The following is a 288,358-nucleotide window of genomic DNA, read 5'->3' as shown; positions in this document are numbered from 1 at the left end:
ATTTTAAATATATCTGCCTGAGAAATGCATCTTAGTCTGCTCAGGATGTAAGAGATGGGCAGCACGGTGGCACAGTAGTTAGCACTGCTGCCTCACAGCGCTAGGGACCCGGGTCCGATTCCCAGCTTGGGTTACTGTCTGTGTGGAGTTTGCACGTTCTCCCCGTGTCTGTGTGGGTTTCCTCAGGGTGCTCCGGTTTCCTCCCACAGTCCAAAGATGTGTGGATTAGGTAGATTGGCCATGCTAAATTGCCCCTTAGAGTCAGGGGGACTAGCTAAGGTAAATGCATGGGGCTATGGGGATAGGGCCTGGGTGGGATTGTGGTTGGTGTTGAATCAAAGGCCGAATGGCCTCCTTCTGCTTTATAGGATTCTATAAGATGATGGAAATCTACAATTCTGCCTGGTCGCCTAGAATGGTGGATTGGCCATGGTAAATTGTCCCTTAGTGTCCCAAGGTGTGTAGGTTAGATAGATTTGATTTCATTTATTATTGTCACATGTATTAATATACAGTGAAAAGTATTGTTTCTTACACTATATAGACCATTCATAGAGAAGGAAAGGAGAGAGTGCAGAATGTAGTGTTACAGTCATAGCTAGGGTGTAGAGAAAGATCAACTTCATGCGAGGTAGGTCTATTCAAAAGTCTGATGGCAGCGGGGAAGATGCTGTTCTTGAGTCAATTGGTGCGTGACCTCAGACTTTTGTATCTTTTTCCCAACAGAAGATGGTGGAAGAGAGTATGTCCAGGGTCTGTGGGCTCCTTAGTTAGGCTGGCTGCTTTGCCGAGGCAGCGGCAAGTGTAGGCAGAGTTAATGGATGGGAGGCTGGTTTGCCTGATGGATTGGGCTACATTCACAATCTTTTGTAGTTTCTTGCGGTCTTGGGCAGTGTAGAAGCCATACCAAGCTGTGATACAACCAGAAAGAATGCTTTCTATGGAGCATCTGTAAATGTTGGTGAGAGTTGTAGAAGACATGCCAAATTTCCTTAGTCTTCTGAGAAAGTAGAGGCGTTGGTGGGCTTTCTTAACTATAGTGTCGGCATGGGGAGACCAGGATCCTGTACCTGACCTGTCATTGTTTGTGATCTGCCCAACCATGGTGGTGTCATCAGCAAACTTGAAAATCAAGTTGGAGGGAAATTTGGCCACACAGTCATAGGTGTATAAGCAGCACAGTAGGGGGCTGAGGACACAGCCTTGTGGGACATCAGTGTTGAGGGTGATCATGGAGGAGGTGTTGTTGCCTATCCTTACGGTTTGTGGTCTGTGGAGTTCTTCCGGTGATCTGGACACCTAAAACCTTGAAGCTCTCGATCATTTCTACTTCATCCCCATTGATGTAGGGGGATGTTCTACACTCTGCTTCCTGATGACACCACCGTGGTAGGGCAGATCACAAACAATGACAGGTCAGGTCAGTCGATGACAACCTCCTTTGTTTTGTTGACATTGAGGGAGAGATTATTGTTGCTGCACCAGTTCACCAGATTCTCTATCTCATTCCTGTACCTGACCTGTCATTGTTTGTGATCTGCCCAACCACGGTGGTGTCATCAGCAAACTTGAAAATCAAGTTGGAGGGGAATTTGGCCACACAGTCATAGGTGTATAAGCAGCACAGTAGGGGGCTGAGGACACAGCCTTGTGGGACACCAGTGTTGAGGGTGATCATGGAGGAGGTGTTGTTGCCTTTCCTTACGGTTTGTGGTCTGTGGAGTTCTTCCGGGTACTCCAGTTTCCTCCTACAGTCCAAAGATGTGCAGGTTAGGTTGATTCGCCATGTTAAATTATCCTTTAGTGTCAGGGGGATGTGCAAGGTAAACATGTGGGGTTATGGGGATAGGGCCTGGGTGGGATTGTTGTCGATACAGGCTCATTGAGCTGACTGGCCTCCTTCTGGACTGTAGGGAATCTATGATTCTAAAAGTGAGGTAAAGAGAAATCAGGGAACAATAGATCAGTGAGCCTAACGTTGGTAGCAGGGAAGTTGCCAGAGTCCATTCTCAAGGATTTCGTAGCAAGCATTTGGAAAGCAGTGGTATAATTAGACAAAGTCAGCATGGATTTAGGAAAGGCAAATCATGCTTGATGAATCTATTGGAATTCTTTGAGAATGTAACTGGTAGAGTTGACCAGGGAGAACTGGTGGATGTGGTTTCTTGAGACTTTCAGAAGGCTTTCGACAAGGGCTCACGGATTACTATGTAAAATTAAAGCTCATGGGATTGCAGGTAGTGTCTTGAATTGGATAGAAAGCTGGTTAGCAGACAGGAAGCCAAGAGGTGGAATAAATGGATCTTCTTCTGATTGGCAGGCAGTGACTAGTAGGGTATCGCAGGGATCTGTGCTAGGATTCCAACTGTTCACCTTATATATTAATGATTTAGACAAGCGAACTAAATATATTATCTCCAAATTTGCAGATGATACAAAGCTTAGCAAGAGGGTGAGCTGTGAGAAGGATGCAGAGATGCTTCAGCATGATTTGGGCAGGCTAAGTGGGAAAATGCATGGCAGATGCAGTACAGTGTAGATAAATGTGAAGTTATCCACTTCGGTAGCAACAATAGGAACACAGATTATTATTTGAGAGGTGGATGCTCAGTGAAATCTTGGTGTCCTTGTGCAGGTACAGCAGGCAGTAAAGAAGATAAATGGTATGTTGGCCTTCATAGTGAGAGGATTTGAGTATAGGAATAGGGATGTTTTGCTGCAATTGTATAGGATGTAGGTGAGGCCACATCTAGAGTATTGTGTGCAGTTTTGGTGTCCTTACCTGAGTTTGGATGTCCTTGCTACAGAAGCAATGCAGCGAGGGTTTACTAGGCTGAATCCTGGGATGGCAGGTCCATCATATGAGGAGAGACTAAGTCAGTTAGGATTATAATCACTAAAGTTTAGAAAAGTGAGAGGGGATCTAATAAAAACTTATAAAATTCTAACAAGGTTAGACAGGGTAGATTCAGAAAGAATGTTCCTGATGGTGGGGGAGTCCAGATCTAGGGTCATAGTTTGAGGATAAAGGACTGAGATGAGGAGAAATTTCTTCACCCGGAGAGTGGTGAATCTGTGGAATTCACTACCACAGAAAGTAGTTGAGGTCAAAACATTGTGTGATTTCAAGAAAGAATTAGGTAAAATTCGGATGAAAGTGATCAAGGGACATAGGGGGGAAAATGGGTTCAGGGTATTGAATTTGATGATCAGCCATGATCATAACGAATGGTGGAGCAGGCTCGAGGGGACGAGTAGCCTACTCCGGCTGCTAGTTTCTATTTACGTTTCTATGTATGGAAGAATTCTACGATTCCAAGTCTGATGGGCCTCATAGCAAAAAGGGCAGGTTTCCTGGATTTATTTGTGTATGATCATTTTTAATGAGGTTTTACAACCCTTGAAGTGAAGAAATGGGTTGCAAAAGGGTTAGGAGTTTAGTGATTTGGGGGGAAAAACCGAGTAGAAAGAAAATGCTGTTGCCTAGTGACAGGGATCTCAGTGACATATAGAGACACAGGAAAAGACAGAAAAGAAGTTCAGAGTGTGTGTGTCAGAGAAAGAACACAAGTTCTAAACTCTGATTAGAAATATTGTAAAGTTGCTGGGGACTGAGTGTACGTCACTCATGTGTTTGCTCTGTAGTTGAAGTAATAGTGAGTTTAGAATGAAGTTGTGGGTGTCTCAGGGAGGGATACCAGCTGGGGAAAAAATATATATAGTGAATGCTCAGAAATCTGCTGGAAGGAAACCATTTGCAACTGGGAGCAAGAAGCCTTGTGTTAAGGAATGATAAGTCTTCACTGAAATTTTGTGTCTGTAAGGGTATTGCTGGAATAAAAGGAATGGTGTGAATCCTTATCTTGCATTTGTGTTGAGATCTTTCCATCCTTTTCGTTCGGTGTAATATACTATTTTTTCCTTGTTTTATAAATGTTTTAATTTATGTTAAAAGTTCATCAGTAAACTGAATTTATTCAGTAACAAAGAACAAACAAAGAACAAAGAACAATACAGCACAGGAACAGGCCCTTCGGCCCTCCAAGCCCGCGCCGTTCCCCGGTCCAGGATTGAATCCTGAATCCAGGATCCCCGCCCAATTTTCCAGCCTATCTACATCCTAATATCCTATCCACCGAGTTGTCCCTCACAGCTACGATGCCTTGTTCATCACAACCCATTAACTCACCCCCACCCCACCATTCCAGACCATGTGATCTCCAGGGAGGGGCGAAAACCCAGAGTGAAAACCCCAGGGCCAATATGGGGAAAAAAAATCTGGGAAATTCCTCTCCGACCCCCTGAGGCGATCGAAACGAGTCCAGGAGATCACACTGGCCCTGATCAGAAAATGCTTCCCAACCCTATTCATTTCCACTTCTGCTTTACGAACACCATCTGAATTCCCTGCCCCCGAGACAGGTTCCCAACTATCCGCAGTCTCGCTCTGTACTGGCACCAGCAAGATGATCATAGAATGAAGCCTTGAAATGAGAAACAAAGAACAATTAGCCCGCGCCGCTCCCTGGTCCAAACTAGACCACTCTTTTCTTCCTTCCAGGTTTCTAAAACAAAATAAATTAAGATCTATGAGGTCAGTTTTCACTCTGGGATCTGACTTGTCCAATATTAACATCAGCTGTGATTGTAACACTAGAAGGAAGGGACTTAGGAGGAACGGGAAGAGCAGAAGAGTGGCAGAGTAGAAGGATGAGGAGAGAGGGAGATGAAGGAAAATTGAAAGAAAAATACATCGGGTGGGATTTTCCAGCTGTGCTCACCCCAAGACTGGAAAATCCCACCCAAGATCAATGGACCTTTGCATGGTCCGTGTCCCGCCTGCTATGATTTCCATGGTGGATGGGATGGGATAATTCCACCCAAGGTATTGTGGAAGAAGGTGAAGGGGAGACAAAATGAAGGGGAAGCCAGAAATGGGGGGAGGACAAGAGAAAACCAGGGAGAAAGGAGGATGAGTAAAGGAGATGAAGTTCGAGGCGGAATGAGAGTAACGAAAAAGATGGGAATAGGGCAAAGTTAAGATCAAAAATTCATTTAAGTAGTCAAGATGTTCATTAGATGGTCAAAAAATTAACATTTTATACCGTTGTTTTCTGGAGCCTTCTCAACCATAATAGCTGCCATGTCCTTGAATTCTGCCCAACCACCAAAGCTGTTGTAGCCCTGTATTAATACTGCTTTGCAACATTTTTCTTATAGTAGCCTGTGATGATATATTAAATGCCACGATGAGATATTCTTTCTGCCACTCAGATTACAAAACCTTTTTCTTTTGCTTTTGTCTGTCTCCTCGATGATTTGTTTTTTTTATTTTGTAAGTACATTGTTAGGTTAACTGACTTCTGCAACTTTACTATTAGTTCCAATTTACATGCTTAATGGGTGTAACAATGAGATTAATGCTGAGACCATCAGACATTTATATCTTCATCTTAAAATTTCCGCAGTGTAATTATGCATAATTATAAAGTTCAAGGGATTAGGTGGTACGTGAGTTTAGCAAATAGCCTAATAACCTTTGGGAGCAAGGTTTGATTTCTGGCCAAACTGGTGAGATGAAAGTCTGTTCTCTCTCTTTGTTGGTTGTAAAATTAGTGAAATTAGTTTATTCTGGAATGGGTCCATGACAAATTTGACTTTAGTTCAGCGCAAATTGGCAATCTTGCTTAGAAACCGCTTCTGATTGAGATGGAAAATTCACAGCAATGCAGTAGCAAATTATTATGATTTGAAGATCAAGTTAAGCAGATTATTGGGGCAAAGTAAAAACAGCTTTATATTCAGTTCTGAGCTTCTTGACCCTTGTCCAAGAAAAGAACAAAATGTGAGTTGCTCCTCTACAATAACACCCCTCCCTCATGTCAGTGAGCGCAATCATTTACTAATAAAGACAATTGCTAAAGTTTTCAGTTCCACACAATTGTGCTGAAATTCACAATTTTATTTTCCCTGAACGAATAAAAAGGATAAGGACTGGATTTTCATGGAATTGGATCAGCTCCGAAGCCATTTAAAAAGGATGGGTGGGACCCGATTCCAGCACTGTGCCCCCATTCCTGGTGCCGGACAATTTTCTCTGGTCCACTGGAGCAAGCTGAGAGGGAGTGATTGGAGGCAGGAGTGCTGGTGAGAGATTGATTGGATTATTTATTTATTTAATTAGTCAGCTAGTGTGTGTTTTTTTTTTGGCCTTTACTTTTGTAGTAGTATTCTTCTTAAGTTTAAAGTGAAAACCGGAAGTGGGCTGCTAAGGAGTCTGGGAAGGGTTTTTTAAGCGCGCAAAATATAAAAGGTAGGCGGCAGTATACGGCGGGCAGCGTCGGGAGCGCGCAGTGTGGAGTGTGTGGGAAGCAGAGTGTGAGCTATAAGGCTTTGGCTCACAGGGCTTAGGCAGAAAGGGCGAGCAGGGGTGAGTTTAATTCATTTTTGCTGTTTCTACCTGGTACTGGCAAGGTATCTAGAGGGGATGGGTGTGCAGGCAGTGCTCTGTTCCTCTTGCACTATGTTTGAGGTGAGGGACGACGACAGTGTCCCTGCTGATTACATCTGTGGGAAGTGCACCCATCTGCAGCTCCTCCAAAACCGTGTTAGGGAACTGGAGCTGGAGTTGGATGAACTTAGGATCATTAGGGACGCAGAGGTGGCCATAGACAGAAGCTCCGAGGAATGAAAACAGATGGGTGACGGTGAGAGGGGCTGGGAGGAAGCAGCCCGTGCAGGGATCCCCTGTGGTCGTTCCCCTTAGCAACAAGTATTCCGCTTTGGATACGGTTGAGGGGGATGACATACCAGTGGTGAGCCGTAGTGAGAGGATCTCCAGCACTGTGTCTGTCTCTGTGGCTTGGGAGGGTAAGGGGCAGAGCGGGAGGGCAATAGTTATTGGGGACTTGTTAGTTAGAGGGATAGATAGTGGCAGGTTCTGTGGCAGCAAAAGAGACTCACAGATGGTATGTTGCCTACCGGATGCCAAGGTCCGTGACGTCTCGGACCGTGTTTTCCGGATTCTGAAGGGGGAGGGGAAACAGTCACAAGTCGTGGTACACATTGGTACCAACGACATAGGTAAGAGAAGGGACGGGGATTTAAAGCAGGAATTTCTGGAGCTGGGCTGGAAGCTGAGAGCCAAGACAAAACATGTGGTCATCTCTGGTACGTTGCCGGTGCCACGTGATAGCGAGTTGAGGAACAGGGAGAGAATGCAGTTAAACATGTGGTTGCAGGGATGGTGGAGGAGGGAGGGTTTCAGATACGTGGATAATTGGAACACATTCTGGGGAAGGTGGGACCTGTACAAACAGAATGGGGTGCACCTGAACCAGAGGGGCACCAATATCCTAGGAGGGAAATTTGATACGGCTCGTCAGGGGGGTTTAAACTAATTTGTCAGGGGAGTGGGAAAAGGAGTTGTAGTCCAGAAGTCAGTGAAGGTGGTGAGGTATTGGGGAAGGTATCAGGGTCAAGGGTGGGTACCGGTAGACAGGAAGGTGGGTTGAAGTGTGTCTACTTCAATGCAAGGAGCATCCGGAACAAGGTAGATGAACTTGGGGCGTGGATTGGTACTTGGGACTACGATGTTGTGGGCATTACGGAGACGTGGGTAGAACAAGGACAGGAATGGTTGTTGGACGTTCCGGGGTATAGATGTTTCAGTAAGTGTAGGGAAGCTGGTAAAAGAGGTGGAGGAGTGTCATTGTTAATCAAGGATAGTTTAACGGCTGCGAAAAGGCACTTCGAGGGGGATCTGCACACTGAGGTAATATGGGCTGAGGTTAGAAATAGGAAAGGAGTGGTCACGTTGTTAGGAGTTTACTATAGGCCCCCAAATAGTAATAGAGATGTGGAGGAAGAAATTGCTAAGCAGATTATGGATATGTGTGGGGGTCACAGGGTAGTTGTCATGGGGGCTTTAACTTTCCAAATATTGATTGGAACCTTTGTAGGTCAACTAGTTCGGATGGGGCAGCTTTTGTGCAGTGTGTGCAGGAGGGTTTCCTGACACAATATGTGGATAGGCCGACAAGAGGTGAGGCCACATTGGATTTGGTACTGGGAAATGAACCGGGCCAAGTGTTAGATTTGGTTGTGGGAGAGCACTTTGGAGATAGTGACCACAATTCGGTGTCTTTTGTTATTGCAATGGAGAGGGATAGGGCCGGACGGCAGGGCAAGATTTACAATTGGGGGAGAGGTAATTATGATGCGATTAGGCAAGAATTAGGGGGCATAAGTTGGGAACAGAAACTATCAGGGAAAGGAACTAATGAAAAGTGGAACTTTTTCAAGGAACAACTACTGGGTGTCCTTGATAGGTATGTCCCTGTCAGGCAGGGAGGAAATGGCCGAGTGAGGGAACCATGGTTCACGAAAGAGGTGGAATGTCTTGTGAAAAGGAAGAGGGAAGCTTATGTAGGGATGAGGAAACAAGGTTCAGATGGCTCGATTGAGGGTTACGAGTTAGCAAGGAATGAGCTGAAAAAGGGGCTTAGGAGAGCTAGGAGGGGACATGAGAAGTCCTTGGCGGGTCGGATCAAGGAAAACCCCAAGGCTTTTTACTCTTATGTGAGGAATAAAAGAATGACCAGGGTGAGGTTAGGGCCGGTCAGGGACAGTAGTGGGAACTTGTGTATGGAGTCAGTAGAGATAGGCGAGTTGATGAATAAATACTTTTCTTCAGTGTTCACCAAGGAGAGGGGCCATGTTTTTGAGGAAGAGAAGGTGTTACAGGCTAATAGGCTGGAAGAAATAGATGTTCGGAGGGCGGATGTCCTGGCAGTTTTGAATAAACTGAAGGTCGATAAGTCCCCTGGGCCTGATGAAATGTATCCTAGGATTCTTTGGGAGGCAAGGGATGAGATTGCAGAGCCTTTGGCTTTGATCTTTGGGTCCTCGCTGTCCACGGGGATAGTGCCAGAGGACTGGAGAATGGCGAATGTTGTTCCTCTGTTTAAGAAAGGGAATAGAAATGACCCTGGTAATTATAGACCGGTTAGTCTTACTTTGGTGGTTGGTAAATTGATGGAAAAGGTCCTTAGGGATGGGATTTACGACCATTTAGAAAGATGCGGATTAATCCGGGATAGTCAGCACGGATTTGTGAAGGGCAAGTCGTGCCTCACAAATTTGATTGAATTTTTTGAGGAGGTAACTAAGTGTGTTGATGAAGATAGGGCAGTTGATGTCATATACATGGATTTTAGTAAGGCGTTTGATAAGGTCCCCCATGGTCGGCTTATGATGAAAGTGAGGAGGTGTGGGATAGAGGGAAAGTTGGCCGATTGGATAGGTAACTGGCTGTCTGATCGAAGACAGAGGGTGGTGGTGGATGGAAAATTTTCGGATTGGAGGCAGGTTGCTTGCGGAGTACTAGCGGAGTGCTTGGTCCTCTGCTCTTTGTGATTTTTATTAATGACTTAGAGGAGGGGGCTGAAGGGTGGATCAGTAAATTTGCTGATGACACCAAGATTGGTGGATGAGGTGGAGGGCTGTTGTAGGCTGCAAAGAGACATAGATAGGATGCAAAGCTGGGCTGAAAAATGGCAAATGGAGTTTAACCCTGATAAATGTGAGGTGATTCATTTTGGTAGGACTAATTTAAATGTGGATTACAGGGTCAAAGGTAGGGTTCTGAAGACTGTGGAGGAACAGAGAGATCTTGGGGTCCATATCCACAGATCTCTAAAGGTTGCCACTCAAGTGGACAGAGCTGTGAAGAAGGCCTATAGTGTGTTAGCTTTTATTAACAGGGGGTTGGAGTTTAAGAGCCGTGGGGTTATGCTGCAACTGTACAGGACCTTGGTGTGACCACATTTGGAATATTGTGTGCAGTTCTGGTCACCTCACTATAAGAAGGATGTGGAAGTGCTGGAAAGAGTGCAGAGGAGATTTACCAGGTAGCTGCCTGGTTTGGAGGGTAGGTCTTTTGAGGAAAGGTTGAGGGAGCTAGGGCTGTTCTCTCTGGAGCGGAGGAGGCTGAGGGGAGACTTAATAGAGGTTTATAAAATGATGAAGGGAATGGATAGAGTGAACGTTCAAAGACTATTTCCTCGGGTGGATGGAGCTATTACAAGGGGGCATAACTATAGGGTTCGTGGTGGGAGATATAGGAAGGATATCAGAGGTAGGTTCTTTACGCAGAGAGTGGTTGGGGTGTGGAATGGACTGCCTGCAGTGATAGTGGAGTCAGACACTTTAGGAACATTTAAGCGGTTATTGGATAGGCACATGGAGCACACCAGGATGATAGGGAGTGGGATAGCTTGATCTTGGTTTCAGATGAAGCTCGGCACAACATCGTGGGCCGAAGGGCCTGTTCTGTGCTGTACTGTTCTATGGTCTTTTTGATTTGATTTATTATTGTCACATGTATTGGTGTACAGTGAAAAGTATTGTTTCTGCATGCTATACAGACAAAGCATACCGTTCATGGAGTACATAGGGGAGAAGGAAAGGAGAGGATGCAGATGTAGTTTACAGTTATAACTAGGGTGTAGAGAAAGATCAGCTTAAAGTAAGTTAGGTGCATTCAAAAGTCTGATGGCAGCAGGGAAGAAGTTGTTCTTGAATCAGTTGGTACGTAATCTCAAGCATTTGTCTCTTTTTCCCGGTGGAAGAATGTGGGAGAGAGTAGTCCAGGATGCTTGGGGTTGCTGATTATGCTGGCTGCTTTTCCGAGGCAGCGGGAAGTGTAGATGGAGTCAATGGATGGGAGGCTGGTTTGCGTGATAGACTGGGCTATGTTCACAACCCTTTGAGGTTTCTTGCGGTCTTGGTCAGATAGGAGCCATACCAAGCTGTGATACATCCGGAAAGGTTGCTTTCTATGGTGTATGTGTAAAAATTGATGAGAGTCGTAGCAGACATGTTGAATTTCCTTAGCCTCCTGAGAAAGTAGTGGTGTTGGTGGACTTCCTTATCTGTAGCGTTGGCGTGGAGGAACTAGGACAGGTTTTTGCTGATCTGGATACCTAGAAACCTGAAGCTCTCAATTATTTCCACTTCATCCCCGTTGATGTAGACAGGGGCATGCCCTCCGCTATGTTTACTGAAGTCGTGACTATCTCCTTCGTTTTACTGACATTGAAGGAGAGATGATTGTTGTCGCACCAATTCATCAGATTCTCTTTCCTGTACTCCGTCTCACCATTGTTTGAGATTGGACCCACTACAGTGTTATCATCAGCAAACTTGAAAATGGAGTTGGAATGGAATTTGGCCACATAGTCATCAAGGCATAAGGTGTATAGTAAGAGGCTGAGGTCAGCCTTGCCTGACACCAGTGTTGAGGACAACAATGGAAGAGGTGTCATTGCCTATCCTTACTGATTGCGGTCCATGGGTTAGGAAGTCTGGGATCCAATCGCAGTGGGAGGAGCCGAGCCCTAGGCCATGGAGTTTGGAGATGAATTTTGTAGGAATAATGGCGTTGAAGGCTGAGTTGTAGTCAATGAATAGGAGTCTGACGCAAGTCTGTTTGTTATCCAGGTGTTCCATGGTTGAGTGTAGGGCCAGGGAAATGGCGTCTGCTGTGGACCTGTTGCGGTGATAGGCAAACTGTAGTGGATCCAGGCAATCTGGGAGGCCAGAATTGATCTGTGCCATGACTAAACTTTCAAAACCTTTCATAATGATGGATGTCAGAGCCATCGGGCATGGGATAAGGGCAAAGATAACGAGCCTGCGTTCTGTGCATCTGACCTCGGTGGCTCCATTACAGGGTAGATATCTTATAGTCCCTTGCAATTTTCATGGAGTTGTGCTAGTTTCTCCATGACTTGTGGTTCACAGCCCCTCAGAGGCTTGTGAACCAGTCTGCATTCAGGAACCTTTTGAAAAGTAGTTCCAAAGGTCTTATCCATGTCCCCATGCCACCTCCTGCACCCCCCATGGCCATTCATTGACCACCATGCCACTTCCATGTGCCAGTGCCCATGCACGCAGTGTGCATGATGTACAGGACCACTGAGTTATATGACAATAATGACAAGTGTTGAAATGCTGAGGAAATTACACCCATTCAGACATTTGCTATGAAAAAACTGTTGATCCTGCAACCCTGTAAAAGAGCCTTTGTAGTATGAGTAACAGAAGATATAATAATTTCACTCCTCTTAATGTTTTCCAAATAAACATGCAGATGTGGACAAAAGGGCCGGAACTTTCTGACCATTCACGCTGGTGGGATCGGAAGTTCCCGGGGACGGTATACTCCCACCACGGGTTTCACCAGAAGATCCAGCCAATAGCGGACTGCCTCCACTGCAGTGAGTTGTGTGAAAAATCCCTCCCATTATTTCAAATAAGAATAATTTAAGATTTATAACTTGATAAAAAAGGTCAATCAGGCAAAGTAAGCATTCCATTTCAGATTGTCCAAACAAACCCTGGTAAATTAATGTATTTGTGAGTCTTGGTGCTCATCCAAGCATTTCTAATGAACCCATCTAGGAACTGTATTAGCAGAAACGAATGACCAGATATCTGGTTTTTCAGCTGGGCTTATTATGAATGCCTCATTGTGTTCTAAGACTCATAAGCACATTAGCTCAGCAGGGGTCTACTTAGATAACTTGACGTGAAATGTATACTTTTGCCTGATTAACATTTTTATGAGGCTAGAAGAAATTATCCTTTCTGTGATTAGTTTTGTCAATGTCTGTATATTTGTTTGGAGGGCCGAAGGGCCTGTTTCCTGTGCTGTACTGTTCTTTATGAAGTGTGGAGTGGAAAAAGCTTCTGTTATTATATTGGCCTTTTTAAACATTTTTACAGGGTTGTAGGAACAGCAGTTTTTTTGGAACAGATTTCTGAATGAGTGTTTTATTTCTTTTGCATTTCAACACTTGCCATTGTTATTACCTGGTTCATTGGTATGTATATAATGCATACTGGGTGATGGAGCATGGAGATGGCATTGGGAGCAAGAAAGTGGCATGGAGGGCATGGAAAGGGCCTACAAGTGGAATGGAGCATGGAGGGCATTGACAAGGCACAGAGAGCATGATGGGGTATGGAGATTAGATGGTGTTGGGTGTGAGGGCTAGTGGGCCTACCTGCTTTTAATACAAATGTTTTAATACAACCAGGAAGAGGTCCCAGAGAACTGGAACCTCCAACTAGCCTGCCTCAGCACTCACCAACCCCTGTGGAGCTCCTAGTCCTCAATTATTGCTATTAGTTGATGAGTGGAAATCGAGGGCCACAAGATTCATCCTGGCCTAATCAGAGGCAGACTGATGCTGCCAAGTTCTTTCTGTAATTGCCTAAAATGCTTTTCCTTTTGGATCTTTGAAAAAACACACAATTGACGAGAAGTGGATAATAATTCAGAATAACATCTTTCTTCAATTAACATATTTTACATAGGTTTGGAACAGTCATGGTACAAGCATAATTCAAATTTAATTACCTCAGAGAAAGCACCACATCCGTTTCATTTCAATTACTCATTGTTTATTCCTGATCAAGCTCATTTTGCTGTGATGGCACAGGGAGGATCTCTCTGGACAGTCTGATTCAATGCAAGTTAAAATCGCATTATGGATAGTGGGGGGGAGAGGGGGGTTTAAATGTTACAATCGTAATAGCTTCTGACCATGTCTTAATTTATAGTGGGTAAAGTCAGTTAACATAAATAATTATGTGTATTTATCAAGCAAACTTTTCATTATTAAATAATAATACGGGGCATAGAGTATAAAAGTTGGGGTCTGATGTTGCGGTTGTATAGAACGTTGGTTCGGCCGCATTTGGAATACTGCGCCCAGTTCTGGTCGCCACACTACCAGAAGGATGTGGAGGCTTTAGAGAGAGTGCAGAGGAGGTTTACCAGGATGTTGCCTGGTATGGAAGGGCTTAGTTATGAGGAGAGATTGGGTAAACTGGGGTTGTTCTCACTGGAAAGACGGAGGATGAGGGGTGACCTAATAGAGGTGTATAAAATTATGAAAGGCATAGATAGGGTGAACGCTGGGAAGCTTTTTCCCAGGTCGGTGGTGACGTTCACGAGGGGTCATAGGTTCAAGGTGAGGGGGGGGAGGTTTAACACAGATATCAGAAGGACGTATTTTACGCAGAGGGTGGTGGCGGCCTGGAATGCGCTGCCGGGCAAGGTGGTGGAGGCGGACACACTGGGAACGTTTAAGACTTATCTAGATAGCCACATGGACGGAGTGGGAATGGAGGGATACAAAAGAATGGTTAGTTTGGACCAGGGAGCGGCGTGGGCTTGGAGGGCCGAAGGGCCTGTTCCTGTGCTATATTGTTCTTTGTTAATTGTAACTGTTCAATCACACCTAGCTGCTAAAATCTTATTGATTAAAAGCTTTCCTCCATGTGAAGAAAAGTCCAGGAGCAAAACATTTTATTCCATATAATTGCCTTATTAAAGGGAATAATATTACAGATACCAAAAATGTTTTAGTAAATAGTCTATTTTCTCACTATCCAGGGACTCTTAAGCCAGGTCTCATCCTCTGCCCCAGCTGGATTACTTAGTTATGTCATTGATAGAGATCTTACTTGTGTGCCCTGGAATGGACACATAGAGAATATACGAGGTAATGACGTTGGAGTAATATGAGCCACTCTGGAGCCCGGACAATCTGAGACCATGCTGAAGAAGCACAATTTTTTCTTTTCTTGGGTAAGTATCAAGAAGCTTGCAGATCAGGTATAAACACTGCTGAATGTAAATCTGTTTCTACTTTACCGCAATAGTCTACTTAACTATGGCTTCAAAAAAGGAATTTGCTACTGTACTGCTGTGTATTTTCACCTCAATTGGAAGTGGTTTGTATGGTCTTTCTGAGTAAGATTGCCAATTCGTGTTGAACTAGTCCAATTTGTGATATGGACTCATGCCTAAATAAACTAATTTCACCAATTTTACAACTGACAAGGAGAGAGAGCAAATTTCCCAGCCTTTTAGTCTGTTTTTTTTAAGTGTCCTATGTCTCAGGAGTAGCTGTGAGATGGTTCCACAGTCACAGCACCCTAATATTCCTATGGAACCACCCCAAGAGGCACGAGGAAGCTCCTCATCAAGGAACCTACTTGAGTAGCTTAGTTGGAAGGATAACCCAATTTTACAAAATTGCTCGCACTTCCCAAAACATAAGTCAAACAACAGTTCAGAGTGTCAACCTTCCATACTGTATTATTTGCCTTTTAACCAGCTGTTTGCTTGGCATGACATTTGCATGTTCCCATAATTAGGAACAACACTTTTCTTTGAACATTCATTAATTTCTATCTGTTAAGAAAATTAAGATTTTTAAAGGGATTTATACTTGTATTGGTAAACATTAGAAAGGTATAGTTTTAAATGTATTTAACTTAATGTTTCTGTGCCTGGAAGGGTGTAGGCTATAGTTAAATTCATGCTGGTGATTTTATGTGTTGGTTTCAATTCCAACTGTGTTTCTGTTGTGCTTGGAGAGGGTTTTGGTGTGAAAAATAAATATTAGTAGCAGTGGTTGCTTATAAACTGGAGGCTCTTGTAAAGTAGGAAAACTTTTAAGTTTTAGCTGGATATATTGTAATTGGACACAGGATACCGGGGAGTGAACATTTCAACTCTGCCAGATCCAAGACTGGACAGCGTGGGAGCTGCAAAGAGGCAGACTTCCTAAAGATGCAGTTACTGTCTCAATAATCAGGAATTGGGACAGAAAGAATGTCTTAAGACAGCTGAAGCTTAGAGAATAGAGACCAAGGTATTGTTCAAAAGAAATAATGTTCAAGAGGCATCTGGATATATACATGAATAGGCAGGGAATGGAGGGATATGGACCACATAGAGGCAAGAAAATGTTAGATTAGAGAGGCATCTGTGTCGTAACAGACTTGGTGGGCCAAAGGGCCTGTTCCTGTGCTGTACTGTATTTTGTTATTCAAGGAAGAGTAGTGTTCTGAGTTAAAGAGATAATTTCAGAAAGCAGATTTTAGAGCGCAAAAGCAGACTTCAGAGGTAAATCAAAGATTTGATGTCATTTTAATTCAATCTGGAAATTGAGAGTTAACGCGATTGTGAACAATTTGTACAGGAGACAAGGCAAATAAATCCTACATTGGGTAGTGTAAAACCTGACATGATTTGCTGCTAAAAGTGGAACACAATCTTTGTTTAAAAGTGTAATTCTGAAAACCTGGATTTGATTTTGGAATGCAAATTGTTAGGGGAAAGCATTATTGTTAGAGAAGATTTTAAAGCATGTTTTTGGGAGGGGAGTTTGGAAACTCATGTGACACTCATCTGGGGGAATTCTGAGGAAAAATCCACAGGCACTAACTTGAGTTCAGAGTGGAGTGTGTGTATTTGACCATATCATCGTGTGTGTGCTTAAAATGGATTTTGTGTGTTAATGAGACCATTGTAGCTTAAGATATACTTTGTAATCCATGTTAATCTTAAAATTTTTGTGCATTTGTTAAGATAAGAGGAAGTAAAGGAGTATTATAGTCCAATTTTTTTCATGTTTAATAAATATTTTTTCCTTATTGTTAAAACTAATTAGTGGTCCTGTGACTCTATTCCTCCAGGTTTTAAATAAAACAAGTAAAAGTTATGGTCTTTTGGTTCCATTCTAGGATCTTCCCGTTCAGTTATAACACCAAATGGGATTGTAACATATCTCTGTTTATTCTGCCAATCTTCTTTCTAAATGTTTATTCATCCAGCTCTGTCTTAAACATGTTAATTGACATATTATTAGCTATGAATGATCACGAGTCTTGCTAAATGTTTTACACTGCAAAGTTAATAATGAAGTTTGTTATAGCATTATCCCAAACCTGGTGACAAACCAGACCAAAATAAAGTACTGTCATATGTGAATGTCAGCCATTTGCACTTTAATTTTCTGCAGGTTTGTGGAAAACATAATCATGAGAATGAATAACCAGGCTTTGAACAAGAAGCCATGGTTGTTGCAGAACTAAAATAGGTCAAAATGTTGAGAAATTATATCTGTGGAATGTGCCAATGGCTGGAATGCTATCTGAAACCCAGAGGGAGAAGAGTTGGACTGCTGGAGATTTCCATACTGCTAACATAAATCAGCCTCACACAAGAATTTGGTCTCATTATGAGTACACAAGGCACTTAACTGATAAAACTGAAGTAATAAAATCAGGTAACTATTTTTGTAATTTTATAGTGAATTTCATTGTAATCTGTGACTGAAAACCATTTGGAAATATTATCCAGTGCGATTGCAAAGATAGCTATTACCTTTACTCCACTTTAATTTACCTTGTGCATTTGAGTAACAGTAGAAGTTACTGAAGTTTGGGAAGATCTGTTGCCCTCAGGCGGGATTTTACGGTTTCAGGACAGGGGAGGCTATAAAATCCCACCCAATATTTCTTGACAGTGAATTTAGGGCTTTGGTTCCATTCCATAGTTCTGTTAGTGTTCATAAAGCATCTTAAGATTTGCTCTGAGTTTATGACATTTGATTTGATTTATTATTGTCACATGTATTAGTAAACAGTGGAAAGCATTGTTTCTTGTGCACTATACAGACAAAGCATACTGTTCTTTGTCATAGGGAAGAAAATGAGAGAGTGCAGAATGTAGTGTTGCAGTCAGAGCTAGGGTGTAGAGAAAGATCAACTTAATGCGAGGTAAGTCCATTCAGAAGTCCAATGGCAGCAGGGAAGAAGCTGTTCTTGAGTTAGTTAGTACATGACCTCAGACTTTTGTATCTTTTTCCCGACGGAAGAAGGTGGAAGAGAGTATGTACAGGATGCATGGGCTCCTTAATTATGCTGGCTGCTTTTCTGAGACATGGGAAGTGTAGACAGAGTCAGTGGATGGGAGGCAGGTTTGTGTGATGGATTGGGCTACATTCATGACCTTCTTGCGGTCTTGGGCAAAGCAGGAGCCATACCAAGCTGTGATACAACCAGAAAGAATGCCTTCTATGATGCATGTGTGAAAGTTGGTGAGAGTCGTAGCTGACATGCCAAATTTCCTTAGTCTTCTGAGAAAGTAGAGGCATTGGTGGGCTTTCTTAACTACAGTGTTGGCCTGAGGGGACCAGGACAGGTTGTTGATGATGTGGACACCTAAAAACTTGAAGCTCTTGACCATTTCTACTTTATCCCCATTGATGTAGACAGGGGCATTCCTGAAGTCAATGACAATCTCCTTCATTTTGTTGACATTGAGGGAGAGATTATTGTCATTGCACCAGTTCACTAGATTGTCTATCTCATTCCTGTACTCTGTCTCACCATTGTTTGAGATCCAACCCACTACGGTGGTGTCATCAGCAAACTTGAAAATCGAGTTGGAGGGGAATTTGGCCACACAGTCATAGGTGTATAAGAAGTATAGTAAAGGGCTGAGGACACAACCTTGAGGGGCACCGATGTTGAGGATGGTCGTGGAGGTTGATTTGTGGTTTGTGTGTTAGGAAGTCTAGGATCCAGTCCCATAGGGAGGAGCCAAGGCCCAGGCCATGGAGTTTGGAGATGAATTTCGTAGGAATAATGGTGTTGAAGGCTAAGCTGTAGTCAATAAATAGGAGTCTGACATAGGTGTCTTTGTTATCTAGGTCATCATAATTGTTACTTGGCCTATTGCCATGTAACTTTACTGGTCATTTACTATCTTATCAATGCTGTTTAGGTACCTTGACCCTAAGATGTTAAATTCCCACAAACTGTGTGCTGCTGGTGTGACATTCAAAGGTTTGCAGTCTTGCTCATGGCTTTGCTTTTAGCTGTGTTTTTACATGAATCTCCAGTGGCGTCAACCAGTCTATTGTGTGTCTGCCAAAGCTCATCCCTTGCTAACTGCACTGTCCATATCGCAGCAGATGTAAGAGACTTTTCCCTGAATTTCATTGGTAGCAGAGTCTGAGTTCCCAGTGATTTTGATCTCTTGTGGGGATGTAACTTAACTTAAAGGATGTATTTATGGAGAAGAGTGAAAAGATCCGAGGATAAATTAACAAAGGAGAAAAGGTTGCTGGCTGCTCAGTAAAAATAATGACAGAACAAAGTGGGAAGATTCAACACGGCAATATAAAAGAAAGAATGGCCTTGTGTTTATATTGCACTTTTCATTTCAAGTTGCTAGAAAGTCAATTGTTTTCTGAAGTGTATTTGAATCTTTTTATGTAGGCAGACGAATGAAGAGGAAACACTTTATAAAAGTATGAATTCTTTTTTATTCATTTGTAGGATATCAGCATCACTCAAGGTCAGCATTTATTGCCCATCTCTAATTATCCTTTACGAGATGGTGGTGAGTTGTCTTCTTGGACCACTGCTGTCCATGTTGTGTAGGTATAGCTGCAGTGCTGTCAGGGAGAGTTCCAGGATTTTGACTCTGCAACAGTGAAAGAACATCAAACATTCCTAAGTCAGGATGGTGTGTGACTTGGAGGGGAACTTGGAGAGGAACTTTCATATTGCAATCAATTGACATGATATATCTCTAATGTACAAGGTCCCCAATATTAATAGAATATCTGACAGGAAATCAACATAATTAAATTTGTTTCTAATATATTTGTAAACTGGTTGGAAAATACATACTGACATTTATGTATCAATGCAAGATTTTTTATGGGGGAGTTTTTTATGGGATCTGTGTTATAATCTCCGCACAGATAGATAATTTTTAAAGTAAGTTCGAACTTCCAATTACCAGCTGAAAGGGTGACACAGCGAGATTTCACATTTAAAAATATTTACTGTAACAAATGAATAAACACTATTTTCTTTTTATAATGACTTATTCTATCAACTATGAAGAGGAACTTTCCCCTTTTATACTTTTTGTACACCAAGCCCCTCATAGAATGACAGTCCTTTTAGCAACAATCCACACAATTGCTTCCAGCTTCTAATTGGTTTCCGTATCCCCATATGTTTGTCCAGTCCAAAGCTGGATTCAGGTAAATTAACAGAAGTGTAGTTTTATTGATGGAGACCTTCTAAAAGGCTGATCATTATAACAATTATAGAATGACACATGCAGCTAGTAGCGTGGTGGTGTGCATACGAAAAATGAAAGTTAATTGGAAAATGTGTTTTGAAAAAGCTTTGAGATTAATGTTAATGGGCAGTATTTAATGGAGGTCACAGGGTCTTGCTTATTGCCTTTGTCACCTCCTTTCGGGAAGGCCTATTGAATTAAGGAGGGCAGAGGAAGCCTTTCCTGTGATCAAAGATCCAGGGGTGGAGGTCCCTCCCCCAAGTGCTTCTTGTTAATCAGAAGCTGGCAGTTGTGCATTGCTTGGCTTTGCCACTGCGGGAGTGGGTGCAGCTGCCAGCAGTGCACCAACTCAAAGCCCAGGCTCTCCAAGGGTCACACTGGTGAGTGAATGTGGGCTGAGGGTTGTGGGGGAGGAATCACTGGGGGAGTTTCAACGGGGGGTGGGGGGGGGGGGGGTCGTCAGCAAGGGCAGTGTTCCGGCTCTGTGAGCCCATCTCCTAATGCCAGATCCCTTTGCTATGAAGCAGGGTTAGGAAGGCACTAGGGTCCCCACGCATGATCCTCCATCCAGATTGAATGCCACTCCCCAACCCTCCTTGGGAGAGATTTAAATTCTGCCCCGTGAATCTAATGAATTGGAAGATTTCATTACAGAAACTACTGAAGCCAATATCCTTTAAATGGGCACAGTCCATTTCCTCCAAACCCATGTATTCTCCTGCTTGTAACTCCTCCTCATGCAGAGCATTGTTAATGATATACCTACAATGTAGTTTTTATTTTTATATGTTCATAGGATGTGGGTATCACTGGCTAGGTCAGCATTTATTGCCCATCCCTAATTGCCCTTGAGGTGATGGTGATGAGTTGCCTTCTTGAATTGCTGTTACCTATGTTTGTACTCACACTCAGTGCTGTTAGGAAGGGAGTTCCAGGATTTTGGAACGGCAATATATTTCCAAGTTAGGATGATGTATGGCTTGGAGGGGAACTTGAACTTGCTGGTGTTTCCAGCATCTGCTGCCCTTTTTCTTCTAGGTGGTTGCAGGTTAGGAAGATGTCGAAGGAGCCTTGATGAGTTGCTGCAATGCATCTTGTAGATAGTGCACACTGCTGTCGCTGTACATCAGTGTGGAGGGAGCGAGAGGGGTGATAATTATGCCAGATGCTTTGTTCTAGATGGTGTCAAGCTTCTTGGGTGTTGTTGGAGCTGCACTCATCCAGGCAAGTGGAGAGAATTACTTCACACGCCTGATCATGGACAAGCTTTGGGGAGTCAGGAGGTGAGTTACTCTCTGCTGAATTCCCAGCCTCTGACTAACCACCATACTTATATCATAGAATCCCTACAATGCAGGAGGAGGTCATTCGGCCTATCGAGTCTGCACCGACCACAATCCCACCCAGGCCCTATTCCCATAACCCCACATATTTACCCTGCTAATCCCCTGACTCTAGGGTGAATTTAGCCAGGCCAATCCACCTAACCCGCACATCTTTTGGACTGTGGGAGGAAACCGGAGCACCCGAAGGAAACCCACGCAGACACAGGGAGAACGTGCAAACTCCACACAGACAGTAACCTGAGACTGGAATCGAACCCGGGTCCCTGGCGCTGAGGCAGCAGCGCTAACCACTGTGCCACCGTGCCGGTGGTCAAATTCAGTTTCTATTCAATGGTAACCGTTATGATGTTGATACTGGGGGATTCAGCAATGGTAATACCATTCATTGAATGTCAAGGGGCAATGATTAGATTCTCTCCTGTTGGAAATGGTCATTGCTTGACACATGTGCGGTGTGAATGTTACTAGTCACTTATTAGTCCAAACTCAAGTTACACACAACCATCAGAGAATTAGTACCCAGGACACACAATGCAATAAGTCGGTTCAATAAATTATCTATTGTTAAAATTAAAAATATAATGCAGAAATGTCATTGTCTTGATTTCTCTTGCGAATAGAAGTCTAAGGTAATTAAACTATTGAAAGGATTTAATAGAGAGAAATTACTTGCTTTGGAGGAATTAAGAACAAGGTTGATATTAAAATTAGTGCTGGGACTTTATAGTGTAAGTAGAAGCACTATTTCATAGCTGAAGGCAGTAGAAATCTCAAACTCTCTCTGCCAAATGGCTGTTGAGGTTGGTTCAGGTGGAGCACTGAAGACTGAGACTGATGGTTAAGACATAAAGGCAAATGAAACAAAGCAGAAAAATGGAATTTGAGATATGGATCAGCTATAATCTAATTGAATAATGGAGCAAGCCAATGGGTTGAATGGACTATTTATTTTCCAATGCTTATATATGGCATAAATTAACGTGAAAAAGACATAGGCCAGAATTTCACGCTCCCCCATAGCCTCCTTAACAGTTTATTTGGACTATGCGGGGGAAGCATAGGCGAGCACAGTAAGGAGGGGTTATCTTTGGGAGATCCATTGTTCCCTTCGGAGGACAACCTCAAGATGGTACCTACCTTCTGTCCCTCAACCCTCGGTCTCTCTAACCTGTCCCTCCCCCTCATTAAAAAATAAGGGTTGGCTCATTTAAGACAGAGCTGAGGGGAAATATTTACTCAGAGGGTCACAAGTCTTTGGAACTCTCTTCCCCAAAGGGCGGTGTCAGCCAAGTCTTTGAATATTTTTAAGGCAGACATAGATTCTTGAAAAACAAGGTGAAAAAATGATAAGGGATAGGTGGGAATGTGGAGTTGAGCTTCTAATCCGATCAGCCATGATCTTATTAAATGGCGGTGCAGTCTTGAGGGGCTGAGTGGCCGATGCCTGCTCCTAATTTGTACGTTCAGATTTAGGACTCCTTTTACTGTGGAATGAGCAAAACTGGCATTCCTCACTCACTTCATTAAGAACCAATAAATCATTTCCTCAACAGATTGCAGGTAGAGTTGTTGAGAATTCCAGCTTAAATTTAATGGTTATTTGACGTCAAAACCTTTCAATGTGATATGGACTATGCAGTTTACTGTGTGTTAAAGTGATTGTTTCCCGATTTTGCACTGTCAGCTGATCGGAAAGTAGGTGGAAAATTGTGCACTTTTTGCATTTTCAGTTGATAAGCCCCATCGCACCAGAAGCATAAAATTACAAAATTACCCCTTTCATATCTTCAGGATTATCTTTAAGCATTCAGCAGTTAGAATTTGAAAGAAACAGGGGAGTATAAACATTTCAAGAGCTCAAGTTATCCTGATCTTAAACTGAGGGTTAAACTAATATCTAATATCAACAGGGGAAAGAAAACTTTGGTGGGAAAAGTACTTTTGTCAACCACAGAAGGATTGCAGCTGTAGGTCAAAGATACCAGAAGGATTTAAGAAAGTACACACATCATGTGCCCCTGTGCCTAAGGGTCTTCTTTTTTACCAATGAAAATAACATGCTGTCACATCAATGTTACTATAACGATGCTACATACGGGCAGTTATGGGAGCTGCTGCTATTGCTGAGACTTCAAGAGGAATTTTCCAATGAAAGTTAGAACCTACAGTGTTGTTATGTGAAAGTCAGAAAAAGCATTATGAATAAGGGTAATAATAGAACTGAAAGGTTAAGTCATGTCTTGTGGTTCCCAGAACTCCAAATAAATAATACTTTTGACACACATTCTGGAGCTTCTATCATGTATAATTTCTCTCAGTGTTCCATATGTGGTCAAAGTGTGTTTGATGCACAGACTGTAGCACAGGAGTGAATGATGTTGCATTATGGATAAATATGTGTATGAAAATAACATAGATCCCAAATGATTTTGGAATGATGTTGGAGTTATACTTGTCAGGAAAAATTGAACAGCCTGGGGGAAGGGTCACTTTTCTCTGATCTTTAATATTAAGAATGGGCTTGAGAGGGTTAATGTAACACTTGTGGGGAGAACAAAATGATGGGTCATGAATACTCGTTAATAAACTCGTACGGAATTCAGGAGAAACTTCTTTCCTCAGAGAATGTTTAAAATGTGGAACTTGCTACCACAAGAGAAATTGAGGTGAACAGACATTCTTAAGGGGAAACTAGATTAACACACAAGGGAGAAAGGAATAGGGTTGCAGACAGAGTTAGGTAAAGAGGGTGGGAGGAGGTTCATGTAGAGTATAAGCCCTGGCAGAGAGCAGTTCGCAAAATTGTCTGTCTGTGAGCTGTACATGTTAAGTAATTCTATATAAAAGCATAGAGGTGAATTTGGACAGCGCGATATTAGTAACAAGCATGTTAATGTGTTTATAGTAATAGAATGGTTACAGCACAGGAGGAGGCCATTCAACTTGCTGTATCCATGCTGGCTCTCTGCAAGAGCAACTCAGTGAATTCCCCTCTTAACCTTCTCTTTAAGCAGAACAATCACAGCATTTCCAATCTATCAATGTAATGGAAGAGCTTCATCCTCACACTTCTCAAATCTTTTCTGTCCCTTGACCAGAGCTTTACATTCTTCCGAAAGCACAGTGTCCCGAATTGGACAAAATACAAAAGCCAAACTAATGTTTAGAACTTATCATCAACTCACTTGCTTTAGTGCCCTAAAGGGGGAATCTTACCATATGAAGATTTGTAGGACTTTCAGGTTTCAGACCTTGAGGTTTGGGAAAGAGGAAATCTAAACTCAACTTCCCTCTTAACTGCACACTTCACAACTTTAATTGCCTTCCCACCTCAACCATGTGGGTTCTGAATTTCACACTCTGGGCCCAATTTTACCATTGCGTCGTGCCTGGAAACGGGCGGGAAAACGTGGTGAAGTCGGGCATGAGGCCATTAACGCGATCTGCGCCCACGTCCGCGCAGATGGCCACTTTACCGAGGCCCGGGAATGGCCGCGATCCGATTCGTGCCCAAAATGGACGCAACGGCAATTTAAATGCATTTGCATTCATTTCAATTGAATTAATGAACTGCCCGCCCAACTTTATCAGCATTTCCCCCTTTACCACCACGTTCGCCGATCCGGAATCGGGCAGAAATGTACATGCAAAATAAAAGTCTGATTTGGGCGCTTCATCAGTGAGGGTTGGTGAGGAGGTAAGTGCATGGTGTCCGACGACTTTCTGCTACTCATGGGTGTCTTGTTGTTGCGGCCATTTTCTGTCTCGGGTCGGTGGCGGCTCGGTGAGTGTGTGGAGGGGTGGGGGGCTGTTGCTCTGCAGTGTCTCCGATGTTTGTCTTGCAGCACGGACCTGGGCCTCAGCACTGACCTCGGGTCTTGCGGTGCTGCTGGGTCCGAGTGCACTCAGCTCACTTCAGGCTGGAGGATGTGCACAAAGTCCTTGCAGATAGCACTGCTGCAGCCTCTCAACTTTACCAGGAGCTGTGATTATGGGAAACATGTGGCTGGGGGAAATGGGGGGCATGGTGGGGCTGTGATCGTGGGGAGCATGTGGCTCGGGGAATTGGGGGACTGTGATTGTTGATGTGCTAGGGACAAGCAGCGTTGCATGACGTCCACAGCCTTGGAACACCAGGCAGGCGGTGGAGGACTGACATCTCAGCTGAGGCATGCAAGGGGAGCAAGAAAGGCTCTGATAATCAGGCGGTTCAGTCGCTAGGGGATGGTGATTGTGGGTTCCATTTCCTCCCCGCCACCCCTCCAAATGCCTTCCATTTATTTTGCACATTGTCACACCAGAGTGGTGGGCCTGGGTACTCTGTGATAGTGAGTTTTTTGCCAGGTAGGAGGGTGATGACGACTCGCTAAGCACCATTCTGATGATGCCCTGGTGCAAACTAGTCTGACTCCTACCTGAGCTCCACATGCTGGCACCTGGGCCCACGTCTGTCCAGCTGCCCAGATAAGGGATCCGAAACCCCCATACAGGGCCCTGGGGCGGGTGGATTGGGGGACGGGAGGTCATCGCTCGTGGGGTATGAGAGACCAATGGCTTCCTTTTCTCAGTGACACCGCATTGAGGGGCCTCCCCAACTGATCTCACCATGAGGCCTCCATCGGGTGATCATCAATGGGGCAGGGATCCTATTCGAGACAACTTGTTCGCAGGTGGTTGTTGAGAAAAAACATTTATTTACAATAAAGGCGTTGAGATAAGTTGTAACATAAAAACTTGTGAAAAGAAAACGTTAAGGTGCTTACATTTCTTTCTAACTAGTGCAGCCTTTCCCCCGTGCCATCTCAGTGCAATTACAACTTCCTAACCTTACATGGCCTACCACTACATCTCAATGACTCCCCAGAATGTACATCGGAGGTGGAGGGGGCCAGCTGCCGACCTCGCCCCGTGGCCTGTGATGCGCGTCCTCTGGAGGCCCTGGACCTTGAGGTCCCTGGCCTGCTTCCAGGTGTCTGGGATGTTTCCATGACACCCTCTTCATCCCACTGCCCCTGAGATGCACTGGTGTCAGGAAGGGGGGAGTCAGAAGGTGTTGCCATAGCAACAATCTCTTGGCTGGAAGGCCCCAGTGTGGGCTCGAGCCCTTCCTCCTCCCTTGGGGTCCCTTTTGGGGGTCACTCCATGGGTCACTCCATGGGACACTGGTGCTTCTGCAGTGAGGTCCAGGAGCTCCGGTGTCACCTCGCACTGCCAGTCCTGGAGGACCACCTGTGTCCTACCCATGGTGGTCAAACCCTCCACAATGGCAACTTGAGTCGCGGGCCATCTCTCAATGGCCGCAGCAAGTGCCCTCTGCAACTGGCCCACACTCTGCAAGCCCTCAGCCGTCGCCCTGTGAGACTGGGCCATGCTCTGCAAGCCCTCAGCTGTGGCCCTCTGAGACTGGGCCACCTTCTCAAGAGTTGCTGCCATTGCCCGCTGTGTCTCAGTGCTGTCCCTCTGGGTCGCCTGTAAGCTCTCGAGTCTCTCAGCATGGGCCGCAGAATCTTGAGAAGCCTGTTCAGTCCCTCCGCTGTGGCCTGCTGTGACTCGGCCATTGCTTGGAGCCTGCCACCCATGGTGAGGATCCCCTGCCCTAGGTTTTCCACTGCAGACGCCACCCTTGCAGCATTGGCCTGGGAAGCATGCAAGACAGGCAATAGCTTGTCCGTCTGAAAGCTTTGGGACTCCTCCCAGCAGCCTCGCAGTTATTCCAGACTGGCTTTCAGCCCCTCCTGCATTCCCTGGCTCTGTTGTTGCATCTCCAGCAGCTGAGGGAGAAGTGATCTCAGAGGACCAGCATGTAGCCTGGAACTAGCTGAGTCCTCGCCTCCGGCAGGCCCCCACATGCCAGAGGCCTCGGACATTCCCTCCTCCACCCGATGTACATCAGCTGATGTGTCGTGCTCACCAGATTGTGACCCAGAAGCCTCAACACTAACTGGACCCACCGATGTGTCAGTTTCTGCGATGGTGAGTTGTGAGGTGGAAGCTGACGGATAACCGGTGCCATCCTTGGTCCATATCCTCCGAGGACTCGTCCGAGCTATTGTTCTCAGGATGGGTTGGAGCTGTAGCCGAGGCCTGCGGCCCAGAAGGCCTCGGAGCATCAGGATCTGTCCCTGCAACAGAGGACACAAGGTTAAGTGCAAGGGAGGGAGAGGAATCCGGGATGCCAAACACATGAATCACGTGGCTCCCTTGAACATAGAACACTGAACCCAGAAAATTGCATCACAGGAACAGGCCCATCGGCCCTCCAACCCTGTAGCGACCAGGCTGCCCATCTGATTTGTTTGCCCCTACCCTTCCGGGGGCCATATGCCTCTATTCCCATCCCATTCAGATAGCTGTAGACATGCCCCTTAAATGTCCCTATCGTTTCTGCATCCACGACCTCCCCCAGCAGTGAGTTCCAGGCACCCACTACCCTCGCAATGCAAATAAAATGCCTCGTACATCTCCTTTACACCTCGCTCCTTGCACCCGAAACCCGTGCCCCCAAGAAGTTGCCTCAACGTGAGTGAAGAAGTGACAGGTGCTCATGTCTGGACGGCAGACCGACCATGCTGTCGTTGACAGCCTGCGTCTCCCCTTCTCTGGAGAGCTCCGGCGTCCGCTCCTTGTTGGGGGTGAGGACCCGGAGGTCTGGCTCACCACCCCCTGTCTTCACCCTCTCACGGGTGTTGTGCTCAGTCTTCTTCTGTGGAGACAGAAGGAGCCATGAAATAAATGGTGGCGTGACTCATGCAGAGAATCAGGTGGTGACCCTTAGAGGGCAAACACAGTGATGCTCATTGGGGGAAAAGGACGGAGGTGCTGGGGGGTCAGGAGCTGGAAGCATGCAGGGTGCTGGGAATAGGAGGATCTGGGGGAGATATGGGGGAACATGCTGAATGGGGTTCAGCACTCACCCTTGCTGCACGGATGAGGTCATTGAGTTTTTTCCAGCACTGCTTCGCAGTTCGGGGTGCCACTGCCCTGGCACTGACCGAGGCAGCGACTGCCTCCCAGGCCGCATTGCCATCAGCCCCCCGGGTCTGTGTCCTCCTGGGAGGAAGAGGGAGTCCCACCTCGCCTCTGCTGCATTCAGCAGCCTTCCCAAGTCGTCCTCAGAAAATCAGGGAGATGGTCGTGAGCTCATTTTCTCCCTGCACTGCCTGCCTGCCTGTCCATTCTTGAGTTTTTTATGGAGCTGCCCCTCGTTAGGGCAGATCAGCTGCAGGCAAATTGACAGAGCATTCCAGCAAGTTCCATGCAGTTTACTTGTTCGCATTGAGGGGAAGGCAAGTGAGCACTTGCAGGTGTGCTGCTGGAGAGCGGAGGTGGGGGGTGGGGGGTGGGGAGGGGAGGGGAGGGGTGGTGGTGGATGAGTGCCTCAATGATTAGCGACAGGGGAGAGAGAGAGAGGGAGGTGATACACAGCCATCAGAGTCCAGAGGAGATGAGGCCTTGTACGGGAGGGTCCGGGGTGGGGGTGAGGGGGATCACTCTGTCTGATAGGTGGAGGGTGGAGGGGGGAGGGTGGATCTCTCTGCCTGAGTGCCTGAGATCAGTGGGGGAAAGGGGGCGGGGTCCGCTGCCACTCTGCCTGAGATTGGTGGAGTGGAAAGGGGGAGGGGCCGCGATTATTCTGGGTGGTTGAGGGTGGGGGTATAGGTGGGTCTGTAATGTTGTGAGGGTGGGGCAATGTCTGTGGGGGCCAGGGGGAGGCATTATCCAGCCAGGGAGCGATGTGACGGGAGCGTGATTTTCAAATTTTTGTCTAACTGCGCAGGTGCAGTTCAGAGTTTCGATCGTTTCAGGCGCGCTAAGCCCCGCCCACAGTGCAATTCAGACTCGCAGTTTTTATTCAGGCTGAGTGCGTATGGGGGCGCCTGAAAGCAGTTTTCCAAGTCGGATCTGAATTGCGCCCAGATTCAGCACTTAGAATGAAAATGGTAAAATCGGGCCCTCTGTGGGCGAAATCTTCCGTTCTGAAGTCTAGGTTCAGTGGCGGGCGTGGAAGCTGGAGTGATTTCTGCTGTGAAGTGAATGCCTTTCACTGTTCAGTTCATTACCTATGTATCCTAGGGGAGGGGGGGGGGGGGCATGGCGAATCTCATGGCGGGGTGGGCAGGAGGCCATCGTCCCCACCATTACCTCATGAGCTTGAAGGTTCAGGTACCATATTAAAGGGCACCCAGGAACTTTGGACTCTGCTGAGACCAGAATGCCCCAGAGAAGAAAGCAACGTGTGGTCCCAAGGTTCAGCAAATTTTGCTGGAGACTCTCCAGGAACAGCAGCTAGAGGCCCTCCACTGTCTGACCATGGCGGCCTGGGCAGATGTCACAATGGAGGTTAGCGCCTATGGGTTCAGCACTGAAATGTCCAGTCGTGTCACAAGAGTATGAATTAACTGCAGCGCTTCACCAGGGTCAGTGCGTCATCTTTCCCTGCAAACTGACAGAGCGTCAAGGAGTCACACAAAGAGTCACGCAGGTGTTTGGATTGCAGCACTTGCCAATTGATGGAACAGTCGCACTGACTGTATGCCAGCCACTTCATGCTCTCAATTTTATATCAGTTACTGAGAAAGGCTCAGCAACTACCAGAGGCATGCAAGCTCCTGAACTGCTCAATGACCCAGCCACCCCTGCTTTCTGGGAAGAGAATTCTGCATAATAACCACCCCTTGAGAGAAAAAAAAATCCTCATCTCCATCTTAAACAGTAGACAAATAGACAGTGTCTCCTGGTTCTAGGCTCTCCCATAAGTGGAAATATCCTCCTGGTATCCACCCTATCAAATTCCCTCAGGATCTGACATGTTCAATGAAATCATATACCAATGGGTGTAGGTCCAATCTGTCCAACCTTTATCATAAGATAAGTCCCTCATCCCAGGAATAAGTTGAATTAAATTTCTCTGAAGTGCTTCAAATGCAATTCTATCTTTTCTCATTTAAGGAGTCCAAAACTGTACACAGTATTCCAGATGTGGTCTCATCAAGGCCCTACACAGCTGCAGTAAAACTTCCCTACTTAAATATTCCATTCCCCTTGCAATAAATGCTAACATTGAATTTGGCTTCCTAATCACTCACTGCATTTGCATACTAACTTTTTGTGATTCATGTACCAGGACACCCCACCCACATCACTTTTGTATCACCAAGTTCTGCAATCTCTATTTAAATAACATACTGCTTTTCTATTCTTCAGTTGATGTCCCAGCACTAGGGGCATCTTGACCAACCTCCAGATGCCCCTTCTCCTCAAGGTGCCAGGAAGGTGCCACACAAAGTGCCAGACAATGACCATTTCCACCAAGAGAGGATCTAACCGTTGCCCCTTGACATTCATTGGCATTGCCATCGTGGAATTCTTCACTATTAACAACATCCTGGAGGTTATCATTGACCAGAAGCTGAATTGGACTAGCCATATAAATACTGCGGCTACCAGAGCAGGCCAAAGGCTAGGAATCCTGCAGTGAGTAACTCACCTCCTGACTCCCCAAAGCCTACAAGGCATAAGTCAGGAGTTTGATGGAATGCTCTCCACTTGCCTGAATGAGTGCAGCTCCAACAACACTCAAGAAGCTCGATACCACCCAGGACAAAGCAGCCCGCTTTATTGCTACCACATCCACAAACGTTCAATCCCTTCACTACCAATGAATAGTGGCATCCATATGTACCATCTACAAGATGCACTGCAGGAACTCACCAAGGTTCCTTAGGCAGCGTCTTCCAAACCCACAACTGCTACCATCTACAAGGAAAAGAGCAGAAGAAACTTGGGAACGCCACCACCTGGCAGTTTCCCTCCAAGTCACTCACCATCCTTTCTTGGAAAATATCGCTTTTCCTTCACTGTCGCTGGGTCCTGGAACTCCCTCCCTAACAGCACTGTGGGACAGCAGCAGTTCAAGAAGGCAGCTCACCACCACGTTCTGAATGGTGAATAGGGATGGCCAATAAATGTTGGCCGAGCCAGTGACACTTACATCCCAGAAATTAATTTTTAAAACATTGGACACCCATAGGGAGAAGCGCAAGCCAGGCACCCGAGCACTTTATCGCAGGCCACTCCAAAAATGCCTTCACACCACCTCTCCTTTGCCACTGGCCCCATCACCCCTAGCAGGTCAGACCAAAGAGGGTTCATCTGCACCTGAGCAGACCTCTGTAGGTTGGGGCCCATTAGGCCTCGGGCAACTGGAGGCTATCTGCCAAAATCACTGCAGTCAAAAAGGGTACAGCAGTCAGCAGGCTGCCTCCACCTCAGCTGTGGATGTTGGGCTGCACCTAGACATAAGAAAGAGAACTATTGAGGGCACACAGATGGCACGGGTGTACAACGATTGTATATAATTTTGGCACTTGTAAATAAATATTCACTTGCACTGTTTGGATTTCATTTTGCTGCTAGTTGCTTCAATGTTCATGGACATTTAATGGTCTGGAATGGCCCCCATTCGAGTCTGATAATGAACTCTCATAGATTCACTTTCCTCACGTTATCAACATAGCGATTACTCAATAGTTCCATATATATATATATGATTAAGCATTGGCCATCATCTGTGAGTGTGCTTCCTAGCCATGCATCTCGAAGCTCACCAAGTTCTGACTTCTGTTCATCGAGGACATTGTGGCTTCTGCTGCTGTTGTCCTGATGTGAGGTGTGAGTGGATGCCATGAATACTCAAGGGGAGTTAAATCTGCTTTGTGAGTGGCAAGGAACACAATAGCTGACAGTAGAAAACCAGAGGCTGCCCCCTGTCTGGAGAAAACTGTGGTGGGCACATCCAATCATTAATGGACTTCCTTGATAATTTGCCATTTTGAGTGAACATGCAGGTGAAAGCTGCAAGGAAGGAGGCAAGGGGCAAATCAGCCTTGATGTTAGAGGGATTGAATGCAGGATTTAAGAGGTGTGTGTCCAGTTGCTGAAGCCTTTCTGAGGACTCACGTGGAGATTTGTTTAGTTTACTCGTCTCCTTACCAAAGGTGGAAGTTGATCTCTCTGAAAGGGTTTGCCACCAAAGTGCATTGGACATCTCTGAAGGACTGGGTTTTCATTAATGAGGTGTGAGAGATTAGAATGGGCCTGTGTGCTGAAGCAGCTCTCACAGGGCTGTGCAGGGTCCATGCAAGAAAGAATTTCACCTTGGCTGGGGTGTCCACAATGAAAAACCACCATCTCACTCTAATGCTATGGCCATCTAGGACTGGGACTTGTAGGAGTCTGCAATTGGAGAGTTCAGAATAGTTGCACCGCACTGAGGCTTTTCCAGTGAGTGGACAGTGAGTTACCTTGAAACTTCTCGGCAGGATAGAGATGCCCAGGGATATGGGGGGTTTACTATGGATGTGTGGCAATCAGGGGGCTGCAGCACAATCTTCCCTGATCAATCTGCATGGAGGAGCGATCTCAAAGTGCCAAATGGTGTTCCCATGCTGCTCCTCCCTTTGGAACCAATTTCTTTGGTAATGCCTGAAAGAGCTCTCTGCCAGGCAGGGGGAGCAGGTGTGAGGGTGACATGAGTAAATCCATGCCAAGGTTAGACTTGTGGCCTCTGAACTTGGCCTGGTGACATCTGGACCTATGCCAGCTCCATCCCCTTCACTCTCCTCACCATCAGAGGAAACATCTTTCTCCTCAAGCTCTCCCTCAACGAGGACATTCCACCCCCGCCCCCCCCCCCCATCTTTCTCCTCAAGCTCTCCCTCAACGAGGACATTCCACCCCCGCCCCCCCCCCCCCCCGCTCTCTTTTACAGTGCTATGTTGTGCAGGGCGTAGCAGACAATGATGGTCCACAACATTCTCAGTGATGAATATTAGAAAGCCCCATCTAAACCTTACTTTCAGGAGGCCTATTCTCTGCTCAGTCAAGGACTTGCTGGTGGCATGTGTATCATTGTAGCTCTCCTCAGCAACACTCTGCAGACAGTAAACTGGAGTCATCATCCAGATCTTCTGGGGGTATCCCTTGTCCCCAAGGAGCCAGCCCTGCAATTGCCAAGGTCTTCCAAAAACCTGGATGTGGGTCAGAATGTAGGCATTGTGAGAGCTCCCTGGGAACTGAACCCAAACACGCATGTGAGCTGCATGTTCAAAGAATGGAATCCTTTTCCATTGATGAATGTGACTGGCTGTTGCCAGGGAGCTCTCGTGGCCACATGTGTGCAGCCAATGATGTCTTGTACTTGTGAGAAATCTGATATTTCTGCACAAACTCAATGCTTTTACAGACTGACTTTCGGGATCCAGGTAGAATTGGACAAATTGGTGCACTATCATGAACACTTCCCATATGGACTTGTGTGTGACTGACTGGGAGATGCTGCCCAGGTTCCCAGTGGAACCCTGGGAGGAGCTGCTGGTAAAGAAGTTTCAAGCAGCAATAACCTTCAGACTCAGTAGTCTGAAGTTCCCTCCAAGTCTTTGCAGCTGCAGGTTGTTGTGGCAAAGTTGACAAATGTGTACAACCATATTACATGACATCTGAAGGCGCCTTCACCATTGCTATTCGGTAGATAGTTGCACTGCCTGTGATATAGCTGTGCTTGGGCCAGTTCCCACCGTTGCAGTATATCCTGTCTACCAGTATCCTTATCTTCTTGAGGCTCCATTGCCTCTTGTTGTTCAGGCTGTTGCTGCTCCTGTCACTGTACCAACCTGCGGCAGGCCCTCCTCCTTCTTCATCTGAATGTGAGTCAGTAGAAAGGCGGGGTTCAATGGAGCTTGCATCATCTCTGCCTCAGTGGATCTGTGAGCAATTTGAAGTAATAAATCTTCTGAGTATATTCTTTACAGGTTTGTCTCCATTTCAGAGCCACCCAGCCAGTGCTGAGCCCTCTGCCTGGTCTCGTTGAGATATGACATCCCCCAACCCACCCCTTCCAGAGGAAGGACATCCTGGAGGACCAGCAGTGGGTGTTCCTCCCATTCATACATGACTGCGTATGGAAATGTTACTCTTTGACCAGGATGATGAGAGCCATGTGTGGGAACACTTCCTCTAACACTATTCCCTTTGCTTCCAGTACGCTCATCTCTAGAAAGACAATTGCTTTGGCAGCTTAGAAAGACTAAGCACATGAGCCCTTGTCAGCCATGACCTTTCACCTGGAAAGATGGTGGTTTGGAGTTGCAAGTTAGTTGTTGTCCAGAAGCCGTGCCCCTTGGAAGCATCTACCTCACTCCCACTCTTCATCCTTGCCTCTCATGGCAAGTGGCACAGAATGAAGTTCAGCTCTGGACCTTGCTGGGGTCTCGATGTTTTGAGACTCACGAGTCAGGAACAAATCTGCTGCCCAGTGGGCTTCAGAGGAGAACAGAGCTGAGCATGAGTTCTCACCCAATTGCTTCATGGTTATTAAGGTGTCCTTTAGTCAGCCAATTGTGCTGATCTTGAATTCGACACACCTCGAATGATCACAGTTTTAAATCACATGTATTGCATTAATGTTACCCTGGACCCTATGACAATCCACCTCCCCTCCCCTCAGAACCAACACTCCCTCACATCCCTGTGCCGCCCATGATCCCCACATGAAACATTCAACTATCCAACTATCTGGACCGGCCACCCTACTGCATCCACCCTCCCCCCCACCGCCCTCCCCCCCGACTGTGGCAATTCTCTCCTCTGCCCAGTTCCCTTAGTTCAATCCCTAGGCCCCCCACTAATGACAGCACTGACCCAGCCTCTAGGACCATCTCTTTCTCAACATCCATGCCCATAAAACCCCCTCCCTCACCCAGCCACGGGACCCCCAGACCCAACAAGAAAGGCCCTTCCCCCAATTCCACATCATTGCACCCTTGCAGCCTCCCTCCATCCCCCGGACAATCTATTTCTTCCTCGTCCACGACACAGTAGCACAGCGGCACAGTGATTAGCATTGCTACTTCACAGCGCCAGGGACCTGGATTCGATTCCCGGCTTGGATCACTGTCTGTGTGGAGTTTGCACGTTCTCCCCGAGTCTGCGTGGGCTTCCTCCGGATGCTCCACATTCTGAAAGACGTGCTGGTTAGGTGCATTGACCTAAACAGGCGCTAGACTGTGGCGACTCGGGGAATTTCACAGTAACTTCATTGCAGTGCTGATGTAAGCCTTCCTTGTGACTAATAAATAAACTTTAACTTTACAAATAATTAAAGCAAATTCCTGCGGATGCTGGAATCTGAAACCAAAAGAGAAAACGCTGGAAAATCTCAGCAGGTCTGGCAGCATCTGTAAGGAGAGAAAAGAGCTGATGTTTTGAGTCCAGATGACCCTTTGTCAAAGCACTTTGCAATACACCAAATTGAAAGAGGTGCAAGTGAAATGCTGTTTAACCTGTGATGCGCGATAAATCACACGGGAGGCAGGATGTACTCGGGAAATAAAAGCTTTTATTGCCAACAATAACAGAGCTACTATATACAATCCCAGACTAAAGGGTCACCAGGCAGAGCAGTGACCTTTATACCTCTCCCAGGAGGCGGAGCCAACTGGGGTGTACCATAGGACTATATTAACAGGTAGAACAGCCCAACCCTAACCCCAACAGTAACATATCTAGAGACTCATAGTACTGGCCAGACCATGGCTCAGCACTACCTGGTGGGAACCAACAATGGTTCACCACATTCACCCTTCCTTTGAAAACAAAGGCTAGCGGGGTACAAAACACAGAACAATTGTTCATCTGTCTATAAGTTCAAACGGTCTGGGGGACCGCACCGTCGCTGTGACCTCCTCAACACCGGCGATGACACCGGTTCAGGCAATCGCGGTGACGTTCTCTCCAAGGCGGTGTCCAGCGACTCCTCCAGTGCCTCACCAGCCAGTAGACCCCGAGGTGGTGACAATCCGCTCAACTCGGGCACGCCTTGAAGTGGCGACCATCTCCTGGACTCAGGCAAGCTGTACACGGTGGTAAGAGGGTTAAGTGGTGGTCCCGATACTGCCCGCGCCGTGTCAGGAGGGGAGATAATGGTTGGGGGGTCCCTAACTGGGGGTGTGGGAGCGACAGGGGTTTCCAAGCCCCCTGCTGGCGCCAGATCTCGAATCAAGACCGTGTCCTCTCGCCCGTCAGGATACGCCACGTAGGCATACTGAGGGTTGGCATGGAGGAGATGGACCTGTTCAACCAAAGGGTCGGACTTGCGGGTCCTAACATGCCGCCGCAGGAGGACAGGTCCTGAGTACGTCAACCAAGACGGTAATGAGGTCCCAGAGGAAGACTTCCTAGGGAATGAAAACATTCTCTCATGAGGAGTAGTGTTGGTTGCCGTACACAGGAGTGAGCGTATGGAGTGGAGCGCATCAGGGAGTACCTCTTGCCAACGGGAGACTGGAAGACCTTTAGACCTCAACGCCAGTAAGACAGCCTTCCAGACTGTAGCATTCTCTCGTTCAACCTGTCCGTTACCCCTTGGATTGTAGCTCGTGGTTCTACTAGAGGCAATCCCATATGAGAGCAGGTATTGCCTCAAGTCGTTGCTCATGAATGACGAGCCCCTATCGCTGTGGATATAACAGGGGTAACCGAACAGGGTGAAAAGATCACGAAATGCCTTGATAATCGTGGCAGCGGTCATATCAGAACAGGGAATGACAAAAGGGAATCGTGAGTACTCATCAACCACATTGAGGAAGTACACGTTCCGATCTGTCGAGGGAAGGGGGCCATTAAAGTCCACACTCAGTCTTTCGAAGGGACGAGTGGCCTTAATGAGGTGTGCCCTGTCAGGTCGGTAGAAGTGCGGTTTGCATTCCGCGCATACCCGGCAGCTTCTAGTTATGGCCCTGACATCCTCCACCGAGTAGGGTAGATTCCGAGCCTTTATGAAGTGGAAGAGCCGAGGGACCCCCGGATGGCAGAGGTAATTGTGGAGAGCCTGTAATCGATTCTCCTGCACACTAGCGCATGTTCCACACGACAGGGCGTCCGAGGGCTCGTTGAGCTTCCCTGGACGGTACATGATATCATAATTGTAGGTGGAGAGTTCGATTCTCCACCTCAAAATTTTATCATTCTTGATCTTACCCCGTAACGTGTTGTTGAACATGAACGCCACGGACCGCTGGTCCGTGAGCAGGGTGAACCGTTTTCCCGCCAAGTAATGGCGCCAATGCCGAACGGCCTCCACAATGGCCTGGGCTCCTTTTCCACCGCAGAGTGTCGAATTTCAGGGCCTTGGAGGGTGCGAGAGAAAAAGGCGACGGGCCTGCCCGCCTGGTTAAGTGTGGCGGCCAGGGCGAAATCAGATGCATCACTCTCCACCTGGAAGGGGATGGACTCATCGATAGCGTGCATCGTGGCTTTCGCGATATCGGCTTTTATTCTTGCAAAGGCTAAGCGAGCCTCTGTTGTTAGAGGAAAGGAGGTAGACTTGATGAGCGGACGGGCTTTGTCCGCGTAATTGGGAACCCACTGTGCATAGTATGAGAAGAAGCCTAAACATCTTCTCAGTGCTTTGATGCTAGTGGGCAGGGGGAGTTCGACGAGGGGACGCATATGGTCTGGATCAGGGCCAAGGACCCCGTTTTCCACCACGTATCCGAGGATAGCTAGGCGGCGTGTGCGAAATACACACTTTTCCCTGTTGTAGGTCAGATTCAGGCGAGATGCAGTGCGTAAGAATCTAAGAAGGTTGGCATCGTAGTCCTGCTGGTCATGGCCGCAGATGGTGACGTTATCCAGGTACGGGAAGGTAGCCCGCAGCCCGTTCTGGTCCACCATTCGGTCCATAGCACGCTGGAAGACCGAGACCCCATTCGTGACACCAAAAGGAACCCTTAAAAAATGGTACAGGCGACCATCCGCCTCAAAGGCCGTGTATTGTCGGTCCTCTGGGCGAATGGGGAGCTGGTGATAAGCAGATTTTAAGTCGATGGTGGAGAACACCCGGTACTGCGCAATCTGGTTGACCATGTCAGATATGCGCGGGAGGGGATACGCATCCAGCTGCGTGTATCTGTTAATGGTCTGACTATAGTCTATGACCATCCGGGGTTTGTTCCCATTCTTAACCACCACGACTTGCGCTCTCCAAGGACTAGCGCTAGGTTGGATGATCCCTTCCTTGAGGAGCCGCTGAACTTCAGATCGAATGAACATCCGATCCTCAGCGCTGTAACGCCCGCTCTTTGTTGCGATGGGCTTGCAGCCTGGCACGAGATTCTGGAATAGGGAGGGTGTGGTAATCCTGAGCGTTGAGAGACTACATGTGGAGCGCGTTGGGCAATTTAGAGGCTGCGGGTCTCCCACTGAAAGCGGAGGGAGTGGCCCATCGTACTGCAGGGTTACACTCTTCAGGTGGACCATAAAATCTAGTCCTAGGAATATCGGCGCGCAAAGTTGCGGTAACACAAGGAGCCTGAAGTTCTCGTAAACCGTGTCCTGCACCGTCAGATTGACCACGTAGCTCCCTAGCACGGTGACAGACCGGGACCTTGACGCCATCAAAATTGTCTGCTTGACAGTCCGAATCTGGAGACCACACCGCTTCACGGTGTCAGGTTGAATGAAGCTCTCCGTGCTCCCGCTGTCAAACAAACAATAAATCTGGCGTCTGTTTACCTGTATGTCCATCATGGACTTGTCGAGTCTGTGAGGCTTGGCCTGGTCCAGGATGATCGATGCCACCGTTGGTTCGTGGGTGCAACTGCAGGCAGCTGAGATGGTTGATGACGACCCCTGCTGGTCATTCGCGGTTGGTGCCGACCAAAATGGCTGCCCCCATAGGTCGCACGTGGACGATGGCGCCAAAACCTGCGGCCCCTGCAGGTCGCACGTGTCTTGCGACTCCGTCGTTCGGAATGGCGACGTCCTGGAATCGCACGTGGTAGAAGACCTTGAAGACGCAGAAGACAAGGAGGCCGGCTCCGTGGAGTCACACGCCGCACTGCTGGTCTTGGATGGAGGTTTGGTCCGGCATACTTTGGAATAATGTCCCTTCTTGCCGCAGGCGGAGCACAACACCGCTTTAGCTGGACATCGCTGCCGAGGGTGTTTCACCCCCCCACAGAAGTAACACTGCGGGCCACCTGGAGCTGCTGCTGTCGTCAGGTCCGAGGCTGGAAACGCAATCGCGCAGTTTTTCGGTCCCGCTGAATAAAGTGGAGTCTGCGGCTGCCCCTGCCACACTGTCTCCACGTGGTCGTCGGGGTACATCTCCAGACTTTTGGAGGCCGTTTCTAGAGCGTCAGCTAACTCTATGGTTTTAGTGAGATCGAGGTTACCTTGCTCCAACAGCCGAAGGCGGATGTACGACGAGCCGATTCCCGCCACGAACGCATCTCGAACTAGGTCGCTCATGTACTGGGCTGCCGACACTGACTTGCAGTTGCAGGCTCTGGCTAGCTGCTGAAGTTCGCACGCGTACTGTTCCGTCGTTTCACCGGGCTGCCGCCGTCGAGTGGCTAGACGATGTCGAGCATGGATCTCATTCGGCGGTTTGTTGTATCGCTTTTTGAGAAGCTCGAGGGCCCCTTTGTAGTCGGGGGCCTCATGGATCGCTAAGTATACAGCATCGCTTACCCTCGCGTGGAGGACCCGGAGTCTGTCGGCGTCGTCAGTGACCGCTGTGGAGGCGTCGAGGTAATCTTGGAAACACTTCAACCAGTGGTTGAAAGTGTTCGATGCTCCCGCCGCACGTGGGTCCAACGTAAGCCGTTCGGGTTTCAGCATTTGCTCCATGTTTTCTTTTGGTTTTTTTTCAAAAAAATAGAATTTACTTGTTGGCAATAAAATTGATGCGCGATAAATCACACGGGAGGCAGGATGTACCCGGGAAATAAAGGCTTTTATTGCCAACAATAACAGAGCTACTATATACAATGTACAATCCCAGACTAAAGGGTCACCAGGCAGAGCAGTGACCTTTATACCTCTCCCAGGAGGCGGAGCCGACTGGGGTGTACCATAGGACTATATTAACAGGTAGAACAGCCCAACCCTAACCCCAACAGTAACATATCTACAGACTCATAGTACTGGCCAGACCATGGCTCAGTACTCCTGGTGGGAACCATCAATGGTTCACCACAACCTGGAATGAATGTTTTGGACCTTGGATGGAGAGCATAGAAGAGGTAAAGGGGCAGGTGTTACAACTTCTGCAATTGCTTGGGAAGGTGCCATGAGTGACGGGAGGAGTGGACTAGGTTATCCTGGAGGGAGCGGTCTCTGCAGAATGCTGACAGGGGAGTGAAGGGAAGATGTGTTTGGTGGTGGCATCATGCTGGAGTTGGCGAAAACAGCAGAGGATTATGCTTTGCATGCGGAGGCTGGTGGGGTGAAATGTGAGAATAAGAGGGATTCTATCCTTGTTCTTGGAGGGAGGGGAGGGGGTGAAGGCCGTGGTGCGGGAGATGGACCGCACGCTGTTGTGGGCCCTGTCGACAACTGAATGGGAATCCATGTTTGAGGAAAAAGGAGCACATGTTAGAAGCAACACTTTGGAAAGTGGCATCATCGGAACAAATGTGACGGAGGTGAAGGAGTTGAGAGAAAGGGATGGAGTCCTTACAGGATGTGGGGTGTGAAGAGCTGTAGTCCAGATCTGTAGGAGTCAGTGGGATTGTAATGGATATTGGTAGATAGTCTATTGCCAGAAATGGAGACAGAAAGGTCAAGGAAGGGAAGGGAAGTGTCCGAGATGGACCAGGTGAAGGCGATGGACGGGTGGAAACTGGAAGCGAAGTTGATGAATTTTTCGAGGTCTGGATGAGAGCACGAAGTGGCACCAAAATAGTTATCGATGTACCGGTAAAGGAGTTGTGGGAGGGGAACTGGGTAGGTCTGGAACAAGGAGTGTTCCACATACCTCATAAAAAGACAAGCGTAGCTAGGACCTATGCGGGTACCCATTGCTATTTCTTTCATTTGGAGAAAGTGGGATGAGTTAAAGGAGAAGTTGTTGAGAGATAGAATGAGTTCAGCCAGGTGGAGGAGAATAGTGGTGGATGGGAATTGTTCAAGCCTCTTTTCAAGAAAGAAGCAAAGAGCTCTCAGGCTGTCCTGGTGTGGGATGGAGGTGTAGAGAGATTGCACATCCATGGTGGATAGGAGGCGGTTAGGGCCTGCGAACTGGAAGCTGTCAATATGATGCAGGGCATCAGAGGAATCCCGGATGTAGGTGGGGAGGGAATGGACCAGGGGGGTGAGGATGGAGTCAAGGTAAGAGGAAATAAGTTCAGTGGGACAGGAGCATGCTGACACAATGGGCCTACCAGGATAGTCCTTTTTGGGGATTTTGGGAAGTAGATAGAAGTGGGCTGTTCGGGGTTGGGAGACTGAAGTTGGAAGCTGTGGGGGGAAGGCATCCGGAGGAAATGAGGTCAGTGATGATGTTGGAAATGATGGCTTGATGTTCAGTGGTGTGGTCATGGTCCAGTCGGAGGTAGGAGGAAATATCTGAGAGTTGGCACTCAGCCTCTGCAAGGTAGAGGTCAGTGTGCCAGATGACAACAGCGCCCCCTTTGTCGGCAGGTTTGATGACAATGTCAGGGTTGGACCTGAGGGAGCGAAGGGCAGAAAGTTCGGAGAGAGAGGTTGGAATGGGTGAGCGTGGCAAAAGAATTGAGATGGCCAATGTCCCGATGACAGTTCCCAATGCAAAGATCAAGGGCAGGTAATTGTCCCGGTGGGGGTGTCCAATTGGAGGCAGAATGTTGGAGGCACATGAAAGGATCTCCCATATCCAGCCTCCGCTCCTCCCTAACCCCCATGTATCCTTCACCTGCCTCCCATATCCAGCCTCCACTCCTCCGTAACCCCTTGCATCCTTCGCCTGCCTCCCATATCCAGCCTCCGCTCCACCCTAACTCTCCTCCACCTTTTGCCTGACTCCTGTGTTCAGCCTCCTTGCAGCTTATTTTCCTGGTACCTGATATGCGTCAAGTTGTGAGCAGTTCCCAAGAAGGTGAAAACAAGCTTAAAGTTGTGGAAATGAAGCTTGCCAGGTGCGTGCCACGAAGAATACAATTATCAAAGTGAACATTCTAATTTCTGACTGGTTTGGAATTTAATTTGGAGGGAAACTTAATTCTGGTGAAGTGGCCTTTAAGGAGCATATATGAGATGCTAACTCATGCTAAAGGGCGTCCTGACAATGTTTGGCTGGAAGTCTGACCCAGCTTTAACCCACCTTTAAAATCCTGAGAAGAAAATTGCTAAAGTCCATCTGCAGTCGTGAAACTGATTTTCGGGCTCATGCCAAATTGAGTTCCCCTGCCTGCACCTTTCCCGCTGCTATCAGGACTGGAAACAGGACCTTGGGAAAGATGAAAGGAGGAAAAACAATCCGGATACAGGCCTGATGGCATACTTTGCAATTTTCCCAGTCATCCTGCCTCCAAACCCACCTTGACCAGCTTGGGAGAATTCCCCCTATTCTCAACTACACAGCTACCTTCAAATGTTTGTGCATTAATACCTCCACCAGGTTTCTCTGTTCCTGCACTGCCTTTGAGATGGTATCCTTTATTTGATGTTGCCCCTGCTTGTTCTTCCTACAAAAAAAATCACTTCATATTTCTCTGCATTAAATTTCACCTGTCACATGTCCAACCATTCCATCACTCTATCTACTGATATCACATAATATAATAATAATGCTCGCCAGTTTTGATCAGTTTATTATGAGAAGGGGCGACACACTGACTTGCATGGTGGTGTTCCAACAAAACATAAGAACATAAGAAATAGGAGCAGGAGTAGGCCATCTAGCCCCTCGAGCCTGCCCCGCCATTCAATAAGATCATGGCTGATCTGACGTGGATCAGTACCACTTACCCGCCTGATCCCCATAACCCTTAATTCCCTTACCGATCAGGAATCCATCCATCCGCGCTTTAAACATATTCAGCGAGGTAGCCTCCACCACCTCAGTGGGCAGAGAATTCCAGAGATTCACCACCCTCTGGGAGAAGAAGTTCCTCCTCAACTCTGTCTTAAACCGACCCCCCTTTATTTTGAGGCTGTGTCCTCTAGTTTTAACTTCCTTACATGGTACAGAGTTTCAGAATGTGGGATTACTCTCATTATTTCCTATATGTCCAACTGCAATGCTGGAAATATGTTGGCTTAACATGCCGGAAAATCCAGGCCTTACTCCCCAACATGGTGAATTCCCAATTTGAGATGGGCGATTGGAGAGAGAGGCTGACTGGTTCCTCCTCGGGAGTGGGCAGACCACACACCAGTTTACAATGGGCTGTTAGTATAGCTCCTTTCCCACCAAGCAGCTTAAGATGGATTCTGATCACAAATTAGTAACATATTGCCTGCTGCTTTCTTAGGTTAAAGAATGTGGCATGAGGGAGAGAACTAGAAAAAAGAAAAGAATATTGAGATTTTTAAAAACTTTGTAAATGTTTGTAATCACTAGAAATCAGGGATGTGGGCCGGAATTCTCCAGCCGTTCACACGCTGCTGCCGCTGCCAGCGAGAACGGAGAATTTGTTGCCTAGTCAAATCTCCATTCACTGCAGCGGGATGGGAGAATCCCAGCCCTGGGCGAGATTGGAGAATCCAGCCCGGTAACTTTGGCAATGGCACACATACATGTTTCTGGTACTCAGTATCGGGACCAAGCATTTCAGTTCAGTTATAGCATAGTTACATGTAGAATAAAGCTCATTCTGCTCTGCTGCAACATACTTTAGCCCCAATCTCAGAAGTCCCACTAGCAACAGTACCCCCTTTCCAAAATAGGCAACTCGTAAAAGTTGTACGTGAGATTTTCAATTTAGCCTAAGTTAAAGATAGTTTTGTGCTTTGGGAACTGGGTCAAAATGCCTAGGTTGATTTTATGTCACACTTTTATAGCCAACAGAAGTGAAGGGGCTGAAAGGACATTTTGTATCACCCAGCACCTGTAAGTTTACTTCTAAATTTGTGTTTGGAAATGTGTGCTGTCTGTTATACAGTTCTCCTGACAGGGAACAGCCTGAAATGTAGCATTCCTTGTCACATTAGTCTGCTTTTAAAGTGAGGTCAGCCGTATACACAGCTGAGCCCTTGCTATTACTAAAAAGTTTGAAAAAAGTACGACCAACGACCAATGATTTCTACATAATGTTGGCAGCAGTCATGGGAAAGTCAATGCTTTAGAACAGCTCCCACCCAACTGAAGGAGGACACACAATGCCTACAACGGAAATAGAAAGAGGGCAAAAGGGAGAGGCTAAAAGATTAATGTAAATTTTAAATGCACACATGCTGAGATGAGGAATAGAGCCTGGCGTCTTCTGTAATGTATAGAACAGGAAGTTATCAAATTCATTTTTGCATGTGGGAAAGTAATTGTCAGACTTTGTGATGATTTAAACACCAGCCTGTAATCGGTCACATTTTACTGCAATGTCTCCAGACTATACACCCGTCAGGCCTCTAGAAAGTACTTGAGTTCATTAATAATGTGTAAGATTGTTGATTACAACCAGTGGCCTGTGTGTGGAAAATAAAAACCACATCAATACCAGTTAACAGGAAAAGGAAAGATATGTGTTCTGGTTGTAGCACAGTGGTTAAGAAAGAGTTGTCTTGGAATATTTGTACTTGCATCACAAATTCCTGAAAGGCCAATGTATTCTGGCCTAAGTGTGAGAGCTGGTTTCTGAAGCATGGTCTGGACTGCAATCATCCCACACTCAGTCAATTTTTGGGAGAGTGGTGAGGTGTGTTCCTTTTCTAAGGGGAAGGTGGAGCCTAAACACACCAGTGAGCCCTGCTGCAAAGCGCTCGGGCAGCGTTTCGAATTGGCGCCCCGATCTCACAGTGTTCTGGAAGATACCCACCCTTCCCCCACTCACTGACATCTGGACTAACCCCCCCACCTCTCCCCACCCCCATCGGCGGCATGTTCCCCCACCCCATCCCTGACATGGATCGCTGGTGTCCAGGCGTCGAGGCCCTCCCAATGTATCCCCCATCATGACCCCTGACATACCCTACCCCATCATGACTGCTGACATGTCTCTCTTCATGCTCTATCCCTGCATGGCTCCCCCCTGCACAACCTTCTTGCATAGACCCCCTCTGCATAGACCCCCGTGCTTAGACCCCCCAGCCCCGCCATCAGTGGCCCCACTCCACCCTCAGGCGCATCTCCTTGGTACTGCCCCGCACACTGGAAGTGCCCAACTAGTACTGCCAGGGTGTCCGGTGGGCATTGCCAGGGTGCCAGGTAGGCACTGCCAGGTAGGAACTGCTTGATAGACACTGCCCAGCCATGTCCCCAACTTCAATAGCCTCCGAGCCCCCTGGCATGACCACTGAGCATGGTATCCGCTAGTGAAGACCAGAAATGATTCTTGCTGGTTCCACATTCCGAAGGTTGGAAGATTCCCAGAGTTGAGAGAATCCTACCTTGAACAGGCTATGCATATTTAAATGCTACTTTGATCTGGTTTGCACTGTTGGAAAGGGACCGAGATGATTGTAATCTGTTTGTCTCTGGGCAAAGCTGATTTTTATGCCTGCACGCTGTTTTCTAGGATCAGCGTGATCTGTTCCAGGCATGGTGTGGGGATGGTACAGGAAAGATGCAGGTGTGGGGATGGTACAGGAAAGATGCGGGTGTGGGGATGGTACAGGAAAGATGCAGGTGTGGGGATGGTATAGAACAAAGAACAATACAGCACAGGAACAGGCCCTTCGGCCCTCCAAGCCCGCGCCGCTCCCGGGTCCAAACTAGACCATTCTTTTGTATCCCTCCATTTCCACTCCGTTCATGTGGCTATCTAGATAAGTCTTAAACGTTCCCAGTGTGTCCGCCTCCACCACCTTGCCCGGCAGCGCATTCCAGGCCCCCACCACCCTCTGTGTAAAATACGTCCTTCTGATATCCGTGTTAAACCTCCCCCCCTCACCTTGAACCTATGACCCCTCATGAACGTCACCACCGACCTGGGGAAAAGCTTCCCACCGTTCACCCTATCTATGCCTTTCATAATTTTATACAGCTCTATTCGGTCACCCCTCATCCTCCGTCTTTCCAGTGAGAACAACCCCAGTTTACCCAATCTCTCCTCATAACTAAGCCCTTCCATACCAGGCAGCATCCTGGTAAACCTCCTCTGTACTCTCTCTAAAGCCTCCACGTCCTTCTGGTAGTGTGGCGACCAGAACTGGGCGCAGTATTCCAAATGCGGCCGAACCAACGTTCTATACAACCGCAACATCAGACCCCAACTTTTATACTCTATGCCCTGTCCTATAAAGGCAAGCATGCCATATGCCTTCTTCACTACCTTCTCCACCTGTGATGCCACCTTCAAGGATCTGTGGACTTGCACACCCAGGTCCCTCTGCGTATCTACACCCTTTATGGTTCTGCCATTTATCGTATAGCTCCCCCCTACGTTAGTTCTACCAAAATGCATCACTTCGCATTTATCTGGAATGAACTCCATCTGCCATTTCCTTGCCCAAATTTCCAGCCTATCTATATCCTTCTGTAGCCTCTGACAATGTTCCTCACTATCTGCAAGTCCAGCCATTTTCGTGTAGTCTGCAAACTTACTGATCACCCCAGTTACACCTTCTTCCAGATCGTTTATATAAATCACAAACAGCAGAGGTCCCAATACAGAGCCCTGCGGAACACCACTAGTCACAGGCATCCAGCCGGAAAAAGACCCTTCCACTACCACCCTCTGTCTTCTGTGACCAAGCCAGTTCTCCACCAATCTAGCCACCTCCCCCTTTCTCCCATGAGATCCAACATTTTGCACCAACCTACCATGAGGGACTTTGTCAAACGCTTTACTAAAGTCCATATAGACGACATCCACGGCCCTTTCCTCGTCAAACATTCTAGTCACTTCTTCAAAAAACTCCACCAGGTTAGTGAGGCATGACCTCCCTCTCACAAAACCATGCTAACTATCGTTAATGAGTTTATTCCTTTCTAAGTGCGCATACATCCTATCTCTAGGAAAGGAATAGGTGTGGGAATGCTATACGAAAGGTACAGGATAAAAGCAAATTATTGTGGATGCTGGAATTGAAACCAAAAAGAGAAAATGCTCGAAAATCTCAGCAGGTCTGGCAGCATCTGTAAGGAGAGAAAAGAACTGACGTTTCGAGTCCAGATGACCCTTTGTCAAAGCTAAAAGGCATAGAAAGTGGGAGATATTTATACAGCAGGGTGAGGGAATGAAAGATGAGTCATAGCCATAGAAACCAGGGAAACCAGTTACTAGCTATCCACAGAGAGAGTAAAGAGTGTGAATGGCCAAACAGCAGAAAAGCTAAAATGAAGATGTTGAAGGGGGGAGGGGAGGAAAATGGATGGCACAGAGGTAAGATTTAGGAAAGGAGAAGCAAAGGGGAAGAAAAGGTAAGTGAAGGGGCGTAAACTAGGGGAAAAGAGTGGGAAGAAAAATGAAGAAAGACAATAAAGAAATAAAAGGTAGAGAACAGTAAAAAAATTAAATAAAATAGAATGAAAACAAAGGGGTCGAGGTGGGGTCGAGCTAATCATCTGAAGTTGTTGAATTCAATGTTGAGACTGGAAGGTTGTAAAGTGCCGAGCCGGAAGATGAGACACTGTTCCTCCAGTTTGCGTTGAGCTTCACTGGAACATTGCAGCAAGCCAAGGACAGACATGTAGGCATGGGAGCAGGATTGTGTGTTAAAATGGCAAGCAACCGGAAGGTCAGGGTCCTGATTGCGCACAGACCGAAGGTGCTCAGTAAAGCGATCACCCAGGCTACGCTTGGTGTCTCCGATATAGAGAAGACCACATTGGGAGCAGCAAATGCAATAGACCAAATTGAAAGGTGCAAGTGAAACGCTGCTTAACCTGGAATGAATGTTTTGGACCTCGGATGGTGAACATAGAAGAGGTAAAGGGACAGGTGTTACACCTTCTGCGATTGCATGGAAAGATGCCATGAGTGACGGGAGAGGTGTTGGGTATAGTGGAGGAGTGGACTAGGTTATCCCAGAGGGAACGGTCTCTGCGGAATGCTGACAGAGGGAGTGAAGGGAAGATGTGTTTGGTGGTGATATCACGCTGGAGTTGGCGAAAATGGTGGAGGATTATGCTTTGCCTGTGGAGGCCAGTGGGGTGAAATGTGAGAACAAGGGGGACTCTATCCTTGCTCTGGGAGGGAAGGGAGGGGGTGAGGGTCGTGGCCCGGGAGATGGACCACACGCGTTTGTAGGCCCAGCCGACAACTGTAGATGGGAATCCACAGTTGAGGAAAAAGGAGCACATATTAGAAGCCCCACTTTGGAAAGTGGCATCATTGGAACAAATGTGACGGAGGCGAAGGAGCTGAGAGAAAGGGATGGAGTCCTTACAGGATGTGGGGTGTGAAGATCTGTAGTCCAGATAGCTGTGGGAGTCAGAGGGCTTGTAATGGATATTGGTAGATAACCTATTGCCGGAAATGGAGACAAAAGGTCAAGGAAGGGAAGGGAAGTGTCTGAGATGGACCAGGAAAGGTACAGGTGTAGGAATGGTATAGGAAAGGTACAGGTGTAGGAATGGTATAGGAAAATGCAGATGTGGGAATGATATAGAAAAATGCAGGTATGGAAATGATATAGGAAAATGTAGTTGTGGGAATGGCATAGAAAAATGCAGGTATGGGAATGGTACAGGAAAGATGCAGGTGTGGGAATGGTACAGGAAAATGCAGGTGTGGGAATGATCTAGGAAAGGTGCGGGTGTGGGAATGGGATAGGAAAATTAGTTGTGGGAATGGTATAGGAAAATGTAGGTGTGGGAATGGTATAGGAAAGGTGCAGGTGTGGGAATGATACAGGAAAATGCAGGTAAGCAATAAAAAGAATTTTAACCTCAGCCAATCATCCCCATTGTGAAGGCTGGGTTATAATCAGCCTTTATCTATGGTGAAAACATTCGGAAGAACAGTTCCACTTCTACTTAAGTGAAGATGTTTAGCTACTTTTCCTTCCATCCCAATAATCCACTTTGCAGCCTTTGGGATTAAAGTTCCAAGGAGGATATGTGTTTTAAATTACAGACAAATGGTAGGTGATTTAAGAGTTTTTTTTTGCAAAGAATTTATTCTCAGATCTTGTTTGCCCTCAATTAGGATTTGCTTTTAATTGTAACATATATTAGTTTGCACTGACAAGCTGTGTATATTTAGTGAGCTGTGAGTGGTTATTTCCTTGGTCAGGTATAGAGATGGACTTATCCTGCGCTCTGCCTCTGTACCGGGTGTGCTGGTGGCTCACTGGCTGCTGGCTACCTGATCTGGCCTCTGCTCTCGCCCTGGCCAGTCCGGTTGCCACCCAGCCCTCTCACTCTCAGCCGTGGCCACTGCTCTCAAGAACCACAACAATACCTGCTGGCCTTCACACCTCCCAGTTCCCATTGCTCACCTCTTACTCAGGAGGCCGGGCCTTGAGTCTCAATGACAGTGCGTGCTCCTGGCTGGCCCATTGTCTGCTCTTTCGTTGGTTATCAGCCTGTCCACCTCCTTAGCTCTGGCTGGAGGTCGAGAATCGCCCCACTGCCCCCCAAGATGGCCATTGGACAGCATGTCCTCCTCGGTCCTCGCTGAAGACCTCGCAGGTCCACACCCCAATATAAGGTTGGTGACCTCACTGTTGCCTCAGGCTGTTGGGCCTGAATGTTGGAAACCTGGCTGCTGCTTTACTAACAGAAGAAAGTTCAGAAACTTCAGACCAGACCATCAGGAGATCTGTCTGAACTGCTCTCTCATCATCACCACCTCTCACCTGGGACATAGCGGCTGGGATTCTCCCCAAAACATTCTCAGTGTCGAATTCACATGAAAACTGAAATAAATCACGCTGGTTTTTTTCAGCGGGACTTCAGAGAAGAAGCTTCTACACTCTGTGCACTGCTGAGTGCATCCGGAATAAATCGTACTCAAAAAGGGTGGGCGGGGCCTACCCTTGTTGGAGAGGCTGGCAGCATAGTGCTGAATGGGCCACTGCGCAGGCACCGATCTGTCAGCGCTGAGATTGGTGCATGTGCAGTGGCCCCTGTCTGCCGGCCTCCCGATTGTGGGCCAACTCGATTACTGGCCAGCCTTGCGATCCTCAGAACGCCGGCTCTCTCACACCTCACCCATGGCCCGATCGCTGACCCCCCCACGCATGCCTGGATCCAGCCCTGACCACCCGTACTCCCAGCCTGCCTCGATCACTCCCCTCCCTCACCTGGCAGCCCCTCCCCTTCCCCCAACAGCCCTGATCCCCACCCTCCCCTCCCGGTGCAGAGGGGCAGCGGAACCCCCACCCCCACTGATTCTCCCTATTAGGTCCTGCCCCATTGGACCCCACCCCTATTAGATCCCACCCCCATGGCACTGCCCCATGCCCGATGGGCAGTGCCAATGTGCCCCCTGGACAGTGCTAGCAGGCTTGGAGATTTCAGTCCCGGGCCCGCTAATAGCATTTAAATTACCATGGAAATTCAAATTAACATAAATTATGCAGCTCCACACCTATTTCTGACACAGAGCTGAAGGCACTGGAAATCCAGCGCTGGGAGATGCGCTCGGGGCTGGACGCCCAGTGTGAGTCACGCTAATCGGACCCCGCTGAAATTTCCCATCCCACTGCACTAAAAAAATCAGCAGAGTGGGATGGGAGAATCACCCCCAGTGTTTTCCTGCTCTAAGTAGACTCCACCAATCAGATCCTGATGCTGTTCTGCATTGTCTGCTGATAGGCTCATTCGAATTTCTTGAGCCTATCAGCAAATTCAGAGCTACCAGGCTCTGATTGGTGCTCCCACAGCCACCTCTCAGCTTGGGGCCTCCCATTGGCCAGGCCCCCACACTGCAGTGTTTCATTGTAAGTTTGACTCCGGTCAAGTGTAAATTTAAGACTTATAGCATGGAACTAAAACAGTAGATAGGACACGCCTTCAAGAAAAGTGGTGCCAGAAAGAAACCCCGAGTCTTTTAAGAAACAATTGGGTGCTGTAAGAGGGCTTCAGGGATTTTATAGGTGGATGAATAAAGATGGACTGAATGGCCTCTTCACCCACAAATATCTTCTGATCTTATGAATAAAAATTGAGGTGGGGACCCATTTGAAAAATGAATCGATAAATGCTTGTCTGGAAATGGGATTAATTTGCTGGTCTGATTAATAAGTTTGCGGACGACACAAAGATTGCTGGAGTTGCGGATAGTGATGAACATTGTCAGAGAATACAGCAGGATATAGATAGGCTGGAAAATTGGGCGGAGAAATGGCAGATGGAATTTAATCCAGATAAATGCGAAGTGATGCATTTTGGTAGATCTAATGCAGGGGGGTGCTATACAATAAATGGCAGAACCATCAGGAGTATAGACACACAGAGGGATCTGGGTGTACAAGTCCATAGATCCTTAAAGGTGGCAGCACAGGTGGAAAAGGTGGTGAAGATGGCATATGGCATGCTTGCCTTTATTGGACGGGGCATAGAGTATAAAAGTTGGCATATGATGTTGCAGTTATATAGAACGTTGGTTAGGCCACATTTGGAATATTGTGTCCAGTTCTGGTCGCCACACTACCAGAAGGACGTGGAGGCTTTTGAGAGAGTGCAGAAAAGGTTTACCAGGATGTTGCCTGGTATGGAGGGTATTAGCTATGAGGTGAGATTGAGTAAACTAGGATTGTTCTCCCTGGAAAGATGGAGGTTGAGGGGCGACCTAACAGAAGTTTATAAAATTATGAAGGGCATAGATAGGGTGAACAGTTGGAAGCTTTTTCCCAGGTCAGAAATGACAAACACAAGGGGTCACAAGTTCAAGGTAAGGGGGGCAAGGTTCAATACAGATATGCGGGGGACGTATTTTACACAGAGGGTGGTAGGGGCCTGGAATGCACTACCAAGCAAGGTGGTTGAAGCGGACACGCTGGGATCGTTTAAGACTTATCTAGATAGCCACATGAACAGACTGGGAATAGAGGGACACAAACGGATGGTCTAGTTAGGAACACATGATCGGTGCAGGCTCGGAGGGCCGAAGGGCCTGTTCCTGTGTTGTATTGTCCTTTGTTTTTTGTTCTTTGTAATGTCTATGTGGAGAAATGTAGACTGAGTTGATTAAGCGTTTAATGAGTGAATGATCAATGGGGTAGATTTGTGCCTTGGGCATAAAAGATTGACTGAGTGCAGCACACCGAGTAAAGGGAGGGTGGCACTACAGGAGGGCCTCAAGAGAATTCCATCCATTTATTTAAATGGTTTGATAACAGAATGGGTTCTGTTATATTTGTGTGAGCCTCCAGGCCCAATTTTAGCTATGTGTGTGAAAAGGCTTTTAGTAAATTAAAATCAGGTCCTCTGTGTCTAATTTAACTCAATAGGCTGGTTTTTAAATGAATAAAATGAGCACGCGATGCCCCGGAATATAAAATATGGCGTGATGATGTCAGGTGATGTTAAATACTCAGCTGACTGCAATTTTACATTATCAGCTCCTTTTCCCATGGAGAAATGTTGGGAGTGAGTCACATCAGAAATGAGGAGGTCTTGGATGAATGGATAAAAAGGCCTAAAAGCAGGATCCTGGCAGCACATTATTCATTCATTCTGTTTAGGCTGCCATAACGATGAAAGCCATGATGTGAAGATGCCGGCGTTGGACTGGGGTGGGCACAGTAAGAAGTTTCACAACATCAGGTTAAAGTCCAACAAGTTTATTTGGAATCATGAGCTTTCGGAGCGCTGCTCCTTCATCAGGTGCGTCGACTCACCTGATGAAGGAGCAGCGCTCCGAAAGCTCGTGATTCCAAATAAACCTGTTGGACTTCAACCTGGTGTTGTGAGACTTCTTGCTATAACGATGAAAGAGAGTGAGAGGGAAGGGATGTAGTGAAGGTTATGGCTCCAGCATAGATAGGAACTGGAGCTCACTATCTCTCACCAGGATTGTATACTCTGGAGGAGGCTCCTTCTCCAGTGAGGAGACAGAGAAGGCCAGGGACAGGCGCATCCTGTGGCCCAGGCAGGCAAGGGACCTACTGCTGCTCAAGGGCTTCTAGAAGGAAGGCAACAACAGCAGGCAGGCAGGCAGAGGGAGGAGAAGGCACTCTCCTCCCCACAGAGTATACTGACAGAAGAAGATGTTTAGCCGTCAGAGCCTCAGTGCCTTTGCATACTGTATCTCTCCAGGGATATAGTGACCTTCCTTTGTGAATTATTGCCTGGGGACATCAGTCCAAGTTGTGTTGGCAGCCACCCTCTGCCTGTTTCTCTTAAGCTCCATAAACTTTTGAGCACTCAGGCACTAGCCAGAGAATTTTGCGGGATCTCACGTGCCTCTGCTCATTATTGTATAAAGGTTGTGACAGATGCATTGTTTAGGTGAGCGTATGATTTAATTTCATTCATCACAGAAATTGTTAATCAGACTGAGAGAGCCAGAGCCTTCACGTTTGTCATAGAAGAATCCGGTGTGCAACAGTCTTTGAATGGCCAAGTCTCTTATAACGCAGCAATTTAACTAGTGATGTGGAATTTGATAAATGGTAAGATCTTTGTCTCACTTGTCTCTTTTTTGTATCTCCTACATGTCAACACCACGTGCCAAGGGTGAGGCACAATATCAGGCCTTCAGAGGGGGCCCACATGAAAAAAGAATTATTTTAATAGTAGTCAGTCAATCCAACTCCAAAACAGGACACCCAACACGTTAAACACAAACGAAGTCTGAACAGTAAGCACACATAACACCATCATTTATACTGAATCTAAAGCAACAATTTCTCCAAAAAATGCTTAAAAAATCACTCTTGTTAATCCGTTTGTGACTAATTTTTTGTTCCATTTTCCTATGAATGCTGTGACATGGTGCGTTCTCCTTGCTCCCCAGTTGTACGACCCAGTGTGGTGGGAGTCTCCGGCACAGTGGTAGACATCTCACCTGTTACCACGGCATTCTGAGGTATTGGTGTCATTGGCAGAGGGTCGGAGGTGAGGCTGTCCCCATGAGGAGTTCCTTGAGAGGTACCCCCCAATGGCAACAACAACTGTCCATCTGCCATCTTGCTGTCCATATGTCCCTCCCTGCTTTCCAGAGAGGATGTGGAGATGCCGGCGTTGGACTGGCGTAAAGACAGTAAGAGTTTTAACAACACCAAGTTAAAGTCCAACAGGTTTATTTGGTAGCAAATGCCATTAGCTTTCGGAGCGCTGCTCCTTCGTCAGATGGAGTGGTACTCTGCTCTCAAACAGGGCACAGAGACACAAAATCAAGTTACAGAATACTGATTAGAATGTGAATCTCTACAGCCAACCAGGTCTTAAAGATACAGACAATGTGAGTGGAGGGAGCATTAAGCACAGGTTAAAGAGATGTGTATTGTCTCCAGACAGGACAGCCAGTGAGATTTTGCAAGTCCAGGAGGCAAGCTGTGGGGGTTACTGATAATGTGACATAAATCCAACATCCCGGTTTAGGCCGTCCTCATATGTGCGGAACTTGGCTATCAGTTTCTGCTCAGCGACTCTGCGCTGTTGTGTGTCGTGAAGGCCGCCTTGGAGAACGCTTACCCGAAGATCAGAGGCTGAATGCCCGTGACCGCTGAAGTGCTCCCCCACAGGAAGAGAGCAAAAAATGCTTTAAAAATGCTTGTTTGGAGAACAAGACTGTTCTCTTCCTGTTGGGGAGCACTTCAGCGGTCACGGGCATTCAGCCTCTGATCTTCAGGTAAGCATTCTCCAAGGCGGCCTTCACGACACACGACAGCGCAGAGTCGCTGAGCAGAAACTGATAGCCAAGTTCCGCACACATGAGGACGGCCTAAACCGGGATGTTGGATTTATGTCACACGATCAGTAACCCCCACAGCTTGCCTCCTGGACTTGCAGAATGTCACTGGCTGTCCTGTCTGGAGACAATACACATCTCTTTAACCTGTGCTTAATGCTCCCTCCACTCACATTGTCTGTATCTTTAAGACCTGGTTGGCTGTAGAGCTTCGCATTCTAATCAGTATTCTGTAACTTGATTTTGTGTCTCTGTGCCCTGTTTGAGAGCAGATATCCACTCCATCTGACGAAGGAGCAGCGCTCCGAAAGCTTATGGCATTTGCTACCAAATAAACCTGTTGGACTTCAACCTGGTGTTGTTAAAACTCTTCCAGAGAGGAACCAGGTCTTGGCTCTGACTCCAGTTGCCTTGTTCCCCTCTTGCCTTGGCTCAGCACACCCAAGCTCTGAGACAAGGTGATGAATGCAGGTCAGAACACACACCCAGTATCCCGTTTGTGACCCAGTGGCCCTGGCCTCCCAGTGACAGTCACCAGTCTCTCAGAGGAGGAACACACATGTTCTGAAGAGAGGGTGGTCACAGCACTCGTGGCCTGGATGAACTCCTCCACTGTCCATACAAAGGCGCACAAACCCTCAGGAAACTGCTATATCTCCACGTGCCTCGCACTGTACATCCAGCCTCATGGACAACTCCAGAGGCTAGTAATCAGCATCTAGGTCACCTCCAGCCAGAAGCCTGTATTATCCCAGTCTCCAATAGTTGGTCCTGCGACAGTGCTTGTCACGGTCTATGTAACCCTTTCAGCTGATTTGCACACTGAGGTGTGTGTATCTGTGCTGGTGCTAGGTGCTGAGCAAGGATATGATGATGCACCCCCTGAGGCTCCCCTCCTCTTCAGAAGTTAAAGTGGGTCCCTCAGGATTGGTTGCCGAGGTTTCAGCTGTGGGGGACCAAACAAGGATTATGAAGAACACCCTCATCATTTTAGCTGAATTCTGAGAGACACACTCCCTACACATACTCTCGCACCATGGAAAATGCTAATCAGGGGTTCAACATCAATTCCTTCACAATTAAGCCACACATTCCCCCTGAAATACAGCAAGACGCCCAAGTCAATCCTAAGAATCCTCCCTCCCCGCATCCTTCCCTAACTTCCCCCAAATCCCACTCAGCTTTCACCTGGAAGGATTGTGCTATCAGCCTTTGGAATCTCGCCACCCCAGGGCCGCACTCCAGCCTCTCCATGGCTAATGATCCTGCGCCATTGTCTATCTGTCATTTGCAAAACGTCCTCCTTTAGAGGGGTCTAAATGGCCAGGTCAGTGATAAGGTGCCCCTCCTCCGGTCTGTGATCTCTCACGGACATTGTGGGTTGGATTTTACGGCCTCCCTTGTCCCGAAACCGTAAAATCCCGCCTGAGGTCAATGGACTTTCCCACTGTCCACCCCTCGCCCGATCCAATTCCTGTGGTGGGCGGGGCGGTACAATTCCGGCCTGTGTGTCCTCTTCTCTGCAAAGAGAAAGGGATATTATCATCAGTCTTCTGTGTAAAGTGTGTGTCCAACATGTACATTAACAACATACACCACTTCACAATAATGATTGCAAACTAACAAGCCTTGGACTTCAGAGCATCCCCCACCTACCTCACAATATCCCAGTGTCACGCAGGGTGGCATGTCGACTATATTCTGCCTTCTGCATGTGGCCCAGACACTCAGCAATCCCACTGACACACGTCGTACTCTCACACCATCCGATACAGGTCCATACACAAAAACTTTGGATACTCACGCTTATGTGAACAGAATGCATGTTTTATGACTGACATGATTTGTATAGGTTATACAGGATGAGGTTTTCCTGGATGTATGTGTTGCTTTACATGTGAACAGGGCTTTCTGTTATATGGTTACAAGTGCATCTGCTTATACACTGTATGTCACTGCATGTATAAGGCCTGTATTCATATAGTTATATTTGCCCGTTGGATATGCAGGGTGCAATTTTCCCGTGCCCAAGGGGTGGGAAAACAGGAGGATTCCCCGCCTGTTTTTTGGCCGAGCTTAGTTAAATGAATTTACGGCACTCTGTGCAATACAGAGGCTGTGAGGTGAGACACACCAGTGTGGTGGCAGGGCCTAATCCCGCTGGAGAGGCCGGCAGCAGAGTGCTCAGGAGGCCATTGGGCATCCACCATTTCCCAGTATAGTGGGAGATCGGTTGATATGCTCCCCAGATTCCTCCTCCCTGGCTGATCACCGGCCCCGAACCCCATCCATCCCCTGGACATCACCGGCCCCAACCCTCCCCTCCCCTCCCCCCCCCCCCATTGCTGGCCTCTCGATGGCCGGCCCCACAGCAGCCTCACCCCCGATGCAGAGTACCCCCCTTCTCTCCTCTCCTACCTTCCTCCGGGTCTGGCTCTGCACCTGTCTGGCCCTGCCCCCATCTGAGGCCCCACCCACTTGGCACTGTGTGATGCCTGGTGAGCACTGCCAGTGTGCCAGGCTGACAGTGCCAGGGTATCTGGTGGGCACAGCCAGGTTGCCTGGCTGACACTGCCAGGGTGCTAGGCTGCCACTGCCCAAGGGGAACTGACCCCCCCCCCCCCGCTCCCAACCTCCTGGGGGGGTTTCAATGGCCTCCGCTCCCACCAGCGAGGCCATCATATCAGGTCCCGATTGCTGTGATCCCCGCTGTTGGGCACCTTCACCGGCGAGGTTGGAAACATAAGTGAGCCTGGACAATTGCATTCTGGGCTGGCTAAGTAGATTTAAATTAGACTCTGAATATTTAAAACAGCCTCGCTGATAGTGGCCTGAGAAGTTCGCGACTGGCCAGACACTGGTCGTGATTCCCATTATTGGCCTCCCACTATCATTTCCCGCCTCGTTACACAACTCGACCAACACGGCGGGAAAATCGCACTTGTGGTTGTACATGTATGCAGTTATGTGTACATACGCATACATTTGGTTGCGTGTGTACATGGCTCCACATGTATGCTGATGACACCCAACTCCATGTCAATGCCATAAGACCATAAGAATTAGGAACCGAAGCAGGTCATTTTCGGTCCATTGAGTCTGCTCCACCGTTCAATGAGATTAAGACTGATCTGATATAATGGTCAACTCCACTTTTCTCCTTTATCCCCATAACCCTCGATTCCCTTACTGATTAAAAACCTGTCTATCTCAGCCTAGAACATACTTAATGACCCAACCTCTACATTCCTCTGCGGTAAAGAATTCCACAGATTCTCTACCCTCTGAGAGAAGAAATTCCTCCTCATCTCTGTCTTCAATTGACTACCCCTTATTCTGAGATTATGCCCTCTCGTCCTAGAATCTCCCACAAGGGAAAATCATCTACCCTGTCAAGCTCCCTGAGAATTCAATGTCTCAATAAAGTCACCCCCATTATTCTTCTAAACTCGAATGAGTACAGACCCAACCTGCTTAACCTTTCCTCATAAGAAAATTCTTCCATACCTGGGATCAACTGAGTGAACCTTCTCTGGACTGCCTCCAATGCCAAAGTATCTTTCCTTAGATAAGGGGACCAAAACTGTTCATGGTATTCCAAGTGTGGTCTAACTAATGCTTTATATTGTTTTAGCAAGACTTCCCTAGTTTTATACTTCATTGCCTTTGAAATAAAGGCCAACATTTCATTTGCCTTCCCAATTACCTGCTAAACTTGCATGCTGGCTTTTTGTGATTTATGCATGAGGATCCCCAGATCCCTCTGTGCTGCAGCTTTCTGCAGTCTTTCTCCATTTAACTAATATTCAGCTCCTTTATTCTTTCTACCAAAGTGCATAACTTCACATTTTCTTACATTATATTTCATCTGCCAAGTTTCTGCCCACTACGTTACTCACTTAACCTGTCTAGAGGGCAAGTATTTGCTAGTGTGGTTGGGGAGGATTTAAACTATTGTGTCCTGGGCTCACTGTAATATTTAAATACTATTTTAAATATAATTTAAATATTACAATCAGCCCTGTGCCCTTTTCAGGCGTGAGACTGATCTCGCCGGAGATCTGGTGCCTGTAAAATCACGAGAGGTGAGAAATCGGGCGTGAAGCTGATTTCCCGGCTCTCTCGCAATCTTACTGGCTCACTGACCAGCGGGGTGAAATGATAAGATCGCCCCCATAAGGTCTAAGTTAAGAGCTGAGTCCATGCTTGCCTGTACACAAGCCTCTGTCTTTGACAAGACTGTCCTCTAGACTTGGGTCATGTGTTCCTTTACATCGCTGTGTGGGTGATAGTGCACCCAGTTCCATGTTAGATATGCCAGACCCTAATACCACAGTCACAGTCTTAATACTAGCTTATCTAGCCCCAGTGTCAAATTTGGCTGGATAGTTTCCAGATTTACTTTGGGACGTTTTACTATGTGAAAGATGCTATATAAATAGCAGCACGGGCGGCACGGTAGCACAGTGGTTAGCACTGCTGTTTCACAGCTCCAGGGACCTGGGTTCGATTCCCGGCTTGGGTCACTGTCTGTGTGGAGTTTGCACATTCTCCTCGTGTCTGCGTGGGTTTCCTCCGGGTGCTCCGGTTTCCTCCCACAGTCCAAAGATGTGCAGGTTAGGTTGATTGGCCAGGTTAAAAATTGCCCCTTAGAGTCTTGAGATGCATAGGTTAGAGGGATTAGCGGGTAAATATGTGGGGGTAGGGCCTGGGTGGGATTGTGGTCGGTGCAGACTCGATGGGCCGAATGGCCTCCTTCTGCACTGTAGGGTTTCTATGATTTCTATGAAATACAAGTTTTTGTTGTGTATGTTGCGGTTGTGAGTATTGGGTTGCCTATGGGCACATGTGACTGCAAGTGTGGCTATGTATGCATAATATGTACATAACTGCCGATACTGTGTACAAGTAAGTAAATGTATGTGGTTCTAAAATTTCAACATTTTATCTGTACTCTGGCGCTCTGGCATAAAGGATCGTAATTAGATAAAACCTTCAGCTGTTTGAATGATTCAGAACTAACGTGTGAATCAGTGATCTTTCAAACCAGACATCTTTAATATGTAGTTTTTACTCAGACAATCCATTTCCCACTTATGAGTGGTCCACATGAACTTCAAAGTCAATAAGCAGACTGCAAAATATTTTTACAGCCCACATGTATTCTTGGAGAATACATTAGAGACTAGTCACAGATATGTTTATATTGTACTTAAACATAACTTAAATGCCTAAGTACCATAACTTAAATGCTTATATAAGAGGTCTGTAAACAGAATATCAATTACCTAAAGGTATGCATTTTAGCTGCTGTGCTTATCTGTGCAGTAAGGTCTCAGTATTTATGGGGGAGAGGGGTGGGTGGGGATGGTGGGAAGGGTGCAGGGAGGCCCTCTCCTTGGTAGTGGGTGAAGAACCTGATGAGGCTGGGGCTATAGAAATGCTGGCAATCTCAATGGCAGCAACTCATTTAAATAACACTGCCTGACAGTTGGCCAGCATGACTGCCTGGCTTGTGGGTGAAAGTGGAAATTAGCAGCAAGTGGTCATAGAATAGGACCCGCACGAAGGTCCCGGGCATTCAGTAGGTTGGGAAGGATCTGGGTCACAAAAGGGGGATGGATGAATCTGAAAGATTGAGGTGGCCAAAAGGAGAGAACTACTGGATCTCCTAATCCACAAGAAGCTTAAAAATGGGCAAAGTTGTAAAGCTTACCTGGACCTGTTCTGGTTGGTTGACTTCTCTCACTATCCTGCTGCTGCCGGGCATTAGACGTACGGGGTTCCCTCTGCACTGAGGCTGGAAATAAATTGCTGTGCCGATGACATAATCAGCTCATGATTTTTACATGTTAAGTAGGCCCCATACCTGCTTTTAGCAAACACCTTATCCAAAGCCAGAATCATCTCTGTAAATATATGAGCTGGAATGAAGCCTGGTTACTCCATCCCAACATTGTAACCTTCTTCTCCGAATCCTCTCTTGCCCATTGGGATGGGGTGGAGTTAAAATCGAGCCCAAAAATAAAGTTAACCACAAAGACATTGGTGAAAATGGAGAAAAAAATATTAAAGAATGCAGAAAGAACTTTCTTGGAATTAATGTATATATTTCAGTTATCTGTATCATGAAAGCTAAGTTCATTTCAGTTAAATATTTATGGCTTGCACTTATAGGGGTTGTATATGCTGGGAGAAGTCTGGAGGTCAAGTGAAACAGAACTTAAGTCAAGACTTATAATATAAACAGAGACATCTGTTTATGACTTTCCCTCTGGGTTGTAGGAAACATATACACTGCAGTTAATGGCTGTCCGTTTTTCTTGGCTCAAGTTAACAATGAAGTCTCTGCCAATGAAACACTGCTTTGGGAATAAAGTTTGCTTGGAGCATTCCATTGAGTGTGACCAGTGAAAGACTTGTGTGAAAACACATTTTTAACTCTCAGTGAGTTGTGCAGAAAGCAATGCTGAAAGTTTCAACTAGTTACATAAAATCTACTTCAGATCACTGATGCTGCTTATATTAAAAGAAAAATGTATTAATATCATTGACAATGTAGTAAGGTAGTTTTTTTTCTTTTGTGGATCTTAGCTGGAATAATAGATATAACAATCTGCACTCTTTAGAATTATATATAATGAATCAGGAAAGGGCTTCAGCGAAGGCATCAACATACTGCAGATCACTAGCTCCTGTCTGGACCCCCTCCAGCTTGTGTGCGTAACATGTGTTTGTGTTCATTCAAATGCTGACTGTATTATCTTCTGCACCCAACATGGAAGCCAATAGTAATTTTAGCTTCACAACTGTCCTCATTAATGAATTAGCCTGGACTCTGTTGCCAAAGTTAAAAAATCATTAATGGTGCCTGCCATTATTTATATGTAAATTGTACAACAACTGCAGCAGACGTGTGGTTAAATGCGAGTGCCCCAATGTTTTTGTCTGAGTTGTGCTGCTCCACGCTTCACAAAAACAGCATCTTACTGTCTGCCTCACCATCAACGTGTTGAATGCACTAAAGTTGCTGTGTTAGCTGGTTGTTTTTAATTTACACCAATGCAGATATTTAGGATCAGAAATTACAAGCGCAAGTACCCTTTAATGATATAACAATTGTTATTTTGTAGAGTCGACCTCTCTAGCTATGAAACTTAACTATTGCAACGGTGAAATCTCATTCTTTTAGGTTTTTTGGGGAGATTTAGTTTTTGAATTTTCTTCCCATTTCTTTTATATTTCTCCCTTAATCCACTCATTCTTTCACTCTTTATTTTTCTTTCTTTACCTCATTTGACATTGATTTTGCCGCTCTTAATTTACCTTCCTACGCAGCCCTTTCTCTGATTATTTCCCAATGCTTAAATCTATTGGTTAAAGAAATAGCTTTCTGATAATCCTGGTCACCCAGTTCCTATGCGCCTTGTTTCTCTCACTGTAACACTATCAGTCTGGACTTTCAACAACCTGTGACGAAAAATGATTTAAGCTGAAGGATGCAAGGGGGCAAGTTTTATTAGGGCAGGCACAGTTAGATATTCTACTGCAGCAGAATCTGGCCCTTATTGTATTTTACTGACATACTACAATACCAATTAAATACCTTTTCAACCTGATATGCTGCTCTGATGTAGATGGACCCTGATTAGCAGAAAACTACATTGCCAAAAATGTAATCAATCTTTCCATCAGTATTTCTAAAAGCTGCAAGGAAAAGTCAACGGTCAGATCTGTGTTATTCTGAAAACAAAACCTTACCATTTTCCTACTATCTCTCAGATTTTTATATTGATGCATGCGGGGTGGGGATGACCCGGTCACAAGCAAAAATACGATGGAAACCAATGTTCATTGCTGGAAAAACAGAACAAAGGAAAATAAAATGCATAATAAAGGACAGAGGGAAACCAAATATTTTTACATTAGTGCTGGGGATTTAGGAAACAAGTTTGTGGAATTGGAAACAACTGTTGCAGCAGATATTTAACATTTTAGGATTAACAGAGATCCAGGATGAGGGTAAAAGATACTAGTGGTAGGAGTGACAGTGTCCTGGGATAAAATTGGATTAATTTGTTGCTCTTAATTTAACATGCCTGGCCGAGGATCAATTGTGATTCAATGCAGAGTGCAGGAGGGCATGCCAGGAGCAGCACCTAAAAGTGAGGTTCCAACCTGGTGAAGCTACAACACAGGACTGCATGCTAAACTGCAGAAGCAACATGCAATAGACAGAGCTAAGCAATTCTGCAAACAATGGATGGCATTTTACAGCTTCGCTTGAGCCAGACTGGAAAATCCCACCCGAGGTCAACGGACATTTCTGTTGTCTGCCCCTCGCCTGCTCTGATTCTGTGGCAGGCAGGCAGGGAGGTAGAATTCTGATGAATGCATCAAATCAAAGCTCTGCATTCCAATCACACCCAGTAATGAATGGTGGTGACAATTAAACAACTAAAGAGAGGAGGAGGCTGCACAAATAGTGATGGAGGAGTCCTGCACAATGGTGCAAATCACAAGGTGAAGATATTTGAATGATGATCTATCTCAGTCTCCTCCTGAGGTTTCCAATACCACAGAAGCCAGTCTTCACCCAATTCAATTCACTCTATGTGATATTAAGAAATGATTGCAGTCACTAGATACTTCAAAGACTATGGGCCCTGACAATATTCCAGAACTTGCTGTTCCCCTACCCAATGTGTTCCAGAAAAGCTACTATACTGGCTTCTCCCAGAAATATGGAAAATTGTCTACATATGTCCTCTCCACAAAAGCAGGACAGATCTAATCCAGCCAATTACCGCTGATCCGCCTACTTAGTCGTCAGCAAAGTGATGGATGGCGTTATCTATAGTGGTATCACGCAGCACTTGCACAACAATAGCGGACTCAATTTGGAGTCTGCCAGGGCCACACAGCTCCTGACCTGATTACAGCCTTGGTCAAAACATGGACAAAAGAGCTGAGATGTGATAAGAGAATAGGAGGATAGGAGATTCTGCGGGAACGAGAGAGACTCGCGGTTGGTGTGTTGCCTCCCAGGAGCCAGAGTCCCTGATGTCTCAGATCGTGTTTTCGAAATCCTTAAGAGGGGGACCAGCCCCAAGTTGTGGTTCACATAGGCACTCAAGACATAGGTAGGAAAAGGGATGGGGATGTCAGGCAGAAATTCAGGGAGTTAGGGTGGAAGCTTAGGGCTAGAACAAACACAGTTGTTATCTCTGGTTTGTTACCCGTGCCACGTGATAGTGAGGAGAGGAATAGGGAGAGAGAGCAGTTGAACACGTGGCTACAGGGATGGTGCAGGAGGGAGGGATTCAGATACCTAGACAATTGGGGCTCTTTCAGGGGTAGGTGGGACCTCTCCAAACAGGATGGTCTGCACTTGAACCAGAGTGGGTACCAATATTTTGGGGGGGAAATTTGCTAATGCTCTTCGGGAGGGTTTAAACTAATTCAGCAGGGGGGTGGGTACCTGAATTGTAGCTCCGGTGTACAGGAGGTTGAGAGTAGTGAGGTCATGGATGAGATTTCAGAGTCGCAGGAGTGTACTGGCAGGCAGGAAGGTGGTTTGAAGTGTGTATACTTCAACGCCAGGAGCATCCGGAATAAGGTGGGTGAGCTTGCAGCATGGGTTGGTACCTGGGATTTCGATGTTGTGGCCATCTCAGAGACATGGATAGAGCAGGGACAGGAATGGTTGTTGCAGGTTCCGGGGTTTAGATGTTTCAGTAAGTGCAGGGAAGGTGGTAAAAGAGGGGGAGGTGTGGCATTGTTAGTCAAGGACAGTGTTACGGTGGCAGAAAGGACATTTGATGAGGACTCGTCTACTGAGGTAGTTTGGGCTGAGGTTAGAAACAGGAAAGGAGAGGTCACCCTGTTGGGAGTTTTTTATAGACCTCCGAAAAGTTCCAGAGATGTAGAGGAAAAGATTGCAAAGATGATTCTGGATAGGAGCGAAAGTAACAGGGCAGTTGTACTGGGGGACTTTAACTTTACAAATATTGACTGGAAAAGCTATAGTTCGAGTACTTTAGAGGGGTCGGTTTTTGTCCAATGTGTGCAGGAAGGCTTCCTGACGCAGTACGTAGATAGACCAACAAGAGGCGAGGCCACATTGGATTTGGTACTGGGTAATGAACCAGGCCAGGTGTTAGATTTGGAGGTAGCTGAGCACTTTGGTGACAGTGACCACAATTCAATTACATTTACCTTAGCAATGGAAAGGGATAGGTATATACCAAAGGGCAAGAGTTATAGCTGGGGGAAAGGAAATTATGATGCGATTAGGCGAGATTTAGCTGGCATAGGTTGGGGAAGGAAACTGCAGGGGATGGGCACAATTGTAATGCGGAGCTTGTTCAAGGAACAGCTACTAAGTGTCCTCGATAAATATGTACCTGTCAGACAGGGAGGAAGCAGACGTGTGAGGGAACGGTGGTTTACTAAGGAGGTTGAATCTCTTGTGAAGAGGAAGAAGGAGACTTATGTTAAGATGAGACGTGAAGGCTCAGTTAGGGCACTTGAGAGTTACAAATTAGCCAGGAAGGACCTAAAGAGAGAGTTAAGAAGAGCCAGGAGGAGACATGAGAAATCTTTGGCAGGTAGGATCAAGGAAAATCCTAAAGCTTTCTATAGGTATGTCAGGAGTAAAAGAATGACTAGGGTAAGATTAGAGCCAGTCAAGGACAGTAGTGGGAAGTTGTGCGTGGAGTCCGAAGAGATAGGAGAGGCACTGAATGAATATTTTTCATCGGTATTCACACAGGAGAGGGACAGTGTTGTCGAGGGGAGTACTGAGATGCAGGCTGTTGGACTGGATGGGATTGATGTTCATAAGGAGGTGGTGTTAGTAATTCTGGAAAGGGTAAAAATAGATAAGTCCCCTGGGCCGGATGGGATTTATCCTAGGATTCTCTGAGAGGCTAGAGAGGAGATTGCAGAGCCTTTAGCTTTGATCTTTGTGTCGTCATTGTCTACAGGAACAGTGCCAGAAGACCGGAGGATAGCAAATGTTGTCCCCTTGTTCAAGAAGGGGAGTAGGGACAACCCTGGTAATTATAATCCGGTGAGCCTTACTTCTGTTGTGGGCAAAGTATTGACAAGGATTATAAGAGATAGGATTTATAATCACCTAGAAAGGAATAATTTGATTAGGGATAGTCAGCACAGTTTTGTGAAGGGTAGGTCGTGCCTCACAAACCTTACTGAGTTCTTTGAGAAGGTGACCAAAGAGGTGAATGAGGGTAAAGCGGTTGATGTGGTGTATATGGATTTCAGCAAGGCATTTGATAAGGTTCCCCATGGTAAGCTTTTGCAGAAAATACGGACACATGGGATTGAGGGTGATTTAGTGGTTTGGATCAGGAATTGGCTAGCTGTAAGAAAACAGAGGATGGTGGTTGATGGGAAATATTCATCTTGGAGCCCAGTGGTGTACCGCAAGGATCTGTTTTGGGGCCACTGCTGTTTGTCATTTTTATTAATGACCTGGATGAGGGTGTGGAAGGATGGATTAGTAAATTTGGGGATGACACTAAAGTCGGTTGAGTTGTAGACAGTGCGGAGGGAAGTGGCAGGTTACAGAGGGACATAGATAAGCTGCAGAGCTGGGCTGAGAGGTGGCAAATGGAGTTTAAAGTATGAGGTGATTCACTTTAGAAGGAGTAACAGGAATACAGAGTACTGGGCTAATGGTAAGATACTTGGTAGTGAGGATGAACAGAGGGATCTGGGTGTCATGTGCATAGATCCCTGAAAGTTGGCACCCAGGTTGATAGGGTTGTTAAGAAGGCGTATGATGTGTTAGCTTTTATTGGTAGAGGGATTGAGTTTCGGAGCCAGGAGGTCATGCTGCAACTATACAAAACTCAGCTGCGGCCGCATTTGGAGTATTGCATACAGTTCTGGTCGCCGCATTATAGGAAAGATGTGGAAGTGTTGGAAAGGGTGCAGAGGAGATTTACCAGGATGTTGCCTGGTATGGTGGGAAAATCGTATGAGGAAAGGCTGAGGGGCTTGAGGTTGTTTTCGTTAGAGAGAAGAAAGTTAAGAGGTGACTTAATAGAGGCATACAAGATGATCAGAGGATTAGATAGGGTGGATAGTGAGAGCCTTTTTCCTCGGATGGTGATGGCTAGCACGAGAGGACATAGCTTTAAATTGAGGGGTGAGAGATATAGGACAGATGTTCGAGGTAGGTTCTTTACTCAGAGAGTAGTAAGGGCGTGGAATGCCCTGCCTGCAGCAGTAGTGGACTCGTCAACATTAAGAGCATTCAAATGGTTATTGGATAAACATATGGATGATATTGGAATAGTGTAGATTAGAGGGGCTTTAGATTGGTTCCACTGGTCGGCGCAACATCGAGGGCCGAAGGGCCTGTACTGCGCTGTAATGTTCTATGTTCTAGAAACTGCTGTTGACATCAAGGCCACAATTTGCCGAATGTGGCATCAAAGAACTCGAGCAAAACTGGAGTCAATGGGAATCAGGAGGAAAACTCTCCCTGGTTCGAGTCACACTTGGTACAAAGGAAGATGATTGTGGTGACTGAAGGTCAATCGTCTCAGCTCCAGGAAATCACTGCAGGAGTTCCTTAGGGTAGTGGCCTAGGCCCAACCATCTACAGCTGCTTCATCAATCACCTTCCCTCCATCATAAGGTCAGAAGTGGGGATGATGCACAATGTTTAGCACCTTTTAAGACTCCTCAGATACTGAAGTCGTCCATGTCCAAATGCAGCAAGACCTGGACAATATCCAGGTTTAGGCTGAGAAGTGGCAAGTAGCATTTGTACCTCACAAGTGCCAGGCAATGACAAGAACAAAGAACAAAGAACAGTACAGCACAGGAAACAGGCCCTTCGGCCCTCCAAGCCTGTGCCGCTCCTTGGTCCAACTAGACCAATCGTTTGTATCCCTCCATTCCCAGGCTGCTCATGTGACTATCCAGGTAAGTCTTAAACGATGTCAGCGTGCCTGCCTCCACCACCCTACTTGGCAGCGCATTCCAGGCCCCCACCACCCTCTGTGTAAAAAACGTCCCTCTGATGTCTGAGTTATACTTCGCCCCTCTCAGCTTGAGCCCGTGACCCCTCGTGATCGTCACCTCCGACCTGGGAAAAAGCTTCCCACTGTTCACCCTATCTATACCCTTCATAATCTTGTACACCTCTATTAGATCTCCCCTCATTCTCCGTCTTTCCAAGGAGAACAACCCCAGTCTACCCAATCTCTCCTCATAGCTAAGACCCTCCATACCAGGCAACATCCTGGTAAACCTTCTCTGCACTCTCTCCAATGCCTCCACGTCCTTCTGGTAGTGCGGCGACCAGAACTGGACGCAGTACTCCAAATGTGGCCTAACCAGCGTTCTATACAGCTGCATCATCAGACTCCAGCTTTTATACTCTATACCCCGTCCTATAAAGGCAAGCATACCATATGCCTTCTTCACCACCTTCTCCACCTGTGTTGCCACCTTCAAGGATTTGTGGACTTGCACACCTAGGTCCCTCTGTGTTTCTATACTCCTGATGACTCTGCCATTTATTGCATAACTCCTCCCTACATTATTTCTTCCAAAATGCATCACTTCGCATTTATCCGGATTAAATTCCATCTGCCACCTCTCCGCCCAATTTTCCAGCCTATCTATATCCTGCTGTATTGCCCGACAATGCTCTTCGCTATCCGCAATTCCAGCCATCTTTGTGTCATCCGCAAACTTGCTGATTACACCAGTTACACCTTCTTCCAAATCATTTATATATATCACAAATAGCAGAGGTCCCAGTACAGAGCCCTGCGGAACACCACTGGTCACAGACCTCCAGCCGGAAAAAGACCCTTCGACCACTACCCTCTGTCTCCTATGGCCAAGCCAGTTCTCCACCCATCGAGCCACTTCTCCTTGTATCCCATGAGCCTTAACCTTCTTAACCAACCTGCCATGTGGGACTTTGTCAAATGCCTTACTGAAATCCATATAGACGACATCCACGGCCCTTCCTTCATCAACCGTTTTTGTCACTTCCTCAAAAAACTCCACCAAATTTGTAAGGCACGACCTCCCTCTTGCAAAACCATGCTGTCTGTCACTAATGAGATTGTTCCGTTCTAAATGCACATACATCCTGTCTCTAAGAATCCTCTCCAACAACTTCCCTACCACGGACGTCAAGCTCACCGGCCTATAATTTCCTGGGTTATCCCTGCTACCCTTCTTAAACAACGGGACCACATTCGCTATCCTCCAATCCTCAGGGACCTCACCCGTGTCCAAAGAAGCGACAAAGATTTCCGTCAGAGGCCCAGCAATTTCCTCTCTCGTCTCCCTGAGCAGTCGAGGATAGATGCCATCAGGCCCTGGGGCTTTGTCAGTTTTAATGTCCCCTAAAAAACCTAACACTTCCTCTCTCGTAATGGAGATTTTCTCTAACGGGTCAACACCTCCCTCCGAGACACTCCCGGTTAACACGCCCCTCTCCTTCGTGAATACCGATGCAAAGTATTCATTTAGGATCTCCCCTATTCCCTTGGGTTCTAAGCATAATTCCCCTCCTTTGTCCCTGAGAGGTCCGATTTTCTCCCTGACAACTCTTTTGTTCCTAACGTATGAATAGAATGCCTTAGGATTCTCCTTAATCCTGCCTGCCAAGAACATCTCGTGCCCTCTTTTTGCCCTTCTAACTCCCCGTTTGAGATCTTTCCTACTCTCTCTGTATTCCTCCAGAGCTCCATCTGTTTTCAGTTGCCTGGACTTAACGTACGCCTCCCTTTTCATTTTAATCAGATCCTCAATTTCCCTGGTTATCCACGGCTCTCGAATCCTACCTTTCCTATCTTTCCTTTTTACAGGCACATGCCTATCCTGCAGCCTTATCAATAGTTCCTTAAAAGACTCCCACATGCCAGACGCGGACTTACCCTCGAACATCCTCTCCCAATCAACATCCACCAATTCCTGCCTAATCCGGCTATAGTCAGCCTTCCCTGCCCGTAGGACAGCACTCATCCTTGTCCATTACTATCCTAAAGTTAACAGAGTTGTGGTCACTATTTGCCACATGTTCCCCTACCGAAACTTTGACGACCTGACCGGGCTCATTTCCCAGAACTAGGTCCAGTATAGCCCCCTCTCTAGTCGGGCTATCTACATACTGTTCCAAAGAACCTTCCAGTACGCATTTTACAAATTCCTCCCCGTCCGGTCCCCCAGCTCTAAGCACTTTCCAGTCTGTGCCAGGGAAATTAAAGTCCCCCACTACAACAACCCTATTTTTTCTGCACCTATCCAGAATCTCCTGACATATCCTTTCCTCCACTTCCCGTGGGCTGTTGGGTGGTCTGTAGTACACCCCCAGCATAGTGACTGCACCCTTCCTGTTTCTGAGTTCCACCCACAGCGACTCAGTACATGACCCCTCTAAGTTGTCTACCCTCTGCACCGCGGTAATATGCTCCTTAACTAATATCGCTACTCCCCCACCTTTTTTAGCCCCTCCTCTGTCTCGCCTAAAACACTGATACCCCGGAATATTCAGCTGCCAGTCCTGTCCTTCTTTTAACCAAGTTTCCGTCACCGCAACCACATCCAAATTCCGCACAAGCATTAAGGCCCTAAGTTCGTCTGTTTTACCCGTTACACTCCTCGCATTGAAGCAGATGCACTCCAGACCTCCAGGCCCACTCAGGTCCTCCTCCTCCAGAGTGCTCCTCTTCTTAGCTAGCCTTGCCCTGGCCCCCAGCTCGACCCCAGCCTCAGTATTTACTGACCTCCTGTTTTGTTCCCCACCCCCCTGCCACACTAGTTTAAATCCTGCCGAAACACTCGAGCAAAACTCCCAGCCAGGATATTTGCTCCCTTCCAGTTAAGGTGTAACCCATCCTTTCTGTACAGTTGCCATCCTGACTTGAAGATTTCCCAGTTATCTATGAATTTAAAACCCTCCCTCTTGCACCAGTCCTTTAGCCACGCGTTCAACTGTAGAATCTCCCTGTTCCGAGCCTCACTTGCACTAGGCACCGGGAGCAGTCCAGAGATTGCTACACTGGAGGTCTTACTTTTTAGCCTAGCACCCAACTCCCTGAATTTCTCTCGTATGACCCCCCTGCTCTTCCTACCTACATCATTTCCCCCAATGTGTACAATCACATCCGTTTGACTACCTTCCTTTTTAAATATGCTTCCTACCCTCTCGGAGACATCCAGTACCCCGGCACCAGGGAGGCAGACTACCATCCTGGATTCTCGTTCAGTCCCACAGAAGCGCCTGTCCGTGCCTCTAACTATTGCGTCCCCCACAACTATCGCTCTCCTAAACCCCTTCTTTCCCTTCCGGACCCCTGAGCCTGTCTCCGTGGAGGCGATCTGGTCCTCGTGGCTTACCCCTGGAGGGTCATCCCCCTCCACAGAATCCAAAACAATATACCTATTGTGGAGGGGGACAACCACAGGGGATCCCTCCACAGACTGCTCACTCCCTTCCCTTCTCCCATCTGTTGCCCATCCCTTTCTCTTATGGGAGACTGCCACTGGGGTGCTTTCTGGCACATCACCCTTCTGACTATTACCCCTCCTAACCGTGACCCACGTGTCTTCCTTCCGAGACCCTGGTGTCACTACCTGACTATAACTTTTATCTATGACTCTCTCATTTTCCCTAACTAAACTGAGTTCATTGAGCCTCAGCTCCAGCTCCCTTACACGATCCTATCTAACTATCTTCCCATGACTTTCAATGACATTACTATCACTGAAACTCCCGACCATCAACATCCCGGGGATTACCATTGATCAGAAACATAACTGAACCATACAATTACTGTGGCGATAGGAGCAGGTCAGAAGCTGAGAATTTTGCAGCGATGAACTCAACACCTGACACCCCATAGCTTGTCCACCGTTACCTTCTTAAGTGCAATTAGCAACAAATGCTGGTCTTGCCAGTGACAAATCCCATGAAAGAATAAAAAAGATTGGAAGGTAATTGTATGAATAAGTTGAACTTCCATTGTGGAGAATGAGGTAAACTCATACTTACACAGTACCCTCTGATCTGAGGGACAGTGCAGGCCCTAGTGATTCTGCAGGAGACCACATTAACAGTCCCATAGGGCCACATTTTAATGTCAAAACCCACTAGCAGCAGGAGAGGCTGGCAGCAGCTCAGGAACCTGAAATATCACAGCTCTTTAACTGAGGCACAGTGGTAGCAGCCCACTTTTGAGACTCCCAACTGATCACTGTGGGCAAGCATAATCAAGACTGTGAGGGACAGAATGAAAGCACTCTACAACTGGAAACTGGATTGATGGAGTCTAAAAGAGGGAAGGTTGTGTCTTGGGTCTTGGCGTCTTGCTTGGAGATCATGTTGCTGGCAAGCAGAACTCTCTTTCCCTTTTTAGATGAGAATGCAGAATGTCAGGGAGAGGCAGAGAACTGGGGTAGACACCCATTCAGTAACACCCTCACTGCTGCAGAGGATGGTGTCCTGGAAATCAGCAGAGCCTCAGGATGCAAGGCCATTGGTGATGGAGAGATTCGAGTGTCCCAAATTCCAGTGACAGAATTAGATGTTACAAAGCCACAGATGGAGAAGGTAGTCAAGAAGGCATACGACATCCTTGCCTTCATTGGCCAGGGCATTGAATATAAAAATTGGCAAGTCATATTGCAGCTTTATAGAGCCTTAGTTAGGCCGGATTTGGAATATAGTGTTCAATTCTGGTTGCCACACTACCAGAAGGATGTGGAGGCTTTGGAGAGGGTACAGAAAAGATTTACCAGGATGTTGCCTGGTATGGAGACATTAGCTATGAGGAGAGCTTGGAGAAACTCGGTTTGTTCTCACTGGAACGACAGAGGTTGAGGGGCGACCTGACAGAAGTCTACAAGATTATGAGGGGCTTGGACAGAATGGATAGTCAGAAGCTTTTTCCCAGGGTGGAAGAGTCAATTATGAGGGGGCATAGGTTTAAGGTGCGAAGGATAAGGTTTAAAGGAGATGTACAAGGTTTAAAGGACATGATAGGCAGCTGGGATCAAGTGAATCCCTTGAAGAGTATAGGGGCTGTAGGAGTAGTGTTCAGGAAGGCAAAAAGGGGATGCGAGATTGTTTTGGCAGAAAAGGCAAAGAAGAATCCAAAGAGCTTCTACAAATACATAAAGGTCAAAAGAGTAACTAGGAAGAGTAGGGTCTCTTACGGATCAACAAGGTCATCTATGTGCGGATCCACAAGAGATGGGTGAGATCCGAAATGAATATTTCTCATTAGTATTTACTGTTGAGAAAAGCATGGATGTTAGGGAACTTGGGGAAATAAATATTGATGTCTTGAGGAGTGTACATATTACAGAGAAGGAGGTGCTGGCAGTCTTAAAGCGCATCAAGGTAGATAAATCCCCGGGACCTGATGAAGTGCATCCCACGACATTGTGGGAGGCTAGGGAAGAAATTGCGGGTCCCCTAGCCGAGATATTTGAATCATCGATAGTCACGGGTGAGGTGCCTGAAGATTGGAGAGTGGCAAATGTTGTGCCTTTGTTTTAAAAGGGCTGCAGAGAAAAGCCTGGGAACTACAGGCCAGTGAGCCTCACATCTATGGTGAGTAAATTGTTGGAAGGTATTTTGAGAGACAGGATCTACAGGCATTTAGAGACGCAAGGACTGATTAGGGACAGTTAGCATGGCTTTGAGAGTGGAAAATCATGTCTCACAAATTTAATTGAATTTTTTGAAGGGGTAATCAAGAAGGTAGATGAGGACAGTGCAGTTGATGTTGTCTACATGGACTTTAGCAAGACCTTTGACAAGGTACCGCATGGTAGGTTGTTGCATAAGGTTAAATCTCACGGGATCCAGGGTGAGGTATCTAAATGGATACGAAATTGGCTTCTTGACAGAAGCCAGAGGGTGGTTGTCGAGGGTTGTTTTTCAAACTGGAGACCTGTGACCAGCGGTGTGCCTCAGGGATCAGTGCTGGGTCCACTGTTATTTGTCATTTATATTAATGATTTGGATGAGAATATAGGAGGCATGGTTAGTAAGTTTGCAGATGACACCAAGATTGGTGGCATAGTGGACAGTGAAGAAAGTTATCTCCAATTGCAACGGGATCTTGATCAATTGGGCCAGTGGGCTGATAAATGGCAGATGGAGTTTAATTTAGACAAATGCGAGGTGATGCATTTTGGTAGATTGAACCAGGGCAGGACTTACTCAGTTAATGGTAGGGCATTGGGGAGAGTTACAGAACAAAGAAATCTAGGGGTACATGTTCATAGCTCCTTGAAAGTGGAGTCACAGGTGGACAGAATGGTGAAGAAGGCATTCGGCATGCTTGGTTTCGTCGGTCAGAACATTGAATACAAGGAGTTGGGATGTCTTGTTGAAGTTGTACAAGACATTGGTAAGGCCACACTTGGAATACTGTGTACAATTCTGGTCAGCCTATTATAGAAAGGATATTATTAAACTAGAAAGAGTGCAGAAGAGATTTACTAGGATGCTACTGGGACTTGATGGATTGAGTTATAAGGAGAAGCTAGATAGACTGGGACTTTTTTCTCTGGAGCGTAGGAGGCTGAGGGGTGATCTTATAGAGGTCTATAAAATAATGACATCAGCTAGATAGTCAATATTTTTTCCCAAAGGTCGGGGAGTCTAAAACTGGAGGGCATAGGTTTAAAGTGAGAGGGGAGAGATACAAAAGTGTCCAGGGGGACAATTTTTTCACACAGAGGGTGGTGAGTGTTTGGAACAAGCTGCCAGAGGTAGTAGTAGAGGTGAGTACAATTTTGTCTTTCAAAAAGCATTTAGATAGTTGCATGGGTACAATGGGTATAGAGGGATATGGGCCAAATGCGGGCAAATGGGATTATCTTAGGGGTTTAAAAAAAAAGGGCGGCATGGACAAGTTGGGCCGAAGGACCTCTTTCCATCCTGCAAACTTCTATGATTCTATGACTCTATGACTTGGTATTCAAGATCATGTTAACACAATGGGCGAAATTTTATGAGAAAAATTCTAAGTATCCAGCTAGCGTGAAAATGGGAGAGTTGCAGATCCGTTTTTTGGGTGAGTTTTTACTCTCAATCTTGTGCACATAGTGCATGAAAAAATGGGCTAGACTGTTTCTAGCTACTACAGTCAGTGGGCAGGGCTAAACTCGCCAGCCAGCCTGATCAACCAACAGAGGGAGCTATTGCACATGTGCAGACCTCTGTGGCTGCACACACGCAATTCCAATAGCAGAGGCCTGACAGAGAGAGATCTGTCAGGCCTCTGCTGTTGCAGTTGGCCTTAACTCTGCCCCCCCGGCATCCAGCAATCCAGCAATTGTGGGGGTCCATCGCCGATCACGAGCCCCACACCGTCTGAAGATATAGCCCCCCCCCCCCACTGCCTAGATGGATCATACCCTCCCCCCCACCAATCGCAGGCAGAACGGCAGCGACCCCCCTCTCTCCCCCTACCTATCGCAGGAAGAGTGCACAGCAATCCCCCTCTCCCCGATCTGGCTGCCCTGTCCTGGCTCCACCTGCTCATAGCCCCGTCCCTTCATGTCCCGCCCCTTCATGCTGGGTCCTATAGGCCTGCCCACATAGCCCCGGCCCTTCATGCTCCACCCCAGTGGGAAGTGCCAAGGTGCCCAGTGGGCATTGCCAAGGTGCCAGGCTGGCAATGTGCAAGGGACACCCCTCCCTTTGCTCTGAGCCTCCCCGGGGGGAGGGGGGCCTCAGTGGCCTCCGGTTCTCCTGGTGAGGCCAACACAACTGTCCCCCATTCATGGGGAGCAGGTTTTGGCGCCACTGGAGAGAACCTCTCCTGACAAGGCCATAAAGGCAAGTGAACCCGGATGATTGAGCGCCAGGCTCGCTAAACACGTGCAACTAAACATTTAAATAAATTTAAATAATTTCTTCAGCCTCTTGCTGGGAATGGGCGAGAGGATGGCTGTGCTGGAAATCTGGTCAAATCATGAGAGCAGAGAAATCGGGCGCTGTCCTGATTTCCATCAATGGGCGGGGCGAGCTGGTAAAATCGTGGCCAATGTCAGCAGCCACTGGAATATGATGAGCTGCACAGTGTTAAATATGAATCCTTTTGTCTTGATAATTCTAACTCATGTCTTTCATCTCTCCCAGGTACCCCAAGCATTTCTCAGGAGCTGGTGCTGAAGGCCCTGCACAGGTGGCCATGTACCCCGAGGAAGCTCCATCACATGATGCTTGGGCACTCTCCACCTGCTCAAATACACACAGGAGTGGGACCCAGCACAGGTAGTGAGCTTGTCACAAGTGTGTGGGGGCAGGTGTTGGAGAGAGGGACAGCAGTGGAGAGTGAGAGACATCAAGCTGTGACGTGTCTGCTGGATGCAGATGTTGAACTTTGGGGATTAGCGATGAAGAGGAATATTCCGCAGCAGCAGCAAAAAATGTGGGAACTTTGGTCAACACATTCAGAGACACTGTGCATGAACGGAGAGAGATTGGAGGAGCCTGTCTCTGTGATGTCTCAGACCTTTATGCTGATGTCTATCTCTATGGAAAGAGTGGCCACCTACATGAAGCATGAGATGCAGCAAGAAACCAAGGCCCTTGACAGCTCCCAGTGCATTAACTCTGCCAGTTTAAACAGGATGGAGGAAATGGTCACCTGGTCCACCTCAATGGAGCATGGGAATGTGCTCTCCAGTGCTTGGCTGGCAAGAAAGTGCAGAAGGGCCACAAGAGAAGAGATGGAGGAAGGGCACAAGGAAGTGAGGACGCTCCCCCGATCCTCCGCTGGACTTGCAGATAGCGAAGAGCATTGTTGGGCAATACAGCAGGATATAGATAGGCTGGAAAATTGGGCGGAGAGGTGGCAGATGGAGTTTAATCCGGATAAATGCGAAGTGATGCATTTTGGAAGAAATAATGTAGGGAGGAGTTATACAATAAATGGCAGAGTCATCAGGAGTATAGAAACACAGAGGGACCTAGGTGTGCAAGTCCACAAATCCTTGAAGGTGGCAACACAGGTGGAGAAGGTGGTGAAGAAGGCATATGGTATGCTTGCCTTTATAGGATGGGGTATAGATTATAAAATCTGGAGTCTGATGATGCAGCTGTATAGAACGCTGGTTAGGCCACGTTTGGAGTACTGCGTCCAGTTCTGGTCGCCGCACTACCAGAAGGACGTGGAGGCGTTAGAGAGAGTGCAGAGAAGGTTTACCAGGATGTTGCCTGGTATGGAGGGTCTTAGCTATGAGGAGAGATTGGGTAAACTGGGGTTGTTCTCCCTGGAAAGACGGAGAATGAGGGGAGATCTAATAGAGGTGTACAAGATTATGAAGGGGATAGATAGGGTGAACGGTGGGAAGCTTTTTCCCAGATCAGAAGTGACGTTCACGAGGGGTCACGGGCTCAAGGTGAGAGGGGCGAAGTATAACTCAGATATTAGAGGGACGTTTTTTACACAGAGGGTGGTGGGGGCCTGGAATGCGCTGCCAAGTAGGGTGGTGGAGGCAGGCACGCTGACATCGTTTAAGACTTACCTGGATAGTCACATGAGCAGCCTGGGAATGGAGGGATACAAACGATTGGTCTAGTTGGACCAAGGAGCGGCACAGGCTTGGAGGGCCGAAGGGCCTGTTTCCTGTGCTGTACTGTTCTTTGTTCTTTGTTCTCAGCCCTTGCACCCCTTCCTCAGTTAGAGTCCCACACATTGCTTCCAGTCCCGATGGTTGGGTCTATCCCTGTGCAGCTGCAGTGGTACAACCTTTATGTCAAAGATTGAGCTAGATGTGCCAGAAGCTGGGACATCTGCTCCAGTGGAAAGCAAGACGGGGTTCCCAAACCACATGACACTAACTACATGAAATCTGTAATTCATTTCAAGCACAAAGGGGGTTGTGTCAGATTTAAATTTGTGCCCCATGTATTCAACATCACTTAAACCCAAGTGTGAAGACCCTGTTGTTCAGCTGGCATCTCTGGACCAAGTACACAATCCAGGTGATAGTAACCTCCCACTGCTGCAAGCCTAGAGCTGTCAGTCATGGCTCAGCTGGGTAATATTTTACAGTAGGCTTTGCCAGCTCATTGAAATATCTATCCAAATACTCTCCTACACTTTCCCCACAGCTGGATAATACTTGTACATCAGCAATACAAAGATTTGGGTTCAAGTCCTTCTCCAGGGCTTGAGCACAAAGGCTGGTGGTCCAATGAAGGGAGTCCTGTGCTGTATTGTGAGCGAGACATTAAACCTCCATCTATTTTCTCGGGTGATGTATTCGATCCGATGGTACTATTTTGAACAAGAATTATTGCTGGTGCCTTGGCCAATATTTGTGCCTCAGTCTGGACATTGTCATGCTGTTGTTTGTAGGTGTCTACAGTGCACATATTGCCTGCTGGGTTTTCTACATTACAACAGTGACTGCACTTCAAATGTACCTCGTTGTCGGTAAAACACTTTGAGATGTCTGATGGGTGTGGAACATGTTATATAAATGAAATCTTTGTTAATGTTTTTCAGAATCATCAAAGCCCACTGTGAAATATTCCAGTGGCATTCTGAGAAAAACACCTTGTTCTGGACACAAATTAGTTAGGAACAGTAACTGTTGCATGACTAGAATAACCACATAGCATTGAAGGAGGCCATTTGGTCCATTGTGCCTCTGCCAGCTCATTGAAATGTATAGCCAAATACCCCCACTCTCCTACCCTTTCCCCACAGCCCTGAACGTTTCCCCTTTTCAAGCATATGTGGAATTTCCTTTTCAAATCACATTGTTTGTTGTCAGGGATAAGGTAAATGTTACTATTTCTCTTTAGCTGAAGCATTGTACAGAAACACTGCTCCTTTCCTGTGAGAGTCAAGGAAACCACCTCTGCAATCTCTGTTTGTTATTTGCTGATGTTTGAGTTGAATTGATAAGAACCATGAAGAAGTCTGCTGCGCACACCAGGTTTCTTTACTTATTGAAGGAGAGTGAGTGGGTGGGGAAACAGCTGGTTTGAAACAAAGCACAACTAGTTGAAAAAGACTAAACTAGTCATTAAAAATAATTACCATAACAAACTGAAGTTATGAATAGATAAAGGCAATGATAGGGTGTCATTACAAAATTCAAGGAGACACAACATACGAGAAAATGTGCTAGTGTTTGAATTATATTGGCCTTGGCAAAGACAAAGAGAAGACTGCTGCAGCTTAAACTTTACAGAAAAACTCACTCTTTTTAAATATCTAGTTTGTGACTTCTAAAAGAGATGTGTAGGTGGTTATTTTCACGCTGCTTTTATGGACTGATTACAATTTAAATGTAAATGCTGTAATCGCCTTGGTGATTTGCACAGAGTTCTTTGAGTTGCCATCTTTGATTAATGTCCTGTGGGCAATTTTCCTGCAACACTGTATGACCTTTCTCGAAAGGTTGCTCATTGACAAGTGCGCAAGTGTGAGGAAATTCTTGCTCCTTCTCAACTCCACTGGGTCTTCAGGGTGAGAGATCAATACTGGGGTCATAGGCTAATAAACTCACAATGTCTGGGAATGATTAGTGTTATGAGGAAGAATCAAACTATTATTCAGGATTAAGTCAGTATGACTCTCCTTCGTAGACCGAGAGAAAAATTCTAACATTAGTTTATATCCATCTTGCTGAAAAATTTAGTTAAATTTGGGAGGCAAATTCTGTAAACTAAATTGACTTTTTGGGTGGATGTTTGGTGATTAGCCTAGGTGCTTTCCTGTAATTAATGAAACAATTCACCTACTGTTTTGTGTACTAACTGACCTTTGTAACTTTCAAACTACAGATTTTTTTAACAATCTGAAAATGTTTTTCTTTTTACTGTAAATTGACCTCTCCTGATATTCAATTGGTCACTATAGTGCCTCTAAAGGCTATATGTTATCAGCAATAACAAAAAACCGAGAATACATATATGCCTGTTAGAAGTTACATATACTCATAAGCAGGGACCTGCCCTCTCAGGAAACAGGAACATGTCCAGGCATTGGGGGAATAATAGTTCCCTGGTGCAATCTCCATGGCAGTTCCTTGACCAATCAGAGCCAATTTGCCAACCAATCGGCATCCTTTTCTCATGCAGTATAAATTGTTGCTCCCTTTGAAATCTGGCATTCCCTCATTTGTCCTGATGAGTGAAAGATGAAAAACTTCAACAGCATATCTCATTTTTCAGCAATACCCTAGTTCTGTACTATCAAACGGTTGTTCGTATTTTGATTCCATCTTTGTTTCCATATGAATGTCTTTTGCCAAGTATCAACTCCACTTTAGCAGGGAGCCAAGGGCAGTAGGTGTCTGAAATTGTCTATAATACACATATCTATGAAGTTTTCCATGTTGCCTTCAATCATAACACAGTTGTGGAGCTCTCTGTGATGCTCATCACCAATTGATGGGGCTGTGATATTCTCCATGCTTTCCACCAATACATTTTTTAAGAGCTGACACTTTCTGTGACATAAGGCAGAAAGCATCATGGTTTGTACATTCGCTCTCGCCCTTGCCTAGGATTTTGAATACTTACTTTGCCGCTATTTCCAGCCCGTTCAATCAGAGGCTGACTTCTGAGTGCATTAGTTGCTGATAGGCTGGCTCGTGCGCCTATCAGTAGTCAATGCAGAGTGAAAACTGCCTCCAATTGGACAATCTGGAAGGACAGCTTTTTCCAAATTTACAATGGCCAAACCTATAGCACATCATCTGGATTTCCCCGACAGAACCCTAGGGTTCTGCGGAACCCGGTTTGGGAAACCCTCCACCATGGGAATGCCCAAGGATGAATAAATCATTTTTGTCTACAGAACTGAAAGAGTAAATTGATAAAAGTATTTTGAATTTGCATTTTCTTGTGCTTTTAGTTTTTGTGTTGTCAGAAGGAGAATGATGTCATACCTTTGCAGAAACTGTAGCATTCTCCTAGTGCAAGGTGATAGAGGACCTGTATGACTGTGAGAGTGTTGGTGAATCAGAGGTGTGATTGAGGCTACTGTCCTCATAAAGAATCTAATCTCACAGTCTGTGCAGAAAGAGGCGGTCTATGCCTCTAGCCTCCATTCTTTTTCTTGTTCCTTCTCTCCTCTTCCTCCTCCTCATTTTCCATATCCTAGCTTCCTCCTCCTCAGCTTCTTCCTTGGTTCCTGCTCCTCAGCTTCTCAGCTGATAGCTGGTGGCAAGGGTTGCTCCCTCATGATAGCCAGATTGTGTACATGCAACATTCTACATAAATAGCTGAGGACTGCAGGGTTGAACCGTGGATAACCAGGGAAATTGAGCGATTGGTCATAAAGAAAAGAGAGGCGTATGTTAGGTCCAGGCAGCTAAAAACGGAGGGAGCTCTGGAGGAATACAAAAAAAGTAGGAAAGAACTCAAACGAGGAATTAGAAGGGCAAAAAGGGGTCACGAAATGTCCTTGGCAGACAGGATTAAGGAGAATCCCAAGGCATTTTATTCATACGTTAGGAACAAAAGGGTTGTCAGGGAAAAAATCGGACCTCTCGGGGACAAAAGTGGGGAATTATGCTTAGAGCCCAAAGAAGTAGGGGAGATCCTAAATGAATACTTTGCGTCGGTATTCACAAAGGAGTGGGATGTGTTGATTGGGAGTGTCTCGGAGGGGAGTGTTGACCCGTTAGAGAAAATTTCCATTACAAGGGAGGAAGTGTTAGGTTTTTTAGGGAATATAAGGACTGACAAATCCCCAGGGCCTGATGGAATCTATCCCAGGCTGCTCAGGGAGACGAGAGATGAAATCGCTGGGCCTCTGACGCAAATCTTTGTCTCGTCACTGGACACAGGTGAGGTCCCAGAGGACTGGAGGATAGCTAATGTGGTCCCGTTATTTAAAAAGGGTAGGAAGGATAACCTGGGAAATTATAGGCCGGTGAGCTTGACGTCCGTGGTCGGGAAGTTGTTGGAGAGGATTCTTAGAGATAGGATGTATGCGCATTTAGAAAGGAATAAACTCATTAACGATAGTCAGCATGGTTTTGTGAGAGGGAGGTCATGCCTCACTAACCTGGTGGAGTTTTTTGAAGAAGTGACTAGAATGGTTGATGAGGGAAGGGCCGTGGATGTCGTCTATATGGACTTTAGTAAAGCGTTTGACAAAGTCCCTCATGGTAGGTTGGTGCAAAAGGTTGGATCTCATGGGATAAAGGGGAAGGTGGCTAGATTGGTGGAGAACTGGCTTGGTCACAGAAGACAGAGGGTGGTAGTGGAAGTGTCTTTTTCCAGCTGGATGCCTGTGACTAGTGGTGTTCCGCAGGGCTCTGTATTGGGATCTCTGCTGTTTGTGATTTATATGAACAACTGGAAGAAGGTGTAACTGGGGTGATCAGTAAGTTTGCGGACGACACGAAAATGGCTGGACTTGCAGATAGTGAGGAACATTGTCAGAGGCTACAGAAGGATATAGATAGGCTGGAAATTTGGGCAAAGAAATGGCAGATGGAATTCAATCCAGATAAATGCGAAGTGATGCATTTTGGTAGAACTAATGTAGGGGGGAGCTATACGATAAATGGCAGAACCATAAAGGGTGTAGATACGCAGGGGGACCTGGGTGTGCAAGTCCACAGATCCTTGAAGGTGACGTCACAGGTGGAGAAGGTGGTGAAGAAGGCATATGGCATGCTTGCCTTTATAGGACGGGTTATAGAGTATAAAAGTTGGGGTCTGATGTTGCGGTTGTATAGAACGTTGGTTCGGCCGCATTTGGAATACTGCGCCCAGTTCTGGTCGCCACACTACCAGAAGGACGTGGAGGCTTTAGAGAGAGCGCAGAGGAGGTTTACCAGGATGCTGCCTGGTATAGAAGGGCTTAGCTATGAGGAGAGATTGGGTAAACTGGGGTTGTTCTCACTGGAAAGACGGAGGATGAGGGGTGACCTAATAGAGGTGTATAAAATTATGAAAGACATAGATAGGGTGAATGGTGGGAAGCTTTTTCCCAGGTCGGTGGTGATGTTCACGAGGGGTCATAGGTTCAAGGTGAAGGGGGGGAGGTTTACCACGGATATCAGAGGGACGTATTTTACACAGAGGGTGGTGGGGGCCTGGAGTGCGCTGCCGGGCAAGGTGGTGGAGGCGGACACACTGGGAACATTTAAGACTTATCTAGATAGCCACATGAATGGAGTGGGAATGGAGGGATACAAAAGAATGGTCTAGTTTGGACCAGGGAGCGGCACGGGCTTGGAGAACGGAAGGGCCTGTTCCTGTGCTGTATTGTTCTTTGTTCTTTGAGATTGAGTAAAATGGAGTTTAGAAGAATGACAGCTGATCTCATTGAAATGTATAAAATGTTTAGGCTGTTTGACAGGTAAATGTTCAGAGGCCGTCTTCTGTGGCTAATGAATCCAGAATTCAGGGTCATTGTCTCAGGACAATGGGTCAGCCAGTTAGAACTGAGAAGAGGAGAAATTTAATCATTTAGAACTTTATGAATCTTGGACATTCTCTAAGCTAGAGGGATTTGATGCTCAACCATTGAGTGTATTCAAAACTGAGACCAAGTGGCCTCAAAGAGAACCAAAGAATCTGCGGATTCAGTGGACAAAGTGGAGTTGATGTCAAAGTTCAGCCATAATCTTATTGACTGGCAGAACAGGCTAGAGAGGCTGTATGGCCCACTCCTGTTCCTTTTTATTGTGCTCTTATGTTCTTTTGCATTCTACTTTTTGGATTAAAACTTAGAATTTGCAAACCATGAAGTGTAACTTCACGAAACGAAACACAGTGGCAGCTGGGAAAATAACTTTGCTTGTCATCTTGTGAAACATCTCTAGAAGCTGATGGTATCCCTGAGGGAACCAATTCCCTCATAATTAATAACAGATCATGAGAAACACTAGTTCAAATAGTGAACACCAAACTCAATGATCTCGATGCCTTAAAATATTTGCATCCCTCCTTTTAAGTTCATTTTAAGTTCATTTTATGGTGATGTTATTTTTGGATTGCAAGAATATTTTATTATATTTTATGTGAGGAAAGAAGGCCAGCACTGGGGGTGGAGGTGTTTGTTCTCAATTATAGTCTGGGAGTCACTCAGTCTGAGTAACCAAGCTACTATACTTTAAGTTCAGCAGACAAGGAAATAAAACCACATATTAGGGAAACCCAATCCTCCAACTAATTTGTCCGGATTATTTATTTTCAGTCATAACTTATAAGGGAGCGTTTCCATCTCAGGACAATCTGGGCATAAATTGCAGTCAAAATTGGGTCTGTTCTGAAAAGTTTTTTTTTCTTTAAGTGTGTGCTCAAACTAATTTGCTGACAACAGAATCTAGCATTACCAACGCAATCGGGTAGCTTTTTAAAAAGCACTTTACTTTGAAGCATATTCCATGATATATTTAAGAATGACAACTTGGTGCACTGTGACTAATACAATTAAAAGCGGGTGAATTTTTAATTAAAGCAACTTTCAGATCTATTTGTGAATTATGTTGGGATACAGCACTCAGTTACAGCCAAACACCTTTAAAATGTACAGTTTAGTGCCCTTGTCTTCAAAAGAACCAGCTCGGCCAAATTCTCTGGTCTGCCACGGCCAGCGAGAATGGAGAATTTGACGCTCCACCTCCAGTTAAAAGGAACCTGTGAAGATGTACTCTTGGAAGCTTCTTAAGTTGAACAAATGTGCTTTATTTACAAGGTTGCTTCATTAGCTGCATGCTTTGAAGTAGTCCATAGTGGTCCTTTCGAGAGATTCTCCACATTAGGTGTTGATTGGTCATTCAGATCACATGATCCTTACTCAGTAAGGCTGGTCTTAAAGTGACAATCACCACAGTACCTCCCCTTTAAGGGATTCAGGTTTTCCTTTACGTGGTACTATCGTCCCTCTGCTGAACCCTGACGAGGTGTGGGAAGTATTCGCTGTACATTGCAATCATTCAAATGAGCAACTATCATTAATTTCAACACCAAGATATGGTTTAAATGCCTACCCTGATCCTCACATCCATTTCTGGGAATTATCCAATCCCTGATTAAGAATTTGGTTCAACTCTCATCTTCAATGTCACATTGGTGAACATGAAGCAAAGCACAAACATGGCCAATATTGTGCTAAACTCTAATTGATTATACACTTTTACAATCTTTATTGTTTTTAAATGGATGTTGCTGTGGTTTGTATTTTAAGAAATTGTTTTTTTGGATTTATATTTCAGTATTCATTTCACTGCAATGAAAGGTTCTGTGAAAATATCAAACGCATGACAATGGTTTTCATTCACTCAGATTGTCTTTTATACCTTTACCAACAATATTAAAAATAGGAATTTTTTTAGAGTTTGACTTGTTTTATTGTTTTAAAGGTGCTATTCCTTTCCATTCACCTACTGAGGCCGTGAAATTCCATTGTGTAGCACCACTTCTAGAGATATGCCTCATGCGTTAGTGCAGGAGGCAGCCTAGTCGGTTGCTGTCTGGGCTGTGAGATGTGAGGTGACTGCAGTGCCACATGATAGTATGCCTCCCTCCCTCCTCTTCCTGCCATGGTGGTATGTTCCCCGTGTGTGCCTGAAGGGTTGGAGGTACAAGCTCATGGTATCAATCTTAACGGGCTGCTGTCATACACAAATAAGGAAAATTGACCAATGATTGTGCAGGGACTGAATTCTTAATCACTCCTGAAACAAGTGGTAGGAAGCGTTCTGGGCATTGCTCTGACTGGGGTTATTTAAAAAGCCACTGAATAAACTAAAGCTGGGCTGCTTTTGACTTGTGCTCAGACAAAACTGGCAGAAGCACTCTGGTGAGTTACAAGAGGAGTTCGAAAGTTTTTGCTGACCACAGGAAGGCTGAGAGAATGGCATAACCTTTTATAAGTACGGGGTCAGTAGTTGCAATATCATTTGCTCTGCAATGTGAACAGGACATGCTGAGAGGGGAACCTCCATGAGGAGAAATAAATTTCTCCTGAGAAGGTCCTACCCTAATACAGTCTTCATAGAGCATTGATCCTGTACTGGGATGAGCCAAAAGTAGGTGGCCTTGCTATATTAAGGTGGTGGTGATGAAGTACTATCACCTACTTTGCAAAGACTCAGAGCCTCAAACCAAAACAAGGACAACCCTCCCAGTTTTTGGGAAGATCACTGACACCCTTCCTTCTTCTCAACTGCTTCCTTCCAGGCAGCAGCTGGCGACATCAGCAACATGTTGTAATTCACCATCCACAGAAGTGTTCAGGAAGTGACAGAGGCACTGAACACGAGGAGAGGGAACTTCACCCTCTTCTCTCTGGAGAGAGAAGACCAGGATGTGATGTTTGCAGCATGTGTCTGCTGGCTGTTGTATCAGCTGGTAGTCATGATGTGGAGATGCAGGCATTGGACTGGGGTAAACACAGTAAGAGTTTTAACAACACCAGGTTAAAGTCCAACGGGTTTATTTGGTAGCAAATGCCATTAGCTTTCGGAGTGCTGCTCCTTCGCCAGATGGAGTGGAAATCTGGATTTCCACTCCATCTGACGAAGGAGCAGCACTCCGAAAGCTAATGACATTTGCTACCAAATAAACCCGTTGGACTTTAACCTGGTGTTGTTAAAACTCTTACTGTGTTGTATCAGCTCCCAGTGCAGCACAGGGAATGTCCTGATGTACCAGTGTTGCACTTGAAGCTCACAAATTTGATGGGAGCACTGGCTGCTGGCACGCAGCCTCACGCTGCTGTCATCCAGGTTCAGTGAACTGGCATTTGGTTGCAGATATCAGTGTTTGACAGGGCAGGGCATGCTGTCACCTTAATCCAGCAATCTGTGATCCAGCAGTCGATGAAGATTGCTGAGGTGCTGACCCCTGTGAGTTGCAGTGGGAGTGGCACCATGTCCTGTCCTGGGAGATAGGGAGACACCAAGTGATTTCTGGGTACCAGGCCAAGGAACTGATTTTAACTCACTCATTGACTACTACTCAGATTTCAGTACACTGGTACTTTTGATATTGGAAATTCATCATGTGGGGAATGAAACAATCATCCTCACACTGCATAACACGATATGCTATACTTCATATGCATTGCAACACTATATTGCATTTACAAAACATGCTTTTTACCAAAATAATCACACAAGTCTGGACTAAAATCTTCAGTTTATTTTAGTTATTGTCTACTCCCACAGAAAGCACAGCAGTACTGGCATTCCTTCAGTATACAGTAACAAGATGCACGACAACATTAATGCACAATGGGGTCAAACATTTTCATGTGATATTTGTTTTAATTGAAAACACATATGAATTTGAGTGGGTGAATGACTTTAACTGAACCAACATGACTTCAATATGTTTTCTAACTTTACACATGGCCCCGGTTCTCGGACCAAATGATCACACTTGGCCTATTTCTGCTCAAGACCTTCTGATCTTCATAAACATTAGGTAGCCCACCATGAGGGCCTGCTTCAGGTTTCTTCACATGTGGATATAATAATACGAGGCAAGCATTCATTTCAAACAGCTGAAGAAAAACAAACACAAATAGAAGTTCATGGAAACCAGCCAAGCAAATATTTTCACTTTTCCCTCAAATTATTTGCTGCTGTGTAGGTCAACTGATTGCCTTTTAGAAGAAAAATTGCAAAATTAGAAGATAAATACCTTCTGTTAATTCTTATAAAGGGACTTTTTGTGTGGAGAAATGTCAGGGAAGATAGTTAGCCTCAGGCTGAATGCAGCTGTAGATGTCAGAGAGATGGAAACTCTTTAATCCTGTCAATCTTTTATCATAAATATCAGCTCTTTATAATTCCAAACAGCATCCCACTTATGGCCTGTTACAAGACCTTTCTTGTCAAAGGATCATAAGTCCTTCAAATCCTTTTACCATCTTCTGATCAATTAAACCAACAAACCAGCAATGTCCATGTGCTTGGAAATTATGAAACAATGCAACAAGGAGGGCACCAGTGAATAAAAACTTAATATCACTGATCAAGCTTATTACAAAATAATATTCTATTGCCACCAACATATATTTAAAACAGCATTAAGTTCATGAGAAGGTTCTTAGAAAACCTTATTTTCATGCAATGGGTTTGCATTGTTAAAATAAATATGAAAGAAAGTTGCAGGTTGTACCGAATGTGTGCTAAACATTTGAAGATTGTTCCCCTTTAAGTTCAATGTTTAACAATGGTTGCGGCGAGTGGGGGGAGGCGGAATTTCAATCCTGTTTCTCTCATTCGTTGACCACACTTTCCAGCAGAAGAGCCCTGTAAAAACAATGTAAACTTCCACCAAAGTTGAGGTGGATGAGTGGGAGAACTCTTCCTGTGGAAATTCACCCAGCACTGTTTAAATATTCCGGTTGTATCTTCTATCATTAACTCTACAGTTAAAAGGAAGTGCAAAGACTAAAAGCTTGCTTTTCTACACAACTTATCTCCCCCATAATGTCATTCAAATGCCAGTTGTTTGATCTGAATTTATCATCTAACCAGCCTCTGTGCAGAAAGCTGGTGGATCTGCTTTAATCCAGTATGCAGATTAAGTTATTTCAACCATGAAGAAATTCACAACAAAGCTCCATTAATTTAAAAAGAACACAGTAAGTGTGGACGACTGAAATTTGGCATTTTGGTCTGGATGTAATTCTAATGATCTAAATTTAAATTCCTACTCACACACAAGATTTTCTCAATTTTCTGGCTGTCTGGAGTCAAAGTTCAAATTATCTGAAAGAAAGACGGAGAGTGCAACTTTGACCAAAATCTAAAAGCTCAGTGTCTCTAAACAAGGCTCTAGCTTGAAAGACACTCCCTGGGGTGTAAAGCTGCTCTCTCAACATTTGTCATAACTGAGTGTTGAACAAGTGAAAATATGTAAACATCAGTCAAGCTCTTGTAACCATTCCTGACTCTGAATGTAAATACTGTATCTCTGATGGGGTTATTTCTAAGGAATAGCCACATAGCTACAAATTGAATGCTTTTAAAGTGTGCTAATATGACACAATTGTGTTTTAGCTTCAGAAGCATTTTGAGATATTTATAGCGTCATAAGGGCACATAAGGAGGCCATTTTACCCATCAAGTTCATGTGGTCTCTCTGTGGAGCAATCCACTCAGTCCCATTCCCCCATGATTTCTGAGAGATGATACAGGAAGCTGTGCACACCAAGTTATTCTCCATGTTTGCTACTCAGTAGCAGGGACATCATCCCCCATCCGTTTCTTATGTATTATTTTTCTATGATTAAGACACACTGGTTGGAGTCAAGTCTAACACAAAGGAAGATTGTTGTGGTTGTGGAGGTGAATCATTTCAGTCCCAGAACACGGTTACAGGAATTCCTCAGGATAATGCCCTAACCACTAATCTTCAGCTGCTTCACCAATGACCGTCTCTCTGTCATAAAGTCAAAAGTGGGAATGTTTGTTAATCAGTGTACAATATTCAGTACTTATTCACGACCTCTCAAATACTGAAGCTGTCAATGTACATTTGCAGCAAGACCTGGACAATGTCCAAACTTGGCAAGGTGATAAGTAACAACAAGTACTAATCTCCAACAAGAGAAAATCTAACCATTGCCCCTTGACATTCAATGGCATTACCATCACTGAATCTCCCACTATCAACGTCCTGGGGGTTACTATTGACCAGAAACTGAACTAATTCTGAACTAAACTGAGCCATATAAACATAGTGGCTACAAGAGCAGGTCAGAGGCTGGGAATTCTGTGGTGAGTAACTCACCTGCTGACTCCCTGAAGCATGTCCATGATCTGCAAAGCACAAGTAAGGAATGTGATGGAAACTCTCCACCTGCCTGGCTGAGTGCAGCTCCAACACCATTCAAGATACTTAGCACCATCCAGGACAAAGCAGCCCACTTGATTAACACCCATCCACCACCTTCAACATCCACTCCCTTCACTACTGACTCACAGTGGCAGCAGTGTGTGCACTATCTACAAGATGTGCATTGCAACATATCAACAAGGTTCCTTCAACAGCACTTCCAAACCTACAACCTCTACTCCCACCTAGAAAGACAAGGGCAGCAGATACATGGGAACACCACCACCTGCAAGCCACTCACCATCCTGACTTGGAAATATCTCAGCATCACCGTCTCTGGGTCAAAATCCTGGAATTGTCTTGCTAGCAGCACTAATCCAAAGGGACTGCAGCAGTTCAAAGGGCAGCTCACCTACAGCCTCCCAAGAGCAATTATAGATGGGCAATGAATGCTGGCCTAGCCCGCAACACCCACATCCCATGAAAGGAGAAAAAAATGTAACTGTAAAGGTTTAACAAACATTTTTGACCATTGTATTTGACTTTTGTCAGCATTGCTTTAATAATCAGTAACAAGTGGATATGGGCTCACAGTGCAAAACAATGGGCAATTTCACACTAATTTCGCCTGGAAAGGTCACGAGGGTGGCTAATGCCAGAAACATAAAACTTAAACAAAAGTTATTTTCTAAGGTTGGTTAACTCTCAAAGTTGGGGCAGGATAGAGTTCCTAACCCTCACTGGTGGGACATAGTTGGTTAAATTAGAATGTTGGGATAGACATTGAGAGAACACTATGTACTTAATTTTCCTGGCACAAAAAGCTTGAGTCACCTCCAGCAGCACCATGTGTGGGAAGATATTGGAGATATTGCTTGCTCCAGCTTGGAAGGATCTAAATGGAAAGAAGCTCTTGGCACCACTCACCTTCATGGCCATGAGTGATACTGTCCTTATCCTGCCCTGAGGTTGCAGGTCCGTCTGCAAGAGGTGGGAGATTTCAGTGATTTCAGTAGATTTCCTTGATAAAACAAAGATGTTACAGACATTGTTCCTCACTGAGGCCGAGGTAATGGAAATATTTCTGAAGATCATGCTGAGAGCCCTCCTCCCCGTCCTCCTCTTCCTTCTGTCAGCAACTTATGCTCCATTGTGTTGCCTCTGCCTGCAACTCCCTGCAGGCCAAGGACCATGGGAATTACAGCACCATGACTGGGAACAAGTGGTCTAAACAGAACCAAGTCAAAATCATGTGCAATAGCACTTTATGTCGACTTCACCTACCTTAATCAGCAGTAGAAAACTCATAGCCTTTCTCCAAATCCAACCAGGACTAATAGAAACAGTCAGTAACTAATACACTTTAAATAGCAATTGTTTGGAGGCTTTCCTTTTGCTGATTGCAAGTTTAGTTGTGAGTACTCAAGAGAGGGCATTAAATGTGCAAGGCTGAAAATGTCAGTGTTGCATCAAATCTGTGTTGCACACAGATTGATGTAATAAAAATCCGTTTATGTGTTTCTGGCACATGTTCCCCATGCCTGTGCTAATGTCTATCCCAAAATGCTGCCTGTTGCAGGTTGTACCGAATGTGTTTGCATGTAGGGTGGACATTATTTTGATAGCAGAACGCCAGCTGTAGCGCTGAAACAACAGAGCTGAAATTGTGACCACTGACTCATAATTTAAGTTTACTTATTATTGTCACAAGTAGGCTTACATTAGCACTACAATGAGGTTACTGGGAAAATCCCCTAGTTGCCACACTCTGACACCTGTTTGGATACACGGAGGGAAAATTTAGCATGGCCAATGCACCTAACCAGCACGTCTTTTCGGACTGTGGGAGGAAACCAGGGTACTTGGAGGAAACCCACACAGACATGGGGAGAATGTGCAGACTCCGCACAGACAGTGACCCAAGCCAGGATTTGATCCTTGGTCCCTGGCACTGTGTAGCAGCAGTGCTAATCACTGTGCCACCGTGCTGCCCCCTTAGGGCCCAACCCTCGGGTTGAAGGTCAGAAAAGAGCCCACCTGCACTTTGCCAGTTTGTGCCTAGTCATTTAATGGCGGTTGGGTCTTTAATGAGCTTGAGATTGGGCTTCTGCCTCTATTGGAGGGAAAGTCCCAACATCAAAAGCTGCTGGCCAATCTGACATCTGGCAGTTGTTTCTCGTTCCTTCAGCACCACCAGGAGTGGCGGCCACTGCTGGGACTGCATGCAGTGACAAAGGAGCGATGCAGATAGAGCCTAGACTTTCAGCCAAGTCCAGAATCTCATTAGGGCCAGGTTGATGGGTCCTTGTGAGGCGAATGAAGGCTGAGATGGACAGGATGGAGAGAGGAGAATGCAGGGGAGGATTCCTGAACTCCAGTCACTGACTTGGCAGATCTATGAGCTTTCGGTTGCTCATGGTGAATGAATGGAATCCGCTTGTCCACTGCTGAATGGCGTTAATTGTTAACTGTGACTCCCCTTCACTGATGGGATGGCAGAATTGATGCAGCTGTGTGCCCTCCACCAGCGCCTTCACTCCCCAAGGCTGCATTCTTGTCTTCCAATATGTAGCTTTGGAAAATTTGAAGTGAGCTTATTGAGTTGTCCCAATCCCTTTAAAAGTGTGAAATTAGAAATGGCTTGCTCTTGCTTCCTGGGCAACGGGCCCCGAGTCCTGTGTTATTGACCTGGACCCTGTCTTTGTAGTGATGCCTCACGTGGACCTGTACCCACCCCCTCAGGAGGCCTATGCAGGGGTTCCCGATGCCGCTGTCCCCGCCCCCACACGGCAGCTTCACATACATCCCCAATCTGTATTATGTGTTCCCTCTCTACAGGCTGCAGATGCCCCCTGAGACCATCAACATACCCTTTGCAGCCCTGTACGGAGCCCACCACGCCCAGTTACAATGACTGTCAGACAGTCCTGCACACCAAGCTGTGCATTTTTCCTTTGAAGCACACAGCCTTTCCCCTCTCTGCAGCTTGGGTGCACCAAGATTGCAATGATTGCTCCTGCTGCACTGTCTCCTTTCTCTGACTTCAGATTGAGGTTCACATATGCCCTCCATCCTCATTGTTCCCCTTGCATTTGTCCTTCCAGCATCCCTCCCTTGCACAGTCCTCCTTCCATATTGCAACCCTTGTCTTCATCAACCCTTCCTTACCTGCCTTCTCAGGTGAATGCTGAAGATCATAATATCACAAAAAACTCTTATAATTTATCTTATTGCTGTTTTTGAAAGCTTGCTCTGCACAAATTAGCTGCCCTGTTTCCTACATTACAACAGTGACTACACTTCTAAAGTGGTTCATTGACTACAATGTGTTTTGGGGTGTCCTAATGTCATGAATGGTACCATGTAAATGCAAGTTCTTTCCTTTCCAGATACGAGCAGTCATTATGGATCCATATTGGTGCCAGCCATGCCTTGTTTCATAAACACTCTTTATAACGTGTCCTAATCAAGCCCTTTCCTCATTCTAAGAACATAAGAACATAAGAAATAGGAGCAGAAGTAGGCCATCTAGCCCCTCGAGCCTGCCCCACCATTCAATAAGATCATGGCTGATCTGAAGTGGATCAGTTCCACTTACCCGCCTGATCCCCATAACCCCTAATTCCCTTACCGATCAGGAATCCATCTATCCGTGATTTAAACATATTCAACGAGGTAGCCTCCACCACTTCAGTGGGCAGAGAATTCCAGAGATTCGCCACCCTCTGAGAGAAGAAGTTCCTCCTCAACTCTGTCCTAAACTGACCCCCCTTTATTTTGAGGCTGTGCCCTCTAGTTCTAGTTTCCTTTCTAAGTGGAAAGAATCTCTCCACTTCTACCCTATCCAGCCCCTTCATTATCTTATAGGTCTCTGTTCTCCTGTGTTTGGTATGATCCCCATAGACTGTTAACTTCTAAAGAGAAATTCAAAATCTAATTATTTACTGAAAGAATGAAGCTTCAAGATTCACAGTTTTAAACAAATGAATTTTACTTTACAAAAATCAAGTAAACATTGCTAAGATTCTTTGGCTTTCCCTCAGTGTTTTCCTCGGCAGTGGGGGGCAGTGTGCTGTTCACGCTGGTTCCCGCTGTTGTCAATGGGAATTCCCATCAAAGCCACGCCATGCTTCTAGGAAACCCGTGGCAGGGGGTACACCACTGGCGGGGGCCAGTGAATCCCGCCAGCGTGAACAGCCGGAGAATTAGGTCCACTGTCTTCAGTGGTTATCAAACAGAACAATATAAAGGAAGCACATAAACGTTAGGCTAAAATCCTCAACTAAACATTCCCTTTTCAGCTATAACTTCCCCAGAAAGTCTTTGGCTACCTATCAGGAACTTGTAGATTATGCACTTTCTTGAGACAAACTCCAAACTTTCTGCAGCTGCCTTGTACAGTCTGGGACTTTACATATCAAGTCTGAGCTCCATTTACAATTCTTGTGTAATAACTTAATCAGAAAATGAAAAGCATCGCTTGCGTTTCTAACAGCTCCATTCTCCTGCTCCACAGCTGTTCCACTGCTCTTGGCAAATCATTCTGCTTTGTCTTCTGATCTTAGGACTTACACCCAAATTAATTGCTTCCTGTTCAAACTCCAAAACGTTCTGGCCTCTCCAGGTTGAACCACTTTTCTCTGTGAGAGAAACACACAGACAAATCCCCCACAAAAGGGCATTTCCCTGCAATCTATCTCCATTGCAATGTGGCATATCTGGAATGTTTCAAACGGCAATTTAAACTGATTATTTTTTACCTTCAAAACAACTCTTTATCCTGAAATACATGTGGGTAATTGATGGGCCTGAACTTCCTCAGAGAGAGAATCGAAGTCGGATTGCCGCTCTGCTCCTAGCATTTTACTTTCATTTTTTCCCAATCTTTCTAGCCTTACCTTCTGACTCAGGCCGAGCGAGATCCAAGTATTGCAGCCGTACCCAGGGGCTTAGCATCGGAATGCAGCTCTGTTGGATGCAAGATAGCTACATCTGAGATTTTAAGGAAGCAGCTGCTGTAAACTAGGTAAGTTAAAAATTCAGTGAGGTTTAAATGTCCTCGAGAGGCCAGGAAGGATATATGTATATAAGGCAAGTGGGCCTTGGGGCGAAGGGGACGTTAGGCCTTAGGGGGAGGTTGGGTCGGGCTACAGAGGGATCATGTTTGGCCTCCAGTCGGGGGGCTGGGGGGGGGCGGTGTGGCAAACCACTGTTAGCTTATTGCCTGTGTGTGTGACGTGCCTGGACACGTCCCTGCTGGCCCTGCCCGGGACTCCTCCCCCCCCGGTCCAGGTATAAAGGCGACTGCTCCCCACCCCCCTGCCTCAGTCTGGACCAGTTCATCGGCATGGGTGTGCTCCAAGTCTTTTGCTAATAAAAGCCTATTTGTTCTTGCATACAAACTAGTCTTTGCTTGATTGATGGTGCATCGGGGTGCGGGGGGGGGTTTGGGAAGGAGGTCAGGCCTTACCGGGGGAGAGGGTGGGAGGTGTGGTCCCGGTCCCATGGGGTTAAGGGATTATGAGATGTGGGGGATGTCCTGTGGGGATTCAGAAGAGGTGCTTATTCTTCCAAGTTTTCCTGGGTAAATATTGATGTAAATATTGATGTGACCCAGTCAGAACCCAATCAGAACCATCTGAAGTTTGAGATTTAAATCACAATTTTCAGATGGTCCCCAGGGCCATCATAATCACTTCAACTCTCCCAGTAACCTGGAACATGCTTCTTCCCAACCTGTTAGAGACTCCATCCCATTCTCCTACTTTCTCCAGGTACAATGTATCTATTCTTACAACGGTGTCTTCTATATCAAATCTTCTGAAATCTCCTCCTTTTCCTTCAGCTGAAGATTCCTCTGGAGTTGTCAACATGACTCTCATTTTTTGTGTTTCCTGGTGCAGTACTCAATGCGAACGTCTAATGAGACCACCTTGAGGAATAGCATTACATCATAAAATAGGTTACCTGGAATTAGATGTTTTATTCCAACAGCAATTTATAAGTTTCCTAATAAATCAGTTTTCTGCATATATGCTATAACTTTACTGGAGTAAAGATCTTTCAACGTAAGACTAATATTTATAAATAATGAGGTTTGAAAATAAATGCAGAAGGATTAATGTAAACCTATGACTTAGCCCTCCACATTAATCTCAGTAAGAATCAGGTTACGTCATGCCGCTTAGTAAGAGGCATAATTTGGACAATACTTCTCTCCTGAGGTAGGAGTCTAGTATGTATAATGTCCCTGTGACCTAATCTATGTTTACTCATTATGGAAGTACAAAGTTTAAGGATTTGTAATAATCTGCTATATGTTTTATTTATGTGTGCTGTGTTATGTCCATAAATCTCTCAAAGAATATAATATGACATGCAGAAAAAAATACAATTTGCAATGTAAATTTCATTTTAATGATGCAGAAGCTAAAATAAAGTTTAACCTCAATGAAAACAAATAGACTGTTAACTCGAGGGACTCCAGTCAGAATATTGCAAATAGCAGGGAGTCATCGTTTGATAGATGGGCAAGATCAAAAAAGTTTGTAGAAGTGCTGGGTTCCAATGACTGGTGACCAGGACTGAGAACAATAACAGTTTCAGATGATTGTGTACTCTGAGCAGCTCTTACATGCTTCTACTCAGTCTGTACTCCAGGCAGAACTCCCTCACTACCGACATGTGACCCCTTATATACTTGCATCATCCCAGCATCCAAGGGGCGAATTTTACCATCCCACCCACCATGGGATTCAGAGCGGGTGAGGGGCGGACCATGGAAAGGTCCGTTGACCTCGGGTGGGATTTTCCGGTTTCGGGGGAGCAGGCACATGGGGAGGGTGGTCACATGGGGAGGATGGTCACATGGGTCACATGGGGAGGGTGGTCACATGGGGAGGATGGTCACATGGGTCACATGGGGAGGGTGGTCACATGGGGAGGATGGTCGCATGGGTCACATGGGGAGGGTGGTGTTTTCACTCTGTTCCCTCAGGAACCACCCAGTCTACAAAACTGATTTAATACATAAATATAAAACCATATTTATGATGATAGAAGTGTTCCTATGATCAAAAACCTGAGAAAGAGAGGCAGGTGCACAGAATCGGGAATTTTCTGCACTTCCTGAATCCAATTTAGGAGAAATATTTTTGAGTGGCCAGATTTTCACTCCAGAGGGGTGGATGCGGGATGGAGTCAGGTCCGCTGACCCCAGAAGAAGTATAAATGTGCAGGATGAAAGGAGATCCTGCTACAAGACAGGAAGTGGGTGGAAATGCTGCTAATCCTGGGAGGAGGCAGCGATCAGGATTTAGGTGAGAACTAACGAACGTTAAGTCCAACTGTTTGTTGACACTGGAAGAGTCAACTGGAAGAGATACTGCTGCCTATTCCCATTGTAATGGAGGAGCACATCCTACAAACTTAAGGCTGGAAAAGTTTCACAAGACACAGCCATGTAGATGGCAGCATTTTGACACCATTAAGTCCATGGTGGTGTATGAGATTATACCTTGTCTGAATTGTCAATTCTCATCATTTTATGCATTTACATAATGTTTTCACTTCTTACATCAAACCTGAAACACATTATGAACCTAGACTCTCAATGTAACTTGAATTCTGAGCACTCCACATGATACAAATGATCATTCTGACGGATTGGTACATCGCCACTTCTTAAGTATTTATTTTTCAGACTGCACTGTGGTGGTTCTTGCAGTGTCAGCTCCTGAGCACAGTGACTACTACTGGAAAGGAGTGGCACAGAAAAACATTGGTGCAATTTGGTTCTCATTTCCACAAACATTCTGAAAGGTCCAGGTTTATTATTTTCCACCGCATTGCTCTGAAATTGGCGTAGGGAGCTTGTGGGTGACGGGAGTACAGTGAGAGTGGTACTTCGGAATGGCATTCTGGCTGCTACCAGTAAAACCCAGTGTTTAGGGTGGAACAGTTTCCAAAAAACAAAACAGGAAGCCAGAGATTAAATTGTGATGCGGCTTCTTGGAAAGAAGCTTGACAATTCATGAGATTGTTTTCTCACACAGCTGACTGTGATTATTGGGCCGTGGGTATAAAGGGAAATGTTGTTTTACATTGCACGGGTGGACGTGTGCCCCACCCAGAAGCATGTGATACTGAGCAAACTGACGTCAGCATGCATCTTGATGCTATTGCGCACACATGCAATAGTTCAGTTGGCATGCGTGTACAAGAGTCGGAAGTGTGCCTGCCAACAATTAATAGATCAATTGAACACTATTTTATGTGGCCCATCTTCATTTACGAATGCCAGATGGCCTTTATGTTTTAGCTGCAACCTGGATCTAGGGCAGGGTAAACTGTCTAGGCTGAAATAAAATGATAAAGGTCTCTAGGGACTGAGGTTTGAATGTGATGTCTAGACACTCTGCATAGTTTTTCTAAGCAGCTTCACAATGGCTGTCCCCTTGAGGGAACAGAGTGAAAACACCAACCCACACCCTCCCTTTTCTCAGTGCCTTCCCTCTTCCCGCCCTCCCCACCATCGCTGAGCCTTTCCCTGCGCATGTTCCACACCGGATGGCCAATTAACAGGCAGCCAGTGTGGAATCACATCCCAGGGCCAATTACGGCTGGAAGTGTGTTTTACGCCCACTTGCATGCTCACCGAGAGCGTCTGCCCGGTGGATGAAAATTCAGTCCATAACGTTGTCATGCCAGTTATCTGTTCATCATTAGGTGTTTGCAATGGAAAAGCTTGCAGTTGCTCGCCACATTATAAAGCAATGAAAGAAAATGTGGAGAAGGGGCTCTCAGTGATAGGCACTGATTTAGCTGAAACTGTTGGGTCAGCATTCAACAGCTTCATTAGTACAGTTACCAACTGCTTTCTTGATATTATTTGATGCGTAACTTCTAGATGCTAAGCTATTTATGCTCTTTTCTCCACTTTACCATTGCTGCTGCATCTAAATCTCCTTCTTTTATTCTAAATAAACAGGGGCAATGGTTAGTGCTGCTTCACCACATCTCCATTGGATGGTTATCTGGTGAGCAGCTTTCACTTGTTCTGTTGGACAAGGGATATTAGCCACTATTTTATGAGCTTGCTTGAACGAGCCTCATAAAATCCCACCTGAGGCCAACAGAAAATTCCATTCTGCGAGCCTCTGGTGGTAAAATTCCAGCAATTCTTTTTATTCATTCAGGGAATATAAGATTGTTGGCTCGGTTAATACTTGTTGTCTGTCCCTTATTGCCCTCAAGAAGTTGGCAGTGAGCCACCTTCTTGGATGCCGCAGTCCATGTTATGTAGGTACACCCACACTGCTATGTGTTCCTGATCCAGTGACAGGGAAAGAGAACTGCAACTTCTCACAGATTTAGAATTAGCTGCTGTCCCAAAGAAAACTGTAGGCCAGACCATCCTGTCTTTCCATATTGTTGCTTCCTGCCATATATTTTCCCAATTTCCAGAAATTATCCCCCTATTTTCCTGAAAGCATCGCCTTGTTTTTCACCCGTGGACTTGACTTTCCGGTTGGAATTATTTTGTACTGTTTTCTCATCTAAGTGCCTGAAGTGGGCCACATCAGTTATAAATGCAGGGCTGACTTTATGGGCCTCATTTCCAGCAGCTTCTGAACCCGCTGCTTCAGGCAGGCAGCCAGTGGGGTTGTTAATATTTAAATGTCAGGACGAATGGCATTCAGTGCTTGAATCACTGGAAGTGTGGCAGCAGGAGGAGAGATGAGGAAATTCAGGTCAATTTTAATTTTTTGTAGGTTTCCTTGAGTATCAGGAAGGACAGGAATGATCCTCCCTGCTTTCCTCTTCCTCACTCAGCCACAATTGCCTCCAGCCCCTTAATTTCTGATTGACCTTACTGCCAGGGTCAGTGACTACAGTCTCTTGTTTCCTGATTACTCCCTCCTGCCTGCAGGCCTTTTCATGCCAATTGAAGTCTCCTGGGCCTAATGCTGCTGGGATCCAGGTGATTAGCCACCCACCCCAGTCCCCAGACTTTACACTGGCACCTCAGTATAAAACAGGGTCTTGTGTATTTTTGCTTTCTAGTCTAGCAGAGAGCATGGATGCAAGATGGCCATTCCATATAATGCTCCTCCCTTGTTGGTGTATAAGGAAAGTCTTGCTTAAAGAAGCAATGGGGGGAATTCTCTGGCCGTTCACGCCGGTGGGATTCTCTGGTTCCGCTGGCAGCGGACCTCCTCCATGAGTTTCGCAGTGGCATGAGGTGATATCAATGCGAAAACCTATTGACAGCGGCAGGATCAGAGAATCCCACCACCAATGAACACCGCGCCACCTCCCGCTGCTGAGAAACATGCAGCTGAGAGGCCGGAGAATTTCCCCCAGTCTTTCAGGAAAGAAGGATTTGTGCTCCTCATTGCAAACCGAACTGCTAACATCCTCTCAAAGACACAAGCATAAAACACTTTTAGCTTTTAACTTAAGTATTGTCAACTTCACATCATAAATTGCTTTTACTACATGGATAAACATTTACAGCGGGTGTTTTACTTTACTATCTAGAGGGACAAAAGAACTGGGGGAGTTTTTTTGGTGTCCTGTCCAATATTTGTCCCTTAACCAGCTCTAGTAAAACAGGCTACTTGCCAATGATCTCATTGCTGTTTGTGAGATCTTGCTATACACACTTTGGCTGCTCAATTTCCTATCATTACAACATTTCAAAAATATTTAATTGACTATGAGTTACTTTTGGATGCTAGTTGTGAAAGTTGCAATATAACTAGCAATTGGCAAATGAACGTTAACAGTGAAATTGCAATGATTCAAGCTCAGATGACAGAAAATTCCGGTTATGTTGAAGTCATCAACCAATCCTGCAGAGAGAATAAACAATCTCATAGGCGGATGCCCGTAATTAACCAATATTGCACTCTGATAATTCCAGATTGGACAAACTTGTCAATGCTTGTCATATGACCATAACAAAGAACAAAGAACACAGAAAATTACAGCACAGGAACAGGCCCTTCGGCCCTCCAAGCCTGCACCGATCATGCTGCCCGACTTAACTAAAAGCCCCTACTCTTCCGGGGACCATATCCCTCTATTCCCATCCTATTCATGTACTTGTCAAGACGCCCCTTAAAAGTCACTACCATATCCGGTTCCACTACCTCCCCCGGCAATGAGTTCCCGGCAACCATGTTGACCAATTAAAACAGAGCTAGAGCAGACATAAGCGCAAAATCATATAGTGTTGGGCAAGCCATTGTTTGACTTTGCGATCTCCCTGTGAAAGGGCATGCAATAGCTGTGAGTGTGGCTAACCCAGAGAGAAATGTTGTTGATTGGTTGATACAGTAAGTGGCAAATCTTGGAGTGAAGCAGCAAGCAGACATTGTGAAAGAATAGAAAATCCACCATCGAGTTTGTCCACCAGGAGAACGAGGAGGCGCAGGGTGAGGGAAAGCAACCCGATGATAAAGAACTTTTTGTTTACCTGAGGGAGGCTGACATGGAAATTCCAGCAGAAACAACCATGGAAACGTATGAGGAGCTGGACATTGTTGTACGCTGCAAAACAGAACTGACAGCTGATGCCATCATAGATGCAGCATGTATAATCGAGAAGCCCGATGAATGCCCATCCACTCGCCAGCCTTTTTCCTAACCAATGACACTAAATTTAGAGAGATGTCCGGTGGGTTACAATGCAGAAAAACACTGAATACATGTTTGGCTCTATTGATGACATGCTGGAGTGTATTGCGCAGAACCTGAGGCAGCACACTAAGCAGAAATGGATTTTTCAATGCACTACCCTGGCCTTTTGCAAGGTCAGGCCATTGTAAGGTGTGAACAAATTGAATAAAGACCTTTCTCACACATTTACTGCTTTAATATGTTTTCATTTGGCATTTGAATCTGTTGTTTTTGACATAGCCTGCATCTGTAGGCCTATCGGATTACATAGAGATGCAATTATGTGGGAATAGGACATCCTCGGCTATCATGAAGCTCCGCTCAACACAGATTTGTGGGCAGGTCCCTGGGGATTTGCCTCATCAGGATTTTACTGTAAATAAGTGTAAAGTAATCATTCAAATAGGAAGGATAAGGAGGCCACAATCTCCGTGGAAAACAAGTGTGAGATCCTACTTTCACATCTGGCTGCTCTGGCACTTTGAAGTATTGGCCAGAATCTTCCATTCTGGAGTTTAAGTTCAGTGATGGGTGCAGAGGTGAGAGTGATTTTCACTGAGGGGTGGTGGGGGGTGCTGTTCAGCTCACTAACTATGTATTTGTGAGGAGCCCACCAATTTTCCTAGCGGGAGTGGGCAGGAAGCCGCCATCTTCACCACTACCTCATGGAGTTGAAGGTCCAACTGCCATATTTAAAAGGCTCCCTGATAGCCTGCACTATTCCTTCCACCTTGCCCACCATTCCTCATTAATCCTTCCTCCCTTCTTTGGTCATCTGCCTTGCAACTTACAATGCACATTTGTAGACGCACACAAAGAGCACTACGCAGGAGTAACTCACCATTAATAATGGAAGAAGTCTACCTTGTCAGGTGCTTGACACTTATGTGCAGTCGGGAGTGTGAATGTTCTAATTTCTCACTGATGGGGAGCTTGATTTAGAGAGTGAACTTAAATGTAGCGAGGTGGCCCTTTAAAAGTTATGGATAACTTGCTAATGCATGCAAAAGGGCTTTGTGATATTGTTTGCCGGGAAACATGACCTGCCTTTAACTTACCTTAAAAGTTCTGCGAACCTAATCCCAAAGTTTATACTGTTATTGACAAACTGACTTTTGCCTTGTGCCAAATTAGGTTACCCTGCCCAGCAAGCTGCCTGCTGCTGACTGGACTGGAAGGTTCCACCCAGGGGATGGAGGAACACATGAAGAGAAGGCAGGGTAAGGTTGTGGGGGAGCAGGATGCTTACCTTAGCTGCACTAGTGAGGTTATTAAACATCTTCCTGGACTACAAAGGCATTTTGGATTCAAGGATGTGGCGGTCAGTACTACAGCCACTGCCCATCACTAAGAGCACACTGTATTTTTTGCAGTTCTTTTGTCCCTGATCCAAGTAATCTGTTACAACTATTCTGAAAGAGCAGGGTGGACTTGCCTCCTGAAGCTTGCTGCTCTTTACCTCAGTGTGCATCCTTCTCACACTGACTGCTGCTTCGCCCGGTGCTGCTGCCTACTTTTTTAGCAGTGGCAGTTTTTATATTCTGCTTCTCCATCCAGGTTTCAGCTCCCAATCCTCCATTTTCCTACCCTTTCCCCAGCTCTCCTCAAATCTTTGGTGTGTTTGGTCGTGCTTACATACTGCTTGGTTTGGCTTCTTGACAAAACCCATTTACTAACTAATGACATTCACTCTGTAATCTCTCAGATCAATTATTTACTTTATTCGAACAAACATCTGTTTTCCATTTGCAGAAGGAAGAACTAAAGCCACATTACAACTCCATATTAACAAACGTCTTTAAAATGGATCATCCAGAAAGAAAGTTAGTGCCTTATTGACATGTGGCTCATAACATAAAGACTTGTTGTGGGGAGAATTTGTACACAATTCTCAAATACAATGCATTTTGAAGCAACAAAAAATGAACTATCGTTAAAACCAGGATACAGATTGAGACATATTAAATTACAGTTCACAGAAGCTGTGGAATCTTGAAGGAGAATTTAAGTTTGCAATCGCAAAGAGTGACATGGTGGCACAGTGGTTAGCACTGCTGCCTCACAGTGCCAGGGACCCAGGATTTGATTCCCGGCTTGGGTCACTGTGTGTGGAATTTTCACATTCTCCCCATGTCTGCTTGGGTTTCCTCCAGGTGCTCCGGTTTCCTCCCACAGTCAAAAGATGTGGGGCTCGGTGGATTGGCCATGCTAAATTGTCCCTTAGTGTCAGGGGGATTAGCTAGGGTAAATGCATGGGGTTATGGGGTTAGAGCCTGGGTGGGATTGTGGTCGGTGCAGACTTGATGGGCCAAATGACCTTTTTCTGCACTGTAGGATTCTATGATTCAATGCCAGCTATTCTCTTAAGAATGAACAAAGATCTAAATGCAATGTTACCAAAAGAGAAAATGCTGGAAAATCTCAGCAGGTCTGGCAGCATCTGTAAGGAGAGAAAAGAGCTGACGTTTCGAGTCCAGACGACCCTTTGTCAAAGTTAAAAGGCATAGAAAGTTGGAGATATTTATACAGCAGGGGGAGGGAATGAAAGATGAGTCATAGCCACAGAAACCAGGGGAAAGGGCGGTAATAGCTGTCCACAGAGAGAATAAAGGGTGTGATTGGCCAAATGGCAGAAAAGCTAAAATGAAGATGTTGGTTGCGGGCGGAGGGGCTGGGGGGGGGGGGGGGGGTGGCACAGAGGTAAGATTTAGAGAAGGAGAAGCAAAGGGGGAGAAAAGGTAAGGGAAGGGGGATAGAGTAATGGCAAAGAGTTGGGGGGAAAGAAAAATGAAGAAAGACAATAAAGAAATAAAAGGCAGAGAACAGTAAAAAAATTAAATGAAATAGAATGAAAACAAAGGGGTCGAGGTGGGGTAGAGCAAATCATCTGAAGTTGTTGAATTCGATGTGGAGACCGGAAGGCTGTAAAGTGCCGAGCCGGAAGATGAGATGCTGTTCCTCCAGTTTGCGTGAGCTTCACTGGAACATTGCAGCAAGCCAAGGACAGACATGTGGGCATGGGAGCAGGGTCGTGTGTTAAAATGGCAAGCAACCGGAAGGTCAGGGTCCTGATTGCACACAGACCAAAGGTGCTCAGCAAAGTGAACACTCAGTCTACACTTAGTCTCTCCGATACAGAGGAGACCACATTGGGAGCAGCGAATGCAATAGACCAAATTGAAAGGTGCAAGTGAAACGCTGCTGAACCTGGAATGAATGTTTTGGACCTTGGATGGTGAGCATGGAAGAGGTAAAGGGACAGCTGTTACACCTTCTGCGATTGCATGGGAAGGTGCCATGAGTGATGGGAGAGGTGTTGGGTATAGTGGAGGAGTGGACTAGGTTATCCCGGAGGGAACAGTCTCTGCAGAATGCTGACAGAGGGAGTGAAGGGAAGATGTGTTTGGTGGTGGTATCACGCTGGAGTTGGCGAAAATGGCGGAGGATTATGCTTTGCCTGCGGAGGCTGGTGGGATGAAATGTGAGAACAATTTTTAAAGGGCGGCACGGTAGCACAGTGGTTAGCACTGCTGCTTCACAGCTCCAGGGACCTGGGTTCGATTCCCGGCTTGGGTCACTGTCTGTGTGGAGTTTGCACATTCTCCTCGTGTCTGCGTGGGTTTCCTCCGGGTGCCCCGGTTTCCTCCCACAGTCCAAAGATGTGCGGGTTAGGTTGATTGGCCATGCTAAAAAAAAAATTGCCCTTAGTGTCCTGAGATGCATCGGTTAGAGGGATTAGTAGGTAAATCTGTAGGGATATGGGGGTAGGGCCTGGGTGGGATTGTGGTCGGTGCAGACTCGATGGGCCGAATGGCCTCTTTCTGTACTGTAGGGTTTCTATGATTCTATGATTCTATAAACAAGGGGGACTCTTCCCTTGTTCTTGGAGGGAGGGGAGGGGGTGAGGGTCATGGTGCGGGAGATGGACTGCAAGCTTTTGAGGGCCCTGTCGACAACTGTAGATGGGAATCCATGGTTGAGGAAAAAGGAACATATATTAAAAGCCCCACTTTGGAAAGTGGCATTATCGGAACAAATGCGACGGGGGCAAAGGAGCTGAGAGCAAGGGATGGAGTCCTTACAGGATGTAGAGCTCTCAGGCTGTTCTGGTGTGGGATGGAGGTGTAGAATGGAGGTGTGGAAGGAAAATCAAGGGGGTCACCCTAATTCATTCTATTTTATTTAATTTTTTACTGCTCTCTACCTTTTGCTTCTTTATTGTCTTCCTTCATTTTTCTTTCCCCCCAACTCTTTCCCCCTACTTTATCCCCTTCCCTTCCCTTTTCTCCCCCTTTGTTTCTCCTTTCTAAACCTTACCTCTGTCCCATCCCCCCACCCCCTCTTCATTTGAGCTTCTCTGCTGTTTGGCCATTCACACCCTTTATTCTCTCTGTGGACAGCTATTAGCAGTCTTTTCCCCTGGTTTCTGTGGCTATGGCTCATCTTTCATTCCCTCCCCCTGCAGTATAAATATCTCCCACTTTCTATGCCTTTTAGCTTTGACAAAGGATCATCTGGACTCGAACGTCAGCTCTTTTCTCTCCTTACAGATGCTGCCAGGCCTGCTGAGATTTTCCAGGATTTTCTCTTTTGGTTTCAGATTCCAGCATCCGCAGTAATTTGCTTTTATCTAAATGTAATGTTGTTATGTATTGTAAAGCAATGAATCTCTGTGTGATTAGTCATGATGTGCTGTGACGTCACTAGAGGCATCTGCGGGTTTTTATATCTCTACCATGTTGGACTTCAATCTGGCAACAGCTTGTAAATAAAGCTGCATTGGTTTGTTTAAGTAACTCACCATGTGACACCTCAGAAATCCTTTTTCCTTGTTGTCAAATCAGTCAGTAAAATTGCTTCTACACACCAAAGTGTACATCTATGTCTGTATTGAATGTTGCACAGGAGCAGTTGCATTCGCTCAGAGTGTGTCACATGATCAAGGATATGAACTTCTTCACAGCTTCTGCTTTACTTATTTTGTTCAGTAACAGATTACACTGTTTCGTGCCACCAGTTCAGTCCCAAGTTTAAGTTAATTACAAATTGTCTGTCTCTATCCATCCTTGGTGCAAGTTTGAATCAGCTCCCACTTTTAACTTTATTCTCCCCATCGTTCCAGCTCTGCCTCTGGCTTAGAAATTTGCTTGCTGCTCCTAAATTTCAAAGCGGGTTCCCAGGACACTATAAACCTGGAGAAAGGAAGCTCAAGTTTATTGCAGATCTGAAAACATCTCAGCCTTAAAATACTTTCCAGTGAAGAGGGACTTGTATTTGCTGCTTCGATGTGCCACCAATGGCATTCTAAATTCCAGAGGTGGAGTCATTCAAATATTTAAGGCAGATGCAAAGGATGGAATTTGTGACTTTGATATTGGGTGTGCTATAGTTAATAGTTCCCTGCTGTCAGGTACTGTACCCCTCCTCTTCAAATCTGACATTACCTCCTCAAAATACCAGCCTTTAATCCCTCTGTCTTTGCAAACTACAACACCATCTCCAATGTTCCCTTTTCTCTTCAAAGTCCTTGAACATATTGTCGACTTTAGAAGTCGGGCCTATTTTTTCCACAATTCCCAAAGGTTGAATCACTTTAATCAGATATCCACCTGAATTTGACCACAAAGTTTTAACATTTCCCTCAGAAGAACAACTTTGCTAATGGTATCAAATCCTCTGGGTTCAATGTATTAGTGTTTTCAGTAAGCCCACAATGGAAGGTAAACCTGCTTCCAGTAGGAGTGGGTTCTACTCGGCCTATTAAGGATAAGCTAAATAGGGTTGCCGGGGTAACCTGGGAATGGCTCCAAATGCACCCGGAAGGTCTTGAGTAACTTTATGGGGATGTGTCTAAGAAGCAACATCCTCTCTTGAGCACAGTTTTTCATCTTTTTATCATCAGGGCAGGAATCCAACATATCCTTGTCCTGCCCCTCTGGCAAAATTGTGCCTCAGTTCAGCTGCCGAGGGCTCCTATCTGCAGCATTTATTTCTCTTCATTGGAGCAAAATTCACATGAGCAAACCAATAGAATTTCTATAACAAAGAACGGATAAAGGAAAGCACAAAGATGGGAAATGAAAAAGGGAATTTTAACATGAAATGTTGAGAAATGGAGAAGTTTTAACTTTTTATTATTGTCTACATCCATGCTCATCAAAAATAACTGCTGCCCTGAACAGCAAAACAGTATTCTCAACAAATTGTAAGATCTCTGAAATAACTTTTACTGTTTTACTTTGATGTTTTCATCTGCAATGGCGTTGTAACATCTAACAGAAATAAGCAGCAAAGACATTTGCATTTATAAAATGTATTCAATGTATTGCATTCAGAGGAGAAAACAAAATACATAGATAATGAACAGATGTGGAGAGGTGGCTGAAAACTTGATTGAAAAGATAATTGTTCAGGAAGATTTTAGAAGTATAAAGAGAAATGAAGGGCTGGAATGGTTTACGGAGTGGGGGGGAGGGAGGGGGGTGGGTGTCTTGAGAGTATGGCAAAGGCAGCTCATGCTTCTGCCCCAAGGGAAGGATGAGGAGGGAGTGGGACTTTAGAAGGTCACAATCAGAGGACTAAAGGATCTGGGAGGGGATGTGAGGCTGGAGGAGATTTCAGAGAAAGAGTGAGGAGGTGTTTTGCAGGGATTTGGAGATGAGAATGAGGGTTTTAAGTTCAATATTAGTTCAGATTTCCTGGTTTAAGTTTGAAACAAGTTATACTCAATAACGTCCTTGATGATCATGTGTTACCATTTTGAATTTCAGTGCAGGATCAACCAGCAAAACAGAGCAATAAACAAGGAGCTTCAGCACATATTATTTAAGTTTCATACCTGATGTTTATATACGAGTTAGCAGTTTAGTTTAGTTATAATACAAAATCAGAGGATCTACATGTACTTTTTGTAATAGGTTTAAATTTTACTTTGATCACTGTCCTTGTATCAACCATAACTGAAGGTGTAACAATATTTTATCTGGCCCACTTTGTAAATGCTGACAATTGTAATCCACTCATGTTACACACAGTATAGATTTTTGAAGTATTACCCACTGTGTGATCCTCTGTATTAGGTTGATATTGTTTTGTTTAAAATTATAAATAACTTTACAATTGTCTTAAAATTAAAATAGCCTCTCTGAACACAACAGCCACAGTAAAATATATCACCCAGCAGGAGACCTTCCAAAAAGCAGACAGACATTTAAAATCTGATCGAATCAACAATACTTACAAACGCTCTGATGGGGCGATCTTACCAGAAAAATTCTAAGTGCCAACCAAGCATGAAAACAGGAGAGTTTCAGATCCATTTTTTCGGGGAGGCCACAAGTGAAATCTTACGCCACTTCATGCAAAAAATGATGCATAATCTGTTTCCCACCAGTAGGGGGTGGGGTTGGTGCCTCAGTCTGCCAGAAAGCCAGCTGCTCACAGTAGAGTGCACAATCGTGCATTGCAGATCTCTGTTCTGTAACAGAACAGAAAGATCTATCAGCCACCTTCCCCCCCCACCCACCACTGGCCGATCTCATACCACCCCCCTCCCTGGCCCAACTGATCAGCCCTCCACCCCAGGCCCGGTGGATTGCACAGTGTGCAGCTTCCTACCACCCCTCCCCAGCCGATCGCTGTTGCAGAGTGCACAGCTTCATCCCCCTGCCCCAGCTCAACCCTGTTGCAGAATGTGCAGCTGCCCCCCCACCCATTTCCCCTTAGGCCCAGCCCCTATCGTGGTCCCATCCTGACCCCTTGACACTGCCCGGACAATTGCGTCCCGGGCTCACTAATAATATTTAAATCTACATTTAAATAGATTTAAATATTATAATCAGCCCCACACCCTCGGGTGTGAGGCTGATCTTGCCAGAAACACGGGCCCAATATGATTGTGAGAGGCACGAAACCAATGTTTCACCTCTCGCGTGATCTTCCCGGCTAGCCTCACCCATCGACCAGCGGGACGAGCCGGTAAGATCGTCCCCTAAGATAGGTGTGTGATTTAATTAAGAATTCACACTAAATATGTAAAGTTTGAGACAATGAGCTAATCATGTTACCTGTCCATGGGCAGCACGGTAGCACAGTGGTTAGCACTGCTGCTTCAAAATGCCAGGGATCCGGGTCCGATTCCCAGTTTGGGTCACTGTCTGTGTGGAGTCTGCACATTCTCCCCGTGTCTGCATGGGTTTCCTCCGGGTGCTCCGGTTTCCTCCCACATTCTGAAAGACGTGCTGCTTACATTCATTGACCCGAACAGGCGCCAGAGTGTGGCGACTAGGGGAATTTCACAGTAACTTAATTGCAGCCTACTTGTGACAAATAAATAATAAGTAAACTTTATCCAGGAAGAATGGACATCAAGAGACGACACCTCACCTAACCCAACCAGAATCTAATCATGTACTACATGCAGCAACCATAGTTCAGGAATACCACTGGTCAGGCTGTGGCTGTGATTTAGAAAAGGTTAATAAGGCCTGCTTGTCAGTGAGACCACGTACAGAGAAAAAAGCTAGAAGTTAAGAGAAAGAAGAATTTCAGAGAGAGAGCATCCCAGCCGACTGAGATCCAATATTCCACTAAGGAGCAGCTGTGTCTACTATCTGGTTAAGTGTTATTTCTGCTGTAATATTGATAACTTCATGAAGTAATGAATCATAGTCTGAACACACTTATACCCAAAGTGGTCTCATACTCCGATTGAAGTTAAATTGTAATCCAGAATCCAACAATTATGCAATATGGCGGCATGGTGGTACAGTGGTTAGCACTGCTGCCTCACAGCGCCAGGGACCCAGGTTCAATTCTGGCCTCGGGTCACTGTCTGTGTGGAGTTTGCACATTCTCCCTGCTGTGGGTTTCCGCCGGGTGCTCCGGTTTCCCCCTACAGTCCACAATGTGCGGGTTAGGTTGATTGGCTACGCTGAATTGACCCTAGTGTCAGGGGGATTAGCAGGGTAAACATGTGGGGTTATGGGAATAGGGCCTGGGTGGGATTGTGTTCGGTGCAGACACCTTCTGCACTGTAGAGATTCTATGATCTTGAGGCCACATTCATCGTCTGCAAGTTTGCTGGCACGGGTTCAAGATTCGGAGGTCGCAGGTTTTGCTGGCAAGCATGGATTTCAATACAATTAACACATCCCCTCGCCGTATCTTCAAACTGTGCTCACGTGACGTCACATTGGCGCAGTTAACAACAAGTTCACACAGACGTGAACCTGTCGTGGGTCTCCCCAGGGTTGGGGGGGTGGGGGTGGGGGTGGTGGAGGGGTGGCGTAAAGGTGAGTATATATGCCGGGGTTTCAGGAACATGGCCAGGCAGTTCCCTGGCAATGATTCCAGCATTGCCCTTTGGCATAGGTTGGCACTTCCAGATTGGCACCATGCCATCATGGCAGTGCCAACTGGTGCCAAGGGGTGAGCCACCGTGGGAGCCTCATGGGGGGACGGGAAATTCATGCATGTAGGTGCGGCTATGGGCCAGGAGTGGACAGATGAGAAGGGGATGCCAGCGATTACCATCAGGGGCTGTGGGGGGAGGTGTCGGCTCTGGCTATGGGGGTGGCGGGAGGGGTCGATGATCGGGGAGGGGGAGAAGGGGCCAATGATCACTGGGGGGAGAAAGAAGCGATGATCACAGGGCGGAGGGGCTGGTCAGAGTGAATACTGGGTCTGATTGGGGGTGAGGAGGGGGAGGAAGCCCCTGAGGCCTCTATGGTGGGGTGGGGGGAGGTTCATTGCTGCTTTCTGTGCAGCCGGGCTTTGGCTGGTGTGTTGAGGCCCCGCCCCCCTGTATGATAGCGTGAATCAAGCCCCTATTTTTGGTAGAATGTCTTAAGATCTGGAGAGAAATCTCACCAGAAACAACACTGCCATTTTTTGGTCGATATCTTTATTCCTCAAAATTGTGCATGTGCTTCTTCATTATTATTTAAATATACTCAAAAAAATAGATACCAGTGGCCAATTCAGTGAAGAGAATGTGATTGTGTTAGTTAAAGCATTTCTCTTTCTGTTCTCTTACCCTAGATAGCCTAGCTTCAGTTTCTGGCTGGGTAAAAGGGGGAAGGGGGAGTTGATGGACTGGTCTATCAGCCCACAGCCCTGTCAATACTTAAATACTCGCCATTTATTTGAAGTAAGTGTGGAGGGGGCACTGATTCCCACAGGTCATTGACTTTACAAGCTAGGAACCAAGCATCAACACCTCAGACGTGCTGGGATAATCTGTCTAGACATTCCTGAGTAAAGGGCATTGGCATTAAATTCATAGAATAGTGACTGAGGAGAGTTTAAAAACAGAAGTGAACTTTGGTTCAGAAAGTAGCCTGCCTTGGTGCAGAAGGAGAGGAATCCATATTAACATTTGTTTTGGCTAGAAAAATAAAACTCACAATTGAAAAATGATTGGGGAAGTGAAGGAAGTATGAAATGCTGAAAATTGCAGACAACGGTAATGACAAATCCATCACTGCCAAACCAGAAGAGTGCTTACAGAGAGCAGGAGTTTGCTGCAGCGTTTATACTGTTAGCAAACTGGCTGTTGGCTAAGAATGAAAAATGGGAATTTCAAATGATTTTGAACAGATGAGGCTGAGTCAAGACTTCAGTCACAACTAGCTCATTTGCTTCTCAAGAAAGAAATGAAACATGGAAATTGCAGCAGAGTGAGGATATTTTCACTAATTATAACACTGGAAATGTAAAGGACAAATTTCTGCAGAAACCCGACTGAAAATAAATTCTATTTGAGAATGTGGTACACAGTTTCATACTCCAAACTGCAAATAAAGAAAATCTGTAATATAGTTTAACGGTAGTGGACAATAGTAATGTTGCATAGTGGGACGTAAATAATATCACATGGTTCAAGATGTTTAATCAAGTCTTCATCTTTGGCCTTCCAGGTGTACCGACCTACCTCAACATTGACTGCAGGCCCCATAAAGTTTAATGGCATCAGGTTAAACATGGGCAAAGAAAACTCCTGATTGTTACCACAGCCTTCTTTCTATTGATGAATCAGACTTCCTCCACATTGGACAATACTTGGAAGAAGCACTGAGGATACTGACGAGGCTAGAGATGCTCAAGGAAATAAAGGCTTTTATTGACTACTACAATAGAGCTACCATATATAATACACGATCCCAGACTGAAGGGTCCCAGACAGAGCAGTGACCTTTATACCTCTCCCAGGAGGCGGAGCCCGACTGGGATGTACCATAATAACTATAATACAGGTAGAACAGCCCAACCCTAACCCCAACAGTAACATGTAGAACAGCCCAACCCTAACCCCAACAGTAACATATATACAGACTCATAGTACTGGCCAGACCCTGGCTCAGTACTACCTGGTGGGAACCAACGATGGTTCACCACAGATACCAAGGACACAGAACATGCCCTTTGTGAATAAATTCAATATCCATCACCAAGACTGTCTTGGAAGCACTATTCCTAACGAGCTGATTGAGTGCTGATGGGTATATCTGCCAGACTGGGCCCATGACAGATGGTGAGGGAATCAATACGAGGGAAAAACCTACTTGACCCCTTCCTCACAGATCTACCTGATGTAGATGACCCACGTCACTTCATGGATGTCTAGCATTGACCTACTAGATCTGTAATGAATCTATCTCATTTAGCATGGTGGTAGCATCACACAACATAATGGAGGTGTCCTAAATGTGAAGCTGGAACATCCTCCCCACATTACCGTGGGGTTGGTCATTTTCATCAACGCTGCTTTGGACAGACGCAGTCCCAAAACCTAACAATCGTATAAACTTCATCAATGTGATAACATTGATCCGTTACAGTTCTCAGACATTTTATTTTTGCATGCTTTAGTGGGGGCCTGTTGACAAATCTAAATTTCAAAATCAGAATGTGCAGTGAAATCATAGAATCATAGAAACCCTACAGTGCAGAAAGAGGCTATTTGGCCCATCGAGTCTGCACCGACCACAATCCCACCCAGGCCCTACTTCCATATTCCTAAATATTTACCCGCTAATCCCTCTAACCTACGCATCTCAAGACACTAAGGGCCTGATTTTAAACGGGTGCAAAATCGTGGTAAATTCGGGCGTCAGGCCTTTAACGCAATCTGCACCCGGATCCGAGCAGATCGCACCTTTACTGACACCCGATTCGGGCGCGGGTCCCGCCCACGCCTGAATCGGGCGTCCCGAGGATTTAAATGCATTTGCATGCATTTAAGTCGACTTAATGAACCGCGCGCCCAACTCTACCCCAAATCCCACTTTACCATCTTCTGGCCCGATCCACACCCGCGCTGTTACCGACCTACAAAATAAAAGTCTGAAGTCGCCGCTGCAGCCTCCGAAGAGCGGGGTCAGAGACAGCAACGGCTCTCTGACCCAGGTCATCCTCTGGTCGGGGCGGGATGGGGGTGGGAGGAGGAGAGGGGGTGTGACGTCTCATCCTCTGGTCGGGGGGGGGGGGGGGGGGGGGAGGAGAGGGGGTGTGACGCATCATTCTCTGGTCGGGGTGTTAGGGGAGGGGGTGTGACGTCTCATCCTCTGGTCGCGGTGGGAGGGGAGGGGGTGTGATGTCTCATCCACTGAGGGGGGAGGGGGGGAGAGGGGGTGTGCCATCTCATCCTCTGGTCGGTGGGGAGGGGGTTGGCTGCCAGTCTGCGGCCGATGCCTCCTGCCGGAGTGGACGTGCGGCCATGTCATCCCACGAAACCTTCAGGATGAAGCGATTCCTCGCTAAGAAGATGAAGCAGAACCAGCCGATTCCACAGTGGCCGATTCCACAGTGTAAAGGGATACACCATCACTGGTACACTACCAGCCACAGCCATCTCTCCCGCTCTCTTGCCGCTGCAGGGAAGAGTAATCTGTGGCTGGTAGTGTACCAGTGATGGTGTAGCCCTTTACACTGTGGGATCGGCCACTGTGGGATCGGCTGGTTCTGCTTCATCTTCTTAGCGAGGAATCGCTTCATCCTGAAGGTTTCGTGGGATGGCATGGCCGCACGTCCACTCCGGCAGGAGGGATCGGCCGCAGACTGGCAGCCGACCCCCCCCCCTCCCCGACCAGAGGATGAGACGTCACACTCCCTCCCCCCCCACCCCCCCCAGGGGATGATCGGTCACACCCCCTCCCAACCACCACCAACCCCCCCCCCACAACCAGAGGATGAACGTCAGAGAGCCGTGTTCTGCTTTTTTTTTCACGCTCGGGCGCACTTTGTCAGATTTTTTTCGAACTGCACATGCGCAGGTCAGAGCTCCGATTGGTCCGCCAGCGCTAAGCCCCGGCCACAGCGTGAATCGGACCGGCAAAACGTGTATGGGCGCGCTGGAAAGAGGATTCCAGGCGCGGATCTATTTGACGCTCAGATTCGACACTTAGACTCAAAATGGTAGAATAGGGCCCTAAGGGGCACTTTTAATATGGCCAATCAACCTAACCTGCACATCTTTGGACTCAAAATTAATCAAAATTAATTTCACTGAGGTTTATTCCTATTTAACTGCTTGAAGTAACGTTCCTTCTAAGTTTTACTGACATGCATGGCTGATTTACTTAAGTGTGTAGAACATTTAAAATGTTTTGCACAGCTGCACAAATGTGGTCATTTGAAAGGGCACACTTGAAGGTAGGGAATATTGATCTGATATTACATGTAATATGGGTATTTTAACATTGATAAAATATTGATGGAAACAAGCAAAGATGCACAAGACTCTTAGTACAGGCTACTGAATGTAAAAAAACTTTTAAAAAACACGATGGAGCTTGAGAGTCAGTGCAAAGTACAGAACTCCTACATGTGCAAAACCCTTTTCTGGTATAAGTTTCTTTCAAAGCTTGTTCAATCAGCAGTTTGTTGTTGCTGCTGATTTTGTCAGTTCAATTTTCATAGATTTTTTCCATAGATCTTCATGTACCAAGCTATTAAAACGCTGCGTGTCAAACCACAATTTTTAATGTTGTTTTGTCCTTTTTAACAGCTGTGGCTTTTTAAAAGTATAATATAATATAATTGCACTTAATCCCACGAGATAACTTTATACAAAGCCCCTCAATCTATACTTTTGGCATGAATTTCAACCAGCAGTGGATTACTTCAGGACTGATGAAATGTTTGCTTATCTCTCATCAAGCTTTGCTCCATTTTGGTACTATTATGTATATCTAGATGAACACAACCTTTGATTACAAGCATCTACCTTTTCTGAGCCAAAAAAACAATAAATGAAAATTGCCTTGTTGATTTTGGCTTGCTGCATGGCATTTTAGAAATAATCACAACTCCTATTACTGTTATGCATATGGCTAAGGGCTCAACAAATATAGATCACAAGATTAATAGATGCATTCTAATGTTTTTACACAAACCAAACCCGGCTTGCTATCTTGTGAACAATAATTGACACTTGTTGATTGACTGTACTGAGCTGTAGGTTGTGTTGCTTCTCTGTGATTATCAAGACAATCTGAACAGGCAAAGAAAAAACATCAACATCAAAGGAACATGGCTGCTTTAGTAGGTTTGTAGCAATTTAACAGGAGGAAGCAATTACAAGTAACCTCTTTGGATACCAATTCAAAATGTCCTGTAAAAGCAGAACCTTACATCCTCTTCAAATTAGCTTCAATTATTTGCTTCCTGCTATGCAAATACCTTTTTTCTCTATTGTATGTGATTTTCCAGCATTTCCAACATCTGCACAAGAAGGACCTCACGTTGAACCATATATGCACAATGGGTTGTTCTCTATGGAAACAGTTACTGGCACAACCTTGGATATGTCTTCTGCAAACTAAGAATAGAAGTTTCACTTCTACCTTTATCATAGCTTTGTCATTTGAGACTGTTATCTTGCAAGACAGCAATTTATTTTAAGAATCGTTGCTAACATTGACACTGCTGCATCTATGCATTGAATGCATTCCTTAAATGGTAGTCTCAACTCCAAAGCCCATTTTTTTTCTAAATAGCTCAGCCCCTTTGTAAATTATTGACTTGTGTATTTTTATATTGTGGTAGTAAACAGTTTAATCAACTGCGTGCAGTCATATAACTAGCTGCAGAAGGATTTTGAGCACACCTTGGATTGCTATTTTTATTCTGGTCACCAGGATATGGACAAGCGACCCACTTTCAAACTTATAGTTGTGGAGATGCATCTTCCAATGGCCTAGTTGGATGTTTACACCAGAGTTCTGTAGGTCAACTCATTTGAGTATCCACTGGAGCATTCATGGTCATAAATCTCATGTGATATCGGAGTAATATGTTGGAATACTTGAAAATTAGAGTGTAGACTTGGAAAAAAACCTGATAATTCTGTCCGAAAATGGCAACAAAAGGCTGGGGTAGCAGTGTGCTTGGCCCATTCAGTTCACTGTTCCTGACTGAATATCCCAAAAGAATGATCGTACCACTTTTCAACCACAGGAACAGTTGGCATCGCAATAAGGGGAAGGACATGGAACAAGTGCATAGAAGATACCAACACTTCAATGGATGGACCTATAAATAGAGCAGAAGCGGTGCAGACTTGATGGGCCGAAGGGTTTCTTCTGCACTATATGATTCTATGAAAGACAGATAAATAGGTCTCTATGAGATGAAGCCTCCAAAGTTTCTCTTACCTTTTGTGCAGGGAGCTGGCATTGCAAATGAGTGCCTCAAAAAGCTCAGTGACTTGACCAGGGCAGGCAAGGTAACATGCCAGGCACTCTCTCTTTTTCCCCTCAGGTAACCTCAGATTAGCAACGCTTCCAGAACTCCTGGGTACTCAGCTGAAAAAAAGGATGCTTGAGGAACATCACATGCAGGCTTTTTAAGGTAACTCTCTGAGAAGGTGCAGCAATTGTAGTTTTCAGTTTCGGTAAGAACCAAGTTTTTTTCTTCAATGTAGACAAAATTGGTTGCATGGCAACTACATTGGAATCTACATATGATCCCAAGTTAAGAAGCAGGCAGAGATTCAGTAGTACCTCGACCTCCACAGAGACACAGACTGGTACCTAGGCAACATTGAGGGGCAGAATAGACAGAGTCTTACACACTGGTGGATCAACATTGGTGGCCTGGATAAAGCCTGCTAATACTCACTGCTCTTAGGCACAGATAGCTATTAGACCAGTCATCCTGTTGATTGTTAGGGACTCATTAGTGACCGAAAGGGTGGAATTTTACCGTCTCGCTCCACCAAGCGATGTGAGCCGCTAAAATCACGTGAGAACCGAGAAATCAGGATTGTGCCCGATTTCTCGGCTCTCACTATTTTATGAGAGCCGGATTTCCGGTGCGGTCAGCCTCTCACTGGAAATGGGAAAGAGGTTGAATAATTTATTCAAATATATTAAAATTCTAATTTGCATGCGTTTACTGAGCCCGGGCTCACTTGCCTTTATGGCCTCGTTGGGAGAGGTTTCCTCTGGCAAGGAAATCCCCTGCTTCCCATGAACAGGGAACAGTTGTGTTGGCCTCGTTGGTGGAACTGGAGGCCACTGAAGCTCCCTGGGGCAAGGGGGGCTGCCCCTTGGGCAGTGCCAGCCTGGCACTTGGGTAATGTCCACTAGGCACCTTGGCACTTCCCACCAGGCAGTGTCATGGGGTTAGGCCTATGGGTGGGGGCCTGAAGAGGCAGGGAATGAAGGGGGCAGGGCCTGAAGGGGTGGCCCAATGGAGGGGGAGTTTGTTCAGGCTGCCTGCAGCAGTAGGTGCCTGACAGCTCTCTCTCTGTCTGTCAGACACCTGCTGCTGTTATTGAGCATGTGCAGCATCAGAGGTCTGCTCATGCGCAGTAGCTCCCTCTACAGGCTGGCTGGTGAATTAAACCCAGCCCACTGCCTGCAGCAGCTAGAAATAGTCTAGCCTATTTTTTCAATGACTAAGTGCATAAGATTGGGCATGAAAACGTGCCCAAAAAACGGATCAGGAACTCTCCCAATTTCACACTCGCTGGACACTTAGGGCGAGATTTCACAACCTCGCTCAAGTGAGACCGGAAAACCCTTCCGAGGACAACGGACATTTCCATTGTCTGCCCCTCGCCCGTTCCAATTCCATGGTAGATGCGGCGGTAGAATTCCGGCGTTAGAATCAATCTTGTAAAATCCTGCCCAAAGTGTGGTGCCTGGAACTGATTCAATATTCCAATTGAGTCCGAACAAATGTTTCTTACAACTTTATCATAACTTCCTAGCTTTAATATACTATGTCCCTATTCATTACGCCCAAGATCCCCTAGTCTCTCTGCTCCTGCATCCCCTTTAGAATTGTACCCTTTTCCTTTATTTTGTATTGCTTCTCCTGTTCTTCCTAACAAAATCAATCATTTCACACTTCTGTACATCAAATTTCATCTGCCTCTTGTCCATCCATTCTATCAAACCATCTAACCTCTTCACAATTCACAATACTGTGACTCATCTGCAAATTTAGAAATTGTGCCCTCTAAACCAAATTCTAGGACATTAACATACATCAATAAGAGTAGGCATCCTAACTTTGACCCCGGGAACACCTCTATAAACCTTGCTGCAGTCTGACAAACAGCCGTTCACCACTAATCTCCTTTCTATCACTCAGGCACTTTCATAATCATGTAGCTGCTGTCCCTTTTATTCCATGAGCTCTAACTCTCACAAGTCAGCTGCGCAACACTTAATCAAATGTCTTTTGCAAGTTCATGTACATCACATCAGCTGCATTATCCTCATTTACCTCCTCTGTTACTTAATTAAAAAACTCAAGTAAATTTGTAGAACATGATTTGTCCTTAACAAATCTGCCTTGGATGTCCTTAGTTAACCTGCATTTGCTAAAGTGACTGTTAATTTTGTCCCAGATTATCATTTCTCAAAGCTTCCCCCAACACTAAGGTTGAACTGATTGGCCTGTAGTTGCTGGGCTTTTCCTTGCATCTTTTTTCTAAACATGGATGTAACATTTGCAATTCTCCAATCCTCTGGTGCTACCATTGTATTTAAGGAGAGATGGAAAATTATGACAATTTCCACTCTTACTTCCTTCAGTATCCTGGGTTATTTTTCATCTTATCTGGTGACTTGTCAACTTTATGTTCAGCCAATGCTCTTATCAATTTTTAACTAATCAAGTGCCTCGACTACTTCCTCATTCCCAATGACTTGGGCAGCATCTTCTTTCAGCCATGGTCTCTGCATTCATGTGTGCTTCACCTTTTTGGTCTGTAATCATTCCTACTTCTTCTTTTAGCTATAAAAGACTTAGATGCATTGTAGAAAATGTTGGATTCCTTTTTAAGTTTGCCGCTAGTTACTGCACATACTTTCTCTTTTCTTCTTTGTTTTGTTTTTTCAAGTCCTCTCTTGATGTGTCTACATCTGGAGTATTTTGTAAGTTTTGGGTTTCCTTATTTGGAAAAGAACGTTATTGCATTAGAAGTAGTTCAAAGACAGTTCATTCAACTCTGCCACAACAGCAGAGAGAAGACAAAGACAGGGGATGGTGATCCAGACCTCCGGGTCCTCATCCCCTTTGAAGAGCGGGCGCTGGAGCTCTCAAGGGAAGGGGAGATGTGGGCTGTCAGCAACAGCATGGTCGGGCTGCCGTCAAGATGTCAGCACCTGTGATTCCTCCACTCACTTTGAGGCAACTTCTTGGGGGCATGGGTTTTGGGTGTGAGGGGCAAGGTCTAAAGGAGATGTACAAGGCATGTTTATTTGCACAGAGAGGGTGGTGGGTGCCTGGAACTCGCTGCCGGAGGAGGTTTCAGAGGCAGATACGAGAATGGCCTTTAAGGGGCGTCTTTACAGCTACGTGAATGAGATGGGAATAGAGGCATGTGGTCCCTGGAAGGGTAGGGGGTTACAAATCAGATAGGCAGCCTGGTTGCTGCAGGCTTGGAGGGCCGAAGGGCTTGTTCCTGTGATGTAATTTTCTTGGTGCTTTGCTCTATGTTCAATGGAGAAATGTGAATCACGCGTTTTACATCGTGGATTCCTCTCTCTCTCTTGCACTTAACTTTGTGTCCTGTGTTGCAGGGACAGAACCGGACACACCGGGGCCTTCTGGGCTACAGGCTGCAGCTCCTGCCCATCCTGGTCCAGACAGCTTGGATGAGTCCTCAGAGGATATGGCTGAAGGGATCTCCGAGGGTGCCACCGTTTTGGCGTCAGCTTCCACCTCGCAGTTCACCATCCCAGATAGTGACATGTCGGTGGGTCCAGTTAGTGGTGAGGCGTCTGGGTCACTCTCTGGTGAGCACGACATCTGCTGATGTACATCGGGTGGAGGAGGGAACGTCGGAGGCCTGTGGCATGTGGGGGCCTGCCGGAGGCGAAGATTCAACTGGCCCCAGGCTACATGCTGGGCCTCTGAGATCACTTCTCCCTCAGCTGCTGGAGATGCAGCAGCAGAGCCAGGGAATGCAGGAGGGGCTGACGGCCACACTGGATCAACTGCAAGGCTGTTGGGAGGAGTCCCAAAGCTTTCAGGCGGACCAGCTATTGCCTGTCTTGCGTGGTTCCCAGGCCAACACTGCAAGGGTGGCATCTGCAGTGGAAAACCTGGGGCAGGGGATTCTCACCATGAGCAGCAGGCTCCAAGCGATGGCCGAGTCGCAACAGGCACAGCTGAGGGACTGAACAGGCTTCTCAAGATTCTGCGGCCCATGGCTGAGAGGCTCAAGAGCTTGAAGGAGACCCAGCAAGACAGTGCTGAGACACAGCGGGCTCCAGCAGCAGCCCTTGAGTACGTGGCCCAGTCACAGAGGTCCATGGCTGAGGAGTTGCAGAGCGTGGCCCATTCTCAGAGGGCACTTGCTGCGGCCATTGACAGGTGGCCTCCGACTCAGGTGGCCATTGCAGAGGGCTCGACTACCATGGGTAGGACGCAGGTGGTCTTCTGGGACTGGCAGGGCCAGGTAACGCTGGAGCTTCTGGAGCTCACTGCAGAAGCACCACTGTCCCATGGAGTGACCTGGGGGCCAACAGGAACCCCAAGGGAGGAGGAAGGGCTCGAGCCCATGCCGGGGCCTTCCAGCCAGGAGACTGTGGCTATGGCTACACCTTCTGACTCCCCACTTCCTGACACCGAGGCATCTCAGGGGCAGCGGGATGAAGAGGGTGTCATGGAAACATCCCAGACACCTGGAAGCAGACCAGGGCCCTCAAGGTTCAGGGCTTTCAGAGGATGCCTGCCACGTGCATCATAGGCAATGGGGTGAGGTAGGCAACTGGCCCCCTCCACCTCCGACTTACATTCTGGGGAGACACTGAGACGTAGTGGTAGGCCATGTAAGGTTAGGAAGTTGTAGTTGCACTGAGATAGCACAGGTGAAGGGCTGCACTAGTTAGAAAGATATTTAAACACCTTAACGTTTTCCATTCACAAGTTTTTATGTTAAAACTTATTATTTAAACACCTTTATTGCAATTTTTAAATGTTTTTTCACCACCCACTTGTGACTAATTTGTCTCAGATTTGTCTCGACTAGGAATCCTTTTCCATTGATGATCGCCGGAGGGATGCTTCAAGTTGATGTCAGTTTGGGAGGCCCCTCAGTGCTGTGTCACTGAGGAAAGGAAGGCATTGGTTCCCCAGAATGCTCGAGCGATTCCCTCCCGTTCCCCTCCCCACCCGCCCCAGGGCCCTGTATGGGGGTTTCAGATCCCTTACCCACTACTCAGACGTGGGCCCAGGTGCCAGCGTGCATGCGGAGCTCAGGTAGGTGTCAGACTAGCACCAGGGCATCATCATAATGGTGCTTAGCGAGTTGCCATCACCCTCCTGCCTGCCAAAAAACTTGCTAACCCAGCGTATCACTCTGGTGTGACAATGTTGCAGGAGATAGAAGGGCTTTGACGGGGGCGGGGTGGGGGGTGGGTGTGGACTGGGGGAGGGAAATGGAATCCACAGACACAGCCCCTAGCAACTGAACCACCTGGTGATCAGGGCCTCCCTAGCTGCCCTTGCATGCCTCATTTGAGCTACCAGCCCTCCAGCGCCTGGGTGCTGTTCCAAGGCGTGCTCTTCATTCCCCTGCAGAACAGATATACCACTTTGGATACTGTTGAGGGGAATGACCTCTCTAGGGAAAGCAGCAGCAGCCAAATTCATTGCACTGTGGTTGGTTCTGCTGCAGAGGGGAGGGGTCAAAAGTGTGCCAGTGAAATAGTTATAGGGGATTCAATTGTAAGGGGAATAGACAGGTGTTTCTGTGGCTGCAAACGAGACTCCAGGATGGTCTGTTGCCTTCCTGGTGCTAGGGTCAAGGATGTCTCTGAGTGGCTGCAGGACATTCTGAAGGGGGAGGGCGAACAGCCAGTGGTCGTTGTACACATTGCTACAAATGATGTAGGTAAAAAAAGGGATGAGGTCCTAAAAGCAGAATACAGGGAGCCAGGAAGAAAGTTGAGAAATCGGACCTCAAAGGTAGTGATCTCAGGATTGCTACCAGTGCCACGTGCTAGTCAGAGTAGAAATGAGAGGATATATCGGACAAATAGTGGCTGAAGAGATGGTGTCAGGGGGAGGGTTTCAGATTCCTGGGGCATTGGGACTGGTTCTGGGGGAGGTGGGACCTGTACAGATTGGACGGATTACACCTGGGCAGGACTGGGACTGATGTCCTAGGGGGAGTGTTTGCTAGAGCGGTTGGGGAGGGTTTAAACTAATATGCCAGGGGGATGGGAACCTTTGTAAGGACTCTGAGAAGGAGGGAGCAAGGACAAAATGTGAGGAGAAGGTTTCAACTACATCAAAAATCAGGAAAAAAGTTAAAAGGAAGGAGAACTCAGGAGATGTTATTAATGGAAGTGTTAGAATTCAAAAAGAAGATACAAAAACTAGCATAAGGGCACTTTATCTGAATGCTCGTAGCATTCGAAACAAGATAAATGAGTTGACAGCACAAATCATTGCGAATGAGTATGATTTGGTGGCCATTACAGAGACATGGTTGCAGGATGGTCACGACTGGGAGTTAAATATCCAGGGGTATCAGACTGTTCGGAGGGGCCGATAGGAAGGTAAGGGAGGTGGTGTAGCTCAGATATTTAAGGATGATATCAGGGCGGCAGTGAGAGATGATATAGGTTCTATGGAAAAAAAGTTGAATCCATTTGGGTGGAAATTGGAAATAGTAAGGAGAAAAAGTTACTGATGGGTGTAGTCTATAGGCCACCAAATAATGACATCATGGTGGGGCGAGAAATAAACAGAGGAATAACTGATGCATGTAAAAATGGCACAGCAATTATCATGGAGGATTTTAATCTACATGTCAATTGGTCAAACCAGGTCGGTCAAGGCAGCCTTGAGGAGGAGTTCATAGAATGTATCCGCGATAGCTTCCTTGAACAGTATGTAATGGAACCGACAAGGGAGCAATTATCCTAGGTCTGGTCCTGTGTAATGAGACGGGAATAATTAATGATCTTGCAGTTAGGGATCCTCTTGGAAGAAGCGATCACAGTATGGTTGAATTTAAAGTACAGATGGAGCGTGAGAAGGCAAAATCCAATACCAGTGTCTTGTGCTTAAACAAAGGAGACTATAAAGGGATGAGGGAAGCGTTGGCTAAGGTAGACTGGGAGCAAAAACTTTATGGTGGGATAATTGAGGGACAGTGGAGGTCTTTCAAAGCAATCTTTCACCGTGTTCAGCAAAACTATATACCAGTGATAAGGAAGGACTGTAGAAAAAGAGATAATTCGCCATGGATATCTAAGGAAATAAAGGAGGGGATCATATTGAAAAAAAATGCATACAAAATGACAAATGTTAGTGGGAACCTAGAGGATTGGAAAATTTTTAAAGTTCAGCAGAAAGCCACGAAAAAAGCTATAAGGAAAAGTAAGATGGATTATGAGAGTAAACTAGCTCAGAATATAAAAACAGACAGCAAAAGTTTCTACAAATATATAAAACGAAAAAGAGTGGCTAAAGTAAACATTGGCCCTTTAGAGGATGAGAAGGGGATGTAATAACTGGAAATGAGGAAATGGCTGAGGCATTGAACAGGTATTTTGTGTCGGTCTTCACAGTGGAAGACAAATAACATGCCAAAAATTGACGACAGGAAGACTATGGCAGATGAGAACCTAGAAACTATCATTATCACGAAAGAGGTAGTGTTGGGCAAGTTAATGGGGCTAAAGGTAGACAAACCTCCTGGTCCTGATGGAATGCATCCCAGGGTACTAAAAGAGATGGCGGAAGAAATAGCAAATGCACTAGTGGTAATTTACCAAAATTCGCTGGACTCTGGGGTGGTTCCCGCAGATTGGAAAACAGCAAATGTGACGCCACTGTTTAAAAAAGGAAGTAGACAAAAGGCAGGTAACTATAGGCCGGTTAGCTTAACTTCTGGAGCAGGGAAATTGCTTGAATCTATCATCAAGGAAGAAATAGCGAGACATCTGGATATAAATTGTCCCATTGGTAAGATGCAGCATGGGTTCATAAAGGGAAGGTCATGTTTGACTAATTTGGTGGAATTCTTTGAGAACATTACAAGTGCAGTGGACAATGGGGAACCTGTGGATGTGGTGTATCTGGATTTCCAGAAGGCATTTGACAAGGTGCCGCACCAAAGACTGCTGCATAAGATCAAGGTGCACAGTGTTACGGGTAATGTATTAGCATGGATAGAGGATTGGTTAACTAACAGAAAGCAAAGAATGGGGGTAAATGGGTGTTTTTCCGGTTGGCGATCAGTGACTAGTGGTGTGCCTCAGGGATCAGTGTTGGGACCACAAATGTTTACGATTTACATAGATGATTTGGAGTTGGGGACCAAGTGTAGTGTGTCAAAATTCATAGATGACACTAAGATGAGTGGCAGAGCAAAATATTGCTAGAGGGATAGAGTTTAAAAACAGCGAGATTATGTTGCAGCTGTATAAGTGCTGGTGAGGCCACACCTGGAGTACTGTGTACAGTTTTGGTCTCCTTACTTGAGAAAGGATATACTGGCACTGGAGGGGGTGCAGAGGAGATTCACTAGGTTGGTTCGGGAGTTGAGAGGGTTGGCTTATGAGGAGAGACTGAGTAGACTGGGGCTATACTCACTGGAATTCAGAAGAATGAGGGAAGATCTTATAGAAACATATAAGGTGATGAAGGGAATAGATAAGATAGAAGCAGGGAAGTTGTTTCTACTGGTGGGTGAAACTAGAACTAGGGGCCTAGCCTCAAAATAAGGGGAAGCAGATTTAGGACTGAGTTGAGGAGGAACTTCTTCACACAAAGGGTTGTGAATCTGTGGATTCAGTTGAGGCTACCTCATTGAATGTTTTTAAGGCAAGGATAGATAAATGTTTGATCAGTAAAGCAATTAAGGGTTATGGTGAGCGGGCAGGTAAGTGGAGCTGGTGAGGCTGGTCAGCCTCCATGTCCTCCTCCTCCTCTTCCTCCAATAGGTCACCAGGTTGTGCAAGGCACAGCACACGACCACAATGCAGGAAGAGATCACTGGGTTGTATTGGAGCGCCCCGCTAGATCGGTCCAGGAACCGGAATCTCATTTTGAGGAGCCCAATACACCTCTCCACTATCATGCGGGTGGTTACATGGGTCTCATTGTAGCGGGTCTCCATCACAGGCCTCCGCACAGGCATCATCAGCCATGTCCGAAATGGGTAACCCATATCACCCACGAGCCTCTCCCCGCAGCCTGGGCTCCTCCTCAAATGCCTCCGGGATGTCAGAGCTCCTGACAATGAAACTGTTGTGCACGCTGCCTGGGTGTCTTACGCAGACATGCTTAATGTTCATATTATGGTCACACACGAGTTGAACATTCAGGGAGTGGAACACCTTTCTGTTGATGAACTTTCGTGGATTCTGTAGAGGGCGATGTGTGTGCAGTCGATGGCTCCCTTACGTTAGACATCCCCGCTATGACTGCGAACCCTGCAGCCCAGGCTTCCTGCTGGGCATGGTCCAGGTTAAATTTGATGTACTGCCCCAGCCCGGGCATACAGGGCTTCAGTGACCTGCTTGACACAGGTGTGCACAGCTGACTGGGAAATGCCACAGGCATCTCCGCTAGGGGTCTGGAAGGAACCAGTCGCATAAAAGTTCAGAATGGCCATCAATTTGACAGCCATTGAGAGTGGGTGGCACCCCCCCCCCCGCGCCCCCCCCCACCGCCCCCCCCCCCCACCCCCGCCCCCTGCCCCTAGGTGCCAGGTCCTGCAACAAGTAGCACAGGTGTTGCACTGTCTCCTTTTGGAGCAGAGACATCGGCGGCACGCGGTGTCCTTTCGTTGCGGCCATTTCCTTTCTCCGGTCGGTGACGGCTCTGCGAGTGTGTGGGGGGAGGGGTGGGGGGCTGTTGCTCAGCAGGGTCTCTGATGTCCGATTTGCAGCACGGACTCAGCCTCAGTGCTGACCTCGGGTCTTGTGGTGCTGCTGGGTCCGAGTGCACTCAGCTCACTTCCAGCTGAAGGATGTGCACAAAGCCCTTGCAAATTGCACTGCTGCAGGCTCTCAACTTTTCAAGGGGCTGTGATTTTGGGGAGCGTGTGGCTGGGGGGATTGGGGGGGGGGCTGTGATTTTGGGGAGCGTGTGGCTGGGGGGATTGGGGGGGGCTGTGATTTTGGGGAGCGTGTGGCTGGGGGGATTGGGGGAGGGCTGTGATTTTGGGGAGCGTGTGGCTGGGGGGATTGGGGGGGGGCTGTGATTTTGGGGAGCGTGTGGCTGGGGGGATTGGGGGGGGGCTGTGATTTTGGGGAGCGTGTGGCTGGGGGGATTGGGGGGGGCTGTGATTTTGGGGAGCGTGTGGCTGGGGGGATTGGGGGGGTCTGTGATTTTGGGGAGCATGTGGCTGGGGGGATTGGGGGGGGCTGTGATTTTGGGGAGCGTGTGGCTGGGGGGATTGGGGGGGGGTTGTGATTTTGGGGAGCGTGTGGCTGGGGGGATTGGGGGGGGCTGTGATTTTGGGGAGCGTGTGGCTGGGGGGATTGGGGGGGGCTGTGATTTTGGGGAGCGTGTGGCTGGGGGGATTGGGGGGGGCTGTGATTTTGGGGAGCGTGTGGCTGGGGGGATTGGGGGGGGGCTGTGATTTTGGGGAGCGTGTGGCTGGGGGGATTGGGGGGGGGCTGTGATTTTGGGGAGCGTGTGGCTGGGGGGATTGGGGGGGGGCTGTGATTTTGGGGAGCGTGTGGCTGGGGGGATTGGGGGGCTGTGATTTTGGGGAGCGTGTGGCTGGGGGGATTGGGGGGGGCTGTGATTTTGGGGAGCGTGTGGCTGGGGGGATTGGGGGGGGCTGTGATTTTGGGGAGCATGTGGCTGGGGGGATTGAGGGGGCTGTGATTTTGGGGAGCGTGTGGCTGGGGGGATTGGGGGGGGGCTGTGATTTTGGGGAGCGTGTGGCTGGGGGGATTGGGGGGGCTGTGATTTTGGGGAGCATGTGGCTGGGGGGATTGGGGGGGGGCTGTGATTTTGGGGAGCGTGTGGCTGGGGGGATTGGGGGGGGCTGTGATTTTGGGGAGCATGTGGCTGGGGGGATTGGGGGGGGCTGTGATTTTGGGGAGCATGTGGCTGGGGGGATTGGGGGGGGCTGTGATTTTGGGGAGCGTGTGGCTGGGGGGATTGGGGGGGGCTGTGATTTTGGGGAGCGTGTGGCTGGGGGGATTGGGGGGGGCTGTGATTTTGGGGAGCATGTGGCTGGGGGGATTGGGGGGGGCTGTGATTTTGGGGAGCATGTGGCTGGGGGGATGGGGGGGGGCTGTGATTTTGGGGAGCGTCTGGCTGGGGGGATTGGGGGGGGGCTGTGATTTTGGGGAGCATGTGGCTGGGGGGATTGGGGGGGGGATGTGATTTTGGGGAGCATGTGGCTGGGGGGATTGGGGGGGGCTGTGATTTTGGGGAGCATGTGGCTGGGGGGATTGGGGGGGGGCTGTGATTTTGGGGAGCATGTGGCTGGGGGGATTGTGGGGAGCTGTGATTTTGGGGAGCATGTGGCTGGGGGTATTGGGGGGGGCTGTGATTTTGGGGAGCGTGTGGCTGGGGGGATTGGGGGGGGCTGTGATTTTGGGGAGCGTGTGGCTGGGGGGATTGGGGGGGGGGCTGTGATTTTGGGGAGCATGTGGCTGGGGGGATTGTGGGGAGCTGTGATTTTGGGGAGCATGTGGCTGGGGGGATTGGGGGGGGCTGTGATTTTGGGGAGCATGTGGCTGGGGGGATTGGGGGGGGGGCTGTGATTTTGGGGAGCATGTGGCTGGGGGGATTGTGGGGAGCTGTGATTTTGGGGAGCATGTGGCTGGGGGGATTGGGGGGGGGCTGTGATTTTGGGGAGTATGTGGCTGGGGGGATTGTGGGGAGCTGTGATTTTGGGGAGCATGTGGCTGGGGGAATGGGCAGTATGGACAGTGACTGTTGATGGGCTCGGGGCAAGCAGCGTTCCTTAACCTCTACATGTGTCCCTCTCCATCTCCAACCACTCCCCCCACCACTTCAAAGTCAATTCGTGGGATTCGCGCATGCATTCCTGACGCATGCGTGTCTCCCTCAGCCGGAGAGCAGGCGCAGTCAGGACCGCACTGGAAACTGGCGGGAAGACAGGTAAGTGATTTAAATTTACTTATCATCTTATTTAAATGTCATTATCAGGGCCGGCACGGAATTCTCCGCGCCCAACAGTATCTCCCACCCCGCCAGGAGTATTTCACTCCGGCGGGGTTTAGAGTAGCTCCCCACTTGCGGGGAACTCTGCTGGAGTGAAGGGGGGGGGCAATCTGAACCCCCAGGGGGTCAGGTGGTGGGGGGTGGTGCCCCCTGGGCATGGGCACCAGCCTGTGCCCACTGGTGCTGCCATGGGGCAAAGTGCCCATGCCCAGGGAGCACCTTGGCACTGCCCACTGGGCATGGGGAAGTGCCAAGGGGATGGGGCCTATTGTGGGGGGGGGTCCTAGGGGGCCGATCGGTGGGGGTGGGGCTCCTGCTGTCACTCTGCATTGGGATCAGTCAGGGCTGGAGGGAAGCTCGCGATCAGGGTGGGCTGGGGGGGGGAGGGGGTCTGCTGTGGGGGGGGTCTGCCTTCCGGGGGGTGACAGCGGGGGTGAGTCTGCTTGGGGTATGTGGGGGGATCATCACTGCTGGGGGGGGGGCTGGAGATCGGGGTGCTCCGGGACGGGATGGTTGGGGTGGTCTGAGAATGTTTGTGGGGGCCGCGATTGGGCTGGGGGTGTCCGGAAGTGGCCGCCCTGCGAGGGTCCCAGGCTGGACAGCGATTGGGCTGTGGGGTGTCCGGGAGCGGCAGCCCTGCGAGGGTCCCAGCGATTGGGCTGTGGGGTGTCCGGGAGCGGCCGCCCTGCGAGGGTCCGAGCGATTGGGCGGTGGGGTGTCCGGGAGCGGCCGCCCTGCGAGGGTCCCAGCGATTGGGCTGTGGGGTGTCCGGGAGCGGCCGCCCTGCGAGGGTCCCAGCGATTGGGCTGTGGGGTGTCCGGGAGCGGCCGCCCTGCGAGGGTCCCAGCGATTGGGCTGTGGGGTGTCCGGGAGCGGCAGCCCTGCGAGGGTCCCAGCGATTGGGCGGTGGGGTGTCCGGGAGTGGCCGCCCTGCGAGGGTCCCAGCGATTGGGCGGTGGGGTGTCCGGGAGCGGCCGCCCTGCGAGGGTCCCAACGATTGGGCTGTGGGGTGTCCGGGAGTGGCCGCCCTGCGAGGGTCCCAGCGATTGGGCGGTGGGGTGTCCGGGAGCGGCCGCCCTGCGAGGGTCCCAGCGATTGGGCTGTGGGGTGTCCGGGAGCGGCAGCCCTGCGAGGGTCCCAGCGATTGGGCGGTGGGGTGTCCGGGAGCGGCCGCCCTGCGAGGGTCCCAGCGATTGGGCTGGCCAGCAAAGTGCAATCTGACAGTTCGGGGCCACTGCGCATGCACAGAGTTCCGGAACTGTCAGACTCCGGCGTGAATAGGCCCTGCCCCCCCGAGCTTTTAATGATATTCATGATCATGACCTCTGCATTGCAGAGTTTGGGAGATTCAAGTCTGAACTCCCACTGAAAAGATAATCGGGATTTACACCATTTTTCTCGCCAGTTCAGCACTTAGAATTGTTTGGGGAGAATCGGCCCTTAGTCTTTCCAGAATAATTCTTAATCAGGACAGAAGCATTATTATAGAGGAAATCGTGAAGAAATGGATAGGGACCAGAATTGGGACAGAGACATTTCTGACAGACAATGGCGGAGGATTTTTTAATGAGTTCAGAGACACGAGACATGAAAACATGAACACAATGGTCACCAATATCACAGCTGAAGATCCTTTCAGCAATAGACTCTGTGAAAGGAATCATGTGATGATTGATGAAATATTCATAAAATCCTAGCTGATCATCAAGTTAACAACCAACCTGACATTGGTGCTTCATGCAAAGTATTCACTCCAGGTGGTTATAAGGTACGGTCCCTAATAATCATTCTCTTGGTGAAACCCAGGTTGCCTTCGGTACTGTGCAAAATCTTCCTGCTCTGGAAGGTGCTGTAATTAGTTCATGTTTTCTGCACATGAATGCTCTCCGTACAGGGAAATGGGTATTTATCAAAATTGAGACCACAGAGTAAATCTAGATAGCCCTGAACCACTGCATAAGACAATCCAAGACATAATTTAATTCAGGGAATTTGGTGTGTTATAAAAAAGAGGGTCATAAGGAACGGAAGGACCCTGGTAAAATAATGGATTATGATGGTAGGACAGTACTTATAAAATATTGCAATCAAACTGTTAAGGTTCATTATGATTAATCGGAATTCATTACAAAATCTCAGTCTGAATGGGTGGATAAAGGAAACAAAGCATCTTGTTCCTCAAAAGCTCATGTGTTTTGTGATGAAGGTCCAGAGGAGCAGAATATGGAAGATCAAAGATTGGATAATGGTAATGTAAATGATCATGACATACAGGACAGTTAATCACATCCACAGGTCGATTTCCCAGTGGGGAATTCTCACCACTCAGATAACATATATTCCAACGGTTCTAGTGAATGGAGAGGTACAACAATTGTGGGATATGCAAGATACATTATTGGCAAGTTTACATATTGGCTGAACATTCAGATTGATGATCAAGAAGCAAGGTCCATGGATTTACAGAATGCAATGAACAGTGCAAGTGCTGATCAGTGGGTCCAGAAGTCAAAACATCCACATACTGCAGAAAGACCCTTCAATAGTTCAAGAGGGTGATTTGACAATAGTGGTCTTGATAGATGTAAAAGTTTGGTGACTATCAATAAGCATGGGGATAAATGAATAACTGAGTCAAAATAAAGGGGGTTTTAGAGTTGGAGAGAGTTTGGAGTTTAGTCTGAGGTACCAGATAAGGAGCAACAAGCTTTGTCACTGTAGTAATTGCAAGGAATGGAAGCTGCGAGTTGGTCCAATGAAATATAACAGTTTATTTACAAATGCATATATACACAGAGTATTTTCACCATGTTAATACTCCCAGCTCTAGGATCCACTCTGGCTGCAAAAGCCCGTGCTCTACATAGAGATCCCTGTGGTCATTCCCCATTGGGTGGTCAGGTCACATTACCCTTCCGATAGATGCCTCTTAAAGGGCTGGCTACTACATCCCTTCCCCTTTAAGGACTTTTAATACATATACATTGTTAATTTATGCAATTATTAAAACATTAGCAATAATGAACAATTTTAACACAATTTATTGGAAACTATCAGAGGACTTTCTCTGGGAGCAATGTAGCTCAACTGGTTGAGGTTCAACTGTAGTGTTAGTTTCGGTTGGGCTTGCTTCACTGACACTCACCTCTGGAATCTGTGCCTCACTTCCCACTATTTCCTCAGTTTTCATTGGGAGCAGCACTTGCCTGCCATTGGCTGATCAGTCATTTCATCCCTTGGACAAACAACAGCACCACTTGCTGGCACAATTGGATCAGGCAGTAGCTCTGGCTCTTGGGAAGTCTTCCGCCTCCTCCAATGATCTAAGTGTTTCTTCACTTACTTGTCCCCATAGAACAATGGCCCCATTCTGGCCACAACAACTCCTAGGACCCAACTTGGCCCGCTTCCAAAATTCTTTACAGATACTGGACCGTCTGTCTCAAATTCTCTTTCCACTTCTGGTGAATCATAGTTCCTTTTCTGGCAACTCTGCCTTGTCTCCACCCTCACTGAAAATTTTGCAACTACCAGGCTCAACCTGGTTCTCAAGCATCAACCCATCAGCAGCTCAGCTGGAGTTCTTCCAGTAGTGGTATATGGGATGGTTCTATAGGCTAACAGGAACTGCACGATCTTAGTTTCTAGTGATGCAGGTGATTGTTTCTTCATAGCAGCATTGAAAGTCTGAACTGTGCACCTTCCCAATCCATTGGACGAGGGATGAAATGGTGCAGATCAGTTTTATTCCATTAACTGTTATAAACTTCTGGAACTCGGGACTTGTGAATGTCATTCCACAATCTGAGATAAATATTTCTGGTACTCCGTGGGTGGTGAAACATTGGTGCATGAATGTGGCATATGAAGTTGTGAAACTCATTTCGAATACCTCCATCCATTTCAAATGGGCGTCCACTAGCAAAAGGCGAATCGAGCCCATAAACAGACCAGTATAATCTAAGTGAACTCTCACCCATGGCTGACCTGGTCACTCCCAAGGGTGTAAAGGGGCTGTAGCAGGTAACTTCTGCTGTAATTGCCACTGATTACATTGTTTGACGATCTTTTCTGTATCAGCATCGATGCCAGGCCACCAAACATAGCGTCACACTAGCATTTTCACCTTTGACATGCCCGGATGGACACTATTCAATTCTTCCAGCAATAACTCTCTTCCTGGTATAAGGATGACCACTCTCATTCTCCAAATGATGACACTACCCTCACAACTGAGCTCATGCTTCCTGAACTGATAAGGTTTCATTTTCTCTGAAGCTCTCGCATTCCACCATCCGTGCAGCATCATGGGAGTGATTCTCCCAGTTGGGAAACTCTAGCAGAGGCTGTTTATCACGTTCCCCGCAGGGCGCCGTGGCCTCCGCAGGTTTCCGGGGTCAGGATTTGTGGCGTCATCAGCTCAGCGCCCGAAATCAGCACGGAGCTGCATAAATTATTCAAACGAGCATTTTAATTTATTTAACATATCCAATTTCACAGACTAATTTACCATCAGCTTGTAGCGCCGCAGATATGAATGGTCTCATCTGGTTTAACTACTGGCTGCCCACTCTGCAAATTGTACATGCCTGATGATGCCAAAGTCTTCCAGTTGTTTTAGCTCTGCCTCTACCTTCTCTACTCATGAGTTGAGTAAAGGCCTTGCTCTAAAAAGTCTTGGGGTGGCTTTTGGGTTTGCATGGATTTTTGCTTGCGATTCTTTGATCTTTGATTTAATTTGATTTATTATTGTCACATGTATTAACATACAGTGAAAAGTATTGTTTCTTGCACGCTATACAGACAAAACATACCGTTCATAGAGAAGGAAACGAGAGAGTGCAGAATGTAGTGTTACAGTCATAGCTAGGGTGTAGAGAAAGATCAATTTAATGCAAGGTAAGTCCATTCAAAAGTCTGACAGCAGCAGGGAAGAAGCTGTTCTTGAATCGGTTGGTATGTGACCTCAGACTTTTGTATCTTTTTCCCGAAGAAAGAAGGTGGAAGAGAGAATGTCCTTAATTATGCTGGCTGCTTTGCCGAGGCAGCGGGAAGTGTAGACAGAGTCAATGGATGGGGGATGGTTTGTATGATGGATTGGGCTACATTCACGACCTTTTGTAGTTCCTTGTGGTGTTGGGCAGAGCAGGAGCCATACCAAGCTGTGATACAACCAGAAAGAATGCTTTCTACGGTGCATCTGTAAAAGTTGTTGAGAGTCATAGCTGACATGCCAAATTTCCTTAGTCTTCTAGAGGCGTTGGTGGGTTTTCTTAACTATAGTGTCGGCATGGGGAGACCGGGACAGTTTGTTGGTGATCTGGACACCTGAAAACTTGAAGCTTTCGACCTTTTCTACTTCGTCCCCATTGATGTAGACAGGGGCATGTTCTCCTTTACGCTTCCTGAAGTCGATGACAATCTCCTTCATTTTGTTGACATTGAGGGAGAGATTATTGTTGCCGCACCCATTCACCAGATTCTCTATCTCATTCCTGTACTCTGTCTCGTCATTGTTTGAGATCCGACCCACCACAGTGGTGTTGTCAGCAAACTTGAAAATCGAATTGGAGAGGAATTTGGCTGCACAGTCATAGGTGGAGAAGGAGTATAGTAGGGGGCTGAGAACATAGCCTTGTGGGGCACCGGTGTTGAGGATGATCGTGGAGGAGGTGTTGTTGCCTATCCTTACTGATTGTGATCTGTGAGTTAGGAAATTCAGGATCCAGTCGCAGAGGGAGGGGCCGAGGCCCAGGCCACAGAGTTCGGAGATGAGTTTCATGGGAATAATAGCGTTGAAGGCTGAGATGTCGTCAACAAATAGGAGTCTGACATAGGTGTCCTTCTTATCCAGGTGTTCCAGGGTTGAGTGCAGGGCCAGGGAAATGGCGTCTGTTGTGGACCTGTTGAGGCGGTAAGCAAACTGTAGTCCTGGAGGCTGGAATTGATTTGTGCCATGACTAACCTTTCGAAGCACTTTATAATGATGGATGTCAGAGGCCCCGGCCGATAGTCATTAAGGCACGCTGCTTGTTTTTTCTTAGGTACCGGGATGATGGTCGTCTTCTTGAAGCAGATAGGGACCTCAAATTGTTGTTCCTCCCAGTTCCTCCTGGAACACATCCTGGTAGTTACTAATGACTTTGTGCAGGCCCTCCTCTTTTATTTTAAAGATCTCTGGCCAGTTCAATTTAATTTCCTGGAGCCAGTCATGCCCCATTAAACTCAGCCCTTGGCCTGACACCACCATCAATGGTACTCACCATCATTCCTACTATCTTTATGGCCTCGCCAGTATACATAGCTGGTTTACCTGCAGTACTCCTCAACTTCAGGGATTGAACTCCTTCTTTGAGATATCAGTAGGTCTAGGGATGGTATAGTGGCACAATGGCTAGCATTGCTGCCTCACAGCACCAGGGACCTGGGTTCGATTCCCAGCTTGGGTCATTGTCTGTGTGGTGTCTGCACGTTCTCCCCACATCTGTGGGGTTTCCTCCGGGTGCTCTGGTTTCCTCCCACAGTCTGAAAGATGTGCATTGGCCATGCTAAATGTTTCCTCAATGTACCCAAACAAGCATCGGAGTGTGGCGACTAGGGGATTTTCACAGTAACTTCATTGCAGTGTTAAGGTAAGCTGACTAATGACTAATAAATGAACTTTACTTTAACTTTACTTTTTTCTGTTTACTCACAAAGTAGCTGACACTCCCATGTCTATCTTCATCTTCAGTGGCTGGTTGTTCACTAACAATATTACGTGATGGGGGCTACCTTGCCTACTTCCATGTTGTTGGTCAACATAACATTTCGTTCACCCAATGGACAATCCTCCACACTATGCCTTGGGGTTGGATTATTTACTCTGCTTGTATCGGGAAGCACAGTAAGAAGTCTCACAACACCAGGTTAAAGTCCAACAGGTTTATTTGGTAGCACAAGCTTTCCGAGTATCGCTCCTTCTTCACCTGAACTTTAACCTGGTGTTGTGAGACTTCTTACTGCGCTTACCCCAGTCCAACACTGGCATCTCCACATCATGTATTGGGAAAGCCTGTTTGTTTTTCCAATTGTGCCTCAAATAACCTTTTCTTTCACACCCGAAGCACTCTGCTCCTCTAACTAGACACACTTCTCGAGAGTGACCTCCCCCATATCAAAAGCACTGTGCATCATTCCTAGGCTGTTGTTTAAGTCTTTGGTATTTTATGATTCTTCTCGTTTCTCCACTCATCTCACTGCTTGAGCTTGATCTAGCACCCTCGCTTCTGGTGCGACTACTGCTCGCAACTTCTCACCCTAACTGGCAACCCAAAATCGCAATGCTCTGCAATTTGCTTTAGCCTGTTACCAAAGTTGCATTTGTCTCTCCTGGGGCCCTCACCATGAAGTTAAACACGTATGTTTGCAGTGTTACCGAGGCTTTCGGGTGACAATGCTCTTTTGCGAGCTCAATGAGCTCTGCAAATGTCTTTGTGTCAGGTGCATCCAGGGACATTAAACTTTGGATCAAGTTAGATGTCTGGGTCCCACATGCGGTGAGTAATATAACTTTCCTCTTATCTTCCCCCTCTATTCTATTAGCCCAGAAAAGAATATTACAAACTCTCCACGTACTGTTTATTGTGGCAGCATTGAAGACTTCTAACTTCCCAAAGAGGGGCATGCCTGCTCCCTGTTTTTTAGGCTTGGATTGATCTGACTCACTCTGCACTTTTGCAACAATGTTCTCTTTGAATCCCTTGCTGCAAAAGGAGTCGTGTGATTTTCCTCATCGCCAATGTAGTAATTGCAAGGATTGGGGATGGGGTCCACCAGTTAGTATGATGAACTATAACAGTTTAATTATATGCACATATATACCCAGAGCCCTTTCACCATGTTCTCACTTTTGGCTCGAAGATCCACTCCATCTGCAAAAGTCTGTGCTCTGCACCGAGATCCCTGCACTCATTCCCATTGGACAATTGGGTCACATGACCCTCCTGATGTACGGCTTTTAAAGCAGGCAGCTACTGCAGTCACATTGGTGTATTTATACTGAAAGGGCCTTGCAGATGCGACTTAAAGGAAGACTAGGTGCTAACAGATTTGAGGAACAATGGGATGATACAGATATCAGAGTAGAAGCTCGCATAGCTGGAAAAGTAATCTTGAAAATCATTTGAACTATTTTGGCCCATATTCATAGGAGAGTAAATTAATTGATAGAAAAGCAGCATTTTCTCTTGGGCGATACTTTACAGGAAAGTGTTTCTGTAACTGCCCAATGAAGCAGCAGGTACAGAAAGAAATTTATGGAAATGAAACAAGTATGTCTATAACTTGAATGATGATCCAGGGTGTGGTATTTTTCAGTGAGATTTGTTTTGCTGAAAGTAGTTTGTGTTCAACTAAAAGTAGATCCTGCAGTGCTTTATTGGTATCATAAAGGCATTTTTGTGATTTATGGTGATGATTTTTTATGGGGTGGTAATGTGGAATTTGAGAAATATGCTATTAATCAGATTAGGAGAGAATTTAAAATGGTGAGTTTGGTATGTGGGGATTTTAAATGTATTGATTTAGATATTAAGCAGGACAAGTCTGAAATAACACAAAATCAACATTCCTCTTAAATCGGGATGGGCAAAACACTGGGTGGAATTTTCCCGTCCCGCCCACCACGGGAATCATAGCGGGCAGGACAGAAAATACGGTTGTCCATTTAAAGGCCCGTTGACCTCACACTGGGATTTCTCATCTTGGAGTGCTGGAAAATCCCACCCACTGTCCAATCATTCTTAGGTCCTCACAAAAATGGGCGGAATTCTCCCAAAAAAATTCGAAGTGTTGAATTTGCGTGAAAACTGGAGTAATTCATACTGTTTTTTCAGCGGGAGTTCAGAGAAGAATCTCCCACACTCTGTGCACTGCAGAGGACACCAGCGTGAATATCATTAAATTTCAGGGGCCGGGGCCTATTAGAGTCATAGAATCATAGAGGTTTACAGCACGGAAACAGGCCCTTCGGCCCAACTTGTCCATGCCGCCCTTTTTTTTTTAAAACCCCTAAGCTAATCCCAATCGCATTGGGCCCATATCCCTCTATACCCATCGTACCCATGTAACTATCTAAATGCTTTTTAAAAGACAAAATTGTACCCGCCTCTACTACTATCTCTGGCAGCTTGTTCCAGACACTCACCACCCTCTGTGTGAAAAAATTGCCCCTCTGGACACTTTTGTATCTCTCCCCTCTCACCTTAAACCTATGCCCTCTAGTTTTAGACTCCCCTACCTTTGGGAAAAGATAATGACGATCTAGCTGATCTGTGCCCCTCATTATTTTATAGACCTCTATAAGGTCACCTCTCAGCATCCTACGCTCCAGAGAAAAACGTTCCAGTCTACCCAACCTCTCTTTATAACTCAATCCCTCAAGTCCCGGTAGCATCCGAGTAAACCTTTTCTGCACTCTTTCTAGTTTAATAATACCCTTTCTATAATAGGGTGACCAGAATTACACACAGTATTCCCGCTGGAGAGGCTGAAATTAGTGTGCTGAGTGGACCACTGTGTATGCGCTGATCTGTCAGTGCCGAGATCGGTGCATGCTTAATGGTCCCGTACCTCCAGCCTCCCGATTGCTGGTCAGCCTCGTGACCCCCGCAACACCAGTCCAATTGCTGGCCCCCCCGGGCCCAGCCCCAAACCCCCCTCCCGGCCCGCCATGATCTCCAGCCCCACCCTCCCCTACAGTAACCCCCGCCTGCAGTCCCAATCTGCTGCCCCCCCCCCCCTCCAGCAGGCTGACACCTGTCCCAGCTGACCCCCCACCTCCCAGCCTGCCCCAATTGCTGGCCTCCCTCCTTCCCCCACTGATCCTGACTGGCAGTGGAACCTCCACCCCACTGATCGCCCCCTAGGCCCTGCCCCATGAGGCCCCACCCCCATCGGCCCACCCCCTTGGCACTGCCCCATGCCAGATGGGCAGTGCCAAGATGCCCTGTGAGCATTGGCACTTTGCCCCTTGAGCAGTGCCAGGGCCTAGGCTGGCACTGCCAGGATGCCAATGCCCATGGGGCAACGCCCCCACCACCTGACTCTCTGGGGGGGCCCCCGATTACCCCCTTCACTCCAGCAGGGTCGAGCCGCTAATTCCCCGAAAGTGAAGAGCTACTTTAAACTCTGCTGGAGTGAAATACTCCTGGCTGATGGGGAGAGGCTAGTGGGCCCGGGACTAAATTGCATTTAAATTATATTGAAATTAGATTTAAACTACTTACCCTGCCTCACTGCCGATTTCCAGTGTGGAGCAGACGCTGCCAGAAATCTGACACTGGGAGATGCTATCGAGGCAGGAATGCACGTGTGAATCCTGCGCATTGCCCACTGTGGGATTCTCCCGGCCTGCTGCGCTAACTTTTTAGTGGAGCGGGATGGGAGAATCGCACCTATGATCTTCTATCTCAAGAAAAGACAGTGATTGTGCAGCTTGATTGGTCAGTTCGACACTCAGACTAGTCTAGATGCTAGTTTTGATGCATTAGTGTAAAGGACTATGGTGAAATGTCATGTAGTAGAAAGTGTTTTAAGGGCAAATATAACATTAAGAAATTAATCTGGAGAATTGCATAATTAATTTCCCATCGTTCAGTGACCCAAAGAACATGAAACTAGTCATTTTTAGTGATGCTTGAGATGACTCATGTCCTGGGAAAAGCCTGTGTATTATTTTGTGTGATGTCACTTTTAGAACCAAGCCAGCAGAGAGTATTTTGAACCAATTTCTTTTTGCTCAGCAGTTCAGATCACTGGGAATTTGTGTCGAGATTAAACAGGTAGTTCTCTCTCCAAACTGAAGTTTTCTTTTTCGTAATCTTTCTAAACAGATCCTGGTGTCGAAGCAGGGGCTGCATATTACGATTGGCGGATGGCTCTCCCTCTGGAAGGAAAGTTAGCTGGAAGCTGGTTTGTTCCATATCAGCTCACCTCACAGCCATAGTGCACTACAGACAGGCAGCTTCAGAAAGGGGGTGGGGAACGAGGGTGGTGGGTGTGGTCAGTGGTTATGGAGAGCAGGCAGGTAGGAAGAAAGAGGGGATATCATCTGATGTGGGCTGTTCCCTGGTGAGCATAGGGCACCTCCTGAGGATAGTACCCCCTTCCTTCCCACCCCTTTAAAAATCTTTGAAGAAAAGACCTGCCCAATCCCATCTGCTTGGCCATGCTAACCATATTATGGTACAGGCAGTTTATTATCGCTGTAAATTGGTTAATTAACAAGCTTAATCTACTCTTAATTATTTATTTAAATATGGTAAGCAGGTGTAGTATCGACGCTTCTCGGCCTTTTGGCTAAGATCAAGTGTAGTATCGGATCTGCACTTGGTTGAGGTCATTGGGTTGCGCTGGGGCTTCGTGTGTTTCATGTGGAGCAGTTTTTGGAGGCGGCATCTCGGCCTTTTGGCTGGGGTGCGGATGGGCCCGGGTCTTGGGGGCGGGGGGGGGCCTCCCCCTTCTCCAATCAGCTTGGCTCATGTAGATCGGGCCCAGGACAGGGTGGTTTAGTCGCCCGCCCTGTCTTGTCAGCCTGGATCGGAAATGTCTCAACTTGTTGAGACTCTGAATTGAATTTGATTTGATTGAATTGGAAAAGTATTTAAAAAAAAGCAGGTGTAGTATCGACTCAGGCCCAAGACAGGGTAGAGGGTTGCATGCCCTGTCTTGTCAGCTTGGATCGGAAATGTCTCAACTTGTTGAGACTCTGAATTGGACTTGATTTGATTGAATTGGAAAAGTATTTTAAAAAAGCAGGTGTAGTATCGACATGCTGTGCTTGGTTGAAGTCATTAGGTTACATTTTAGCTTCATTTGAAGCAATTTTTAAAAGCGGCATCTCGCCCTTTTGGCTAAGATGCAAATGAGATCAAGCCTTGGAGGAGGTGCAATGCCTACTCCAATCAGCTTGGATCATGTAGATCAAGCCCAAGACAGGAGGTGAGAGCCCTGTCTTGTCAGCTTGGATCGGGAATGTCTCAACTTGTTGAGACTCTGAATTGGACTTAATTTGATTGAATTGGAATAAAACTCGGCCTTTTGGCTAAGATCAAGTGTAGTATCGACATGCTGTACTTGGTTGAGGTCATTAGGTTACATTTTAGCTTCATTTGAAGCAATTTTTAAAAGCGGCATCTCGCCCTTTTGGCTAAGATGCAAATGAGATCAAGCCTTGAGGAGGTGCAATGCCTACTCCAATCAGCTTGGATCATGTAGATCAGGCCCAAGACAGGAGGTGAGAGCCCTGTCTTGTCAGCTTGGATCGGGAATGTCTCACTTGTGGAGACTCTGAATTGGACTTGATTTGATTGAATTGGATTTTAAAAAAGCAGGTTGCCAATTTCAGTGCCCACCTATCATGGGGGTAAGCTCGGGGGTGGGTGGGAAGGCAGCTTGCCCCCACCACCCAACCTGTCAAAAACACGCTGGGAGGGAACATGTAAAATCCAGGCCCAGGTCTCTGAGAATAGAGCAGAAAATGTTACTGTATGTTTTTACATTTGGAGAGGACAAAACACTGCCGATAAGAGCGATGGCTTTTGGATTGGACAATACAGTTTGTTGCTGTTGAAGTGGTGACAGAGACCACCAAACCATTTAAAGAATTCAGAGAAAGGAGTCCCCTTGGGATTCTGTGCCATCTGTGTGTCCTGATGTAAGGGACCGAGGGTTCATAGACATGCACCTTGTCTCGGGCTTCAGATGGAATATGGTTCTGATGAATGTGACTCAAGAACCAAAATGATTGGATGCAAAGTGAAAAATCCCACAAACAGAGGCTGAGTTAGAAAGACTGAGATTGCACACAGTCCCATATTTGTGTCAGAAGTAATGCTTGTAACTATGTGAGGTATATCTTTGTTATGTGAACTATTTAAAGTAAGATTTACCTTTTTGAAATATCCTTCACCTGTTAATCAATGTTTGAGCTATGTTGATTGGTTTGTTACAGTGAATGTTTTAAAAAGTGAAATCTTGTCCAGCAGTTTTCTTTCTGTTGACCTTGTGTCAGTTTCTTTTATTTTTAAGAAGTTCTCAGTCTCTACAGAGATTGGAACAAGCTTCAGATGCTAATTTTCCAAATGGGTCTCCCAGTGCAGCTGGTTTCATAATATTTCTTCGACTGAGAACAGGAAATGTTGTCATTTAGCTTGGGAAGCTAAGGAAACAAAGAGCAGAATTCCCCAGTCTCACACACCCCACTGCCGCTGCCAGTGAGAACAGAGAGTTTGGTGTTCAGCCAAATCTCTATCACAGCAACGGGACTGGAGAATCCCAGCTGCAGACAAGGCCTGAGAATTCGGCCAAAAAGTACTTTAGTTGCTGAACCTCTGGCTCTTGTGGAGGCTATGTGTATGGGATCTATTTGTCAAATCTTTTCAGTGATATTCTGTACAATGGGCATGTGGTATATCCATTGAATGTTATGTAGATAATTTTTCACTGTGAGATAATGGACATTCTCCAAAAAGTTTCAGTGAGAACAGTTATGGATTGACCTTGCTTCTTGAAACAAATGCCAGAAAGAAAGAATCTTTAAAAGGAAATGGGTGGATGAAAGCCATTGACTGTCCATTTTACAAATGAGAAATGCATGGACTAAAAGTTATTAGGGGTCCTAGAAGAGGGACATTCATATTCGGGATCCATGAATAAAGATCGCTAAAATGATGCAATTAGGTTAAAAAAATAGACTGTTTATTACTAGAGAGCTAAAATATAAAGGGGAAGAAGATTTATGTCAGCCATATAAACTCTATTTACAGCACATCTATCAAAACACAAAATGTTAGCTTAATTAATTCTAACTTTGAAAATGTTGGATTTTTTCATGCCAAGCATATTGCAAGGAGGACTTTCTGGAGTGCATATGGAATGGTTTTCTGGAGCAGGCCAGCTTGGACTGAGTATTGTGCAATGAGAAAGGATTAGTTGGCAATCTAGTTGTGAGAGAACCCTTGTGGATGAGTGACCATTATATGGTAGAATTCTTTGTCAAGGTGAATAGTGATATAGTTGATTCTGAGACCAGGGTCCTGAATCTCAATAAAGATAACTATGATGGTATGAGATATGAGTTGGATATGATGGACTGGGAAACGTTACTGAAAGGAAAGACAGTGGACAGGCAATGGCAGTCATTTCAAGAATGAATAGGTGAACTCCAGAAGTTGTTTATTCCTATTTGGCACACGAATGGTAAGGGAATTGTGGCCAAACCATGGCTTATAAGGGAAATTAGACATAGTATCAGGTTCAAGGAAGAAGCATACAAATTGGCAAGAAAAAGCAACAGCCTGAGGGTTGGGAGTAGTGTAAAATTCCACATACGGGGACCAAGGGATTGATTAAGAAGAGAAAAATAGAGTATGAAAGTAAGATAGCGAGGAGCATAAAAACTGACTGTAAAAGTTTCTATAGATATGTAAAGAGAAAAAGATTGACAAAAACAAATGTAGGCCCCTTACAGAAATGGGAGAATTCATAACGGGGAATAAAGAAATGGCTGAGGAATTAAATTTGTACTTTGCTTCAGTCTTCACAAAGGAAGACATGAATAATGTACCAGAAGTGCTGAGAGAAACATGTTTTAGTGAGGAGCCGAAGGAAATCAGCATTAGTAGAGAAATGGTTTTGGGGAAATTGATGGGATTAAAAGTGGATAAATCTCCAGGTCCTGATCATCTTCATCCCAGAGTACTTGAGGACGTGGCCCTGGGAATAGTAGATCCATTGGTGGTTATTTTCCAAAATTCTTTAGATTCTGGAATAGTTCCTGCAGATTGGAGAGTAGCTAATATAAGCCCGCTATTCAAAAAGGAAGGTACAGAGAAAACAGGGAACTATAGACTAATGAACCTAATGTGGTACTGGGGAAGTTGCTAGAGTCCATTATCAAGGATTTCATAACTCGGCATTTGGAAGGCAGTGGTATAATCAGACAAAGTCAGCATGGATTTACAAAAGATAAATCGTGCTTAACAAATCTGTTGGAAATTTTTGAGGATGTAGTTAGTAGAGTTGAGCGAGGAAAACCAGTGGATGTGTTTTATTTAGTCTTTTAGAAGGCTTTCGACAAAGTCTCGCATAACAGACTACTATGTAAAGTTAATGCACATGGGACTGCATGTCATGTCTTGAATCAGTAGAAAGCTGGTTAGCAGATAGGAAGGAAAGAGTTGTCATAAATCGTCTTTTTATGATTGGCAGTCAGTGATTAGTGCGTTCCGTAGGGATCTGTGCTAGGACTCTAACTGTTCTAATTATATATTAATGATTTGGAAGAGGGAACTGAATGTATTCTCTCCAAATTTGCAGGTGATACAAAGTTGGGTGGGATGGTGAGCTGTGAGGCGGATGCAGAGATGCTTCAGTGTGATTTGGGAGACTCTGCTGGAGTGAAGGGGGACAATCAGGGCCCCTCAGGAGGTTGGGCAGCGGGGGTGGTGCCCCCTGGGCATGGGCACCCTGGCAGTGCCAGTCTATGCCCCCTGGCGCTGACCAAGGGGCAAAGTGCCCATGCCTGGGGCACCTTGGCACTACCCACCAGGCATTTGGTAGTGCCAAGGGGGTGGGGCCTATTGTGGGTGGGGTCCAGGGGGCAATTGATGGGGGTGAGGGGGTTCCGGTGCCAGTCTGCATGGGGATGGGTTGGGACTGGAAGGAGGCCAATGATTGAGGCGGGGTGGAGGTCTGCTGGGGGTGTCTGTCTCCTGGGGGGGCGGGTCTGACCCCGGGGAGGTCAGCAGTGGAGGGGGCCTGCCAGAGTGAGGGGGGCGGGGGCATTGCCACTGCTGAGGGAGTGGTGGGCTGGACATCGGGGCACTCCAGGACGGGCGGGGTCGGGCCTGGCTCGGGAATGGTGGTGGGGGCTGCGATCGGACTGTGGGGGGCAGGGGGCTGGAGGGGCAGCACTGCGAGGGTCCCGGGCACGCCAGCGCTCAAGCTGGCCAGCAAACGGGGAGACTGCCAGATCGGGACCACTGAGCATGCACAGAGCTTTGGAATTGTCAGACTCCGGCGTGAAGAGGCCCCGCCCTCCCTGGGTTTTAATGAGATTCACGATTGTGACCTCTGCAGTGCACAGAGTAGAAAGATTCAGGTGTGAAGTTGAACTGAGAAAACAGTCGTCATCTCGACCAGCTTTCTCACCAATTCAGCACTTTTGGAAGTTTCTATGAGATTTGGAGCCAAGGCAGGTTATTCGTGTTATTGAGGTTGGTCGTTAAGTTCAGAAATCCTTACCTGACGCCTGCTAACGCCGCACCTTATATTTCCCGTCCTTATTTATTCCCAGTGCATTGTGACTGTGAAACAATTACATTCAAACTGTAGCACCACTGGACCTCATTTATATCTTATCATAAACTAATCTGAGACTTGGCAGGACGGTTACGTGGCATTGTCACTGGATTAGTTAAGCTCTGGGGACCAGGGTTCAAATCCCTCCATAGCTGCTGGTGGAATTTGAAGTCAATCAATAAAAATCTGGAATTAAAAGTGTAATGATGACCATGAAACCATTGTTGATTGTGGCAAGGATCCATCTGATTCACTAATGCTGTTTAGGGAAGGAAATCTACCGCGCTTACCTTTGATTTGATTTATTATTGTCACATGCACTAGTATACAGTGAAAAGTATAATTTCTTGCATGCTATACAGACAAAGCATACCGTATGTAGGGAAGGAAAGGAGAGAGTGCAGAATGAACTGTTACAGTCATAGTTAGAGTTTAGAGAAAGATCAACTTAATGCGAGAGTCTGATCAAAAGTCTGAAGGCAGCAGGGAGGAAGCTGTTTGAGTCGGTTGGTACGAGGCCTCAGACTTTAGTATCTTTTTCTCAGTGGAAGAATGTGGAAGAGAGAATGTCCGGGGTGCGTGGAGTCCTTGATTATGCTGCCTGCTTTTCCAAGGCAGCAGGAAGTGTAGACAGTGTCAATGGATGGGAGGCTGGTTTGAGTGATGGACTGGGCTTCGTTCATGCCACTTTGTAGTTTATTGCGGTCTAAGACAGAGCAGGAGCCAGACCAAGCTGTGATACAACCAGAAAGAATGCTTTCTATGGTGCGTCTATAGACGTTGGTGAGAGTTGTAGCGGACATGCTAAATTTCCTTAGTCTCCTGAGAAAGTAGAGACGTTAGTGGACTTTCTTAATTATAGTGTCCGCATGGAGGAACCAGGACAGGTTGTTGATGATCTGGACACCTCAAAACTTGAAGGTCCCGACCATTTCTACTTCACTCCCATTGATGTAGACAGGGGCATGTTCTCCTTTACGCTTCCTGAAGTCGATGACAATCTCCTTTGTTTTGTTGACATTAAGGGAGAGATTATTGTTGCCACACCAGTTCATCAGATTCTCTATCTCTTTCCTGTACTGTGTCTCATCATTGTTTGAGATCCGACCCACAACAGTGGTGTCATCAGCAAACTTGAAAATCGAGTTTGAGGGGAATGTGTCCACACAGTCAGAGGTGTATAAGGAGTATAGTAGGGGGCTGAGGACACAGCTTTGCGGTGCACCGGTGTTGAGGATGATCGTGGAGCAGATGTTGTTGCCTATCCTTACTGACTGCGGTCAGTAGGATAGGAAGTCTAGGATCCAGTTGCAGAGGGAGGAGGCCACGGTGTTTAGAGATGAGTCTCGTAGGAATAATGTGTTAAAGGCTGAGCTGCAGTCTATGAATAGGAGTCTGACATAGGTGGCTTTGTTATCTAGGTGTTCCAGGGTTGAGTGTGGCCAGGGAGATGGTGACTGCTATGGACCTGTTGTGGAGATAAGTGAACTATAGTGGATTCAGGCAGTCTGGGAGGCAGGAATTCAGTTTTGCCATGACTAAACTTTTGAAGCACTTCATAATGATGGATGTCAGAGCCATCGGACGATGGTCATTAAGGCACACTGCCTGGCTTTTTTTGGCACCGGGATGAAGGCCATCTTCTTGAAGCAGATAGGGACCTCAAATTGGTATAAAGAGAGGTTGAAGATGTCTGCGAGTACCCCCACCAGGCTGTCCGCGCAGGATCAGGCCTACATGACAGCCACTCAGTTGTATCAAACCGATAGAAAGGCAAAAGGAGTGAAACCGGATGGATTACCTAGCATTGATTTAGAACTCAACCCTGCTGACCCTCAAAGGCCTCCTTAATAACATTTGGGAGGCCTTGTGCCAAAATTGGAGGTAGCTGCCCCATAGGCTAGTCAACATAGAACATAGAACATTACAGCGCAGTACAGGCCCTTCAGCCCTCGATGTTGCGCCGACCAGTGAAACCAATCTAAAGCCCCTCTAATCTACACTATTCCAATATCATCCATATGTTTATCCAATCACCATTTGAATGCTCTAAATGTTGATGAGTCCACTACTGCTGCAGGCAGGGCATTCCACGCCCTTACTACTCTCTGAGTAAAGAACCTACCTCTAACATCTGTCCTATATCTCTCACCCCTCAATTTAAAGCTATGTCCCCTCGTGCTAGCTATCACCATCCGAGGAAAAAGGCTCTCACTATCCATCCTATCTAATCCTCTGTTCATCTTGTATGCCTCTATTAAGTCACCTCTTAACCTTCTTCTCTCTAACAAAAACAGCCTCAAGTCCCTCAGCATTTCCTCATACGATCTTCCCACCATACCAGGCAACATCCTGGTAAATCTCCTCTGCACCCTTTCCAATGCTTCCACATCTTTCCTATAATGTGGCGACCAGAACTGTACGCAATACTCCAAGTGCGGCCGCACCAGAGTTTTGTACAGTTGCAGCATAACCTCATGGCTCCGAAACTCAATCCCTCTACCAATAAAAGCTAACACATCATACGCCTTCTTAACAACCCTATCAACCTGGGTGCCAACTTTCAGGGATCTATGCACATGACACCCAGATCCCTCTGTTCATCCACACTACCAAGTATCTTACCATTAGCCCAGTACTCTGTATTCCTGTTACTCCTTCTAAAGTGAATCACCTCATACTTTAAACTCCATTTGCCACCTCTCAGCCCAGCTCTGCAGCTTATCTAAGTCCCTCTGTAACCTGCCACTTCCCTCCGCACTGCCTACAACTCCACCGACTTTAGTGTCATCCCCAAATTTACTAATCCATCCTTCCACACCCTCATCCAGGTCATTAATAAAAATGACAAACAGCAGTGGCCCCAAAACAGATCCTTGCAGTACACCGCTAGTAACTGAACTCCAGGATGAATATTTCCCATCAACCACCACCCTCTGTTTTCTTACAGCTAGCCAATTCCTGATCCAAACCACTAAATCACCCTCAATCCCATGTGTCCGTATTTTCTGCAAAAGCTTACCATGGGGAACCTTATCAAACGCCTTGCTGAAATCCATATACACCACATCAACCGCTTTACCCTCATTCACCTCTTTGGTCACCTGCTCAAAGAACTCAATAAGGTTTGTGAGGCACGACCTACCCTTCACAAAACTGTGCTGACTATCCCGAATCAAATTATTCCTTTCTAGGTGATTATAAATCCTATCTCTTATAATCCTTTCCAAAACTTTGCCCACAACAGAAGTAAGGCTTTCCGGTCTATAATTACCAGGGTTGTCCCTCTTCCCCTTCTTGAACAAGGGGACAACATTTGCTACCCTCCAGTCTTCTGGCACTGTTCCTGTAGACAATGACGACACAAAGATCAAAGCCAAAGGCTCTGCAATCTCCTCTCTAGCCTCCCAGAGAATCCTAGGGTAAATCCCATCCGGCCCAGGGGACTTATCTATTTTTACCCTTTCCAGAATTGCTAACACCTCCTCCTTATGAACATCAATCCCATCCAGTCCAACAGCCTGCATCTCAGTATTCCCCTCGACAACACTGTCCCTTTCCTGTGTGAATACCGACGAAAAATATTCATTTAGTACCTCTCCTATCTCTTCAGACTCCACGCACAACTTCCCACTACTGTCCTTGACTGGCCCTAATCTTGTCCTAGTCATTCTTTTACCCCTGACATATCTATAGAAAGCTTTAGGGTTTTCCTTGATCCTACCTGCCAAAGACTTCTCATGGCCCCTCCTGGCTGTTCTTAACTCTTTCTTTAGGTCCTTCCTGGCTAACTTGTAACTCTCAAGCACCCTAACTGAGCCTTCACGTCTCATCTTAACATAAGTCTCCTTCTTCCTCTTCACAAGAGATTCAACCTCTTTAGTAAACCACCGTTCCCTCACACGACTGCTTTCTCCCTGCCTGACAGGTACATATTTATCAAGGACACGTAGTAGCTGTTCCTTGAACAAGTTCCACATTTCAATTGTGCCCATCCCCTGCAGTTTCCTTCCCCAACCTATGCCACCTAAATCTCGCCTAATCGCATCATAATTTCCTTTCCCCCAGCTATAACTCTTGCCCTTTGGTATATACCTATCCCTTTCCATTGCTAAGGTAAACGTAATCGAATTGTGGTCACTATCACCAAAGTGCTCAGCTACCTCCAAATCTAATACCTGGCCTGGTTCATTACCCAGTACCAAGTCCGATGTGGCCTCGCCTCTTGTTGGTCTATCTACATACTGTGTCAGGAAGCCTTCCTGCACACATTGGACAAAAACTGACCCCTCTAAAGTACTCGAACTATAGCTTTTCCAGTCAATATTTGTAAAGTTAAAGTCCCCCATAACAAATACCCTGTTACTTTCGCTCCTATCCAGGATCATCTTTGCAATCCTTTCCTCTACATCTCTGGAACTTTTCGGAGGTCTATAAAAAACTCCCAACAGGGTGACCTCTCCTTTCCTGTTTCTAACCTCAGCCCAAACTACCTCAGTAGACAAGTCCTCATCAAATGTCCTTTCTGCCACCATAATACTGTCCTTGACTAACAATGCCACACCTCCCCCTCTTTTACCACCTTCCCTGCACTTACTGAAACATCTAAACCCTGGAACCTGCAACAACCATTCCTGTCCCTGCTCTATCCATGTCTCCGAGATGGCCACAACATTGAAATCCCAGGTACCAACCCATGCTGCAAGCTCACCCACCTTATTCCGGATGCTCCTGGCGTTGAAGTATACACACTTCAAACCGCCTTCCTGCCTGCCAGTACACTCCTGCGACCCTGAAACCTCATCCATGACCTCACTACTCTCAACCTCCTGTACACCGGAGCTACAATTCAGGTATCCACCCCCCTGCTGAATTAGTTTAAACCTTCCCGAAGAGCATTTGCAAATTTCCCCCCCCCAAGATATTGGTACCCCTCTGGTTCAGGTGTAGACCATCCTGTTTGTAGAGGTCCCACCTACCCCAGAAAGAGCCCCAATTGTCCAGGTATCTGAAACCCTCCCCCCTGCACCATCCCTGTAGCCACGTGTTCAACTGCTCTCTCTCCCTATTCCTCTCCTCACTATCACATGGCATGGGTAACAAACCAGAGATAACAACTCTGTTTGTTCTAGCCCTAAGCTTCCACCCTAACTCCCTGAATTTCTGCCTGACATCCCCATCCCTTTTCCTACCTATGTCTTGAGTGCCAATGTGAACCACAACTTGGGGCTGGTCCCCGTCCCCCTTAAGGATTTCGAAAACACGATCAGAGACATCGTGGACTCTGGCTCCTGGGAGGCAACACACCAACCGCGAGTCTCTCTCGTTCCCGCAGAATCTCCTATCCGTCCCTTTAACTATGGAGTCCCCAATGACTAATCCTCTACTCCTCTCCCCCCTTCCCTTCTGAGCCACAAGGACAGACTCTGAGCCAGTGACCTGTACCCCATGGCTTACCCCTGCTTACTCCCCACTTGAACGGCTCCCTGTACCCTGGTGCTGTGGTCAGTTTGCTCATCCTCCCGTTCCCTACCCTTCTGAGCTGCCGGGCTGGACTCTGCGCCGGAGGCACGGCCACTGTTGCTTCCCCCAGGTAGGCTGCTCCCCGCAACAGTACTTAAACAGGAGTACTTATTGTTAAGGGGCACAGCCACCAGGGTACTCTCTAGTACCTGACCTTTCCCCTTCCTAACTGTGACCCACGTGTCTTCCTCCCGTGGTGCCGGTATGACCACCTGCCTGTAACTCCTATCTATCAGCTGCTCATTTTCCCTGACCAGACGAAGGTCATCGAGCCGCAGCTCCAGTTCCCTAACGTGGTCCCTTAGGAGCTGCAGCTCGATGCAACTGGTGCAGATATGGACGTCCGGGAGGCTAGGAGACTCCAGGAACTCCCACATCCGACACTGCGAACAACAAACTGGACTTTCACTCATAATTCCCCTTTCTTAAAGTACACTGGTAAAACTACAAGCTGAACCTACCCTGCCTCGCCCGTTTCCTCCTAAGCCCGTTGAGCCAAAGCCCTTCAGCCCTCACTCTGCTACCTGCTCACTCCGCTGCCCGCTAACGATGCTGCCCGCTGGGTCGTGCGGCCTGCTTTTTAAACCTCACGTGTGGAATAAAAACCTCCACCCTTCCCACAATACCCCGCGGCTACTTCCCGTTTGTAGTTTAAAGTTTTTAAAAAATAAAGCCCGCAAATAAAGTAATGTTAAAAGGTTGATCTCTTACCCCAGACTCCTGCAACAAATCACTCCTCTTTGCCTCGCTGTGGATGAACAATGAGTAACATTGGTAACAGGCTGATATAGCCATGCTCACAGAATCATACCTTACACACACCACCATCACCTTCCTTGGTATGCCCTGTCCGACTGGCGGAGGTGTCAGAAGGGAGTCCTCAACATTGACTCCAGACCTCAAGTCTCATGGATCAGGTCAAACATGGCAAGGAAACCCCACCTCTCAGTACTTCTGCATGTTGAACATCACATCAGGGTGTCAAGGGCACAGAATGCTTTCTGAATGGGGGAACTTCAATGTCCATCACCAAAAGTGGCTCAGTAGCAACACTATAGGACGTACTGGCCAAGTCCTGAAGGACATAACAATTAGACTGGGCTGCGGCAAGTGGTGAGGGAACCAACAAAATAGAAAAACATAATTGACCTCATCCTCACCAACCTGCCGCAGGTGTATGTGTCCATGATAGTATTGGTAGGAGTGACCACCACACAGACTTTGTGGAGACAAAGTCCCATCTTCATATTGAGGATACCCCCCATTGTGTTGTATGGCGCTACCATCGTGCTAAATGGGATAAGTTTTGAACAGATCGATCAACTTAAGACTGGGCATTCATGAAGCACTGTGGGTCATCATCAACAGCAGAATTGTACTCCAGCACAATCCATAGCCTCATGGTCTGGCATATCTCCTGCTTTACCATTACCAACAAACAGGGGATTAACCATGGTTCAATGAAGAGTGCAGGAGGACATGCCAGGAGCAGAACCAGGCGTACCTAAAAATGAGATGCCTACCTGGTGAAGCTACAACATACAACTGACTACTTGTGTGTCAAATAACTCAAGCATCATGCAATAGACAGAGCTAAGTGACCCCATAACTAAAAGGTCAGATCTAAGCTCTGCATCCTGCCTCATCCAGTTGTCATTAGTGATGGACAATTAAACAACTCACTGGAGGAGGAGGTCACACAAATATCTCCATCCTCAAACACAGCTTTCCAAAGATAAGGCTGAAGCATTTTCAATAACCTTCAGCCAGAGGTGCTGAGTGGATGGCCTATTTCACTACTCTGGAAGTCCACAGCATCACAGATGCCAGACTTCAGCCTGTTCAATTCATTCCATGTGATGTCAAGAAATGGCTGGAAGCCAAGGATAGAGCTGTGGGCCCTGACAATATTTTGGTGATAGTACTGAAGACCTGTTCGCCAGAACTTTCCACTCCCCTTGCCATGTTGCTGCAGTACAACTAAAACACTGGCATTTACTTAGCAATGTGGAAAATTACTCAGGTATGTCCTGTATACAAAGCAGGACAAATCTAATCCAGCCAATTACCGTCCCATCAACCTACCCTCCATCACCAGTGACGTGATGGAAGGGGTCATCAACAGCGCTATCAAGTGACACTTGCTTAGCAATGACCTGTTCAGTGTTTGGGTTCCACCACTGTCACTCAGCTCCTGACTTCATTACAGCCTTGGTTCAAACATGGACAGAAGAGTTGAATGCCAGTGGTGACATGAGAATGACTGCTCCTGATGTCAAGGCAGCATTTGACCGAGTATGGCATCAAGGAGCCCAAACAAAATTGGAGCCAATGGAAATCAGGGGGGAGCCTTCCACTGGTTGGATTTGTATCCAGCACAAAGGAAGATGTTTGTGGAATTAGAAGTCAAGCATCTCAGCTCGAGGGCATCACTGCAGGAATTCCTCAGGGTAGTGCCCTCGGACCAACCACCTTCAGCTGCTTCGTCAATGACCTTCCCTCCATCGTAAGGTCAATAGTAGAAATGTTCGCAGTAGAAATCTGTAGATTGCTAAGATAGCAATGGACTGGTCAGGTGGACAGAAAAAATAGCAAATGGAATTCAATCCAAAGAGTGAGGTGTAATGCAGCTGGGGAAGGTAAACAAGGATTGGCAATAAACAATTGATCGAACACCGAAATGTGCAGGGAAACAGAGACCTTGCCACTTTTCTGGCGGGTCCAGCCGGGAGATGTGCGTGTCGATCATTTCGCGGGGTCCCTGCCAGTTTTTCGGCCCATGCGCATCTCCCAGCTGGAGAAAAATGGCGCCACCAAGAACCCGCTGAAAATCGGTGGGCCGCTGTTTAACATAAGTTTACATACCTTTGCATGCTATTAGTGGACCCCACATGGCAATCTCCGCCCACGTCTGTGTCTCCCACCTCTTTGGCCTGATGTAATTTTGGCGCGAATCAGAACAGGTATTTAAGAGTCGCAACCTGGCGCGGCAGCCTTGTTGAATTGGCATGAGGAGGTAAGTGCTGCTAGTGGAGTGTGGGGGTTGTTGCAGGCAGGATCTGGAGATGCCTGGTGGCCTTCCTCCTGCTGCCTTCGCATTTTAGCCCATTGACGAGTGACATCTGGGGGGGGGGGGCTTGCATTTCCTCACAGCTCCCTGGGTGAAGTTCCATCAGGGAATCCTGCTCCTCCCAATCCCCCCACCCAAGCAGTGCTGAGGCTGACTATAGGAAGCAGCCTCGAGGGCTCCTGCTCCCCCCACCCCCCACAGCACTTTGCAGTGGTATTGTCTTGCCGCAGGGTGTGGTCAGGGACTCTACTAAGTACTAGTGTTTCGGGGTGGGGGAGGAGTGTACCATGTGCTGACTGAGGCCTAACCAGATGAAGCAGCTACTGCTCCAGGCCGGGGTGCAGAGGTTCAGACATGGACTGCACGGAATCTATAACAGATGCTGCAGTTACACACATAGCAATGGCTCAAGGGTGCGCATTGCCCACATCTGCACACCAACCTGCATAATCTGTGTCAGAATTTGTCATGATGGGAATCTCACACAACTCTAATCGGGCCACGCACGGCACCATGGATTGTGCGGTGTTGCCAGCTCCCACAAGTGGGGGAACTGGCCCAAGTGAGGGATTGGGGTGGTGCTGGATCTATGCAGCCAATGATCATAAACTGTCATTCTATGCTTTTTTCAAACCCCACTGTGCAGATGGATCTCGGTTTGCTCGATCTGGAGCTGGCCATGTTGGTGCAGCAGGGGCGGAGGAGGAGAGGACGGCTCAGGAGGTGGCGGGTGTGGAGAGACCACCACAGAAGCAGCCACTACCAGACCCTCAGAAAGGAGAGCAGGAGGCTGCCGCTGAGGGCCAGGAGGTGGGTGAGCAGGCTCCTGAGGGGGTGCACAGAAGGGGGAGGGTGCTGAAAGCAAGGCGGTCCAGGCCCCGCAATTCCTTCTAGGCCCTCTTGGAGGAGATGTGCCGTTTTCGACTGCGCTTGACCAAGGCCACAGTGTGACACATTTGTGAGGTGCTCTCATACCTGGCGCCTCTGGGGAGCGGCGGCCACCCGCTCCCTGTGGACATGAAGGTGATGGCTGCCCTCAATTTCGATGCCTCCGGATCATTCCAGTCTCCCAGTGGTGACCTAGCTGGTATCTCCCAGGCCTCCATGCACAGATGTGTGCGGCAGGTCACAGATGCCCTGTGTGCCCGGGCAGGGCAGTTCATTAATTTCGATGTGGGCTGTGCACAGCAGGAGGCCGGGGCTCTCGGCTTCCCATCCATCGCTGGGATCCCGAATGTGCAGGGCGCAGTGGATGGCGCGCACATCGCCTTGCGGGCCCCCCATGCAGGGCCGCAGCGATTTGTGAACCGGAAGAGGTTCCACGCCCTGAACGTTCAAATTGTCTGCGACCGTCGGCTCAAGATCGTACAGGTCAATGCACGCCACCCAGAGAGTGTCCATGACAGCTTTGTGATCCGGCAGTCGGACATCCCTGGGTTTTTGAAGTCCAGCTCAGGCTCTCGGGATGGCTACTGGGTGACAAGGGTTATCCGCTAAGGTCATGGCTGATGATGCCTGTGCGGAGGCCCCAGACCGAGGCGGAGACTCGCTACAATGAGGCCCATGCAGTCACCTGGTCCGTTGTTGAGCAGTGCATCGGCCTGCTGAAGATGTGGTTCTGCTGCTTGGACTGCTCTGGGGGTGGGGGTGCCTCCAGAATGCCCTGTGCTTGCTTCACACATCATAATCCTTTGCTGCGCTCTGCACAACATCGCCCAGCAGTGGGGAGACCAGCTGAAGCAGGAGGAGGAGGAGCAGCGAGGGGGTGAGGTGGGTGCCCCACCACATGAAGAGCCGGAGGATAGACGGTGGGCGGCAATGGCAGGTGTCCGGCAGGGAAGGGCAGCAAGGACCACCTTGATTGCAGCCCGCTTCACCTAGCTGGTGCTGTGCAGTGAGGGGGTGCAACCAACACACATCCACCACACCCCAGGAGCAAGTGCAGCCACTGATTTCCCATTGACTCCACCCCAAGCTACCAGGAAACAGGCGGCAGGGATGCACTGTCAGCAGGACCGGTGTGAGCAGCCAGAAGATTGTGCCCATCGTCTCACCAATGCCTGGACAGTTGGAGCAAGGCGTCCCTACTTTTATATTCTTGCAATAAAGGCCAACATTCCATTTGTCTTCCGAGTTGCTTGCTGTGCAGTAAGCCCTCACTTAAAGTTGTGTTCCTGCAAATTGTGACTTTAAGTGAGTCATGCAAACATGTTAAAGCCGGAGTTCGGTTCCTTTGGACATTTTCCACCCAGAAAAGCCAATGTGCAAGTTGTATGTATGTATCAAACGTGCAGCACTGTGCATTCCTAGATGAAATAACTTGTAAAATCAAATCATTAAATATAAAGGAAGTACTGTATGAATTCAAATTGGATACCACTCACCGGTTCCCCAGGTTCAGGAGTCACTTGCTTCCATTCCAGTTTGATGGGTATAGCGAGGGCTGTCAAGTCTAATATGAAATCTCCAGACTCTGCCAACTGTGAACAGATGTATTTGGAGAGTCAATTTAGAGAGTTGCCACCAAAGTCTCTGTTCACCGTCTTCCCGAATGAACCATGTGTTGGTGGAGATGTTTTGCCTCCTTCATGGATCGTTGAGGACACCCAAAAATGTTTTAGTGGAGGTGGCTTTGAGCGATTTAGCAGCTCGATACTGGGCATGTTGACTAGGGTAAAGACCTTACTGTTGTATTGCCTTTCTTGTCAATGGATTTTGGAGGATCTTTTGGAGGCACTGCTGGTGCACCTGCCTCACCTGCTGCAGACTTGAGGCTCAAATAAGCAGACAATTGCAAAGGCAGTCTCTTGAAGGGCATGCACTATGCACCCTTTATGTTTTCATCCAACTGAACCTTATGACAAGGAAAGCAATTTTATCTGTGTGGCAGTAGCAAATGCCTCTCTCTCTCTCTCTGACTTTAAAATGGCTTCTGTGCCTCTCCTACAGCGTACCTGGGCTCCAAAATGGAAATCGGAGTGAAATTCATGAAATGGACCCGTTCTTCACAGAAATGTGCAGCTCGGGCTATAACGTTTTGCTTGCAAAAAACAATGTTGGTTTGGATCTTCAGAATTGGACGGGTTTTAAAAAAAAATCGATGCAAACACCTCAGATGGTATCAATGTCAGATCAACTTTAAATATTGAAGGCGTAATTTTCTTCCTGTGCTATAATTTTCTTTGTTCTTTGGGGTTTTAGTTCAGTCGGGCAGCATGGTCAGTGCAGGCTTGGAGGGCCGAAGGGCCTGTTCCTGTGCTGTACTTTTCTTTGTTCTTTATTCCCGCTCCAAACCAAACTGGGCCGTCAAACCACCACATCACCCTTCCCCTGCTTCTGTCATCCCACCACCCTGTCCCACAGAAACATCCGACCCTATTGATGTGTCTGGGCTGGCAATGGTTGCAAGTCTTGTTTGAAGGCTGGAGGATGATGACGACTCGCTGTTGTGCACTCTGGGATCCTGCTGCTGGTGCAATTCAAGTCTGACTCCGAATGCACGCTGCCACCCTGGCCCACGTAGCTGTAAGGGTTGGGGACACATGTTTTTTGGCCATGGGGTGGGGCGGGGGGGTGGCACTTGCACCAAGGGTCTGGTGGATGTTGGGGAAGGTAGCGCAGGCGCTCTGAAACATAGGCTGAGTCTGCAAGGCTTAACAGACAGCACCTCTATGTTTGGGAGTTGGGAACACTGAGCTGTGGGGAGGAGGGGTGGGGGGTGAATCAGAGACACATTAGTCACAGCTTGATGTGCAATTAACAGTTTATTGTGCTCTTAACATAAATGATGACCAAACCCTGACTAATGCTGATCTTCACCCGTGCCCTCTAGTGAACTACAACTTTCTAACTTTGTGCTGTCTACTGCTTCTTCTAGGTGCTATCCCAGGGTGCACATCGGAGGTGGAGGTGTCCAGCTGTGATGCATGTCCTGTTGTCTGTGATGCCCTTGGCAAACCTCCCTGGGTGGCCGGGACCTGGTGGGCCTCGGCTGACCTGCGGATGGCACTGTTTCAGTGCTGCCCTATTCATCTTGCTGGCCCTGAGATGCCCCATTGTGAGAAAGGGGGGAAATTGGAAGGTCTCTGGGTGCCCAGAGGCCCCGGGGGCACTCTATGGGATGCCAGGATAGCTGGACTGAGCTCCAGAAACTGCAGCATCACCTGGCTCTGCCAGTCCTGGAGGCCTAGATGCGTCTGCCCCATGATGTGTGATCCCTCAGCCCTGGCCCTCTGAGACTGGGCCAAGCTCTGGAGCCCCTCTGCTACAGCATTCTGTAAGTGAGCCAGGCTCTGGAGCCCCTCAACAATAGCCCTCTGAACCTGGGCTAAGTTGTCGAGGTTTATAGCCAAGGCCTGCTGTGTCTCTAGAATGTCAGCGAGAGTCCCAGCCACGGCCAGCGGTGTCTCCCACATGCCCCCGACACCCATGGCCATCGAACGCTGTGCCTCCTGGATGCCGGAAACACACTCGCCCGTGGCCCGTAGTGTCTCCAGGATGGCCTGGACACTGTCACCCATGAGAACAGACCCCTGAGCCAGACTTTCCACTGAGATTGCCTGGGTCTCAAGCTGTCGGCACCACCTCCTGCAACAGCACTCTGTTTGACTCCCCTAAACAGCCTTGCAGTTGCAGAATGGTTGCTGACAACCCTTCCACAATTCCCCAGGTTTCCTGATGCATCTCCACCAGCCTTGGGAGGAACAAACCCAGAGGCCCAGCAGCTGGCTTGGGGACAGCTGAATCCTGGCCTCTGACCGACCTCCGAGTGCCTGAGCCCTCAAATGTGCCCCGCCTCCACTCAGTGTGTATCAGCGGCTGTGATTTGCTCACCAGATCATCACCCAGAAGCCTCAATACTGAAGCTACCCACCGTGGTGATCGTCTCTGTGTTGGTGGGTTGTGTGGTACATGCCGGTGACACTTTGGTGGTGCTGCCCTCGGAGGATTCCTCAGTGCCTCCCTCCGAGGTGTCATCCAGGGGGTTGTGGGCAGTTTGCTCCAAAGCAGCAGGGGTGGCAGCAGCACTCGAAGGGCCCAGTTCCTCTGGGTCCAGAGCTCGAAAAGAAAAACACATTAGGGGGAGAGAGGCAAAACATTCCATGCAGCATCACACTTACTTCGAGGAGGACCAAGGTTGAGGGTGCGCTTCTGCTCACTTGCATGCTGTACACCGACCTGGCTGTCGGTGACCATTCAGGATGCCCCATCACCCCCTTGCCAGCTCCATGACACGCCCCTCCATGCAACTCAGCTGCCGCAGGTCAGACACACCACCACCAGTCTGTGTCATCTCCTATGTGTTGTGGATTTTCTTTTCCTGTGGGAACATAAGGTGGATAGAAAGCATTAACATATTGCAGTGCATGGTGCGCAATGCGTGCCTGTGTCTCGGGCGTTGTGCTGACAGTTTCAGGGAAAGTGGCCACCACTGAAGGGTGCTCGTTGAGGGGTGAGGAGAAGGGGTTAGATTCTGTTCCTGGGGGAAGGGTCACTTGTTGCATGCCCTTCAGGTATCTAAGCAGGGTTGGAGATCCGTGCCAAGCATGTGCACGGTTCCAAGAGGGATGCTCACTCACCCTTGCTGCTCGCAGAAGGTCGTACATTTATTTGCGGCACTGCCCGCCAGAGCACGGTGTCAGGCTCCTGACATTCACCATTTCTGCCACCTCCTCCCACAGTGCCGTGTTAGATACACCCCTTGGGTTAGGGCCCTGGCCGTGGAACAGACGATCACGCCTCTCCTCCACAGCATCTAGCGGGTGCTCCTGGTCTGCCTCTGAAAGTCTGGGAGCCGGTTTGCGCGCAGACATCTTTGTGGCGTGACTGGCTGTGTGTCCATTCCTGCAGCTCATATACAGCTCTGGCTTATTAGGGGAGTCATGATGTGGAGATGCCGGCGTTGGACTGGGGTAAACACAGTAAGAAGTCTCACAACACCAGGTTAAAGTGCAACAGGTTTATTTGGTAGCAAAATCCACTAGCTTTCGGAGCGCTGCTCCTTCGTCAGGTAAGTGGGAGTTCTGTTCACAAACAGGGCATATAAAAACACAAACTCAATTTACAAAATGGTTGGAATGCGAGTCTTTACAGGTAATCAAGTCTTAAAGGTACAGACAATGTGAGTGGAGAGAGCGTTAAGACAGGTTAAAGAGATGTGTATTGTCTCCAGACAGGACTGTTAGTGAGATTTTGCAAGGGAGTCATGGGGAGTGCAGGTGCATTGAGTGTGGCCAGTCAAGGGCAGGGCAGGGCAGCAGTGAGGACAGTATGTTCAAGGGATGGAGGGATTGAGTGCCCGCATTATCTGGATCCAAGGGGGCATGAGGTGAGTGGGCAGCCATGTCTGTGTGTGGGGAGAGACTGGGGTGGGGGTGGGGGAGGGGGGGTGGGGAGAGGCAGCGAGGAGGCCAGCGATGTCTCTGTGGGAGGGGTTGTGGGAGCCTGCAATGAGGCTAGTGATGTGGCGGGAGGGGAGGGGGGGAGGCGGGGGGAGGGGTGGTTTGTGGGAGCCTGCGATGTGGGGTGGTGGGGGGGGGGATGGTTGTGTGGGCCAGTGATGAGGCCAGTGATGTGTGTGGGGTTTTGATGGCAGTGATTTGGATACTGGGAGGTCTTTTCCGCGATCTCCCAGCGATGTGCGCATGTGCGGGTTCCTGCTCCATCCCGCTGATTTCAGGCTCTTTGGCTCTGCCCCCCGAACATTTAATGAGATTCACGACTGGGCCCTCTGCATTGCACAGGGTGCGGAGATTCCGGTGAGAAGCTGAACTTTCAGAACTGGTGCGACCTAGAACAGTTTTGCCACCAATTCAGCACTTTTGGGAGAATCCCGGCCCTTGACATGTACATCCAAAGATCCTGGAAGTTGGCAGGATAGATAGATGATGTTGTCAATAAGGCATTATGGGATGTTTTCCTTTATTAGCCAAGGCTGTAGAATTTGAGAGCAGTAATGTTATATTATAACTGTTTGCAGCATTAGTTCGGCCAGAGTTAAAGCAAGCTATGATGAACACATTACAGCAAAGATGTGATTACATTAGGAGGGGCACAGAGGAACTGTAGAAGAATATTTCCAGGAATGGAAAATATTGGCTCTAGGGAAAGGTTGAATGGGCCGGAGTTGTTTTCTGGGGAACAGAGGAGGCTAAAAGGAGATTTAATTGAGTTCCGAGGAGAGGTCAATAAGCAGTGAGGCACGGATTTAAAGTAATTAGTAGAACATTAGTGGGAAGTCAGAAGATTGGGAAGGCTATAAAAACAAACAGAGGATAACAAAGAGAGAAATAAGGAAGGAGAGGATCAAATATGAAGGTAGGCTAGCCAGTAACATTAGGAATGATAGTAAAAGTTTCTTTAAATACATTAAAAACAAACGGGAGGCAAAAGTAGACATTGGGCCGCTCCAAAATGACGCTGGTAATCTAGTGATGGGAGACAAGGAAATAGCTGAGGAACTTAATAAGTACTTTGCGTCAGTCTTCACAGTAGAAGACATGAGTAATATCCCAACAATTCAGGAAAGTCAGGGGGCAGAGTTGAATATGGTTGCCATCACAAAGGAGAAAGTGCTAGAGAAACTAAAAGGTCTGAAAATTGATAAATCTCCGGGCCCAGATGGGCTACATCCTAGAGTTCTAAAGGAGATAGCTGAAGAAATAGTGGAGGCGTTAGTTATGATCTTTCAAAGGTCACTGGAGTCAGGGAAAGTCCCAGAGGATTGGAAAATCGCTGTTGTAACCCCACTGTTCAAGAAGGGAACAAGAAAAAAGATGGAAAATTATAGGCCAATTAGCCTAACCTCAGTTGTTGGCAAAATTCTAGAATCCATCGTTAAGGATGAGATTTCTAAATTCTTGGAAGTGCAGGGTCGGATTAAGACAAGTCAGCATGGATTTAGTAAGGGGAGGTCGTGCCTGACAAACCTGTTAGAGTTCTTTGAAGAGATAACAAATAGGTTAGACCAAGGAGAGCCAATGGATGTTATCTATCTTGACTTCCAAAAGGCCTTTGACAAGGTGCCTCACGGGAGACTGCTGAGTAAAATAAGGGCCCATGGTATTCGAGGCAAGGTACTAACATGGATTGACGATTGGCTGTCAGACAGAAGGCAGAGAGTTGGGATAAAAGGTTCTTTCTCAGAATGGCAACCGGTGACAAGTGGTGTCCCGCAGGGTTCAGTGTTGGGGCCACAGCTGTTCTCTTTATATATTAACGATCTAGATGACGGGACTGGGAGCATTCTGGCCAAGTTTGCCGATGATACAAAGATAGGTGGAGGGGCAGGTAGTATTGAGGAGGTGGGGAGGCTGCAGAAAGATTTAGACAGTTTAGGAGAGTGGTCCAAGAAGTGGCTGATGAAATTCAACGTGGGCAAGTGCGAGGTCGTACACTTTGGAAAAAAGAATAGGGGCATGGACTATTTTCTAAACGGTGACAAAATTCATAATGCTAAAGTGCAAAGGGACTTGGGAGTCCTAGTCCAGGATTCTCTAAAGGTAAACTTGCAGGTTGAGTCCGTAATTAAGAAAGCAAATGTAATGTTGTCATTTATCTCAAGAGGCTTGGAATACAAAAGCAGGGATGTACTTCTGAGGCTTTATAAAGCACTGGTTAGGCCCCATTTGGAGTACTGTGAGCAATTTTGGGCCCCACACCTCAGGAAGGACATACTGGCACTGGAGCGGGTCCAGCGGAGATTCACACGGATGATCCCAGGAATGGTAGGCCTGACATACGATGAACGTCTGAGGATCGTGGGATTATATTCATTGGAGTTTAGGAGGTTGAGGGGAGATCTGATAGAAACTTACAAGATAATGAACGGCTTAGATAGGATGGATGTAGGGAAGTTGTTTCCATTAACAGGGGAGACTAGGACGCGGGGGCACAGCCTTAGAATAAAAGGGAGTCACTTTAGAACAGAGATGAGGAGAAATTTCTTCAGCCAGAGAGTGGTGGGTCTGTGGAATTCATTGCCACAGAGGGCTGTGGAGGCCGAGACGTTGAGCGTCTTCAAGACAGAAATGGATAAATTCTTGATTTCTCGAGGAATTAAGGGCTATGGGGAGAGAGCGGGTAAATGGAGTTGAAATCAACCATGATTGAATGGTGGAGTGGACTCGATGGGCCGAATGGCCTTACTTCCGCTCCTATGTCTTATGGTCTTATGGTCTTATTAAGAGGTGAGTTGAGGAGGAATTATTTCACTCACTGCCTAAGAGGATGTGTACAGCAGAAACTCCTTTTTGCATTTAAAGAAAATTTGGGGTATTTACTTGAAGTGTCATGATCCAAAAGGCTAATAGATTAAGAGGTGGAGAGTGGGAGTTAGCTCAATGGCTCTTTTTTCAGGCAGCACAGGCACAATGGGCCCAATGGCCTCTTTCTGTCCTGTAAATGTATATGATTTTATAAGTTATGCAAAGCAGCACTTGCAATATTTTGCAAAATATCTCTTTAGGAAGTGAAAAAGCAGGGCGAGAGGAGCAGCAGGTCAGAGGTGTAGTGGAAGGATGAAGAGCTGGAACTCTCTCTTTGAGCCATTCCAAATCCCCAGGCCCAGAGTCCGAAGTGTGGGAAGACATTGTAAAGAAATTGAACAGCGTCTCTCCCAAAAAAGAAGTTGGCAGGATGTCAAGCAGTCTGCTCAGCAAAAGCTTTCTGAACAACTGCCAGGTTCACAGAGGTGGAGGAATAGGACCTCACATGTTGATATTCAAGATTTCAAAAAAGGAGAAAGCAGCAAAACTCCCACCAGCTGTTTGCGATAAGTGATTGTATTAATTTCATATTTCAGACACTTAACAAAAAACTGGACTTTGCATTTTTTAAAACTGCCAAGCTGGAGACTCATGTTATCAAATCTATTTTACCTGTGTATTTCCACTGATTAGAAACATAGAACATAGAAACACTACAGCACAATACAGGCCCTTCAGCCCACAAAGTTGTGCTGAACATGTCCCTACTTTAGCGATTACTAGGCTTACCTATAACCCTCTACCTTACTAAGTTCCATGTACTTATCTAAAAGTCTCTTAAAAGACCCTATCGAATCCGCCTCCACCACCGTTGCTGGCAGCCCATTCCACGCACCCACCACCCTCTGAGTGAAAAACTTACCCCTGACATCTCCTCTGTACCTACTCCCCAACACCTTAAACCTGTGTCCTCTTGTGGCAACCATTTCAGCCCTGGGAAAAAGCCTCTGACTATCCACTCGATCGATACTTCTCAACATCTTATATACCTCATCCTTTGTCTCTCCAAGGAGAAAAGGCTGAGCTCACTCAACCTATCCTCATAAGGCATGCTCCTCAACCCAGGCAACATCCTTGTAAATCTCCTCTGCACCCTTTCTATGGCTTCCACATCCTTCCTGTAATGAGGCGACCAGAACTGAGCACAGTACTCCAAGTGGGGTCTGACCAGGGTCTTATAAGGCTGCAACATTATCTCACGACTCCTAAACTCAATTCCTCGATTGATGAAGGCCAGTACACCATACGACTTCTTAACCACAGCCTCAACCTGCACAGCTGATTTGAGCGTCCTATGAACTCAGACCCCAAGATCCTTCTGATCTTCCACTCTGCCAAGAGTCCTACCATTAATATTATATTCCGCCATCCTATTTGACCTGCCAAAATGAACCACCTCACACTTATCTGGGTTGAACTCCATCTGCCACTTCTTTTGGGTGATGATAACAAACAGATGATAGTGGAATGGGCAGCCCATTATAACCCCAGCTGATTCTGACTTCAACAGAAAGTAAAATGATGGCCCACCCATCATACGCAGTCACTTATTGTTCAAATCAAGCTTGTTGTGCATTAGGACTGTAACAACAGTGGGGAAAGTCCATTATGCCCAAGAACCCTATGCCTTTTTGGTTGATATCAACTCCATTCAACCCAAGTATTTACGATCTCTTCAGGTGCTCCTCTTCTCAAGGAGCCAGGGTGCGGCCCTCATGTACCCAGGATGAGGAGAGCCCATCAACCAGACACCCCAGGGGCCTCCATTCAGGATACTGTAAGGGAGTCCCAGCCACTCAGAATCTCCACTGGCAGTGGCCCCAACCACTCCAGCTATTCTCTGAGCAGGAGACTCTTATCAACATGGGGCCCTCCAGGTTTTGGGCCACCAAAGAATGCCAGTCAAAGTCATACAAGCATACCAATTAGGAGCATGAATAGGTAGCTTGGGCCCTCAAGCCTGCTCCACATTCAATAAAATCATGATTGATCAGATTTTAACCTCAACCCCATATTCTTGCTTATCCCGATAACCTTTCATACCCTTGTTAATCAAGAATCTATCTAGCTCTCCCTTAAGAATATTCAAAGACTCTGCTCCCACTGCCTTTTGAAGAAGAGAGTTCCAGAGAATCACAACCCTCTGAGAGAAAAATGGATGACCCCTTATTTGTAAACACGGATCCCTAGTTCTAGATTCTCCGACAAGAGGAAACACCCTCTCCATATCCACCCTGTTAATACCTCTCAGGGTCTTAAAGGTTTCGATCAAGACACCTCATTGTCCTAAACTCTAGTGGATACAATCCTAACTTGTCCAACCTTTCCACATAAGACAACACTCATTCCTGGTATTAGTATGGTAAACCTTCTCTGAACTGTTCCCAATGCATTTACAGCCTTCCCTAAATAAGGAGACCAATACTGTACTCAATACTCCAGATATCAGGATGAAGCAGTCAGCAGGCTGCCTCTACCTCTGCTATGGATATCAGGGCTGCACCCAGGTGTAATGGTGGGGTTAGGAAAATTAAGAAATATTGAACTATTTTTTGGGTGATGTACAACCAAAGTAAAAATATTGCACTTTTGTTAATACATTTGATTATAAGACAGGTTTGGACAGCTGCAGGGGTTATGATTATATACATACGATTCCTCTTACTTTGAGGTTTAGCCATCTTCCCACTCAGTGATAGTCTCCCTCTGTGAAGTTCACATTCATGTGATGTAAAGGGTGATGTCTGCATGCTTGTGTTATATTCTTTATGTTCAGCGCTTCTCTAACCCTTCTTCCTCACAACACACCATTATGTGAGGGCAGCTCAGCAACCTCATGGTATTAGCGGCAGCTGTGTCCCCTCAGTACTAATGCCAAAAGACAAGAGCTGGATATAAAAATGATTTCCCCAACCATGTCCTCATCTCTCTGGTCACTGTAGATTCTCATTAATGTGGCAATGGCTGCACCAAGAAAGTTGATGCAGTGTTTTCGCTGTTGTGTTGACTCTCACTTTCCAGAGTGAGCACATACAACACCACAGACTTTCTTAGAGATCATGGCCTGGTCAATTTGAAGGCAAAATGTGCAAGTCTGAATGCTGAACTTTGTTCTCAATGTGAAGGGTTGGATATTCCTTTCAATGTATGGAACAGTATTCAGGACTAGGGGGAATGTGGCCATTGCCCTCTGCCTTCACTTTCCTCCTCCTGGAATCTGGTAGCAATTAATGTGACACGGACATATCTTCCACATTGTGCTTCCTCAATGGTGTCGTCCCCTGGAAGCTGACCCTCATCTCCTTCTTCAGGTTCCTGACCCTCTTGCTCTTCATCCTCCGAGGAGCTCTTATCCTCCTCCAATTCTCCCTCTATATAAAGGGATCTCCCCTTTGCAGTGTCAGGTCATGAAAGGTAAACACACAATGATGAAGCAGGAGACCCTACCTGGAGTGAACTGCAAAGCCCCACCTGAGTGATCCAAACATCAGATTGCCTGCAGTCTACACAAATAGGAACTGTGTGGAGCTGTGATCTGCGATGTACCTCTCCTTTGAGGCACTCTGAGGCTGATGCACGGGTACCATGAGCCAGAATTTCAGTGGGGGGTGCTCCTTCTCCCCAAGCAGCCAAGTCTGCAGTCGCTCAGACCCTTCAAATTTCTGAGGGACCTGGGAATGACTCAGAATGTATGAGTCATGGGAATTCCCAGGGTACCTAACTCAAACTGATCTCACGCCAGTTGTACATTGATGGAATGAAAGCCTTTACAGTTGATAAACATTAGGGGCTGTTGCCATGGAGCCCTTAAAGCCACAAGGGTGCAGTTGAACGCAGCTTGCACACTTGGGAAGCCTGGGATAGCTGCAAACCCATTGAATCTCTCAGCCTGGCTATCTTCATTGAGTGCGCACCTCACATAGTAATGTGTCTTGATGTAGATGGGATCTGTGACTTCTTTGATGCATGAATGTATTGCCAAACAAGGGTTGCAAGATGTCATACAGGACCCCTGTGGATCCCTGGAACGTCATGATGTGGAGATGCCAGCGTTGGACTGGGGTGAACAGTATTCTTGGAGATCCTCTCCACTTGGAGCCGGCAGTTTTAACAACACCAGGTTAAAGTCCAACAGGTTTATTTGGTAGCAAACACCATTAGCTTTTGGAGCGCTGCTCCTTCCAAGTTCCGCACACATGAGGACGGCCTAAACCGGGATGTTGGATTTATGTCACATTATCAGTAACCCCCACAGCTTGCCTCCTGGACTTGCAGGCTGTCCTGTCTGGAGACAATACACATCTCTTTAACCTGTGCTTAATGCTCCCTCCACCCACATTGTCTGTATCTTTAAGATCTGGCTGGCTGTAGGGATTCGCATTCTAATCAGTATTCTGTAACTTGATTTTGTGTCTCTGGGCCTTGTTTGAGAGCAGATTTCCACTCCACCTGACGAAGGAGCAGCGTTCCAAAAGCTAATGGTGTTTGCTACCAAATAAACCTGTTGGACTTTAACCTGGTGTTGTTAAAACTCTTACTGTGATCCCTGGAACCACATGCAAAGAAATTGAGCACAGTGGTCACCTTTAAGGCCACTGGCAATGGATAGGCTCCCAATCCTTGGGGCGTTAGTGCCTCCTGAACATAGTGGCAGATGTGATCTACCAGAGCTCAGGACAAGCGCAAATGTGTGCGGAATTGTCTCTCACTCATCTGTAAAAAAGAGAGTCTTCGGTAGACCCTTGTCTTAGTGAGTCGCTTCCGTGGTCTGGGTCTATCCTTTTGATCCTCATGTTCTTGTTGTGACTCCCCTGAACCCTGGACCTCAGGCAGGACCCCCTCCTGAAGCTATGCTCAGTGCCGCTTGTCCCTTCCTCTATTAGAATCCTCAAGAAGGCATCATTGACCCCTGGAACCATTATTATTTAGTCCTCTTTTTTTTTAGCAGATGCAGTAATCACCAAACCAGACAATAGCTTCCACAGTGGTTAAATGGAGCTCTTTGGACCTTCCGCTGAATTCTGTCAGGGGGACAGTTTCCGATGACGTGACTCATTGATTGGGGTGCACCACAGCTGCAGTCCGGGTTCCCTGCAAGGCAGCAATTGTGCCAGTTTTTGGCACAAAGGCCTTGGCCAGTGGATTGAGGAGTGCTCAATATTGGCGTGGCAGGTTGAAGCTGGGTGGGTGAGCTGTGGGCTCCTCCTCTGAAATGGTTGATTGAATACATCAAAGAATAATAGATAAAAATAGTGACACTCACGGTCTTGAACCAAAAGCACACTGAGGTGTCCATGATGCTATCCCTGATAATTAACAACTCAATCCTACAATTGTTGGAGAAGGTTTAGAACATAGAACATAGAACAGTACAGCACAGAACAGGCCCTTCGGCCCACGTTGTTGTGCTGAGCAAAATGATATGAGTTTAAATGATATGTGCGACCTCCCCTCGCTCAGTTCTCCATTCTCAGATCTAGGGTACTCATTAACAATACATTGTTCATAATTAATGACTGAATGCCCTTTGGCCCATTATAAATGCCAATTCTGGAAATCATATGAAATTCTTTCATTGATGAGATGCTACATATGCTCCTTAACAGTTGTCTACATTTCCAAGTTTCACATTCCTGCTTGTTAATGCTGAAATGAAGTGAGTGTGATGTTAAACCAGTCACTCCGACATTTCCCTGTTACAGTGCGACAAAAAACATGGGTTCCAATGCCTTCCTTCTCAAGGAAGTCTTCCTCCTTTGTCTCAGCTCAGACTCCATTTAAATCTTGTGGTACCAATAAATTAGAGGGCGCACCCAGAAAGGGTCCTTTAACCAGCAGTGTGCTCCTCCCACACTGCCTCAGATCCCTCCCATTCAGATTCACTCATACCTTCGATTTGCAACTACGTCATTAGTTCAAGATTGCAAGATGGTGGTTCTGCACTATTATTTTGAGACCAGCTCAAATGCTCCCCCTCTCACTGTCCGCATCCCAGATATTAACCTGGAACCTCACAAAGTACAGATAGAGTTTTTTCCCTAATGTTCCCAGTGTTGTGGGAGATCTACCACTTCGGAGTCAGACTTGGAGGTTTCAATAATAGTTTTATTTCGGACAAAGCTTTGGGAGAAAGCACTGGTACTCCGCAGTACTTGGCAGCTACCTTCTCAACTACACAATGGTAGTTGATCATTTTTATACCTTTTAGACAATAGGCAGTGCGGACATTAGCCGTTAACACATCGTTACAAGTTGAGTAGACAGATACGGACATCGATAGTTAACACATCGTTACAAGCAGACAGGTACGGACATGGACAGTTAACACATCATTGTTCATAGAATGGATACATTCATGCAGTTATGTCCTCTATCAATGACTGGTTTTGATCTATACATTCAGTGGCTGATCTTGTTACATTTATGTATTTATGTCCCCATCTGTGGCTGACCTTATTATCAGACTCATTGTTCTGGGTCTGCTCTTATCTAAAGTGCCTCAAGCTCTGACCAGCTTCCTGCAGGTTTTAACTTTTTGTGTAACCGTCTGTGCTAAAAGCCAGTGCCTTTTAATGTCCCTTCCCAGGTAACCATTTTGTGTGCCAGGTAACCATTTTGTGTCCATCACTTTAATTCCACCATAACACCAGCAATACTGAATCCCATTGCTGTTGTGGTCAGTGTTCTTACTCTCTTCCCTGAGCCCATCACTGTCGATGTGCACAGACCAGCCAATGGATATGGACTGTGAAAATGCCCTGCACATCAGCCTGCACATTGCCCCATATGAACGTACAGCCCCTCCATGCAATGGGATTACAATGTGTGTACCATGTGCAGCTCTGTAGCATGACCAACAGCACCTTAAAGTAAAAGTTTATTTATTAGTCACAAGTAGGCTTATGTTCACACTGCAATGAAGTTACTATGAAAATCCCCTCGTCGCCACACTCCGGCACCTGTTCGGGTACTCTGAAGGAGAATTTAGCATAGCCAATGCACCTAACTAGCACATCTGTGGGAGGAAATTGGAGCACCTGGAGGGAACCCATGCAAACATGGGGAGAATACGCAAATTCCACACAGACAGTGATCCAAGCCAGGATTTGAACCCGGGTCCCTGGCACTGTGAGGCAGCAGTGCTAACCACTGTGCCACCCTGCACTGTCTGAACTCTCTCACTCCTGACTGAGATTCCACAGAGCCCAAGAGCTGTTTCCACTCTCTCAGTCTGACTGTGAGTCAAAGGGCAGTCTGTACATTCTCATCCCAACTGAGCCCAAAGAGTGTCTCTACCCTATCACTCCAACCCGACCTTCAATGAGTTCCCATTGTTCTCATAACTGAACACTGCACTGACTCCCTTCACACCCCATCCTCCACCCTTTCATGAGGCTCAGTATGACACATCAATCCTGTGTCACACTAACACAACCGGCCACCCCCACCCCCCCCTCCCCGCACCGTTCCTGCTTTGGAGTCTGTGTGCATCCACTTCCAGTCATATATGCACTATCCTGCTGTACCATCCACTCCCTTGTTTGTCAGCATTTCAGTTTTCCTCGTCGGGCTCCAGCTTTCCAACTCTTGGATTCCCATTTGCCTTTCATCGTTCATTGGAGAGAGTACAGAGGAGGTTTACCAGGATGTTGCCTGGTATGGAGGGGCTTGGTTATGAGGAGAGATTGGGGAAACTGGGGTTGTTCTCCTTGGAAAGACGGAGGATGAGGGGAGACTTAATAGAGGTGTATAAAATTATGAAAGGCATAGATAGGGTGAACGGTGGGAAGCTTTTCCCCGGGTCGGTGGTGACGTTCACGAGGGGTCATAGGTTCAAGGTGAAGGGGGGGAAGTTTAACACAGATATCAGAAGGACATATTTCACACAGAGGGTCGTGGGGGCCTGGAATGTGTTGCCGGGCAAGGTGGTGGAGGCGGACACACTGGGAACGTTTAAGATTTATCTAGACAGCTATATGAACGGAGTGGGAATGGAGGGATACAAAAGAGTGGTCTAGTTTGGACCAGGGAGCGGCGCGGGCTAATTGTTCCTTGTTTCTCGTTTCAAGGCTTCATTCTATGATCATCTTGCTGGTGCCAGTACAGAGCGAGACTGCGGATAGTTGGGAACCTGTCTCGGGGGCCAATCCAGGTCATTTTCCGATCAGGGCCATTGTGATCTCCTGGACTCGTTTCGATCGCCTCAGGGGGTCGGAGAGGAATTTCACAGATTTTTTTTCCCCATATTGGCCCTGGGGTTTTCACTCTGGGTTTTCGCCTCTCCCTGGAGATCACATGGTCTGGAATGGGGGGGTGGGGGTGAGTTAATAGGTTGTGATGAACAAAGCATCGTAGCTGTGAGGGACAGCTCGGTGGATAGGATATTGGTATGTAGATAGGCTGGAAAATTGGGCGGGGATCCTGGATTCAGGATTCAATCCTGGACCGGGGAGCGGCGCGGGCTTGGAGGGCCGAAGGGCCTGTTCCTGTGCTGTGTTGTTCTTTGTTCTTTGTTCCCCTCCAGCCCCTTTTAATCCTCCCCGCTCCTTTGCCCCTCTGTGTGTCAGTTGATGTGACTAAAGATTGGAAGGTGCCACATAATTTGATGAGAACCATGTTGAATAAGCATTCATGAGATGGTAATGAATGCAAATACAATTTGTGTCACTAACCAGTGGGATACCCGATCAACCATGAACCTATCATCAGGAGAATTGCAAATTCTTTTCATGTTGGCGGGAAACCGATTCTTTTTCCAACTCCTGTTAGATTGTCCACTTTAAAGCATTTTAAAGTTTAAAGTTTATTTATTAGTGTCATAAGTAGGCTTACATTAACACTGCAATGAAGTTACTGTGAAAATCCCCTAGCTGCCACACTCCGGGAGCCTATTCGAGAATTTAGCATGGCCAGTGCACCTAGCCAGCACAGGGACAGCACAGTGGCACAGTGGTTAGCACTGCTGTTTCATAGCACCAGGGACCCAGGTTGGGTCACTATCTGTGTGGAGTCTGCACATTCCCCCTGTGTCTGCATGAGTTTCCTCCGGGTGCTCTGGTTTCCTCCCACAGTCCAAAAGACATGCTGGTTAGGTGGATTGGCCATGCTAAATTCCCCCTCAATGTACCTGAATAGGTGCCAGAATGTGGCGACAAAGGGATTTTCACAGTAACTTCATTGTAGTGCTAATATAAGCCTACTTGTGACTAATTAATAAACTTTTTTGGACTGTGGAAGGAAACCAGTGCACCTGGAAGAAACCCACACAGACAAGGGGGGAATGTGCAGACTCTGCACAGACAGTGACCCAAGCCAAGAAGCGAACCTGGTCCCTGGCACTGTCCCTACCATTCCTATCTTGCCATTTCCACCTGCCAAGAAACCCACCATGGATAGGATGGGAAAATTCTACCCTCAGAGTGGAAAACAAGGCATTGTTGAGACGAAGGTTCAGCTTTCTCACCATTTCATTTTCGGGATAATTCATGGTCCAATTTGTGATATGAGATCTTTAGAGAAGCAGACCAGAAAAAAATCAACGACAGTTGTGAATGATGATGGGAGAATACGGGTGTGCATAAGACATAAAAATACTAAATGACATAAGGCAAAATGAGTAAATTGGGAAGAAATTGTAATTTTTGCAGTTTCTTTAAAAATGAATTGACATATGGATTAGGCTGCCAAGGAATGCATTAGAATCAGTGGATTGCAAAATGACTTGGTTATTCTCAGCGAAAGAGGGGCTTGAGAGACTGAGAGGAGAATAGTGAGAATTCAGGACATTGAGATCTGCCAAGAAGAAGCAAACTTGTTGTCCAAATAGTTTGTTCAAATCTTCTTTTTTAAAATTCCCCTGTTTCTAAACCTCACTTCTTCATGAGTCACCAGCTGGATGCAGGATTTGAGGGAAATTGGGGGGAGTGGTGGTGGTGGCAGAGGTTGGGAAGGGAGCTTGCCAATTTTACTGATATAAGTGGATGGGATGTTTTGTAAATTGCTTTTGGATATATACACCTCCCCTTCCCCAAAATATGGCACCCGGATGATTCAAAGTGTCTGGGTGCAGGAACAGGAAAGTCTACCCCATGGATTTTTTCCATCATGTCACCATGCATCAACAACCCTTACTATGGGGCAGAGTTGTTTTTTTGCGACTTGCAGGCATTACGGCCAAATAGGTCAGGATTATTTTAATTGATCCAAATAGAAGTGACAACGGTTAACCCAATGGCTCCAGCTTGGAAATTAACACCCACCTCTCAATCTAACGGGGGGCATCATTAATAAAATACTTTTACAAATGGTCCAATCGAACCATTGAAATTAAGTGCAAAATAAAACAAACTGACAAGATTTTTCTCATGATCTGTAGCACAGTGTTGTCCATCCGGCAGGGCCATAGAGGTAAGGAGTTGTACCTCTCGCCCTTTCCTCATAGTTTTGGAAAACAAGAATTAGGAAATGTTCCAAACTACTTTCCATTAATTATATATCAAAAGTATTATTACATTACAGTAAACAAGCTGGCTGGATATACTTGGCTGAATAGCTTGGACCCAGAAGATGTGGATACAGACCTCAATGAATACTCTGCACCAGTCTTCACAATGGAAAAGGACAACACCGGTGTCAACATCAGACTTACCTGGATAGTCACATGAGCAGCCTGGGAATGGAGGGATACAAACGATTGGTCTAGTTGGACCAAGGAGCGGCACAGGCTTGGAGGGCCGAAGGGCCTGTTTCCTGTGCTGTACTGTTCTTTGTTCTTTGTTCTTATCAGGGTAGAGGACTGGAATATTAGAGAAAATTATCATTGAGAGAGGAGGTACTGGCAGGTTCAACAGCCTTAAAAGTAGATTAAACGGCCTGGGATGAGATGTATCCCAGGCTGTTGAGGGAGGCAAGGGAGGAGATATCAAAGACATTGGCAGTCATTTTCAAATTCTCTCTGGCCACAGGTGAGATGCCAGAGCACTGGAGGACAGCTAACATTGTCCCATTATTAAAAAAAAGGGAGGTAGGGGTAGACCAGGAAATTATCGGTCAGGAAATGATCTCGGTAGATGGGGAAGTAACCAGAAAAAATTCTGAGGGACAGAATATATTTGCACCTGGTTAATCATGGATAGTCAGCATGGATTTGTTAAGGGGAGGTTGTACTTGACAAATTTAATTTAATTTTTTAAGGAAGCAACCAGGAGTTTTGATGAGGGTAATGCATTTGTTGTGGTCTATATGGACTTTAGCAAGGCTTTTGATAAGGTCCCTTATGGCAGACTGGTCAAGAAAGTAAGGGCCCATGGGATCCAAGGCAAAGTGGCACAATAGATCCAAAATTGGCTAACGGACAGGAAGTAGAGAATAATGGTAGAAGGATGTTTCTGTGACTGGAAGTTTGTTTCCGGTGGTGTTCCTCAGGATTCGATGCAGCTCTTTGTGGTGTATAATAATGATTTGGACTTAAATGTAGTGGGTATGATCAAGAAGTTAGTGGGTGATTGTGTGGTAAATAGTAAGGAGGATAACCATAGACTGCAGGAGGATATCAATGGACTGGTCAGGTGGGCAGAGCAGTAGCAAATGGAATTCAACCCGGAAAACAGTGAAATAATGCACTTGGGGAGGGCTAACAAAGCAAATGATTGCACTATGAATGCTAGGACTATGAATGGTAGGACCCTGGAATGTCCTGAAGGTTAGAGGGACCTTGAAGTGCATATCCACAGATCCCTGAAGGTGGCGGGGCAGGTAGATAACGTGGTTAAGAAGGCTTGCCTTTATTAGCCAAGCCATAGAGTATGAGAGCAGAGCGGTCATGCTGGAACTGTATAAAATGCTGGTAAGGCCACAATTGGAGCACTGTGTGCAGTTCTGGTCACCACTTTATAGTAAGGATGTGATTGCATTGAAGACAGTGCAGAGGAGATTTACCAAGTTGCTGCCTGGAGAGTCTGAGCTGAGAGGTAAGGTTGAATAGGCTGGGGCTGTTTTCCTTGGAGCAGGGAAGGTTGAGATAGGACCTGATAAAGGTGGATACGGTTATGAGGACCATAGATAGGCTGGATAGGCAGGCACTTTTTCCATTAGCAGAGGGATTAATAATCAAAAGGTAAGAAGTAGAAAGCTAAGAGGGGGATTGAAGGGAAACTTTTTCACCCAGAGCATGATGGGAGTCTGGAACTCACTGCCTGAAAGGATAGTTGAGTCAAAAACTCCCCTAACGTTTGAGAAGTGTTTAGGTATTCACTTGCGCTGCCATAATTTCCAGAGCTATGGATCAAGTGCTGGAAAATTGGTGTAGTCAGGCTGAATGGCCTCCTCCTTTGCTGTAAATGTTGATGAATCTATGAATCTATCCATTCCTCCATAATACATACAATAGGCAGCTAAACAGCAATAATGGGACAAGTTCTTACAACAGAGGATGCAGCTGTAGAGGGTTCTGATAGGCACCCATCTTCTAAAATTCCATCTCAAATATATTTTGAAAAATGACCCACACATTAATGAAGTTATCATTTTTTTCTTTCTACTGGTATATAAATTGCTATTTATTTACCCTATGAATTAAATACAATTTAGAATTTATTGTGAACCATCTTGGGGACAATTTCTCAGACTCTTGGAAACAGATTTGGAGGAGAGGGGACAAACAAAATGAAAGTAGGTTGGGTTTTTTGCTGATCTGGTCCTACCTCTGGCCTCCCAGAGACGCCTATGTACATGTAAGGAATAAACAAGTGGCAGGAAAGCAATTGAGGTCATTAAAGATACAATTAAGAACCATTTCATTAGATCAAAAGCATAGTGAGACTGCTGCTACTATAAGTGTTGTGGAGAAAAATATTTATCAAACCCCTCACAGAATAATCTGTCATCCCCATTGGAATAAAGACAAGTGTGCCATTGAGGTTGCACAGTGATGTTCACCTATTCTGAGGTTCATCAAGGAAAACTTGAGCATGAGTCACCTCAGCAATCTCTGGGGGAAGGCAGCGGCTGAAAGCTGCAGCATGTTAGCCCCCAACATGTAGCTGGATGGCTGAGGGCCAGGCAATAGAGGAAGGCAGTGCCCTCAGCACAGGGTATACAGACATAGGGACAGCTTCCTGGTCTCCTTGAAGCAGCAGTGCTCAAGAGGCATGGTGTTTTAATGCAGGAACACCTCAGTGGTTTCCACAATGTGTCTTCAACCTTGAGCAATATTGATTTTTCAGCTGGGGTGTTGACTCAGAGATACATGAAAATGCTGCCCAGGTACTCACAATCTTGGATCTGTCTGGATCTGCTGTTGCCTGTGATAGAGAGAAGATAGACTTAGTTCATTAACAGACTGAATACAACATTGCATTTCCCTCACTGTGAATGTCAGGATGTGAACAACTCAAAGAGGGCTCATCCTTACTAACTTTCTGGGAGAGGTTGACCTCTCCTTCCCCACAAGAACAATTGCTGTCCATGCCCATCAATTTGACGACATCCTCCTCAAACATGGAGGGATCCTTGGTATCTGCCATCCTCCCTCCAGTCTGGGATCTCTCCCTCTTGTTGTGGACCAGCTTGGCCTGCACAAAGACAAAGCGATGGAATGCGATGAGAAGGGATGGAGCAGAGATTGGAAAGCACATCTGCAGACTGTGTTTGCTGAGCTCTCCCCAGTAAGGGCTGAAGATGCTGTTTGTGCAGGAGAATAGATGAGATGCTGGTGAGTAGGTTTTTAATGCTGATATCTACCCTGCTAATACTTTATGAGATCCCTGTGGCGAGTGATGCTCTCAGTGTATAATGCCATGATGAGAGCATGTGTTTGGAGTCAGATGAATGACTTACCCTGGCGGTGCAAATGAGATTGTTCATCCTCTTCTTGTACTGGATGACATTTCTTGTGTGGATGCCCGATGAGCTGATCTTCCTTGCAACCATCTCCCAGGATGGTGAGATGAAGTCAGTGGACCTTCTGGAACCATCCCGTGGTGGAGGACATCCTGGTACTGGTACACACCATGAATAAGGGTTTCAAGGGATTTATTGCTGAATCTTGGCGTTGCCTTCTTTTTCCTTGGAGCCATCTCAACCTTGGTCGTCTGCACGGCTGGGTTACAGAGAGTAATGTGCGTATTCAGCTGGTGTTTATAAATGGTGCCAGGAACTTCGACCCTATTAGGATGTGGCAGATAAATCATTGGCCACCTACCATGTGATTTGGAGAGCTACTCACCAATGCATAAGAAATGAGCTTCTACCTGTAAGATTATGCACAATTTCCTGACCCACCGATTAGTGGGAATCTAATCAGCTAATCAGGACAAAGATGATGAGAAATTTCTTCACGCAGGAAGTGGTAAGCTGGTGGAATTCGCTACCACTGAAAGTAGTTGAGGCCAAAACATTGTATGTTTTCAAGAAGCTGATAGATGCAGCTCTTGGGGTGAAGGGATCAAAGAATGTGGGGGGAAGGAGGGATCAGGCTATTGATTTGGATGATTAGCCACGATCATAATGAATAGTGGTGCAGGTTCAAAGGGCCAAATGGCCTCTTCCTGCTCCTATTTTCTATGTTTCTAAATTTAATCCCATCCGTCGCCACACTTATTCTTCAGAGCATTCTGCCCATGGATTTTATTATCATTGCCCTCAACACTTTCAACACTAATCAGTTGGTTCAGATTGAGAAGAGTATTGGCACAATCTGCTTTGGTTCCACAAAGGTAGTCCTGCATCCAGGTGTGCAAGATGTTGTAAAGTAGAGGAGTTTGAGCAAAGTATAGAAAGTAATGGTTTTAAACTTTGGTATCAAAAATGGAGCTGAGGGATAGGAGACAAAAAATCGTTCTGAATTGGGGATGGTGAAGCTGTGAGTGGGGAATGAAAGCCAGCAGAGATTCCAGAGCTGAGATGGGACCAGAGCATGGGAAGATTTGCAAATGGGAACTGAACTTTTGAAATCTTCACAGAAAAGCATAATGTAATCACTATTTTAAGTATTAAAGCATTAAAATAGGAAAATAATAAATTCTGCGAATAAACAAGAAGTAAATGATATCTTGAGACAAAATGTGAATCTGATGGGTCACCTGTACTTTCTGTCTTTATTTCAGATTTCCAATATTTGTACTTTCCTTACTTTGGCTTTCAAACAGAAAGATAATAGATGAAAGTAATGGAGCTGATCGATAACTTTGCAAGAGAGATTCATCAGTATTCATCTGATAGCAAGGGCTCTCTGCATCTGGCTATTTCCCCTCCAATTGATATATAGATAATTCCAATGATTCAAGCTCATGTGTCAGACAGAGAGAATTGTTCGAACAGGAAGAAAGTTCTTCCTCCAGATCAGAGAATATTCCGTTTTTATCTCCAGACTTCTGGCTCAAAAATATTTTCTCAGCTGGAAATCAGCTTAATTTATGGTTTCAGTTCTAGACAAAGGCTGCAACAGTTAGATTAAAGAAGTGACTAGCAGGAAACATATCTTTGTATGTCACAGGCTTGAATATTAGATATGATGGTATGGTAAAACAGGGCTTGTTGTAGATTCATATTTTAATATTTAATTTAAGTGTAACAACTGAAATTTCTTTGTAAATAAATTAGATACACAACAAGTTTAAGATCACATCATTAGTATGGTAGATTATGATATTACACAATACCAAGTAGAAAGTCACCTGCAGTGAGGAATTTACAACAAACACCTCCAGTGGGAGCATCAAGTGTCAACTTTGTTGGTATCACTTTTTCCTCTGAATCAGTAGAGTCCCTACTCAAGCAAACCATCTTGGTTGACATTAAATTGCAGTGTTAGGCTGGCATTGCAATGTTGAGATGTTAAATGAGGCGTGGAACTATTTAAGTTGAAAAAATTCATTGCCACGATTTGAAGAAGAGCAGAAAGTTCTCCTGGTGAGTATTCTTTCCTCAACCTATTCTATTACAAAAGAACCAGATAACCAGGAATAGGAAGTTAGTCCAGTTGAAAGTGTGGCTGGAGAGATGATGTAGGAATGAGGGCTTTAGATTACTGGGACATTAGGACCATTTTTGGAGATGGTGGGACCTATACAAGATGGATGGATTGCACCTGATCTGAAATGGGACTGGTGTCCTTGCAAGAAGGCTTGCTAGTGCTGTTGGGGATGGTTTATCTAATTGTCAGGAGGGTGGGATCCTAAGAGAAGGTTTAGCAGGGAGACTATGTACAGCCAAAATTAGAAGAGACAGCAAGTGAGTCAAGAAGGTATAGAAATTATATACCAGTTAAGGCACAAGGGAGATTGGCAAGATTGGATGGTATTTATTTTAATTCAATGAGTTTGATGAACAAGGCAGATGAGTTGAGGGCACAGATTCAACTATGGGGAAAAGATGTCATTGCTGTCACTGAGACATGGTTGAGAGAAGGGCAGGATTGGCAGCTCAATATTCCAGGATATAGGATCTTCAGGCGAGACAGGAAGGGAGGTAAAAGAGGAGGGGGTGTCGCAATATTGATCAGGGAATCAATTACAGCAGTGAGGAGGGAAGACATCTTAGAAGGTTCTTTAAATGAAGCCATATGGGTAGGACTTAAAAACCAAGAAGGAGCAATTACATTGCTGGGAGTGTTATGTATTTAGTTGGGGTGTTATGCCCCTTTAAGAGAGTGGGTCAGGTAACCTGGGTGGAACTTGGGGGGTCAGTCTTAGTCTTAGTCGGACAGTGCACTTGTTAAGACTTGTTTGAATTATACTGACCTACCTGGAGAGGAAAGGCCCATTGCCTTCACTTTGAGGTCCTTGATGATGATGGAGGAAAACAATGCCCAAGTTGAAAAGGAAGGATTGAGCATTGTGTTTGGTGTGAAGAAGTTCACACATTTCCTTTACAGCAGGCATTTTGTGCTGCTGATGACCACAGGCCACTAATCACCATTTTAGGGCAGTATACGGGGATACCATCTATGGCGGCAGCACGCCTACTAGAGATTGGCACTGGCTCTATCTGCTTACTCTTATGAGATAAAATACTGACAATCTGAGAAGCTGGCAATGTAGATGCCCTGTCAAAGCTGTCTGTACAGGGGGAGAAAAATGTTCTCGATTGGAAGCTAAAAATCATGTATTTCTTACAGGGAGATAGGGTATCGGTGTCCACGACCTGGGTACAGAATGCTACCCGGAATGACCTAGTTTTACGCCATGTGGTGGACTTAGTCCTGAGAGGGAGGACCAGTCATAAAAACCAGTCAGATTTATGACCCTACCTGTCAGGAGATGGAAGTTGTCCAAATCGGATGGATGTCTATTGTGGAGGATGAGAGTTATTGTTCCTCCCCCGTTAAGAGGGAAGGCACTGGAATGAATACACCAAGGACATCCTGGCAAGGTGCGAATTAAGGAGATAGCCAGGAGCTATTTTTGGTGGCTAAATGTAAACTCCCAAATTGCGGAGTAGGCAGGATCTTGTGAGTCCTGTGTATTAGTAAGGAAGGCATTGCCCTTGTCGCCCCTTCACCTGGGAATAGCCTCAATCTCCATGGCAACAGATCCATGTTGATTTTGTAGGTCTAGTTGAAGGACAGTGCCTCAAGGTGGCGGTCATGAAGTCAGTGCCGGCAGAAGCGATGATAGACCAATGAGAAGAAATATTCGCCAGATTCAGGAACCCTGAACAAGTTATGAATGGCAATGGGAAACAGTCTGTGGCAAAAGAGGTCGGGGACTTCCTTGACCACCATGGGGTCAGGCAGGTGAGGTCGGCTCTGTATCACCCTGTGACAAATGGCCAGGCAGAGAGATTAATCTAAACCTTGAAGCAGGCATTGAAAGCTTCACAAGAGGAGGGTTTGCTAGGATGATGAATAAGTGGGTTCCTCAGTATGTACCATGATACGCCACACACAACAATCCACTGTTCGCCGGCATCTTTAATGTTTAATTGCCAGTTGAGGACAACGTTTGACCTACTGTGGCCCAACGAGACCAGAGAGGTGGTGGAGAGAAATCAGGAAAGACAGATGGCCAGAAAGGCGGGAAATGCCAAATTGAGAATGTTCCAGAGGGGAGAAACCAGCTTGGCCAGGAATTACATGCCTGGAGAACAATGGATCCCAGTGAGGGTGAAGACCCAAACAGGATCATTATTGTATATGGTGCAGACCAGGGAGCTGGGCTGGAGGAGACACACAGACCAACTGGTCACCTCACCTCATCAAAGGAGTTAAGTTCTCCAAGATTCCGAATCATTTTGGATGGAGCCAGGGGAACTGACTGAGCCAAGTGTCCCCGAGCCAGTGATGATCTTACCCAGGGAGGAGATGGTGCCAACGTTCCAAGACAATGGAAACCAACCTGAGGGAGAAGCAACTGTTGAACAGCAGGAGCGTCTGGAAAGTCGGGAGATGATACCTGAGAAGGCTCCTGGGATGAGGAGATGATCATCTAGAAACCATCATCCCCTGGAGAGACTGATCATGTCGATGTAAACATGGATTGAATGTTTTCTGTGTTTCCCATGTTTTTCCATGTTTCCATGTTTCTGTGTATTTAGTTCTGACTTTGTATGTATGTTGGGTTCAATGCCCACATAATATTTAAAATATGTATATATGTTATTAATGGGAGTTTTGAAATAAGAAGGGAAGGATGTTATGTTTGTAGTTGGGGCGTTAGGCCCATTTAAGAGAGCGGGTCAGGTGACCTGGGGGAACAACCAGGGTGAAGCTTGTGAGAGTCAGTCTTTAGACTGACTGTGCATCTGTTAAGACATTCAATAAACTGCTCTTTGTTTCTATTATACCGTCTTTTAATAATTATCATTTAGATCCATACATAACTGGGGAAGGCTGATTTTAATAAGATCAGAAATGATTTGGCCAGAGTGGACTGGGAGCAGACACTTTGCTGATGATACAATGTCAGGTAGAAGGACAGGTTGTGATGAGGGTATTGTGATTCTGCAACGGGATATAGAGAGATTGGGTGACTGGGTGAAAACCTGGCAAATAAAGTTTAATATGGCAACCTGTGAGGTCATGCACTTCAGTAGGAGAAATCAAAAGGTAGATTATTATCTAAATGGAGAGAGAGAGACGGCTGGTGAGTAAAGTACAGAGGGATCTAGGTGTTCTAGTGCATGAATCACAAAAAGCTAGCAGGCAGGTCCAACAAGTACTTAAGGAGGCAAACAGCATTTTGGTTTTATTGCAAAGTGGTTGGAGTGGGTAAATAACATAATCGATGGCTGGAACTTTCTGGCCGTTCATGCCGGCATGATCTTCTGGTCCCGCTGACGGCACACCCCTGCCACAGGTTTCCTGGCAGCAAGCACTGCATTCAACAGGAAACCCATTGACAACGGTGGGGCCAGAGGATCCCACCGCCATGTAATGGTGGGCCACCTGTCACTGCCGCAAAACACGCAGCGGGTTGAGCGGTAAATCCTGTTCAATGACCTGGATTCAGAGAGCTGGGTGTTCATGTCCTCCCGAAGTTGGGAATGGGTTTGGGAATGGGGAGATTTTGTTGCAATTGTACAGGGAGCTGGTGAGGCCTTACCTGGAATACTGTGTACAGTTTTGGTCCCCTTACCTGAAAAAGGATACAGCAACATTGGAGGCAGCCAAAAGGAAATTCACCAGGCTAATTCCCGGGATGAGATTGTTCTCCTATCAAGAGAGACTAAATAGTCTAGGTCTGTATTCCTTGGAGTTTAGAAGAGTGAGGGGTAACCTGATTCAAATATATAAGATCCTGAGGTGGCTTGACAGGGTAGATGGTGAGGTAGTATCCCTAATGGGATAGTTTTGAACAAAGGGACATAGCTATAAGATAAAGGTAAAACTGAGGTGTGTAGAAATTTCTTCTCTTAAAGAGTGGTAATCTCTAGAAATCTCTGTCCCAAAGGGTGGAAGAGGCTGGATCATTAGGAGTATTCAAAGCAAAGTTCGATTAATATTTGATAGATTAAGGAATAGAAGGTTATGGGGAAATGGAACAGAAAAGGAATTGAGGCCAGCATAGATGAGATATGATTGTATTGAATAGTGGAGCAGGCTTGAAGAGCCTGGCGGCATATTCCTGCTTCTATTACTTGCTTTCTTTTAGCTAAATCAGTGACAGAACAGTGGGACGTATTCAATATTGGGAATGGGTAAGAAACTGCCTGATGGATATTAACAGGAGGTGTTACTAAGGAGATACTAAAATGAATTGTGACTGTGTGTGGGCAATTACCAAGTGGGATATCCCAGTGCATGGTGTTGGGGTCACCATTGTTTCTAAATAACATAATCAAAGGCTGGAACTTTCTGGCCATTCATGCCGCATGATCTTCTGGTCCCGCTGACGGCACATCCCTGCCACGGGTTTCCTGGCAGCAAGCGTTGCAGTCAACAGGAAACCCCATTGACAACAGTGGGACCAGAGGATCCCACCGCCATGTAATGGTGGGCCACCTATCGCTGCCGCATAACACGCAGCGGGTTGTGCAGTAAATCCTGTCCAATGACCTGGATTTAGAGAGCTGAGTGTTCATGTCCTCCCGAAGTTGGGAATGGGTTTGGGAATTGCCAAGACATATTTTCATGTATGGCTGGGTGGTCAGTGGGGTGTCGGTTGGTGGGGTAGGTGTCAGAAGGGTCAATTGTTCGAGTAGGTGGGGATTGAGTGGTCAGTGAGGGGGGATCAGGTGTTCTGGAGTGTTTGGGCTGTCCTTGGGGATGGTTGGATGGTGAGTAGGGTGGTCAGGTGGTCATTGAGTGGGTGGGGGCTGGGTGGTTAAGGGATTGGTCAATAGGGGAGTAGTCAGTTTGGGAGGTTCAGGTGTTCAGAGTGGGGGTCGGGGGGGTTGGAGGGACTCCCATGGGGGGATCAGAGTTATAGTTACCCAGGAATTATAATGGTTTTAATTCCTCTCATTTTTCCTGGGTAATTATTACTGGAAGACAGTCAGAGCCACCTGAAGATTGCCATTTAAATCTTATCTGCAGGTGGTTCCAATTGCAGGACAATTGCTCAGCAGAAATGTGAACATTCTGGGCAATTTTGAGCAATAAACTGGAAGTAACTGTGTGGAATATTATTGATTAAGTGTTTAAAACGAATTGATTAGCACAGCTGTTAAAATGTCAGAGAAGAATTTGAGACATCCCTGACATTTAGCACTTGAATCATAATATCCTATAATGGTCTGGAAACTGGATGTACATTTCAGCACATTCCCACTGCCACCTCAGTGGGAAAATGAGGAACACTCCGGAAATGGGCCAAGAATCGGGAAGGTCAAGTCACAGAATCTGTTGAAAGGTTTTAAGTAACTTTGTCTGGACAGAACGTTTGTCCTCCCCAGAAATGCCGCCAGCATTAGAGGAAATGAACACTCCACCCTTGGGGTTTCTTACTTCTTACCTGAGTGGAAGCTGTTGTAATGTTGGAGGCTGGTGCACACACTGGGATGAGATGTATGGACCTGTTGAACAACACAAGCGAGCCAAACTGCTGGGCAAAAGATGCCCTGGTCAGAAAGTTGGATTGCTCCGGATCACGAAGAACAGGTAGTTGTAAAAATATATATTTTATTGTCAACTGTCTTATACCAGAGTTTTCAATGTGAGTAAGATGGGAGTGGGACACTGAGCACTGGCTGAGTCCCAGCAAATAAAGTGCCCTCTCATTGACCCTTACATTCCAGCAGGACGGTGATGGAGGGCACTGTGTGTGCTATCCTGGTATAAACACTGGGATCGTGGCCTACACGATATCAGATCCACTAACTTCTAGATCATAAGCTCCTTGCACTGACATTGCTTGTACACTGGTTGGTCTTATTTGGAACTTTGTGAAAGTTTTGAAAAGCCTGATACTACTAGACCTGTTGTCTTGGTGGTTGATGAATTTTTAATCAAAGCACCAGGATCTGTTAGTATCACCGTCCTAGATATAAGTGGGAACATTGATTTAAACTTTCTATACGGAATGAAAGGTTCCTTGATTTGCACCTACACATATCGCAATTGAGAAAACTAACAAAAGTTGAAAACAGCTTCGAAATTTAACACCACAAGAAGAGCCCTGATTATTCACTGTAGCCTCCTTAGAAGTATTGCAGGTGTGAAATTAGGATCGTATTGTCAGCGGTATCAAAGGTATGCCCCATTCTAGTTAACACAAAGAACTTTAGACTTCAAAATTTATTTTTTTTCTTTTTCCCACGTCACAAAACTAATAAAACTGATATTTGTATTTTCAAAAGGCCAACCGAACAATCACTTACCCAATAGTAGCTCTCACATCCAATCCCAGCTCCATCAACCCCAAGTTCATACAGGCAGCCCACCTTCTCTGGGTGTAGTATCTAGTGTCAATGTCCCCAATCCAACTGGCCACACTCTTCTTCTTCACCTCTACCAGCTTGGACTAACACTTATCACCCCTTCCTATGCAATTAAAACTGGAACTGGAAATTTCCCTCAATTCAATTTGCCATTTTCTTTCCCTCCAATCTAGTTGAAAATAATGAACATTCATCCACTTGTTCAAGTTCCCTTTCTGCTTCCCACCGCAAATTTCAGACAGCACTTCTCTCTCCCACAATTCCACCTATTGGCACTCTTACCCACAATTCCTCTCAGTTCATGCTATTATTCAATCTCCCCATGTAAGGAATGGAGCCTCCCTCCACACATTACAAGGCTCTTGATACCAGCTCTCCCAACCAGGGGAGTTCTAGTGCTCTTGGTCCCCAGATAAACCCAGGGAAGAAGGTTGATTGTCAGGAGTACTAACCAACCAAAAAGGGAAATGGCTCCAACTGGTCCAGACCATTATCATGGCATGATCCACTAAAAGGTTGAAAGTTTAATGTTATTATTATATTACAGCAGCCCTGTCAGTATGGGTCTGCTTGAGTACTGTAGATTTTGTGTTTTATTTGGGGGAGGAGGTATGTTATTAACTTCTACCCCACTTTGTAGCAAGCAACTTTTACCAGACTTCCCGTGTGTTGAGCAAAGTAGGCACTGGAGATTCACCTCAAGTGGCACATGCATCGATAGGGGCCATTCCAAATGAAGCAAACTCCCACTGTCCCCAAAAAGTCTAGTGGATTCAGCACCAGAGGTCATCAGTAAGTTCTGTCTTTATCACTGGAATTGCAAATCCAAATATTTTTTGCCTGATTGTCAGTGTGAATTGTTAATAGTTGATCTTTAATGAGCCCACCACAATAACAAGACAAGGTTAAACCAGTATTTTGTCTTTTTGACAGATGATTTTGGTTTAAAACTCCAGATCAACATTTACTATTTGCATTGCATGAAATATGTTTCGTATGATTAAAGGAGGTCAGTGCTATCAAAATAACATTGCTTTTATTTCCTCCGTTTGTGTCAAGAATCTCTCTGTAGCATCATCTTCCAGGAACTGAATTTTCCTGGAAACCAGGGGTGGGGGGAAAGATGGAACAGTGCACTTGGTTCTTTGTCCATAGTTGGAAGACTGCCTGTTGTCTGTAGTCCTTCACTGAAGTATATACCTCCCTCAAAAAGTTCACAAACCTAAAGATTGAGAAGTGTGAAATGTATAGCATATGCTTGGATATCCATCAATCAGCTACCGCTTTATTTTAGATACTTAAACATCGTTAATATTTAATTACTTTTCTTGTCTCTGCACACAGCTCATTTGAGTATTTGTTTTTCACTGTTTGCAGTCCATCAGTTCATTTCTTTCCCACTCCAGGCTATTTAGCTGTTGAAATGTTTTACTTTCATCTGTCTGGGGCCTGTTCATCAATAGATAGCAACTAGAATCATGCAGGGCCTTAAATGATTCTGATCAACCCCTGGGCAACGTGGAAACTGAAACAGTCTTTGAAAAATGTGTTCTTAGCTCACATCTTGATTTGAACAAGCTGCTGCACACACTCTGGAGAAAGAGGCTGTGGCGAGAGATGGACAGACATGATGCAGGTGGACTTCAGTTTCAGAAGGCTCAATCTCCGCATGAGAAGTTCAAAGTTGACATTTCCTGATGTGCCAGGGGCATTGTGAATCTTGCACCAGTTTACTCACATACTAAACTAATCCTCAAGATCATAGAATCAAGGTCATAACCTCCCATGCTACGCCAGTACAAACTGCAGGAAATTAGATTCACGTGATGCATTTCCCACCCACAACCTGTAATTTCAGAGTTTGTACATATTCTGCACACTGCAACCAAGGAGTAGGGATTTCAATGTGGATTTAGGTGTGGGTGGAGGGTGGGTGATTTGAAGTGGAAAATGAATATAGTATGGGACTCTGACTGTTTCTATTCAACAGTCAGTGCTCTCGCTGCATTGGTCTCTCACCCAGTGTGATCAGATGTAGTAAAACTGACCCCATGGAGAATTAAAGGGAGATGGCAGAATAGAAAAATAAAAATAATTGGAAAATCTCAACATCACAGCTCAATGCATTTGGTAGTCTTTGTCAAGCTGAAAGCACAGAAAGAAATGGTAACTTTAAATACAGGCATAAATTCAAAGCAATGTGAGGTAGCAGGCCAGCAATGGCCCTTACTCCTCTCTCCGCCTCTCCTGACAACCTTCCTGTCCCAGTTTGATAGCTGCTGGCATTCAGCTGGTGCTACATTTGAAGGGTGTGACAAGGATGTCCCAGTTTGCCAGTTCATTGCAGCCATATAGCTTTGCATTGAAGTAGGGCTCAAAAGTGGTGGAGACAGGCTGAGGCTGCAGCTGATCTGTGCCAATCCATTGTGTATGTCAGCAACAAATGTCTTTACAACAGATGACACAGTATATCTCCTCGATGCTGGCCTAGATCCTGCTAAGAAAGAAGTGGTCAAACCACAGTCAACCTGCGGCCTACGGCTTGACCAGGGGTCCCAATGACCAGTTTCAGTCAATGATCAAGGGAGTCCAATAACCACAGGAAGTAGTTTCAGGTAACTTAACCAATGATTGTTGGCTCGAGGCTGGCCTTTCTTGAAGAGAGGAAGAATATATCCTTGGGAGTGTGTCTTGTTCAACCTTACCAGTAAATTTTCACAGTTCAGAGACTGGATAATATCTCAAGGTTGTATTTCCCTATTGTCATATACCACCATCACTGTAATCTCCATCTGGAAGTCTTGGCTTCAATCCTTGTACAAAATTAAAGCAAATTACTGCGGATGCTGGAATCTGAAACCAAAAGATAAAATGCTGGAAAATCTCAGCAGGTCTGGCAGTATCTGTAAGGAGAAAAAAGAGCTGATGTTTCGAGTCCAGGTGACCCTTTGTAAAAGCTAAAAGGTATAAAAAGTGGGAGATATTTATGCTGCAGGGGGAGGGAATGAAAGATGAGTCATAGCCATAGAAACCAGGGGAAAAGACTGCTAATGGCTGTCCACAGAGAGAATAAAGGGTGTGAATGGCCAAACATCAGAGAAGCTGTAAGCTGTGACAGATGAAGATGTTGGTTGGGGGCGGGGCGGGGGGGGGGGGGGGGGGGGGGAGAGAAATGGGACAGAGGTAGAATGTAGAAAAGGGGAAGCAAGGGGAGAAAAGGTAAGGGAAGGGGGATGAAGTAGGGGGAAAGAGTGGGGGGGAAGAAAAATGAAAGAAGACAATCAAGAAATAAAAGGTAGAGAACAGTAAAAAATTAAATAAAATAGAATGAAAACAAAGGGGGTCGAGGTGGGGTCGAGCAAATCATCTGAAGTTGTTGAATTCAATGTTGAGACTGGAAGGCTGTAAAGTGCCGAGCCGGAAGATGAGATGCTGTTCCTCCAGTTTGCGTTGAGCTTCACTGGAACATTGCAGCAAGCCAAGGACAGACATGTGGGCATGGGAGCAGGATTGTGTGTTAAAATGGCAAGAAACGGAAGGTCAGGGTCCTGATTGCACACAGACCAAAGGTGCTCAGCAAAATGATCACCCAGTTTACGCTTGGTCTCTCCGATCTCAAGGAGACCACATTGGGAGCAGCGAATGCAATAGACCAAATTGAAAGGTGCAAGTGGAACGCTGCTTAACCTGGAATAAATGTTTTGGACCTCGGATGGTGAACATAGAAGAGGTAAAGGGACAGGTGTTACACCTTCTGCGATTGCATGGGAAGATGTCATGAGTGACGGGAGAGGTGTTGGGTATAGTGGAGGAGTGGACTAGGTTATTCCGGAGGGAACGGTCTCTGCAGAATGCTGACAGAGGGAGTGAACGGAAGATGTGTTTGGTGGTGGTATCACGCTGGAGTTGGCGAAAATGGCGGAGGATTATGCTTTGCATGCGGAGGCTGGTGGGGTGAAATGTGAGAACAAGGGGGACTCTATCCTTGTTCTAGGAGGGATGGGAGGGGGTGAGGGTCGTGGCACGGGAGATGGACCTCACACTGTTGAAGGCCCTGTCGACAACTGTGAATGGGAATCCATGGTTGAGGAAAAAGGAGCACATATTAGAAGCCCCACTTTGGAAGGTGGCATCTTCAGAACAAATGCGACAGAGGCGAAGGAGCTGAGAGAAAGGGAGTCCTTACAGGATATGGGGTGTGAAGAGCTGTAGTCCAGATAGCTGTGGGAGTCAGAGGGCTTGTAATGGATATTGGTAGATAGTCTATTGCCGGAAATGGAGACAGAAAAGTCAAGGAAGGGAAGGGAAGTGTCTGAGATGGACCAGGAAAGGTGCAGGTGTGGGAATGGTATAGAAAAATGCAGGTGTGGAATAATACCTTCTATTATCACTTCCAACAAAATTTGTCCCCAGATTAAATTTGTCCTGGAAATGATTCCCTCAGATATCTGGCATTCTAAGTTCCTCTGCAGCCAGCAGTTGCTGTTGATGTATAAAGAAAGCTTTAAAATTCAACAAAACCTTCCCAGCTCTCTAGCATGCCTCCATCCCTAACTGCATAATAGACAGCAATAGTGAGAATTCTGTGCATTGGAGAATCCCAATACATCTTACAACCAACAAAACACTTTCTGAATTTTGGCCAGAATTCCGTTCTTCAGTGATTAGCATCATGAGACATTTTATGTCCTCCTATGAGGTCAGGTGCGTTATTGGTTCTAGTTCTGTCAAATAGAGTCATAGAGTCACTGAGGTTTACAGCATGGAAACAGGCCCTTCAGCCCAACTTGTCCATGCCGCCCTTTTTTTAAAAACCCAAAGCTAGTCCCAATTGCCCGCATTTGGCTCATATCCCTCTATACCCATCGTACCCATGTAACTGTCTAAACGTTTTTTAAAAGACAAAATTATACCCGCCTCTACTACTACCTCTGGCAGCTTGTTCCAGACACTCACCACCCTCTGTGTGAAAAAATTCCCCTCTGGACCCTTTTGTATCTCTCCCCTCTCACCTTAAACCCATGCCCTCTAGTTTTAGACTCCCCTACCTTTGGGAAAATATATTGGCTATATGTTGCAGTTTGGGAGTGAGATGAGGAGAAATTTCTTCACATTAATAGTTGTGAATCTTTAGAATTCTGTACCCCAAGGATTGTTGATACTCTACTGTTGAATATATTTAAGGCTACGATAGATAGATTTTGGTGAGTTTGGGAATCACAGGATTCAGTGAGTGGCTAGGAAAGTGGAGTTAAGGCTGAGGATCAGCAAGATTGTATTAAATGCGAACCAGCCTTGGAGGGCCGTATGGTTTATATATATTCCTGTTTCTTATGTTCCTATGTTACTCTGTGGCTGTGATATAGGGCTAGACTTTGACGGAGTTGGGGAGAATCTGTGGAGGGGTGGAAATAAATGCTTGGACCTGATTCTGTGAACCCTAACATCTGGGGGAAGTGGTGGCATTGTGGTATTGTCATTGACTAGCAATCCAGAGACTCAAGAGAATTCATTGGGGACCGAGGACTGAGGCAGATGGTGAAATTTGAATCCAATAAAAATCTGGAACTTTAAAAGTCTAATGATGACCATGAAACCTTTGTAAAAACCAATTGGTCCACTAATGCCATTTAGGGCAGGAAATCTGCTGTCCTTACCTGTTCTGGCCTATATGTGACTCCAGACCCACAGCAATGTGGTTGTTTCAATAAGGAATGAAAGCAGACAGACTCCCCAGTATTGACATAGACAATGGCAAACTCAGCCTTCCCTCAGTTTAGAACTTTTGATTTATGGCCCATCCTTGTCCTTTTCCATAACAATCTTGAATATAATGGAATCTAATGATCGCTGTCTGCAAACTGCTCTCCCACTGATACTTAAACCACTTGCCCAGCTTCGTTGCCTAAAATTAAGTCCAGGACTTGTAGGACTCTCTTGTAGGACCTTCTACGTACTGGCTTAAAATGTTCTCCTGGACGCATTGCTTACATATCTGCTCTTCTATTTCTCTTGGACGGTTTGGGGACGTGTAGAACACTCCCAGCAAAGTGATTGCTCCTTCTTGGTTTTTAAATCCTACCCATATGGCTTCATTTGAAGAGCTTTCTAAGATGTCATCCCTCCTCACTGCTGTAATTGATTCCCTGATCAATATTGCGACACCCCCTCCTCTTTTACCTTCTATCCTGTCTCGCCTGAAGATCTTATATCCTGGAATATTGAGCTGCCAATCCTGCCCTTCTCTCAACCATGTCTCAGTGACAGCAATGACATCTTTTCCCCATAATTTAATCTGTGCCCTCAACTCATCTGCCTTGTTCATCAAACTCATTGCATTAAAATAAATACCATCCAATCTTGCCAATCTCCCTTGTGCCTTAACTGGTATATAATTTCTATATCTTCCTGACTCACTTGCTGTCTCTTCTAATTTTGGCTGTACATAGTCTCCCTGCTAAACCTTCTCTTAGGATCCCACCCCCCTGACAATTAGATAAACCATCCCCAACAGCACTAGCAAACCTCCTTGCAAGGACACCAGTCCCATTTCAGATCAGGTGCAATCCATCCATCTTGTATAGGTCCCACCATCTCCAAAAATGGTCCTAATGTCCCAGTAATCTAAAGCCCTCATTCCTACATCATCTCTCCAGCCACACTTTCAACTGGACTAATTTCCTATTCCTGGTTATCTGGTTCTTTTGTAATAGAATAGGTTGAGGAAAGAATACTCACCAGGAGAACTTTCTGCCCTTCTTCAAATCGTGGCAATGAATTTTTTCAACTTAAGTAGTCAGTTCCACGCCTCATTTAACACTTCAACATTGCAATGCCAGCCTAACACTGCAATCTAATGTCAACCAAGATGGTTTGCTTGAATAGGGACTCTACTGAATCAGAGGAAAGAGTGATACCAACAAAGTTGGGATAACATGCTGACACTTGATGCTCCCACTGGAGGTGTTTGTTGTAATTCCTCACTAGTGATGACTTCCTACTTGGTATTGTGTAATATCACAATCTACCCTACTAATGATGTGAACATGTTACAGCCTCGTGTATCTAATTTATTTACAAAGAAATTTCAGTTGTACATATTACACTTAAATATTAAAATGAATTCATCTTGTCTAACCTTCTATTTCTGATTTCGCTGGAAGCAATCTAGAGATTGCTACCTTCTGGGTCCTGTTTTTTAATTTACTTCCTAGCTCCCTAAATTCAACTTGCAGGACCTCATCCCTTTTTCTACCTATATCGTTGGTACCAAAATGTACTGTGATTCCTATCCGTATGCCCTCCCCTTCAGAATGCCCTCCAGCTGTTCTGTGACCTCCCTGACCCTGGCACCAGGGAGGCAACATCCAATCCTAGGGTCTCTTTTGTGGCCACTGAAAAGCCAGTCTGTTCCCCTGATAATTCAATCCCCTACTGTCCTTCCTCCTCCCCTCCTGTGCAGCAGACCTCCCATGGTGCCATTAAGTTGGCTGCCACTGCTTTCCCTGCCCAGTCATCTCCCCCAACAGTATCCAAAACAGTATATCTGTTAGAAAGGGGATGGCCCCAGGTGACTCCTGCTCTACCTGCCTTCCTCTACTCTGCCTGGTCACCCATGCCCATTCTGCCTGTTAAATCTTTCCTGCGGTGCGACCACCTCACTGAATGTGCTACCATGACTTGATCGACATCACAGATGCTCCACAGTGAATCCACCTCAACTCCAGCTCTGAAATGCAATTAGCCAGCAACCTCAGTTGGATACACTTCCTATTTTTTAAATAATGATTCATATCGACAGTTAGTCAGACATTCAAAAGCTATTTCTGTGCCTTCATATCTGCTGTTACAGGCTCCCTTGTGACTATGAACTGCTCAAGCATTGATCATCTGTCAAAGGTTCTGTCTGCTTCTGTGGGTGTGTGGGTATCAGCAGGTGGGCCTTCTAATGGATGTTTGGCAGCCTGTCTTTAGTTCTCCTTGCTGTCCTTCAAAATGCTGAGATGGTGATATGTGGTAGTAATGGTGGTTGGTAAAGAAAAATAAATGTACTGAAGAATTGACACAAAGATTCATGGCAAAACAAGTGTCAGCAGAAAATCTGACAAAAAGTACAATAATCTAGATTTTGTTTTAAAATGTATTGTTTCTTGGGTTGTGGGCGTTACTGGCAAGACCAGGATTTGTTGCCTAACCCTAATCACCTTTGAACTGAATAGCTTGCTGGGCTACTTCAGAAGGGAGTTAAGAAGTAGCCACATTGTTGTGGATCTGGAGTCATATGTAGGCCAGACCAGGTAAGGACAGATTTCCTCCTCTCAACAATATTAGTGATCCAGATGTGTTTTTACAACAATTGATAATAGCTTCATGGTCACTATTACTGAGACTAGCTTTCAATTCTTAATTTTATTAATTGAACTTAAATTCTACCAACTGTATGGTGCATGGAATTTGAACCCATGTCACCAGACCATTCATCTGGGCCCCTGGATTACGTATTCAGTGGCATTAGCACTATGTCACGGTTTCCTCCATATGGTGGTTAAAAAAAGATTTTCTTTCTATTTCTGTGCAATTTAAGATAACTTTTGAGTGTCTTCCCAATTCAAGCAACCTTGGAAACCTAATTGAGATGCTGAGGATTGTTTACTGAGGAGAAATGGCTGTCTGAGGGCTCACTTCCAATATCCCCCTTGGAGGTGAAGGTGCCAGGTTCACGCTTGTGTAGAGCTGTTGTAATTGGCACCAACGTGATATCATGCTGGTGCCTGATGAATATTCAATGCAAGTTCAATATCTGGTATGAGTGCTCCATAATGCGATGCTAATGTATTAAAATGAGGTTCCCGACATACCGCAGCATGTTCACCTCATTTCACCGGCAGGCCTGCTGCAAAATTGCAAGATGTCATCTCGCTGGCGAGAAACACGTTTTTCAAAACTCTCTGGACTTTGAGCGCGTGGCTCTGTTCCCATGCACGGAGAGTCTGGCCTCATGATTCTCAGTAAGAAGTTTAACAACACCAGGTTAAAGTCCAACAGGTTTATTTGGTAGCAAAAGCCACACAAGCTTTCGAAGCTCTAAGCCCCTTCTTCAGGTGAGTGGGAATTCATGATTCTGCCCATTGAATGTCCTGTACAATTGTAACAAGACTCCCTATACCATTCCACTTGCAGTAAAGGTGAACACTCCATTTGCCTTCTTAATTACATGTTGTACCTGCGTACTAACTTTTTGTGATCCATATATGAGGATATACAGATTCCTTTGTATTTCAGCATTCTGTAGTCTCTCAGTATCTAAATAATATTCTACTTTTCTATTCTTCCTGCCAAAGTAGACAACTTCAAATTTTTCCATATTATATTCCATCTGCTAAGTTTTTGTCCATTCACATAACCTATCCATATGCCTTTGCTGATGCTTATGGTGGTGTTTTCTGGCCACACCAGCAGCGGGCATCATGAGGGTGTGGTGAACCATAGATGGTTACCACTATGGGTACTTGTACATATGTTACTCTTGTTACTGTTGGGGTTAGGGTTTGGGTGGTCCACCTGTTAGCATTGTTCTGTGGTACACTCCGTTCGGCTCCGCCTTCTTACAGGAGTATAAAGGTCACTGCTACTTCCTAGTAGCCCTTAGTCTGGGATAATATTGTTAAGTAGTGTGCTCCAATCTTGTTGTGAATAAAAGCCTTTATTCCTGGGTACGTCCTAGCCTCCCGTGTGAATCAATCGCGCATCAGAGGGCAGGATGGGAAAATTTGGAGATGAGCCAAATTGGCTGCTCTCCAAATTTTCCCATCCTGACTGCAGCAATGCCTGCTGTTGGCGGGTCTGGAAAATTCTGCCATTATTGTCATCTTCGCAACTTGCTTTCCCATTTATCTTTACATCACCAACAAATTTAGCTGCAATACAGCTAGTCCCTTCAAGTCATTAAAGCTCCAGCACTGATCCCAGTGGCACTCCACTAGTTATAGATTACCAATCTGAAAATGATCCATTTATCCAGAATCTCTGTTTCCTATCAGCTAGCCAATCCTATGTCCAGACTAATATATTATCTTCAACACCATGAGGACTTATCTTCTGCATTAACCATTTATGTGGCATCTTATCAAATGTCTTTTAGAAATCCAAATACACTATATCTAGTGGTTCCCCTTTGTCTATTCTGCTTGTTTCATCCTCAAAGAACTGTAACAAATTTGTTAAACACAATTTCCATTTCATTAAACCACGTTGTCTCTGCTTAAATGTATCATGATTTTCTAAATGCCCTGTTGCTACTTCCTTAACAATGGATTCCGGCATTTTACCGATGACAGATGTTAGGTTCGCTGGCCGGCAGTTTGCTGCTTTTGTCTTCTTCCTTCCTTGAATGAAGACATTGCATTTATGGATTCTGGGCAGAATACTGAAATGGGGGTGGGGCGGGGGGGGGGGGGTCCAATGACAGTGAAGTAACAGCAATGTAGATCCAAGTCAGGATGCTGTATGAATTGGAGGGGAAGTTGCAGGTGCTGGTGTTCCCTTACGTTTGCTGCCCTGGTTCTTTCAGGTGGCAGAGGCTATGGATTTGGGACTTTTTTCTCTGGAGCGTAGGAGGCTGAGGGGTGATCTTATAGAGGTCTATAAAATAATGAGGGGCATAGACAAGGTAGACAATCAGTATCTTTTCCCAAAGGTAGGGGAGTCTAAAACTAGAGGGCATAGGTTTAAGGTGAGAGGGGAGAGATACAAAAGTGTCCAGAGGGGCAATTTTTTCACACAGAGGGTGGTGAGTGTCTGGAACAAGTTGCCAGAAGTAGTAGTAGAAGCGGGTACAATTTTATCTTTTAAAAAGCATTTAGATAGATACCTGGGTACGATGGGTATAGAGGGATATGGGCCAAATGTGGGCAATTGGGATTAGCTTAGGGGTTTTAAAAAAAAGGGCGGCATGGACAAGTTGGGCCGAAGGGCCTGTTTCCATGCTGTAAACCTCTATGACTCTAGGTGGTGGCTAAGGAGTTTTGATGAGTTGTCGAAGTGCATCTTGTAGAGGGTACATACTGCAGCCACTGTGTGTCGGTGGTGGAAGGAGTGAATATTTAAGGTGTGGATGCAGTGTCGATCAAGGGGTGTTTTGTCCTGGGTGATGTCAAGCTTTTTTACTGTTGTTAGAACTGCACTTAACTGGGCAAGTAAAGAGTATTCTGTTATATGGAAACATAGAAATATAGGATGGAACATAACACGGAGTGTTGCAACTGGCAGGAAAAGCAGCGTTGGAGCCGTTGGCTCTTAGGGTGGCTTTCTCTGTCATATTACTAGCAGCTTGGGAAAAAAATTCGAAGGGGTGGGTGGCATTGTGGCACGCTGGAGGAGTGGGCAGCAACTTAGGAAGGGATTTTCCAGCTCTTAGCCCAGTGGGATTTTTCAGTCCTGCCGATGGCGACACCCCACCATTGATTTTCCTGCAGTGGAGGGTGCGAATGAGAAATCCCATTGACTGAAACATCCCACCACTGGCCAATGGCAGGCTGTCTCTGCCATCACAAAACACACTGAAAAATTCCACCCATCGTGTTAAAATTCAGAGCGCCATTTTTAAAGGTAAAGTAAAAATAGAACCTGGCACTGGCAGAGGGTGGGAAAAATTGTGGTGGGTTTTCCCTCCAATGTATAATACGATTTGGATCTCTCACAAAATTTTGCACTCCCATCACCATTCACGCCCGATGCGAATGGGAGTGCAAAATCCCACCCATAGCAAAAAGGAGCTGGAGGAGGTCATTCAGCCCCTCGAACCTGCTCCGCCTTTCAATATGAACATTATTGATCCTCTCTCTCATGCTCTCCTATACACCTTGTAAGGGCGGCCTTATTCTGGAATGGTATCAAGTTTCTTGAGTGTGGTGGAGCTGCACCGATCCAGGCAAGTGGAGAGTATTCCATCACACTCCTGACTTGTTGATGTCGGCTTTGGGGTGTCAGGAGGTAAGTCAGGAAATGTGCAAATATGCTGCCACATTTCCTATGTTACAGCAGTGACTACACTTCAAAAGTACTGAATTGGTTCTAAAGCCACTTAGAATGTCCTGCGGTCATAAAAGGTGCTATATAAATGCAAGTTCTTTCCTCATCTTTCTTTACTCTAATATTGAGACACAAAACAGATGTTGAAGCAGAGAAAAGTTATGATTGATTCTTAGTATTCGAGGACTGAGTTCAGGAGAAGGAATATAAATATCTGGGTCATTAAACATTGTAAGGAAGACAACGTGAGGAATCCGCATAGAGATACAATAAATTATATAGGCAAATTAATAAATCAGAGGATCACATTTCTAAACTGTAAAAGGAAAGTTCTTCACATGAATAGTGACTGACACAAAAAGTAGATTAGAAAAATCCTGGAATTATTGATGGTACAGACGGATGTCATGATGGAGGCAGGAGAAAAGAACTGTGTGTTCTTTCTGGATTGTAGACCTCGGATGGATTGAATGGTTATCTACAAACTTATAATCTGGCCAGTATTATATATAACAGTCTGTGTTTGATCTTGACACTGAGTGGAAAAAGATTTTCATTTGACAGCCACTAAGATTCCTCTTCCTAATGAACACTGAAATTCATCATTTTTTATAAAAATACATGCCTGTGAAAATGCAAGCACAACTCTATGTTGACTTATGCAGTCCATGCAACTTGAAGGATTATTTTGCGTGTTTCCTTGATTCATGCTGCTTATTATGATTTATTCAGAAAGTTAATTGTATTATCAAAATGGCACATATTCCTTACGCGATGTCAGGGTCTGTATCTTCATGAAATAAGACCTGAAAAGGAGTGCTGTTATATTTATCATTGTCTGGGTAGATATTACTACATTTTGGCTGACACAGCACTGCTGTTGAAAAAATAAGCACAAATGACCTTTAAGAGGTAGTTGTTCATGTTGAAAGGATTAACCTTCAACAAAGTACTGTTTCTCTTCAGCCTGTCAGTCAATAAATTGTACGAATAACTATAAATTGCTCAGCTTGATTCATTTAACAATTCATATGAAATTGTGTTGAATTGGTGACACAATAATTATCCAATCACCTTGATGACTTCTGTTGGTAAGATTGTTCAGTAATTTATTTTGAAATGCTTGCTGTTCAAGAATTTAATGATACATTTTTTGTTTGTTCTGTCCTCCTGAGCCAAGTTTCCTTGCAGCTATGGCAAGCACAGCTGGAGTTTTTCAAATTTTACCAAAAGAGCAGTCTGATAAGAACATTGTGATGGAAATCTTTCAATTCTTCAAACCATAAGATTTCCCTCTGTGCACCAACTGAAGTAAAGGGGTTGTGGTGGACCTCAGTTGTGCCTTTGTCCTATATGGACCACCGTTGTGTGTGTTTGTCATACCTGGACACATCCCCTTCCAGTTTGGTTCCTCCCCTCGGCACCTAGTATAAAGGTGGCTGTCTCCTCCCCCTTGTTCAGTCCAGGTCGGTTAATTGTTGGGATCTGCTCCTGATTCTGTTGTGAATAAAAGCCTACACTTATATTGGCATATCGGTAGTCTTTCGCCTTATTGATAGCGCATCAGGGGTCAAGATGTAAAAGGATTCCTGCAAACTCAAAATGTATCAGAGTCACAATAAAACAGTGTTAAAGTTTGAATCTATTACATTTAGTCCAGGCCTAAGGTCTGCAGAAACCTGTATGAAGGCTAAAAATTGAAGTCACAGAACTGGATTCGACAACCTTCACCACCGCTAGGATTCTTTGGTCCCACAGCAATGATTGGAGATTTGGCTGAGCACCAAATTCTCCGTTCTCATTGGCAGCAGTGGCAGGCCGTGAACGGCCAGAGAATTCCAGCCACAATTCACCATTGCTGAAGTCTCACAGTCTGGCAATTTTCTTTACATCACAACTCCAACTACAACAGAAGCAGAGATGACTTTGCTGAACCAGCACATCAGAATCTTAAATATATTTATATTTCTATATCTATAGTTTCCAAGATTTTTAGTTACTCGCACCTCCCTTTTGGGTTGTTTCCTTTTACTTTAGACACACTACTGACTGAGTTGACGACCCGTCCGCCTCCTTATGTTATCTTCTGGGATGTGTGGGAGAGCTGGATGGGTTAAGTTGTTTCCTGTGATCTTTCCCACAGTTATGGCCTTGTCTTTACTCAGGGTGCCTCTCAGCCATGTTTGTCAGGCACCAGGGTGTCTTCCTCACAATGTCTGTTTTTAAGCATCATTTATGTCTCTCTTGAGCCAAAGGGAATCTTTGCAGTCACTCTCTGTGTTGTGAAGTGAACATGTACTTGTTTCTGTTTCTTTATACATTCAGCCCCTGGCTTGTTGTAAGCTGAGAAGTTTAATACAATGCGGTTGTGCAACCAATGACTCGTGTCTGTTAATTATTTAAACATGTTTACCACTTGGGCGGTAGAGTGGCACAGTGATTAGCACTGATGCCTCACAGTGCCAGGGACACGGGTTCAATTTCAGCCTCGGGTGACTGTGTGGAGTTTGCAACTTCTCCCCGTGTCTGCATGGGTTTCCTCCGGGTGCTTCGGATACCTCCCACAGTCCAAAGATGTGTGGGGTTAGGTAGATTGGCCATGCTAAATTGCCTCTTAGTGTCAGGGGATTAACAGGGTAAATACGTGAGGTTACGGGAATAGGACCTGGGTGGGATAGTTGTAGATGCAGCTCGATCTGTCAAATGGCTTCCTTCTGCACTGCAGGGGTTCTATCATTCTAGTTGCTGCTGTAGAAGACTTAAAACAGCAATACCAGTGCTTATGAAAGGAATTTTACTGCAACAATTACTCTTTGCAGTTCCGTAGCATCTTTAACATCGTAAAATATCCCAAGTTGCTTCACAGGAGCATTATCAAACAAAAATTGTCACTGAGCTACCTAAGCAGATATTCAGGCAGATCGCAGCAAAGAATTAGGTTTTAAAGAGTGCTTTAAAAGAGAAGAGAGAAGAGGTGAAGAGGTTCAATGAATGAATTCCATAAGTTAGGGTCTTGGCAGCTGAAGGTACAGCTGTTAATTGTGGACTGATTAAAATCGTGAATCTGATAAGGTCAGAGTTGGAGGAGTCCAGATGCCTCAAAGGATTGTGAGGGAAGATTGCAGTGGCCATGGGCAAAGAGAATTTTAAAATTAAACATTGCTTGACTGGGAACCAATGTAACCCAGCACAGAGGCGATGGGAGAATGAAACTTTGCATGATTTAGGATATGGACAGTATGAGCCCAAGTTTACGGAGAGTAGAATGTGAGAGGCCAGCCAGAAGAGCAGTGGGATAGGCATGTCTAGCAGTAAAAAAGGCACAGACGAGGTTTCAGCAGCAACTGAGTTGAGATAGGAACAGGAAACCACACATCACTATTGTGTGTGAAATATGTATTTGAATAACATTGTCACAGTTGAATGGACTTAAATCTCTTGCACAATTATTCTTGAGAATGCTGTTATGTGGTACAAAGAGAAAAATGCAAGAACATAAATAATTAAGAGTATGGCTATTTGCAGAAGTACAAAGATACAATTGACAGTAAACTTGGTCAAACAATTCTCTTTGATCAGTCTGCTCTTCACAACACACTGAGCTTCAGTTTGGGAGGGTGTGCTTCTAATTCCCCACATAGTGAGTTCCTCCATTCTGCCATGACTTCACAAAAAGGATCATGCAAATGCCAAGGCTTCCCTATATAGAAGGGATGAAATTTCAAACACCAGCAGGGCGATTTTCTGACTTCACCGTGCCGTTAGTAGATCAGCCGATCCCGGAGAATAGCGCACAGGCATAAAAATCCATTTCGCGCCTGACGCCAAACAGTCTCCCAGCCCCTTCCTGATGGTGCGAACCAGATCATACCCAGAAAGGCCTCTGCCCCCACCAGCGAGGCCATCATGCCTGGTCCCCATTATTGGGGATCAACTTTAATCCCCACTGGTTGGAACCTCCCCCAGCAAGCGCAGAAACATTAGCTGGCCCAGACAATTGAGCTCCAGGCTTGCTAAAGAGATGCTAATCTCTATTAGCATATTATAATTAGCCTCATGCCATTTCCCAATGCGAGGCTGATTATGCCATTAAAAAAATCGCCCACGGAAGTTGCAACCAGCTGGACACTGGTCGAGAATCCCATTTCAGCCCTACCGCTTTCATTTCCCGGCCTGCTGTGCTACTCGAGCAGCGTAGAGAGCCATTCAAAACACACCATGCTGAAAAATCCCTCCTTCAAAAAAAGAAAAATTCCATCATGTGGTAAAAATAAATCAGCATCCATTTCACTGACCATACCAAAGATAGCTAATCATTTATAACCTCATAAAACTGTCAACAGAAATATATTTTTAGACAAGCTGAGATATTTGGTTCTGGAGATTTAGAAACTCAGTCAAGTATTAATGATGGGCTGGGTTCTCATAACAAATCATTCCAACTCACAGGCAATGAAGCTTCTTGAATTTGCAAATACCTGATGACGAGGTTTTTCCTAAGCTCCACCAGATGGTCTGTTAACCAATGCACTCCATAAGCAGGTGTCTGATTCTTTTCACTCAGACAACTCATGATATGTATTTGTCATTTCTAAATGGCTCTGGGCATTTAAATAATTTCAGACCATCCCACTAGATTTCCTAAGCAATGCTTTCTTCAGTTTTGAATGCATAAGAGCACCTTTCCCAATGGAAAAATGACTCTAATGTGTCTCATTGTGTAATGCTGGCAAAAGTAATGCTAAGCTTAACTTTGCAGTAAAAAGCCTCATAGCCAATCATTGCAATGAAAACATACTTACTTTACAATACAGCATCTATTTATTGAAACTGAAACAACAGATTTATTTGCATTTCAAAGCCTGTTATTGAAGGAGTTCTGGGAGTGGGTAAGTTCCTTTTTGGTTCACCATCTGGGTCTGGAGATCCTCTTGCTTCACAACTACCTGGAGAAGATATAAACAATGTAAACTCACCAATGTGTCCCAAACTATAAAAACTGAAAAGTGGGGTGGGATAGTGGGGGTTGGCCTACCCATCTCCACAATGGAACCAGCAAGAGTGTGACTATTGCATGAAGGCAGGGACATTGATGAAAATAGTGAGAAATTGGAATGGGGACAGGAATCCCACGATCAGGTACAGCTGCCATTTTTAAAGGGCTTCCAAGTCAGCTCACATCTACAAAAATCCGGGCCTACACCTCAATTTCTTCACTATTGTTGGATATAATTCCTGGAACTCCCTTACTAACAGCATTGTAGGTGTACCTATATCTCATGGACTGCAGCAATTCACGAAGACAGTCCACCACCACTTTCTTAAGGGCAGTTAAGGATGAGCAAGAAATCTTGGCCTAGCCAATGGTGCTCAAATCCCATGTAAGAATTTAAAAAAAGAATCTGGATGGGTGTATTCTACAGCAATCCAAATATGTGTTTCCTGTCATTTACACAGTAGCAAAATGATGGGCTAAGACAGGATTGGACCATAAATTCAGTAAATAAATAATTTCTTCAACCATCCCTCGAGATCACTGCCTGAGGCCTGTTGTTGCCATTCTACATCCTCCTCTCTCCCTTGGGTGGCTTCCTGACAGTAGCTGAAATCCCATGAGTAGACGATTGAATTTATTTAAATTAACTCTGACACCAGACAATCAGCCAGTGTCATGGGCAGGTTATTGGAATGGGCAGAATTTCCAATCTGCCCAATTTGGGTAGAATTCCCACTCTGTCAACTTTTGTGGCTGGATTCTGCTAAAGAGGAAAATGCAGTCAAATGGACAAAGCATAATACAATCCGATTTACTGAATTTTATTTAACTTAACACCACTAAAGACAACCAAAAAGGAAAACCAGTATGTTCCAGTCTCAGGAAATGTAAATTATTTTAAAATGAAAATGTCTGTGTAGAAAAAGGAAATAGGGAATTACCTTACAACATTGGCATTTGCCAATGAAATCTTCCTTAAGCAGTCTTTGAAGTCTTTGAAAACCTTAATCAAAAAGATTTTTTCAGAAGTAAATTCTAGACGGTCTACTTTCAGATTTAGCTTGAGTATAGCACTTTGCCTAGGAGGAAACATTGCTTCGAAAATCTGAAATTAAAATAACATGAATGAATTTAATCTGTTTTAATAGTGAATTCCAGTTATTATTACGTAGCTTCAACTCCCAATAAGCCACTCAATTTTTTAACATTGAGCAATAAAAGGGCCAGTTCATGACATAGAAAAGTGTCCCTTTAAGACACAGCAGCTGCTGTTTTATGTTCAGCCCAACTTCACACTCCCAGCGTCTTACAGAACAGGGAATGCTCTATAATTATTTCAGTGAAAGGGGCCTCAGAAAATAACAGCAATCCCCTTTGTGCTTTGATTTGAGGTACTCTTCATAATTAGGTCTACCAAGAGTAGGTTTAAATTCACCCAATGACTCTGGTACATTTGCTCACTATCTCACTGTGGCTCCAATGGTTACTAGCACATTCGCTGCTCATCTTTCTGCAATTGGTGGAACGTAAGTTGTTCTTTAGCACTGTAATTGGCAAAACTTGTGTTACATTTTAATGCTCTTTACAAAGCAGAAGATTGTACATAGCAATTTGCATTGCAGATCTCGATCTGGAACTCCCTTCCTAACCGCACTGTGAATGTGCCTATACCATATGGACTGCAGTGGTTCAAGAAGGTAGCTCATCCCCACCTCCACAAGGGCAATTAGGGATGAACAAGAAACGCTGGTTTCAGTGATGCCCACATCCCATGAATGGATTAAATGAAGAAAAGTCCCCCCAAGTGATTCAGGGAGAGGCCATCAAGGCAGAGCTTGCTGTTCTGGTGTTAACCCAAGAGGGTGACAGGTGCTGCTACTTCACATCTTGCTAGCATCAATCAAGCAATCAGGGACAGGGAAACAGCTGCATATTCACCCTGTTGCAAGGTACCATTGTGGCCTTGCTACTGGACAGTCACTAATGTCTGACTCCTTGCATAGGGAGCCTCCCATTGTGAGTAACCTGTCATCAGGCCACAACTACATCACATGAACTTCAATGGAAAGCTGCAGACAGCATAAGCACCAGTTCGGGAACATCCATTCTGAGGAATTAACTAGGGAAAGTCAGCAGAAGCGCCAAGTACCAGTGAGGCGGAGAAAGTGAAGTTGGCTCCTGTGACATTAGTGTACCTTTAAGAGATGTTTTTAAAAAATCATATTCTTTGCAGTTGTAAGCAGACCTTTTTTGTTTTTTTATTGCTGCAGGGCCATCTGCCAGAAGTCCTTTTATTGCCATTTCAATGGCTTAAATGGGGCTTTGTTTATTTTTACTCTGGGATCTTTCATGACCTCGCATTGTGAGGGGGAGAATTAATTGACAAGTCAAAGTCGGTGGTTCCTCCACAGGAAAAAAATCTAAGGATTCATTTTCAGTTTTAGTTTAGAAGGAGGTGGACATCAAGCTGCAAAGCAATGTTTCTCTCCCTCTCTCTCCCTGGTTTTGGAAATTCTGCAGTTAGCTGGAAGTAAGGTTCCTGGCTTTCCTGGAGTAGAAAATCTGCTGTTGGTGGTTGGCTTGTCTAGAGTTTCTTTGGTCTTTTGTGAAGCTGTTCTGACTCTAAGCTTGTTTGCGTGTGCCTCCAGAGAACTGCAGCATTCAACCAAAGTACTAAATTCCAGTATCACATGAGCGTTAGCCCTTGCTGTATTAAACATGTGGAAAGGGTTTTGTTTATGGGGTTGGTTTGATTAGGACACTTCCTATATTCATTAAGGGTTACACAATATTATGATTGCTTTTTTCTTGTTAGTAATTGGTAAAAGATACTGCTAACTTTCTTTCTATTCATGTTAACTGTATACTTAAATAAACTTTCTTTGATAAAAGCTCCTTCGTGGATCAGTTGAATCATACCTGAAGTGAACTATCTCATGCTCACCCTAGCCAAATTCAAAGTGCTAAACCTATGATCCAGGCGGACTTCATTCAACACGCTGGAGTTTCTGACCTGAGTTATACCACTGCAGACAAACAAAAACCTGGGGAAAGAAGATTTAAGACCAAGCAGAAGCTATTAATTTATATTTTACATACACTTCTGTATTTCGAGCTAAATTGTTGAATTAACAGAAGTTCTTTACGTCGGCCCTTGAGAATGTTTGATCTCCCCGAATGAAGTTGCAATAAATAGGCTGATCTGATGTTGTGTAGCTGAGTGAGAGGGTTTTAGGAAACAATAGGGGATCATGAAGTAAATGACAATTCAAGAGTAGCCTAGTCAGCAAAGTGGAACAGATTTCCTCTCTGATATTGATTCTAACCAAGAAGGAAGGTTAACTTCACTTCACTTTGTGCCAAATTCTATCTCCACAGGGTATGGTTGAGTTTGGATGGAAAGAGGTGTTCGATTGCCAAAGGTTTGGGGTAGTACAGATACATTTTTATTTCATTGGAAAATTAAGCTTGATTTATATGCCAGAAAAATGAAAACAGCATCTGGAGATTGTCAGAGATCTATGACATGAAAATAACATTTGACGCTGTCGGATTTTTCTTAAAATGAAAAATGATTCCTGCTGAAACCTTAGACTGACATTGCAAACTGACCCTTCCATAAATTACAATTTAAACAATTTGTGCTAGCACTGAATCATTCCCTGAATAATTGACCCTTTAGTTATTTGAGTTGCCATGCAGCTGGACAGTAATGGAAATAGGTTTTGTCTCACTGACTAGCACTGATGATGAATACTGTGTGCATATCTGTTCAGTCACTGGGCAGAATTTCAGGGAACATTGTATTACAACACAGCGAAGTCTTCACATAAATCTTCATACTTTACCAATGTTAATGAGAATGTCCAGAACAGGTTGCATATGTTTTGTGCAAGAAAAATAATAAAGATGCCGACTTATGTTTAACTAAAATAAGTAGCAATTTGTCTTCATCGAGTTACTTCTGGAATGAAAATCAAACTTATAATTGCACTATGAAAAAAATCAAATTGGCTTATCAAAAATTAAAAAATGGTGTAGTATAAAATTCCTACAGTGCAGAAGGAGGCCATTTGGTCCATCGAGCCTGCATCGACAACAATCCCACCCAGGCTCTATTCCCGTAACCCCGCGTATCTATCCAGCTAATCCCCTAACACTAAGAGTCAATTTAGCATGGCCAATCCACCTAGCCTGCACATCTTTGGACTGTGGGAGGAAACTGGAGAACCTGGAGGAAACCCACGCAGACGCGGGGAGAACATGCAAACTCCACCAGTCACCCAAGGCCGGAAATGAACTCGGGTCCCTGGCACCGTGCTAACCGGTGCTGCCCTGCCGCCCATATTGATATAATCATATAATTTTTCTTTTAATGGGACTGAATAATGAACCGGATCAATGCACACAACGAACGGTAGTTAATGGAAGTGACTGATGTCTCACCAAGTGATTGGAGAGTTAGTTAGGGCCCCACATTGCCTCTCTTCAAGAAAGCCCGTTGAATTAAATACCAGTCAGGCACTTAATTGGACATAAGTGTGCCTTCTATAGTACCAAGGTCCCCAGGCCCGTGAGTCCAGGTCACCCAGAGCTGCCAGCTAATCAGAGGTTGACAGGTGTCCATTGGTTGATAGCACAAGCAGGGAGGTGGCTGCTGCCAACACGACATCCATCTGAGACCTGGCATTGTCAATGGATCGGAGGTGCCACTCGAGCGAAGGCCAGAGGGGGATCGCAGAAACGGAGTTCGCAGGGGAATGGGAGGAGGGGTTTTGGCAGCAAAGGCAGGCGGATAGCTTTCTGTGAGCCCACTCTTTCTCAATGTCAGGTCTCTCAATTAGGCTCTGAGTGGCTTTGAACAACAAACTCGCCAGCTTCCTCCGCTGGCCAGCCCATTCATGGACTTAATCGGGGATGGAGGAAGGCAGCGGGACTCCCACCCGCCATCTTCTTGCCTGTTTACTCAGCCTCCTCCCCTCTTCCTTCACCACCAAACCCATCATTTAGTGATTGGTTCAGGTTTGTGTGATAGGCCACTGGGCCATGATTACTCGTCCCTTAATGGGGCCACACGAGCACATCTTTCCCCGCATAAGTTCCTTATAAACTCTATTTACAAATGGAAAAGTAGTCCGAAGATTTTAAAGCAAGTTTGAATTTCTCACAGGCTTCTTTCAGGGGCTCATTCCACTACCAACGTTGATATTTCTTTAAAAGCAGATGAAAGAATGCTAGTAATGTTGAAAGATTAGATATAAACAACCCTTGATATTTAACCATATCCAAGAAAGACTTCAGCTCTGACATGTTCTGAGGCATTGGTGCAGCTTTGATCGCCTTGACTTTTTCTTCTGTCGACTCCGAATCGAAGGTAAGTGACCTCTTGGTCTGGAAGGTGTACTTCTTCCTTTCAAGTCGCACTCCCGCACCTTTGAGTCTTTTAATTACCTTTAAAAGGTGCACCAAGTGTTCTTTTTGGAAACCTCCTGTGACTAAAACATGACTAAGATACACCACTACTTTGAATATATCTCACAGTATACTTTCCATGTTGTGCTGAAAAATTGCACATGCTGAAGACACATTAAAGGATAGTTGGGTGTACTGATATAACCCCTTGTGGGAATCAATCAGCAATAAGACTTTCCTCACATCAATAGAGCTAAGCTGTACCACAGAGGCTGATTTTAACAGAATTCATCATCTTAAACAAGCTACATCTTGTTAGCAAACTCAAAGTGATTGGAAACGGGAACAACATAAAATAAAATATATCAGTATGAATTGGTATACCGTGATATTGATCTGCAATTACCTCTTTAGGGATTACTTTTCCTTGAAGAATTCCAAATTTAGCAGCATGAACTTGGACACCGGCATCTACAGACTCCACAGTGAAAGAAAAACACAAATCAAAAGCGTCCACATACCCCTCAGTGACCATAAACGAACACTTGAAACGTATTACATGTTCTTCAGGTCCAACGAATCAATCACAAAGTCAAATCTTTAGATCTACGGTTCTTAAAAAAATAAACATTTATTTAGCCTAGGATTTTGGGTACAAAATTATTGTACTTATTTTCTTGTCGTTCTCTGAGTAATTTTAGCCTGTACAATAGATTTTGTTAAGAGAATTATCTGATGCACTGGAGTTGAAGCAAAGATTTATGATGCTGGAGTGCACAAACATACCTGGGTCACAGTTCAACGTGACAATGCAATAACAACTTGCATTTATACCACATTCCAACTTGCAAAGAAGTATTGGGAAATAGCACAAAAACAGACAAAAATAACACCAAGCTAATGAACAGGATACTAGGAGGAGTGACCACAAACTTGGTCAAGGAAACAGGTTTTAAATAGGATCCTAAGGAAGACACAGAGTTAGAGTTGAAATTCAAGAGAATTGGATCTTGCCAAATGAAAGCTAGAAGTGGTAGGGAGGAAGGAGTGGGATACAGGTGTTGTGCCTGCTGCACAGTCTGTTTTAACCCTTATACGGTGGACAAATAACTGCGAGTAGACGTCTGGTTAGTTCAACCAATATTTATTTAAGACACACAATCAATAATCACCCACCCAGCCAACAATAAATTATCTCACAGAAAATACGAGAGTTCAAGTCCAACACGAGACCTTGACTTAACTTTGCGTGACTGGCAAGTACCCAAGCAGATGTTGGCCTTTATCTGTGCGCTGGTCTCGGTCGTCCTCTGCCTAGTCTGGTCCTTTGGTCTGGTCTGGCACTCTGGCTCTGGTCTTCCTTCCTTCTCGGGTGTTGTGGCTCTCCTCGTGCTGGCGATGGTCACCATTGTTGTAGCTCGTCCGTGGGGTCAGAGAGAGAGATTCTTGGTTGTGCAGCACGGTTTATACCCCGTTGGGTTTTGCGCCCCTTTTGGCCATTGCTAATCAATTGGTCAGGACTTGATCACCCTGATCAATAAAGTCCAATCGGGTGCTGCCACACCAATCTCTGGGTGTGTCCCCAACGGCCATGTCTGCAGGTGCTGGGGGCACGTAGGACACACACCTCCCTCCCAAATAAGGGGTTACAGCGCCCCTATGTCTGGTAAACAACCCAGTTTGACCAGAAAGTCTCTTTTGTCCTGGAGATGACCCATATCCTGTGTATTCACTCGTCTGGGTTGCAGCCTGTTTATCTCTGTCTTTTAGGCAGCAGCCTGTCGTTTTAGTTCTTGCCCAATTGTCCCAGAGTGCTTTACAAATCACCATTTTAGATGGCCCGTTTGGCCACATAGGACAACAGACAGGAGTCCAAAAAGTTTGAAAGGGTGTTTATGGGCTGGAGACCGTTATGGAGAGAGGGTTGGCTGACACAATTATGGGATTAAAGTTGGGGTGTTGTAGATTGGGAATTAATGTAAGTCAGCAAGGATAGGTGGGATAGTTGATCTGAAGATTTTTAAAATTTCTTCGTTCATGGGATGTGGGCATTGCTGTTGAGACCAGCATTTACCGCCCATTCCTAATTACCCTTGAGAAGCTGATGGTGAAAAGTTGATGGTGAATGCCTTCTTGAACTGTTGCAGTCTGTTTAAGGTATAGGTACATCCACGGTGTCGAGTGATAGTGAAGGAACAGTGATATAGTTTCATGTCAGTGTGGTGTGTGACTTGGAGGGGAACTTGCAGGTGATGGTGTTCCCAGTTTTGCTAGGGCTTCTTACTGCCAGATTCAGTCAAATGCTGCTTTGATGTCAAAGGCAGTCACTCTCGCCTCACCTCTTGAGTTCGGCTCTTTTGTCCATATTTGGATCCAGGCTGCAATGAGGTCAGGAGCTGAGTGGCCCTGACAAAACTCAAATTGAGCCTCTGTGAGCAGGTTATTGATAGCCTTGTTGGTGACTCCTTCTATCACTTTACTGATGATGGAGAGTAGACTGATGGGGCAATAATTAGTTGGGTTGTAATTGTCTGGCTTGTCGGAGAAGGCTGAGATGAATCATGTGCCCAGCGCTTCTGACTAAAGATTGTTGCAAATGCCTCAGCCTTGTCTTTTGCATTGATGTGTTGGGCTCCTTCATCATTGAGGAATTGAGGAGGATGATATTTGTGGAGCCTCCTCTTCTAGTAAGTCTTTTAATTATCCACCAACATTCACAACTGGATGTGATAGGGCTGCAAAGTTTAGATCTGGGGTGCAAGTCACCCAATTGGAACTAAGTGACCACGACATTGGTAAATCGAGAGTATTCACCCACCTGAAAGATGCAAATGAACCCAAATGGGTTTCCTCCGGGTGCTTCGGTTTCCTCCCACAGTCCGAAAGACTTGCTGGTTAGATGCATTGGCCATGCTAAATTCTCCCTCAGTGTTACCCGAACTGGCATTGGAGTATGGCGACTAGGGGATTTTCATAGTAACTTGATTGCAGTGTTAATGAAAGCCTACTTGCGACTAATAAATAAACTTTACTTTACAGGCATAAGGGTGACCGGACCCCTCCCCTCAGGCCTCCCCTCCCCCTTCAGATGCTTACTCAGCCCTCTCCACCCTCAGCCCCTACTTAGGCCCACCTTCAGACCATGCAGCTTGGTGGTGCCAATGATGCACCACCCCTGGCACCCTGGCACTGACACCCTGGCCTGGAGCCTTGGGCCCTGAGTGGGGGGGGGTCAAAGAGGTAAATCCAGTGGCTATTTGCCCCTCTGCCACTGCTAGGCTGCAGAGGAAAGGTCCCTCAAGGGTCTTGGGGTTTGGGTGGGCTTGGGCATGGGACAAGAGGTTGACCTCACCGCTTTTCTCCTGGAAGTTGGTCTCATGGCTGGACTGCCCCTTCCAGCATTCAAAGACCTAAAGATCATCCCGGCATGGTGATTTCAGGCAGCTCTGTGATCAACATCTTCACTCTTGCAAGAGGGGTTTTTACGATAATGGACAATGGTTTCATGATCACCATTATTGAGATTAGCTTTTAATTCTACATCTTCTTATCACTGCTACCATGGTGGGATTTGAACCCATGTTCAACCCAACTGTTTTTGGATTTGAACCCAACTGTCAAAAGTTACTGCTTACATTCAATAATTGTGAAGAGGTTGCTTTTTGCTAATTTGGTGAGACATTAATCCACTGATGCCATCGGGTGTATCTTGCACTATACTGACTTGTTTAATTGAGTTAAGATTTCAGTCTTTGACCATTCCACAACACTGCTTCATTGGTGTGGTTACTGGAGAGATGACCCCTTGTTGTAACATGTGTTTAATCACGCTCTTGACTTTGTCCAAGAGTGAGTAAAGGAAGTTCCTGTATAGGGGCTTAGTGCCCACCCTTAGGGAAAATGGGTTGCCGGGTAAATACTTACTATCCTATAAACTGATCCTGTTCAAAAAAGCATGGGATGTTCTGTGATCCTATTAAAAAACTGTGAGGTTTTCTGTGATCCTGTTAAAAAACGTGGGATTTTCTGTGATCCTGTTAAAAAAATGTGGGATGTTCTGTTCAGAGCGCACGTTTTGTAGAAGGCAGTATGACAATGAAGACCTCTCAGACAATGGCATAGCCAGCATAAGGACTTTTGGAGGAAAAGCTTGGTATTGCCTGATATGATTTAAGTTGCGTGTACTTTATGAAAGGAAAAGGTAAGAATTAGGAGAGAGGTGCACAGTTATTCCTCTTTAGACTGTGACTATGGCAGCAGTCCTGCAGGTTGCTTGGTCAATGGAATCTGAGTCTCGAACTTCCTGCCATGAAGGCAGGCTATAACTTCAGAGTCTGACAAATATAGTCATTATCTCACAATCCAAGTCATTGGGCTGGAGTTTCTGGCCGCATGCGCTACAGGACCATAAATTCCTGTCCGAGGTCAATGGACCTTTAAATAGTCCGCTGAATTTTCGGTTCTGCCCGCTACAATTCCAATTGCTGTCATAGAGTCATAAAGTTTACAGCATGGAAACAGGCCCTTCGGCCCAACTTGTCCATGCCGCCCTTTTTTTTAACACCCCTAAGCTAATCCCAATTGCCCGCATTTGGCCCATATCCCTCAATACCCACTGTACCCATGTAACTATCTAAATGCTTTTTAAAAGGCAAAATTGTACCCGTCTCTACTACTACCTCTGGCAGCTTGTTCCAGACACTCACCACCCTCTGTGTGAAAAAATTGCCCCTCTGGACACTTTTATATCTCTCTCCTCTCACCTTAAACCTATGCCCTCTAGTTTTAGACTCCCCTACCTTTGGGAAAAGATATTGACTATTTAGCTGATCTGTGCCCCTCATTATTTTATAGACCTCTGTAAGATCACCCCTCAGCCTCCTATGCTCCAGAGAAAAAAGTCCCAGTCTATCCAGCCTCTCCTTATAACTCAATCCATCAAGTCCCGGTAGCATCCGAGTAAATCTTTTCTGCACTCTTTCTAGTTTAATAATATCCTTTTTATAATAGGGTGACTAGAATTGCACACAGTATTCCAAGTGTGGCCTTACCAATGTCTTGTACAACTTCAACAAGACATTCCAACTCTTGTATTCAATGTTCTGACAGATGAAACCAAGCATGCCGAATGCCTTCTTCGCCACTCTGTCCACCTGTGACTCCACTTTCAAGGAGCTATGAACATGTACCCCTAGATCTCTTTGTTCTGTAACTCTCCTCAACGCCCTACCATTAACTGAGTAAGTCCTGCCCTGGTTCAATCTACCAAAATGCATCACCTCGCATTTGTCTAAATTAAACTCCATCTGTCATTCGTTAGCCCACTGGCCCAATTGATCAAGATCCTGTTGCAATTGGAGGTAACTTTCTTCACTGTCCACTATGCCACCAATCTTAGTGTCATCTGCAAACTTACTAACCATGCCTCCTATATTTTCATCCAAATCATTAATATAAATGACAAATAACACTGGACCCAGCACTGATCCCTGAGGCACACCGCTGGTCACAGGCCTCCAGTTTGAAAAACAATTCTCTACAACCACCCTCTGGCTTCTGTCAAGAAGCCAATTTTGTATCCATTTAGATACTCACCTGGATCCCCTGAGATTTAACCTTATGCAACAACCTACCATGCGGTACCTTGTCAAAGGCCTTGCTAATGTCCATGTAGACAACAAAACTGCACTGTCCTCATCTACCTTCTTGGTTACCATTGGAAATTGTCAAATCAATTTCAAAATGAGATGATGTCTGAAAAACAGAAAAACCATTGAGACTTTTTAAAATTGTGACTGTATGTCAGAAAGTATAATTGACGTATTAATCACAGATTTTAACTGATGCAGCAAAATGTAGTTATTGATGTGAATGTCCCAACTACCAAGGAGGTTTATTGATGGGATGCTAACAGATAGAGATAATTGACGACTGCCCTATTAAGTTTCAACCTAAAAGCAGCACATTGATCTGGTGAGCTCTGCATTCCAAAGGTGCATCTTAAATGAGAAATCTGTCACAAAGAAATGGCTGTGGATGATTAATGCACAGTAAATGAATGTATTGTCTGATTTCAGACATTTATTTTTAATATATTTGTTGACGACCGGAGTTTGCAAAATACTGTCACCAATTTCCTTTGTGCCAGAATATGGCCTGAATGAACTGGAAGCTGGATCTGAACTGATCCCCTGATGTTTAATATACCATATAATGTTAGTACAAAGTGGAAAGATCATATTTCATTTTACACCCCATGTGACATTTGATAAAAGTGGCCGCCAGGAAAAAAGTTTGAAAAACACTGACATTTAGTAAAATACTGACCTGATTCCGTTGTTCTTTCTTACACAAACCTGAAGCTGTTCTGTATCTGGAGAATCCCTTCTTCCAGTTGTTCTAGTCTTGAGCCTGTTGGAAAGGTTCTGGAAGTGGCAACGTAGTCTCCATCCATGTCCTAAGCTCTTTTTCTGCTTCAGTAGTTTGGCTTGTAGGTTGTGATCTGTACTCATTGCTGTCTGGACTTTCTGGGCGCGATCTTATTTGCCGTTCATGTCACACTCCCACTACAGCAAAGTTGGAGAATTTGGCGGCCAGCCAAATCTCTGTTCACTGCGGAAGGATGGGAAAATCCCACCAGCATGAACGGTGGTACGATTTCAGCCTAGTTCTGCGTGTCTCTTTGCATCTACAGGATCCGCAATGCTCCATTCTCAGGTGAGTCTTCAATATTTTATCTTCTTGTCCTTTTTCCGAGGGTTGTAGGTCTTTCAGATCTGCAATTTTCACTTGAAGTATTTCTGGGTCCTTGTCCGCTGCCATCATGTTTTGTCTTGAGTTCAAGTCTAGACGGAGTTTCTTTAGGATTTGTCTGTTATTCTAAGAATGCTACCATAGACTATTATTCACAAGAAGCATTCTTGTTTAGTTACAGATCTTTATACATCTCAATACTCTACACTATGTTGTATTTCTACTTCCTGGTATAGCTCAGTTACTTAATCATGTGATGTTGCTTCATGGTTACGTAAGTATCAGGTATTCCTGATGTTAACCCTTTACTCTACAAACAGTGCAGCACTCTGTCAGTAATATTCTGGAATGTCAACCTAGGTTGATACATTTTAGTCCAAAAGCAGGACTTGAACCACAGCCCTCTGAGGGTTATTAGCAATTAAGCCATAGTTGATATTGCCTAGATGTTTATGCTCAAGCCTGTGTAGTGGGGCCTGAAACCACAATCTTCTGACTCAGAGGCAAGAGTATGATTAGCTGAGCCACAGTGGACTTCTCGAAGTTGAGCATGTCACGTCATTATCTCCGATAGCTTGTTAGTGATAACAGAACAAATTCAATTTCTGAGAAATCCATTTTTATGTAGCTCTGTCCTGTTGCTGACTTGACGCTGGCCACAGACAGACTGAACATGTTTCCCTTGTTGCACCGACAGTCTGGAGTAATGCAAGCATTGAAACATCTTTCTGGAAATGAAAAAAGTGGTACCTTTTAATCCGTTTAGATATCAATCAATCCTCACTAGGTTCAATGCTTAGATTCTATTTGTGAACTTTTAGATAAGATTTAAATTTAGATCAGAGTCAAAATTGTAATGCAAAATGCTCCTTTGAAAGCAATGACCTTAAAAGAAATAAAAGTGGAGATAAATGGAAGACAACTGGTAAAATGAGTAAGAATTTAAACTAAGACAAATTAACCACTAGAAGGCAGCAGTCAGCTGTAAGTACATTCAAGCCAGACTTCAGAGTGTAGTTTGGAAACACCTCTACACGCAAAGGGTGGCCAAGCTTTGGAGTTATATTCTGCAAATGGCAATTGATGCTAGGCCAATTAAACATATGTTAGATGCTGCTGATAGCAGCATAATGTGAACAAATTTTTCCGCCACTGTTATTTAAATCTGTGCAATGTAGTCAGAAATATCAGTCAAAAGTAAGTTGATTTCTTTATTTTAGGTTTATTTTATTTTAGATAAACGATCTGCATAAAATGTATCTTTTGTGGAGGTTTTTTGCCTCTACTATCTTTTCTGGCAATGAGTTCACAGAAATATGGGGCACGAGATGAGGACAGGGCAGTAAAATGTGGTGACCCATTCAAAAGCTCATTGACTTCAGTGGGATTGTAAAATCCCACCGCTGTAAAATTCTGCCCATAGAAAATATATGGCACAGAAGGAGATCATTTGGCCCATTGTGTTTATGCCAACAAATAAAGTGCTGTCCAATTTAATCTACATTAGTTTGTATCCTGTAGGTTATGGCACTTCATACACATATCCAAGTAGTTTTTGAATGCATTTAAATTCTTTTGAATACATTAAATACAGTTAGCAATAATTGGTTACATCCATACAACGGTAAAATATTTGAAAACCCCTTTCCTACGCCTGATACACTATTTAATCTCACTGCTGAAATAAACATTAACTACAAACCATTAATAAAGTGCCAGAGAGCATTTGAAACAAGCATAAAGTGAATTACATAACTTTTTGTTGAAGTGTTATTAATGTTACCAAGGACATCAATTAAAATAAGGAACATCTGTCTTCAACTTAATGGAACTGAATGGATAAAAATGGCTGGGGTAACAAGTTAATGCTGGAACAAATTCTGGCAATGAGAGCTGAAAGCCTTGGGAAATAGCGATGAAAAGTTATTAAATTTTTACTGAATGTAAGGAAAGAAGAACCACGGATATGTAATAGCTCAAGGGGCAAATATTTGACAGAGAATTACAGTTATGCAATTTTTTTAATGGTATAATTGCTGGGAAGGAATACTTAGCAAGAAACCCCATTGTTTTTCGTTCTTTGAAGCTTGTTTGTCTGATCAGCAAAATGTTTGAGATTCACAAATATCTCACAGAATTGTTAAGAATCTCTAAAACAAGCTTTTGAAAAATCCACACTGGTAAATTTTCTGTCTGCCTCATATAATGTCCACCCCATAGGGTGTAACCTACTTCCTAAACCTCAGAAAGATCAGGTACAGACTAGTCCAGCCACAATGGGTGGAGATGCTGTTCAGACATATAACCAGCTAAAATCACATTGGCCTGAATTTTGCACACATTGTGCACAATTTCTGCTTCTGTCCGTGATTGCAACTGACACAATTTCACACTGGCTAGCTAATTAAAGGCCAGTCAATGTGAAATGCGGCCACACATCGGTGGGGGTGGGAGCTTGACAGGCACCGGGTCCAGTGGGGCCTGGCAGGGACTTTAAATAGAGCAGCGGCAGCTCCCTGAAGGTTGACAGGAGATGTTGGGAAGCTTCAGGGAGCTGTCCAGGAGAGAATCAGTTATGGCCTGAGCACCCATTAGGCACACCAGGTGTCCCTGTCTCTCGTATGAGGGCTTGTATACTATAATGGAGGCAGTGAGCGTCGGGCGAGATATACTAATGTTACGGGATGGCAAGAAAAAGCCACCATACCAGATAAAAAAGGCCTGGTCAGAGGTAGCTGCCCAGGTCAGCAGGCATGATATGGCGCACTGCACATGGAACCAGTACTGCAAAAGATTTAATGCTATTTTACGCTCAGCAAGTGTGAGTACTAAGTTGGCGTGGTACACTGTGGAGATGTCACGAAGGGTGGCCATTCTTTGGTGCCGACCAAGGCTGGGAGATCTGTGCGCTAGTTTTGTGTGCACTCAAAGGTGAAGGTGTTCAAGCCTGACAGTTACCTCTAGGGTGGACTAATGAATGCATTTTTGTCCATACAGGAGCAGGGAAACAATAATGCTGTGGAGCACACACAAACAGGTGGTGGGTGGTCAAACTGCTCATGTTCACCAGATTCGAGATGGACGCCCTCGAACCTCGAGTTAGTACAAGTGTGGAGGAAGGTCCTCATGTCACAGAGAGGCAGGGATCACAGAGGAAGGTAAGAATCCAGTGGACACATGCAAGACTGGTGGAGAGTGCAAACAATGTACAGTCATCTCAGCTCAAAAGAGAAGTACTAAGAAGTACTAAACAAGAATCACAATGATCCTGCAATCATGATGCCTCATAATGCAGTTGTCCATAACCTCACCAGCCCGCCGAGCATACACATTGACACATTGTCTTCTTCCCTCAGATGAGCCATTCTCAAACAGCAGCTGAGACCCCAAGGACCCTCTCTTAACAACCAGGAAGGAGCCATGGACAGATGCACCTGGGTCACACCCTCTCGTAGAACCAGGTACCAACGCAGATACAATTACATTAGTAGGCTTTAACTCTTCAGCTCAGATGGTGATGGACACGGCACACTCGCATGAGAAGTTGGTAGAGGCAGAGAGTGCCCGGACTAGCAGTCAGAGGCCTGCTGGAGAACAGGACCATGCCAAGTCCAAGGCAGATGATGAGCCTCTGAAGTTGTCCATCAGGTGGCAGATGCTGGATGTCCAGTGGGATGCGAGAAAGATCTGGTGAATATTCCTGAAGGTCTGTGTGCCATGGTTTTTGATGTGGAGATGCTGGCGTTGGACTGGGGTAAACACAGTAAGAAGTCTAACAACACCAGGTTAAAGTCCAACAGGTTTATTTGGTAGCAAAAGCCACTAGCTTTCGGAACAGGCTGTCCCTTCATCAGGTGGGTGGGAGTTCTGATTACAAACAGGGCACAAAGACACAAACTCAATTTACAGAATAATGATTGGAATGTGAGTCTTTATAGCTAATCAAGTCTTAAAGGTACAGACAATGTGAGTGGAGGGAGCATTAAGCACAGGTTAAAGAGATGTGTATTGTCTCCAGACAGGACAGCTAGTGAGATTTTGCACATCCAGGCAGGTTGTGGGGGTTACAAATAGTGTGACATGAACCCAATATCCCGGTTGAGGCCGTCCTCATGTGTGCAGAACCTGGCTATCAGTCTCTGCTCAGCAACTCTGCGCTGTCGTGTGTCGTGAAGGCCGCCTTGGAGAACGCTTACCCGGAGATCAGAGGCTGAATGCCCGTGACCGCTGAAGTGTTCCCCAACAGGAAGAGAACAGTCTTGCCTGGTGATTGTCGAGCGGTGTTCATTCATCCGTTGTCGTAGCATCTGCATGGTTTCCCCAATGTACCATGCCTCGGGACATCCTTTCCTGCAGCGTAACAGGTGGACAAGGTTGGCCGAGTTGCAAGAGTATGTACCGTGTACCTGGTGGATGGTGTTCTCACGTGAGATGATGGTATCCATGTCGATGATCCAGCACGTCTTGCAGAGGTTGCTGTGGCAGGGTTGTGTGGTGCCGTGGTCACTGTTCTCCTGAAGGCTGGGTAGTTTGCTGCGGACAATGGTCTGTTTGAGGTTGTGCGGTTGTTTAAAAGCAAGAAGTGGGGGTGTGGGGATGGCCTTGGCGAGATGTTCGTCTTCATCAATGACATGTTGAAGGCTCCGGAGGAGATGTCGTAGCTTCTCCGCTCCCGAGAAGTACTGGACGACGAAGGGTACTCCGTCCACCGTGTCCCGTGTTTGTCTTCTGAGGAGGCCGGTGCGGTTTTTCGCTGTGGCGCATTGGAATTGTCGATCGATGAGTCGAGCGCCATATCCTGTTCTTATGAGGGCATCTTTCAGCATCTGGAGGTGTCTGTTGCGATCCTCCTCATCCGAGCAGATCCTGTGTGTACGGAGGGCTTGTCTGTAGGGGATGGCTTCTTCTTCTTGGAGATCCTCTCCACTTGGAGCCAGCAGTTTGCGGTGTCGATGGTAGCCATGATGTGGTGATGCCGGCGTTGGACTGGGGTAACTGTGCTTACCCCGATGCCGGCATCTCCACATCACAGGTATTGCCATGGTTTTTGGCATGAAGTACGAGCACTGCACTGACCCTGAGCAGCGAGTACAAGACCTCCTCTATTGAGGGAGTGGCAAGTCCCATGGAGCGGCAGTGGGTCCAGGAAAGTAACCAGGGGTTGTGCTTGGTTCTGCAAGCCCACACATTGGTTGTGAATCAGAAGGTCATTGCCAGAGAGAAAGATGTCTGAGACACCTCGGCCAAAAACCTATCACCTTGCCCTCGGAGCGGGAGAGGTTTCCAGAATGAAATCTCCGTTGGCCTCGGGCGGGATTTTACAATCTCGCCCGAGCGAGACCGTAAAATCCCGCCCCTAGTCATTCTGCTGGGGGCCCATCCATCAATGGTCAGCAGGCAGGTCCAAGCAGACCTCATGCTGGTGGGTGAATTGCTTGTCACCTCTGTGGGCTCCTCTTAGAACGCTCCAGACAATGGCAGCAGCACCTCCACCCTCTGCCAGTGACTGTGGCACCTGACAAGGCCGCAGTGACTGAGGACTGCCCAGCCATGGCACTGGACGCATCTTCCCAGGTGATGCCTGCTCAGGTATTGCCAGTAAGAAGTAGAAATTTGATATCTGTGTCGATATGCGCGATCTTCTTGGAGATCCTCTCCACTTGGAGCTAGCAGTTTGTGGTGTCGATGGTGGCCATGACGTGGAGATGCCGGCGTTGGACTGGGGTAACTGTGCTTACCCCAGTCCAATGCCGGCATCTCCACATCACAGGTATTGCTAACCAGAGGATGACCACTGACATCGTCAAGGCCGACAGGACAGCAGAATCAGCAATCTGTCTCCAATGCTGCCACCAGGCACCCCAGCAGTGGCCACCAGGCACCCGGCAACACCATTCGGGTACCACAGTGTGCCAGGAGCAATGCCAGGGGGATGGGGCCATGACGGGGGTGCTATGTGAGGGGGTCATGCAGGAGTAGGTATTGGAGGGGGACTTTATGGGGGGCATGTCAGGGGTCATGATGGAGGGGCATGTCAAGTGTCATGATGGGGGGCATTGCCAGACGTCCAGCAGGGGCACACATCCAGAGAGCCCTGATGCTCTGATGTGGGTGACCTGTGATGGGCGAAACATGCCAGCAATGAAGAGGGAGGGGGAGGTGGAACGGTGTCTCCCAGTGCACTGTAAGATTGGAGCGCCCTTGTGAAACAGCGTCTGAGCACTCTGTAGCCGGCTTACTGGCATGTTTAGGCCCCGTCCCCCTCAGTTCCGGCACGCAACTCACCACTCTCCAAAAACGTGACTGAGTGTGGGACGATTGTGGTGCACAGCGTGCCTGAGAAACTGACGCAGATCACCCCATTTTTCTCGCCGTTTGGAAAAATTCTGCCAAGGTGTCTCACGGTATAAGAATCAACCGGGTTTGGGGGGTGGGGTGGAGGCAGGGATTTTGAGGAGAAATCCAGACATTCACTTGGTTTCAGAGGGGAGTGTGTTTGATCACAGTCATCTTGTGTGCTGAAAAGGGACTTTGTGTGTTCATGATACAATTGTAGTTAAGATGTACTTTGTCATCCATGTTAATCTTAAAATCTGTGTGCAATTGTTAAGCAAAGGGGCAGTAAAGGAGTACTTATCATAATCCAACTTATGTTTAATACATTTTTTTTGTTGTTAAAACTAATCAGTGGTCCTGTGACTCTGTTCCTCCATATTTTATAACAAAATTATGGTCTTTTGAGACAGGGTTTCATTCTGGGATATTTCTGTCCTGTTATAACATCTACTGGGATTGTAACAACACTGGCTTGAATTTTTCTTCACTAACCTATGAACCATTCATTGTTTTAAATAAATGTTTTAACATCCAAGCTAAGAAAACAAAATGAGGAACTTCATTCTCATGCATTAAATGGTTCTATGCCAATACACAATGATATAATTTCAAGATCTGAAGGGAAACGTGTACAATAAGGACATCAACCTAGTTTTTCAGTGATTTAAAACTAAATACATTATTTACAGAAGCCTCCCCTTCTCAGTTTTTGATGAACTCAGTGGTTTGTAAATAGCAGTTAGGGTCTGACTATTTCCGTACACTTCTTTTCAGTTTCAGCTTGGCTCAATTGTAGCTTGTCTTTGGCTCAGAATTTCATGGGTCCAAGCTCAACTTTGTGATTTCAACAAATGATCTAAATTGACATTTCAGTATAGTACTGAGAGAGTGCTACACAGTCAGAAGCTGTTCAAATCAGACAAACAAAGTTGGTACCTGTCTGTTGGGTGCAGAAGATCAAATGGCTTTATTTGAAGAGCAGCAGCATTCTCTCAGTCTCCTTGTTAACTCTAATCCTTCAACCAACAACACCAAATGAGATTATTTCATTGTTTCCACATTTACCTAAAAAGACAGCAATAACTACACTCCAACTAGCTGTAAGGCTCTTCATTGCATGCTGAGTACACAGTATGTTAGATTCTCTGATTTCAACTTTACTGATTACATTTTTTCTTCCTGGTTTCAGATCTCTGAATTGCATAGCAAACAAGATGCTCATTACACAATCTCAAGTCAACTATTTAAAAGGCTAATGTGAAAATTAGAGTTTGGATGAATTAGGACAAAGGTCAGCACCTTTCAGAAGTGACGTGCTGAGTCTTCATTTCTCCATTCCAATTTAAGGTTTCATGCACCATGAATACATTTTAACATTTATAAAGTCTCTATATATTTTAAAACTATTGTTGTATGTAAATTAAATAATGTTTTCAAAATACTTAAGAAGTGTCATTTAAAATTATATTAAAATGCAGATCTTACTAGTTTAGTGTGATCCTGACCATTATTCTTTCCCTACAGTGAAAAAAATCACGACAGACACAGTGTAAATGCAGTGCACTGTTCTAGATCATGATGTAAGCAGCAAATTGGGAGTTAAACATATCCCAGTAATTAATAAAACACATGCACTTATTCTTTAAATTCTATACATCTTTTATCAATGTAACATACCTTCTTGGGATAAGTAAATGACATTGTTTTTCTTTAGAACTTTTTGTGTTGTTAATTGGACTAGCAGTGTCAGTGCCACTCTGAATTATCTTGCGTGCCACTTTTGGCATAGATTACCAACTCCTGAGTTAGGAAGTATTTAACATGGATTCACAGGAGTAAGGCCAGCACACAGATTCAATGATGCTTCCCTTGAGTTATTGCAAAGTGCAGAAAGGCACAGGGAAGACATACTTTTACTGGCAATGAGCGGAAGGAACTTACAGCTATCACCAAGAAGGTGAGGTTGGAGATAGCTGAGGAGGTGAACAGCAGGAGCATTGTACTCCAGTTTAGGATGCATGAAGAAAATGACTAAATGGTATAACCAGGTCAGGGAAATTGCTTACAAAGTTGTTGATTCACCTACATCTTGTGTGTAGTCTCATTTCCACCCAATTCCACCCAATTTGTCTTGCCAATCCCTCCATCACTCGTCACACTAAGTTTCAATAGTACCAGCCTTTGTTTTCTGTGCACTTCGCTTCCTCACGGATCTTAGTGACAGCTGCTGTCACTCACATAAATGTGAGGTGATTTATTTTGGTAGGACTAATTTAAATGTGGATTACAGGGTCAAAAGTAGGGTTCTGAAGACTGTGGAGGAACAGAGAGATCTTGGGGTTCATATCCACAGATCTCTAAAGGTTGCCACTCAAGTGGATAGAGCTGTGAAGAAGGCCTATAGTGTGTTAGCTTTTATTAACAGGGGGTTGGAGTTTAAGAGCCGTGGGGTTATGCTGCAACTATACAGGACCTTGGTGAGACCACATTTGGAATATTGTGTGCAGTTCTGGTCACCTCACTATAAGAAGGATGTGGAAGTGCTGGAAAGAGTGCAGAGGAGATTTACCAGGATGCTGCCTGGTTTGGAGGGTAGGTCTTATGAGGAAAGGTTGAGGGAGCTAGGGCTGTTCTCTCTGGAGCGGAGGAGGCTGAGTGGAGACTTAATAGAGGTTTATAAAATGATGAAGGGGATAGATAGAGTGAACGTTCAAAGACTATTTCCTCGGGTGGATGGAGCTATTACAAGGGGGCATAACTATAGGGTTCATGGTGGGAGATACAGGAAGAATATCAGAGGTAGGTTCTTGACTCAGAGAGTGGTTGGGGTGTGGAATGGACTGCCTGCAGTGATAGTGGAGTCAGACACTTTAGGAACATTTAAGCGGTTATTGGATAGGCACATGGAGCACACCAGGATGATAGGGAGTGGGATAGCTTGATCTTGGTTTCAGATAAAGCTTGGCACAACATCATGGGCTGAAGGGCCTGTTCTGTATTGTACTGTTCTATGTTCTATGTTCTATGCTAGTTTCTTCCCCCCATTGCTGGTTAAAGTACGTTTAATCTATTTCTTTCTGCACTTAGCAGTAACTAATGGATATCTATTTTTTCCAGGACCCAGCCCTTTTTTCTGCTTGCAGGCCCAAAGAAAAGCTTGGACCACCTGCAGGATGAAAGAATCATGACAACTTCTCAGGAATCTGGGGCACACCTGCCTAAACCTTTCCCTGTGGTTAAACACCATTGGAAGAATAGAATTCCTTAGGAGTTATGATTATACCTAGTTGATTTGAGGTGCATGGATTGCCATGGATGTATTAGGAATCATTGCATATGTGCGCATGCAACATGGCTCCGTAGTGAATCGTTTGGAAGACCAAATCAAGGGATGTGAGTTAATCCTAATGAATCAGCAATCTTTATAATTATCATACACAGGCTTCTCATAGTTCAGCCACCAATTAAATAGTTACCATATGGGTCAGAGATATTCTAAATTCATCGCCTGCCTTCTGGGAGTTCCCAGTCTTTTCATCTCCAATTAGCAATGATGTGGATACACCATTTATTTCCTTTGTCTACTCCTCTGCATCTCTGAGCTGGACAATGTTAGTACACCTCCAATTCTCTCCTTCCTTGCATTTTGCACTCTTTTCTTTCCAATGAGTGTTCAAAAGAACAATTTTTAAACATTGTTGGCTGGGCAGCATCTATTGCCCATCCCTAGTTGCCCTTTGAAGGGCAGTTGAGAGTCAACCACATTGCTGTGGCTCTGGAGTCACATGTAGGCCAGACCAGGTAAGGACAGAAGATTTTCTTCTCTAAAGGACATTAGTGAACCAGATGATTTTTTCTGACAATCAACAATGGTTTCATGGTAATCAGTAGATTCTTAATTCCAGATATTTTTTGTTGAATTCAAATTTCACCATCTGTTGTGACGGGATTCAAACCTGGGTCCCCAGGACATTAGCTGAGTTTCTGGATTAATAGTTTAGCGATGACACCAATAGGCCATCGTCTTCTGTGGCTAATTGAAGGTGAGGACTTCACTCAATTGATGCATTGTATTTGATGAGGGTATCTACCAGACATATGCATCAAATTAAATCAGGATTGGGCTGTGTAACAGTGGTAGAGGAACACCTGTGAAGCACTCAGCCAATGAACCCCAAAGCACTATGAAAGCTATATGATCACCACATTCAGTGTTGAACAAAGGATCAGCACCCTCACAATGTGGTTCAGGTGCCTGGACAGATATGAAGGTATCCTTCAGTACATACCAGCAGGAATTGGGTGAAGTCCTCACCTTTAATTAGTCACAGATCTGTTCTGAATAATCATGGTATGCAGCACTCTACATAAAATTGTACAGATCTAGAATTGGAGCTACAGGAGGATCGAGGCACTGAGCAAAGATAATCTGCAATTCAATCTGAGGAGGAGGATGAAAGGAGAGAAGATGGCAATCTCAAGACAGCAGTAACCAATCACATTACTGCCCAACATGCCAAGTATTCCCTTATAAGTGTAAGCTTCCATTAGTTGCCACCACCAGATCCATATGAGCACCACATGAAACATTCATACTCCACCCTCCTCCCCCAATCCCATTGACACAAAGCAGTCCTGCGAACAACCAAGTTCCCAATCCATATCTTCCATTGATCCCCTCAATCCATGTCTTTTAACTCATTATCAAACATCTGAAATGGGTAGTTACCACATTGGATGTGATGCCCCTAAAGAATGGAAACTTTGCAGTATAACATTTGCTCATATAATCATGTCCATATGTTTGTTGAACTACAGAGCTTTATTATTCCTATTCCTACTACTTCTATATGGTGAAATCCCTATGGCATCTGTAGAGTAGAGGCAAACGGCACAGATCTCTTGCCTGTTTGTTGAGGTGCTCTTGGCCAACAACCTCTCAGCTTTGGATTATAGGAAGGCCCGAGACTATCATACTGTGCAGGGTCAGACTCAATTATCTAGTGCATAGAATCATAGTGGTTGCATGTTGACTTCTGAGGTGAAATCCTGTGCCCTCCCTAATGGTGGGTTTGGTGGTCAGGGACATTTAAATAAAGAGATCAAATCACATAAGCCCACAACTGAGGTGTATTTAGCAACAAGCTAAGAAGTAAAATTATAATGGGGCATCTGCCTTATAATGTACAGACAGGCACCTTAAATTTACTTCCTGATTTCCCCATTTTTGGACTCCCTAGCGAGGGGTGTATCAGTTGGAAGCGGTTGAAAGCATAAGCTAAAGTCATTATAAATGACGAAGGGTAGATTGCAGGTGTTTGACAAGATGTTATTCTTAGTTTATAATACCACATAAAACCCCTCCACTTCTATTTATTGGTCTCATGTGTCCTGACTGTCAACTCACTCTTTCACTTGCTCCACGATGAAGATCTGTACATGTTGACACCTACTGGGTAACTGTGCAATGGACATATACATATTTGAAGAACCGTTTATTAATTTGAAGGTGAGGAGGTGATGGTGGAAGTAGACCAAAGGATTTCATTTTTTTTCTACGAGCTGAACATTTGAGATATAATGGTATCCCTGACATTCTGGACAGAAATGTACATGGCCTCCATCCAATTGGTATCTAGGTGATGAATGGTTGCCAAGATCTTCATATTACTGATGGTCCATCTTCTCATCCTTCTCTTCTTCATTTTTCTCCTCATCAGAAGATGTCTGATGAGCATCTTAGTCATCCTCCACAGTAAGCCTTACTGCAGTGCAATGTTGAGCAGGTTGCAGCACCCCACTTTGATCTGGACAGTCTCACTTGTTAGCATTAATGGGACCCTTTGGACCTATCTAGGCATCTGAAGTTCATCTTCAACATGACTTGCTTGATGATGAATCTGGTGGTCATGCTCTGACAAAAGATCATTGATCTGAATTTTTTTAAAATTAGTGTTACTGCAATGAAATTACTGTGAAAGTACCCGAGTCACCACACTCCGGCACCTATTCGGGTACATTGGGGGAGAATTTAGCATGGCCAGTGCACCTAACCAGCATGTCTTTTGGACTGTGGGAGGAAACTGGAGCACCTGAAGGAAACCCATGCAGAAACAGAGAGAACGTACAAACTCCACATAGACAGTGACCCAAGCCAGGAATCGAATCTGGGCCCCTGGCACTGTGAGGCAGCAGTTGCTAACCACTGTGCCACCGTTTCGTCCAGTTAACTTTATGGGGGGAGATTTTCCCTCCACCCGCCAGGGGAATCATAGCAGGCCAGGGGCGGACCATGCAAAGGTCCGTTGACCTCGGATGGGATTTTCCGGTTTTGGGATGAGTGCAGCCGGAAAATCCTGCCGATAATCTCTCTGACCTGTTGAGATTTTTCTGTATTTTTTGTTAATAATTTTATATTAATTCACCACAGACAATAGGCTAAAAAGTGGTCTCCCTGTGTTCACCTGCAGGGTGGATGAACTAATTGACTATGACACCATGGTACTGGAAGACATTCAAGTGGGGGAAGCAAAAAGAAATGTGGTGGTAGTAGAGGACAGTACAATGAGGGGGATTGACTTTGTTCTCTGCAGCAAAGAACAAGAATCCAGGTTGTCAGCCAGCGTTCAGGAAATCTGCTGAGAACGGAGAGGAACTTGCAGAATGAGGGGGATGAACTAGTTGTTGTGGTCCACGTAGGTACGAATGACATAGGTAGAACTAGGAAAGAGATTTTGCATAGAGAATATGTGGAGCTAGGGATTAAATTACAAAGCAGAACCTCAAACATAACAATCTCTGGATTATTACCTGAGCTATGTGAAAATTGGTATCGGGAAAGAAGATTAGGGAAATGAACATGTGGCTCAAAGACAGGTGTGGGAGAATTGGGTTCAAGTTTGTGGGGCAGTGGCAGCAATATTGGGGTAAGTGAGGACTGTATTGTTGGGATGGGTCTACACCTGAACTCATCCTGGGACTGATGTTCTAGTGAGCTGCAAAACTCGGGAAGTAGAGTGTTTTAAGTGAATTAATGGGGGCAAGGGATCAAATTTAGGAAGATGTAGTAGAATCAAACATAGAGACAAGGCAAGAGAGAAAGATATTAATATGGGAAATGATAAACATAACATGGCAGGAAGGGATAGAGATAGAGTTAATTGATAACCTCATAGTGAAGGCTCTATGGATAGCAGCAATCATAATATGATTGAATTTTACATTCAGTTTGAGGGAATAAAAGAAGAGTGAACTGGTGATTGAGGTTAAAGGATAGGTCACTAGAGATGCAGTGGCAAACATTTAAAGGGATATTTCAGAACACATGGAACAGATACATTCCAACGAGAAATACAGGTCGCGATTCTCCCAAAAGTGCTGAGCAAGTGGGAGAACTGTTCTAAATCCCGACTGTTTTCTCAGTTGAGCTTCTCACCTGAATCTCCGCACTCTGTGCAATGCAGAGGCCCCAGTCATGAATATCTTTAAACTCTCAGGGGGCTATTTGAGCCAAAGAGCCTGAAATCGGCAGGATGAGCGGGAACCCGCGCATGCGCACATCCCTGGGAGATCGCGGAAACCCCCAGCATCCAGATCACTGCCATCCAAACCCCACAGACATCACTGGCCTCATCGCTGGCCCCGACAACCCCCCCACCCCCACAGAGACATCACTAGCCCCATTGCTTGCTCTCCCCCCACACACAGATATGGCTGCCCGCTCACCTCATGCCCCCATGGGTCTGGATAATGTGGGTACCCAATCCCTCCATCCCTTGAACATACTGTCCTCACTGCTGCCCTGCAGAGAACTAGCGTTGTGCTGACATGCACAACCCCAGCTTGTGATCATTCCCTCTCTTGAATGGGAGCCTTGAGCATTACACCCCCCTGGACACAGCAGCCTATTGAATGGCAGCCAATCAGCACCCTGAGGGATGGATGACACTCAACGGAATGCAGCTTTCAAAATCTCTCACAATTAGTTGTTGCCAATTTGTTGACTGGCCGCACTCACTGCACCTGCACTCCCCTAATAAGCCAGAGCTGTATATAAGCTGCAGGAATGGACACACAGCCAGTCACGCCACAAAGATGGCTGCACAGAAACCGGCTCCCAGATTTTCGGAGGCAGACCAGGAGCTCCCGCTAGATGCCGTGGAGGAGAGGCGTGATCGTCTGTTCCCCGGTCAGGGTCCTAACCCAAGGGGTGCTTCTGCCACGGCATTGTGGGAGGAGGTGGCAGAAATGGTGAATGCCAGGAGCCTGACACCACGCTCTGGTGGGCAGTGCCTCAAAAAAATGAACAACCTTCTGCGAGCAGCAAGGGTGAGTGAGCATCCCTCTTGGAACCGCGCACATGCTTGGCACGGATCTCCAACCCTGCTTAGATACCTGAAGGGCATGCAACAAATGACCCTTCCCCCAGGAACAGAATCTAATCCCTTCCCCTCGCCCCTCAACAAGCACCCTTCAGTGGTGACCGCTTTCCCCGAAACTGTCAGCACAACACCCGAGACACAGGCACGCATTGCGCACCATGCACTGCAATATGTTAATGCTTGTAATCCACCTTATTTTCCCACAGGAAAAGAAAATCCGCAATCCTCCAGGTCCCGGTCACCCAGGGGAGGCCCGCCAAGGGCATCACAGGCAACGGGGCGTGCAACACAGCTGGACACCTCCACCTCCAATGTACATCCTGAGGTAGCACCTAGAAGAAGCAGTCGACAGCACAAAGTTAGAAAGTTGTAGTTCACTAGAGGGCACGAGTGAAGGTCAGCATTAGTCAGGGTTTGGTCATCATTTATGTTAAGAGCACAATAATCTGTTAATTGCACATCAAGCTGTGACTAATGTGTCTCTGATTCTCCCCCCCCCCCACAGCTCAGTGTTCCCGACTCCCAAACATAGAGATGCTATCTAATGAGCCTTGCAGACTCAGCCTATGTTTCAGAGTGCCTGCCCTACCTTCCCCAACATCCACCAGACCCTTGGCGCAAGTGCCACCCCCCCGCCCCCCATGGCCAAAAAACATGTGTCCCCAACCCTTACAGCTACGTGGGCCAGGGTGGCAGCGTGCATTCGGAGTACAGGTAGGAGTCAGACATGAATTGCACCAGCAGCAGGATCCCAGAGTGCACAACAGCGAGTCGTCATCATCCTCCAGCATTCAACCAAGACTTGCAACCATTGCCGGCCCTGGCACATCAATAGGGTCGGATGTCTCTGGGGGATATGGTGGTGGGATGACAGAAGCAGGGGAAGGGTGATGTGGTGGTTTGATGGCCCAGGTCAGTTTGGAGGGGAAATGGTGGCTGCACTTGCTCCTGGGGTGTGGTGGATGTGTGTTGGTTGCACTCCCCTCACTGCACAGCACCAGCTAGGTGAAGCGGGCTGCAATCAAGGCGTCCCTCGATGCCCTTCCTTGCTGGACACCTGCTATTGCCGCCCGCAGTCTCTCCATGAGCCAACACCCGAAGGCAGCAGGAGGAAGGCCAGCAAGCATCTCCAGGGCCTGCCTGCAACATCCCCCGTGCTCCGCTAGCAGCACTTATCTCCTCACGCCAGTTCAAGGCTGCCATGCCAGGTTGCGACTTTTAAATACCTGCTCTGATTCACGCCAAAATTACATCACGCCAAAGAGGTGGGAGATGCAGACGTGGGTGGAGATTGCCGTGTGGATTCCGAAAATTGCATGCAAAGGTATGTAAACTCATGCTAATCAGCAGGCTGCTGGTTTTCTGCGGGTTCCTGGCGGTGCCATTTTTCTCCGGCTGCGAGATGCGTGTGGGTCGTAAAAGCTGTCGGGGAACCCACGAAATGGCCGACACGTGAATCTCCTGGCCCGACCCAACAGAAAAGTTGCGATGGGAGAATCACGGCCAAAAATTCGAGGGGAATATCCACAACCTGTGGTTAACTAAAAAACTGAAAGACAGTATCAAATTTAAAGCATATAATTGTGCAAAAATGGATGGTAGGTAGATTCGACAGAACATAAAGAATGGCTACAAGATTAATAAGGAGGGGAAAATCAGATTATGAAATAAAGCTAGCTAGAAATATAAAACAATGGGGTGGCACGGTAGCACAGTGGTTAGCACTGCTGCTTCACAGCTCCAGGGACCTGGGTTCGATTCCTGGCTTGGGTCACTGTCTGTGTGGAGTTTGCACATTCTCCTCGAGTCTGTGTGGGTTTTCTCCGGGTGCTCCAGTTTCCTCCCACAGTCCAAAGATGTGCGGGTTAGGTTGATTGGCTTTGCTAAAATTGCCCCTTAGTGTCCTGGGATGTGTAGATTAGAGGGATTAGCGGGTACAATATGTAGGGATATAGGGGTAGGGCTTGGGTGGGATTGTGGTCGGTGCAGACTCGATGGGCCGAATGGTCTCTTTCTGTACTGTAGGATTTCTATGATTTCTATGATTTCAAACAATAAGAGTTTCTATAGGTGCTTATATAGAGCTTAAAAAATAATTGTTGGTCCTATAGAAAGTGAATCTGGGGAATTAATAATGGAAAATAAAGAGATGTCAGATGAATTGAACAGACATTTTGTATCAGTCTTCACGATAGAGGATACAAGCAACATCCCAGAAATAGCTGTAAATCGGGAATTGGAACGGAGGGAGGAACTGAGGGAATATGCAATCAACAGGCAAATAGTATTGCGCAAAATGTTGACTGAGTCCACAAGGTTGTAGAGAGCTGAGTTGAAAGATGAGCTGCTGTTCCTTGAGCTTGCATAGAACTTAATTGGAGCACTGCAGCAGGGCAAGGAGAGAACGGTCAGAGAGGAAGCAAAGTGAAGAATTGAAATGACCATAACAGGAAGCTCAACGTCATGCTTGTGAAATATAGTAGCATAAGTAGCAAAGAGTTGGTTGTTCAATTGTCCACCACAATTCACAACTGGATGTGGTAGGACGGCAGAGATCCGTTGGTTATGGGATCTCTTAGATCTCTCTCGCATTCTGCTTCCACTGCTTGGCATGTATGTAGTTCTGTGCTGCAGCTTCACCAAATTGGTACCCCATTTTTTGGTATGCCTGGTGCTGCTCCTGACATTCAATCCTGAACCCATTGAAGCAGACACCTCCACACAAAAAAAGACTTGGTTGTTTGTCCAAAAGGAAATATACAACAACCTGGATAACAAGTGCTAATAGAACTCAGTCAAATTCTGATGGGTTTCTGTGACTTGTAGCAGTAAATTAGGAGAGACTTGAACATTTTTTGGCAACTTTCCTTGTTGTTCTACTTGCATATTTAATTAAAAAGTTTGTAAGCCATGTTTCTCACAATGTATTCAGGATCACTCAAAACCCTTAATGAAATAACCTTGAACAAGAGCGTAATTATTTACTGGCTGTCATAAATTGCTTTGGAAAAAAAGGATCAGAAGGGTTGGCTCAATTCCATTCAACTTGAGCTCTGAGAAAAGCATGCAGCTGGGAATAAGGCTGTCTGGCCAAAAGCCAGCTTCTTTGAATCCAGCATCATTTTTTAACCGTATGGAGATTTCTCCATGACAGTTTTACATTTATACTCTGCATGGATAGACCTAAGACAACTCATGAAGTGGATAGATGTTGTTCCCTTTTGATGTCCTGGTTCCGGATTTGTAACCATTCTCTGACATTTTCCAGCAGACATCAAGTTTGGCTTTGCTTAAAAACAGGCTGAGTTACATTGTGTTTTCAATAAGAAAGAAACACACAGGACAGTCTTATACTTTTATCTGTGATCCTGAAACTCAGTGTTGAGGGATAGGCTGGGTGGGAGGAAGGAGTAAGAAGTTTAACGACACTAGGTTAAAGTCCAACAGGTTTATTTGGTAGCAAAAGCCACACAAGCTTTCGGAGCTCCAAGCCCCTTCTTCAGGTGAGTGGGAATTCTGTTCACAAACAGAGCATATAAAGACACAGACTCAATTTACATGAATAATGGTTGGAATGCGAATACTTACAGCTAATCAAGTCTTTAAGATACAAACAACGTGAGTGGAGAGAGCATCAAGACAGGCTAAAAAGATGGGAGGAAGGAGGGCCAGAGCTCCCAAGTCCCTCAGGGATCGTGCTCCCAATCTGGAGTGGCCTTCAGATTGAGATGATTTCTCCTCCCACTCCAATTCAGTTCTGGCCTCAGGTCACTGTCTGTGTAGAGTTTACACATTCTCCTCGTGTCTGCGTGGGTTTCCTCCAGGTGCTCCGGTTTCTTCCCACAGTCCAAAGATGTGCGGGTTAGGTTGATTGGCCATGCTAAATTGTCCATTAGCGTCAGGAGGATTAGCAGAGTAAAATGCTTGGGGTTGCGGGAATAGGGCCAGGGTAGGATTGTGGTCATTGCAGACTTGATGGGCCGAATGGCTTTCTTCTGTACTGTGGGGATTCTATGATTCCTGATTGAGATTGCTGACTTTTTCTCTTTGGTACTATGCTCCAACCGATGTCTGCCAGCTTGCAAATTGAAGTTGAGCAGGAAAAGGCCTGGTCACTTAAGGGCCTTAACTTTTTAAAATTAATGTCACAAGTAGGCTTACGTTAACACTGCAATGAAGTTACTGTGAATATCCCCTAGTCGCTACACTTCAGCACCTGTTCGGGTACACTGAGGGAGAATTTAGCATGGCCAACGCACCTAACCAGCCCATCTTTCGGACTGTGGGAGGAAGCCGGAGCACCTGGAGGAAACCCACACAGACATGGGGAGAACATACAGGCAACACACAGACAGTGACCCAAGCCGGGAATTGAACCCCAGGCCCCGGCGTTGTGAGGCAGCAGTGCTAACCACTGTGCCACTGTGCAGCCCTAAGGGAATGGGTGGGCTTCCCATCCAAGGCCTGCCCTCTTACCATGAAATTTGTAGGGGCGATCTTACCAAAAAAATTCTAAGTCGGAATATGTCAGCTTGGAAAGAGGATTGGTTAACGGGCACAAAATGAAGAGTAGGGATGAATGGGGCAATTTGAGTTGGCAGGCTGTGGCTAGTCGTCTGCCACAAGGATCAGTGCTAGGGCCTCAAACATTTCCAATCTATGTTAATGACTTAGATGGAAAGACCAAGAATAATGTATCTAATTTTGCTAATGATATAAAGTTAGGTAGGAACGCAAGCTGTGAAGAAAACACAAAGAGGCTGCAAGGAGATGTAGCCAGGTTGGATGAATGAGGAACAAGGTGCCAGATGGAGTATAATGGGGAAAAGTGTGAGGTTATTCACTTTGGGCATAAGAATAGAAAAGCAGAATATTTTTTACAAGGCATGCTTAAAAAGAATAAATGTCGATATTCAGAGAGGCTTGAATTAACTTGCAAATGGAACACAGAAACTTAGCAAGCAGGTACAGCAAGGAAGGCAAATGGCATTGGCCATTATTGCATGGAGATTAGAGTACAAGTACGAGGAAAGCTCACTCCTCAAATAATGTATGCAGTTTTGGTCTCCATGTTTAGGGAGGGATATACTTGCATTGGAGGCAGTACAGCGAAGGTTCACTAGATTGATTCCTGGGATGAGAAAGTCATCCTATAACAAAAGGATTGGCTCTATGTTCACCAAAGTTTAGTGGATAGGCAGGTGATCTCAATGAACTATACACAATTCTGAAAGGGCTTGGCGGGGTAAACTTTGAGCAGTTGTTTTCCCTGGCTGTGGAATATGCAACACTGGAGCAGTCTCAGGATAACAGGATTGATCACTTAGGACTGAGATGAGAAATGTCTTCAATTAAAAGACTGAGAATCTTTGGAATGCCCTACCTCAGTGAGTTGTGGATGTTCCATCACTGAATATACTTAAGGCTGAGAGAAACAGATTTCTGGGGGGGTGGAAATCAGCATGAGGGTGACTACAATATGGAAATTAACATTTCAGTGTCTTGAGCGAGCCTAGGACAGTATCCTCCGGGCTCACTAATGTCTTCGATCTTGCTGGGAGAGGCTCCCACCGGCGGGGATTAAAGCTGGTCCCCATCAAAGGTGACCAGGCATGATCACTCCGATGGTGGGGACTGAGGCCATTGAGGCTCCCCTGGGATGTCAGGGGCAGGGGGTGCCCCTTGCGCAGTGCCAGCCTGGTAGGGCCAGCTTGGCACCATGGCACAACCCACCAGGCACTGGGCAGTGCCAAAGGAGCGGGGTCTGAGGGGGAAGGGCCTACTGGGAGGTGGGGCTGATCGGTAGTGGTGGGGTGGACCCACTGCACACTCTGCATTAGGGATCAGTGGGATTGGGAGGGAGGGGACAATCGGGGCTGGACATGGGGAGGGGGGGTGGTCGGACTGGCCATGGGGGGGGGGGGGGTTGGTCAGGTTGGACATGGGGTTGGGGGGGTCACGGAGTCTGGCGATGGGGTGGGGGGAGGGTCCAGAGAAGCAATCGGAAGGCCGGTGATCAGGAGGCCAACGATGGGGGGGCTGTAATGCATGCACCGATCTTCCCACTGCCCCACTGACAGATTAGTGCATGCACAGTGGCCCACTCTGCGCTGGTGCCAGCCTCTCTGACAGGCTCAGGCTCTGCATCCCCCATCCCCCGGTCACACCGGAGTGAATGAGATTCATTTCACTCAGCCCGCCCAAAGAATGGGCAGGAACAACTCCCATATTCCCTCCCATTGGGTGCTTAGTTTTGTTTTGGGAGATTTGCCTCCTGGTCTCAGGGCATCAAGGGATATGGGAATGGACAGGAAGGAGGAGTTGAAGTGGAGATGAGCCATGCTCATATTGAATGGCAGAGGAGAGTTGGGAGGTCGAGGGGGGGGGGGGGGCTGCAGGAGGGCATATACTCGTACTCCTATTGTTATGTCCTTCTCAAGGAGCATTGTTGAAAGTCTCTGGGAATATAGATACATTGTCTTTTGAACTTAAATGTTTCCCTCTCCTCATGCACGGACTCTCTTATCATCAAAAATGCCATCTTCAAGCTCTTCTCCAAATACCCACTCTTGATCTCTCTCCCCTCACTAAGTATTCTATCCTCACGAACTGGCTCACCTCTAGTTTCAGAGTTCTTTTCAAGCTGTTTCAATGAGTTATTGGTTCCTAGTTCCAAGCCCTGTTTCTTTGCAACACTCTTTGAAGTTACTTCAAACTGGCTTCTTCAATCTGAGAATTTGGACGAAAAGATCTCTGACTTTCAGCAGACCAAAGATGATCTTATCTTGGATCATTTGGTCCAGTATGCAACGCATTTAATTGTGCTATAATTCAGGATGACTCTGAGGTGTCACATGACTCCATAGATTGGGTGGGCCTAAAAGCAGCAGTCCCACCCACAAGAAACTAAAGGGCACAGGATTCACACTGGCAGCCATTTGAGATGTTTGCATTCTGACATGAAAACCCAGCATCGATGATGTGGGGTATGGAATTTTCCAATGTAGCAAAACTGGATCTTTCAAGTGTTTCTGCAAATCCAATCATTTTAATTGAAGTCAATGACCAGAAAGTATTTATTGAACAAATTCCTTCCAAAAAATGGAAAGTTAAGAAAAAGGTGAAATTACAGTGTTCCTTTGGGAAAGCCTTAATCCAACTATTGTTCAGTTACAGTCCAAGTTTAAGGCTTTGACAGTACTTTTAAAATGAATGCTGGAGCTGCTGTCCTCAACTGTCTTTAGTTAATGATCCTTTCTTAATCAGACATCAAGTTACAATGTCCAGGAGGAATAGATTTTCCAAACAAAGGCAGGATTATTGTTCCCCTTAGCTACAAGGGGTGATGAATTGTTCTTTCTCTCAATCATTGTACATCCTTATTGCATGGTGATTTTGGCATACTTCTAGGAATCCTAGGAGAAATAGATCATCAAATGAATAACTCACTGTCTTACATGCAACAAACTTCAACCTTTTACTTAGAAGCAGTGGAAATTCAGCTCCGAAGCTTAGGCAGTTCTTATACTGAGCCAAGACAACTAGATAACAAAGATGCCTATGCCAGACTCCTATTTATTGACTACAGCTCAGCCTTCAACACCATTATTCCCACGAAACTCATCTCCAAACTCCTTTCACAGAGACACCATTCACTAGACCCAAGGTAGTCATGGAGGTCATGATTCTCTCAGTTCTTCATTAAATAAAGCCAAAGGTGGCAGATACAGAAGGTATTTCAGCAGATAGTGAGCAACCCAATGCTGGACCTGAATTGGCTCTTCCTAGAGAGTGATGAGGAAGAATCTGTTGCAATACTGAGTAATCTCTTGGAAGTTGAAATCCTGGAGAATGATTTGTCTTTCCCATTGCTGGATGTGCCTTTAAGAAGTGTATGGAGAATCCCACTGCATAAGAGCTAATATCTTTCAAGATGAAAGTCAATTGTCGCCCATAGTTCAGCTGCAGCTCAAATTCTTCTTCCCTCCAGAGCTGAAGGTCAGCACAGAAGCTGAGGCAGAATCTTTAACATTTCTAAAGCTGCAGAATCCTGTACAGAAATCTTGTCCCCAAGTTTATTGTTTACAGAAATTTGTCTCATTACTGAAGATGAGGTTGTCTTGTCTGAATATTCTTAGCAATTCCTCCCATTGCCCATAATGGTGCAACCTTGCACAGAAAAAAGTGTTGCTCTCTTACCACTACCTATAGAAAGCAGAAGATCCTCCCAAAATATCATTGAGAAACCATTGCTTCTTTTCCTGACAGTCTTACAGGGAGTTGATTGTTTATTTTCTTTGGCATCTAAGTTTATTGAAATCTCAGATGTTCAATGCCTTTTCAGTCCATGATACAGCAGTGACCTTCTTCCCTGGAATTTGAGATTATTTCTCTTCTTGTTAGGGTCCCGGATCAGAAACCCAAGTCATGTTATGAAGCCAGACTAGACCCCAACATTTTTTTATTTTTGACATAAATGTGTGGAAAAGATGTTTCGCTCCAGGAGTAATTCCACCAACAAATTAGAGACGTTTTATCAAAACAAGCTTTATTCATAGCACTGTTTAAGCATAACTAACAAAATGATGCAATTTAACTCCCTACAGTTGAATAATCTTTAACCATGAAAAGAAGAAATTCTAACTTCTAACTTATTACAATTTACAGACTACAAGATGAAGGAATGTAAAATCGCTGGCTCCAATGCACCCCTCCCTGATGAGCTCAATGCATTCTATTCCCGTTTTGAACAAGAGGTCAGCGAGAGCATGCCCTTTAGCCTGGAAGCCCTGGATGAACCTGTATCTGGGGTCACCATTGCCGATGTCAGTGCAGCTTTCTCGAAGGTCAACCCATGGAAAGCGACTGGCCAGGATGGGGTACCCGGACGAGCACTCAGATCCTGCGCAGATCAGCTGGCGGAGGTATTCACAGACATCTTCAACCTCTCTTTACAACAATCTGAGGTCCCTATCTGCTTCAAGAAGACGACCATCTTCCTGGTACCTAAGAAAAACCAAGCAGCGTGCCTTAATGACTATTGGCTGGTGGCTCTGACATTAATCATTATGAAGTGCTTCAAAAGGTTAGTCACAGCACAAATTAATTCCTGCCTCCTGGACGACCCAGATCCACTACAGTTTGCCTACCGCCGCAACAGGTCCACAGCAGACGCCATCTCCCTGGCCCTGCACTCAACCCTGGAACACCTAGATAACAAAGACACCTATGTCAGACTCCTATTTATTGATTACAGCTCAGCCTTCAACACCATTATTCCCATGAAATTCATCTCCAAACTCCGTGGCCTGGGCCTCGAAACCTCCCTCTGCGACTGGATCCTGAACTTCCTAACCCACAATCAGTAAGGATAGGCAACAACACCTCCTCCACAAGTATCCTCAACACCGGTGCCCCACAAGGCTGTGTTCTCAGTCTCCTACTATACTCCTTATACATCTTTGACTGTGTGGCCAAATTCCCCTCCAATTCGATTTTGAAGTTTGCTGACAACATCACCGTAGTGGGTCAGATCTCAAACAATGATGAGACAGGGTACAGGAATGAGATAGAGAATCTGGTGAACTGGTGCGGTGACAATAATCTCTCCCTCAATGTCAACAAAACGAAGGAGGTTATCATCAACTTCAGGAAGCGTAAAGGAGAACATGATGCTGTCTACATCATTGGGGATGAAGTAGAAAGGGTCAAAAGCTTCAGGTTTTTAGGTGTCCAGATCATAGAAATCATAGAAACCCTACAGTACAGAAAGAGGCCATTCGGCCCATCGAGTCTGCACCGACCACAATCCCACCCAGGCCCTACCCCCACATCCCTACATATTTTACCCACTAATCCCTCGAATCTACGCATCCCAGTACACTAAGGGGCAATTTTATCATGGCCAATCAACCTAACCCGCACATCTTTGGACTGTGGGAGGAAACCGGAGCACCCGGAGGAAACCCACACAGACACGAGGAGAATGTGCAAACTCCACACAGACAGTGACCCAAGCCGGGAATCGAACCCAGGTCCCTGGAGCTGTGAAGCAGCAGTGCTAACCACTGTGCTACCGTGCCGCCCAATAAAATTGATGCACTATCAATTGAGCCGAGGCTAGTTGAGAGCAAGACAAACAGGCTTTTATTGGCAAGAACTTGGAGCCATCCCTGTCGGTGATTGGGTCTGAACTGAGAGCAAGGGGGGAGGAGCCACCGCCTTTATACCCAGACCAGGGGGAGGAGACTTGGGTGGAACCGACAGGGATGTGCCACATATACAGGTACTGAGAAATACTAACTACGGTGGTTAACCACCACAGATAACAGATAACAGTGGTTTACTACATTCACCCCCTGTTTAAAAAAAAAGAGTCCGTCGGGGGTGAGGCGGAGCGAACAATATTTACAATGTTTACAGATTTACAGATCACCAACAACCTGTCCTGGTCCCCCCCATGCCGACACTATCGTTAAGAAAGCCCACTAACGCCTCTACTTTCTCAGAAAACTAAGGAAATTTGGCATGTCAGCTACGACTTTCACCAAATTTTACAGGTGCAGAATAGAAAGCACTCTTTTTGGTTGTATCACAGCTTGGTATGACTCCTGCTCTGCCCAAGACCACAAGGAACTACAAAAGATCATGAATTTAGCCCAATTCATCACACGAACCAACCTCCCATCCATTGACTCTGTCCACACTTTCCGCTGTCTCGGCAAAACAGCCAGCATAATTAAGGACCTCATGCACCCCAGATATTCTCTCTTCCACCTTCTTCCGTCGGGAAAAAGATACAAAAGTCTGAGGTCACATACCAACCGACTCGAACAGCTTCTTCCCTGCTGCACAAGACTTTTGAATGGACTTACTTTGCATTAAGTTGATCTTTCTCTACACCCTAGCTATGACTGTAACACTACCTTCTGCACTCTCTCATTTCCTTCTCTATGAACGGTATGCTTTGGCTGTATAGCGCGCAAGAAACAATACTTTTCACTGTATGCTAATACATGTGACAATAATAATAAATCAAATCAGATCAAAATTTCAGTTTCAAATAAGCAACATTCTTCCTAAAGACTTAAAACCCACTTTAAATATATGTAGCAATCACAGATATAGGCTGGAATTCTCCAGCCATTCACGTCCCACACCACTGCCAGCAAGGGCAGAGAATTTAGCGCTCAGCCAAATCTCCATTCACTACAGCAGGACAGGAGAATCCCACCTGTGGATGAGGTTGGAGAATCCTGCACATACTTTCTCTAACCTGGGCCAACAGTTTTGGAGCTTTCAGAGAGACTTTACAGAGAGAGAGCAGCTCAGACTTCTGTCTTTAAACAGCTCCAGCCAGCAACTGAACAGCAAACTGAAACAGAAAGCTGTTTCTCTGTCTATCTCCTTCCATTTCCTTAATTAAAAAACCCCGGCTGCCATTTCTTTAAGTATTAAAAAAACAGGGAAAATTCTCCATTGATAAATAACAGTCCATTAGCCTTATCTGAGTAAACACTACATGGTTAAAATGAATAATTACCTTGTTGTCCAGCATCTAAGCTGCATGTTTCCCAGACATACCAACTCCCTTTTTAAAAAAACTGAACTTTAAGACATTCTACGGACATATAAAATATATCAATAGCACAGTATCATCACATTCTGGAGCTTCTTCCCAGAGGCAAGAACAAGTTCCGCAGTGTCCTAAGTTCTTCTCCTCTTATCTCAGAGGGTCCAAATATTGATTCTCTTCAATCTTATCCTTTGGCTCAGTCCTCAATGAAACATCTTCATTGTTCTTACAGTTCAGCCATCCTGCAACCTATGCTCTGCATCCCAGCAATGACAAGCTATGCTGCTACATTGCTGTCCTATTTTGTGCAGAATGTCTCCAACATATCTTCTCCAAGGGCGAGATTGAATTCCCCAGGATTATGATTTGTGGAGGGGAAAAGTAGGAATTGGAGTTAGGATCTGTGGTTCAGCAAATCTACCCCTTGTTATTTTTTTTCATGGGATCTGGATGTTGCTGGCTCAGCCAGCATTTATGGTCGATCCCTCACTGCACTTGGACTCAATAGCTTACTGGGCCATTTTTTGATTTGATTTGTTATTGTCACATGTATTTGTATACAGTGAAAAGTATTGTTCCTTGCACACTATACAGACAAAGCATACCGTACATCGAGAAAGAAAGGAGAGAGTGGAGAATGTAGTATTATAGTCAAAAGCCTTACGGCAGCAGGGAAGAAGCTGTTTTTGAGTTAGTTGGTATGTGATCTCAGAGTTTTGTATATTTTTCCTGATGGAAGAAGATGGAAGAGAGTATGTCCAGGGTGCATGGGGTCCTTGATTATTATGGCTGCTTTTCCAAGGCAGCAGGAAGTGTAGACAGAGTCAATGGATGGGAGGCTGGTTTAAGTGATGGACTGGGCTTCATTCATAACTCTTTGTAGTTTCTTGTGATCTTGGACAGAGCAGGAGCCATACCAAGCTATGATACAATCAGAAATAATGTTTCTGCAGAAATTGGTGAGAGTTGTAGCAAGCATGCCAAATTTCCTTAGTTTCCTGAGAAAGTAGAGGCGTTGGTGGGCTTTCTTAACTATAGTATCCGCATGGAGGGACCAGGACAGATTGTTGGTGGTCTGGAAACCTAAAAACCTGAAGCTCTCGACCATTTCTACTTCATCCCCATTGATGTAGACAGGGGCATGCCCTCCATTACGCTTCCTGAAGTCGATGACTATATTCTTTGTTTTGTTCACATTGAGGGAGAGATTATTGTCATTGTTCCAGCTCACCAGATTCTCTACCTCTTTCTTGTACTGTGTCTACTTGTTTGAGATCTGACCCACAACGGTGGTGTCATTAGCAAACTTGAAAATTGAGTTGGAGGGGAATTTGGCCAGACAGTCAAAGGTCTATAATGAGTATAGTAAGGGGCTGAGGACACAGCCTTGCGGAGCACTAGTTTTGAGGATGATTGTGGAGGAGGTGTTATTGCCCATCTTTACTGACTGTGGTCTGTGAGTTAGGAAGTCTAGGATCCAGTTTTAGATGGAGGAGAGAAGCCCCAGGTCACGAAGCTTGGAGATGAGTCCCGTAGGAATGACAGTGTTAAAGGCTGAGCTGTAGTCTATGAATAGGAGTCTGACCTAGGTGTCTTTGTTATCTAGCTGTTCCAGGGTTGAGTGTAGGGCCAGGGAGATGGCGTCTGCTCTGGACCTGTTGCGGCGATATGCGGATTGTAGTGGATCCAGGCAATCTGGCAGGCAGGATTTGGTCCCCATGGTTGTTCCATGTGTCTGGATGAAGAACTGGTTGTTGAAGGTGAAGACATTGTGGTCCAGGATCTCCATGGTCACTCCTGGTCACAATGGATGTCTCGGCACTCTACACCAGCATCCCCCACGACGATGGCATTGCTGCAACTGCCTCAGTACTCAACTGCCAGTCTCCAGATGCAATTTTACAACTCATCCACTTCATCCTGGACCACAATGTCTTCACCTTCAACAACCAGTTCTTCATCCAGCCACATGGAACAGCCATGGTGACCAAATTCGCATCTCAATATGCCAACATCTTCATGCACAGGTTCGAACAAGACCCCTTCACCGCACAGGACCTTCAACCGATGCTATACACTAGATACATCAATGACATTTTCTTCCTTTGGACTCATTGTGAACAATCATTGAAACAACTATATGATGACATCAACAAGTTCCATCCCACTATCAGACTCACCATGGACTACTCTCCGGAATCGGTTGCATTCTTGGACACACGCATCTCCATCAAGGACGGTCACCTCAGCACTTCACTATACCGCAAGCCCACGGATAACCTCACAATGCTCCACTTCTCCAGCTTCCACCCTGAACACGTTAAAGAAGCCATCCCCTACGGACAAGCCCTCCGTATACACAGGATCTGCTCAGATGAGGAGGATCACAACAGACACCTCCAGACGCTGAAAGATGCCTTCATAAGAACAGGATATGATGCTCGACTCATTGATCAACAGTTCCGACGCGCCACAGTGAAAAACCGCACCGACCTCCTCAGAAGACAAACACGGGAGGCGGTACTCAGAGTACCCTTCGTCGTCCAGTACTTGCCTGGAGTGGAGAAGCTACGACATCTTCTCCAGAGCCTTCAACATGTCATTGATGAAGACGAACATCTCACCAAGGCCATCCCCACACCCCCACTTCTTGCCTTCAAACAACCGCACAACCTCAAACAGACCATTGTCCGCAGCAAACTACCCAGCCTTCAGGAGAACAGTGATCACGACACCACACAACCCTGCCACAGCAACCTCTGCAAGACGTGCCGGATCATCGACATGGATGCCATCATCTCACGTGAAAACACCATCCACCAGGTACACGGTACATACTCTTGTGACTCGGCCAACATTGTCTACCTGACACGCTGCAGGAAATGATGTCCCGAGGCATGGTACATTGGGGAGACCATGCAGATGCTACGACAACGGATGAATGAACACCGCTCGACAATCACCAGGCAAGACTGTTCTCTTCCTGTGGGGGAGCACTTCAGTGGTCGCGGGCATTCGGCCTCTGATCTTCGGGTAAGCGTTCTCCAAGGCGGCCTTCACAACACACCACAGCGCAGAGTCACTGAGCAGAGACTGATAGCCAAGTCCCGCACACATGAGGACGGCCTCAACAGGGATCTTGGGTTCATGTCACACTATCTGTAACCCCCACGACTTGCCTGGGCTTGCAAAATCTCACTAACTGTCCTGTCTGGAGCCAATACACATCTCCTTAACCTGTGCTTAACGCTCTCTCCACTCACATTGTCTGTACCGTTGAGACTTGATTAGCTGTAAAGACTCGCATTCCAATCATTATTCTGTAAATTGAGTTTGTGTCTCTGTGTGCCCTGTTTGTGAACAGAACTCCCACTCACCTGATGAAGGAGCAGCGCTCCGAAAGCTAGTGGCTTTTGCTTCCAAATAAACTTGTTGGACTTTAACCTGGTGTTGTGAGACTTCTTACTGTGTTTACCCCATCTGGGCCAGTTGCTTTCCATGGGTTGACTTTTGAGAAGGCTACTCTGACATTGGTAATGGTGACCTCGGAAACAGGTTCATCCGGGGCTTCCAGGATGGAGGCTGTGCTCTCGCTCACCTCTTGCTCAAAACGGGCATAGAATGCATTGAGTTCCTCGGGGAGGGGTGCATTGGAGCCAGCGATTTTATCAGCCTTCAATTTGTAGCTTGTTATGTCTTGCAGACCTTGCCATAGTCGGCAGGAGTCCGTGTGCCTGGCCTGGGATTCTAGCTTGGTCCGGTGTTGTCTTTTGGCATCTTTGATGGATCTCTGTAGATCATATCTGGCTTTCTTGTATAGGTCAGGGTCGCCTGACTTGAACGTCTCAGACCTGAACTTCAACAGGCAGTGGATTATCCCTGTTCATCAATGGTTTCCGGTTGGGAAACATACAGATTTGCTTCTTTGGTGCACAGTCTTCTACACATTTATTAATGAAGTCAGTTCTGTAGTGGCATATTCGTTCAGGCTAGTTGCTGAGTTTTTAAACACTGACCAGTTTACTGATTCTAAGCAGACCAGTAGGAGATCATCCGATTCCTCAGACTAACATTGCATGACTTTCTTTGACGGATTGTCTCGTTTCAGTTTTTACTTATTAGCCGGGAGCAGGAGCACAGCCTTGCGGTCTGATTTATTAAAATGTGGGCGGGCGATAGAGCGATATGCGCTTTTGATACTTGTTTAGCAGTGGTCTAGGATGTTTGGGCTTCTGGTGGAACAGGAGATGTGTTGGTAGTATCTTGGTAGAGCGCTCTTAATCTTGGCCTGATTAAAGTCCCTGGCCATGATGAACAAGGCCTTGGAATGTTTCGTCTCAAGGCTATTTGTGGTGATGTATATTTTGCCCAGCATGGTCTTCACGTCCGCGTGGGATGGGATGTAAACTGCTGTCAGGATAACGCAGGTGAACTCCCGTGGAAGGTAGTAGCGGTGGCATTTTAGCGTCAGGTATTCTAGGTCCAAGGAGCAGTAACTCGCCAGTGTAGCTATGTCTAGGCACCATGAGGCGTTGATTAGAAGGCAGACCCCACCTCCCCTAGTCTAGCCTGAGGCCACTGTGCAGTCCATTTGGTGGATTGAGAAGCCCTCTGGTTGTAGGGCACCATCCGGTGAAGAAGGAGTGAGTCATGTCTCTGTGAAACAGAGCGCACAGCAGCCCCTCAGTTCTCTTTGGAAAGTGCGTCTGGCTTTAAGTTCGCCTAACTTGTTTTCCAGAGATTGGAGATTTGCTAGGAGTAAACTGGGGAGAGGGGCCTGGGACTCAGAGGGTAGCTAAGAGTCAACCAAATTGCTGTCGGTTTGAAGTCACATGTTGGCCAGACCAGGTAAGGTTGGCAGATTTTCTTCCCTAAAGGGCATTGGTGAACCAGATGGGTTTTTACATCAATGATAGTTGTCATGGTCACCATTACTGAGACAAATTTATATTCCATGTTTATTAATTGAATTTAAATTCCACCAGCTGCCATGGTGAGATTTTAACCCATATCCCCAGAGTATTTAGTCTGGCCCTCTGGTTTACTAGTCCAGACACATTACCATTGGACTACCACTAGTCACCATCTCTCTCTAAAGTTTAGCTTCGTAAATTTGTTTTAAACTACTATGGTTTGTGAAGCAACGTACACAATTATAGAATTCAAGCAATAATTTAGTACTTGTAAAATAAAATGAACAGCTTAGTGAATGGTGAAAGCATTGTTAGGGCCTTATTTGAATCTCATGCTGGGTTTTACTCAGATTGGAAGTTAATCCTAATTTATGGTTGGTCACACCTATGTGAAAATGCTGGCATTTTATTTACGGGACTATTGAAAAGTAAAAGACAGTAATTACTGGGGTGTCACCTTGAGACAAATATCTAAAGAGACATACAGCTCAGAAAAGAGCATTGAGGGAGAATTATGTTGCAGGAATATGGAAATGTTTAGTTCAATACAGTTCAGAGTGAGATCTTATGTAAAAGAATTGCTAAACAAAAAGAGATCAAGGTCCACCTATTTCTCTGTCGCCCATCCTGGCAATCACACAAAACTGGAGTTATTGATTAATAATTGCAATCAATCTTTATCGAATAGACTACAACAGAACCAGAAAAGACATGTACATGTGCAGAGACTCAAAATATGTTGTGACATGAGATCAGGGTGAACAATCACTTTGCAAAGAGAGCTGAAAGCAAACCTGAGACCACCAAGAGAGGACATATCCATAGAGGAGAAAATGATTAGTTGCCTTTGTGACACGTAATGGCATACTTAGCAACATCTTTTTCCAGTACTAATTACATTTCCATTTTGTCATTATGTTATAATTGTTATTTTTAATGTGTTTAGTGGAATAAGTAGGAAACCAACATGGCTGTTCAAAGAAGTTGAAGAGTTTAACTGGCTGCTTTTAAATAATGGAAAACCTTTCTGGAGAACAGTCATTTTTAAGAGACAGCAAAATTACTGACTTATTTTTCGACAGTGCTTTTGACTGTTTACTTTTTAATGAATAAGATTTTTGAGACTATCAGCACATTTTGTGCCCAACTTTCTCAATTCTATGAAGACTTTCCCATGCTATATTGACTGCTGTACACATACTTTGCCAGATGCTAATTTTAATTCCATAGATTATTTATTTATTATTTCTATTGAGAGCATCTGGCATTCCATCCAAGCTGTGTCATATCTCTGCATGGTGCAGTAATGAGACATGTTGTTGTGGCTAGGTATTGTCACAGAACAAGCTTAGCTGTGACCAGCTGAACATAGAATAAAAGGTTTTTATTCTGGCAAGGGATTGAAGCAGTACTTAATGCAAATTTTAATTTTATTTTTATCTATACCTTTGTCAAGAAAATTAGTTAGGAATTTAGCTTGCTTACATAACAGTACAAAGAAGGATTATTACTTTTTTTTAACAAAGCAACGTTGTGACTATCTTTTCAGAAGAACAGAAAAAGCGCAATGGGAGAGAATGATACAAGAGTATGTGTCATTTTGATTGGGAAACATTTGCCTTTCACTGCAAAGATGGGTTTCTATTGTCATCATTTACACTGCTACTTTTTAGTGGTTCCTGACAATAAAGTTTTAAAGTTTATTTATTAGTGTCACAAGTAGGCTTACATTAACACTGCAATGAGGTTACTATGAAAATTACCAAGTCACCACACTCCGGCACCTGTTCGGGTACAGTGAGGGAGAATTTACTATGGCCAATGCATCTAACCAGCACGCCTTTCAGACAGTGGGAGGAAACTGGAGCACCCGGAGGAAACCCACACAGACACGGGGAGAGTGTGCAGACTCTGCATAGACAGTGACCGAACCCGGGTCCCTGGTGTTGTGAGGCAGCAATGCTAACCACTGTGCCACCGTGCCGCCCTAGCACTATGTTTCATTAGCTAAGACCAAGTAAGGGTCACTAATTTGGGATGGGTGGTTTTGAATGACAGGTAGCTTCAGGACTTTTTTGGAGTTTAATTATACTGTTACTGAATTAACAAACCACCTATCCCAGCCCAAACATTGTTTCATCAACTAATGGTATTTTATTCAATGAACACTTTTTGATGGCATGGTGGCACAGTGATTAGCATTGCTGCCTCACAGCATCAGGAACATGGGTCCGATTCTAGCCTTGGGTCACTGTCTGTGCGGTGTTTGCATGTTAAGACCATAAGACCATAAGACATAGGAGCGGAAGTAAGGCCATTCGGCCCATCGAGTCCACTCCACCATTCAATCATGGTTGATTTCAACTCCATTTACCCGCTCTCTCCCCATAGCCCTTAATTCCTCGAGAAATCAAGAATTTATCAATTTCTGTCTTGAAGACGCTCAACGTCTCGGCCTCCACAGCCCTCTGTGGCAATGAATTCCACAGACCCACCACTCTCTGGCTGAAGAAATTTCTCCTCATCTCTGTTCTAAAGTGACTCCCTTTTATTCTAAGGCTGTGCCCCCGCGTCCTAGTCTCCCCTGTTAATGGAAACAACTTCCCTACGTCCATCCTATCTAAGCCGTTCATTATCTTGTTCTCCCTGTGTCTGTGCGGGCTTCCTCCGGGTGCTCTGGTTTCCTCCCACAGTCCAAAGATGTGCAGGTTAGGTGGTTATGCTAAATTGCCCCTTAGTGTTCCAAGATGTGTAGGTTGGGGGGATTAGCCATGCTAAAAGCATGGGGCTATGGGGATAGGGCTGTGGGTGAGCCAGGGTAAGATGATCTATTGGAGAGTTGGTGCAGACTGCATGGGCAGAGTGGCCTTCTTCAGTAATGTAGGGATTCTATGATTCTATGTTTGCAGTCCAGAGCCTGCATTGCAGTGTAACACGTATCAAAAAATTCATATAAAAACTAAGTAATCAAGTGAAAAACATGGAAACATGACAACCATGTACTAACAAATTCAGCAGGTGACAGGAAAGTGGTGGGCAGGATATTAAAAGAAGGAATATTGAATTAAAAGTATATGAAAATACAATGAATATGACATTCCAATGTTGAGGTATACATAGGCCCAGATCTTCTGGTCTTCAGATGGTCATACCTGGGAAGCCTAGTAAATGCACTGGGGGACCCCTTGGAAGTCCTCATGTAAGGATTGCATGGGAATTGCTTTGGAAGTTTGGACTTTTGGTGGGAATTATCCTGCGCTTGGAACCACAAAATATTCTGAGTTAGAATCCGACACTCCGGATGGTTCCAACTCACTTCCCAGAATAGCTCTCCAGGGAAATTTGGAAGGATTAAAACCAGTTTTGACCCCTGAATAACTATAGAATGGACTCCCCTCTGTCATCCCAGATTCCTGGACCCACTGACCACCCTACCAACCACCACAACCCCACAAACTATCCTCCGACTACTCTCCTGAACCCTGACTATCACCCAACTACCAAACCATCCTCCAATTTCCACCCTCCCCACCACACACTACCCCTAAACCTTTGATCATCTCCCATCCTTTGGCTACCCCACCATCCCCAATCTTCTTGACTACTACCCCAGTCCGTCACAATCCTCACCCCATACCAAAGTACCCCCCCTATCTCCTGACTGCCCAGATAGACTCCAGCTATCTTCCACCCTGACTAAAGCCTCAAGCTCCTGACTAACCCCCCCACAGTCCTCCAACCCACCCTCCCCTTCTTATCTGCCACCGTACTCCCTCGTCCAGTTACCTTACACACTTACCTTCTCTCCACAGCCTGTCAAAGTGGCTTTGTGATATTAAAACTTACTTGCTGTAATGCTGTAACAAGGGAGCATGGCTTGGTTTCTCCTGACAATCCTGCACTGCAAAGGAAGAACTCTGGAAGCAGCACATTTCTCAGGAGGCTCAGTTTTGGAAGTCCAGGTGAGAAATGTGGAGATCCAGGGCAAGGTAGGTAAATAGGAGCAGAGTCGCAATCCTGGGGTGATTGCCACTCCTCAGAAGTTTCAGCTCATCAAGTTCATCATTTGATAACTTCATTGTGAAACCGAACCATAGAAGGGGGCTTCATCAAATACCTTTCCGTCCTACATCTTATGGAGATGAATTTAGCTTCTGAGTTGTCTTGACCGCTCTGGGCATGGTGGTGGTAACCAGCTCTGAAATTGGATCGATTGCTTAAGGGATTTTACAAACTTAGTACAAATATTAACTTTTCTTGTTTGTCGGGTTTCATGTTTTGTGAAATGAAAGGCGTTGTTGTACGATTGGAACTGAGGACCTCAGATCAATTTTAGATCATGCTCTGTATTCTTTCAATGTAGGCAGTTTGAATGGCACCACATATTCTTTTTAAAAGTATAACAGCGTCTGGAATAATTTGTATTTGAACAAATTTTCTTATTAAGGTATTGTCTTAGCTCCTAAAAGAAACTCAAGATTTTATTAATATTTTACAATATTTTAACATGAGCTCATTAGCTGCAGAGACTCATATGGTCTGCTTTAATATCCCTTTGGTATACTGTTACATCAAGACCCTTATAGCACAAGTCCACGGTGGCCTGACTGTAATTGGGAGCTGAAGTCAGCTTTCTACCTGACAAATGCCCTTCAACAGAGAATATTAACTTCAATTTATCATGCTTTTCTGAGGGAAAAATTTCAAAATCTGAACTGAATGATACGCTTAGGGGTTTTCTGGACATAATTGGGTAAAAATAAAATCAATCAACATGAGTCAGGAAAGACCACCACTAACGAGTAATCATCAAAAAATTACCCATTAGATCCATAATTCCTAGTTCCATTTCCTCTTATAGATATAGGACTGATGAAATACATATCAAGCGCTATGTGAAACAATTAACCTTTTCACGCCCTGCAACAAACGTTTGCTGATGGCAAAGTCCCGGGTTCAGACCAAATCAATGATTAATCATCATTCTACTACTTCTTTCAACTCACAGGGAAACTTTGTGACTTTTGACAGAATTTTGAAATAACGTCAAAGTAATTATATGTAAGAGCTGATAAATGTTGCAAAAGAATCATATATAAAAACTAATAAGCTTTGTGTCAATACCACTTAGCAACATCCTCCATGAGACTAAACTTTAATACTGTTATGATTATGTGAAATAAATCAATGTCATTAATTTTCTCCAGTGACCACATGTAAACACACTATTTTGAAATGGAATTAGCTCGGATCCAATCAGTGAAGCTGATTTATGGGAGAATGGTTGAGCAATCTTCACAGTGATATAAGACATATCCTTGAGAGGCAAAGCCTCACAAGGTGTATAATGAAATTACAAAGAACGTACACATGTATAAATATCCACCTTGCTGTCCAAGTGTATTACACAGTAAGGAGTCTCACAACACCAGGTTAAAGCCCAACAGGTTTATTTGGTAGCAAACGCCACCAGCTTTCGAAGCGCTGCTCCTTCGTCAGGTGAGTGGGAGATCTGCTCATAAACAGCAAACAGGGCATATAAAGACACAAACTCAATTTACAGAATAATGAATAATGATTGGAATGCGAGTCTTTACAGCTAATCAAGTCTTAAAGGTACAGACAATGTGAGTGGAGAGAGCGTTAAGCACAGGTTAGAGAGATGTGTATTGTCTCCAGACAGGACAGTTAGTGAGATTTTGCAAGTCCAGGCAAGTTGTGGGAGTTACAGATAGTGTGACATGAACCCAAGATCCTGGTTGAGACCGTCCCCATGTGTGCGGAACCTGGCTATCAGTTTCTGCTCAGTGACTCTGCGCTGTCGTGTGTTGTGAAGGCCGCCTTGGAGAACGCTTACCCGAATATCAGAGGCCGAATGCCCGTGACCGCTGAAGTGCTCCCCAACAGGAAGAGAACAGTTTTGCCTGGTGATTGTCGAGCAGTGTTCATTCATCCATTGTCGTAGCGTCTGCATGGTTTCCCCAATGTACCATGCCGTGGGACATCCATTCCTGCAGCCTATCAGGTAGATAATGTTGGCCGGGTTGCAAGAGTATGAACCGTGTACCTGGCGGATGGTGTTCTCACGTGAGATTTTGGCATCCGTGTCGATGATCCGGCATGTCTTGCAGCGGTTGCTGTGGCAGGGTTGTGTGGTGTCGTGGTCACTGTTCTCCTGAAGGCTGGGTAGTTTGCTGCGGACAATGGTCTGTTTGAGGTTGTGCAGTTGTTTGAAGGCAGGGAGTGGGGGTGTGGGGATGGCCTTGGTGAGATGTTCGTCTTCATCAATGACATGTTGAAGGCTCTGAAGAAGATGTCGTAGCTTCTCCGCTCCGGGGAAGTACTGGACGACGAAGGGTACTCTGTCCACCATGTCCTGTGTTTGTCTTCTGAGGAGGTCGGTGCGATTTTTCACTGTGGCACATCGGAACTGTTGATCGATGAGTCGAGCGCCATATCCTGTTCTTATGAGGGCATCTTTCAGTGTCTGAAGGTGTCTGTTGCGATCCTCCTCATTCGAGCAGATCCTGTGTATACGGAGGGCTTGTCCGTAGGGGATGGCTTCTTTAATGTGTTTAGGGTGGAAGCTGGAGAAGTGGAGCATCGTGAGGTTATCTGTGGGCTTGCGGTAGAGTGAGGTGCTGAGGTGACCGTCCTTAATGGAGATTCGTGTGTCCAAGAATGCAATCGATTCCGGAGAGTAGCCCATGGTGAGTCTGATGGTGGGATGGAACTTGTTGCTGTCATCATATAGTTGTTTCAGTGATTGTTCACCATGAGTCCAAAGGAAGAAAATGTCATCGATGTATCTAGTGTATAGCATCGGTTGCAGGTCCTGTGCGGTCAAGAAGTCTTGTTTGAACCTATGCATGAAGATGGTGGCATATTGAGGTGTGAATTTGGTCCCCATGGCTGTTCCGTGTGTCTGGATGAAGAACTGGTTGTTGAAGGTGAAGACATTGTGGTCCAGGATGAAGCGGATGAGTTGTAAAATTGCATCTGGAAACTGGCAGTTGTCGGCGTTGAGTACTGAGGCAGTTGCAGCAATGCCATCATCGTGGGGGATGCTGGTGTAGAGTGCCGAGACATCCATTGTGACGAGGAGTGCTTCTGGTTCAACTGCTCCATGTGTGCCGAGTTTCTGTAGGAAGTCCGTAGTGTCGCGACAAAAGTTGGGGGTTCTTTGTACAATGGGTTTCAGGATGCCCTCGACATAGCCGGAGAGGTTCTCGCACAGGGTCCCATTGCCCGATACGATGGGACGGCCGGGTGTGTTTGCCTTGTGTATTTTTGGGAGGCAGTAGAGATCTCCAACGCGGGGAGTACGTGGGATGAGAGCACGGAGGGTGTTCTGGAGGTCCGGATCAAAGGCCTTGATCAGAGTGTTGAGTTGACGGGTGTGTTCTTTGGTCGGATCTGCGGGTAACTGTCTGTAGTGTTCCCGGTTGTTCAGTTGTCGGTACACTTCTTTGCAGTAATCCGTTCTGTTCAGTATGACGATGGCCTCTCCTTTGTCTGCTGGTTTGATGACAATGTTGCAGTTGGTCGACACTACAGGAACACTACAGACAGTTACCTGCAGATCCGACCAAAGAACACAACCGTCAACTCAACACTCTGATCAAGACCTTTGATCCGGACCTTCAGAACACCCTCCGTGCTCTCATCCCACGTACTCCCCGCGTTGGAGATCTCTACTGCCTCCCGAAGATACACAAGGCAAACACACCTGGCCGTTCCATTGCATCGGGCAATGGGACCCTGTGCAAAAACCTCTCCGGCTATGTCGAGGGCATCCTGAAACCCATTGTACAAAGAACCCCAGCTTTTGTCGCGACAAGAGGGCGGCACGGTAGCACAGTGGTTAGCACTGCTGCTTCACAGCTCCAGGGTCCCGGGTTCGATTCCCGGCTCGGGTCACTGTCTGTGTGGAGTTTGCACATTCTCCTCGTGTCTGCGTGGGTTTCCTCCGGGTGCTCCGGTTTCCTCCCACAGTCCAAAGATGTGCGGGTTAGGTTGATTGGCCAGGTTAAAAATTGCCCCTTAGAGTCCTGGGATGCGTAGGTTAGAGGGATTAGTGGGTAAATATGTGGGGGTAGGGCCTGGGTGGGATTGTGGTCGGTGCAGACTCGATGGGCCGAATGGCCTCCTTCTGCACTGTAGGCTTTCTATGATTCTATGACACTACGGACTTCCTACAGAAACTCGGCACACATGGAGCAGTTGAACCAGGAGCACTCCTCGTCACAATGGATGTCTCGGCACTCTATACCAGCATCCCCCACGATGATGGCATTGCTGCAACTGCCTCAGTACTCAACGCCGACAACTGCCAGTTTCCAGATGCAATTTTACAACTCATCCGCTTCATCCTGGACCACAATGTCTTCACCTTCAACAACCAGTTCTTCATCCAGACACATGGAACAGCCATGGGGACCAAATTCACACCTCAAATGCCAATATCTTCATGCACAGGTTCGAACAAGACTTCTTGACTGCACAGGACCTTCAACCGATGCTATACACTAGATACATCGATGACATTTTCTTCCTTTGGACTCATGGTGAACAATCACTGAAACAACTATATGATGACATCAACAAGTTCCATCCCACCATCAGACTCACCATGGGCTACTCTCCGGAATCGGTTGCATTCTTGGACACACGAATCTCCATTAAGGACGGTCACCTCAGCACCTCACTGTACCGCAAGCCCATGGATAACCTCATGATGCTCCACTTCTCCAGCTTCCACCCTAAACACGTTAAAGAAGCCATCCCCTACGGACAAGCCCTCCGTATACACAGGATCTGCTCGGCTGAGGAGGATCGCAACAGACACCTCCAGACGCTGAAAGATGCCCTCATAAGAACAGGATATGGCGCTCGACTCATCGATCGACAGTTCTGACACGCCACAGCGAAAAACCGCACCAACCTCCTCAGAAGACAAACACAGGACACGGTGGACAGAGTACCCTTCGTCGTCCAGTACTTCCCCGGAGCGGAGAAGCTACGACATCTCCTCCGGAGCCTTCAACATGTCATTGATGAAGACGAACATCTCGCCAAGGCCATCCTCACACCTCCACTACTTGCCTTCAAACAACCGTACAACCTCAAACAGACCATTGTCCGCAGCAAACTACCCAGCCTTCAGGAGAACAGTGACCACGACACCACACAACCCTGCCACAGCAACCTCGGCAAGACGTGCCGGATCATCGACACGGATGCCATCATCTCACCTGAGAACACCATCCACCAGGTACACGGTACATACTCTTGCAACTCGGCCAACATTATCTACCTGATACGCTGCAGGAAAGGATGTCCCGAGGCATGGTACATTGGGGACACCATACAGACGCTACAACAACAGATGAATGAACACCGCTCGACAATCACCAGGCAAGACTGTTCTCTTCCTGTTGGGGAGCACTTCAGCGGTCACGGGCATTCGGCCTCTGATATTCGGGTAAGCATTCTCCAAGGCAGCCTTCACAACACACGACAGCGCAGAGTTGCTGAGCAGAAACTGATAGCCAGGTTCCGCACACATGAGGACGGCCTCAACCGGGATCTTGGGTTCATGTCACACTATCTGTAACCCCCATGACTTGCCTGGACTTGCAAAGTCTCACTGGCTGTCCTGTCTGGAGACAATACACATCTCTTTAACCTGTGCTAATGCTCTCTCCACTCACATTGTCTTTAAGACTTGATTAGCTGTAAAGACTCGCATTCCAATCATTATTCATTATTCTGTAAATTGAGTTTGTGTCTTTATATGCCCTGTTTGCTGTTTATGAGCAGATCTCCCACTCGCCTGACGAAGGAGCAGCGCTCCGAAAGCTAGTGGCGTTTGCTACCAAATAAACCTGTTGGACTTTAACCTGGTGTTGTTAGACTGTGTTTACCCCAGTCCAACGCCGGCATCTCCACATCAAGTGTATTACAGGCATTGTAGATCAACTGCTCGTCAAGGAAATTGCCCAATTTTCATTTGTGCTGATGTGTCGATCAAGTGATTTCTGCAATGAGTGGCCAACCCGCACCATCAGTTTCATGCCAAGGCAGCAAGTCAGAAAACTACCTCACTTTGTACTGATAATGTACAAAGAAATATGTATTTAGAAAGAATTCATCCAGTGGATAAAAGTACCATCACTGATTTTTGCCCCCAGCCATTGATACAACTGCCAGGTTATGCTTCTTTAAAATTTCCACTTTTTTTGTTATTGCTCTAAACCAGTAATTCCCAACCTATTTTATGTCACGGCACATCTTTATACTGTGAAAAATTTTGATGCACACTTCCTATTTCTTTCCAATTGAATTGCCCCCTCACAAAAAGCCTTTTTTCTCTAAAAGTTTCGAAAAAAAATGTCAAGCCACTATTTAATACAATTTTCATTGGGTTAATGAAAGCCTTATCACCATTTGTCAAATACAATAATGGAACCTGTTTCTCCTTTTCTTAATTTTATTGACTCCTGTTTCTTCCTTCAATGGGTACTTTTTTTTACTGCTCCCTGTCTTCTTTCCTGTTTTTGTTTTAACCTCTCCGTGTCTCCCTCACTTCTTCCAGGCTTTTGTGCCCTTCTTGTGTTTTTGTGCAGACGCATGAGGCCTTTGTCTTCAACTCTGTAGCTGGCATCTCCCATTCCCAAAGAACCTGGGATCTCCTGTGCATGCTTCAGCTCGGAAAGGACCGCGCATGCACAGTTCGGAATGTTTTGCGTTGGTAATCCAAGCCACCCAAGCATCAGCTGGAAAAGGGCCACACATGTGTGGTTCAGATCGTGGACATCAGTTAGGCCCATGTGCATGACCAATGTAAAAAATCTAAACTGAGCATGTGCAGCCCATTCTCAGCTGACGCATGCCTGGGAGGCCCGAGGTTCATTGGGACTTGGAGATGCTGACCATGGGGCTGAAAATGAAGCTTAGATTTAGTTGATTTACTTTAATATTTAATTATTTAAATTTTATTTTGCAGCACACATGTGGGGCTTTCATGGCATGCCAGTGTGCCATGGCACACGGTTGGGAACCTCTACTTTAAACATTCAAATAAGATGCAAAGGCTCCCAGAAATTCATGAAACCTCATACAGTATTGTAGTGTCAGCCTAGATTATAAACTCACGTCCCTATGGCAGAACTTGAACCTACAATTTCTTGACTTAGAGACAAAAACGCTACCACTGAGCCAAGGCTAACACTTAACATTTAGATCTATACTCCTTGATTCTATGCCCTATTTTATAAAACTGAAAATGTTATTGGCCTTTTTAAATGTTATTGTTTTCAGTTACACTGTCCAGGAATGGAGAATTTGAATAATGATCTAATAAAATGGCAGAGCAAGCTGAATGGCCGAATCCTGTTCCTAATGTTTCTAAATTCCTTACACTTAGGTCTCCCCGTTCACCCACACTCATATCATAATTTAAGTCTATGATCTAAATTTGTATTTCTTCTCAAAATGTACTCCTTACATGTCTCTACATTAAACTGCATTTATCATCTGTTTGTCCAATCTGCTAAGTTTTCTGTGTCTAAGTGGAGGATTTTAGTTGGCCTTGCCTCTTGCAAAACTCCTAATTTTGTAATGATGCAATCTTCAATATTATACCTCTATTTGCTAGCCATATGTATGCACAGAGATAGAGTAGAACTAGAGATAAGTGAAAACTGGATTCCATTCTTAAAATGACAAAGCCAATGCTCAGAATGGACCGGCCTGACACAAATCCATTCTTTGCATGCTTCAAAAACCAAATTCTAATTCTAATTGAATCCAATTTAAGGTTCCCACAAGAGAGACAAACAAGATCCAAGGTGACAAAATAAAGCATCGCAGCCCATCTTGGGCTTGATCTGATGCTTGACCTTTGCCAAAAGGCCAAACCAGTGCTGACCCTTTGGGTGCAGTACTTCGAACAATTCTCTAACTCTGGAATATTTGATTTGATTTGATTCATTATTGTCACATGTATTAGTATACAGCGAAAGGTATTGTTTCTTGCGAGTCATACAGACAAAGCATACCGTTCATAGAGAAGGAAACGAGAGAGTTCAGAATGTAGTGTTACAGTCATAGCTAGGGTGTAGAGAAAGATCAACTTAATGCGAGGTAGGTCCATTCAAAAGTCTGAAGGCAGCAGGGAAGAAGCTGTTCTTGAGTCAGTTGGTACGTGACCTCAGACTTTTGTATCTTTTTCCTGATGGAAGAAGGTGGAAGAGAGAATGTCTGGGGTTATTGGGGTCCTTAATTATGCTGGCTGCTTTGCCGAAGCAGTGGGAAGTGTAGACAGAGTTAATGGATGGGAGGCTGGTTTGCGTGATGGATTGGGTTACATACGTCAGTGTCCCTGCTGATTACACCTGTGGGAAGTGCACCCATCTGCAGCTCCTCCAAAACCGTGTTAGGGAACTGGAGCTGGAGTTGGATGAACTTAGGATCATTAGGGACGCAGAGGTGGCCATAGACAGAAGCTTTAGGGATACAGTTACTCCGAGGAATGAAAATAGATGGGTGACGGTGAGAGGGGCTGGGAGGAAGCAGTCCGTGCAGGGATCCCCTGTGGTCGTTCCTCTTAGCAACAAGTATTCCGCTTTGGATACGGTTGAGGGCATACCAGTGGTGAGCCACAGTGAGAGGATCTCCAGTTCTGTGTCCGTCTCTGTGGCTCGGGAGGGTAAGGGGGAGAGCGGGAGGGCAATAGTTATTGGGGACTCGTTAGTTAGAGGGATAGATAGGAGGTTCTGTGGCAGCAAAAGAGACTCGAGGATGGTATGTTGCCGACCGGATGCCAGGGTCCGTGACGTCTCGGACCGTGTTTTCCGGATTCTTAAGGGGGAGGGGAAACAGTCACAAGTCGTGGTACACATTGGTACCAACGACATAGGTAAGAGAAGGGACAGGGATTTAAAACAGGAATTTCGGGAGCTGGGCTGGAAGCTGAGAGCCAAGACAAAACATGTGGTCATCTCTGGTACGTTACCGGTGCCACGTGATAGCGAGTTGAGGAACAGGGAGAGAGTGCAGTTAAACATGTGGTTGCAGGGATGGTGTAGGAGGGAGGGTTTCAGATACGTGGATAATTGGAACACATTCTGGGGAAGGTGGGACCTGTACAAACAGGACGGGGTGCACCTGAACCAGAGGGGCACCAATATTCTGGGAGGGAAATTTGATACGGCTCTTCAGGGGGGTTTAAACTAATTTGTCAGGGGAGTGGGAAAAGGAGTTGTAGTCCAGAAGTCAGTGTTGAGGGTGGTGAGGTATTGGGGAAGGTATCAAGGTCAAGGGTGGGTACCGGTAGACAGGAAGGTGGGTTGAAGTGTGTCTACTTCAATGCAAGGAGCATCCGGAACAAGGTAGATGAACTTGGGGCGTGGATTGGTACTTGGGACTACGATGTTGTGGCCATTACGGAGACGTGTGTAGAACAAGGACAGGAATGGTTGTTGGACGTTCCGGAGTATAGATGTTTCAGTAAGTGTAGGGAAGCTGGTAAAAGAGATGGAGGAGTAGCACTGTTAATCAAGAATAGTTTAACGGCTGAGGAAAGGCACTTCGAGGGGGATCTGCACACAGGTAATATGGGCTGAGGTTAGAAATAGGAAAGGAGCGGTCACGTTGTTAGGAGTTTACTATAGGCCCCCAAATAGTAATAGAGATGTGGAGGAAGAAATTGCTAAGCAGATTATGGATATGTGTGGGGGTCACAGGGTCGTTGTCATGGGGGACTTTAACTTTCCAAATATTGATTGGAACCTTTGTAGGTCAAATAGTTCGGATGGGGCAGTTTTTGTGCAGTGTGTGCAGGAGGGTTTCCTGACACAATATGTGGATAGGCCGACAAGAGGTGAGGCCACATTGGATTTGGTACTGGGAAATGAACCGGGCCAAGTGTTAGATTTGGTTGTGGGAGAGCACTTTGGAGATAGTGACCACAATTCGGTGTCTTTTGTTATTGCAATGGAGAGGGATAGGGCCGTACGGCAGGGCAAGGTTTACAATTGGGGGAGAGGTAATTATGATGCGATTAGGCAAGAATTAGGGGGCATAAGATGGGAACAGAAACTGTCAGGGAAAGGCACTAATGAAAAGTGGAACTTTTTCAAGGAACAAATACTGGGTGTCCTTGATAGGTATGTCCCTGTCAGGCAGGGAGGAAATGGCCGAGTGAGGGAACCATGGTTCACGAAAGAGGTGGAATGTCTTGTGAAAAGGAAGAGGGAAGCTTATGTAGGGATGAGGAAACAAGGTTCAGATGGCTCAATTGAGGGTTACAAATTAGCAAGGAATGAGCTGAAAAAGGGGCTTAGGAGAGCTAGGAGGGGACATGAGAAGTCCTTGGCGGGTCGGATCAAGGAAAACCCCAAGGCTTTTTACTCTTATGTGAGGAATAAAAGAATGACCAGGGTGAGGTTAGGGCCGGTCAAGGACAGTAGTGGGAACTTGTGTATGGAGTCAGTAGAGATAGGAGAGGTGATGAATGAATACTTTTCTTCGGTGTTCACCAAGGAGAGGGGCCATGTTTTTGAGGAAGAGAAGGTGTTACAGGCTAATAGGCTGGAGGAAATAGATGTTTGGAGGGAGGATGTACTGGCAGTTTTGAATAAACTGAAGGTCGATAAGTCCCCTGGGCCTGATGAAATATATCCTAGGATTCTTTGGGAGGCAAGGGATGAGATTGCAGAGCCTTTGGCTTTGATCTTTGGGTCCTCACTGTCCACGGGGATGGTGCCAGAGGACTGGAGAGTGACGAATGTTGTTCTTCTGTTTAAGAAAGGGAATAGAAATGACCCTGGTAATTATAGACTGGTTAGTCTTACTTCGGTGATTGGTAAATTGATGGAAAAGGTCCTTAGGGATGGGATTTACAACCATTTAGAAAGATGCGGATTAATCCCGGATAGTCAGCACGGATTCGTGAAGGGCAAGTCGTGCCTCACAAATTTGATTGAATTTTTTGAGGAGGTAACTGAGTGTGTTGATGAAGGTAGGGCAGTTGATGTGATATACATGGATTTTAGTAAGGCGTTTGATAAGGTCCCCCATGGTCGGCTTATGATGAAAGTAAGGAGGTGTGGGACAGAAGGAAAGTTGGCCGATTGGATAGGTAACTGGCTATCTAATCGAAGACAGAGGATGGTGGTGGATGGAAAATTTTCGGACTGGAGGCAGGTTGCTAGCGGAGTGCCACAGGGATCAGTGCTTGGTCCTCTGCTCTTTGTGATTTTTATTAATGACTTAGAGGAGGGGGCTGAAGGGTGGATCAGTAAATTTGCTGATGACACCAAGATTGGTGGAGTAGTGGATGAGGTGGAGGGCTGTTGTAGGCTGCAAAGAGACATAGATAGGATGCAAAGCTGGGCTGAAAAATGGCAAATGGAGTTTAACCCTGATAAATGTGAGGTGATTCATTTTGGTAGGACTAATTTAAATGTGGATTACAGGGTCAAAGGTAGGGCTCTGAAGACTGTGGAGGAACAGAGAGATCTTGGGGTCCATATCCACAGATCTCTAAAGGTTGCCACTCAAGTGGATAGAGCTGTGAAGAAGGCCTATAGTGTGTTAGCTTTTATTAACGGGAGTTGGAGTTTAAGAGCCGTGGGGTTATGCTGCAACTGTACAGGACCTTGGTGAGACCACATTTGGAATATTGTGTGCAGTTCTGGTCACCTCACTGTAAGAAGGATGTGGAAGCACTGGAAAGAGTGCAGAGGAGATTTACCAGGATGCTGCCTGGTTTGGAGGGTAGGTCTTTTGAGGAAAGGTTGAGGGAGCTAGGGCTGTTCTCTCTGGAGCGGAGGAGGCTGAGGGGAGACTTAATAGAGGTTTATAAAATGATGAAGGGGATAGATAGAGTGAACGTTCAAAGACTATTTCCTCGGGTGGATGGAGCTATTACAAGGGTGCATAACTATCGGGTTCGTGATGGGAGATATAGGAAGGATATCAGAGGTAAGTTCTTTACTCAGAGAGTGGTTGGGGTGTGGAATGGACTGCCCGCAGTGATAGTGGAGTCAGACACTTGAGGAACATTTAAGCGGTTATTGGATAGGCACATGGAGCACACCAGGATGATAGGGAGTGGGATAGCTTGATCTTGGTTTCAGATAAAGCTCGGCACAACATCGTGGGCCGAAGGGCCTGTTCTGTGCTGTACTGTTCTATGTTCTATGTTCTATATCCTCTCTGACTATCGCTGGTTTGATGTAAAGCAGTCTTGAGGTCTGGGGAAAATTAATTGATAAATAGTACGAAGTGTAGGAATGTTAAACTGTCCTGCCAGAGAAACATCTAGTTCCCTCACATCAATAATACAAAATTAAAGTACTAATTTTCTGGTATCAACTTTTAAATGTTGCAATTTTAAAAAAAAGTTTTGTTGCTTGACTAAGTTATTAATAATCAAATCTCTGAAGCTGCCCACACACACACACACATACACACACATGCACTCCAACAATGTATAAATTATTCCCATTTACTTCATGGCTTACTGTCTGTCAAATCTCTTTTTATATTGCACTTCTATTTTTGCTTTTTCTGATTTATTTCATCTCATTGCTTTATTTTCTTCTTTTCCTAAAAAAAACTGTTCATTAACGGTCTCTCCTGTTGTTCTTCTAAACATTTTATCAGATATTTGCCACAGTTTTCGGTTGTACAACTCACCTGAATTCTGATGATGATTGCCAAGGATGAATTTGCTGTTATCTTGGGCCCCTCCATTCGAGCATATTTTTGTTCACCACCACTAAATCATGTCCTGCCCTAACAAATTTAGGCCTAAGGGTCTCTGGGCAGAATCTTAGCGAAAAGTGTCAGGATCTGGCAAAAAACCGGTGTGTTTCTCTCCAGAGAAACAGGCACTTATTCTCTCCAGATCTTATGGCACTTTGTTAAAACGAAACAGGGGAGTGAGTTTCACATCATCCTTTTGAAGGGTAAGGCCTAAACACGCCGGCAAAGCTCATCTCGACAGAGATCGAGAAGCCATCTGGACTGTCATTCAGCGGTGCATCGGCCTGCTGAAGATGTGGTTCTGCTGCCTAGACCACTCTGGCTGTGTTCTGTAGTAAGAGTTTTAACAACACCAGGTTAAAGTCCAACAGGTTTATTTGGTAGCAAATACCATTAGCTTTCGGCGCGCTGCTCCTTCGTCAGATGGAGTGGAAATCCAAGGATGCAGCGCTCCGAAAGCTAATGATATTTGCTACCAAATAAACCTGTTGGATTTTAACCTGGTGCTGTTAAAACTCTTACTGTGTTTACCCCAGTCCAACGCCGGCATCTCCACATCATGTGTTCTGTAGTAGAGCCCCCAGAGGATCTCTTGCTTCATGGTGGTCTGCTGTGCACTCCACAGCCTGCACAGCAACGGGGTGACACTCTGGAGAAGGAGGAGAAGAAGCAGGTGGATTTCTCTGAGGAGGAGGCAGTCCTGGAGGGAGTGGAGGACCAGTCCGAAGAGGACCTGGAGGATGGAGGACAGGTGACAGCAAGGGTTTAAAGTTTAAAGTTTTTTAAAGTTTATTTATTAATGTCACAAGTAGGCTTACATCAGCATACCAGGACCAGAGAGCCCTCATTGTCACAGGATTCTCTGATTGGGATGCTTGGTGCCTGGTAGCTCCAATATCCCCCCCTTCCAGAACCCTTGTCCACATTCCCTGACATCCCCCTGCAATCCCCCACCCAACCAGGGGTCTCATTGACATCACACCAAGATGATGGGCCTGGGTTGGCTGTGCCAGAGAGTGACTTGTCCAGGCAGGAGGGTGATGGCGACTTGCTGTGCGGCAAGCTGTGATGCTGCCCTGGTGCTGCCCAAGTCTGACTCCTGCCTGTCTTCTGTCCGCACATAGATGCCCGGGCCCATGTCTGAATGAGGAGTTTGAGGAAGATCCTTGGGGGGAGGTTGGGGGGGGGTGGGGGGGGGGGTCAGTGGTGGTGTCAGGGAATGGATTGATGTGGACATTTCTGGTGTGACAGGACTAATGCCAGGATGTGACTGCTGGACACTCATCTTTGCAGCTTGAATGAGGTCATTCATTTTCTTGCAGCACTGGGCACAGTCCCCAGCATCAGGCCACGGGCAATGACTGCCGCAGCAACCGCAACCCAGGCCACATTCGCTTCCCTGCTCCTGGGTTGTCTAACCCCTCAGGGGTACAGGATGACCTGCCTCTCCTTCACTGCATCCAGAAACCTTCTAAAGTCTGCTCAGTTTTGAATCCGGTCCCTGGTGCTGTGAGGCAGCAGTGCTAACCACTGTGCCACCCATCTGTGTTCATTACGCAGATCATGACTCTTGGACCTTGGGAAAGTAGGAAAATCTTGCTACAACTGTACAAGGCATTGGTGAGGCCACACCGAGGCCAGAATTTGACGTTGATCAAGTTGACATGTGACTGACCTGAAAGCATGTGAAATCATGAGAGAAGATGTCAGGTACACATCCCAATGTCATTGTATTCCTGCATAACTTTGCAGTTGGCAGACAAATGCGGAAATCTGGAGCATGCTCGTGACAATTAAGTGAGTGATTAAGCCCATGAAGGAGGCATTTGATTGTGATTTTATGTGGCCCATCCACTTTTTCGGTTTATGGACAGGCCAATCAGCCAGGTGGCCTTCATATGGAGTAAGGGGAAATATGAAGACATAAGGCAGCAAATTAGAGGAGTAAATTGGAAGGAGGTATTCTCGGGGAAATCTACTGAAGAGAGGTGGCAGTTTTTCAAGGAATGTCTGTCTAGGGTTCTACAGGACAACGTTCCGAGCAGACAGGGAGGAGTTGGTAGGTTAAAGGAACTGTGGTGCATGAAAGCTGTGCGGGACCTAGTCGAGAAGAAAAGGAAAGCGTACAAAAGGTTCAGAGAGCTTGGCGAAGATAGGGATCTAGATGAGTATACGGCTTGTAGGACGGGACTAAAGAAGGAAATTAGGAGAGCCAGAAGGGGTCACGAGAAGGCCTTGGCAGGTAGGATTAAGGAAAACCCTAAGGTGTTCTATAAATATATGAAGAGTAAAAGGATGAGACGTGAAGGAATAGGGCCTATAAAAGGTGAAGGCGGGAAAAACTGCATGGAACCAGTAGAAATGGCAGAGGTGCTTAATGAGTATTTTGCCTCGGTTTTCACAGAGGAGAAGGACCTGGGTGGATGTACTGCGGGCTTGTGGTGGACTGAAAAGATTGAGTATGTGGACTTTAACAAAGAGGTTGTGCTGGAATCTTTGAATGGCATCAAGATAGATAAGTCGCTGGGTCCGGATGGGATGTACCACAGGTTACTGTGGGAGGCGAGGGAAGAGATTGCAGAGCCTCTGGCGATGATCTTTGCGTTGTCGATGGAGATGGGAGAGGTGCCGGAGGATTGGAGGATTGCGGATGTGGTTCCTACTTTCAAGAAGGGGAATAGGGACAGCCCAGGAAATTACCGACCGGTGAGTCTAACCTCAGTGGTTGGTAAGCTGATGGAGAAGATCCTGAGGGACAAGATTTATGAGCATTTAGAGAGGTTTAGTATGCTCAAGAATACTCATCATGGCTTTGTCAAAGGCAGATCGTGCCTTACGAGCCTGGTGGAGTTCTTCGAAAATGTGACTAAACACATTGATGAAGGGAAAGCGGTAGATGTGGTTTATATGGATTTTAGCAAGGCGTTCGATAAGGGCTTCTAGAAAAGCCCATGCAAGGCTTCTAGAAAAAGTGAGACGGCATGGGATCCAAGGGGCTGCTCCTCTGTGGATCCAGAACTGGCTTGCCCAAAGGAGGCAGAGAGTGGGTATAGATGGGTCTTTTTCTAATTGGAGGTTGGTCACCAGTGGTGTGCCCCAGGGATCTGTTCTGGGAGCCTTGCTGTTTGTCATTTTCATAAATGACCTGGATGAGGAAGTGGAGGGATGGGTTGGTAAGTTTGCCGATGACACGAAGGTTGGTGGGGTTGTGGATAGTCTGGAGGGATGTCAGAAGTTACAGAGGGACATAGATAGGATGCAAGACTGGGCGGAGAAGTGGCAGATGGACTTCAACCCAGATAAATGTGTAGTGGTCCATTTTGGCAGGTCAAATGGGATGAAGGAGTACAATATAAAGGGAAAGACTCTTAGTCCTGTGGAGGATCAGAAGGACCTGGGGTCCGGGTCCATAGGACTCTAAAATCGGCCCCGCAGGTGAAGGAGGTGGTTAAGAAGGCGTATGGTGTGCTGGCCTTTATCAATCGAGGGATTGAGTTTAGGAGTCCGGGAATAATGATGCAGCTATATAAGACCCTCGTCAGACCCCACTTGGAGTACTGTGCTCAGTTCTGGTCGCCTCATTACAGGAAGGATGTGGAAAAGATTGAAAGGGTGCAGAGGAGATTTACAAGGATGTTGCCTGGATTGAGTGGCATGCCTTATGAGGATAGGCTGAGCGAGCTCGGTCTTTTCTCCTTGGAGAGACGTAGGATGAGAGGAGACCTAATAGAGGTATGTAAGATGTTGAGAGGCATAGATCGGGTGGACTCTTAGAGGCTTTTTCCCAGGGTGGAAATGGCTGCTACGAGAGGACACAGGTTTAAGGTGCTGGGGGGTAGGTACAGGGGAAATGTTAGGGGGAAGTTTTTCACACAGAGGGTGGTGGACGAGTGGAATCGGCTGCCGTCAGTGGTGGTGGAGGCAAACTCAATAGGGACTTTTAAGAGACTCCTGGATGAGTAAATGGGACTTAATAGGATGGAGGGTTATAGGTAGGCCTAAAAGGTAGGGATATGTTCGGCACAACTTGTGCTGTAGTTTTTCTATGTTTCTATATTTTCTCAATAAGTGCATTCCAGCGTGGGATAAAGAGTGATATAAAACAAGACATTTGAGATCTGAGACCACTGGCAGTGCCCTCTGGTAGAAGGCACTGGCAGGGGAACACTGGCAGGGGGACACTGGCAGGGGAACACTGGCAGGGGGCTTACTCTCCTCCAATGAGATCTGTTGTCAGATACTTGAATTTGCAGTGTGGACACAGTTTTCAGCATTTACTTCAGCCCATTTAATTTATACAGTATCGCAGCTCCCTGAGGAAGCTGCACAGCAGCTGTCAACCTTCAAGGAGCTCACTGAAATCTCCACCCCCAACCTCACTCTGCTTGATGCCTGCCCTCATCCCCACCACCAGCTCCCCCCTCCACCCTCCCCCATTCCCCCCCTCCACCCTCCCCCATTCCCCCCCCTCCACCCTCCCCCATCCCCCACCCACCAGCAGCCTCGCTCAGCCCATGTTTTACACTTGCTGACAGTTCATTGGCCATCCATTGTGAAATCATGTTCAGAGTCCGATTGCATCAAGAAGAACAAATTGCATCAGTTTCTGGGCCTGTTGACCACGTGCACCTGACAAGCACAAAATTCAGACTCAAATTTGGCATGGGCGGCACGGTAGCACAGTGGTTAGCACTGCTGCTTCACAGCTCCAGGGACCTGGGTTCGATACCCGGCTTGGGTCACTGTCTGTGTGGAGTTTGCACATTCTCCTCCTGTCTGCGTGGGTTTCCTCCGGGTGCTCCGGTTTCCTCCCACAGTCCAAAGATGTGTGAGTTAGGTCGATTGGCCATGCTAAAAAATTGCCCCTTAGTGTCCTGAGATGCATGGGATTTATGGGGGTAGGGCCTGGGTGGGATTGTGGTTGTTGCAGACTCGATGGGCCCAGTGGCCTCTTTCTGCACTGTCGGGTTTCTATGATGAAATTCAGTCTTATGTAAACTTTTGGTTTTCTTATTTAAAAAGGGATATATGTGCATTGGAGGCTGTTCAGAAAAAGTTCACAAGGTTGATTTTTGGGATGAAGGAGTTGTCTTATGAGGAAAGGTTGAGCAGGTTGGGCCTATACTCACTAGAGTTTGGAAGAATGGGAAGCAAACTTAATGAAACACTTATGGATTCTGTGAGAAATTGATGGGGTAGATGCTGACAGCAGATATCCACTGGTACAGGATCCTAGAATGAGGGGACACAGTTCCTAGCGGACCCATTATCTGTGGGTGCAAATCCCACAATGGCCACTAAATCTTGTAAGCAGCCAGAAATGGGATTCACGCCGGCAAGATCTACCCATTCTCCGCCGGTGACATAAGGATGTGAATCTAATTACCGGGCTTGATGCTGCAATGTTCGCTCACAATGTTTCTTCCCCCCCACCATCTGCAGTGTAACGTCACACCAGCATGAACCATGACCGGGGCTCAAAAGGGGTCACGGAGGTGCCTGGAAATCCCAGGGATTGAGGGACAGGTCTGGCTTTGTCCGCTGGCAGTGCCCTTTGGTAGAAGGCACTGGCAGGGGGACACTGGCAGGGGGCTTACTCTCCTCCGTGGGGGTGTCCCCTTTTGTGTGTGGGAGTTGGGGGTGTTCCGCTTACCTGCTGGGGAGTCCTGATGTCCGTGGGGGAGGAGCATGTCCATGGGAGGCTGTGGATCATACTTGTCGGGGGCGTCCGGTGGTGGGGGGGACTCTTAAATTTAACTTTGAGATCACGGCACACTTTAAAAAGATAGACAGTGCTTTTGAAATAGATATTATTTTTAATAACCTGACATCTTTTTAAAAGCATAATACTGTCATTATTTAGCAGGATGCCAGTTATATAATCAGTTCCTTCGAATATATTTGGAAATTAGCTTTCAATGGGAACGGCTTCAATTTGGTTTCCCTGATAAAAGGCAGAGATCCCAGGAAGATGCAGATTGAGTTTAACATGGCTGTTTGGTCTGATCAGTGCAGGAAAATAAGATAAAAGGACTGAGACTATGGCAGCAATGCTGCTTTTCTGTCACTAGATGTCCGTATTGCACTTTGTGCATGTTTACTGTACTGTGAAGTATTTATTGAGCATGCTGAGAAACGTTGGTGTCAGTGAAACAGAAAGGTAATTGAGTTCCCAGCTAAACATGATTTTAATAGCTATTCACTTAGTATTTACTATCGTTAAGACACCTGGAATGTAATACACAGTGGTTTAGAAATACATTTTGGCTGTGTTTAATGAGCAAAATGAGTGCACGGAATAACCCCTGCATTGGAAGGTGGAGGTCTGAGGATCACACAATATTGGTTATCCCGCCCATTTCAATATTCAGAGCAGCTGTTGTGCCTCCATAAGCAGCCCCTCCGATGGTGACATTCTGATGGTGGGCGGCACGGTGGCACAGTGGTTAGCACTGCAGCCTCACAGTGCCAGGGACCCAGGTTCGATTCCTAACTTGGGTCACTGTCCGTGTGGAGTTTGCATGTTCTTCCCGTGTCTGCGTGGGTTTCCTTCGGGTGCTCTGGTTTCCTTCCACAGGACGAAATACATGGTGGTTAAGTGCATTGGCCATGCTAAATTCTCCCTCATTGTACCCGAACAGGTCTGGGGTGTGGCAACAAGGGGATTTTCACAATAACTTCATTGCAGTATCAATGTAAACTTACTTGTGACACTAATAAATAAAATAAACAACAGCAGTCCTCAGGTAATGGTCAGTTGTGGTTAGTTAGGGTGCCTTCCTGCTTGGATAGAGGATTGGCTAACTAATAGAAAAGAGAATTGGATAGAGAGGCATTTTCTGGATGGCGACCTGAAAATAATGGAGTGTTACAGGGATCAGTGCTGGGGTCACACTTATTTAAATATATATTCATGACTTGTGCAAGGGAAGTAAATGTACTGTGGCCAAGTTTATAAATGACACAAAGATAGTTGGAAAGGCAAGTGGTGAGGATGACACAGAGTCTACAGAGGGATATAGACAGATTAAATGAGTGGGCAAAAACTTGGAAGATGCAATATGATACAGGATAATGTAAAGTTATGCACTTTGATAGGAATCATAGAATCCCTACAGTGCAGAAGAGGCCATTCGGCCCATCAAATTTGCAACGACTCTCTGACAAAATATCTTACCCAGGTCCCCTCCTTCACCCTGTTGTGCCTGCCGCACAGTCTGTTTGAACCCTTATACGGTGGACAAAGAACTGCGAGTAGATGTCTTGTTAGTACAACCAATATTTATTTAGAACACACAATCAATAATTACCCACCCAACCAACAATAAGTTATCTTACAGAAAATACTAAAGTTCAAGTCCAATACGAGACCTTGACTTAACTTTGTGTGACTGGCAAGTACCCAAGCAGATATTGGCCTTTATCTGTGCGCTGGTCTCAGTCGTCCTCTGCGTAGTCTGGTCCTTTGGTCTGGTCTGGCACTCTGGCTCTGGTCTTCCTTCCTTCTCGGGTGTGGTGACTCTCCTCTTGCTGGTCGTCACTGGCGACGGTCACCGTTGTTGTAGCTCATTCGTGGGGTCAGAGAGAGAGAGAGATTCTTGGTTGCGCAGCACCCTTTATACCCCGTTGGGTTTTGCGCCCCTTTTGGCCATTGCTAATCAATCGATCAGGACTTGATCATCCTGATCGATAAAGTCCAATCGGGTGCTGCCACACCAATCTCTGGGTGTGTCCCCAACAGCCATGTCTGTAGGTGCTGGGGACACATAGAATACACACCTCCCTCCCAAATAAGGGGTTATAGTGCCCCTATGTCTGGTAACAACCCAGTTTGACCAGAAAGTCTCTTTTGTCCTGGAGATGACCCATATCCTGTGTATTCATTCATCTGGGTTACAGCCTGTTTATCTCTGTCTTTTAGGCTGCAGCCTGTCATTTTACTTATTGCCCAATTGTCCCAGAGAGCTTTACAAATCGCCATTTTAGGCGGCCCATTTGGCCACAGTCCCCCCTTTGATCCTGAACGCAAAGTGTGATAGATCACAAACTCAGGACCAGTATCCGTCAGGAATTCCCCAGTCACTCAACAGTCAAGCAAGGCCCAGGCATTGGCACGCACAGTAATAATACATTCCTACAACATATTCCAGAAGCTACAGACAACAACCCTCTACAAATACAAGCAACCACATATTCTAAACCTCATTATTACAATAAGCTAATTACCCACAAACACAGACAATCAGATATTCCAAACACCATTATTACAATAAGCTAATTATAAACCAACATTCAAACGAACATTACAATAAAGTATTTGCAGATCTGAGGCACATTTTGCAAGTTGGGTTTCCAACGGCTCATTAGTACAAATCGCAAATGGCAGGCTTCCTGTAAACATTGCTCTGCTGAATTAGAGGGGACCATGGTTTAAGGGCGGACCCTATGTCCTGCCTCAGGGTGAGCCTCTTTTTCCATCGGCTGAATTGGACTGTGAGGATGATTAGATACACCAGGGTGAACAAAATCAGTAATACCGCCAGGTGTGACATTATGTGAACAAATGGATGGATTTGGATGTTTGAGCCCCAGTTCCAAAGGTCATCCCACCAAGTGGTGACTTTAATTTCTTTAATTCCCCTTTTCACCTCTTGGGTCTGCTGTATTACTTTGGTGAAGGTTCCATGGGCTGCAGCCAATTTTACCCGAATCAGGTTCAACTCCTCTAGCAGGAGTTTTAAGCTTGTGTCATATTTCTCATGGTACTCCCCTAGAGTCTGTCAGAGCTCGTCAGTAGCGTTCAAATCTACCCTCTCCCTCTTATGGATGTCTATTAGTTGAATGAGGCCCACCCTGGCTGGTATGTCGGGTTTGATGCAGAATGTAGTGTTAGTAATGTCACAATGTGTCGCGCCATACTGATATTGTTTCAGGGAGGTGGTGAGACAGTTTCTCCCTGCTCCCTTGTAAGCCACCCGAGTTATGTCTGTGTCCAGGCTACGAGCTTCTATAGAGCAATTTAGGCTAGTGTTTGTTCTGAAGCCACACAGTGCATGCTCATTTAAATAAACTGGGTACGAGCATGTGATTATTTCGTCAGTTTGCTGACACCTGTCCAGAGTAGTGCCTATGAGTCTCCCTTATTTCTCCACTGCGTAAGGTAAAGTGCCGTGGTACCCTATTCAGAAATCCTCATGGATAGTCCCTATATTTTCCACTTCAAAGACCCTCAGTCCGACCCGGTTGTCAGTGATTATGGGGAGACCTAACATCATTCCCAGGGTTTTCCCTGGAGTCCCTTTGCAGTCGTTATTGAACCAGACTTTGGTCAACTGTCGCATCTGGCAGCCAGATAACTCAGGGTGTTTCTTACCCGTAAATAGGTGTTCCATCTGTTCGTCACTAATCCAAGATGGAACCTGTCCACTGCGTACCTGCTGTAGGTTTTCCCTTGGCTGTTCTATCATCCACTGTCCATATGCACTACGTAAAGTTCGGTTCTGTTGCTGGTCATCATCCTCTAATTTTTCCCTGATAATTTGATTGATTGTCTTGGCGTATCCTTCTAACACAGCTACCATGTGGCTGCTGGCTGCGTTCCCAGTCAGTTCCCCTTCAGCATCTTGCCGATTGTCCTCATTGATAGAACTTAGTGTCTGTTTAACCTGTTGGGTCAGAACCCTAAGTTTATTGTCCAGGTCAGCAAAATCAAGGCGTTGATGATTGCTGCCCGTGCCCCGTATGCTGTGGCCATGTCATTGACTAACTCCCTCTTGGATCTTTCCTGTCTTTCATCCATTCCTACCTTCCGTCCTAACAGTCTGCGAGTTAGGTGGAGGTATAGTCTCTTAAGTTGGGGAGAGCACCACTCTGGCAGTTGGGTCCCAGCTATATCCACCACCACAGATACCAATTCGTGGTGAATGTTGTCATACAGGGTTTTCCCTGTGTGTTTTAATATCAATCCATTCTGTGGTCCGGGTGTGGCTTCAGGACAAATCAAGTGGGATGGGTTTAGGGTTGGCTTCGGCCCAGTTCTTATTTCGTACAATGCAAAGTTCCCCTCGATGAGTGTCCCGGGGCACCGCTGCCTGAGCTCTAATCCTTCTTCTGGGCTGTTGGCCAGACATCCAATTTCAGGGCACCCATTATTTGAAAATCCCCACCAATCCCCTTTATACGGTGACACTCAGTTAACATTCAGTTGAACTGCCATTTGGTTTTTTGTATACCAGCCGCTGGTCGTTACCCCAAACATTATGCTCTTCTCGGGGTGCACCCATAACACACCCTCCTCACATTCCCCCGCGTCAGGTGGGGCAAACCATAAATAACTGGGATACCACAAGTTCATCTTGCTTGGAGTGTCCTGAGTGCTTATCCCGATGATGAGTCTGATGAGTTAGATTGTAGGTTGCATCTCTGTCATTGTCCGTTATTGTCCTGAGGAGATCAATGTAATTTCTGCTGTTATCGCATCCAATATTTGATGTATATACATATATTTAAACTGTCCATGCCTCCCACTTTTTTTTTGAACACTTATTTGACAGTGGTGTGGTCAGGAGGACCCGGGTATATCAAATGTCGCTTGCATGTCGTAGTTTAAAAACAAATTCTAATTGTGGAGCACTATGGAGCAATTTTTGTTCCGATCGATGAGTAGACGAGTCGTGGGGTTGTCAGAAAAGGGCTTATTTAACTGGCCAGCAAAATCAAGGTGGCCGGTTTTAGTCTAGCAGCAGTCACCATTAACTATAGGGATTCGAACAGCACTGGAGTCGGTCTGTAAGGACCTGAAGAGGTGTCCGTTCTATAAGTGTGTTGGAGTTCAAAGGCCAGCCGCCTGTAAAATTTAGCACAAGTGCCTCTGAGAATTGAAAATGTGTCCCTTTAACATTCGGGGTAAAGAGATGGCCCTTCTTGGATATGTGGGGGTAGGGCCTGGGTGGGATAGTGGTCGGTGCAGACTCGATGGGCCGAATGGCCTCCTTCTGCACTGTAGGGTTTCTATGATTCTATGATTCTATCATTAGCACACTGGGAATAAAATTCTCAGTGTCACTTGGAATGCTAAGGAGCCGGGTTAAGAGCAGCTGCATATTGTACCAGGCTCTTGCACTGTAATAGTTTTGTTTGTTTCATTTCCTGTTGAAAATGGAGCCCAGTCGCCTTGAAGATTTTAAAATTTAGCACAGCTGCCTCAATGACGTTAGAATTTAGCACAGCTGCCTCAAAGATTTGTATAATTGGCTTAGTGATGTCTCAACGAGAGAAAGGTGGCAAAAGAGCAGGCGTTGGATTGTATAAATAACCTGGTTAATCGTACTAGCTGTATACAACTGATTTTAAGTGGGTGCTTCCATCAGAGAATGGTTGGTTCCATGTCAGGCATAGGCTACTGGGCCTGGTCTACCATGTCTTTCTTGTAATAATATTGCTGAAAGTATGTGGTCGGTGGCTGCAACTTCTAAGGCGTACAGTAGATCTGGGTCAGGGACTAGTAAGGCTGGCGCTGTGGCGAGGGCGCGCTTTAAATCGGTTACTGCAGCTGTGTGCTGCACAGCCCACTTCCAGGTCGCGTTTTTCTTCAGCAATTCGGACAGTGGGGCTGCCTTGGTGGCGAAGCCGTCTATATGGTTCTGACAGTACCCTACTAGACCTAGGAAAGATCGGAGGGCACTCACATCTCGGGGCAATGGGAGGTGCACTATGGAGTCTATCCTTTTTTGTTCGATCTCCCTCTTCCCATGGGTAATCACTGTACCTCGGTATATAACCTTGGGTTGCAAAATTGGGGTCTTTTTCGGGTTGACTTTGCAGCCTAATGAGTGGAGTAGTGCAAGTAATTCATCCAGCAACGTTATATGCTCCTCTTTGGTGTTAGTCTGTAACAATAAATCATCTACATATTGGACCAAGCACTCGGGTTGGGAAAACCTTTCTAGCCCGGTAGCTAGTCGCCTATGGAAGATGGACGGGGAATTATGGAAACCCTGTGGTAGGCAAGTCCAAGTGTATTGCTGTCCCTGGAAGGTAAAGGCAAACTTGTACTGGCAAGACTGATTTAAAAGGATGGACCAGAAGCCGTTACTGATATCTAGTACCGTGAAAAACTTTGCCTGGGCTCCCTGTCTCATCATGGTGACGGGGCTTGTGGCTACTGTGGGGGCCGTGAGTGGGGTAACCTTATTTAATTCCCGATAATCGACCGTTAACCTCCATGATCCATCTACCTTTTTCACAGGCCATATCGGCGCATTATTTGTGGATGCCACTCGTCTCAACACCTCCTGCTGTAATAGACTATCAATTACTTTGGCCACCTCCCCCTCTGCCTGTCTGGGGAAACCGTATTGTCTCTGTGGTTTCGGATCTGGCCCTTCAATTAACACCTCCCCAGGTATCTGGCCACAATCATGTTTATGCTGCGCAAACACCCCATTGTTTCTTTGAAGCACCTCCCTGATGGCTGGATCACTGCTAATCGTTAAGGGATCAAACCAGAATTCCCCTATTGTGCTAACCCTATTAGCATATGTCCCGACTGGAATGATTGATGGCGCTCTGCCAATCGTAGCCATTTGCCAAATGCATCGATTAGCTGGGTCAAATGAAAGATTACATTTATTCATGTAATCGGACCCCAGGATGTGTTCAGCATTTGGGGGAAGGTCAGCTAACACTACCGGATGGTCACATACCATGTTACCTAGGCGGACCTGTACAGGGGTTGTAATGCGTCCCTCCTGCATGTGTCTTGTGAATCCACTGAGTGTAATTGTGCCCGTAGTTGGCCAAGAGATGTCTGTTTTTAATTTTGATACATTCAGGGTAGTTCGGGAGCCTCCGCTAACCCAAAGGAATTCTACGAGGTGGCCACTTACCTCGCCGTTAACTAGGGGTCTCCCTACACTATCCCATCTGGTGCTACAAACCCAGCTTGGGGAGGCCGGGCAGCGTCAATCTAGGGTTCCATAGGCGAGGACAGTTGGATACAGTGATGGGCTCGTGCTTACGGTATGCATGGGGTGACCGGGACCTTCCATCGGGTGGTGGGCAGTGTCCTCTCTCGTACCTAGGAGCTGCCCTAATTGGTGGAGCCGGTGGTCCTGGTAGTCTCGGGGACTGTGTATATGGTGGCGGGGGTCTCCTACAATCTCGGGTGAAATGTCCCAGCTGCCCGCAATTAAAACATGTCCCTCTATCTCTCCCCGGGGCTGCTGTGTAAGGTAGAGCTGTACCTCTCTGGTGTTGGTAATCCCCTCTACCCTCATTTCTCCATTCTGGACCCTGGCTAGCCCTCATCAGAAGCGTTCCTGCCTCCCATTCTGACCGTGACATTGGGGCTCCCTGAACTTCCTGTTCCCAGACTCGAGCCAAGTGTCGGAGAATCATGCTTCATTGTGTGTGCTCTCTGCGGGGTCAAAATTAGCACAGGCTTTCTTGCCTTCCTCTGTGGTGTGCGAGACTAATGTCCGAGCCCATTTGGATGAATCAGCCTCATTTAATCTAGCCCGATCTAATTCCCCATGTACTCCCGTGAAGTGGATCCATAAACAACCAGCAAAGGCAGTCGGATGTTCCCCTTTCCTCTGTCTACATTTATTTAATTTGTGTGGCTTTTGCTACCAAATAAACCTGTTGGACTTTAACCTGGTGTTGTTAAACTTCTTACTATATTTATTTAACCCATCTACAGGATCCCCTTTATTAAATCCTACCGCGGTCAATATCGCTTCCTTAATTTCGTTTAAGGTTCCTTCTCCGACATTTTGAGGGGCTGGCAGGGCAGACCGTACAGACTTGCTTAAGCGCATGACTATCAGCTTCACCTCTTCCCTTTCATCTAGCCCATGCATTATCTTCTGCTGCCTAACATCCTCAAAGAAACTGTGTGGATCAGCTGATGGCTCAAAGGTTGTGATTTTATTTGCGATTTCAGCCAATTGTGCCACCGTAAACGGGGTCGTGCATGTAACAGCTGGGCCCGGAGACTCTCCTACCCGACGTTCAGTCGTCACTGGGTGCATCGGTACTGGAGGTGAATCTGGGGGCACGGTGGGTATGACTTCCCCTGGGAGAGATGGTGGTGGACCCCAATCCTCGGTTCGCGTAACGTAAAGTCTAGCATTCTCCTTTAACTCTCCCCAATCCGCATTCTCTATCTCCTCTTCCTCTACAGTCCTGAAGGTTCACATAAATCCATCCTGAACCGATAATAGGGATTCCAGCCGTGAATTTCTCGCTGACATTTGGAGTGGTCAGCGGTTGCCTGTCTCTGTTCTTTACTGGCTTGATGTAGCACTTTTATTGCCGCCTGCAGATCAGTGCACTTAGCTTCCAATCGTGCTACTGCCTGCTCGGCTTCACCTTTGGCCAAGACAGGGCACTGGGCGTCTTGGTAGGCTCTCTCATACTGGGTTTGAAAATTGCCCAGATGTAATAAGTTTGCCTGGTTGGTTCTCTTTAATTCATCGACCTCTCTGTCCTTTTTGGCTCTTATCTGCTCTATCCTCTCCTGCTGTTGTTCCTTTAGTTTCTTAATCTCCTCCTTTTCCTCCTGTGCCCGCTTCGATTCCTCCAGTTCCTTATGAACTGTGTTTAATTCCTTTTCTGTTCCTAGCAGCTGTCCTAAGCAGCTCACAATGGCAATTTCTTTCTCAATTTTGTCTGCCCGTTTTCCCTGAACTTTTCTCAGATCATCCCAATACTTCTGCCCTAGGGATCCCGGTCCCGTCTCAGTATTGGCACAAGATTCTGCCCATAGGGGCCACCCTTTCTTCTTAATAAATTCCATGATTTTTGCTTCCCACTTCTCTGTCTCTGTGCTGTTTCCTGCCATTCTATATTCAACGACAAGAGGTAGGGAGTTGATTGGACTGCGGGTACGGCTTTGGACTATGTTCCGGTCCTAATAACTCCGGATTCTAATGCAAACCTACAGAGTTTACCCTATCTCCTTGTTAATAACAATGCATGCACAATAAACAGTTTCCCGAAAGCAGTTATTTGTCCAATAAGGAGTTTACACCTGTTGGCTCTGAGTTTTAAATAATCGTTCAATATAGATTCTGTGGGATTCGATATTGGAGCAACAAAGTTACTTGTCCCGGTGGAGTCGCCAATTGTTATGCCTGCCGCACAGTCTGTTTTAACCCTTATACGGTGGACAAAGAACTGCGAGTAGATGTCTTGTTAGTACAACCAATATTTATTTAGAACACACAATTAATAATCACCCACTCAACCAACAATAAGTTACCTTACAGAAAATACTAAAGTTCAAGTCCAATACGAGACCTTGACCTAACTTTGCGTGACTGGCAAGTACCCAAGCAGATATTGGCCTTTATCTGTGCGCTGGTCTCGGTAGTCCTCTGCCTAGTCTGGTCCTTTGGTCTGGCCTGGCACTCTGGCTCTGGTCTTCCTTCCTTCTCGGGTGTGGTGGCTCTCCTCATGCTGGTCGTTGTTGGCGATGGTCACCGTTGTTGTAGCTCATTCGTGGGGTCAGAGAGAGAGAGAGATTCTTGGTTGCGCAGCACCCTTGATACCCCATTGAGTTTTGCGCACCTTTTGGCCATTGCCAATCAATTGATCAGGACTTGATCATCTTGATCGATAAAGTCCAATCGGGGTGCTGTCACACCAATCTCTGGGTGTGTCCCCAACAGCCATGTCTGTAGGTGCTGGGGGCACGTAGAATACACACCTCCCTCCCAAATAAGGGGTTACGGCGTCCCTATATCTGGTAAACAACTCAGTTTGACCAGAAAGTCTCTCTTGTCCTGGAGATGACCCATATCCCGTGTATTCACTCGTCTGGGTTGCAGCCTGTTTATCTCTGTCTTTTAGGCGGCAGCCTGCTGTTTTAGTTTTTGCCCAATTGTCCCAGAGTGCTTTACACATCGCCATTCTAGATGGCCCGTTTGGCCACAACCCTATCCTGTAACGCCACACTTACCATAGCTAATCCATCTAACATATGCATTTTGAGACATTAAAGGGCAATTTAGCATGGTCAATGCACCTAACTTGCACATCTTTGGAAGAATAAAGGAGCTAAATATTATCTAAATGGAGAAAGACTGCAGAAAACTACAGTACAGAAGAATTGGCATAAATCATAAAAAGCCAGCGTGCATGTTCAGCAGGTAGTTGGGAAGGCAAATTGAATGTTGGCCTTTATTTCAAAGGGAATGGAGTGTAAAAATAGGGAAGTTTTGCTAAAACGATGTAAGGCATTGTTAGACCTGAAATGCTGTGAATATTCTTGGTCCTCTTTTCTAAAGAAAGATATACTGGCATTGTAGGTAATCCAGAGAAGGTTCACTCGGTTGATCCTAGGAATTTTCGTATGAGGGGAGGTTGAGTAGGTTGGGTTTGTACTCATTGGAGTTTCGAAGAATGAGAAGTGACCTTATTGAGATACATAGGATTCTCAGGATAGATGCTGAGAAGTTGTAGGAGGGTCTAGGACCAGATGGCATAATATCCGAGTAAGGGGTTAACCATTTAAGATGGAAATGAGGAGGAATTTCTTTTCTCTGAGTGTAGCGAACTTGTGGAATTATTTACTGCAGATGACTACCAAGGCTGGTCATTAAGTATGTTCATGGCTGAGATAGATAGATTATTAATCAGTGAGGGAATTAAGGGATAATGTAGGAAAGTGGAGCTGAGGATTATCAGATCAGTTATGATCTCATTAAAAGGCAGAGTGGACTCATTGGGCTGAATGGTATACTTCTGCACCTACATCTTATGGTTTTCCTCTTGGATCAATGGAATTTAAAAAATATATATACTTCTCCTTTGGTAGTGACCCCATCCACATTCTGAAAATCTGAATGGATTGATGGCGTGATCTTTCCGGTCTGCTGCACTGGCAGATTGGCACAGTGAGCCAGGAAGATAGTGCAATGAGGCTTTCGCTCCAGGCATGAACCGGGTGTCTCATGCTGAAAGCCACCTCCCAGGCCCTGTTTGCTGGTGTGTTCGGCTTCACGGCCAGAAGGGGAGAGAAGCCGATTTAAATATTAATGACATGATTTACATGTCATGAATGCATTTGGCCTCCCAAATGTTTGCCACCTCTCGACGACGAGAATCACTCATGGTCTCTACCAATGGGGACCAGACATGATGGCCACGCGGGGGGGATCAGAGGCCACTGAAGTGGTGGTCAATGGCATGGCTGAGCACACTAACACTGCCCAATGGACATCCTAGCACTGCCCAACGAGCACCCTGGTAGTACCCACCAGGCACCATAACTGTGCTGGGGCAGTGCCAAGGAGGTGGGGCCTGAGTGAAAGGGTGGGCTTGAGTGGGGGTGGAGCAATGATGGGGAGAGGCAAGGGGAGAGCTCCGCGGTGGGGTAGGGTAGGGAACGGATGCTCCCAGTGCACTGGGAGATTGGGGCACCTGCGTAATGGTGCCCCAAGCGTTCTGCAGCCGGCTTCACCAGCAAGCTTAGGCTCTGCGCCCCCCCCCCCCCGCCCCACCGGTGAGAATTGCATTGAGGCTCTTTTTTTGCATTGAGTGCCATAAGATTGCGACTCACGGCTCGCCGAACGAACCAACACCATTCTCTCCTGTTCTTTCGCTCGTTCTGCGTTTAGAATTTGTTCCGAAAGATCTCGCCCTGAATCTTAACTGATTTTAACAGATTTCTACTGTTTCCGTACCTTGGTCCCTTGGTCCCACAACAATTAATCCCCTTGCCTAATAAAAATCTATCAATCACAGTTTAGAAAATTTTAATGAACTTAGCCACTACTTATTCCAACTACCCTTTGTGTAAAAGAAATGCTTCCTGACATCACCACTCAATGGCTTAAATCTTTAAGATTGTTATTGAATATTAATTGATCTACGTAGGTCAGCCAATTTTTTTATCAGACCTTAGGCCCTCATTAGCAGCGCTTAATGTATCAGTGAGCCAGCCATCCACAATGCCTGAAAAAGTACACAACCCAATTTCGATCAGATGTCCTTGGTCTGTCTGTTAAATGAATGCAACAATAATCAATTTCTACTGAAATGTTATAGTCTTCGAATGATATTTAACTTAATGGTTACAGATTCAGTGTCTGGCAGCTGGCACACAGTTCTCCCTTTATATTGAAAGGTTTTATGCTGTTACAGTTTAAATTTAGCTCAGTTTAAATTTTAGCCTGGAAGTGTCACACATAATGATATGTCTGCCTTTGAACCCACAATTACTCAGTGGCTTGAAAAAATGTGCTTGGTCACATCATGGTCAGTCAATTTTATTAAGCAGATGACAAACAAACCAAATGATACTGTTTGAAATTGAATTGCACTGCAGTTAAGTTCAAAATCTAATGTACACTTGTGCTGTCATAAAACCTTAAATTATTTTATGTCTGGTCATTAAGCTCGTAAAGGCAGGAATGAATTTTCAATATATTTGAAGAAATTAACAACTTAGCAGGCCACATTTTTCCGAAGATAGTACACCTTTAAGAAGATGCGCTTCTTCAGGAAACTAACTCTAGCCAGACAGAGTTTGATATTAAATATACATCTAAACTGAACTGAAGCACTCTGTTTGCATTGAACAAAGGGAATAGAGTTGCTGTAGAAAAGGAGAAAAGACATGAAACAATCTGAAAACAACTGTTGGTTGCTGTATGTAAGTCAAATAAAACATGCACTTTCTGTTACAAACTTACAATGTCCTACTCAATCATCAATTACTTCCACAACAGAGTTTCTGAATTGTCAAAAACAAAGGGAGAATTGTCCCAGGGACCCAGAAGGATATTTGGAGGCAGTGGGGGCAGCCAGGAAAGCCAGGGGGCATATTCTTAGAGATAGGATGTATGCGCATTTAGAAAGGAATAAACTCATTAACGATAGTCAGCATGGTTTTGTGAGAGGGAGGTCATGCCTCACTAACCTGGTGGTGTTTTTTGAAGAAGTGACCAAAATGGTTGACGAAGGAAGGGCCGTGGATGTTGTCTATATGGACTTTAGTAAAGCTTTTGACAAAGTCCCTCATGGTAGGCTAGTGAAAAAGGTTGGATCTCATGGGATAAAGGGGGAGGTGGCTAGATGGGTGGAGAACTGGCTTGGTCATAGAAGACAGAGGGTGGTAGTGGAAGGGTCTTTTTCCGGCTGGAGGCCTGTGACTAGTGGTGTACCGCAGGGCTCTGTATTGGGACCTCTGCTGTTTGTGATTTATATAAATGATCTGGAAGAAGGAGTAACTGGGGTGATCAGTAAGTTTGCGGACGACACAAAACTGGCAGGACTTGCAGATAGTGAGGAACATTGTCAGAGGCTACAGAAGGATATAGATAGGCTGGAAATTTGGGCAAGGAAATGGCAGATGGAGTTCAATCCTGATAAATGCGAAGTGATGCATTTTGGTGGGAATAATGTAGGGAGGAGCTACACGATAAATGGAAGAACCATAAAGGGTGTAGAGACGCAGAGGGACCTGGGTGTGCAAGTCCACAGATCTTTGAAGGTGACGTCACAGGTGGAGAAGGTGGTGAAGAAGGCATATGGCATGCTTGCCTTTATAGGACGGGGCATAGAGTATAAAAGTTGGGGTCTGATGTTGCAGATGTATAGAACGTTGGTTCGGCCGCATTTGGAATACTGCGTCCAGTTCTGGTCGCCACACTACCAGAAGGACGTGGAGGCTTTGGAGAGAGTACAGAGGAGGTTTACCAGGATGTTGCCTGGTATGGAGGGGCTTGGTTATGAGGAGAGATTGGGGAAACTGGGGTTGTTCTCCTTGGAAAGACGGAGGATGAGGGGAGACTTAATAGAGATGTATAAAATTATGAAAGGCATAGATAGGGTGAACGGTGGGAAGCTTTTCCCCGGGTCGGTGGTGACGTTCACGAGGGGTCATAGGTTCAAGGTGAAGGGGGGGAGGTTTAACACAGATATCAGAAGGACATATTTTACACAGAGGGTCGTGGGGGCCTGGAATGTGTTGCCGGGCAAGGTAGTGGAGGCGGACACACTGGGAACGTTTAAGACTTATCTAGACAGCTATATGAATGGAGTGGGAATGGAGGGATACAAAAGAGTGGTCTAGTTTGGACCAGGGAGCGGCGCGGGCTAATTGTTCTTTGTTTCTCGTTTCAAGGCTTCATTCTATGATCATCTTGCTGGTGCCAGTACAGAGCGAGACTGCGGATAGTTGGGAACCTGTCTCGGGGGCAGGGAATTCATATGGTGTTCGTGGAAGTGGAAATGAATAGGGTTGGGAAGCATTTTCCGATCAGGGCCAGTGTGATCTCCTGGACTCGTTTCGATCGCCTCAGGGGGTCGGAGAGGAATTTCCCAGATTTTTTTTCCCCATATTGGCCCTGGGGTTTTCACTCTGGGTTTTCGCCTCTCCCTGGAGATCACATGGTCTGGAATGGGGGGGTGGGGGTGAGTTAATAGGTTGTGATGAACAAAGCATTGTAGCTGTGAGGGACAGCTCGGTGGATAGGATATTAGGATGTAGATAGGCTGGAAAATTGGGCGGGGATCCTGGATTCAGGATTCAATCCTGGACCGGGGAGCGGCGCGGGCTTGGAGGGCCGAAGGGCCTGTTCCTGTGCTGTATTGTTCTTTGTTCTTTGTATAACAATCAGTGGGGAACTCTTCCCCACCAATACCGGCTGCCCTACAGTCATTTATTGGCTGGAGGTGGGACTTGTGGCCCTTACTCAGGAGGAAGTCTGGCCTTCAAGAACTCTCAGCCAATCTGATTGGCCAGCAGCTCTGTAGTCCCAGCAGTACGAGTGGTATCAATGGCCAGGACTAGAGAGTCCCCAGGTTCAAAGTCTCAGAGTCCACAATCAGGTAAGTGTGTGAGGTCTCACGGCAGGTCGGGCAGCTTGTTTATTTATTTATTAGTCACAAGTAAGGCTTACATTAACACTGCAATGAAGTTACTATGAAATTCCCCTAGTCACCACACTCTGGCGCCTGTTCGGGTCAATGCACCTAACCAGCAGGTCTTTCAGATTATGGGAGAAAACTGGAGCATCCGGAGGAAACCCACGCAGACACGGGGAGAATGTGCAAACCCCACACAGACAGTGACACAACCCGTGGCCCTGGCGCTGTGAGGCAGCAGTGCTAACCACTGTGCCACCGGAGGCCTGAAGAGCTGTTCCTGATGGAGAAGGTGGGGGTGAAGGCAGCATCTGCACAATGCAAACCTTGGAAGGGGCATCTGATGTGGAAAGGAAACCTTGAGGGAGCACTGCCTCTTTCCTCTTGAGGCATGAGCAGGGTAACGCTGGGATTCCCCCTGCCTCTGAACTCATTCCATCAGCCTCAAAATTGAGCTTGAAAGGAAACTGCCCTTAAGCAGCCATGAATTGGCTACTTTAAGCTTCAATTGGAGCAAGGGTGGGCAAGTGGGAGGCTGGTAGGAAGGTTAAGTATTTTAGGAGGCACCCCATGTCTGCAAACCCACTGATTGGGTTGGTAAAATTCTGCCCATGGAGAAAGATTGTGCTGATTCCCCGGTGTTTCCTGCCTCCTTGCACTATCCCCATCAGTGGCTTCAATGCAGTGTCAGTAACCCTCCCAACAGTGATGAGAATCCAATTAATGTACATCAACAACCAATGAGCAGGGCTTTTCATACGTTAGGAGCAAAAGGGTTGTCAGGGAAAAAATCGGACCTCTCAGGAACAAAAGTGGGGAATTATGCTTAGAGCCCAAAGAAGTAGGGGAGATCCTAAATGAATACTTTGCGTCGGTATTCACAAAGGAGAGGGATGTGTTGACTGGGAGTGTCTTGGAGGGGAGTGTTGACCCGTTAGAGAAAATCTCCATTACAAGGGAGGAAGTGTTAGGTTTTTTAGGGAATATAAAGACTGATACAAAGACTAATATACTAATATACTGAGATAAAGACTGATATAAAGACTAAATCCCCAGGGCCTGATGGAATCTATCCCAGGCTGCTCAGGGAGACGAGAGATGAAATCGCTGGGCCTCTGACGCAAATCTTTGTCTCGTCACTAGACACAGGTGAGGTCCCAGAGGACTGGAGGATAGCTAATGTGGTCCCGTTATTTAAGAAGGGTAGGAAGGATAACCCAGGAAATTATAGGCCGGTGAGCTTGATGTCCGTGGTTGGGAAGTTGTTGGAGAGGATTCTTAGAGATAGGATTTATGCGCATTTAGAAAGGAATAAACTCATTAACGATAGTCAGAATGGTTTTGTGAGAGGGAGGTCATGCCTCACTAACCTGGTGGAGTTTTTTGAAGAAGTGACTAGAATGGTTGACGAGGGAAGGGCCGTGGATGTCGTCCATATGGACTTTAGTAAACCGTTTGACAAAGTCCCTCATGGTAGGTTGGTGCAAAAGGTTGGATCTCATGGGATAAAGGGGGAGGTGGCTAGATGGGTGGAGAACTGGCTTGGTCACAGAAGACAGAGGGTGGTAGTGGAAGGGTCTTTTTCCGGCTGGATGCCTGTGACTAGTGGTGTTCTGCAGGGCTCTGTATTGGGACCTCTGCTGTTTGTGATTTATATAAACGATCTGGAAGAAGGTGTAACTGGGGTGATCAGTAAGTTTGCGGACGACACGAAAATGGCTGGACTTGCAGATAGTGAGGAACATTGTCAGAGGCTACAGAAGGATATAGATAGGCTGGAAATTTGGGCAAAGAAATGGCAGATGGAGTTCAATCCAGATAAATGCGAAGTGATGCATTTTGGTAGAACTAACGTAGGGGGGAGCTATACGATAAATGGCAGAACCATAAAGGGTGTAGATACACAGAGGGACCTGGGTGTGCAAGTCCACAGATCCTTGAAGGTGACGTCACAGGTGGAGAAGATAGTGAAGAAGGCATATGGCATGCTTGCCTTTATAGGATGGGGCATAGAGTATAAAAGTTGGGGTCTGATGTTGCAGTTGTATAGAACGTTGGTTCGGCCGCATTTGGAATACTGCGCCCAGTTCTAGTCCCCACACTACCAGAAGGACGTGGAGGCTTTAGAGAGAGTGCAGAGGAGGTTTACCAGGATGTTGCCTGGTATGGAAGGGCTTAGTTATGAGGAGAGATTGGGTAAACTGGGGTTGTTCTCACTGGAAAGACAGAGGATGAGAGGTGACCTAATAGAGGTGTATAAAATTATGAAAGGCATAGATAGGGTGAACGGTGGGAAGCTTTTCCCCAGGTCGGTGGTGACGTTCACGAGGGGTCATAGGTTCAAGGTGAAGGGGGGGAGGTTTAACACGGATATCAGAAGGACGTATTTTACAGAGGGTGGTGGGGGCCTGGAATGTGCTGCCGGGCAAGGTGGTGGAGGCGGACACACTGGGAACATTTAAGACTTATCTAGATAGCCACATGAATGGAGTGGGAATGGAGGGATACAAAAGAATGGTCTAGTTTGGACCAGGGAGCGGCACAGGCTTGGAGGGCCGAAGGGCCTGTTCCTGTGCTGTATTGTTCTATGTTCTTTGTTTGTTTTTCAAGTGTAAATTAGATATTATGGGTGATTCATGGGACCCCTGCTGAGTCTGCAACTTGTCAGGTAACAGGAGATGCATGCAGGGTAGGGGCTGAGTGACATGACAAATGACTTAAACCTACTGCCTTAAAGTGCAAATTGGTTAGCCTGAGATGGTCCGCATGTAGATGCTCGCAATTTCCTTCCAGTCTCCTGGAGACTGCAGTAAAGAATAGTGCGGAGGGGGTGAGGAAATGGCAGCTGTTATTGCCTTCAGTCATTTCACTCCTCCATTTTGTCCCATCCTCTTAAAGCAGTGCACATCCGCAGCACTCCCATTGCGAGCACTCATGATATGGTAGGCCTTGCAGTCATGCTGACTCACCCTCCCACCTCCTTGTTTCTTGTCCCTAATTGGACAGCAATTACATAGGCTGCATCTTAATTGGGCGACTCCCGTAAAAATACCCCTTAGAGGGGAGGAGACTGGTTCCCGAATATTTATTGACATGCTGTTAGTGGGCCGGCAGTGTACAATGTTAATAGATACAGGAGCCACAATATCCATAACCGAAATAGACCTACCCCTAACCCATATAACAACCCAGATACGGGGAGTAGGAGATAGAGTTGGTGTGGTGAAATTGAGCGAGCCCACTCCCCTAGAAATTAAGGATTTCATGGTAGAAGTCCAAATTTGGGTATGTAAGACCGCCAAGGGAACTATTTTAGGGATAGACTGGCTGGAATAACAGGGGGCAATAATAGACACAAAAACCCACTGCACTGAATGGCGGAAGCCTTACACAGTGGACCGATAGGGAAGGAAAATCCGACTATGTCCGAAATATCGCTTCGTTTACTATAGAATGGGAGCACCAGGGAATTTGGGGAATTGCACAGGCATACCCAGCAGTGTGGACGCAAGGCAAGCAAGATTGTGGGAGGTTGGAGGTGCCCCCCATTACTATAAAGGGAGACCCACGTCCACCTCACCGGCACTACCCCATTAAAAAGAAAGCCACAGAGGCAGTAAGGGTCATAGTGCAGGAACTACAGGAGCAGGGAATAGTGAAAAGAGCCCACTCATCCACCAACTCCCTGATTTGGCCAGTGAGAAAACCAGACGGCACTTACCAACTCACAATAGATTACACCAGCCTCAACAAACACACAGTAAGGGAGTATTTCATAGTGGCAAACCCAACCATGATATGGAATAACCTTCGCCCGTAGCAGAATGTGTTTTCGGTATTAGACATTGCCAATGGGTTCTAGTTCATCCCGGTATGCTAGGAACATCAGGATAAATTGGCATCTACAGCAGAGGACCAATACATCTGCACTAGATTGCTCCAAGGGTTTCACAACAGTCCGGCCATATTCCACAGATACATGGCCTAGATAGTAGCCCAGATTGACCTTAGCGGGACACAGAGAACCATGCTCCAGTATATTGACAACTCCTGATAGCGTCAATGGGGGAGAAAGACCACATAATCACCCTCACCCGGATTTTAGCAACCATACAGCGAACTGGCCTTAAGATCAACCCGAGGAAGGTGCAGCTGGGGTGGGTCAAGGTTGTATACTTAGGCTACCACATCACACAGGGGATGAAGAGAATCCCAGCAGAAAGAAAGCCATTCTAGAGATGCCCAAACCTCAGACCATCAGGGGGATCAGGCAACGCTGGGGTTATTTAACCACTGCAATTTTGTAGAGAACTACTCAGAACTTGCTAAACCCTTGCTAGAATTGACCGGGGCGGGTAAGCAATCTCGGGAACGATTAGAGTGGGGATCGGAAACTGCCTTTGAAAAGATAAAGCATGCCCTCACAGTGGCCCCAGCCGTGGGGTTACCAGACCTGACCAAACCCTTCCACAGATATTGCCACGAGGGGGGACATTATATGGCAGTCGTGGGCCAGAAACACGGGGACAGGATGGGATCAGTAGCGCATTATTCAGCAAAAAGGAGTCCCGTAATAGCAGAATTACACCAGTGCGCACAGGCATTCGACTGCGCCACATGGGCA

General features: G+C 46.0%; 1 long non-coding RNA gene across 1 annotated transcript; it reads right to left on the bottom strand.

Annotated features, from left to right (window-relative positions):
- Nucleotides 1-202,515: 202,515 nt before the first annotated feature.
- LOC144492272 (uncharacterized) lies at nt 202,516-210,989 on the bottom strand. Its single transcript, XR_013497581.1, has 3 exons — nt 208,530-210,989; nt 203,653-203,816; nt 202,516-202,661 (listed from the first exon to the last, which is right to left on the bottom strand). It is a non-coding gene; the product is annotated as an uncharacterized LOC144492272 (long non-coding RNA).
- Between the last annotated feature and the right edge of the window lie 77,369 nt (nt 210,990-288,358).

This window comes from Mustelus asterias, chromosome 1, assembly GCF_964213995.1.
Source record: "Mustelus asterias chromosome 1, sMusAst1.hap1.1, whole genome shotgun sequence".
Classification (NCBI taxonomy): domain Eukaryota; kingdom Metazoa; phylum Chordata; class Chondrichthyes; order Carcharhiniformes; family Triakidae; genus Mustelus; species Mustelus asterias.
Note: the sequence above shows the minus strand (reverse complement) of the source record. Positions and strands in the feature narration are given on the sequence as shown.